The sequence below is a fragment of the Sorex fumeus genome, unplaced genomic scaffold (assembly GCF_029834395.1).
Source record: "Sorex fumeus unplaced genomic scaffold, SorFum_2.1 ptg000020l, whole genome shotgun sequence".
In the NCBI taxonomy this organism is placed as follows: Eukaryota; Metazoa; Chordata; class Mammalia; order Eulipotyphla; family Soricidae; genus Sorex; species Sorex fumeus.
The window spans coordinates 14,743,890-14,999,925 of record NW_026606077.1 but is presented as its reverse complement, the minus strand read 5'-3'; the positions used below and the strand labels follow the sequence as shown (position 1 = coordinate 14,999,925).

Genomic DNA, 256,036 nt, shown 5'->3' with positions numbered 1-256,036 from the left:
GGTGTCATTCAGTTATGGAAACACGATACCTAGCAGGGCTGGTGTGAAAAAGTATGTGCTAGAAATACATACCTGATGTGGTAGCTCTCAGCTCCTCAGATGTGAATTAGCTTAGTAAAGAAAAACCCGCTACTTCTATGAGAAAAAAAAAAGATTTTGGTCGAAACTTATTCTGAATTCCTGGGACTTCAGCAAAATTATTTCAGAGGGTAGCTTTACAAGCACCACTGAGTGCAGAAAAGAACCATGATAATCTTGATCCTGATTTTGGCATTTACAACTCCAGTACCCCACAAAGCCCACTCCCTAGACTCAGTGGTTTCATCTGTGTTATTGTGTGCCTCAAGTCTTCTATCCTCAATTTTGGCTCCTTCTAGAAGGTACTCCTCCCTCAAGAGAACCTCTGATGGCAAATCTACCTCCATTCTATTCATTTGAGGGGCCTTATATGTTCATATCATAGTCCTGATACTTCGTTTTACTTAGCACCATTTATACCCTCTTCACCTGAGTTCCCTATAGAAGACAGAGTATCATTATCCTTTCTTTATGTCCAGACCTAGCACAGTGTCTGAAAATGGGTAGTGGAAGTCTTTTTTGCTGAAGTTCATGCTAGGGTGTAAGGTTGGCCATTTATGTGAATTATTTGTACCTGGGTGTGGCTGCTGAAGTAGTCCTGAGTTATCTCTGACCATCCTTGAAGAACCAGACCATCCCCTTTCCTACTAGGTACTGAACATGCATCCTCAACTAGTGATATAATGCAATGCCAGATATGGAATGAGCACATGCTCTGGAATAAGAAGGCTAGTCCAGAAGCTTCAAGCGAGTCTTTGAGACTTCATCCTCTGATCTGCAAATCTGGATTAGAAATGTCCCCTTTCCAGGATTCCTGGGAAAAGCAAAGTGTAATTACAGAGAAAGAAAATATTCCCATTAAAATTTTCCACTGCTAATTTAAAAGTAAAGCTACTTATATTGATGTATTAAAATGCCTCTGTTATTTTAATAAATATTAACATTAACACTCATATGATTCCTCTTCCCCCCCCCCAAATCCTTTGGCAACAAGGTATGATAGAAACCACGCTGATAAAAGGTAGGTAACGGTGTGTGAAACATGTAAGATCTAGATTATTTTGGAATTCCTGGGGAATGGCATAAAGAAGAGAGGCTTGAATAAAGAAAAATTTTATGATATTGCCTGCTTCCTGGGTGGCAAAGTTTGAACCCCAAACACAGTACCTCCTCATCTCCTACTAAGCACTTCTGTGGTACCTCTGCCACCCATCTTTGTGGAAAAGTAAGCCTTGTCTCCTTTTCTCTGTTGGAGGTGGTAGTCTGTGAATTTTTATGAACTGGTAGAATAAAGATGCCTACTTGTATGGGATATCAGGGATCTGTTCTTTAAACCAACAAAAAGGTAATTCTCAACTGCTTTGCCAGGCATTATACAAGGTGATGCTCACAACAGTCACCATTGTTCCTATTTTATAGTTGAAGTCATCAGTCTCAGGGTTTACATAGCCAAGATGCAGAAACTTAACCATTGATATTTCTCACTACTAGAACAGATTATAAAATATCAAATTATGAAATAACGGAAATTAAAAATTTATTAGTGTAAATTGGTCCTTCAAAAATAAAATGGTACTTCAGTAAATGTTGAAAGTTCTTGCATTTAGAAATTACTCTGGATTGGAGGTCTCATTCCTAGTTTGTTGTTTTTGGCTTCCAGGCCATACAAGGTGCGCAGAGGCTTCCCTTCCCCCCCCCCCCACACACACACACTTTTTGTGGGGCGGGGGAGGCCTGCACCCAGTGGATCTCAGGGCTTACTCCTGGCTATGTTCTCAGGGATAACTCTTGGTGGCCTCAGGGGATCTTGTGGGCTGCTGGGAATCAAACCCAGGTGGGCAGCATGCAAGGCAAGTGCCCAACCTGCTGTGCTATCTCTCCAGCCCCTCATTCCTTTTCTTAATTAGTATGCAGAATAGTTGGAAATCACAGTTTAAAATACTGAAAAATAATCCCAGTGCGTGAGCATGAAAGATGCAGTCTGTTTATTAGGGTGTTTGTTTTCTTGAGGACTTCATATGATCAGAGAGATTATGGAAAGTGTACGGACTAAAGCCAAGATATTTCTATCTTTAGATACCTTTCTGACTCCCCAATGTGATTTTGAGCAATTCATCCACCTCTGCTTCCAGTGCCATCTTCTTCCCATAGGAACACACAGCATTTTGCAAACAGTATTAGGGTGATAGATGTAGGTTTGTATGTTGTTACTTTCTTTTTATATATATATAATTTATTTATTTATTTATTTATTGAATCACTGTGGGAAAAGTTACAGAGCTTTCAGGTTTAGGTCTCAGTCATGTAAATATCAAACACATTTCCCGTTACCAATACTTATTTTTTACCACGAACCCCAATAGAACCCCACCTCCCACCCCTCCCAATTCCTCTGAGGCAGATGAGTTCTAGTTAACCCTCTATCTACTTTGACTAGATTCATTGTTTCAATAAAAGATGCACCATTATTATTTAGAGTTTACCCCCCCAATCAGACATGCTGAAAAAGCGTTGTGAAATGATTTGCTTTCTACAGCTGGGTTCAAGAATTAAATGTCGCGCGGCTGCTATTGCGCAGTTTTGGATTTCTGCTATTTTACTTATTAACCCTGGAAGTATTTCTACTAAAAGTCAGATAATTAAGAGATTGGTTTCTGTGCTCTGGAGTCGTGGCCGTGCCAGAGAGCCACTCGTGGGGGGCAACTGGTGACCTTGGTAGGGCGTGAAGGACGGGCCGGAACACCCCCCTTCCCATGAGGTTTTTGTCGCCCCCGACCCCCGGCTCATATCTGCTGTCCACAAGGCTCCCATGCGGCCACCATCTTTCTTTCCAGAGAGGAGAGGGCAAATGGGGCAACACCCTTTCCCCTCCGGGCGGGCATGATGGCGCGGTTTAACGCATAGTCCGTTTGCTTTTCTGCTCCAAGCTGCTGGTTTTCTGCATTAAGTCCTTGTGCTTCTGGGGCTGTGGCCATGCTGGAGAGCCGCTCGTGGAGGGCAACTGGTGACCTCGGTAGGGCATGAAGGACGGGCTGGAACGCCCCCCTTCCCATGAGGTTTTTGTCGCCCCCGACCCCCGGCTCATACCTGCTGTCCACAAGGCTCCAATGCGGCCGCCATCTTTCTTTCCAGAGAGGAGAGTGGTTGTTACTTTCTTTTCACATAATTTGGTCTAATAGAACAATATGAAGTTGTGCAATAAACAAAACCCACTTTATAAATAATTGCACTGAGGTTCAAAGTATACTAAGGTTGTCACACTGCACCCAACTTGAGTCCATGTGGTTATTTGGGTGTGTGCCCTCTGGGTCATGACTGTAGTCTCCTGCACCCGGTGTGCCTCATAGAGACAGGTGTCAACCACCACATGACATCCACTTGTAACTACATGGAAGTGAATTTCTGCCACGCAGGTTTGCTGTGAGCTATGGTTCTCAAGCTGAGACTCTTGACAGGAAAACAGTCTGAACCACCACCAGATTCTTTGTTTTTTTTACAAAATAATTTCAGAAGAAATTAGCATACAATAATGCACACGGTGAGGCACGGCAGTGGCACACATGTGAGGCACGCAGCAACACATGTGAGACAGCAGCATACAGTGAAGCACGCAGCAGCACACAAAGTTTTCAATTAATAGTGAAAGTTTTTTTAAGGGAGTATACAAAGTTAAGGGAGAATGGGTGATCAAAGAGACAGGAGAGCCCCTAAAATAAGAGATTAAAACCCAGGGGTCAGGGATATAAAAGGCTGTAGTGCATGCAGGAGCCCTGGATTTTATCTCTGGCACTGCTTGGTCTCCAGAGCACTGCAGGAATGACTCCTAAGCAGCCACCTGTGCCAAGGAGAAGCCCTCAACCACTGCCAGGTGTAGCCCCAAATCAAACACAAGCCAACCACAATTAAAAGACACTATGCACCCTAAAAAAGGTGCAGTCAGGCCCAGTTGCCGGTCCAGTCGACAGCCGAACGGGTCAAGAAGGAAGGTGAGGATCAAAGAAACTACATACAAGTGGTTGAGAGGGCTGAGTTCTCATGGAACAGCAGCATTGATCTTTATTTCAGACAGCCTCTTATACATTTCTATAAGGAACTTGGCAGGTAAAATCATCCATTATAATTGCAAAAAACATTCCCAAGATCATACATTTCTTTGATCAGAACAAGCATAGGAAGCATAATATAATAAAAACAATGTTACTTAGATCAGTAACAGGAAATAAGAACAAGGTAGAAATAATAACAAAGTATACTGAAGAACACTCTGGCCCTTCCTGTGTACTTTTCATGATTTACCAAGGTGTTATTTCCTGCATATGCCACAAAATCACAATGCATCCATTTCTTAATAACTTCTCTTGCAAACTGAGAATGATGAAGTATTAATTTCTCTGTAGGCTTGAGTTAGCAACATGACTACTCCAAGTATTAGAGGTGGTGAGACAGAGAGTTATGCCAAGTACACTTGGCCCTCTGAGTGAGGCAGCTCCCAGATCTAGGTCCACTTAAGGACCCTGCATAAGCAGGCAGCTCCCCACACCCAGTATGGAGTGCTCTGAGTTGCTTTGGGTCGCTGATTACTTGTGGGTCTTTTACAGTCTGTTTCAGTTTGGGTTCAGGGTCCTTGCTAAGGAGCTGTCAAGGGTTTTTAACTCTTCTCTTTATCCTCATTCTGGTTCTTGCCTGTGAATTATCTCCAAATAACTTCAAAACTCTTCACTGAGCTCCTTTTCAGATTAAACACTGTCTTTCCAAACATTTCTCGGGGTCTGCTTTCCTGAATCTTACTGCCTAATGTTTACAGTAACTATGGTGAATTCTGAAATAAACTATCCAGTTTTCACCCCTCACATTAGTGATTTCTTGGTGCCAATTACAGTGGCAATACTATGGTTAGAATGTTATAGACCCTGCCATATCCAGATAGTTGCCCTCTAGCCCTTCAAGATTGTCTTACCTCTGTGCTTGGGTAGTGACAACTGAAACCTCCCTCTGCATAATTCAACCTTGAAGAACTAGGTACTTTTACACAGCCCCGCAAGCTACCGAGAGTATTCGATATGCCAAACACAGTAACAACAAAGTCTCCAATGGAGACGTTACTGGGCCCGCTCGAGCAAATCAACGATCAACAGGAGGGCCTTTACCTTTACCTTTTTATTTGTGAATAAAAGGCAAAGGGGGTTTTGTTAAGAATACAGGAGGGGTGGGGTGGAGAGATAGTATGCCATAATAGCTCTTGCTTTTCAAGAGGCTTCTCCAACACCCAAAGCACTGATGTGTTCCCCCAACAAACCAAAGGATCTTGGAGACATAATTCAGCACCTTCATTTCCAAATCCTGGGAAAGCTCTCCGGGTACCAGGGTCCTGACGGGGTGAGGCAGGTGAGAGAGCTGCATGTTTCCCTCAGGCCCATTCTCTCTGTGAGACCCTTAGGAGAGCTGGCTCTTTGCGCCGAACGTAATGTCTTAATCATCAGATTTTCGGATTTATAACAATACGCAAGGACCTTGGCAGGGTGCAGAGATTCAGGGATAAGCATCACGAGGCTGTAGGAAGACGGGAAAACGCAGCCTCCAAAGCCTCCCCACCAAGTGCACTTTACAGCCCACCCAGAGCTTGCAACTGGGTCGGCTTCCGGTTTTGAGCCAGCCCCGCCCCAGTCCGAGAGGCCCCGCCTCCAGAGCCCGCCCCGCCACGGCCCGTCCCAGAGGTCCGTGCTCCGGGTCGCCCAGAGGCCCCGCCCCGGAGCGCGGCGCACGGCCTGCGGCCCCACGCCCGCGCAAGCGCAGATCTGAGCCCGCCGGCGCTGGCGGCTCGCCCCGCCCCTTCCCGTCGGAGATGGCGGCGTTGGTTCGGGGCTGGGTGCTCGGGTCCCGGGTGAGCGTCACGCAGGGGTGTGGTGGCAGGCCGTGGTCATGTGCCTTCGTGTCCGTCTCACGCCCCGCTGTCCCCACAGGTGCTGTCCCGGAGCCTGCCCGGCGCCAGGCGCGCCCTGCACGTTTCTGCCGTCTGCGCCAAGGTGAGCCCGGGCTGTGCGGGAGGCGGAGGCCACCGGCCTTGGGGCGGGGCCGCGGGAACCGTGGTGGCGGCGGCGTGGGGGACCGGCAGGAGAGGCAGGGGCTGGGTGGGAGGGAGGGGTGAGGCAGGCGGACCGTGCCGAGCAGCAGAAGCGGCCTCTTCTGTTCCTAGAACCGGGCAGCCAGAGTCCGAGTGGGCAAGGGGGACAAGCCCGTGACGTACGAGGAGGCCCACGCCCCGCACCACATCGCCCACCGCAAGGGCTGGCTGTCGACGCACACAGGTGAGGGCACCACCGGGACTGCCGCACGCGTCGGAGGCTTGTACGCAGCACAGTCGCCAGGATGTCAGAAACTCAATTCAGAGTAGTACCGAAAACTGTCCAGTCCCTTACAGAGACGTTAAACTTGGAAGCTGTTGATTCAGCCGTGTTGGAGGCAGAGTGCATTACTAATCAGCCGAACGTTTATGATGCACCTTGTACATTGGTACACTCACGAAATACTGTAACCAAATTCCTACCTCTGTATTTCCGAGAGGAGTAACGGTTCGATATTTGCTAATCCATTATTTTTTGGTGACTTTGTTGCTGCTGGTGGATTTGACCCTCACCTGCAGAGTGGGATTTCCCAAGGGGCTTATGTGAATTGAGGAGGAGAGAGGTGGCAGACTGTTTTCTTCTCTACCACCCTGGCAAATGCTTGGGAGGTTCAAGTCTGATGAAAGTCTGCAGCGAGTCCCTGCATGGTTCAGAGGCTCAGGTCCTGCCAGCTTGGGGCAGTCTTTAACCTGCACCTGAAGTCCGCTTGTTCTGCACAGTTTCTCTGGGATCCATGGACTCAGGCTGTGGAGAGGAATTTCTTTTAGCAATTCCTAAGAGCTTATCCTAAGCCTTACCCAGGCTCTTCAGATCTGTCACCTTTCCCTCCCAGGAAAAAATTTCAGAAAAGAAATACTGAAGTAAAACAAGCTTACTGGGAAATAAAAGGAGAACGGAAAGAGGTAGATTTAGATTCAGGAGTAAACACTGGCTTATCAAGAACAGAGAGAATCATATACACATCCCAGGCAGATGGTCAAGTATGAAGGCATGCATCTCAAGGGAGGAGACAGGGGCAGCGTGTGTGTGCCAAAGTATGAAAGCACATCGCAGGAGAGGAGGTCATGCATATACCCCTGTCCAGTTTATAGACATTTTTCCCAAACTGCATTTCCCCCCCACACACACACACTCCCATGGCTGTGGGGCTCCCCCCTAAGTACGTTGCCAGGCTGGCTGCCAAAGTTTGGAGCAGTTGGTGGTGGTTTTTTTTATATTCTTTGCATGGCCTTTGTTCAGTGATGGAGTCTTTACTCCCAGGCGATCTGGCCACTGCTTCTCTCAGGAATCCATCCCTGCTTGGTCCTGGAATTTTGCATCTCGGTTGTTTTCAGATTTCTGAAATAAGTCTTTGGTGTCAAAGGTCTCCCTGCCTTCTGGCTGGTTTATGTTTCAGAGCCTGTTCTTCCCGCTGTACATTACCAGGGGTCTGCCTGCAACAACTTCAATGAAAATTGCACAGACCAATAGTATTTTCAGTGTGAGCCCTCTGGACTTGGTTGTTTGTCAAGAATTTAAAATAGTCTCAAAAAAAAAAAATGTCTCTTTCCTTGTCCTTCTCAGAATCTAACTCTGACAGGGGTTGTGGGGTGGGGGATAGAAAATCACATGGAGTTTGGGGACTCCAAGATTCACATTGAGATTTTACTGTTTGTGGCTGGCCCTGGCTGGTGAGAAAGCTCTCACACCTGTTATCAGAAATAATTGCAGCTTCATCTAGCTGGCTTAGAGGATGCCCAGAAATTAAGAGTGGGAAAGGGGTGGAAATGGAGAGTTCTGTGCCCTGGATCAGACTTCTTTCTTTCCTTTTTGTAAACATGAATGTACCTATGCCACAAGATTGGTTTGGGAAAGAAAGTGCTATTATTCTACTGGTAAAAGAAAAGATGAGATGGGGGGATGTGAAATTGACTGCTCAGTGCTCATGGATGTTATTGCTGGAGTTTTTGGCAACTCTCTGGTACCCTTTTGTCTTCAGGTAACCTAGATGGGGAGGAACATGCTGCAGAGCGGACTGTGGAAGATGTTTTCCTTCGAAAGTTCATGATGGGCACCTTCCCAGGCTGCCTGGCTGATCAGCTTATTCTAAAGCGTAGAGCCAACCAGCTGGAAATCTGTGCTCTGGTCCTTAGACAATTGCCTGCACACAAGTTCTACTTCCTTGTAGGCTACAGTGAAATGCTGCTGTCCCACTTTTACAAGTGTCCTGTTCGTCTGCACCTCCAGACTGTACCCTCCAAAGTTGTGTATAAATATATCTAGGGCACTTAAATGTGGGTAAGGAGTGAAATAAAAAATTAAGGAAGCTTGTCTGCTCATAGTACGGGCGCTTTTTTTTTCTTAAATTTTTATTAGTGAAACACCATAATGTACAGTTGTAGACTTAAAAATTTTTGTGCTTGGGTTTCAGTTATACAAAATCTGCTATTGAACTCAATAGATAGTATATGGGTCTTGCCTCACCATGTGTCTTGCCTACTCTTTGGCTAGAGTAGGGTTTCTTTGGGATTGGTTCTAAGGCTCCCAGAAAGACTCAGCTGTGTCATGTTTAGGTAATAGGTACAGGTCAATGACTGTCTTATGCCAGTGTATTTGGTACTTTACCTCCAGTCCTTTGGGTTTTTTTCTCAACATGGGAAAATCAGTTTTTGGTGATTATAATAGTCATTTTTGAAAAATACATGGGCATGTATTTAGCCATGAATCTCCTGTAGAGAGAACCGCGAACAATTCATTATATTTAATCTCCATATATACTCCCCACCCCCACCTCTGCAAAATACTTTAATGCACAACATTTATTAAACAAGATTTTAATGGAGCACCTATTCTGTACCAGATAGCTTTCTAAGTTTGACACCTATAATGAAGGAAAAGCATTTCAGAAGATGAAATCAGCAAAAGCCACATGGAGTGTGGAACAGGCATTGCTTGGAGCTTGACCGGGCCCCCCGCCTAGACCCTGACTCCAGTGTTTTTTATTCATAGTACCTTAGTCCTGACCGGATCTGTTTTATTTTGTGGTCATACCTGAGAATACTCAGCACTTACTCTTGGTCCTGTGTCTTGGCATCACTCTTAGTGGTGTTTAGGGGACAATGTGCTATAGCTGATATATGCGATTGAACTCAGATCAGTTTCCCAGCCACATGTAAAGCGAGTGCCTGACCCCTAATCTGTGTTACTGGCCCTTTTTAACTTTATTATTTTAATTTTATAAACTTGTTCACAATGATTTATTATATTCAATATCCCAACACCAATCCTACCACCATTACACCTTCTCACCACCATTATTATGAATTTTCCCACCATCCCCAAAGCTTGCCCCCAAAGCAGGATTTAAATAATTTATTTTGTATTCCTTGTTATAAATAATCCACTAAAAGTGATCCAAAAAAGTTTCTTTAGAGGAAAGTTGGGAAGATTGTTGTATCTCACATGGAACCATTGAGCTCTCGTACAAGATTGCTAACATGTTACAGGTTGAGCCTGTATCCTAATTTTTTTTTAATCAAATCGGTTGCCTACTACTTTACACCCCATCAGATGTGTGCTACTCTTTAAGTACATCAATGCTGTTGAGTATGAGATGTCACTCAAGGAATTCTGAAATTTTATATAGGGTGATTAGGTTCTGAAGGTTTTCGTCTGCTGGTTCTCTGTTGGGGCAGGTGGAAAGACTTACCTGTCCCTCTGAGGTGCCCTAGATAAGGCAGCCTGGTATGGAGTCCGGAGGCAACTCTGCAACTTGTTGCTCTCCCAATATTTGTGAGTCTCTGAATCATGGCTGTTAATGAGCTTATGTGGCACCAAAGGCAGTTTGTGAGCATGACTACCAGGCTCCTGGAAGAACAGGGAGATGGGAGGAGGTCACCAATTCCCAACTCCATGAGAGCCTGGAGATTTTGGTCAAAAATCTGCATACCCCATGTTAAGTGAAATGAGTCAAAGAGAGGGAGAGACATAGATTGCATTCATCTGGGGAACATAAAGTAACAAAATAGGAGACTAACACCCAAGAGTGGCCGAGATTAGTACCAGGAGTTTTCCTTCATGGCTTGGAGGCCAGCCACACATTCTAGTGGAAAAGGGAGCTCAGATAGAGAAAGGAGCACCAGATAAAGGGTGTTGGGAGGATCCTCCCAGGATGGGAGAAGCATGCTGAAAGTAGACTATAGACCAAACGTGATTGCCACTCAATGCCTTTTTTACAAACCACAGTACCCAAAAGGAGAGAGAGAACAAAAGGGAATACCCTGCCACAGAGGCAGGGTGGGATAGGGGGATGGGGTTGGGAGGAATACTGGGACCCGTGTTGGTGGAAAATGGGCACTGGTGGAGGGATGGGTGTATGATCATTGTATAATTGAAACCCAAGCACAAAAATTTGTAAATAAACAACTGTACCTCATGGTGTTTCACTAATAAAAATTAAAAAAACCTGCATACCCAAGTTTTTCAGCAGATGGATTCTCATACGTGAGGTTCGTCCTCAGCCTGTAGAGATCTGCCATGAGCATGGCGGCAGTTGAGTTCTAGATGATCTTAATGACAGGAAAGACATGATGATTACCACAATGAAAGTCAAGTACAAAATAGAATTTAATGAAATATATTTTCGATCCCAGAGTTGAAAGCTGATTTAAATAAGAATAGACATTATATTTAAATTATTTGTATTTCTTTATGTTAAAGGCGTAGGAGTCATCACAAATTGACTTACTGATTTATTTTCTAATAATTCCATTTGCTGGAAGATGGTTCCTCCACCCAGATCCCCCATCTTCCAGTATGTAGGCGTTACACCCACCAACTGCCCCCACCGCCGTGTAATTCCATCAACGACCAAGACCCAGAGACTATAAAACTCTGCTCCCGGAAGAGAACAGCGCAGTCTCCTGCCTCCGCGCCTGGCTGTCCTCACCCAGGCCCTTTGGAGGAGGGTGGGTTGAGTTTCCCTTCCCACTCCAAGGAAAGTCACAGCAGCTGAAGACCTCTGGTTACAGCCACAGCCATGCTTAAGACCACTCTCCACACGTTCGGACGAGCCACACACATGAAGGAACCAGCAGAGGAACCCAGGTGTGCAGGACCCAGGGCGTAGATCTCCAAGCCTGCTCGGACTCGGACTGGGTCCTCCTCCACCCAGATCCTCCATCTTCCAGTATATAGGCATTACACCCACCAACTGCCCCTGGCACCATGTAATCCCATCAATGGCCAAAACCCAGAGACTATAAAACCCTGCTCCCAGAAGTGTGCGGCCGCAAATGCAGCTGTGCGACGTCTTATTATCTAGTTCTTACTCTGGAGAACCTGGCAGGCTACCAGAAGTATCCTGCCCACACGGCAGAGTCTGGCAAATTCCCCGTGGTGTATTCATTATGCCAAAAACCAGTAACAATGATGAGTCTCATTCTCCTGACCCTGAAAGAGCCTCAAATGTCGCACTTTTTAAAATCTCAGGACTAGGACAAAGGAGGCGTTACTGGGGCCTGCTTGAGGCAATCGATGAACAACAGGATGACGGTAATACAGTGAATTTCATTTGCTATTTCGTTAAATTTTGTTGGAACAAGCAAAATGAAGTAAATATGTTATGTGCCTTCAGAGGGACAGGGTTGGGGGTAGGAGGGAACCTTTGGACATTGGTGAAGGGAAAGTTACACCAATGGTGGGATTGGTATTGGAACATTGTATGCCTGAAATAGCATTATTACTAGGAACTTTGCAAATAATTTTAAAAAATAGGAGGTTCTCGTATTACATTGTTTCAATAAAAATTTAACAGACACTAATTCTATTTGCCCCTAGTCCAATCTATTTTAGTGACCTGAATTTAATTTTTGAAACTTACTTTTATTGTAGTATAGGTAACAGGGCTGTAATCGTCTTCACATTCTTACAGCTTTGATACCGATTTAAAGAAATTCCTGGTTTAACAGCACCCAAAAGGAGAGAGAGAACAAAAAGGAATGCCCTGCCACAGAGGTGGGGAGATTGGGGTGGATGGAGGGGTGGGAGGGATATTGGGATCTTTGGTGGTGGAGAATGGGCAGTGGTGGAGGGATGGGTACTCGATCACTGTATAACTGAAACCCAAGTACAAAAAATTGTAAATCTACAACTGTACCTCATGGTGCTAATAAAAAAAAATCATGGTTTAAAACTTTTAAGCATGTTCTAAAAAGCACTGTCCTCCCATTGTTCATCAATTTGCTCAAGCGGGCACCAGTAACATCTTACAACAATTTGTGAGATTTGTTATTACTGTTTTTGGCATATCGAATACGTCACTGGGAGCTTGCCAGGGTTTGCCATGAGAATGAGATACTCTTGGTAGCATGCCAGGCTCTCTGAGAGGGGCGGAGGAATTGAACCCAGGATAGCCACGTGCAAGGCAAATGCCCTACCTGCTGTGCTATTGCTACACTCCAAAAAGACTATAAAGCAAAAAAAAAATATTTTGTAGCAAAGTAGTTTAAACAACCACTAGTATCTAAGGATTGAATTTTTACTTATTTGGTGCGACATCTATTCATGTTCAGGGCTTACTCCTGGCCCTACATTCCGGGATCAGTCCTGGCAGGTCTCAGGACCATCTGTGGTATTGGGAATTGAATACAGGTTGTTCATTTGTAGGGCCTTAACTTTTCCCATCTTTTTGGCTCAGTATAAAAATATTTTTTTGAAAACCCGCTTCCTCTGGGCTGGATAGTGTGTTCTTGTTTTTAGGGAGACAATTGAAGAGTTATTAGTTTGAAGAATTTGTCAGAGGCCTGAGTCCTAAAAGGCTCTGTCACAGAGCCTATTTTTCCAACTGTGCACAACTCTGATCGTTTTTTTTATTGTTACTTTTTGGGTCACACTCGGCGATGTTCAGGGATTACTCTTGGCTCTGCACTCAGGAATCACTCCTGGCAGTGCTCAGGGGACCATATGGGATGCCGAAGATCGAACCCGGGTCAGCCGTGTGCAAGGCAAACACCTTCTCCGCTGTACTATCACTCGGCCCAACTCTGATCTTTTTGATACACATTTCTTACCTGTATAATTAAGGTAATAAATACCCACTCTGTAATAGTGCCCTAATGATTAAAAGTTTCTTGTGCAGATTAACAGACGTCATTATTGCCAAAACTTTTTATTTTAATGTTTATTTTTTGTTAAATCACCATGAGATACAGTTCCGAAGCTTTCATGATCAGGTTTCAGTCATACAATGTTCCAACACCCATCCCTCCACCAGTATATATCCCTCCCACCACCAGTATCCCCCATATCCCTCCTGCCACGCACACCCCCAGCCTGTCTCTATCGCAGATACTCCCCTCCCTTTCTTCCCCCACCCCTTTTGGGCATTATGGTTTGCCAAAACTCTAATGGAATCATTTTAAAAGTTACAGATGGATTTTGAAATTAGGTTCCACTCTATTTTCTTGAAACTCATGAAAAGATGAGTGGTTTTGCCAATTAACAATGACAGACCACTTCAGGATTTTCTTTAAATACAGGCTTGAGGAAAGGTGACCCAGATACTCTAGGGTCAGAAAGTCCAACCAAGGATGAGCATCATAGCTGGGCATCAGGATATTCATTTCCTTCTGCAACTGGAGATTTTCAAAGATAGCTAAACATATCATAAAAATATCAAATATATGGTAGATAAATATTCTGGCTACAACCTTGTTGTAAACTGGGGGAGGAAAGACATTATTCCTATTTCATTTGCTCTACAAAGAAGTATAAAAAGGTTTTGGGGTTTTTTGTTTTGTTTTTCTAATCTGTACAGAACAGAAAATGTTATTTTTTTTAAAAAAACTTGTCAACTTTTTTAAAAGTCTTCATTTTCAGTCCCTTGAGGAAAAATAATTTCCAATTTGTGAAGATTATGTAAGGGGAAAATTCTAGACTTGGACAGAGGCATATATCTGAGATTTCCAACATACTTGTAACCCAAGGCCCTCCATACAATTAAATCTTATTTGAGGAAATAGAATATAAATAAAACATCTTTCCCCCCTTTTTTTTGTTTTTGTTGTTTTGGGGGCTACACCTGGTATTACCATAGGCCATGCTAGTGATTGAATCAGGGAGAACATGAAATGTCTTTTCAGAAAAAGGAAATATTTTAATCATGTAAATGTGGGAAAGTTAAATTTGGCTTTCAGAGATTCTGTAGCAGAAACTAATCCAAGCTCACATTCTAGACCTCTTGGAAAGAACCTGGGAGCTGGGAGCTCACCTAAATTTGGTGTGTGAAAATGAGCTGCGGATGTGGTTTAGAAATGATATGTGTGCCTTGCATGTTCAGTCCTTGGCAATGCAAATAAAGAAAACAACAACATAAAAACGAATTGGTGAAGTGAAGAAACCCTTGCAGTAGGTCTTTACCCACAACTTCTTTTTCCAGGGATACTCCTCCATCAGGAGTTCAGAATGGAGATTCTGCCCCTGGCGCCATGTAATCTCATTAACGGCCAAGATCCAGAGACTATAAAACAAAGCTCCCGGAAGAGTGTAATACGGAATCTCCTGCCCCCACGCTATGCTATCTTCACCAGGGCCCTCTCAGAGGCGGGTTGAGTTTCCCTCCCCGCCCCAAGCAGAGCCCCAGCAGCCGAAAACCTCCAGTACCCCAGCCACAACCATGGTCAAGGCCACTCTCCACATGTTTGGACAAGCCTCACGCATGAACTGACAGAGAAACACAGGTATGTGGGACCCGCTGAGATTTCCAAGTCTGCTTGGATCGGTACTGGGCCTCCTCCACCCAGATCCCCTGTTTTCCAGAAGCTAGGCAGTCACACCCACAAACTGCCCCCGGTGCCATGTAATCTCGTCAAAGGCCAAGATCCAGAGACTATAAAACAATGCTCCCAGAAGAGAGACAGTTTTTCCTGCGTCTCTCTTCGGTTCCTCCCCTTCTCCTCTTGGAGAGCCCGGAAAGATACCTAGAGTTGTAAGTCTACAACTGTACCTCATGGTGTTTCACTAATAAAAATTTTAAAAAAATAAAATGAAATGAAATGAAAAAAAAAGATACCTAGAGTATCCCGCCCACGTGGCAGAGTCTGCCAAGCTATCCGTGGCATATTTGATATACCAAAAATAGTAACAATAACAGGCCTCATTCCCCTGACCCTGAAAGAGCCCCCAATACAGCAGCGTAGGGAAGGACAAGTAAGAAGATACTGCTAAAATCTCAGGGCCAAACTAGGCTGCCAAAACAAAGAAGGACTAAATGACTGTTTATATTTTCAACGCATGTATGCTGGCATCAGAAGCATCCATCAAGGACCTGATGGTGCAAGTGCAGATCAATTTACAAGATGGTCAGACTTCTTTGTGAAGACCCTGAACAAATGGTTCGATGCTCTTCGTGTTCCCAGAGCGAGCAGACTCCATTGGGCTACACTAGCACTTGACAGGGACGAATAGAGACATTACTGGTGCCCACTCGAGCAAATGGATGAACAACAGGGTGGCAAGTGATACAAATGAAGTGATTTTTTTTTTTGCGTTTTTTTGGGTCACACCCAGTGATGCTCAGGGGTTTCTCCTGGCTCTGCCTCAGGAATTACTCCTGGCAGTGTTGGGGAACTATTATGGGATGCTAGGAATCGAACCAGGGTCAGCCGCCTGCAAGGCAAACGCCCTACCCACTGTACTGTCACTCCAGCCCCGATAGGTGCCAGTTCTAACAGCACACTATAAATGAAAATTTTAAAAAATTATAAGCTATCTGAGATCAGCACCAGGAGGATTACTCCATAGCTTAGAGGCCAGCTGGGTATTCTAGGGGAAAGGGCAGCTCAGATAGAGAAGGGAGCACCAAATAAAGGTTGTTCGGTGGATCCTCCCAGGAGGGGAGATGCATGTTGAAAGTAGACTATGGACTGAACATGTTTGACACTCAATGCGTCTTATGCAGAAAGGAGAGAGAGAACAAAAGGGAATGCCCTGCCACAGAGGCAGGGTGGGGTGGGGGGATGGGGGTGGGAGGGATATTATCCATGGTGGTGGAAAATGGGCACTGGTGGAGGGATGGGTATTTGATCATTGTATAATTGAAACCCAAGCACAAAAATTTGTAAATCTACAACTGTACCTCATGGTGTTTCACTAATAAAAATGAAAATTAAAAAATTTATAAGCTATCCAGGTATCCATTTGTCTTTAAGGCAAGATATGATCAGGGAAGTGTTTGAATGGACGCAGCAGCCTAGCCCCACTCCTCCCCTCCCATACTGCTGGAAGCTCCAGTAGCCACACAGACACACTCCACACAGACACCACCATGTAAGCAAAGGCCCAGGTCCAGAGCTTCATCACTAACCTCGGAAGCTGATCATCAACTTCTGTTAAAGGTCAAAATGGACAAAGCAAAAGAGAAAGAAGAGAAGGAATTGTCAGGACAAAAAAAATGAGACTGAAAAATTTTGAAGACTGAGATTTGAAAAAAAAAAAAGAAAAAAGACTCATTAAAAATGATCTGAGTAGGTATGGTGCTGCCAGCAGGTCAATCTGGACCTGTGAGGCAAGTGCATCAGCAGCCTGATGGTGCCTTCAAACTTCCAGATACCCCAAAATTGCTGTTGTCCCTTTGGCCAGATCCCAAAAATGTGGGGCAAAGTTTACCAAGAAAGGAAACGGCCAAAAGTTAGGTATGTAGGAGACACACCCACAAACCACCTTGGGCTCAGCTATATAATTGGAGGCATGGCCTCTCTGGTTCCTGATCTAACTGCTTAATGGCCATGATCCCAGAGACTCAGAAACAAATCTCAAAACCTAACTGCTTTTGGCAGAAATGCGTCCATCCCTGCAGTAGGTTACCGGCACTGGGCCACCCCAGGTGGGAATATATTTCGTGCCTTGGCCTGTTCCTCCTGGTGGCCTGGTGGCCACCATCCTCCAGAGGCCACTGGACAATCGGGTTTGGGCTCTCAGTGACAAGACATGCGGGGCCTCACGGGATGGGGGTGGAACTGGTCCTTTCCTCCCCACCCCAACAAGACCCCAAGTCATCGCCCACAAACAGCCTCTCTGGCTCCTTGATCAAGCTGATTAATGGCCATGATCCCAGAGACTTAGAAATCTAGAAACCCAGCAGCTGTTGGCAGAAATGCGTCTGGTCCCTGCAGTAGGTTACCGGCACTGGGCTAACCCAGGTGGGAATAGGTTTCGTGCCTTGGCCTGTTCCCCCTGGCAACCCGGTGGCCGCCATCCTCCAGAGGCCACTGGACAGTCTGGGCTCACAGTGACCAGACACAAGGGGCCTCACGGGATAGGGGTGGAGCCGGCCCTTTTCTCCCCACCCCAACAATACCCCAAGTCGCCGCCCACGAACAGCCTCTATGGCTCCTGATCAAGCTGATTAACGGCCATGATCCCAGAGACTCAGAAACAAATCTAGAAACCCAGAGGCTTTTGGCATAAATGCATCCAGACCCCACAGTAGGTTACTGTCGCCAGGCCACCCCACGGAGGAAAGGGTACTGTCCCTCTGCCGCTCCCCCTAGGCGGCTCGGTGGCTGCCATCCTCCAGAGGCCATTGGACAGTCAGGTTTAAGCCCTCAGTGACGAGACACATGGGGCCTCACAGGATGGGCGTGGAGCCGGCCCTTTCCTCCCCATCCCAACGAGACCCCAAGTCGTCGCCCATGAACGGCCTCTCTGGCTCCTGATCAAACTCCTTAACAGCCATTATCCCAAAGACTCAGTAACAAATCTCGGAACCCAACAGGTTTTGGCAGAAATCCCTACAGATTTAATTGTTAAAATTTCAGAATTTCAAAATTGCGCGGCCACTACTGCAGCCACGTGACATCATATGTTATTCTTAACCAGCAATAGAAAACAAATTGTCTACTGTTGCCTTTTCAGCAGATCTGAGTGTTGGGGTAAAATCCCAAATAATAATGGTGGGTCTGGTGTCAAAATATTGAATGTAATCAAAGTAGAGAGAGAGTAATGTGGAAATCACCTGCCCTATAGGTAGGGGGAGGGCAAGGGATGGGGGTATACTGGGGTTTTGGGGGGTGGAGAATGGGCACTGGTGAAGGTACGGGTGTTTCATTGTATGACCGAGAATTAAACCCGAAAGCTTCGTAACTGCTCTCACAGTGATTCAATAAATAAAATTACCAAAAAAAAGAATTAAAAAAAAGTAAGGTGGAGTTCATGCCCAATTCAATCAGCTAATCAGTGGCTAAATAAATAGCAGTACTCCTACATTTAAAAAAAATGATTTGAGTTGGAAAGAAATGGGGACCAGTGACCAAGATATAAAAGTCCACAGAATGGGAAAAATTATTTACCCAAACCCATCTGATAAGGAGTTAACATTAAAGATAACAAGGAACTGGTAGAACTTTACGAGAAAAAAAATCCAACCCCATCAAAAATGGGGAGAACAGAAACTTCCTCAAAGAAAATTCAGATGGCCAAAAAGCACATGAAAAAATGCTCTAATCATTAATCATCAGAGAAATGCAAGCCAAAACAATAACGAGATACTATCTCACACCACAGACACATAAAAAAAAAAAAAAACCCAAGAACAACCAGTACTGGTGCGTTCAGGGAGAAAGAGACAACTATTGTAGGAGGGACTGGTGACTGATCCAGCCTTTTTGGAAAACAATTTGGATATTGCTCAAAAAACTACAAATTGAGCTTCCATATGACCAGTGTGTATTGAATACACAATAAATAAGTGTGACTGCTCTTTTGCCATGTGTGTTCAGTGGCCATGAGCCGCTTTCCCACCACAGCCTGCAACCATTGCCAACAGACACATGAAGGAGGAAATAGGGTCGCCAAGCTGGTTGGTGATCAGTCACCATTTATTCCAAGCTGCATCCCGCTGTTTATCCCAATCTCCCTGCACAACTATTCCAGTCTCACTGCACACCCCATTCCAGCCTCACACTGCCCCTCATTTCTGTCTCCTGTCCCTCATCATGCCACTCTCACTGCGCTCAGTCTTGCAGCCTAGTCTAGAGCCCACCCTCCAACGATTGAGGGTAGCAGTAACACCTAGGTCAGATAGCACAATCAACATACACGTAAAGCCCTTCCCTTCCTTCCAGGGAAGCTCTACTAAAACAACTTGGCTTACAGAAAGGTCCAATCACATAAAGTTCAGCATTGTTGGCCTATCACTTTTGCTATTCGGCTTTGTCCTGGTCCAATCTCAATCAAGGCTAGATGCTGCAGTTACAATGGCTTGCTAAGTGTATTTGACAGTTTCTGTGTCTTGGGCACATGTGATTAGGAGGTCAAGTGAGGCTCAAGGCTGGACACCTGATGCTGACACCCTGTTCTTGCCAACTTTGCCCAGATACTCCCTTCTGCAGGGCTTCACTTTAGGACCGCTTTGCAAGGTCGGGTCTTATCTGCCCCAGTGCCCATCGGCATACTCCACTGACTATGTCAATAGTTGGAAATGATTGCTCTGGACAAGAACTGAGTGTTGAAAGTAGATAAAGGGATGTACATAATAACCTTTCAGTATCAGTATTGCAAACTATAATGCCCAAAAGGTGAGAGAGAAAGAAGAGAGAGAGAGAAAGAGAGAGAGAGGAGAGAGAGAGAGAGAGAGAGAGAGAGAGAGAGAGAGAGAAAGAAAATGCCTGTTATAGGGGTAGGTGGGAGTCTGGGGGTGGTGAGATGGCTGGAGAGAAACCGGACATTTTTGGTGGGAAATGTATAATGGTGAAGAGATGGGTGTTGGAACATTGTATAACTAAAACCCAATCATGAACAACTTTGTAACTGTAACTTTGTAACTGTATCTCACTGTGATTTTTAAAAAAAAATCTTGAGTTAGAAGGTGGAGAAAAACTTAAAGTTCATAATCAAACTTTTGAATACTAAAAAACCAAACTTAAAAAATTCAAACTTCAAAAAAAAATTCAAACTGATAACTTTTGTATCTAGGCCAGAAGTGTCATGAAATACCAGAACTAATTTTATGATTAAGTGAAAAGTGTGATTATGACCTAAACAGTCATTGAAACACAAAGAAATCTTGGCCACTGAGAGATGTTTTTAGAACATAAACCTTTTCATAGCCATCTCTATTATAAGCACTATAGAATGTATTGAGCTTGTTACGTGCCTCACAAAAGGGCTGGCATGTCACTCTAGTTTTCAGAGTTTGGTGTATGGACTAGTGAAATCCCTTCCATTCACAGAGGATTCTCTCCTGTGCATGGTTTGGTTCACATTTGTGTGCCAATAGAAATCCCCTCTGATAAGATAGATCGTATTTAGAACATGCTGTGTTCTAACAGTATTTTAATTTCTGTTATTTTTATATCCAGGGACATTAAAGAAACTAAATGCATTTTTGTGCTTCTCCTATCTGTATTGTTCAATAGCATTTAATATTCTATCATATTGTGATAAAATAGCTTGAGAACCCAATATACATGTATACATGCACACATGTACACACACACATCCAAATTCATGTAGATGTATTTCTAGGTCTCTAAGTTAAAATGATTTAGAAGCAGATATCTTAAAAAACAATAAGCATATCTGTGTACAAATATCAACTCCAAAATACCATTTGCTGAACTGTTGGGGTATGTAAATTGTAATAATGATTAAGAAAAATCATATGAAACTTCCTCAAAAATTAAAAAACTTCTATATACTCCTGCAATTCCACTTCTAGGTATTTATTGCATAGGAAACAATCACATAAATCTGTTCACATTAATGTTCTTTTTTTGTTTGATTGAATATACAGAATTGGAATTGTGTGTGTGCTTAAAACTAATAACTTAGAGACACGAAATATAAAATATATACAAAAATTTCTGCAGGATCTCCTTGTTAAAAGGGGAGAAATGGTGACCTATGTACCTTTCCCTATAATTATAGTATGAAATTGTTATCAAGGTTTTGAAAACAAAGCAAATTAAAAATCAATTATTATAGTTATAAATCTGGCAATTTGGGTTATTAAATGACAGTTCCTAGAAAAGAAATAAATTTATATTCCATAAAGAAAAAAATAGTTCTTCTTTAAAATAGGGTGTTAAATATATGGTAAGAGTTTTCAAGAGAAGTCATAAGCGAAGAAAAGAATGAGCCAAGCCAGTGTATTGATGATGCTTTGCTGATGCAAAAACTCCATTTTCTAGGGTTACATATACTATATATATACTAAATATCATATTTCTTAATAATTAAAAATATTTTCTGCCCTGTTCTATCTTCTCTTTCTGGGAATCTCAGGAGAATATTGTTTAAATTTATCCTATTCATAACTAGCATCTGCTTTCTTAACTCTAACATTCTGATATTATTTTTCTCCGTGAAGAAATAATTTCAAGAGATCTGCCTTTAGGTTCTTTTCTCTGCCTGATTTGAAATGCTGTTAGAAGCTATTACATTTTCCCTTTCATTCACTGCATACTTGAGTCTAGAATTTGGCTCTCATTTTTCTTTTCCTCTTCTTTTCACACTAGGTAGTGGTTAGAGCCCCCTGGGGCTACACTGGTAGTCTCTTGGAAGGATGGGGTGTCCATGAGAATTAAACTCAGGGCCTTATACACCAAGGCATACACTCTATCAATTGAGCACAGGCCAGGTCCCCTTTTTTTGTTATTAGAAATATGTCATCATTGAAGTGGAGGTGGTGTAGTTGCCGACCATCTATCTTCACTCCCATTCCTTCCCATTACAGTCATTGTATGATGTTCTGGAGGGTGGCACTGAAGAGTTTTGGTGAAATGGTATTATCCTGCCAAATCCTCTCTTTACGTCCATGATCACTTCCTTGTAGAATGGTGAGATCCTGGTGGTGAATCCGTAATACAGCTCAAGGAGGATCCTGATGTACTGAGTTTGAATGCTCTGTTCGGCGAGGACTTTGATGACCGCTTCCATCTCAACAGAATCAAAGGCCTTCTTTAAATTGATGAATGTTAGACAGAGTGACATCTTGAACCCTTGAGAAACCTCAAAGAGCTCAGTCACCGTGTGGATATGGTCGATCGTGCTGAATCCTTTGCAGAACCTGGCTTGCTCGCATGGTTGTCCTTCATCTAATGTTTTGCCAATCCTATTCAGGATGACTCGAGTGAACAACTTGCAGACAATGGACAACAGGCAGATCAGGCAATAGTTGCCGATGTCATGGATGTCTCCCATGTCTCCCTTCTTGTACAACAGAATGGTCCTGCTGGTTTTCCATTGGGACGGAACCTTGCATTCAGACAGGTAGCATGTCTGAAGCCAAGCCAGTGTATTGATGAGTACTAACAATAAACAGAGATAAAGTCACTCCTTCAGGGAAGTTCTAGGAGATTAATTCAAGGACAAAATCTCATGTGAGGATTCAGTACTCCAGATTATTAGGACATCTGCTCAAGGGCGGTGTATCGTTTTCTCCTTTCCTAAGCTAGTAATCCATTTAAACAATCATAGTAAATTTACTTATAATATTCCTAGCCATTTTGTATGAACACAGTAAGATATATATTAAGCTTAAAGGTTAGATCTTCATGGGGACATCTTTCTATATACTGCAGACCACAGTCCTCAGGTCAGGTTAGTCTTTCCTAATTCCAGCAGGGTCCTTATTCAGTTATTTATATTTAGGTCGTGACAGAATTTGTTCTGTGACCATTCTCTTAACTTACTATATTTATGGTGCATAGTTTGTGACCTTTCAATACAGTTTGCCCTGGGCTCATCCAGTTTCTTCATTGGAACCCAGCTTTTGGAGTGCTTTTAGAGTCGAACAAAGGGCAACTGAGGCTTAAGTCAAGTAAATATGGATGCCCAGGAGTAAATATTATTTTGGAGTCAGTTAACTCCCGTGTTACAAAGCATATTGTGAACTGTCCTCCTTTGTCTATACAAAATGGACATCGCTAAACCACGCAAATGACAAAAAGGAAAAAGAAAGCAATATAGAATTATCAGTGCTTGATGGAATTGAGTGTGCCTCAGGGGCATTATTGTGGGAGTAACTCAATAAGGGCTGGAGCAATAGCACAGCGGTAGGGCGTTTGCCTTGGCCGAACCAGGGCAGCCTGGCCAAGCCAGGTTCGATTCCTCTGCCCCTCTCGGGGAGCCCGGCAAGCTACCGAGAGTATCTCGCCTGCATAGCAAAGCCTGACAAGCTACCCGTGACGTATTCAATTTGCCAAACACAGTAACAACAAGTCTCAAAAAATGGAGATGTTACTGGGCCCGCTCAAGCAAATCGATGAACAATGGGAGGACAACTCAATAAATCTTAAGCTCCCTGCAGGAAGAGCAAGGACAACCCAATGTTATCCAACATATTACATATGATCTTTATTCATTTGTTGTTGGGGGTTTTGATTCTTTCCATATCCAGGCCTTTTTACTACAAATTTCTATAAACAAAAGTGTGCATATATCTTTTCAAATTAATTTTTTTTATTTTGAGTTATATGCCAAGAAGTGGAATGGCTGGGTCATATGAGAATTTTTTTTAAGAAAAAAATGATCTTTTCCATAAGAGCTGGGCTAGATGACATTCCCACCAACACTCAATAAAATATTCTTTTATCACCTATTATCACCTACCCTGTGCTTTCTCAGGGTACACATTGTTCTCACTGTTACAGAATGGTACCAGACTATTTTCTTTTTTTTTCAAGTTACACATAGCAATGCTCAGGACTTACTCCTGGCTCTGTGCTCAGGGATTACTTGGGACTTGGGAACCATATATGCTGCTAGGGATTCAACTGAGTTGGGCACATGCAAGACAAATACCTTACCCACTGTGTTACGTCTTGCACACCAATGCCAGATTGTTTTGATGTCTATTTCTCTGATAGTATGTGACCATCTACACTTTTAAATATGTCAACTGACCATCTGTATATTTTCTATAGAGAAGTGTCCATTTCTTCTCCCTCTTTTTTTTATATGGGATCATTGTTTTCTGTTCTTGAGTTTTGTGAGTGCTTATATAACTTGGATATTAGCCCTTTATATGATGCATTATGTGCTAACATTTTCTCCCATTCATGGATGTCTTTTTATTTTTAGCTCAAATTTTACTTGCCATACATAAATTATAATTGGATATAGTCTCAATGGCTTATTTTGGTACTATTGATAATGAAGTAAAATCATTGAAAGTTAATATCTTGGAGTGTTGTGCTCATTTGCTCAATATATTTTATGGATTCTGATATAATCTTTAAACCACTTTGAATTGACTTGTGAATGGTTTATAGTTTTATTTATTTGTTTTTGCTTCCAGTTTTCTCACCACCACTTTTTTTCAACTTTTCAAATTTGTACATTTATTTTTTTCTTTACTAAAATTTTTTAATTGAATTATCACAAGATACATAGTTACAAAGTTGTTCGTGGTTGGGTTTCATTCACTCAATGATCCAGCACCTATCCCTTCACCAGTGTACATTTCATACCATCAAATGTCCCCAGTTTCTCTCTTGCCACCACACCCACCGCCCACTGCCACCCTGCCTGCCTCTGTGGCAGGCACTCTTTTTCTGTCTGTCTCTCTGTCTCCTCTCTCTCTCTCCCTCTCTCTCAGCATTATGGTTTCCAATACAGATACTGAAAGAGTATCATGTATATCCCTTTACCAACTTTCAGCTCTCAGTTCTTGTCCAGAATAATTATTTCCAGCTATTATTCTCCTAGTGGTCCCTTCTCTATCCCTCTGCCCTCCCCCCACCCTTCTACTTTTTGCAGACTTCCATCCATGAACCAGTTTTCCTGGCCCTTCTTTCTACTGTCCTTGGGTATTTATCTCATATTACCATTTTTTTTCTTTTGGGGCCACACTTGGTGATGCACAGGGGTTACTCCTGGCTCTGCACTCAGAAGTTACACCTGATGGTGCTCAGGGGACCATATGGGATGCTGGGGATCGAACCCGGGTTGCCTGCATGCAAGGCAAACGCCCTACCCGCTGTGCTGTCTCTCCAGTCCCTCATATTACCATTTTTTATATCCCACAGATAAGTGCAATAATTCTATGTCTGTCTCTCTTCTTTTGAGTTATTTCTCTCATCATGACACACAGCGGTAGGGCATTCGCCTTACAAGCGGCCAACATGGCTGACCCAAGTTCGATTCCTCCGCCCCTCTCGGAGAGCCCGGCAAGCTACCGAGAGTATTCGATATGCCAAACACAGTAACAACAAAGTCTCCAATGGAGACGTTACTGGGCCCGCTCGAGCAAATCGACGATCAACGGGAGGGCCTTTACCTTACCTTATCCATCTCCATTCACTTATAAGTAAATTTTATGACTTTGTTTTTCATGATTCACCACCATTTCTTGAAGAGGATTTATATATTCCACTTCATGCATCCATGTACTTTGTCATAGATTAACTTTCTATAAATCTGAGTGTTTAATCTAAATTCTATTACATTTATCTGAGAGTCTCTATTCTAGGACCACACAATTTTGGCTAATATAGCTTTAGAGTATAATTTTAAGTCAAGAAATGAAATACTTTTTTTCCCTCAAAATTACTTTGACTATTTGTATTTATCATACAAATTGTATTTTGTTCTAAGTCTTTGAAGAGCATCAATGATATTTAGATGGAATTTGTATTGGATCTGAATTATTCTTTGTGTATGTTGGTCGAAGGAGACGGTGGTCCAATCCCGTTCGAAATTCTACTTCACAGAGCGGGGAGAAAGGGCTGCAAAGTTCAAAAAGAGAACTCCCAGAATGACCACCAACTGGGAACTCTTTGGTACTATTGCAGCAACAGGTGAAGATGCCATTGTTGACAACATTGACGAGGAATACGATCGACTGGTTCAGCACCTCCATGAATGTGCAAGGAACGCCAAGAGAGAGATAGCCACAAAAAATCGCCTATCTTTGAAAACTCTTGAGCTAATTCACCAGCGTGGTTTGGCGCATGCCTCAGGCAACCTCAATCTAACATCCAAGCTCACAAAGCAGTGCAGAGATGCGATCAAGGAAGACCTCAAAGAGAGAAGAGCAGAAGTACTGGTAGATGCGGCAGAAGCCGGGAAAAGTATTCGTAAGGCCCGCCTGTCCTTCGCCAACTACAAGACCAAGATGACTGCCCTCTGAGGTCCTGATGGATCCATCACATCCTCCAGAACAGCAACGGAGAAGATTATCCATGACATCTACTCAAATCTCTTCGATAGCCATGTCCACTTGCCGACATACCAAATTCCACAGGATGGATATGTCATTCCCAATGTTCTCCCTTCCGAAATCCGACACGCCATTTCATCGGGAAAGAAACAAACAGCACCCGGCCCAGACAAGGTCAGACCTGAACACCTGAAGAACCTGCCGTCAGTACTCATCAATACACTGGCTCGGCTCTTCACTCGCTACCTGTCTGAATGCAAGGTTCCGTCCCAATGGAAAACCAGCAGGACCGTACTACTGTTCAAGAAGGGAGACATCCATGACATTGGCAACTATCGCCCGATCTGCCTATTGTCTGTCATCTACAAGTTGTTCACTCGAGTCATCCTAAATAGGATTCGCAGAACACTAGATGAAGGACAACCATGCGAGCAAGCCGGGTTCCGCAAAGGATTCAGCACCATCGACCATATCCACACGATAACCAAGCTCATTGAGGTTTCTCGGAAGTTCAAGATGCCGCTCTGTTTAACGTTCATTGATTTAAAGAAGGTCTTTGATTCTGTTGAGACGGAAGCGGTCATTGAAGCCCAAGCAATCAGGGCATTCAAGCCCAATACATCAGGATCCTCCGTGAGCTGTATTGCGGATTCACTACCAGGATCTCACCGTTCTACAAAGAAGTGATCGTTGATGTCAAGAGAGGGGTGCGGCAGGGTGATACCATTTCACCAAAACTCTTCAGTGCCACCATCGAGAACATCATGCGACCACTGGAATGGGAAGGAATGGGAGTGAAGATAGATGGTCGGCAACTACACCACCTCCACTTTGCTGATGACATTGTTTTAATAACACCAAACATCAGCCAAGCGGCACAAATGCTGGCCAACTTTGACCGTGAGTGTGGAAAGGTAGGACTACAGCTGAATCTTACGAAGACAATGTTTATGAGAAACAGCCTCGTTCCTGATGCCCCATTCGCTCTCAACGGAACGACCATCTCCGAATGCAACAGCTATGTGTACCTAGGTCGAGAGGTCAACATGACAAATGACCTGGCACCTGAGCTGCGCAGGAGGAAGAGAGCGGCTTGGAACGCCTTCAAGAACGTCGAAGAAATAGCTAAGAGGACGAAGAACCTCCGGCTCCGGGCACATCTCTTTGATTCCACTGTTCTTCCTGCATTAACATATGCCTCAGAGACCTGGGCCCTACGCAAACAGGATGAGAACGCTATTCAGGTCTCCCAAAGAAGAATAGAAAGAGCTATGCTTGGAATGTCACGTTTCACTCAAATGAGAGAAAGAATCCGGAGTTTCGACATCCGTCGACGATCAAGAATCAGGGACGCTGTCTCGTTTGCCAAGGTGTCGAAAATCAGATGGGCTGGTCATGTAATGAGATTTAAAGATGACCGCTGGACTAGAGCTGTTACCGACTGGATTCCACGGGATGTCAAAAGACCGCGTGGCCGCCCACCTACCAGATGGTCAGACTTCTTCGTCAGGATCATGAACGATCAGTTTGAGGCCCTTCATGTTCCCAGAGCGAACAGATGCCATTGGGCTACACTAGCACGCGACAGGGACAAATGGAGACGTTACTGGCGCCCGCTCAAGCAAATCGACGACTAACGGGAAATTAAGTGATTAAGTGATTAAGTGATGTTGGTCATTTGACAGTGTTAATTCTAACAATCTATAAACATGTTATATTTTTCCATTTCCTTCCATTTCTTTTTAAAAAGTGACATGGTATTTTATATCCTATGCTAAGTTGATTTGCTAAGTTGATTCCTAGTTTGGGATTTGCATATTGCTTGCCTTTTGTGTAGCTGGTACAAGTTCAATCCCCTGAGGCCCCCCCGCCATGAGTGATCTTCAAGCACTAAGAACCACAGGATATTGTCCCCAAAATCAAAAATTATTTTTCTTTGCAGGTTTAGTAGAACTCAGCAGTAAGCCCATCTATACTTTTATTTTTGTTCTTGGGAATATTTTAAATAAGTCAATTTCCTTTTTCATGATACATCTATTCAAATTTTCTATTTCATTCAATCTTTGGAGGATGTTTGATTCTAAGAATTTGTAACTTTTCATCTCTGATCAATTTGGAATTTGTTAAGAATTGCATTTTTATTGCTTTGTATAGATTTTTTTGTTTCTATATCATTAATTTTTATTTTTTTTTTATTTCCTTCTTTGTACTTCGATTACACTTGAATAGATGTGGCTCACTACCGGCAGTTTCTATCTTTGTTGTCTATGCACCAACATCCAATTATGGTGAAGGAGAAATTGAGATGTTCCATATGGAGCTGGAGAAGTTCTATAAAGAAGACCACACCTTCTACAAGATCATTGTCGGTGATTTTAATGCCAAGATAGGACCAAGAAGATCAGCCGATGAACTCCACATCGGGACCAATGGCCTAGAATGGAACGAACGGGGTGAAAGACTGTCTGAGTTCATCATGTCAACCAAGACCATCCATGGTAACTCACAGTTCCAAAAGGCTGAATCTAAACGTTGGACATGGGAGTCTCCCGGTGGACGGTTCCACAATGAAATAGACCACATCATATTCAATCAGCGGTTTTGCCTAAACAAAGTTGCTGTTGTCCCAAAATTCCAAATGGGATCGGACCACCATCTCCTTCGTGAAAAATTCTACCTCACAGAATGGGGAGTAAAAAATGCAAAGTTTAAGAAGAGAACTCCCAGAACGACCACCAACTGGGAGCTCTTTGGCTCTGTTGCGGCAACATGGGAAGATGTCATCATTGACAACATTGACGAAGAATACAATCAAACGATTCAGCACCTCCATCGTTGTGCGAGGGATGCCAAGAGAGAGATAACCACAAAAAAAAACGCCTTTATTCAAACACTCTTGAACTTATTCGCCAACATGGCTTGGCACATGCCTCAGGCAACTGCAAGCGAACATCCCAGCTGGCAAAACAGTGCAGAGAAGCGATCAAGGATGACCTCAAAGACAGGAGAGTAGCAGTGCTGGTAGATGTGATGCGGCAGAAACCGGGAAAAGCATTCGTAATGCCCGCCTGTCCTTCACCAACTACAAGACCAAGATGACTATCCTCCGACATTCTGATGGATCTATCACATCTTCCAGAAGGGCAATGGAGATTATTCATGACTTCTACTCAGATCTCTTTAATAGCCACATCCACTTGCCCACATACCAAATTCTGCAGGATGGATATATTGTTCCCAATGTTCTCCCTTCCGAAATACAACACGCCATCTCGTCGGTAAAGAAACAAACAGCACCTGGCCCAGACAAAGTCAGACCTGACCACCTGAAGAACTTACCATCAGTACTCATCAATACACTGGCTCGGCTCTTCACATGCTACCTGTCTGAATGCAAGTTTCCATCCCAATGGAAAATCAGCAGGACTGTACTACTATACAAGAAGGGAGATATCCACGACATTGGCAACTATCGCCCTATCTGCCTATTGTCTGTCATCTACATACTGTTCACTTGAGTTATCCTGAATAGGATTGACAGAACACTAGATGAAGGACAACCATGCGAACAAGTCGGGTTCCGAAAAGGATTCAGCACCATCGACCATATCCACACAATAACCAAGCTCATTGAGGTTTCTCAGGAGTTCAAGATGCTGCTCTAATGTTTATTGATTTAAAGAAGGCCTTTGATTCTGTTGACATGGAAGCGATCATCGAAGCCCTAGCCAATCAGGGTGTACAAACTCAATACATCAGGATACTCTGTGAGCTCTATTATGGATTCACTACCAGGATCTCACCATTCTACAAAGAAGTAATCATCCATGTCAAGAGAGGAGTTCGGCAGGGTGATACCATTTCACCAAAACTCTTCAGTGCCACCCTCGAGAACATCATGCAATGACTGGAATGGGAAGGAATGGGAGTGAAGATAGATGGTCGGCAACTACACCACCTCCGCTTTGCTGATGACATTGTTCTAATAACACCAAACATCAGCCAAATGGCACAAATGCTAACCGACTTCGACTGTGAGTGTGGAAAGGTCGGATTACAACTGAATCTCACAAAGACAATGTTCATGAGAAACAGTCTTGTTCCTAATGTTCCATTCACTCTCAATGGAACCACCATCTCCAAATGCAACAGTTATATATACCTAGGTCGAGAAATCAACATAATGAATGACCTGGCACCTGAGTTACACAGGAGGAAGAGAGCAGCTTGGAATGCCTTCAAGAGCATTAAAGAAATAACTAAGAGGACAAAGAACCTCCAGCTCCAAGCACATCTCTTTGATTCCACTGTTCTTCCTGCATTAACATATGCCTCAGATACCTGGGCCCTACGAAAACAGGATGAGAACGCTATTCGGGTCTCTCAAAGAGGAATCAAAAGAGCTATGCTTGGAGTATCACGCTTCACTCAAATGAGAGATAGAATCCGGAGTTCCGATCTCCGTCAATGCTCAAGAATCAGGGACGCTGTCTCATTTGCCAAGGCATCAAAAATCAGATGGACTGGACACGTAATGAGGTTTAGAGATAACCACTGAACTAGAGCTATTACTGACTGGATTCCACGGGACATCAAAAGATCGCGTGGACGCCCACCTACAAGATGGTCAGACTTCTTCGTCAAGACCCTGAATGATCGGTTTGAGGCTCTGCATGTTCCTAGAATGAACAGATGCCATTGGGCTATGCTAGCACGCAACAGGGATGTATGGAGACGTTACTGGCACCCGCTCGAGTAAATCGATGAGTAACGGGGTATCAAGTGATCAAGTGATGTACTTTGGAATTTATTTGCTGTTCTTTCCTAGTTTCTCAAAATGTGTCATAGAGTTGATGGAGATTTCTGTTTCCTGATATAAACTTGTATTTCCATGAATTACTTCATAAGTTGTTACTGTGTGCAAGCCGGGCTGGAGCAATAGCACAGCGGTAGGGCGTTTGCCTTGCATGCAGTCAACATGGCCGACCCGAGTTCGATTCCTCCGCCCCTCTTGGAGAGCCCGGCAAGCTACCAAGAGTATCTCGCCCGCAGGGCAGAGCCTGGCAAGCTGCCCGTGACGTATTCGATATGCCAAACACAGTAACAACAAAGTCTCCAATGGAGACGTTACTGGGCCCGCTCGAGCAAATTGATGATCAACAGGAGGGCCTTTATTTATTATTACTTCATAAGTATTGTTTTTGTTGTTTTGTTGTATCCCACAATCTATGAATTTTGTCTCTCCATTCACAATTGCTTCTAGAAATCTTTTTCTTCTTTCATTTCTTCTTATACTCAATAGTAATTGAACAATATATTGTTTCATTTCTAAATGTGTAGCCAGACTGTGGTTACTGAACCCCAGGAATATAAGATAGTTTCCTGGCACCGAGGGCAACAAATTTTCAAAGATTCACACAAGCAGCATGACCGAGACAAATCACACACATGGGCTCATAATCAGATGACAAAGTTTATTAGGGGAGGACAGTGGTTATATAGGGGCAGAAAAGGATGCATTGTATGTGGATCATGAGACAGGAAGCCAAAGATGAATTCTATGTTTACATGAACTAGATGGGACAGAATGTCACTAGGTGTCACAGAATTTTCATGAGCCAATGCTGAGGTGGAACAATAAGATTTACAGCCACTACAGATGTTGGCTCTCTGTAATTGCAAACCCCAGCCACAGGCAGTCTCAAGGCCATTTAGCCATGCTAGGGAACGTTGGTTCCCCTGGCAAGAGCTCACCCTCCTCAAGGCCAGGGTTCAGGGATTTCCCTGCACAAGCCCTATGGTCTAGATGTTCAGGGAGCTGCACCAGGATGAACTTTTAACATAAATGTTTAAGTTTTCTCAGCTTTGTTTCCATCGCTAATTTCTACTTTCATAGCATCATGGTGTGAAAAGTTACTTGATATGATTTTTATTTTTATTATTAAAATTTTTCCCAGCATAGTCTGTCCTGGGGAATGTTTCATGAGCACTGGCTTGACTTTTGACTTTCTTTGGGTGAAGAGTAGATTACTATAATCTATTTTCTTCTAATTCATCATTTAGGGTCTTGTTTCTTATTGATGCTCTGTCTCATTGATCTACTCAATGATAAAAAATGATATGTTAACATATCCCACTACAAATATGTTATTGACATATTTGGATCTGTTAGAAATTGCTTTTGATTTTATTTTTAGCTTTTTTCTTATTAAAAAACTGTGATTTACAATTGATAGTTGAGTTTTAATCATATAATATTTCAATACCAATCCCACCACCAGTATCAACTTCCCTCCACTAGTATTCCCATATTTCTTCCCACACCAAACCCTATCCTATCCCCTCCTGTCAATTTGACAAGCACATTACAGAGTTTCAATGGTTGCAACGCTCAGATCTCATGTTTTCAGTGTTGTTGAGTCTGTGTTTTGGATATATGGCTCTCCCACTCACCCATATCACCAGTGTAAATTCAGCCCTGATGTCTGTTTGTAGGATAACATTAATTTGTTCCTTCTCTGTCCTTTCTCCCTTGCTGCAAGGAGTTTAGGTTTATTGGGTTACACCCATCACACAGCTTCCAAGGCACTTCCATTCCTCTGTTTATCTTTAACTTCTCCTCTGTGCTCTTCTTCCCCTGTTAATCACCTTTACTCCCAAATCAGATCTTGTGCCTCGTAAGGTAAGATCCTTCTAAGGACTCTGGACTATGTATTTGTGAATGAAATATTGCTTTTCTCTTTTCCTTATGTCCTTTGCATGGTTTACTTATTTTTTTTTATGTAGGAGTACTGCTGGGCTGGAGTAATAGCACAATGGGTAGGAAGTTTACCTTGCACGCAGCTGACCTTGGTTTGATTACTCCGCCCCTCTCAGAGAGCCCAGCAAGCTACCGAGAGTATCCCGCCCTCACGGCAAAGCCTGGCAAGCTACCCATGATGTACTTGATATGCCAAAAACAGTAAAAAGTCTCACAATGGAGACGTTGCTGGGCCCGCTTGAGCAAATTGATGAATAACGGGAGGACAGTGCTACAGTGCTACAGGAGTATTGCTATTTATTCATCCAGTGATTAAGCTGATTAAAGCAGGCATGAAATATGCATTACTTAAAAAAATTTTAATTTAAAAAATTTTTTCATAAAGTTGTTCTTAATAGTTTACATTCAATATTTCAATACCAATCCCACCACCATTGCACCTTCCCATCACCATTACTTTGAATCTTCCCACCACCACCCCTGCCTGCCCCTTTGGCAGATGCTAAATAAATTTTTTTTGCTTTCCATGAACAGTATGAGGTGTCATGTGACCACAAAAGTGGCCATGTGCTCCTGGAATTCAAAAAATTTTAAATGTTTGGGTTTCAAAGCCATCTCTGGTGCTCACTTCGGCAGCACATATACTAAAATTGGAATGATACAGAGAAAATTAGCATGGCCCCTGCGCAAGGATGACATGTTTACAATAGCCAGAATATGGAAAAAACCTGAGTGCCCGAGAACAGATGACTGGTTAAAGAAACTTTGGTACATCTACACAATGGAGTACTATGTAGCTGTTAGAAAAGATGAAGTCATAAAATTTACATGCAAGTGGTACTACATGGAAAGTATCATGTTAAGCGAAATGAGTCAGAAAGAGAGGGATAGACATAGAAAGATTGCATTCATCTGGGGAACATAAAGTAACAAAATAGGAGACTAATACCCAAGAGTGGCCAAGATTAGTACCAGGAGGTTTGCTCCATGACTTGAAGGCCAGCCACACATGCTAAGAGAAAAGGGAGCTCAGATAGAGAAGGGAGCACCAAATAAAGGGTGTTGGGAGGATCCTCCCAGGATGGGAGAAGCATGCTGAAAGTAGACTATAGACCAAACATGATTGCCACTCAATGCCTCTTTTTGCAAACTACAGCACCCTAAAAGGAGAGAGAGAACAAAAGGGAATGCCCTGCCACAGAGGCAGGGTGGGATGGGGGGGGTGAAGGGGAGGGATACTGGGACCCCTGGTGGTGGGATATGTGCACTGGTGGAGGGATGGGTATTTGATCATTGTATAATTGAAACCCAAGCACAAAAATTTGTAAGTCTACAACTGTACCTCATGGTGTTTCACTAATAAAAATTAAAAAATTAAAAAAATGAAAAACAAAGTCATCTCTGTGGCATGCTGCTTTCTTCTCTGATTTATTTGTGAGTCTGAATCATGGCCATTAATGGATTTAAATGGTGTCCAGAGACCATCCTTGGGCATGACTGCCAGGAAACTGGAAGGGTGGAGAGATGAGGGGAGGTCACTAATCCCCGACTCCATGAAGCCTGGAGTTTTCGGTCACTGGTCCCACATACCTGCATTTTTCAGTGGATTCATTCTCATGCCTGGGGGGCTTGGAGCAAGCTTATGAAGGTCTGCAGTGAGCGTAGTGGCAATTGGGTTCTAGAGGTTTGTGACTGCCGGGGTTTATTTGGGGCAAGTAAAAGGACATACCTCCCCCCCACTAGGTGTCCCAGTGAAATCAGCCTGACGTGGGGTGGGGAGACATCTCTGCGGTTTGCTGTTCTTCTCCAAGATTCATTTGTGAGTCTCTGAATCATGACCATTAATGCACTTAAATGGCCTGATTTTAATCTCTTTTGAGATGTATTTATGGGACTCTGAAGTAAGGCCGATAAATGAGCTTGTATAGCTGAGCTAGAGGTGAATTGTGGATGTGAGTCCCACATGCCTAAATTTTGGTCATTTAATTTCTCAGGAAACTTGGTTCCAAGTAGTTGGGGTCTGGCCAGAGGCACAGTAGCAATTTGGGAGTATCAGGAAGCCTGAGTTCACCATCAGGCTGCTTATGCACTGTCCCCAGTTGACCTCCTGGGCAGTACCGTACCCCAACATAGTTTACTGTAGAGCAATGTCCTTTTTGTATAGATAAAGGAGGACAGTTAATGCTATGCTTTTGTAAGAATTAGTTGACTGTGAATAATATTTACTCCTGGGCATCTGTCATATTTACTTGACTTAAGCCTCCATTGTCCTTAGTTTCTAGCATCCAAAAGCAGGGTCCTGATGAAGGGATTGGAAGGACCCAGGGCAAGCTCTGTGGTACCCTGGCATCAAAACAGAACAGGCCAAGCGCCATAATACCTAACTATAAGTTAAGGGCACAGTCATGGACAAATCCTGTCATGATCCTAAGAGAAACAACTGGATGAGGACCCTGCTAGAGTTAGGAAGGGCTATCTGACCTGAAGGCTATAGTCTGAGATCTATAGTGAGATGTCCCCAAGAGAGCCACTGCATATCTTTTACTATGTCTATACAAAATGACTAGAAAGGTTATTAAGAAGTAAGTAAATCTAAGATAATTGTTGATGGACTAAGGAAAGGAGATACTTCTTTTCCTTAGATGAAATTGAGTGGATCTCCTAGCAGGATGGGATCTTTGTCTTAGAAGAGCTTCCTGGAAGGAAGGGCTTTACATATGTTGATTGTGCTTTCTGACCTAGGTGTAGTTGCCACCACCAACCTTATTGGCTGCACTCTTAATTAAGGCGAAGAGACAGAGACAGTGTGAGACTAGCATGGGGGAAAGTAGGTGAACCTTACAAGCAATACATCAGGTTTCCATGGTTATCTGGAGGATTCCCCAGCAGTGAAGGCAAAGGTATTTCCAATCCCTGACTCCATCACTCATTGAGAATCTAGAGGCTCACAGACAAGCGGTCGAACTCAGAGGACGAGGAGCTATTCCACATATGGGATATGCAGTGCTGAGTTCTGTTCCTAATGGGCATCAGGTTTTGAGCCAGGACAAAAGTGAGAAACTGGAATCAAAAAGTTGGGTCTATTGGTTAATTTACACTAGAAAACTAAGTAGAACTTTGTGTAAAAGGACTCAGCTACCTGAAGAGCCCTCAGTCATGTCAGAGGTGGGGAAAGTGTTTTCTAGTTTCTAGTCTTGATCCCCAAGATCACCTGCCAGGAACTCAATCTAAACAACCGACTCTCAGTCTTTTTCTAAGAATCTAGGGTGATGTGCTGTTTCCAAGGAAGGTTATTCAAAGGCTCAGATTGGTACAGTTTTATTTTGGAGAAGTGAAATTCCTCTACTAGTTCTTGAGATGACACCTCTGGGAAAACGTCTTCAGGGCCAGTGGGTACGTGGTTATTCTCCCACTCACAGTTGCCTATTAACCCAGGAGGCACAGAGACGCCTCATTCATAGGTGCTCACCCACTCAGCCATTGCAGATGCTGAGTCTGTTGAGGGACGGAAGGCATTGTCACCAGGATACTTCTGCTTGTATGTATGTACAGTTTATTTCTGATATCAGGAAGAGCTTCCATTGCAGGCTGTAACTTGCCACATTGGCTTATTTTCTCACCCAGGTGCCAAGGCCTGCTAATATAGTCTCAGGCTCAGCTTATGTAGTTGGTCTCTTCCCTGGTATTGTAACTACTTCTCTAAATGCCCCAAATCTTATAGTTCAACAATTGCTTCAGCAACTACAGGCTCTTTTACAAAATCACTCTGAACCTGTTTTTATTACTCATGTCAGATATCATTCTGATCTTCCTGGACCTATGACTTGGGCATAGTTATAAAAAATACAAAAAAGGAGGTATGTTCCCACTCGACTCTATGTCCTTGACATTATTCTCTTTAAACTTTTAAAAATTTACCCCAAGGATAGCCCTGTGCATCAGATGAAAGGCATTTTCAGGATGGTGCACAGGTTCAGGAAACAATTCTCTTATTTGAGCTAAAATTGACAACAAATGGGTAGCAGGAAACTCTTCATTCAAGGAAAAGACTATGCTTTTGTTTCAACAGATGATAACCCCACTAAGAAATTTTGGGTCCCCTTATGCCTCATCAGGAGTCGAATTAATGCGCCTGGTTTGGTCCTCAGACCTTCAGAGACTCCACAATTCTCCAAATTCCAGGCCCAAGCCATCACCAAATCTATTTCATCTGGAAGTCACAAGGAATTCAGAGGAGCCAGCATCAAAGGATCTGTAGGGAAAGGCCTCTAGCTCCTTTAATATATCATGAAATCACATTAAGAACATTCCTTACACCCCTCTTTTATAGGTTGTTCATTGGATGCCAGGACCATTTGAACTAACAGTTCCAGAACCCTCAGTTCCCAGATGAGGTAGAAACACCTTTTCATTCCTCTATAGGATACCCATTTGTACCTGAACTCCCTCCTGTCATTTTCTCTGCCCCCCAGGCATGGAGTTGTACCAAACGCAATGCTATAAGCCTCTGATAACTTACAAAAAATGTTTTTCCTCAAGCAAAAGCTAGGTCATATATCTATAGCTGCCAGTAAAGTTGACCACACGTTGTGGAGAGCACCCATACACATTTTGTGCATTCAGTGGCCATGAGCCGCTTCCTCACCCTGACCTGCCTCCGCAGCTGCAGGATGCGTGAAGGAGGGAACAGAGCTGCCAAACTGGTTGATGGTCAATCGCTGTTTATTTCTATCTTGGTCCTGCCATTTATCCATTCTCCCCGCGCGCCTATTCCAGTCTCACTTTGCACCCCATTCCAGAGTAACATTGCCCCTCATTTCTGTCTCCTACTTTCCCCATGTTAGTCTCTCTCTGTTCCTAGTCTCACAGCCAAGGGAACAATCACCAAGGGTTGGGGACAGCAATTCCACATACACATAGGTAAGATAACACAATCAACAACTTTCCTTAGTTCATATCCATATAAATGGTCATCTTAAATTTACTTCTTAATATTTCTAGTCATTTTGTATGGGTATGGTCAGAGATATATTAAGCTTAAAGGGTGGCTCTCCTGGGAATCTCTCTCTCTCTCTCTCTCTCTCTCTCTATATATATATATATATATATATATATATATATATATATATATATATCCCACACTGCATTCCTCAGCCAGATTAGTCCTTTCTAACCCCATCAGGGTTCTTGTCCCTGCTCTTTGGGTCATGACAGTATTTGTCCACGACTGTGCTCTTAACTTAATAAGGTTTATGACTCTTAGCCTGTCCCTTTTCTATGCCAGGGTAGCTTACAGTTTGCCCTGGGTCCATCCAAGTTCCTTTGTCGGGACCCTTCTTTTAGGGTGTTAGGAACTAAGGGCAACTGAAGCTTAAGTCCGGTAAATATGACAGATGCCCAGGAGTAAATATTATTCAGAATCAATTAACTTCTAAGTTACAAAAGTGTAGCATTAACTGTCTTCTTGTGTTTATACAAAAAAGGACATTGCTGTAAAGTAAACTATGCAAAGGACATAAGGAAAAGAGAAAAGAAGAATTTCACTTACAAATACAAAATCCAGAATTCTTAGAAGAATATGACTTTACAAGTCAGATTAAGGGGGCTCACCATGCCACCCTCCTTCATGTCCACCAAGAGGGGAACTAAGTAAGGGGTACCCTCTTGGCTGCCAAGAGCAGACTCAAAATAGCAGTCCCTCCCACTTGGCCAGCAAGAGTGGGACCCAAGGGAGACAGCTCTTGACTACCAAAACGGCACTCACCACACAACCCCCACCTTGGTCACCAAGTCCCCAGGACCCAAGGGGACCCCTCTTGGCTGCCAACAGGGGCTCACTACGCCACCCCAACTTCTCTTGCCGCTATGAGGAAGATCCAGGGCTACTCCTGGCTGCCAACAGGGGGATCACCAATGCCACCTTCCTCCCACGGCCAAGAGGGGAAGCCAATGGGAACCTCTCTTTGTGCAAACAGAGGGTTCACCACGCCACCCCACCCCTCTTGGCCTCCAGTAGGGAGACACAAGAGGTACTCCTCCTGGATGACACAAGGGGATTGCCACACCACCACCCCCCATGGCCACCAGGAGAGATGCCCAGGAGGACCCCTCTAGACAAAAAGAGGGGCCTCTATCCACACTCCCCCTTGCGGTCGCCAAGAGAGGCACCTAGGGGGACCCATCTTGGGCAACAATAGGGGGCTCTCCTTGCAACCCCCATGAACACCAGGAAGGACACCTATGGAGGACCCACCCTGACTGACAAGGGGGGTCTCTCCCCATACCTGTTGCCATCAGGAGGGAGAACTTGGGTAGACCTCTCCTGACCGACTGACTTGGCACTTACCCCTTGTGGCCTCCAGGAAGGGTCCCTAGGCATCCCTCTCCTGTCTGAAAAGATGGGGCTCTCACCACACATGCCCACATCATCACCAAGAGGGCCACCTGGGAGGACCCCTCCTGACTAACAAGATGGGGGTCTCCCCACACCCCTGTCCTAGCCAGGAGAGGCTTCAAGGGGGTCCCCCAATGACTGACAACAGGGAGTTCTCCCTGAACTTACACCCTCATGGCACTCAGGTGGGACCCGTCCTAGCCAACAAGAGGGGGCTCACCTGCACCCGTCCCCCTTGTGGCTGAAAGGAGGGGCAACAAGAAGGGACCGCTCCTGTCTGTCAAGAGGAGACACACACCACAGCATCTCCCACCTCGTAAACTCCAGGAGCAGCATCCAGGGGGGACCCCTCCTGGTTGGCAAGATGAGGCTCTCCCCACACCCCATTCATGGCTGGCTGGAAGGGCACCCAGTCAGGACCCCTCTTGGACAACAAAAGGGGTCTTGCTGCAGTCACCTCATCACGGCAAGGAGGGGTATTCAAGGGGGACCTCTCCTGGCCAAAAGAGGAAATTCTCTTCCTACACCACTTGTGGCTGCCATTAAGAGCGCCCAGGGCAGAACCTTCCTGGTTGGTCTCTTCCCGCACCACCCTCACTTGTGGCTACCAGGAGGGGCACCCAGGGGGACCAGTGAGGGCTATCACCACAACACCGCGTTGCTGCCAGGAGGGGAATGCAGGGGGGACCCCTTCTGACCAACAAGAGGGGGCTCTTCCCGCACTTCCATCTCCTGATCTCCAGGAGGGGCACCCAGGGTTGACCCAGTAGGCTGACAAGAGAAAGATCTCCCCACAACCAACCATGTCGTAGCCCCCTGGAGATGCACCCAGTGGGGACCCCTCCAGACACACAAGAGTGTGGTCTCCTGGCACCACCCCTTGTCTCATTCAGGAGGATCGCTCAGGGGGAACGCCCCTGGACAATGAGAGGGGAATCTTCCTGCACCCCTGTCCCTCATCGCTGCTAGAGGGTCACCCAGTGGGAACCCTCCTGGCACACAAGAGTGGGCTCCCCGGAAACACTCCACAGGTGACTGCCATGAGGTAATGCAGCACAGACCCCTTCTAGCTGACAAGATTGATCTCTCCCTGCAACGTCCCCCTCCCCCCCCCCACCCCCACCACTATGGGCTGCATGGAAAGGTGCCGGGAGAAACCCCTCCTGGCCAAACAGAGGGGCTCTCCTAGCAACACCCCTTCTCTTGGCCGCCAGGAAGGTCACCCAGAGGCACCCTGCTTAGCCAACAAGAAGTGGCTCTCCCCGCAACAGCCTAATCTCGTGGGCGCCAGGAGTGGTGTCCAGGAGGGAATCTGCTAGGTGGAGGAGAGGGGGCACTCCCCGCAACTCCCCCCAGGTGGCCATCAGGAGGAGCGCCCAGGGTGGACACCTTCTGACCCACAAAATGTGGCTCTCCCCTCAGGCCCCTCCCTCGTGGCCCCAAGTAGGGGCGCCCAGGGAAGACCCGTTTTGTCCCACAAGAAGGCGCTGCCCCCACAACTAACCCCCTCATAGCCGCCAAGAGGGGAACCCAAGGGGGGCCCTTCCTAGTCAACAAGAGGGGGCTCTCCAGCACTCCTCACCCTCATAGCTGCCAGAAGGGGCACCCAAGGGAACCCGTCTAGCCAAAAAGAGAGGGCTTTCCCTGCACTCCCCCTTGTGGCCGCCAAGAGGAAGGGGGGGCTGGCCAAAGTCTTGGCACCCCACCCTCGTGGCCCCAGGAGGAGATCCCAGGGAGAACCCATCCTGGCCAATAGGAGGGGGAGCTCCCTGCAGCTCCCCCTCCGTGGTTGCCAGGAGTTGCATCCAGGGGAGATTCCTCCTGGACCACAAGATGGGGCTATCCCCGCAACCAACTGACTTGTGGCCACCAGGTAGGCGCCCAGGGGGGACCCCTCTTAACTCACAAGAGGTGGCTCTCCCCTCAACACCCCCTCCCCGGTCATGGCCACCAGGTAGGCCCCCAGGATGGACCTCTCCTGGACCACAAGATGAGGCTATCCCTGCAAACCCCCGTTGTGGGTACCAGGAGGGGCGGCCAGAGGGGAACCCTCCTGGCCCACAAGAGGGAGCTCTCCCGACCATCCCTCATCATGACCGCCAGGTAATTTGCTCAGAGGGGACTCCTCCTGATTGACAAGAGAGCGCCCTCCCAGCAACCCCCTCTCTGGCCACCAGAGGGGAAACCCAGGGGGACCTCTCCTGGCTGACTAGAGGGGCTTCTCCCAGCAACAGAGAGTCGCCTAGAAAGGACCTACCCTGGCGAAAAGAGCGGGCTCCCCCTGCAACCTCCCCATCGTGGCCGCCAGGAAAGGCTCCCAAGTGGGAACCCTCCAGCCTGAGAAGATGGTGCTCTCCCTACACCGCTTCTCCCCTCTCCCGAGTGGCCGCCACCAGGAGCGCCCAGGAGGGAACCCTCCTGGCCCACAAGAGGAGGCACTCCCCAGAATACCGCCCCCTAGTGGCCAACAGGAGGGGCGATGGGGGGACCTCACCTAGCCAACAAGAAGGATCTCTCCCAGCAACCCTCCCCCTTTGAGGCTGCCAGGAAGGTTGCCCAGAGGGGATCCTGCCTTGCTGACAAAGAGGGTGCTTTCTCGGCAACACCTCTCCTCGTGGCTGCTAGAAGGGACCAGGGGGGACTCCGTCTGACCAACAAACAGGGGTTGTCCCCATAACACCCTTCATGGCCGCCAGGAGGAGGCCCATGGAGGACCCCGCCTGGCCAACAAGAGGAGGCTCTCTCTGCAACATTCACTTCTTCTGGCTGCCAGGACCAGGACTCATGGGGGTACCCCTCCTGGGCGACAAGCGGCTCTCCTTAAAACACCTTGCCCTCGTGGCCAACAGGAAGGGGGCCCATGGAGGAACTCGCCAGGACTACAAAAGGGGGCTCTCCCACAACACCTCCCATTGTGGCCACCAGGAGATGGCCCAGGAGGGACTCACTGGGCTGACAAGATGGTGATCTCCCCACAACATCACCCCCTTCTGGCAGCCAGGATGGGCTCCTGGTGGGGGGAGCCCCTCAGACAAGTGGGGGGTCTCCCTTCAATACCCCACCCTCATGATTGCTAGGAAGGGGCCCAGGTGGGACCCCCACCTTGCCAAAAAGAGGGTGATCTCCCTGCCATATCCCCCACTGTTGGCCACAAGGAGGGGTGCCCTGGGGGCAACCCTCCTGGCTGAAAAGACTGGGCTCTCCCAGTAACACCCCCCTTACTGGCCAGCAATAGAGGGGTCCAGGAGGAACCATGCCTGAATGAAAAGAGAGGCCTTACCCGAATCACTCCCCCTTTGTGGCTGCATGAGGGGCGCTGAACGGGGACCCCTCCTGGCCCACAAGAGGAGGCTTTACCTGCAATGCTCCCCCTCGTGACCACCAGGAGATTCCCCCAGGGGTGACCCTTCCTGGTCGACAAGAAGGGGGTCTCCCAGCAATCCCTGCCTCATTAGTGCTAGGAGGGACGGCCAGGGGGGACTCATCCTGACCAACAATAGGTGGCTCTTGTCACCCCTTCTCTTGTGGACACTGAGGGGCGCCTAGGAGGGACCCCTCCAGGCTGACTGCAGGGGATCTACCCACAACAACCCCCTCTCATGACCCCCTCCTTGTGGCAGCCATGAGGGTCAACAATGAGGGACTATGCCTAAGGGTGCTCTCCCCAAAAGACTCATTCATGGTCTCCAGGAAGGGTGCCCTGGGGGGGGACCTCTCCTAGCTGACAGATGGGGCCTCTCCCCACAACCCTTACTTCATGACCCCCAGGAAGGGTTCCCAGGGAATATCCCTCTAGTCAAAAAGACAGGTTCTCCCCACAACCCCCCCCACTCGTGGCTTCCAGGAGGGCACCCAGGGGAGACTCCACCTGCCTGACAAGAGGGGGCTGTCCCCACAAAAACCTGGCCAGGCTTTAGCCAGGAGTCTGGGCATCCAGACCAGGCAGTGGTCAGGGGGTGGCCAGGCCACCAGGCTGCAAGGTGAGGTGGTGGCCAGGAAGTGGCCAGATAGCCGGGCCACCAGAGCAGGCAGTGGCCAGGCAGTGGCCAGTTGGCCAGACCACCAGGCCTGGCAGTGGCCAGGCAGCCGGGCCATCAGGACAGGCGGTGGCCAGGTGGTGACCAGGCGGCTGGGACGCCAGGCCACGTGGTGGTGCGGCAGTGCCAAGCTGTGGACTGATGGTGGCTTGGCAACCGGGCAGCAAGGCCCGGCGGTAGCCAGGTGGCCATGCCGCCATCATGGCATTGGCCAGGTGGTGGCCAGGTGGCTGGATTGCCAGGCCATGTGGTGGTCTGGTGATGGCAAGGCAGGTGAGCCGCCAGGCCAGGTGATAGCCAAGCATCGCCAGGTGCCCAGACCTCCAGACGAGGCAGTAGCAAGGCAGTGCGAGGTTGTGTACAGGCGGCAGGACCGCCAGGCCAGGCCATGGCCAGTCAGTGTCTAGGCGGCGGGGCCACCATGCCTAGCAGTGGCCAGGCAGTGGCCAGGCGGTGGCAAGGCAGCTGTACCAGGCCAGGCTTTGGCCAGGAGTCCGGGCCACCAGAGCAGGCAGTGGCCAGATTTTGGGCATGTGGCCAGACCACCAGGCAAGGCTATGGCCAGGCAGCCCAGACACCAGGCCAGGCGGTGACAAGGTGGCCCGGCCGCCAGGCAAGGTGATGTCCAGGCGGTTGAAAGGCAGGCTGGTTGCCAAGCTAAGTGCTTGCCAGGGGGCAGGGCTGCCAGGCCAGGTGTTGGTCTGGCGGTGCCAGGCTGCCAAGCCACCAGGTCAGGCAATGGCCAAGCAGCTGGGCCACCAAGCCAGGCATTGGCCAGGTGGTGACCAGGCAGTTGGACCACCAGGCCAGGCGGTGCTTCAGTGGTGCCAGACGGTGGACAGGCAGTTGGGCCTCCAGGCCAGGCCATGGTCAGGTGGTGTCTTGGCAGCTGGGCAGTAAGTCTGGCCAGTGGCCAAGCGGCTGTGCCGCCATCATGGTGGTGACCAGGTGGTGTCCAGGCATGGCCAGGCACCCGGGCCACCAGCCTAGGCAGTAGCCAGGTGGTGCGAGGCGGTGGCCAGGCAGCCAGGCCTCCAGGCGAGGTGGTGGCCAGGCCAAGGCCAGGCGGCCTGACCTCTAAGCAAGGAAGTGGTCAGGCAGTGGCAAGGTGACTAGTCCAGGTGATGGCCAGGTATGGGAATGCCGCTGGTCTGCCAGGCCATATGGTGGCCAAGCATTGCCAGGTGTCTGGTCCGCCAGGCCAGACGGTGGCTAGGCGTGGCCAGGAAGCCGGCCCATCTGATTCAAAGGTGACCAGGCTGTGGCCAAGCGGCCGGGTGGCCAGGCCAGGTGGTGGCCTGGTGGTATCAAGCCGACCAGGCCACTAGGCCAGACAGTAGCCAGGCATGGCCAAGCGGCCAGGCCACTAGGTCTAGCAGTTGCCAGGTGGTGGCCATGCGGCCGGGCCGCCAGTCCAGGCAGTGACCAGGCTGTAGCCAGGCAGCCAGGGTTGGCGGCGTCGAGGCAGTGAACAAACGGCCACTCCGCCAGGCCAGGCATTGGCCAGGCGGTCAGGCCACCAGACCAGTTCATGGCCAGGTGGCCGGGCTGCCAGGAGAGGCGGTGTTCAGGCGGTATTCAGGCGATGGCCAGTCAGTGGCCAGACTCTCAAGCAGCAAGCAGGCGGTAGCCAGGAGGTGGCCAGTAGATATTCAGGCGGTGGCCAGGCTGCCAGGCCCCCAGGCCACTCCAGGTGGTGGCCCCCCCACTCAAGGTGGTAGCCAGTCGGTAGCCAGGCGGCCTGGCCACCAGGCGAGGCGGTCGCCAGGCAGTGGCCAAGCGATCAGGCAACCAGGCAGGTGGTGGCCAGGCGATGGCCAGGCGGGGGCGTAGTAGTGGCCGGGGAGCTGGGACGCCAGTCCATGCAGTGGCCAGGCAGTGCCAGGTGGTGGACAGGCAGCTGAGCCGCCGTCACAATGTGGCCAGGTGGTGGCTTGGTGACTGGTTTACCTTGCCAGGAGGTGGCCAGGCAGCCAGACCAGCAGGCAAGGCAGTGGCCAGGGGTAGGCCAGGTGACCGGTTTCCCAGGCCAGGTGGTGGCCAAGCAGTGGTCAGACAGCTGGGCCGCCAGGCCAGTTGGTGGCCAGGCAGTGGCCAGGTGGCAGGCCGCCAGACCAGGCGTTGACCAGTCGTGGCCAGGCTTCTGGGCTAACAGGAAAGGTGGTGGCCAGGCGGTGGCCAGGCGTGGCCAGGCAGTCAGGCCACCAGGCCCGGTGGTGGCCAGGTGATGGCTAGGAAGCTGGGCTACCAGGCCAGGTGGTGGCCAGGTGGCCGGGCTGCTAAGCCAAACATTGGCCAGGCAGTGGCTATGCAGCCGGGCCGCAGGGCCAGGCGGTGGCCAGGCTGCCACAGTAGGTGGTGGCCTGTCAGTGATCAGACGGCCACTCCACCAACCAGGCGTTGGCCAGGCAGCCGGGCCGCCAAGACAGGTGGTGGGCAGGCGGTGGCCAGGAGTCCAGGCTTCCAAAACAGGGAGTGAGCAGGTGACAGTCGGGCTGCCAGTCCAGGCAGTGGCCAGGGTCTGGGCTGCCAGACCATGTGCTGGCCAGGCAATGACGAGGCCACTGGGCTGCCAGGTCAGGTGGTGGCCAATGGTGGACAGGATGCTTATCCGCCAGGCCAGGCAGTGGTCAGGCGGTGGACAGGTGGCTGGGCTGCCAGGCCAGGCCGTGGCCAGGCTGTGGCTTGTGGCATGACTACCAGGGCAGCAACCAGGCCGCCAGGCCAGGCAGTGGCCAGGTAGTGGTAATGTCGCCAGCCACCCTCACACAGACAGTTCTACCCTGTAGCCCCTCACAGACAGTTCTGCCCCATGATCCCTCACACACACACAGTCCTGGCTAGTGTCCCCTGATAACAGACAGCCCTCCCAGGAACCACCACTTGGCTTCATCCATGGCTGCACACCAGCCATACCACCCTACTTCTGTTAATTTATTTATTGCTTTTTGAGTCACACCCGGCAATGTTCAGGGAGGACTCCTGGCTCTGCACCCCAGGAATTGCTCCTGGAGGTGTTCTGGGGACCACATGGGATGCCAAGGATTGAACCCGAGTTGGCTACATGCAAAGCAAACGTCCTACCCATTATATTGTCACTCTGGCCCCACCACCCTCTTTCTGGTGGACACCCTGAGCCCCTGTGAAGCAGCAGACCACCTCCTCCCACCCATGTCACACTCACGTGTGAAAGGACCCTGTGCTCAGCACCAGCTGTGGCTCATTCTCCTCCAGGTTCTGAAAGTGAACACTAAACCAGGCTGTGAGTCCATGCAGAGTGCCAGCTTTCTGGATATCAAAGCACAGCTCACCTTTCAACGTCTGTGTGCAGGCAGAGAAAGCAGAAGCAGTCATGGATTCCATGTGCAGGTGACCTGAGGCCAATGAGTCTGCAACAAGGAAAAGTCCCTCTTTTATGTGGCAGCAACGCCATCTGCCAGCAATAATGACACCAACCTATAGATGCTGGTTTCACCGACCACCTGAAGAAATGAAAAATTCTCCGAGGGAAAGTAAATACATTACAACTTGAACCATTAAATGCAAATGTTGCAGAAAATCAAAAAACGGTTTCAAACACCTTGTGTCTCATTTGCATGATTTTTCCTGTTCTGAAGTACTGCAGAAAACTTTCTCTACACAATTCTCACATATATATATATATATATATATATATATATATATATAAAGTTCCAGGACTGGCCATCCGTCAGGTGTGATCTCAACTCCTCCCTGGAGCACAGCTCTAATTGGGGGCCCCTGAACCCACTAGCCAACTGGTGGCAACTGACAGCAAACAGGTATTTTAAGAACGTTATGCCAACACGGATTCGATTCCTCCACCCCTCTCGGAGAGCCCGGCAAGCTACTGAGAGTATCTCGCCCATATGCAAAGCCTGGCAAGCTACCTGTGACGTATTCAATATGCCAAACACAGTAACAAGTCTCACAACAGAGACGTTACTGGGCCCGCTGGAGCAAATCGATGAACAATGGGAGGACAGTGCTACAGTGCTACAGTGTCATCAATGGAGCTAAAGTATCTTAGGGCATAATTTATTCAAAATGCACAATTAAAAACAACTGTTTGATAAAAAAAAAACTGTTTGAATCTGAAGATAGTGCAAACATACAAGATGAATCAAAAATAACCAAAGATGTTTTAGGGGCTAACTATAAATAATATAATGAGAAGCTTTAAGAAAAAGACAACCTCGGCAAGGGGTTCGAGCAACAGTACAGTGGACAGGACATTTGCCTTTTATGTGACCGACCCAGGTTCAAACCCTGTCATTCCATATGGTCCACAGAGCACTGCCAGGAGTAATCCCTGAATACAGACCAAAAAGTAAGCCCCTTGCTCTGCTGGGTGTGGCCCCAAAACAAAAATAAAATATAAAAAAACATTGTTTCTGGGAATGTGACTCACTACCTTGCATGTCTGTGAGGTGATGGGTTTGATGCCAGACATCACAAAAATAACCACTGAAAGAGAAAAGTAGGAAGGACAGGAAGTACAAGAGAGACTGGACTGTAAATCAGCAGTGAAAAGGCCACAGACCCATGAATGTGACTGAGCCACTGGTGTGCAAGGAAGCCATCCTCTTGGTTTATCTCCAGATCAGCGATCTGCACAGTCCTCACGTCCAACTGAAGCACGTGGATGGGTCAGAGAGATAGTCTTCAGGCCTCAAAATGTGCTTATATTTGAACTTCGAAAAGAACTCCTTGATTGCTAAACTTGTGGCACTTACTGCAAATATCCACATCTTGTGAGGCCCAAGGTCATTCCAGGGTAATACCATCTGGGCCTCCAGGGCAGAAGTATAAGTATATGACATTTAAAAGCAATAGTAACCACATCTGCCGTTATTAGTTTGGGTATGCTGCCTTTAGTTTTAGAATCTGCTTATGGACTTCTGGAGGCCCCAGAATCACCCTGTTCAGGGTCACTCAACAGCAGCACTAACAAACACAGCAGAACAGAAAGCATCCCTGCCACATGACCCCTTCACACAGGATCTAGAACCTCATCCCACAAGCTGAACTAACCCCGCATTATCCAGCAAGGTTTCTCATTGTCCACAAGAAATGCTCCAAATACTAAAAGCTAGAGTAACTCAGATATAACAAATTAAATATATTTTTAAATTTCTAACATATTTACTGATTTTCAATCTTCTTCTGATAATGATGATATCCAGAGAATTTCAAATAGCCAAAAAGGCAAGAATTTAGTTTCTCCATACACCTCAGTATTTTTATAACCATTATTCCCTCCCCCCAAAGACATACTGTGTGTGTGGCCCCACTGACTCAGAGGGAGGGTGAGTGGTTTTAGAATCTGCTTCTAAAACCCCAGGACCACATGCAGATAGGTTTCCCACTGGGAACTTCAGGTTGAGCACATCCAGAGAGGAATGGATAGAAAAACCACTTTATGCTCAGAGTCAGCCCCATGCAAAGCAAGAACCTTGCCCACTGTCCTAGGTCTCTTACTGAGAAAGATTGGGAGTGGAAATGGGGTATATCATGCGGAGCTCTAAGGCTACTCCGGCTCTGCACTCAGGAATCACTCCGGGTGGGCTCAGGGGACCATATTTAGTGACAGGAATGAAATCTGAGTTGCTCATGTGCAAGGCAGATGCCCTCCCCACTGTGCTAGTTCTCTGGCCCCAGAACACATTTTTGTGCAGGAAAAATATGATCCATTCTGTATAAAGGGCTTGTGTCTGTCCTTCCAATACATAACACTATAGCATCATCAGACATTCCTGAAAGCAACTGGGTGCAACAGTTCGCCGACGGCAATTGCATCCAGCACACGACAGGCATTTCTTCCAGGGCTGTGGGTATGGGGAGCAGGACATGCCGTGTGGCACATCCCAGCCACAGGCTCTGAAGGTGATACCTGGATGTCCATGGAAAGGCCCCACACTTCAGCTCTGTGGCATAGAATCCACTTTAAGTCCATGCTGGTCTCATGGGCAAAACAGCACTGATTTCATATTATGTTCCAATTATGACTGACACTGCAGTCTGATACATATTGGTAACCTTTAATCTTTTTTGTGATCTGAGTGTTCACATGACTGGCTACTTTTATCCAAGTGCACTTCTCTCTCTCTCTCTCTCACTCTCTCTCTCTCTCTCTCTCTTTCTCTCTCTCTCTCTGCTTTTGGGCCACTCCTGGCAGTGTTCAAAGGACCATATGGGGTGTCAGGGATCAAACCCAGATGTGGCACATGCATGGCAAATGCTCTACCCACTACACTATCGCTCCATGCCCATGTTCATCTTTTTCTAATAGAATTGAAGATCTAACAAGATACTGCATGTTTAAGTTGTGACTGTGGCAATTTCATGTCACAGATACCAACGCAACAAGGTTCTCATGAGCAGTGGAGGCCCCACAGTCTGTGGGCTTCCATCCTGCCAGGACTGGAAAGCAGGTCCCCCTGACTGATCCCAAAGGTATGCACATATTCATACAGAAAATTTACAAGCAGTGCAGACCCAATTTCAGTGCAGTGTGAAAGGAGCAAGCAACTCTCTCCCAGTAACCTGGCCCAGAGGCCCTGCACTCAACACTACACTCACTTGAGGGTACTGAGATCAAACTCACAGGCATTGTTCCAGAAGAGAACCTTGTTGTGGTAGTCCTGGTCTGCACTGCAGGACCAAGGTGCAGTTCAGCTGTGGTTGGCCAGATTATCCCGTACTTCAGCCACGCGTCCTGGGATAGAGGATGAACTCAATCATAAACTTGAACTGTACCAAGAGAAAGACAAAAGACAGATGAACAGTGCCTGAGGCTGTGTCTGTGCAGAAACACCACCAGCAACAGTGCCAGGATGTGCCTGCACAGACCAGCCACAAGCAGCAAATATTGCTCAGTGAGCTGCGTTGAGTGTCACACTCCATACCTGTGTGTCTGTGTCCCCACCTTTCCATATGAAAATTAAAAACTGGGTGCAGAAGGTCAGAAAAGCCCTCCAGTTCATTCCACAAACCTCTCAGGAAACAACCACATGATAGAGCCCAAGTTCTGCAGGTTTCATCACTGAAGAAACAGTCTGGCCTGGCACAAGACATCGTAGCAGGGAGTTATGGACATCCGTGTGTAACCTGAGCAGGGGTGTCCACAGAAAGGACCAAGGTGGCAGATGAAGGGTCTTCAAGAATGAGCTGAAGGAGGGTTCTGTATTTATAAATGATGCAGGAATATTCATTTACAGGTTTTGGGTCACACCCGGCAATGCTCAGGGTTTACTCCTGGCTCTATGCTCTGGGATCATTTCTGGGAGGCTTGGGGAACCATATGGGATGCCAGGAATCAAACCCAGGTGGATCGCATACAAGGTAGGTACCCTACCTGCTGAATTATTGCTCCAGCCCAACATAGGCAGGCTATACTCCAGAAAAGTGTATGTGGTGCCTGCTGGACATGCAGTTCCCCAACTGCCCAGCCACGGGGCCTGGTAGTTTTGATGCCTCAGTCACTGAATGACATCAGCAATACACATGAACGTGTGTGTGCAATTCTCACACAAAGTCATGCAGACCCATGTCCATAAATGTGTATGAGGACATGTGTGCAGACTTGGACTCAGGGAAAAAACTTGTGTGTGTAAGAATGTGTGCACAGGGGCTGGAATGATAGCACAGCAGGTATGGTGTTTGCCTTGCATGTGGTCAACCCGGGTTCGATTCCCAGCATCCCATATGGTCCCCTGAGCACCGCCAGGTTCTGAGTGCAGAACCAGGAGTAACCCCTGAGCATCGCCGGGTGTGACCAAAAAAAAAAAAAAGAATGTGTACACAGATGTAAGCAGACCACTCATACATCAGCGTGACCTGACTGGCCCCCTTTTGGGGGTGTCCAACACGCCTTTTGGTGAACATGGTGTTGCCCAGCCACCCCACCCGCACCCATCTCTGCTGCTGGGTGAGAGCGGTAAGGTCCGTGTGTCTGACTGCCCAGAAGGACCAGACTTGGCAAGGGGTGGGGGGCAATGCAGAAGGAGCAGAGCGTCCCTGTTTTACAACCGCTTGGCAAGTTCACGAGGGCCAAAATCTTGGTCCTCAAAAAAGCGTGACCAGAAATTTACATGCAAGTGGTTCTACATGGAAAGTATCATGTTAAGCGAAATGACTCAGAAAGAAAGGGATAGACATAGAAAGATTGCATTCATCTGGGGAACATAAAGTAACAAAATAAGAGACTAACACCCAAGAATGGCCAAGATTAGTACCAGGAATTTTACTCCATGGCTTGGAGGCCAACGACACATGCTAAGAGAAAAGGGAGCTCAGATAGAAAAGGGAACACCAAATAAAGGGTGTTGGGAGGATCCTCCCAGGATGGGAGAAGCATGCTGAAAGTATACTATAGACCAAACATGATTGTCACTCGTTGCCTCTTTTGCAAACCACAACACCCAGTAAGAGAGAGAGAACAAAAGGGAATGCCCGCCACAGAGGCAGGGTGGGATGGAGGGGATGGGGGGTGGGAGGGATGCTGAGATCCGTGGTGGTGGGAAATGGGCACTGGTGGAGGGATGGGTATTTGATCATTGTATAATTGAAACCCAAGCACAAAAATTTGTGTACATGATGATGTACAACTGTACCTCATGATGTCTCACTAATAAAAAAATTTTTAAAAAAAAGCATGACCAGAGCTGGACAGGCAGAACGGGGGTCGAGGCACTTACCCACAGGGGGTCCTGGCTCCATCCCCAGAACTGTCCAGGGTGCCTCGAGTGCCCGCAGGGTGGCCTGGCCTGTCATCAGGCCGCCTCACACGTGGTTAGAGACTGTGGCCAAGGCTGGGGCCTGCACTGCCCAGGATGACAACACAGAGGGCAATGTGTCGTTTTGGATGCCATATAGGGCAGCGGGGCTCAGAGTCTGCCTCTGAAACCCAAGTCCTCACCTGAAGTTCTGGACCCCACACCAGGATAAAATGATTTGGGGGTGTCCGCTGAGAGGACCAGAGACCTAACAAAGTGGGGTGGCACAGACTTTGTCATTCAAACATCAGTGCTTTACACGCTTGCTCTGCTTTACACACCACACTGATTCTGCAAGGCACCAATGGCTCCCGTGACAAGTGCCCTGATGAACGGGAAGACATAGGCAGAACCCTTGACTTGGCATCTGCCCTCGGTGACCACTGTTCTGTGCTACGTGTCTCTCTACACAAACTGGCAGAGATGTGCTAGCTTCAGGCCCAGGCCAGGCCCCACTCACATTTTAGATCACTCTGTCTGTACATTGTCTCCTCTGGGTGTAGAATTACTTGTGAATCATTAGGAATGTGGCATTTGAATTCTACCTTCTACTTTGATGCCTTCCCCCTTTTTAAAACTTTCTGGGGGCTGGAGCGATTGCACAGCAGGTAGGGCATTTGCCTTGCATGCGGCCGACCCGGGTTCGATTCCCAGCATCCCATATGGTTCCCCAAGCACCACCAGGGGTAATTCCTGAGTGCAGAGCCAGGAGTAACCCCTGTGCATTGCCGGGTGTGACCCAAAAAGAAAAAAAAAAAATCTGCAATGAGTATCATTGTTGATGAAACGAGCTGATGTTTCTCACCATTGCCATGAGCCCCCTGAGCCCTAAGTGGACACTGCTCTTACTCAGGGCTCGTTCTACACAGACTCCTATGGACACATAACTGTCCTGTCAGGGACAGATGCCCCACACTGCAGTATGCAGTAACAGGTCCCTGATGGACATAGACACAAGCTTTACAAGCTCCAAAATAACATGGAGCAAAACAGTAAAAGATCTTTCCTAGTAAAGTCTTTTTTATTTTTTTAACTTAATACTTCTGTTTTTCTATTCATACTCAAAATGAGTTTCAGGGGCCAGAGAGATAGTATGCTTACTATCTCTTACTATCTTACTATTTCTTACAAGATAGGGTGCTTATGTTGCCACATGGCTAACCCAGATTCTATCTCTGGCACCACAGACAGTCCCCCAAACCCCATCAGGCATGGTTCCTGAGCACAGAGTTAGGAGTAAGGCTGGAGCACTGCTGGGTGTCAATTAACCCCTTCCATAAAAATGAGCTTTGAAAGGTAAAGTTATTTAAAATTAAAAGACAGCAAAGGAAGAGGAAAATGGCAATAAAAATCCTGAAGAAAAATGGCAACCAATTTCTTCCTATGAATAAATTCTCTAAATGTCAATGCACAGAACTCTGCTATCTAAGGGCACATATAGTCATTCTGCATCCAGAGGTAACGTCTAATTTCTAAATAAATTCTGTTCAAAACCTATCTTGCTTGAGGGCCAGAGTAATCATACTGTGCAGAGGGCACTTGCATTGCATGCAGCTAACCCAGCTTTGATCCCCAGCACTCCGCAGGGTCCCCCAGCAGCACCAGGGGTGATTCTTGATTGGAGAGCCAGGAGTAAGCCCTGGGAATCACCTTGCAAGTCCCCCAAACAAAAAATAAAAACTATCTTATTTGCAAAAAAAAACCCAAGCTTCTGCTTCTCACAGGAGAAGCACCCGAATTCTCACGATGAACAGTGGCTCCGAGGGAAACGTTGAAAAACAGGAAAAATGAAAACCAAATGAGACAAACATTCTTGTTTCAGATCAATTGTTGAGACCCAATTTCTTTGTCCATCAGGTTCACTAAAGTAGAAATCATGACAGGAGCTTTCTCGGCCACAATGCCATGATGGAGCAGGGGAGTGAGAGGAAGAGAGAGAGAGAGAGAGAGAGAGAGAGAGAGAGAGAGAGAGAGAGAGAGACAGACAGACAGACAGACAGACAGGGAGAGAGAGAGGGACACAGCAGGGAAAAGCTTCTGCATTTGGGATTTTTTTCCACGAGGGCTCACTCCAGAATCTGCACTCAGGGATCACTCCTGGTGGGTTAGTGGTTCCCTGTGGGTTTCCCAGGATTTAACCCAGATTTGCCTGGTGTAAGCAAACATCCTATCTGCTGTATTAGCTCAGGCCTGAATGCTCCCACATTTGGAAACTGAGCACGGTATGGTTAAACAGCTGCTGAGTCAAGGTGAAAACCAGTGAAGAAGCAAGAAGATGCTTCGAAACAAATGAGCAGGAAGACAAACCGTGAGGACCAACGCAGCCACCACAGAAGCAGTACTATGGGGAATGTGTAGCTATCCGGGCTTATATGGAACCATGAACACACTGGACTTAGTAACTAAGCTTGTGACTTGAGAACTAGAAGAGAACAAGTGAATCCCAGTGTAGGATAACATTGGTTTGTCCTTTCTCCCTTGCCACAGGAAGCTTAGGTATATTGGGTTACACCATCACAGTGCTCCCGAGTCATTCCCATTCCTCTATTTATCTGTAGACTCTTCTCTGTGCTCTCCTCCCCAGCCAGTTAATCACCTTTTTTCCTAATCAGATTCTGTAAGATCAAATCCTTTTAGGACATTGAACTTGTATTATAAGTTAAATTTTGCTTTTCTCCGTCTTTTGCATAGTTTACGTTAAAGCAATGTCCTTTCTGTAGGAACACAGGAAGACAGTTAATATTATGCTTTGTAAAGTGGGAGTTGATTGACTCCAAATAATATTTACTCCTGGGCATCTGCTTTCTTGACTCAGTTGCCCTTAGTTCCTAGCATCTTAAAAGCAGGATCCCGATGAGGGACTGAATGGACCCAGGGCAAGCTGTGAGCTACCCTGGCATCAAAATGGGCCAGGCCACAGAGGGTAGGGCATTTGCCTTGCACGTGGCCAACTTGGGTTCAATTCCCAGCATCCCATATGGTCCCCTGAGCACCGCCAGGAGTAACCCCTTGTATTGCCAGGGGTTACATCGCCAGGGGTAACCCCCTGCCTTACTCCACCAGGAGTAACCCCTTGCATCGCCAGGTGTGACCCCCCCGCCAAAAAAAAGCAAAATGGGCCAGGCCAAAGTGCCACGATATTCAACTATAAGTTGAGGGCATGATCATGGACAAATACAGTCATGATCCAAAAGTAACGATGAGACTAGCACCCTGCTGGGGTCAGGAAGACTAACCTGCCCTGAGGACGTCGGTGCGATATATATATATGTATATATATATATATATATCTCCTCAGGAAGAACCAAACCTTAAGTTTATGTCTCTTACTGTGCTCATACAGAATGGCATTGATAGAAATATTAGAAGTAAATTTACTACAACTATTTAAATGGATTACTAGGTGAGGAAAGAAGAAAGCAACACACCCTGAATGGAATTCCACTCTTGAGCAGATCTCCTAGTAATCTGGTGTAATCTCTTTAGATGAGATTTTATCCTTGAGTTAATCTCCTGGAGGAGTGGTCTTACCCCTCTTTGTTGATTTGTTAATGTTCAACCCACCTTTTTGTCACCACCCTACGTGATTGCTATATAAACTAAGACTGTAAGAGCGGAGGGACAGAGTCAGATCCAGAGGCCGGAAGGAGAATTAGGGGAGAGCAAGGAGAATGAAAGGGGGCGAGAGAGAGAGAGAGAGAGAGAGAGAGAGAGAGAGAGAGAGAGGCAGAAGGGGAGTGGAGATTGAAATAAACTACAATTGATACCGACCAGCCTGGCCCTCATTCCTTCCTTTGCCTACCTACCCCAGCATCTTCTGGGCCCCACTTCGTCTGCTACGCCTGCAACCCTCAGCTGGTGGCAGCTGTGCCCCACTCTCTGCTGAGCCCTCTGCCAGCTGCCCCCTGCACCCACACTTCTGCCAGGCACCAACATTAGCGGTCCCCCACACCTCTCCATCCCGGCCCTTCGCCTGCTGCCCCCAACGGCAGCCCTCCAGCCCTCTGTCTCCCATCCCCTCTCCCATATTGCTCACACATGCACCCACCGTCTCCTGCACCCGTTTACCTACTGATGCTGCACATCCTTCCCTGTTCCCACACCCCTCTTCTGCTGAACCACTTCTACCCTTTTTGTTGTTGTTGTTGTTGTTGTTTGGGTCACATCCAGCGATGCACAGGGGCTACTCCTGGCTCATGCACTCAGAAATTACTCCTGGTGGTGTTCGGGAGACCACATGGGATGCTGGAAATTGAACCCGGGTCAACCGTGTGCAAAGCAAACGCCCTACTCGCTGTGCTATCGCTCCAGCCCACCTCTGCACCCTTTTACCTGCTGCTCCCCTCACCCCTGTTCTGCACCCCACTGTCCGCAGCACCCATGTTCCTGCATGGTGCTATAGGTACATACCTACACACATCCCTAGTTTAATGTACTGATATAGGCAGGCAATCATATAGGGAAGGCCCCCTCCCAAGGCAATGGCAGTAAATAGCCCTGACCTCATGGAGAACTCACTGGTGCCAGTCAGTACCTGAGGAGGCTGGACCCCTACAGAGATGACAGCAGCAGAAAATAGAGACCAATTAAGAACCTGAAAGAGATTCACCAGAAACTCCAAAGCTGCTCCTCTGACACCTGACCAACCCCCACCTCACCAGAAAAACTCCAGACTGAGGCATACTTAAGAATATGCATATTAAAAATGTATAGTCGAAGTGACATCTGCACTTGTTTGTTCATTGCAGCCCTCTTTACAATAGCCAGAAACTGGAAGAAACCTGAATGCCCAAGAACAGATGACTGGTTAAAGAAACTTTGGTACATCTACACAATGGAGTACTATGTAGCTCTTAGAAAAGATGAAGTCATGAAATTTACATACAAGTGGTACAATATGGAAAGTATCATGCTAAGCGAAATGAGTCAGAAAGAGAGGGATAGACATAGAAAGATTGCATTCATCTGGGGGATATAAAGTAACAAAGTATGAGATTAATACCCAAGAATAGCTGAGATCAGCACCAGGAGGATTACTCCATAACTTAGAGGCCAGCCGGGTATCCTAGAGGAAAGGGCTATTCAGATAGAGAAGGGAGCACCAAATAAAGGATGTTTGGAGGATCCTCCCAGGAGGGGAGATGCATGTCGAAAGTAGACTATGGACTGAACATGTTTGCCACTCAATGCCTCTTTTGCAGACCACAACACCCAAAAGGAGAGAGAGAACACAGGGGATTGCCCTGCCACAGAGACGGGGGGATGGGGGGATGGGGGTGGGAGGGATATTATCCATGGTGGTGGAAAATGGGCACTGGTGGAGGGATGGGTATCTGATCATTGTATAATTGAAACCAAAGCACAAAAAATTGTAAATCTACAACTTTAAAAAAAATAAAATAAAATGTGGTATAGAAAAAAAAAAAGAATATGCATATTAAAACCAGTCTGAAAGGCCATTTCAAGGCTTCTTGGCCTTTGGGGAAGCCCGTACTCTCCCTTGAGTACGTTACACTCTCTCTCTCTCTCTCTCTCTCTCTCTCTCTCTCTCTCTCTCTCTCTCTCTCCTCCCTTTCAAAACTCCAAATAAAATATGTTTCACTTCACTGCTTGTCTACTTCTGAAATTCTTTTCTGTGAAGCGAGACAGAACCCCAAAACCCTGGGTAAGGCCTGGGACTGGCCTCTCCTTTCCTGCAAAGAGCAAATCCTCGCTCCAGCCTGAGTCCATGGCTCCCTGAGAAATCGGGTGGTGGGAATTGACTCCCCTGCCTGGCAGACCAAGCGGACTTCAGGTGTGGCCTAATGGCCACCTGGTGGGGCTGGCAGGAGGGAGGGGGAGGCGTGGGGATGCTTCACGCCCGTGCCAAGCAGGGGCTCATCTCAGACTTTATCAGTCCTAGTCTTTCCAGCGGGACCCTGGGGACAGAGGTGGATGGGGAGAAAGTGACTGTCTTTCTCCCCCCTGCTTCACACAAGTCACCTAGAGGGGCCCACCGACATCACTGCCACTTCAGCTGGTTTCTGCACCCTGACCTGCTTGGCCCTGTACCCCAGAGTGGCTGCTTCCTGAATCCCTGACTGTCTCCATCTTGCAGGAACTAGCAAATGAAAGGGTGCAGTGGGACCAGTGGATAGATGGGGTCGGTGCAGGACGGAGGGGTGGGTGCTGCAGTTTGGGGGCAGGGATGAAGGGGTGAGAAGTGTGCGGGAGTTACAAATGGGGGTCATGAAGCCAGAAAGGGCCCTGCGGAGAACGGAGCACTGGGGTTCCAGGGAGCAGCAAAGAGGGGCACAGCAGGTAAAACAGGGGCAGGAGACAAAGAGTTGAAGAAGACGGGGTGCAGGGTGCAAAGGAGGGGTGCTCTGGGCGCAGCAGGAGAAGGAGTGCAGGGTGCAGTCAGTCTGTGGATGCAGGGGCGACAGGATACAGAAACCGGTGGGTGCAGGAACAACGTATGAGGGGTGCGGGCTCTGAAAGGGTGAGGGGGGAGCGCAGATGTGGACAGGACAGGCCACCAGAGGAGGGGTGAAGGCAGGGGCAGCAAGAATGGCTGATTAGCCCTTCTGGAAAACAGTATGGACGATTTTCAAAAAATTAGAAATCGAGCTCCTATTTGACCCAGCAATACCACTCCTGGGAATATATCCCAGAGAGGCAAAAAAGTATAGTCGAAGTGACATCTGCACTTGTTTTATTCATTGCAGCACTGTTTACAAAAGCCAGAATCTGGAAAAAACCTGAGTGTCCAGAACAGATGACTGGTTAAAGAAACTTTGGTACATCTACACAATGGAGTACTATGCAGCTGTTAGGAAAAATGAAGTCATGAAATTTACATACAAGTGGTACTACATGGAAAGTACCACTTTAAGCGAAATGAGTCAGAAAGAGAGGGATAGACATAGAAAGATTGCATTCATCTGGGGAACATAAAGTAACAAAATCGGAGACTAACACCCAAGAGTGGCTGAGATTAGTGCCAGGAATTTTGCTCCATGGCTTGGAGGCCAGCCACACATGCTAGGGGAAAAGGCAGCTCAGATAGAGAAGGGAGCACCAAATAAAGGATATTGTGAGGATCCTCCCAGAATGGGAGAAGCATGCTGAAACTAGACTATAGACCAAACATGATTGCCACTCAATGCCTCTTTTGCAAACCACAGCACCCAGAAGGAGAGAGAGAACAAAAGCGAATGCCCTGCCACAAAGGCAGGGTGGGATGAGGGGGATTGGGGGAAGGAGGGATACTGGAATCCGAGGTGGCGGAAAATAAGCACTGGTGGAGGGATGGGTACTTGATCATTGTAAAACTGAAACCCAAGCACAAAAATTTGTAAGTCTACAACTGTACCTCATGGTGTTTCACTAATAAAAATTTCAAAAAAAAAAGAATGGCTGATTAATGATGGGGCTCAGGGGACGATGTGGTGGGGACAGATGCAGGCCCATGAACTGCAGTTAGGGGAGCAGCAGATGAAGGGCTGAGAGGGTGAGGTGTGCGGGGGTCCCAAATGTTGGGACATGGCAGAAGAAGGGGTGCCTGGAGCAGCTAGTGGAGGCTCAGCAGAGTGGGGCGTGACTGCCCCCCAGCTGTGGGTGCCGCCAATGGACAGTCCAGGGCCCAGGAGACAATGAAGGGGGTGCAGGATGCAGATGATATGGGTGAGGGGAGCAGAGATACCTGGGTGCAGGCAAGAAGGGGTGTAAGCGTTCAAGTGAAGGGTGCAGGAAACAGCATCTACGAGGAGGAAAGGGTTAAGGGACAGCAACAGGGGCACGGGTGGAGCAGGTGGACGGGTCCATCAGAAGAGGGGTGCCGCAGAGAAGGGGGACGGGCAGCAGAAGACCACGGGCGGAGAAGTCAAGGGCTCTGGAAACATGTGGAGGGGGCAGGAAGGGGCACAGGCGACAACAGGTGAAAGAGACAGAGCAGGCAGGGCTCAGCAGATGGGGTGGGGAGGGACGTGGGGGTGCGTGTGGGTCTCCAGGAGCGCTGACCGGTGCGCAGGGAGCAGGGACAGTAGAGGCACAAAGGCCACGATGGGTCTTGTGGCAAGAACAGCCCAGGCAGAGCCCACAAGGACGGGACTGGCCAGCCCCAGCATCTGGGCAGCAGGTGACGGGGTCACACCCCTCGCCTGGGGTTTCATCCACTTACCTGCTGGCGCTCACAGCTTCCCCTGCTGTACCTGGGCTGCGGCACAGTCTGCTTTCTGCCCCCGCCACCCTGCCCCTGCCACCCCTGATCCTGCCCCCTGCACCCCACCACCACCCCTGTCCCCCGCCATCCCTGCTGCCTGCCACCCCTGTTGCCCATCATCCCTGCCCCCCGCCATTCTTGTCCGTTATTCCTACACCCCTTCCTCTCCTGCTTCCAGCACCTTCCTCTGCTGTGCTCCAGCAACAACTACGCCACCTCACCCCTTCACCTGCTGCCCCTGCAAACAGCAGCAGCCCCACACCTGCTCCCACATCACCTCCGACTTCATCATCTCCCGCTCCCACATCACTCTTGCTCCCCTCTCTCCTGCACCCTCAGCATCTCCTGCACCCGCAGCATCTCCTGCTCCCCTCTCTCCTTCACCCTCATCATCTCCTGCTCCCACATCACCTCCTGAACCCTCATCACCTCCTGCTCCATCATCTCCTGAACCCTCATCACCTCCTGCTCCATGATCTCCTGAACCCTCATCACCTCCTGGTCCCACATCACCTCCTGCTCCCACATCATCTCCTGCTCCCATACCACCTCCTGTTTTCTTGCCTCATCACCTCCTTCTCCATCATCTCCAGCACCCTCATCACCACCTGTTCCCACATCACCTCCTAATCCCCTCTCTCCTGCACCCCACTGTTCCCTTGCCGCACCCGTGACCTGATGCCCCCAACTTCCCTGTTGCACTTGTCCATCCACGGCTCCTCCATGCTATTCAGGACCTCCCCGCATCCTTCTATCTGCTGATCTCTTCACCCACTCCCCTTCTCAGCCCTGCAATGCCTGCACCCCTTCATGCTGCTTCCTACAGCCTTTATCTGATGCTTAAGTACCCCATCATCTCTGCACTGATCTATTCCAACACATACTTAACTACCTCTCCCCTCATCAGCTTGTCCCCACACCCCTTGTATGTTTATTACTGCACCTCTTCTGCTCTGCTCACACCTTCACACCTAATCTGCTTGCACTGGCACCTTATCTGTATCTAAAACCCTTATCTACTTTTAGTCACACCCTTATCTGCTTCTACCTGAGCCTCACAACTTGTACCTGCAGCTTTTATCTACTTGATCCTGTACCCCTCATCTGTTAATACTTTACTCCTTATCTGCTTGAGAGGGGTGCGGCAGGGTGATACCATTTCACCGAAACTCTTCAGTGCCACCCTCGAGAACATCATGCGACGACTGGAATGGGAAGGAATGGGAGTGAAGATAGATGGTCGGCAATTACACCACCTCCGCTTTGCTGATGACATTGTTTTAATAACACCAAACATCAGCCAAGCGGCACAAATGCTGGCCGACTTTGACCGTGAGTGTGGAAAGGTAGGACTACAGCTGAATCTTACGAAGACAATGTTTATGAGAAACAGCCTCATTCCTGACGCCCCATTCGCTCTCAATGGAACGACCATCTCCGAATGCAACAGCTATGTCTACCTAGGTCGAGAGGTCAACATGACAAATGACCTGGCACCCGAGCTGCGCAGGAGGAAGAGAGCGGCTTGGAACGCCTTCAAGAACGTCGAAGAAATAGCTAAGAGGACGAAGAACCTCCGGCTCCGGGCACATCTCTTTGATTCCACTGTTCTTCCTGCATTAACATATGCCTCAGAGACCTGGGCCCTACGCAAACAAGATGAGAACGCTATTCAGGTCTCCCAAAGAAGAATAGAAAGAGCTATGCTTGGAATGTCACATTTCACTCAAATGAGAGAAAGAATCCAGAGTTCCAACATCCATCGACGATCAAGAATCAGGGACGCTGTCTCGTTTGCCAAGGTGTCGAAAATCAGATGGGCTGGTCACGTAATGAGATTTAAAGACGACCGCTGGACTAGAACTGTTACCGACTGGATTCCACGGGATGTCAAAAGACTGCGTGGCCGCCCACCTACCAGATGGTCAGACTTCTTCGTCAAGATCATGAACGATCGGTTTGAGGCCCTTCATGTTCCCAGAGCGAACAGATGCCATTGGGCTACACTAGCACGCGACAGGGACAAATGGAGACGTTACTGGCGCCCGCTCGAGCAAATCGACGACTAACGGGAAATTAAGTGATTTAAGTGATCTGCTTGTACATACATCCGACCCTTTGATGCTTCTACCTGCACCCCTTATCTGCTGCAACCCACACCTACCTGCCACTCCCAGAACCCCCTCACTGTCTACTCCTGCACCCCATTGACCCTCACACCTCTTTATCTCCTGAGGCCAACGTCACTTCATCTGCTGTGTCCCTTCATGCCCCGCCCCAGTTCAGCTGAAGACACTCCTCACCTCACTCCTTCCATGTGCCCTCACCCCTCCCAGGGGAAAATACACCTATTTTAAAAGCTTCTAAACAAGCCCCATCAAAAATTGCCATTTGAAAGCCAACTGAGAAAATGCAGGGCAGGGGACGCCTGAGAAATCGGGGCTCAGGTCTGGACAGCTTGTGCAGGCTTCGACAGTGGAGGGAAGCCTGGGGCGTCAGGAAATGGCCATGAGCAGGCACTCAGCTGCACAGCACGTGTTCGGCATGTGTGGGGCCTCAATTCGGCTTGTGTAGGGCCTCATGTTGAACCCCTCGCACTGCAAGGCTGGTGGGGGCTGGAGCAAGCACAACAGGCTGAGTGCAAACACTCTGTGTAGAATTTTCTGGTCCAATCCCCAGCCCCGCAGGGTCTCAACACAGTCGAGAGTCACCCACGATGCACAGAGCTGGGCAGAGCCTGAGAACCTCCGGGGTGGCCCAGACACAGGGGAAGGTGTGGAGACAGTGAAGTTGACTCTCCATGGCTGGTCTCTGGGGGGCCTGAAGGGGCTGCCAGTGAGCAAGGTAGGCAGAAGGTGTGAAGCAATGATTGGATCAGAAGTGCTGGTCTGTGACCCTCGGAGAGAGCAGGGGAAGGCAGAGCCCGCAAAGTGTTGAGAGAGCAGCCCCAAGCAGCAGGAAAGAGCAGAGCAAATGGAGAACAAAACCAAACCAACACTCCGTACTGAAATCCAACATGACAGCAGCCGCACCTACCATTACCGCAGTAGTTCTTCCCCATAGAATCCTGAGGCCGCGACCCCTTCCCTGGGTCACTGGGGCCCAGCTGGCCCTGGTCGGTGGGTAGGAAGCTGGGCTCATAGATGGAGCGCACCTGCTCTGCCTTCAGGGCAATGGCCTGCTCCAGGAGACCCAGGTTCCCACTCGTCATCATGTCGTACACGTCTGACTCATCAGTCATAGCTGATTTCTGGGAACGCATGTCCTCACCCTTGCCATCCTCAGACTGCACCTCCATGATGACAGAGTACTCAGGCTTGGGGCTGGGCAGTGCAGCATGCCAAGGCTCAGTGCCCTCCTGGGTAGAGGCATGGAGGGCATCTTCCTAGCAGATCACATCAGAGTCAGCCTCCTCCTCATCATCCTCCTCATCATCATCTTCCTCCTCCTCTTCTTCCTCCTTCTCCTCCTCCGCCTCCTTCACCTCCTGGCCCAGGGTGACCTTCTGCTTGCTGGCCACCCCCTTCAGGGACTAGGGACACAGGTTCTGCAAGCACTCACTGGTGATCTCAATGACCTCCGGCATCCTTGGGCTGGATAAAGACCTTCTCATCCTTGTCACTGCTGGCCCCTTCCTCAGTCTCCTCCTGAACCAGTTGCACAATGCCAGAGCCTTGCTTGGACGCCTGGCCCGAGTCCTCCACAACCAGGTGCTCCTCAGGGATTTGGCTCAGGTTCAGGAGAAAAGTGGCAATGATTTCCTGGTAGCTGCTGTAGCTGCCCTTAGAGGTACCTGTACGGCTGCTGATGGGGGTGGATCCAAAGTGACACCTTACAGGGCTCCTTCCTGAATAGAACGAGAAATGCCACGTGGGAGAAGCTGGGCATGGAGAGGGCACCTGCCCTCCTCGATGCACATTAAGGGCATGAGCCCTGGAGATGGGGTTCCCTGAAACCTGATTCTAGGATTTTGTATGCAAGAGTTGGGCTTGCATGGATAGTCCGCCTTGAATGTTCATGTACCCAGGTCAGGTGACCCTGCATCGGGTGGGGGCAGTGTTCAGAGAGTGCAGCCAATATTTTCAAGAATGTTTCACAACAGAAAAGCAGAGAACAAATCTGTATTTTTTTCTTTTTGGGTCACACACAGCAATGCTCAGGGATTACTCCTGGCTCTGCACTCAGGAATCACTCCTGGCAGTACCTAAAGGAACATATGGGATGCCAGGGATCAAAACCAGGTTGGCTGCTTGCAAGGGACATGCCCTACCAGCTGTATTATCGCTCCAGCCCCACAAATCTGTATTTTTAAAGGACTCAAATTTGAGTCTTTGAGTTGCCATGACTAAGATGCATGGGCACTCACCACCCTGGGGTCTGGGGATCCTCCCCAGGGTACCCACTTCTTTGTAAAAGTAGGCAGACGAGTCCTTGCCCCCTGTAGTTTGTGGGGCTGTGCCTGGGCTTGGGTAGAGCATGGTCAGGAGACAGTTGTGAGCACCTTCCCTGGATGCCAGAATAGAACAAAAATCTGTCTCGTATTCTTTCAGTTCGTTAAGATACTGGGTGGGACTGGAGAGCAGGACCCTAAGGTTTCAGCACAGCCCAAAGGCCCATAGCTTCCAGGGCCTATGGGATCAGCCTGGTATTCACTAGGCAAGACTTTTGGGGTGGGGGAAGCTGCAGAGAGAGCTCCAAGTCATTCCCAGCTTTCACCTGCACCCTCAGCCTGTTTCCAAGCAGCTCACCCCAGGGTCAGGTGGGCTGGGCTCTGTCTTAGACCTGGTGCCCACACAGCCCTCCCTACCATGCGATCTTTTGACGTCCCATGGAATCCAGTCAGTAATGGCTCTAGTCCAGCAGTCATCTCCAAATCTCATCCATCTCTCTCATGCCCACAGACACAACCACAACTGCTCCCCCTGCATTCACACACACACACATGCCACGGGCCCCACTGCCTAGCAAGACCCTCTCCAGCAAAATCCAGCTCATGGAGACAAAACCGCACTTGTTCTCAGGAAGGGAATCCCGAGGCCCTGTCACTCACTTAGAGGGGTCCCTCCCACTCAGGGGCTGTGACTGTCAGGGCCACACTAAGTGCCTTTATTCAGGGAGCATGAGCAACAAAGCCCCTTCAGCTTGCTCAGAGCGATGATTGTCCTCCTGTACCGACATCTCAGCCTCGTGCTCCTCCAGAGTTCCTTCCGATTCATCCGAGACAGAGGCATCCTTCACTTTGGCATCCTGACTGTCCCTCCCTCTCCAGGCCACAGTCCTCATCCAGCGCCAGCTTCAGGGGCAGCAACTTCGCTTGCACACCAGGTGCTCAGCCTCCACACCTTCCATCTTCCTCTTCTTGGCCAGATGGCAGCTCGGCAGACTGGGCAATGGGAGATCAGGCCCACACTCCCTCAGCACCTCTCTGCCTCCTGCCCACCCTAACCCTCTGCAGTAGCTCTCTTTGCATCTCAACTAGAGCCCAAACTCACGACTGGGAGGACAGTGTGTTAAACTTTTACTGTAAGGCCGGGGAGATGACTCAAAGGGCTGAGAGTAGGATCTGCAAGCAGGAGGCCTGGGTTCAATCTGGGGCTCGGGGGGAACTGAGGCTGGTGGTACAAAGGTGCTAATGCTTAAGGTAGCAACAAAGCCAGAGTCCAGTTGCATCTTAGAGCTGGAGGTATAGTGAAGATCACAGTAATTTCAGGGCCAGGGTTAAGATTAGGGTTGGGGATCACTTGATCACTTGATCACTTGACATCCCGTTAATCGTCGATTTGCTCGAGCAGGCACCAGTAACGTCTCCATTTGTCCTTGTCTCATGCTAGTGTAGCCCAATGGAGTCTGCTCGTTCTAAGAACATGAAGAGCCTCAAACTGATCGTTCAGGGTCTTGACGAAGAAGTCTGAACATCTCATAGGTGGGCGGCCATGTGATCTTTTGATGTTCCCGTGGAATCCAGTCGGTAATGGCTCTAGTCCAGCGGTCGTCTTTAAATCTCATTACATATCCAGCCCATCTGATTTTCGATGCCTTGGCAAACAAGACAGAGTCCCTGATTCTTGACCGTCGAAAGAGGTCGGAACTCCGGATTCTTTCTCTCACTTGAGTGAAGTGTGATACTCCAAGCATAGCTCTTTCGATTCCTCTTTGGGAGACCCAAATAGCGTTCTCATCCTGTTTTTGTAGGGCCCAGGGTTGGGAAAGTTCAAGTAAAAGGGCTGGGGTAGGACTCGATTGAATTTAAGTTAAGGTCACTCTCTTCATTTGCTGGCATGGTGCTAAAAAAAATCCCACAGGGCCTATGGAGGAGGCTGCTCAGGGGTGGAAAGAGGCAGGAGCCTGGCCCAGGACTCAGGGGGCCCGTTGCAGTTACCTGGGCATCACCCCTGGGGAGACCTCTATTGAGCACAAGAAAAACGATATTCAAGGGTGGCCCCAACTGAGAAACAAATTCAACAAGACACATCACTGGTAAAGGAGACAGATTGCAGCCCAAACGGGGCTTCTCCCAATTGTTATTGAAGCACCATGGCTATGACACTACTCCTGATGGCTCTTGTGCATACATCGACCCTCCATTGTCCCTCCACAATGTCCCAGGGACATCCCAACACCCCCCTCCCAGCTGCTGCCATGTAAGCTTGGTTCTGTAGATCTGTTGCTTTTGGCCTTTGTCATTCCCTGACTTATATTCCTGCATTAAATTCAGCATAGGAGAGAGATCATTCTGCATCTGCCCCTTTCCTTCTGGCTGACTTCACTCAGCATGATAAGCTCTAGTTCCATTCCATTTAGCAGTAAACTGGATGCTTTTGTCTTTTCTTATAGCTGAGTAGTATTCCTTTTTTGAATATGACCATAATTTTTTTTACCCTGTCATCTGTTCCGGATGGGCAGTTTCCAGACTTGACTGTGGCTGCAGTGAACATAGAGCATATATATCTTCTCTGAATATAGTTTCCCTTGGGGGATTTTTGCTTCTACTAGAAATCCAAAAGGGAACTGAAGGTCTGAAAGAGCCATTATTCAACAGGAACCAGACTCAGCCCTTGCATGGAATTGCAAGCTTTCCAGCAGCCCATTAGACAGCACAGGGGTAAGTCAATTTCAAGCACCACATATGGTCCCCTGAGCTGCCTGGGGAGAGAGTGCTTTTTTTTAACTTTTTTAAATTGAATCACCCTGAAGTTGATCATTACAGAGTCGTTCATGGTTGGGTATCAGTTATGTAATGCTCCAACACCCATCCCTTCACCAGTGTATGTTTCTCATCACCAATGTCCCAAGTTTCTTTTTTTTTCTTTTTGGGTCATACCTGGCGATGCTCAGGGGTTACTCCTGGCTCTACACTCAGGAATTACTCGTGGCGATGCTCGGGGGACCATATGGGATGCTGGGGATCGAATCCAGGTTGGCCACATGCAAGAGAATAGCCCTCCACGCTGTGCTATCACTCCAGACCCCAATGTCCTCAGTTTCCCTCCCGCCACCCCCCCTGCCCTCCCACTGCCACTGCCTGCCTCTATGGCATCTCTCTCTCTTTCTCTCTCTCTCTCTCCGTCTCTCTCTCTCTCTTCCATCTCCTTTTGTGTATTATGGTCTTCAATACAGGTGCTAAGAATTGATTGTGGTTTTTTTTAGGGCGTTCAGTATTTTTATTGAAAGGGTGTATCTGGAATACCCTTTTTTAACTGGGTGGCAACTTTTTGGTGTGGACATGACTGCTGAGGCTTCCAGAAGTTCAGGGTGGTTAGGGATGGTATCCAATCCCAACCACAAAAAAACCCTGGAGATTTCTTTTTTTATTTTATTTTTATTAGTGAAACACCATGAGGTAGAGTTGTAGACTTATAAATTTTTGTGCTTGGGTTTCAATTATAGAATGATCAAATACCCATCCCTCCACCAGTGCCCATTTTCCACCATCTTTTTTTTTAATGTAGAAGTACTACTATTTATTCAGCCATTGATTAAACTGATTGACTTGGGCATGAACTCCACATTATTTTTTTTATTGAATCACCATAAGATACAGTTACAAAGCTTTCATGTTCGAGATTCAGCCTTACAATCATCGAACACCCATCCCTCCACTAGTGCACACTTTGCACTACCAGTGTCCCCAGTATATCCTCCATCCCATTCCTCACCCTGCCTCCATGGCAGACAATTTCCCCAATACTATCTCTCTACTTTGGGACATTATGTTTTGCTCAAATTTTTCCACCACCATTCAAACCTGCCTGCCAGAGGCATATGCTAGATAATTTATTGTACCTTGCTCATTTGAATATCATGAGTGCCGTGGCTGCATGCTGCTGGAATCCTAGATTTTAGATGGTTGCATTCCGGAGACATTCCTGTAGGGCACTAATCCATTTTGGGATTCAACTGGGCGTCTCTGGACGAGGGTTGTTGATGCGCTAAGATGGTGCCCAGAGGCACATTGTGGGTGTGACAGCCAGGCCAATGAGCAGGCAGGGAGCTGGGGAGGGACAGCTGCCATGCGGCATGGAGATTTATCCTGGAACCCGCATACCTGGGCCTTGTTTGTGGAAGCTCTTGGCCACTGGGATTCTATCGGGAGTAGGTGGGGAAACTGCACCTGTTCCATCTGGGGTGCCCCGGTGAAATTTAGCCTAGAGATTTCAGTAACAAAACCTGCATACCCAAATTTTCAGCAGATTATGTCTTGTTGAGATCTGTCCCAAGAGAATAAAATCTGGCCACGGGCATGGTAGCGATTTTGGATTGAGGAGCAAGCAGCTGCCAAGGGCTCTACTAGAGTGGGAACCAGGCTGACCCGCCTTCCCCCCTCCAATTTACACTAGTCTATTCAGCCTTGTGAGTCTGAGATTTACTGCAGCCTTTGATGTCTTTCGAGATCCGTTTCTGGGTCTCTAAAGCAAAGCCAGTACAAGAGCTTACATGATGGTGCTAGAGTTGCCTCATGGGGGTAACTGCCAGTGCTTCCAGGAGTATAGGAAAGTGGGGGGAGGTAGCCCATTGCTTCTGAGAAAGCCTGGAGATTTCAGTCACAAAACCTGTACACCTGAATTTTCAGGAGATTAATATCTCAGTGAGGTCTGTCCTGAGATAGTGGAGTCTGGCTGAGGGCATGAGGTGATTTGGATTGTGGGAGCAAGTGGCTACCAAGGGCTCTGCTTAGGGGGCACAGGCAAACTCACCTCCCTCCAATCTACCACGGTCTGTTCAGCTTTGCATGGGTCCAAGATTAACTGCAGCTTTTGATCTCTTTTGAGAGTTATTTACAGATCTCTGGTACAAGGCCAATGAATGAACTTGTATGGCTGAGACAGAGGTAGTTGTGGGCATGGCTCCCACATACCTAACTTTTGACAGTTAAATTTCTCAGAAAACTTGGCACTAAGCTGAGGGAGTTAGGCCAAAGCCAAAGCAGCAATTTTGAGGTGTCAGGAAGGCTGCTGATGCCCTCGCCAACCCCCGTGTCCAGGTTGACTTGCCAGTGGCACTGTACCCTCTGGGCCCCACAGTGGCAGTAACAGTCGTGGTCCAGCAGGGACCAGGACAGGAGCCAGGGCTGCTACCATTTGCAGCAGAACCTGCCCGGGGCACACGTCCCACCCTCCATCTCCAGACAGTTGGTGCTCAGGGAGGTTTTCCTCCATAATATGTTGTGCGGGTGTCACTGATGGCATGGGCAGGTCTGAGAAAAAATGGTGGCAGGGACGCCCTGCTGGCAGGGAGCTGCCTGAGCCGACCTCCCATGGTGGGAACCCGGACACCCCCTCAACTCGCAGTAGAGCCAAATTGGACCTGAAGAGGGACTGGAGGGTAGCACAGCAGGTAGGGCGTTTGCCTTGCACATGACTGACCCGGGTTCGATTCCCAGCATCCCATATATGGTCCCCCGAGCACCGCCAGGAATAATTTCTGAGTGCATGAGCCAGGAGTAACCCCTGTGCAACGCCGGGTGTGACCCAAAAAGCAAAAACAGAAAAAAATGGACCTGAAGAGCCCCACTTGTTCACACTAAACTTCTGTCACCACACGCCCAGGGCTGGAGTAGCTCCATCAGCTTCAGAGCTGGCGCCGGCACCATCTGCATGAGGCCCACTCTGGCCCAGCTCCACCACAGGTGCCAGTGTGGTTCCCCTTAAGCCACTCTTTTTGAGAGAAAATATTTAAGGGCACCTCGAGTCATTCACGCAGAAAATTTATGACCCCATCCGCCCCACTGTGCTCTGAGCTGCTGCTGCACCACCATCTCTTCTCTCTGCCCTGGGAGTAATTCTTGGGCAAGTGTGGGCCTGAATCTCCTCTCAAAACACTCTCCTCCTGTTGTTCATCAATTTGCTCAAGCGGGCACCAGTAACGTCTCCATTGTGAGACTTGTTGTTACTGTTCTTGGCATATCGAGTATGCCATGGAGAGCTGCCAGGCTCTGCCGTGCAGGAGGGAAACTCTCGGTAGCTTGCCGGGCTCTCCGAGAGAGACAGAGGAATTGAACCCAGGTCGACTATGAGCAAGGCAAATGCCCTACCTGCTGTGCTATCGCTCGAGCCAGGAAAGTGAGGGGAGGGGCTGGAGGGGCTGGTTCGATCCCCGGCATCCCATATGGTCCCTGAAGCACTGCCAGGAGTAATTCCTGAGTGCATGCACAGCCAGGAGGAATCCCTGAGCATCACTGGGTGTGACGCAAAAAGAAAAAAAAATAGTGAGGGGAGATGAGCTGACTTTATGGCTGCTCAGGGAAGCCAGCCCCCTCCTCTCACTCCTCCTTATAAGCCACCTCTACTCTCACCAGGTGGCTGTGGAAGCTTGAGGGCCGATGAGGTGCAGAACAGCCACCTCAGGGGCCGGGGAGAGAACTCAAGGGCACAGGCCCTCCACCTGATCAACAACACCATAGGCGCTGAGCATCACTGGCCCCTATTCAAACAGAATAAAACAGGGCCAGAGAGAAAGAAGTGTGTGTGTGTGGGGGGGGGGGGGGGAATGAAGGTTATGGCGCTGGCCTGGTATGTGGCTGACCTGGACGTGACCCAATATGGTCCCCTTGAGCACTACCAGGAGTGATCCCTGAGCACAGAGCCAGGAGAAAGCCCCCAAGTGGAGTCAGGCATGGTCAGCCTCCCACCCCAAATCAAACCGAACCAAGACAAAACCAAACAGGGACTGGAGACAGCCAAGGAGTCTGAGCACGTTCCAAAAATAAAATTAAAACAGGGGATTGGAGTTATATACATAACTCCAGTTATGTATATAATATATACATAATACAGCAGGTGGGGCACTTGCCTTGCATGTAGCCAAAACCTGGATTTGATTCCTGGCTTCCCGTATGATCCCCCAAGCCCACCAGGAGTGATCCCTGAGCACAGAATCAGGAGTCAGCCCTAAGCACAGCTCGGTATGGCCCAAAAAAGCACAAATTAATTAAATGAAAACAGAGGCTGTAGAGACCATCCAGGGGTTAAAGTACTTGCTTGCTTGCTTGCCCTCAACTCCTGAGTAGGGTCAGGAGTAACCTCTGAGGTGTAACCCAACCCCCTCCCAGAAAAAAAAACAGGTAAATTTTATGTACTATTGTTTTTGGGTCATACTCAGCAGTGTTCAGGGCTTACTCCTGGCTCTGTGCTCAGGGATCGCTCTTGACAGGGCTCAGGGGACCATATGGGGTGCCGGGGAACCAACCTGAGGAAGCTACATGCAGTGCCTTGACCACTGCAGTATCTCTCTGGTAGAAAATGAATTTCAACCATATTTAATCTAATGTTATTTATCCAAGTAATTTTAACATGTAATCATGAAAATCATGAATATTTTTTCTTCCTTTTGCATTATTTTACAATTTTTTTTCTCAGCGTCTTTGACACCCTTGGATTTTTATATTTAGTTTGGGGAGTTGGGGTCACACCTGGCAGGGCTCAGGGGGCTACTCCCGACTCTGTGCTCAAGGCCATGATCAGGCAAGGTTGGCTGCTTGCACAAGAGCCACCTCTGTGCTCTCTGACTTGGGATTCCTCACACTGCATGAATTGATTTGTATTTGCCAAGTCCAGTTTTCAGCACATACGTGGCTGGCGGTGAACTGTCAGACTCTGGAGAGCTCTTGAGGTCCTCAGGCCCCAGCAAATGTGAATAAATGAAGAAAAGGACCAAGCAATCAGCACTCAGCACTCAGCACTCCAGCACACAGTGAGTGCCATGTGTCCAACGGCCACCAGGGGGCAGGCGAGGCAGGAGCCTTTGATGTCCGTTTTCTGTTCCTTGTTTGCTATCTGGATTCAGACAGCAGAGCTCTGGCAGTAGGTGTGGACATTTAAATACGCCGCCTGGTGGCGTCTCTGTCCTAGGAACACCCGCTACGGCCACCTCTGGACCTGCCTAGGAAGACTGGTGGGTACATCCCAGCACCCGCAGCAGCTTCTCCGGGCCAGACCTAGCGCCTGGCTGCAAGAAAACAAAGACTGGCTGGATGAAGGAGAGTTTCCTGGAGTTTTTCTTCCACATCTGTGGGGCAGCACTTGCCTCAAAACCAACCTTAGAAAATATTTGTGGAATTTTCAAAGCAATTTCACATACAGCATGCTTGTGTTTGTTTTGGGGTAAAACTGCTCAGGGCCTACTTGTGGGCGGAGTTTTCCTGGTGGGCCTCGGGGGTCACTCCGTGCCAGGGGTCTGATCCAGGCCTCCAGGGGCAAAGCAAGTCCCTGGGCAGTGCACTGTCTCTCCAGCACTGAGACACAAGGTCCTGTCAGGGCTCAGGGGACCATGTGAGATAAGTTGGGATCCAACCCGGCAGGAGCCCTTCCCACTGTACACTGTCACTCTGGCCTGTAACGTTTGGTCTGAACAATTTCACTTTGCCTCCAGGAAAGCAGGAGGTGGAGCAGGGGGGTTGGAACTAGACTTTAGTCTGTGACTAGTGTTTACCAAATGTGCGTTCATAATGAAACTTCCCAAAGCTGAGCTGGAATGACAAAATTCAGCAGTTCCTGGATTTGGCGACCTGGATTTGATCCTCAGCACCCTTTATGGTCCCCTGAGTTCAACAGGAGTGATCCCTGAATGAAGAGCCAGGAGTAAGCCCTGAGCATCACTGGATGAAACTAAAAATAATAATAATCACTGTCACTGTTCTCCCATTGTTCATCGATTTGCGGGCCCAATAATAATAATAATAATCTGAAGGAAAATGATCAAATAAAATTTGAGGGAATGTGCAGATACAAAGGAAACAGTTTAAGCTCCCAGCACTCACAATGACCAGCCCTGCAGATTTCCTTGGAACTACATCCTTAGGCAGCACTGGAGGACTCAGGGAAGGAACGGTTTTGCTGCTGCCGGGAAGAGCTGGGCGGGAGGGCAGAACTTCTGTTTCAATATGCTGCGGGGCAGTAGAGACAGGCCAAGGTAAGGACCTCGTCTAGCAGGCAGCTGCTGCAGATGCAGGTTCGAGTCCCAGCACCACATCTGGTCTCCAAACCAACAATACACAAAACCCAGCAACAACACACTGTAAGGAGCTCAGCACAATAATCACAACTCAAAGTAGAATGAATGTTGTTAGAAACTGGGAAAGCAGAAATGGGAGTGGGAAGCCCAAGTGTAGAGGCTTAGGGAAATGTGTGGAATGATTTTTGTTTTAAATTTGCTTTAGTGGGGTCAAAGAGGTAGTACAGCAGGTAGGGGCTCGTACTGCATGCGGCCGAACCAGGTTTGATCCTCTGCATCCCATATGGTTCCCCAAGCACCACCAGAAGGAATTCCTGAGTGCAGAGCCATAAGTAACTCCTGAGCATCGCCAGGTGTGACTCCAAAACAAGTCAAAACAAGTCTAGCTTAGTAGGGGCCTAGTGATAGTACAGTGAGTAGGGTGCTTGCCTTACACTTGAGTCTTATCCCCAGCACCCCACTATGGTTACTCAAGCCCCTCAGGAGTGATCCATGAACACAGAGCTGGGAGTTAGCACTAAGTACCACAGGGTATAGCTCAAAACCCAAAAACTAAGAAAAAAATCTCCTTGTTAGGGGCTGGAGTGATAGTCCAGCAGGTAGGACGCTTGCCTTGCATGCAGCTGACGTGGGTTTGATCCCTGGTTCCCCATATGGCCTTCTGAGCTCTGCCAAGAGTGATTCCTGAGCACAGAGCCAGAAGAAAGCCCTGAGCATCACTTGGCATGGCTTCAAAACCAAATAAATGAATAAATAAATTTCCCTTAATATTGTAATTGGGAAGAGACGGGCAGTCGGCCAGAATTTTGCAGAGCCTGGCAAGCTCCCCGTGGAGTATTCAATATGCCAAAAACTGTAACAACAAGTCTCACAATGGAGACGTTACTGGTGCCCACTTGAACAAATCGATGAACAACAGGAGGACAGTACTACAGTGCTATTGTGGTTGGATTATAGTGTATCATACTTCAAAACTATTTCTGTCTTCTGAAATTAAACACGTGTCACAGCAGCAGCTTACCCAGAGGACAAGGCAGTGCCTCAGTCATAGCTGACTCTGGCGTGATGGGACCTTCCTGTGCCCACTGCAGAAGCATCACCAGGCATGTTTATGAGTCTGGTCCCTGACTTCCCCTGTGCAGACACCTGGTTGACTCAGTGTTAAAGACAGCTTGGCCAAACATCTTAACAAAGTGAATGGGGGGCTCCCCCTGCAGCAGAAACCTGGAGGTGGGCAGGGGGAGGTGACCAGACAGCAAGGCCCTGGTCCTCAGGAGCTGCTAGGGGTGGCAGGCGGGAGGAACAGAGGGCCTGGACAGTGACTCCACCAGTACCTGCTCAACTGGAATCTTTCCCAGCTTGAATCCACTTGCCGAAGGTTGAGCTAAAATGATCATTATAGAAATTGCCTGGGGGGGACTGGAGCGATAGCACAGCAGGTAGGGCATTTGCCTTGCACATGGCCGACCCCGGTTCCATTCCCAGCATTCCATATGGTCCCCTGAGCACCGCCAGCAGTGATTCCTGAGTGCAGAGCCAGGAGTGACCCCTGTGCATTGCCAAGTATGACCCAAATAGCAAAAAAAAAAAAAAAAATTGCCTGGGAAAGGGAAGAGAGTCACATGAGGTGACACTTGTCAGGATATGAGATGCTTGGGTGACTGGCAGACTAAACTAAGCCACGGGAAGAAGAGACAGGAAGAGGGGACAGGAACAAGAAAGCACAGGGACGGAGCAGAGCACATGGACAGAAGGGACTGGAGGGATAGGAGGAAGATTTCAGCAAGCTTCTCCACCATTGTTCTCCTTAGCACATGGTTCATTTAGATGCAGTTTCCTCACTGTTTCTTCGCCCACATCTGCTGCCGACTCCGCCACATGCTGACTTCATAAGCACATTTTCTTATTTCTGTTCAGTCAGCAGCCTCTGAACCCTGGGAGTGAGCCACAGTTCTCCGTGGCAGCCACACCAAAGCCTAGGGGGCGCCTTTGTGCCAGTCCAGTGCTGGCCACGCCCACAAGGCTGCTCTCTGAACACACTACAAGGGTGCCCATGCTCCTGGGTGCCCATGCTAGACACTGATACTCTTGAGTACTGATATTCCGGGATTATTGGTGCTCCTGGCTACTGATATTTCTGCATACTGATACTCCTGGGTGCTGGTGCTCTTGGATGTTCATTCTCCTAAGTGCTGATTCTCCTGGGAGCCCCTGCTTCTGGGTGTTGATACTCATGGATGCCCATGCTCCTGATTGCTGATACTCTTGGGTGCTAATGCTCCTGGGTGCCCATGTAGGTCAGGATTGTGAAGTCAGGGCTTCACCAAAATACTAAATTGTGAAAGCAACGCTCACAGAATATCATCAGAATATCTTTTTAAAAGTGAAATATAAGCTAAAAGTGAGAAGACATGAGCAACAAAGGCTACATATAGAACCTATATGGGGAATGGAGAGAGAGAACAACAAGAATTACCTTGCACAGGGTGGATAGGAATTTGATCCCTGGCACCATACATGGTCCCTTGAGCCCCACCAGGAGTGATCCCTGAGCACAGAGCCAGGAGTAAGCCCCGAGCATTACCACGTGTGGCCAACTCCTCTCCCCCTAACCTATACAGAGCTCAGCCCCACAGAAACAACCCAAGCTGCAGCTCAGCATGTCATCCATGAAGAAGAATTTCTGCAGTGGTGCAGCAGGGACAGATGCAAGGTGTCTCAATCATCGGCAAGTGGAGACCAAGGCACTAGGAGACAGTCGAGGGCAGAGTAGAGACCCTCTACACTGGAAGGCCAAAACTGGTGCCTCCAAGGGGACTCAGGGATTTGCCCACGGAGACCCAAGACAAGGCCTCAGGCATCTACCCCCAGAAATGAGCTCCAGAGAATCCCCTATCTGTCTGTGGCGACAGCCTGTGCGCTGTGCTGTCAAGAGTGTGGTTATGTATCAGCAGGCTCCCAGGCTGTGAGTTGATGGTACTTCTCTAATGGTGCCCCATTTTCATGCTTTGGTGGCTCAAAAAAAACCACTCAGAGCTCCAGGGTCAAGATGATGGTTTGGAGGAGTAGAGGGGCACACTCAGCAGTGTTCAGGGGCTTCTTCCAGCTCAGTGCTGGGGGCTACTGGCTGCAGTGTTCAGGGAACTTTGTGAAGATAGGGAGCGAATCCAGCCTCATGCATGCAAGCACATGCTCAGTACTTTGAGCCTTTCTTCAGCACTTCACGGCCCGATCAACCCGGGCTTGTGAGTTTTGTCATCCATAGTGAATTCTTTCACTCTGTCACGGCTGACTCCGTGGTGAGATAGTGGCCTAGTGATCCAGCTTTCTTGCTTCTGGAACATACTTCACAGGATAACTGGCCTGCACACTTGGGCCACTGTGTGCTGGGAGACACATGATGAAGACTGTGTACCGTTAAAATTTAATTCTGGTTCCTAGAGAGAGTCTACAGAGGGGAAGGTGCTTGCCTTACATAAGGCAGACCCAGGTTCAATTTCTGACCGCTCATATGGTTCCCCCGAGCCCTGCCAGAAGTCAGGAATCAGCCATGAATACAGTTGGGTCTGGCCCCAACACAAGACAAAACAAAAAATTCTGTTAGACAAGACACAGTATCTGGTCTCAGGATCCTGAAGTCACAGTAGAATAAGCCTGTGAAGATGACTGAGCTCAGCTCCAGGCACGGAGCAATGGGGAATACCGAGGCAGGGGGCTGGTCTGTATGCTTTGAAGGAAGCAACAGGAAACTGGCAGACACTTGGCAAGGGAGAATCCCAGGGGGTCGCCAGTGGAACAGGGCAGTGGAAATGAATGCGACACAGTGGGACAAAGAGAGAGGATGTTCATTTTAGAGGATCTTTTAAGTATCTCAACACATTGAAGATTGTCTTTCTTTCGACCTCATTTGAGCTTTGTAGCAAAGAAAACACAAAGCATTCCTACATATCCACCAAATGATCTCCAACTGTTCGCATGTTCCTATGTTTGCTCTATCACCCTGGGGTGTGTAAGCGCCTTTTTCCTAATCATCTGAGGATAAATTTCAACCACGATCCTTTTTTTATTTCTAATCATTTGTGTGTGTTTCCCAACATGAGAAATTTCTCTTGTATAAGCATATGTGCAATGATCAAAGTCAGGAAATTGCCCCAAATCCAGTATTATTCTCTGATCTACAAACTATATTTGAATTCCACAAATGATATTCCAGTGACAAAGAAATGCTGACATCAGGCATTGCCAATTTCACATCTTTTTTGTTTTTGTTCTTGTTTTAGGGTCACACCCGACTGTGATTGTCCTGGTTCTGCACTCACGGATTGCTCCTGGCAGACTCAGGGAACTATATGGGATGCCAGGAATCAAACCAGGATCAACAGCATGCAAGGCAAGTGTGCTTCCCATTATACTATCACTCCAGCCACCAGCTTTACCTCTTAACTCTCTGTTGATCTGTGGGTCTTGGTTTCAGGATTCTGTTGGTTCTGGGAGATTTTGTATCCTGGGATCTCTAGGTCCTCTCCCAGGATGGCCTCCCCTGAACTTGGGGGCAGGAAGAGGAAAAATTGTGCCAGCTGCTCCCAGTCCTGGTGACAATACCCATGATGCACTGGTGAAGGCAGTGGCCCGAGTCTCCACTGTAGAATTACTTTTTTCCTCTTGACAATTACTTACAAGGAGATTCTTTGAGGCTGGAGCGATAATACAGCAGGTAGGGCATTTGCTTTGTACGCGGCCAACCTGGGTTCGATCCCTGGCGTCCCATGTGGTCACCAAGAACTGACAGGAGTGATTCCTGAGTGCAGAGCCAGGAGTAACCCCTGAGCATCGCTGAATGTGATCCAAAAAGCAAAAAAAAACAAGAGAGAGAGAGAGAGAGAGAGAGAGAGAGATTCTTTGCAATTAGGTAAGTATTCTCTTTACTCAGCAAAATTTTACTTACTGATTTTAATATCCACTGATAATTCTTGTCTGTATAATTCATGACTCTGATAATTGCTAAATTAGCAGTTTTCAAATTTCATCATTTTTAAAAAAGAGATAAAAATAACTGAGTCTCTGGCCCACATCCAAAAGAACAAAAGCAACCGATGCTGGGATGTGGCAAGAAAGGGACGCTCCTTCACTGTTGGTGGGAATGTCGACTCATTCAGCCCTTTTGGAAAACAATATGGACGATTCTCAAAAAATTAGAAACTGAGCTCCCATTTGACCCAGTAATACCGCTCCTGGGAATATATCCCAGAGAGGCAAAAATGTATAGTCAAAGTGACATCTGCACTTGTTTGTTCATTGCAGCACTCTTAACAATAGCCAGAATCTGGAAAAAACCTGAGTGCCCAAGAACAGATGACTGGTTAAAGAAACTATGGTACATCTACACAATGGAGTACTATGTAGCTGTTAGAAAAGATGAAGTCATAAAATTTACATACAAGTGGTACTACATGGAAAGTATCATGCTAAGCGAAATGAGTCAGAAAGAGATGGATAGACATAAAAAGATTGCATTCATCAGGGGGACATTAAGTAACAAAATAGGAGATTAATACCCAAGAACAGCGGAGATCAGTACCAGGAGGATTACTCCATGGCTTCGAGGCCAGCTGGGCATTCTAGGGGAAAGGGCAGCTCAGATAGAGAAGAGAGCACCAAAAAAAGGGTGTTTGGAGGATCCTCCCAGGAGGGGAGATGCATGTTGAAAGTAGACTATGAACTGAACATGATTGCCACTCAATGCTTCTTTTGCAGACCACAACACTCAAAAGGAGAGAGAGAACAAAAGGGAATGCCCTGCCACAGAGGCAGGGTGGGATGGGGGGGATGGGTGTGGGAGGGATACTGGGATCCATGGTGGTGTAAAATGGGCACTGGTGGAGGGATGGGTATTTGATCATTGTATAATCAAAACCCAAGCACAAAAAATTGTAAATCTACAACTGTACCTCATGGTGTTTCACTAATAAAATTTTTTTTTAAATTCTGAAAAAAAAAATAACTGAGTCTCACAGTGCGAGTCATCCACTACTGAGCCATATCAGCAGTTTCTCAACATTACTCTCCCTTTGGGAGGGGGGGGCATTTGGACCACACGTGGCAGTGCTCAAGTCAGTGCTCATGTCTCTGGACTCAGAGGTCACTGATAGTTCTCTGGGATTCTTTGTGGTGTCAGGGATCAGCCTGGATTAGCTGTGGACAAAGCAAGCATCCTCCCCGTTCTAGTATTTTCTCTTTATTACTGGGTCATCTACTGAAACAGGGCTAGAGCGATAGCACAGTGGTAGGGCGTTTGCCTTACACGCAGCCAACATGGCCGACCCGAGTTCGATTCCTCTGTCCCTCTCGGAGAGCCCTGCAAGCTATTCGATATGCCAAACACAGTAACAACAAAGTCTCCAATGGAGATGTTACTGGGCCCGCTCAAGCAAATCGATGAACAACGGGAGGACAGTGACTACTGAAACAAAGTGTCTTTCTTTCATTTATTTCTTTCATTTATTTAGATCTGCAAGGTATACATGTGTTCTTACATTCTTCTGGGACTGATAATCCATGACGCCCCTAGCACTATTGTGATTTGTTGTGCTGGGTGTGATGGAGGGCAGAGTCTAGTTTATAGAAGGTTCACACAGGCACTTTTCCCACGCAGTCCTTCGCCAAACAAGCCTGGCTGAGGTCTGAGAATCTCAGCTCAGGTGTACTCTCTCTCCTTAGCCAACTCAGGCTATAGGTGCCAGATGTGCCCATCAGAACTGGCATCCCTGATTCTCAGAAACATGTGGGCATAACAACCCCATCCTTGTGTATGCTGGTGTGTTTATTTCATTTTTATGAAGTGAAATGGTTTTATTTAAATAAATTTGCTTAGAAGGGGCTGGAGCAATACACAGCAGGTAGGGTGCTAGCCTTGCATGCAGCATACCCGAGTTTGACCCCCGGCATCCCATACGATCCTCTGAGCACCACCATCAGGAATTATTCCTGAGTGCAGATTCAGGAATAACCCTGAGCACTGCCAGGTATGCCCAAAATTAGGGCGTTTGCCTTGCACGCAGCCAACATGGCCGACCCGAGTTCGATTCCTCCGCCCCTCTCGGAGAGCCCGGCAAGCTACCGAGAGTATTCGATATGCCAGACACAGTAACAACAAAGTCTCCAATGGAGACGTTGCTGGGCCCGCTCGAGCAAATCGATGATCAACGGGAGGGCCTTTACTTTACTTTTACATTCAGAAAAGTAGTCTATTACACTGTGCTCTTAACTAGTACTTCTGATCAAACTTGTAGGTTTCTTTGTTTCAAGTACCATTAATGATATCTATTGTTTCCTTGATAATTTCTTTGAAAATTATTCATAATTTGCCATAGGTATATATCATACATGCAAGCAAACAATGGTTCTTTAGTTTTCTGGGAATGTGAATTTTAAAAGAATCACCTGTGCTGCCTTCACTTGGACACAGCAGTAAATTCTCAAAATAAATAAAGAACTCTGTCACCCCTACCAGAGCAGCAGTATGATGTGTGTTTCATCTGAAACTGTTCACACATCCCTCTGCTCTATAGGTGTCAGATGTCATCTAAATGTTATTTCCAATGTTTGATTATTAGATTTCATCATGAGCCATAGTTTTCTTATATTAAAAATCTGATTTTAATGGGATTCTTGTCACAGCCAAAATTTTTTTTAAAAAATTTAAAGAAATTTACTTAAAAATGTGAGGAGAGAGAAAAATAGAGGTTTTTAAGAGAGAACATGATGGGCTGAAGAGATAATACAGCAGGGAGGACGGTTGCTTTGCATGCAGCTGACCCAGGTTTAACCCCTGGCACCCCGAATGGTTCCCTGAACCTGTCAGGAGTGATCCCTGAGTGCAAAGCCAAGGAGTAAGCCATGAGCACTACCAGGTGTGGCCCAAAACTAATGGGGGGGGGGGTACTTGGGCTTTTGCAACGGGGGGGAGCTATTTTTTATAGGGTCTGGGAATCTGGGCCCATATCCAGCAGTTCTTAGGGCTTACTCCTGGCTCTGTCCTCAAGGATCACTCCTAGTGGGTTCTGGGCACCATATGGGGTGCCAGAGGCTGAACCCAGGTAAACACCTTACCTTACCTGCTGTACTGTTGCTTCTCGCTATCAGTCTATTTCTTTTACTCATTTTTATTTTCTCACAGTTCCAGAACTCAGACCCAGGACCTCGCTTATACGAGATAGGTTCCCTCCTGACAAGTCACACCCTGACTGTGTATGTCTGTTTCTGTATGTATCTGTGGGTATCTATGTCAGTGTATTATTCCCGTGTATGTTTCTGTGTCTGTGTATTTCTCTATGTGTCATAGGTGTTTCTGTGTTTCCTGTCTGTGTGTTTTCTATATCCATTTGCCATATGCTGTTTTGTTGTTTGTAGTGCCAGGCATTGAAACAAGTCTCATGCATGCGCTCAGCACACCGAGCCATACCCCCACAATGAGCTGTATATCATTTCTTTCTATATTTGGTGGGGGGCATTGTATGCATGAGTATCTGTAATGAGCTCATGCTCTTACCTGTAGTGCAAAACCTACCCCACAGGGGCAGCTTGTAAGTCAGAAGAGTCTTCTGGAGGGGCTGAGGGAATGCCTGCTCCATGGAAAGGGCACTGTGGTCAAAGGAGCAGGCAAGCCTGGGAGCAGAGTCCTGGCTCGGGGCTTGGTGAGCACCACAAGGGCTGCTGGCTGGAGGCACCTCACACCCCGAAGCTGCCCTGTCCCTCACTGTCATGATCCAAATCTAACAATGAGTCCAGCACTTACATGAGTGGATCAAGCACAGGCATCCCTCAATTGGGCCCCTTGGATGAGCTGACTCATGATCAGCTGGCACGGGGCTGCCAGTCTTTTCATGCAGTTCTTGGGGCTTCAATTCTCCTATCCAACAAGATTTCCCCCCAAAGAACAGTAGGCCCAACAACATATAGCCACTTTCTTGTAGGATAACATTAGTTTGTCCTTTCTCCCTTGCCACAGGGAGCTTAGGTTTATGGGGTTATACCCACCACAGTGCTCCCGAGTCACTCCCATTCCTCTGTGTTTATCTGTAAACTCTTCTCTGTGCTCCAACCAATTAATCACTTTCCCCCTAATCAGATTCTGTTAACCTGAAAGATCAGATCCTTCTAAGGACACTGAACTTGTAAGTTTTGTCTTTTGCAAAGTTTACCTTCGGCAGAGCCTGGCAAGCTCCCCGTGACGTATTTGATATGCCAAACAGAGTAACAACAAAGTCTCCAATGGAGACGTTACTGGGCCCGCTCGAGCAAATCGATAGTTTACCTTAAAGCAATGTCCTTTCTGTATGGACACAGGAAGATAGTTAATATTATGCTTTGTAATGTGGGAGTTGATTGACTCAAATAATACTTACTCCTGAGTATCTGCTTTCTTGAATCAGTTGCCCTTAGTTCCTAGCACCCCAAAAGCTGGGTCCCGACGAGGGACTGAATGGACCCAGGGCAAGCTGTGAGCTACCCTGAAATTGAAATGAGCCAGGCCAAAGCGCCACAATACTTAACTATAAATTGAGGGTATGATCATGGACAAATGCTGTCATGATCCAAAAGTAACAATGAGATTAGGATCCTGCTGGGATTAGGAACACTAACCTGGCCTGAGGACTGTGATCTGGAATATATAGTGAGATGTCCTCAGGAAGAACCAAACCTTAAGTTTATATCTCTTACTGTGCTCATACAGAATGACATTGCTGTAAATATCAGAAGTAGATTTACTACAACTATTTAATTGCATTACTAGCTGAGAAAAGAAGAAAGCGACACACCCTGAATGGAATCCCACCCTTGAGCAGATCTCCTAGTAATCTGGAGAAATCTCCTTAGATGAGATTTTGTCCTTGAGTTAATCTCCTGAAGGAGTGGTCATACCTCTCTTTGTTGATTTGTTAACCCAGGTGTGCGAGACCTGGGACTGAGATCTCCAAGCTTGCTTGGATCGGGACTGGGCCTCCTCCATCCAGATCCCCCAACTTCCAGTAGCTAGGCATTACACCCACAAACTGCCTCTGGCACCATGTAATCTCATCAATGGCCAAGAACCAGAAACTATAAAACCAAGCTCTCAGAAGCTCTCGCAAATGCGGCCACGCGACCTCTTATTGTCTAGTTCTCGCTCTCAGAGAACCCAGCAGGCAACCAAGAATATACTGCCCGCACGGCAGAGTCTGGCAAGCTCCCTGTGACATATTCAATATGCCAAAACCCAGTAACAATGATGGGTCTCTTTCCCCTGACCCTGAAAGAGCCACCAATGTGGCACTTGCTAAAATCTAAGGGTTATGGAGCTGGAACAATCGCACAGCAGGTAGGGCATTTGCCTTGCATGCGCCCAACCCGGGTTCAATTCCCAGCATCCCATATGGTCCCCTGAGCACCGTCAGGTGTAATTCCTGAGTGCAGAGCCAGGAATAACCCCTGTGCATTGCTGGGTGTGACCCAAAAAGCAAAAAAAATAAAATAAAATCTCAGGGCTAGGACAAATAGAGACATTACTGGTGCCTGCTTGAGGAAATCAATGAACAGAGGGATGACAGTGATACAGTGATACAGTGACACAACCTACCTTTGTATCACCACCCTATGTGATTGCTCTATAAACTAAGACTGTTTTAAGATCGGAGGGGGGCAGAGTCAGATCCAGAGCCAGAGCAGAATGAGGGAGAATGAAGGGGGCTCGAGAGAAAGAAACAGGAGGGGAATCAGAGGAGAATGGAGAGGAGACTGGAATAAACTGCAATTGATACCAACCAGCCTGACCCTCGTTCCTTCCTTTGCCTACCCATCGCTGTTGGCCTCCCTAGGGTAGGGGAGGCAGAGACCACCGAACGCAAGTGACAAGAACGATAGAACATCATTGCCCTTTGGAAAATACATACTTTCTTTTTTTCAATTTTTTTAATTTTATTTTCATAAAGTTGTTCACAATAATTAATTACATTCAATACTTCAACACCAATCCCACCACCATTATACATTCTCACCACCATTATTTTGAATTTTACCACCACCACCAAGCCTGCCCCACAGGCAGATACGAAATAATTTAATTTGTATTGCTTGTTATGAACAGCACTGTAGCACTTTCTTCCCATTGTTCATCGATTTGCTCGAGCGGGCCCAGTAACGTCTCCGTTGTGAGATTTGTTGTTACTGTGTTTGGCATATTGAATACGTCACGGGTAGCTTGCAGGCTTTGCTGTGCGGGCGAGATACTCTTGGTAGCTTGCTGGGCTCTCCAAGAGGGGCGGAGGAATTGAACCCGGCTCAGCTGGGCCAGCTGTGCGCAAGGCAAATGCTCTACTGTTGTGCTATTGCTCCAACACCTGCTTGTTATAGATAACAACTGCTTGTTAAGAATAATTGACTAAAAATGATCCAAAGAGTTTACATTAGAGGAAAGTGTGTGAAAATTGTTGTATATCATTGTGGAACCATTAAGCCCCTGTATAAGAGATTATTAACATGTTATTAGAGTTTGGGCCTTGTGTGCTAATATATAAATGTGTATAAATATTTTGTTATCAAATTGGTTGTCTTCTACTTTACACTCCATCAAATGTGGTATGCTACTCTTGGTATATCAGTGGCATAAAGTCTGCAGCCATGAGCTCCTGAAATTCTAAAATTTTAAATAGGAGCTAGAGTTAAATTTTTTAACTGGATGGTGATTTGGGGGTCCAGAGGCATCTCTGCGACATACTGCTCTCTTCTGAGATTCATCTGTGAGTCTCTGGATCGTGGCCATTAATGTGCTTAAAACCAGAGGGGTTCGTGGACTTGACCACCAGGAAACAGGAAGGGCGGGAGAGGGGAAGAAGCCCATTTCCAACTCCCTGAAGCCTGGAGATTTGGGTCACAGGTCCCATATACTTGGATTTTTCAACAGGTTCATTCTCATGCGTAAGGGGCTCAGGACGAGCCTGTGAAGGTTGGCCCCACACACAGCCACTTTCTGCTGCTACAGAGGACACTTAGTAGGCCATTTGCTATACTCTGAGTCAGCCTGAGCCATGAGAATGTCAGAGCTGTGACCTGGAGACCATGGCAACAGTGCTGGCTGGCAAGAGCCCGCTCTCAGGGAGAAGGCTGAGGCTGAGACACTTACTGGGCAGCAGGTTTGGGCTATGGGATCGTACCTAGGGGTACTCGCAGGCTTTTCTCGGCTTGATGTTCAGAGGTCACTCCCAGCGCATTCTAGGGAACCTAGTGCTGGGATCAGCTCAGGCCTCCTTCAGGCAAAGCACAAGCTCAGCCTTCGGAGGCTCTTTCCCCCACCTCCCTGCCCCTGCCCCTGCCCTGCCCTGCCCCTGCCCTCCCCCAACCCCTGCCCTGCCCCTGCCCTGCCCTGCCTCTGACACTGCCCCTGCCCCTGTCCCTGATGCTGAAATTCTTGAAGGGCCTGGGTCTGCATCCTATTCTCTCAGCTCTTCCAGGAAGAAGCAAAACACACGTCGAAAGAAAGATGATGAAGCAAATGGGGCAAAATACAAACATTTGGGAGATGCGGAAGAAGCACGGTGAGCACTCTACCTAGAACTGTTCCAGGAGTTTCCATCTGAAGTGTAGCAGCGGAGTGGGGTCAGTAGGGGCAGGCACGCCCTGTAATGCCACACTCTTCCTCCTCTTTCAGGCCTAGGAGAGAAGGGGCTGACCCCTGGGTCCACCATATCCAGAACCCTGGAATCTATTCAGCCCTGGCAAGGCCTGTGGCTATCTGCTGCCTCCTGCCCAGCTCAAAGCAATTGGACAGAGCACGGTGCTTCACTGCTAGAGGCTTCTAGAAGTTCCTGCTGGCCTGGGGCTTGAACCGATGGGGCAGGGGCAGAAGAGGCACTGGAACAATAACGACTGTGATAGAAGCTCAGGGTCTCTTCTCTCCTCTCTGCTGCTGCCTTCATCGAGGGGCAGGACCCCTTCCCCAAGCAACCCTCGCTGAGCCCACCCAGCCGAATTGCAGGAACAGCTGCAGCTCCAGAGCAGCTGTCAGCTGTGGACTGTTCCTCGCCTTTGGTCCCTAGCAAGGGATAGCTGGTGCCCCTGCACCCCTAAAGTGACTGTGTCAGAGGCAGGGCTCAGAACGGCAGGTCTGAGCTGCAGTCTCTGCCCACCCCCACCCTGGTGTGCATATGTGATGCCTGGAGCATTTACAGGATGATGGAACATGGTCCTCACAGGTCCGGCTGTCCTTCACCCTGTGTCCTCCCAGCCCTGCGTCTTCAGCTCTCTGGTCCTGTACTTCACCCCTCTGTCTGCGGGAGGCTCTCCAGCTCACAGCTGAGTCACAGCCCCTCCTCTGGACAGCTGTTGGCACAGAGCCAGCACCTCACACTTCACACCCATGCCTCAGCCAAGTCCCAGCTGCACCGGATCTGCCAACAGGCCATAACAGCAGGTGCTCCAGCACCGTGAACTTTGGCTATGGCAGAAATGCAGAAAACCGCTCCTCCTGCCGTGCGCCATCTGCACTGACTGCCTGGCCCAGAACCACGAACATTTGCTGTTTCTGTGGCTCTCAACTAAGCGCCACGGTGCCTTCCATGGAAAATTGGTTTCCCCCAAGAGCCCAGGCTCCATCACACACAGCACCTCATAAGGGGTCTGGCAAAAGTCCCCTGGAGTCTGCCCAGCTTCAGTCCCTGTCTCAAAGGCCTGCCAGGCTGAGCCTGAGCCTGCTGGCGCCATCAGCGGTGCCTGGGTGAGGCCTCGTGTCAGCACTGCCCAATTCCTACTCGGTCCTGTGTCTCCTCCTGATCACTTTCCTCCCAGAGTTAGCATCCGTGGAAGAAGAAACTTCCCACCCAGGTAGTCAGAAAAACGCAGAATAAAAGACTCCCCAGGCCTGCTAAGTGGGCCTATCCCTGGAGGCCTCTGTGGGCCAGTCTTTCTTTTTTTGGGGGGGGGAGGGAACCAGCAGTGCTCAGGGTTTACTCCAGACTCTGTGCTCAGGAGTGTGCACCTAGTGGGCTCAGGAGACCCTGTGTGCTGCAGTAATCACACCCAAGTCAGCCGCATCAAAGCAAATGACTCACCCGCTATACTGTCGCTTCAGCCCAAATCTGGTCAATTCTTTTTTTTCTAGCCCACAACTTGCCTGGGACCCTCAGGGTCTGAGTTCAGGTTCCTCCTCCTCCTTCTCCTCTCTAAAGCTACCCACAGCCCTGTTGTTGAGGTTTAAACTACTTCTTCTCCCCACCAAAAACTGCTCCCTCTCCCCTTCAGCCAGTCCTGATGACACTGAAGATTTGGATCTACAATATCATGACCCCAGAGCCCCATCCAGCCTCGCCAAACTCTACTGTGCCCTCATAGCCTCTATGTCCAGAGCAGAGGTGGACAAGACCTATGTACAGCCTCCCTGGACTCAAGAAGTCAAACTCCTAGACTCTGGTCCAGTCAGCCCCCACTGCTATTGTCTGACACCCTCTCCTCACAGACCCTGGCTCCAACCAAACTGACACTTTGGCATCTGCGAACACATGCTCTCTCTCCCTAAAATAACCGACATCTGTCTCCACCTGTTGAGATCTGTCCTTGAAAGGGTTATTCAGGAAACAGAGCTGGAACAATTGGTCATTAGAAGGAAATTTTTCAGATTCTCCACTTCATACTCTCCACCAAAATAACTTCCCAATACGTCAGAGTTCAACACAAAATAGGACACAATCAGATCGATTAATAAAACCAAAGGCTGTAGGACATACGTATCAGGGGTGGGAGAGACACCACAGAGGGTAAGATACTTGCCTTGCAAACAGCCGGCCCGAGCTCAGTTCCTGCTACCTGGATTCCCTGAGTCCTACCAGCCGTGATGCCAGAGGCACAGGGCCAGGAGTAAGCTTTGAGCACTACCTTGTGTGGTCCTAACTCCCTAAAAATGAAATATGTGATTGTCACATCCTTGCCTGGGTAGAAGAGTCTGCACTAAAAAGCAAGACTTACATTTCCCAAGAGGCAAAGCAACAAATAAACTTCATTCAGTGGAACCTGACTCATTCCAAGAAAGTTGCCAAAGAAATGAAGAGGATCCTCCTCATAAATTGAACATCAGGGTTCCCTACATTGGAAAGTGGTTTGGTCAGCAAGAAATCTGAGGAACTGCCTGGCCATCTTCCACAAAGGCCAAGAGAGCCTTGAGGTTCATTTGTCCTTTCCTAATCATTTAAAAATATCCAAATCCGGGGCTGGAGCGATAGCACAGCGGGTAGGACGTTTGCTTTGCAAATGAACCCGGGTTCGAATCCCAGAATCCCATATGGTCCCCTGAGCACCGCCAAGAGTAATTCCTGAGTGCAGAGCCAGGAGTAACCCCTGAGCATCGCCGGGTGTGACCCAAAAAGAAAAAAAATCCAAATACATGTGCTCACTTCGGAAGCACAAATACTGAAAATATCTAAATCCTTCTCAAGATTAATAAGCCAAATGACATTGCTCAAATGACACTCAAATTTGACGCCTTTCCTTGGACCCTTCTAGATTTGGCTAATAGCTGTTATTGTAACTCTGTGTGGCCATTTTTCTCATGCAGGTAGATGGTCATTAATATTTAGGGGGTACTTCCTCTGTGTTACATGCTTTATATTGTTTAATTATTTTTTTTAATCCTGATACCACATCTGGTGGTGCTCCTGGACTGCTCGAAGCTCAGTGCTTATGGAACACTCTTAGAAGTGCTGGAATCAAACCTGGACTCCCACATGCAAACATGAGCTCCAGCCCTGTGAGCCATCTCCCTGCATGTTTTTGCCTGTTTGTTTTTGACAGACCTGGAAGTGCTCAGGGCTTACTCTTGGCTCTGTGCCCAGGGATCACTCACAGTGGGCTCAGGGAACCACATGCGGTGCTGGGGACCCAATCTGAGCCAGCCGTTTGCAAGCCAAGCACTGTAGCTGCTATGTTATGACTCTGGCCCTCTCTCATTAGTTTTCTGGAGCCAGGATCTGAATCAGGGAAGCCCTCATGCAAGGCAAGACTCTGCCACTGAGCTATATCCCCTGCCTATAAAGTCACATTTGGGTGTCCATTTGTTTCTTGACTTCTTTTTAATAGGCAAATATTCTCAATATCCTCCCTTCTCAAATTCCTCTCTTGAAAGAAAACTTGGGGAGCTGGATAGATAGTACTGTTGAAGCAGCAGCGACCCTGTTTCAGACCTTTGGCATCACACAGGACTCTCCAAGAATTGCCTTGGTTTGCCCCCGAGCACCGAGCCAGGAACAGTCCCAAGTAATGCCAGGTATGGCCCCAAAAAACAAAGCAGAAGTATTGGGGCCTAATTTCACTTATTACTTATTTGAAGTGTGCATACAGTTCCTTCTCTTTTTTTTTTCTTTTTGGGTCACACCCGGCGATGCTCAGGGGTTACTCCTGGCTCATGCACTCAGGAATTGCTCCTGGCGGTGCTCGGGGGGACCATATGGGATGCTGGGAATCGAACCTGTGTCAGCCACGTTGGCTGCGTGCAAGGCAAACGCCCTACCCGCTGTGCTATTGCTCCAGCCCCAGTTTCTTCTCTTTTTAAAAAAATGTTGAAACTGGAGAGAGAGTACAGCAGGTAGGGGTGCTTGCCTTGCACACGACTGGCCCCATTTCAATTCCTGGCACCCCAGATGGTCCCCTAAGCCCTGCCAGGATGATCTCTGAGCATAGAGCCAGGTAAAAGCCCTGAGCATCACTGGGTGTGGCCCAAAAACCAAAAAAAAAAAAAACTAGAAAAAATTGTGGGGCCCACACCCAGCAGTGTTGGGAGGGTTGAGGGCAAACAGCACTAGGATGGAACCCAGGGCCTCACACATGCAAAATATGGGTTCTACCACCACAGCATATCCCTGGACTAAAGTGTCTCTTTAGTGAATTTGGCCACACCTGTGAAACCACCACCACCGTCAAGAATTTGACTGTCTCTGTCAGGGCTGAAAGTTTCCACATCCTCCTTTCCAACCTATTACATCCACTTTCCCAAGGCCTAAGCAACTACTGATCTACTTGCTGACACATACATAATTTTTAAATGTATTTATATGCGTGAGAACACACATACAGTATGGGATATACTGGGTAAATCCCAGGAAGTGGAGCAGATAGAGTTAGAGTAGGTTCCTTCCCAGCCACAGCATCCAAGGTCAACTGTGCTCCAAATAATCATATATAGTAAAATATTCTGAGAGAAATCACATAACTTTGATTTCAAGCTCTTCATGTGCTATTAGATCTTACACAGATCATGTATGTACTGGGAAAATGGCATATAAAGGATTGGGACTATCTATAGCATCGGACATTCACATGGGGGTCATGGAACACATCTCTAGCGGCTAAAGGGAAACTTTTTTTTTTAATTTTTATTAGTGAAACACCATGAGGTACGGTTGTAGACAAATTTTTGTGCTTGGGTTTCAGTTATACAATGATCAAGTACCAATCCCTCCACCAATGCCCATTCTCCACCACAACGATCCCAGTATTCCTCCCTATCCCCCCCCCCATCCCACCCTGCCTCTGTGGCAGGGCACTCCCTTTTGTTCTCTCTCTCCTTTGGGGGGCTGTGGTCTGCAAAAGAGGCATTGAGTGGCAATCATGTCTGGTCTATAGTCTAATTTTCGCATGCATCTACCATCCTGGAAGGATCCCCCAACACCCTTTACTTAGTTCTCCCTTCTCTTCTGAGCTGCCTTTTTAAAAGGAAACTATTTCTATAACTCACAGTTCCAAAAGGCTGAATCTAAACGTTGGACATGGGAGTCTCCCGGTGGACGGTTCCACAATGAAATAGACCACATCATATTCAATCGGCAGTTTTGCCTAACCGATGTTGCTGTTGTCCCAAAATTCCAAACGGGATCAGACCACCATCTCCTTCGTGCAAAATTCTACCTCACAGAACGAGGAGAAAAGAATGCAAAGTTTAAGAAGAGGACTCCCAGAACGACCACCAACTGGGAGCTCTTTGGCTCTGTTGCGGCAACATGGGAAGATGCCGTCATTGACAACATTGTTGAGGAATACGATCGAATGATTCAGCACCTCCATGATTGTGCGAGGAATGCCAAGAGAGAGATAACCACAAAAAATCGCCTTTCTTCGAACACTCTTGAACTTATTCGCCAACGTGGCTTGGCACATGCCTCAGGCAACCACAAGCAAATGTCCGAGCTAGCAAAACAATGCAGAGAAGCCATCAGGGATGACCTCAAAAACAGGAGAGCAGCAGTGCTGGTAGATGCGGCAGAAGCTGGGAAAAGCATTCGTAATGCCCGCCTGTCCTTCACCAACTACAAGACCAAGATGACTGCCCTCCGACATCATGATGGATCTATCACATCTTCCAGAAGGGCAATGGAGAAGATTATTCATGACTTCTACTCAGATCTCTTTAATAGCCACGTCCACTTGTCCACATACCACATTCCACATGATGGATATGTCGTTCCCAATGTTCTCCCTTCCGAAATCCAACATGCCATCTCGTTAGTAAAGAAACAAAGAGCACCTAGCCCAGACAAGATCAGACCTGAACACCTGAAGAATTTACCATCAGTACTCATCAATACACTGGCTTGGCTCTTCACACGCTACCTCTCTGAACGCAAGTTTCCATCCCAATGGAAAACCAGCAGGACTGTACTACTATACAAGAAGGGAGACATCCACGACATTGGCAACTATCGCCCAATCTGCCTATTGTCTGTCATCTACAAACTGTTCACTAGAGTCATCCTGAATAGGATTAGCAGAACACTAAATGAAGGACAACCATGTGAAAAAGCCGCATTCCGAAAAGGATTCCGTACCATCGACCATATCCACACGATTACTAAGCTCATTGAGGTTTCTCAGGAGTTCAAGATGCCGCTCTGTCTAACATTCATTGATTTAAAGAAGGCCTTTGATTCTGTTGAGACGGAAGCAGTCATAGAAGCCCTAGTCAATCAGGGCGTACAAACTCAATACATCAGGATCCTTCGTGAGTTCTATTACGGATTCACTACCAGGATCTCACCATTCTACAAAGAAGTAATCATCCATGTCAAGAGAGGAGTTCGGCAGGGTGATACCATTTCACCAAAACTCTTCAGTGCCACCCTCGAGAACATCATGCGACGATTGGAATGGGAAAGCATGGGAGTGAAAATAGATGGTCGGCAACTACACCACCTCCGCTTTGCTGATGACATTGTCTTAATAACACCAAACATCAGCCAAGCGGCACAAATGCTGACTGACTTCGACCATGAATGTGGAAAGGTCGGACTACAGCTGAATCTTACGAAGACAATGTTTATGAGAAACATATTTGTTCCTGACGCTCCATTCGCTCTCAACAGAACCACCATCTCCGAATGCAACAGTTATATATACCTAGGTCGAGAAATCAACATGATGAATGACCTGGCACCTGAGTTGCGCAGGAGGAAGAGAGCGGCTTGGAATGCCTTCAAGAGCGTTGAAGAAATAACTAAGAGGACAAAGAACCTCCAGCAACGAGCACATCTCTTCGATTCCACTGTTCTTCCTGCATTAACATATGCCTCAGAGACCTGGGCCCTACGAAAACAGGATGAGAACGCTATTCGGGTCTCTCAAAGAGGAATCGAAAGAGCTATCTATGCTTGGAATATCACGATTCACTCAAATGAGAGAAAGAATCCGGAGTTCTGATCTTCGTCAAAGCTCAAAAATCAGGGACACTGTCTCATTTGCCAAGGCATCAAAAATCAGATGGGCTGGACATGTAATGAGGTTTACAGACAACCGCTGGACTAGAGCCATTACTGACTGCATTCCACGGGACATCAAAAGATCGCATGGACGCCCACCTACAAGATGGCCAGACTTCTTCGTCAAGACCCTGAATGATCGGTTTGAGGCTCTGCATGTTCCTAGAATGAACAGATGCCATTGGGCTACGCTAGCACGCAACCAGGATGGAGACGTTACTGGCACCCGCTCGAGTAAATCGATGAATAACGGGGATTAAGTGATTAAGTTATTTCTATAAAAGAAATTGGACCAGAGCTATAGGACAGTGGTGAGAGTGCTTGCCATGCACGCTGCAGACTGGGGTTCAGTTCCTGGCATACTATATGGTCTCCTGAGCACTGCCAGGATTAATTCCTGAGTGCAGAGCCTGGTGTAAGCCCTGAGCACACAGGGTGTGTCCCACCCCCCAAAAGAAAATTTAAAAAAAGAAAAAGATAAACCTGCCAGAACAGAGATGAGGTTTAAGCAGCAGAGCAGGAGGCTTGCATGCCTGAGGGCCTGGATTTGATCCCCAAGTTGTGGTAATGAGCACCAGTGAACGTGCCCCTCCCCACATCACCACCACAAGATTCTTTTCCAGGGCCTTTATACTATTTCATACTTCCACTCGCAGTGCACGATAATGTTTCTCTTTACCAACAGTTGATGACAATCTAAATCTACCCATTGTAGTGGGTGTTTTATACCTTATTGAAATTTTAATTTACAATTTCTCTAATGACACTGAACATGTTGATCTTGGTGCATCATTTGTTAAAACTTTATCATTCCCCCTATTTTTATCATTTTCCTTATCATTTATTGACTTTTTTTGGTTTTGGTTTTGAGGCCACACCTGGCAGTACTGAGGGCTTAACCCTGGGTCTGAACTCAGGGTCCATATGGGGTGGCAGGGATGGAACCTAGATGTGCGCAAGGCAAACATCCTATCACTGAACTCAGGCCCTCTTTTCACTGAGTTTTAAGATTTAAATCTTTTTTAGTGAAGCAAGGTCGTTTTATTGAAACTTATTTAGAAAGATATGAGAGGAGAAAGTATGTGTTCAAGGGAGAACCCAGGCTTCTCCAACATGGAACTAGGCAAGCAAAGAAACAGAATGGAGTGAGATACATGTTCAAGGGAGAACTCGGGCTTGAAGAGCAAGTCTATTTTAATCATATTGATGCTAAGAGCAGAGATACATCTTGTCCTTAGGTATATCATGAATTAATAGTTGCTTTGTTTGGTTTGGTCCTTTCATACTCAGTGAAAGGACCACTGCGACTCCATTTTGGTAAGCCAGACTTCACTTTGTGCTTCAGGGTCATGAGTTAACAGCCTAGTGATAAAAACACGCCAGGCCCCCAAGAGCATGGACATAAAGACCCAGACACCCGACCACAGATAGCTGGGTTGCTTCGAGTCCGTGTAAGACGTGTTGACGGCTCTGTTTTGCTTTTGTACCTCCGCTTGCCTGCACAGGGCTTACAAACCTCTCCCTCTCCCTGAGCGAACGGGTTCCAAGTGTCTTGGGCTTGCAAATCCTTGTAGGAGTGCGGTTTGGTGTGTGACCGAAACATTGAAAAATCTGTCCTGTCTCACAGAGGAATGTCTGCTTAGGAACAAAGAGCTTTAGGAGGTGGAGGGGTAAAATGTTCTAAAATTGATTGCAATGATTATTACATAGCTATTAATATCAAAGATCTGAATTATGTAGTCATTTTTGTGTTTATTGCCTGTATGCCTGAGAATATGAGCTTCATGGAAATAGATTCATTGCTCCTCCCATAAAACCTAGAAAAATGTCTGACTATGGTAGATGGTTAACAAACGTATGTAGAATATACTTTAGTTTTTCTAGCAAGATAATATTACATGACTACAAAGCAATGATTATAAGTGTACAATAGGTGATTAGCATATATAAGTATGACAGAAACAGTATTCGATATTTTTCTTGAACAGCAGAAATATTTTGCATTGAATGACTAAATATATTCTTCATGGAAAATATTTTAAAGCAATACCTTTAATAGCAATGATTTTACTTCATTATTAATGTTTTATTGAAGCATCCTCATAAAAAATTGTTTTATCTAAAAAAAAAAAAAAATCTGTCCTGTCTCGGTGGGCTCAGGCTTGTGGCCACCTAACCGAGGTCCCACTGAGATCTCTTGCACCTAACACTCCGGGGTGCTCAGAGGCTGCAGCCGTGTACTGGCGGGGATGGGCGTTGCACATTGCCCGAGGGAGCAAAACTGTTCTCCCGTCTTCTGAACCAGCCCCCACTTCCTTAATTAACTGCTGTATGTGAAGGGTGGGAAAGGCCCGTATTGACTTTTGGCGTAACCGGTCAAGATTCCACATTCAAACCCAGACAGTGGCGCGCCTGCAGAGCCTCCGCTGCATTTTTCTGGACGTTTTCGGACACAACCGCAGCGCAGTGGGGGGGGGGAGGGGCAGCCTCAGCCTGGAGCTCCCCGGCAGGCCCCCAGGACCTGCAACCGAAAACACCCCGTGGCCACGCGCCCTCTCACCGCCTGCCGCAAGCCTCTTTCCCTCCGCGCGCCCCTCCTCCGCCCAACCCCACCCCCGAGCCCGCGAGCGCCGCCGCCGCCGCCGCGCCCCCACCCGCCGGCTCGCGCGCGGCGCTGACGTCATCGGCCCGCGCCGGCGCCGTGACGCGAGGCGCGGGGCGGCGACACAGGACGCGCGCGCCGGAAGGCGCGGCCGGGGCGGAAGCGGAGGGGCGGCGCGAGGGCGATGGGGGGCGGCGGCGGCCGGCGATGAGCGGCGGGAGCGCGTGAGCAGCCGGCGGGCGAGGCTGGGGGGCCCCGGAGAGCGAGCCGCGGGCCGGAGGGCGGGGGCGCGAGCGCGGCGGGCGGCGGGCGGCGGCGGCGGCGGGCGGCCGGAGAAGATGGCGGACGGCGACAGCGGCAGCGAGCGCGGCGGCGGCAGCGGCGGCGGTGGCGGCGGCGGCGGCGGCTTCGCGCCCGCGGGCCGGGCGGGCGGCGGCGAGCAGGAGACGCAGGAGCTGGCGTCCAAGCGGCTGGACATCCAGAACAAGCGCTTCTACCTGGACGTGAAGCAGAACGCCAAGGGCCGCTTCCTGAAGATCGCCGAGGTGGGCGCGGGCGGCTCCAAGAGCCGCCTCACGCTGTCCATGGCCGTGGCGGCCGAGTTCCGCGACGCGCTGGGCGACTTCATCGAGCACTACGCGCAGCTGGGCCCGAGCAGCCCCGAGCAGCTGGCGGCGGGCGCCGACGAGAGCGGCGGGCCGCGGCGCGCGCTCAAGAGCGAGTTCCTGGTGCGCGAGAACCGCAAGTACTACCTGGACCTGAAGGAGAACCAGCGCGGCCGCTTCCTGCGCATCCGCCAGACGGTGCACCGCGGCGGCGCCGGCGGCTTCGGCGGGCCCGGGCCCGGCCTGCAGAGCGGCCAGACCATCGCGCTGCCCGCGCAGGGCCTCATCGAGTTCCGCGACGCGCTGGCCAAGCTCATCGACGACTACGGCGGCGACGACGACGAGCTGGCGGCGGGCGCGGGCGGCGGCGCGGGCCTGTACGGGGAGCTCCCCGAGGGCACCTCCATCACGGTGGACTCCAAGCGCTTCTTCTTCGACGTGGGCTGCAACAAGTACGGCGTGTTCCTGCGCGTGAGCGAGGTGAAGCCGTCCTACCGCAACTCCATCACCGTCCCCTTCAAGGCCTGGGGCAAGTTCGGCGGCGCCTTCTGCCGCTACGCCGACGAGATGAAGGAGATCCAGGAGCGGCAGCGGGACAAGCTGTACGAGCGGCGCGGCGGGGACGAGTCCGAGGGCGAGGAGGTGGACGAGGACTGAGGAGCGCCGCGGCCGTCCCCGCGGGCCGCCCGCCGACCCCCCCTCGCCGCCCCTCCGCGGGGGACGGCGGGGGACGGGGAGAAGGCGGAAATTAAACCGTAGTCCCATCACTCTAAGAGAACAATCGCCAGCGATTAGAGAAACGCAGTGGAGCATCAAGGAACTGACGGCGACCTGCTCGGAGAGGCGACAGCGTCTGTGATTGAGTTCCCAGCCGCGGTTTGCGAACCCGCCGCCGAGAGAACTGGGGGCGGTGGGGGGCTGGGGATTGGGGGCAGAAACCCAGAGTTGCCCGAGGAACACCTGTGGGTGACCCAGACCCGCGGATGGCAGCTCTCCAGACCTCGCTGTTGCCGTGTCTAGTATTTCACCTCCATTGAAATCAGCATTTTGGATCCCGGTCTTGATGAAATTCTTGAACGAGGTGCCCTTGCGCTTGCCCAGTAACGAGAGTACTGTTTCGTGAAAGGAATGCGACTCGGAGTTTCCGTGGACAACGGAAAATCAGAACGCGAGAAGCCATTGGGGAATGCAGAAACACCCAAGCCGTTTGGCTTTAAAACGGTTTTGCATGGAACCTGGACCAAGGCCCCGTCTTTTCTTTGCAGAACTGTGCTTTTGTCTGGGATGCAGATGGATTCCTATATCAATCCTTGAACTAGAGCTAGTTCCTAAGATTTTATTTTAAAAGCTGGCAGTTTTTTTTTTTTTCCGAAGATAAAAGGAGCAGTTTGAAGTTGGGGGTTGCTGAGGTAGCACAAGAGAAAAATCAGGCCTAAAGCACAAGGAAAACTGTTGGAGTGGATTGGTAGCTGCTCACCAAGTTCTTCCCCTGATCTCCATATATGGAGGTCATTACCAAGAAATGGCTTAGAGATGAGTGAGAACTAGATCCCCTTGACTCCACCTTTCGAGCCAGTGAAGTATGGCTAATTCGGCTGTTTCAGCCACTGGTTGGCTGTATTTTAAACCTTAAAACTTGAAGATAACTACAAAAGGAACAGTGTGGCCACAAGCTTGAGCTTTAATGGATTATATGTCCTCATGGAAAAGTTGGGAATAACCAAAACTGAAGTCTTCATCTACCTTCAGTTTATTCTGTGGATTTTTTTTTTCAAATACTAAAGATCCTCAGGTCTAGAATTCCAGCATCATATATTCTTTTAAAACAAATTTTTAAGAACTTGATCCATTGTTTTAGTACCTCACAAAGTTGGCAAATGATGGGTGTTTCAAGCAGCTGTATCCTTTGAAAGCTGATATCCACCTGAATGGAGTTGAAGTGAACTATATTCTGGAAACATTTTTTATACCATCTTGAGATTTCAACAAACTGATTTTCCCAGTTTAGCCAGCTGTCTTTCAAGAATAAAAGTTGGGGTTTTCAAGGATCACCTCTTATATATTTTCAGTGGATTTTCAGTAGAAGTCATTTTTACTAATCAAGTTAATCCCACCGATCAAAAGGTATTCCTAGAAGTGATAGCCCTAGGTAACTTTGAATTGAACCAGAGCAAATGTTCTTTACAAAGTTTTCGGGTATTCTTGTGCGACACCTTCTCAACCAGGAGGCAAGTAACCCCACCTCCACAATTTTAGTATTTTTTTTAATTGCATGCCTGCCCTTTATTTGAGCTGCCTTTTAATTTATTGCATACCATTTTTATTATTTTGGTATTATTCAATCTATACAATCTTTTTGTATTTATTGGGAAATAAGTAATATACAAAAAGTTCATTTTGTGCATTGTGGCTGAGAGGGAGGGAAATAATTGTGTATATATAATTAGGCTTTTAAAAAATTAGGGTATGATTCAATTTTGTTGATCTTAGATATTAAAAATAAATGGAAGAGCCACGAATATTGGTGCCCTTTTCAGACTATTTCTCTACTTTCATCTTCCACAGTAGACTTTTGAACAGATTTTTTTTCAAATCTTTTTTTAAAATTTTTCTCCGTTGCAAAGAATGTTTCCTAAATTGTATGGGAGCAATAGTATTTTTTGATGTTTTAATGACATCCGTATTCTTGTACTGTATTTTGTACTACAAGGCAGCTGTTTTCAATAATGTCCTGCTGTATTTACTTATGTGTTTTGAGTGTTTATTTCTTTGCTGCGGAGAACAAATCCTTAGTTGTAGTAAAAGCTGAGAAGTTAGCATTAAGTTTTGGGGAACTGTTTAAGTTTCAGACTCTGAGGCAGCAATGAAAATTAGGTTACAGCTACTAGTTGATTGCTGTAACTTTTTCATTTTCAAACCATGTACAATTCCTGTATAGACCAACTTTTTTTTTTTTTTTTTTTTTTGCTTCAGTGGTGGTTCTGTTGCTCAGCTGCAGTGAGCCAGTTCAATTTTGCAAAGGTGCAGTACCTCTCCTTTTTAAGGGGTGGATTTAACTCTTTCCTTCCTTTCTGTTTGGCTGAATTGCAGTAACTAGCCTTGCCTTTCTAGTCTGTAGAAATGACAGGGTCGTCACAATCCTTTGCCAGTGGCTACTAAGCTATAATTAGCTGAATAGGAAAAATGTGGAAGTGTCTGAGGCATATAGAGTATATGCCAAGAACACTACCATATATGGCATCAGCTTTGGTTACCAGAGAAATTATCTTAGTCATTAGACCATGTAACAGTAATATATCATATGTAAATCTTTAGATGTCAATTTGAGAATTCTCCCAAAACAGGAGCAAAGAATGCATAAGCTATGTGTTGGAAAAAGTAATTTATATTAAAATTTTGACCTGCCTATGTAGGATTAAGTGGTAAATGTCATAGTGGTGGGTTTTTAAGTCTTAACCAATCTTAGAGGTTTGTCTCCTGCCAGGGGTGGTTCATGGCCTCTTCTCACTGCAGGAAGAGTACAGAGGATGTGGATTAATTGTAGCATTGTGCTGATCCTCATTTCGGTCATTTAGGGACAATAGAAATCTGCAGAGCTCAGGACTCTCTGCTTTCAGTGTATGTTTCATTAAGACAATATTAACAGCCTTCCCAAGACTGCCAGTAAGAACTGCTAATTAAACGATCTTTCTTAAATCCAGTCAGAAAATGGCATTGTACAGGCTCTGGAAAACAAACGGTTTGTTTTGTTTTTCAACCACTATCATGAACAGTGATTTAGAGCTTGTCTTTTTACTTTGGCAAACATCCCAGCTAATCACGTGTTCTAAATAGTTATATTCCTGAGAAGTAGAGACTGAAATGCCATTTTATATAATTGGTAGAATGTTCGGTTCTCAAACACACAGAAGTCTAATTTTAGGAATACATCAAGAGGAGAAAAAAATTCACGAGATGCTAACATTCCTTCTGGTTTCTATTGTCCCTACCTATCATGCAGTGAGGAGACCGACAGTTCTTAGGAAAGAACATTTTCGGTGCATATGCTGCACATAACAAAATGCAAAAATCTATATGGCACCAAAAATCAGAGTGAAAACCAAACCAAAAACCCAGACACCCTATGTTACTATAGAAGGCATGTAGGTGGTATACATGACTAGCTGTGATGCATACATGGCTAATTGTCAAGTCACTTTCCATAATTATTGCAAAATGATCCAGAGACTTTTGGTCCAGGCAGCCATTAGCATGCTTCCTTTACCACCTCTTGATCACTTTGCAGTAAATTGCAGGTCTTTTAGGAGAATCAAGCTTCATTTTTATCAAAACAAAACAAATTTTCCTGTCTTATCTGAAAATGCAGGGTTGTGGGCAAAAGAGGCTGGTTATAATAATGCCCTCATATTGAGTGGTCTGTAAAAGGCTGCACACTTCAGGCTCTATAGTTACTGAGGATGCTTTGTTAAATGTGACCTTGACTGACTTTACAGGGGGCTAGACTATGATCTACACAAGGTATTAAAAGGTGACTATTTTGCATCTACCTTGCTCTTCAGGTAGATGAAATTAAGGACAAGCTTGAGTGTGTAAGCCATGCACATAAGTATTCTTCACTGTAAATTTTGTTTTGTTTTTTAACCCAACTATGGTACTTTGTTCAATCAATGCACAACTGATCTCTCAGTAGATATTCATCTGAAAATAGTGTGGCCTTGATCAGTGAGAAGGGAAAGGAGAGAAGTGACTTTCGCTTATGTAGAAATGACTCGTTTGCTGAGTCTTCGTTCTGCAGCACTCTTCATATCTATGCGTTTGGCATCAGTCTCCTTTTTGATTGGGGGAAGTTAATGTTTGTGACCCTGGAGTTACTAGTTCACTTGAGTTGTCTTCTATTTTTAGGAAGTATCAGGATTGCTCTGATAAGTAACAAAGTTGACTGCTTTGATGTCCAATCTCAGGTTTTAGAGAATATATATAGTGGTGTGAAATCCCACTAACTCTTAAAACAATTTTAATTTAGTACATCCTAAAATTGACATGCATAAGGCCTGTTCAGAGAGCAGAGCCTCCAGCCTTTTGCTCCTTTTCCACTTTGTACTTGAGAAAGTGTCGACTGATTTTGCGTTGTATATTTCCATTTTAACCCTAAGATTCTCAAAGATAAAGCACTTTTTGATCATGAAATACATGGAATCATTGTGTGATGTGGATCATGGTTTCTCAGGCTCCCCTAGATAATCTTATGAGTATTGTTCTAACTCTGTAAGAGTAATAGAAATATTTGCTAATGTTAGAAAGTTTGTATTGTTGGTCCAGAATGCATTTTGCTAGCTTCCAATGGATGGGAGAGTAAACAATGCTGCATTCACAATTTAATAGGTTACTTTCCCTTGAGCCTTAAGGTAACTTTTTTTCCCTTTTTTGTCAGCAACAGCACTGAAGTTACACTAAATGAGATTACTAGTTTTTCAGGGTTGGCTTTAGAGTACTGTAAATCAATTAGCTGTCTTCCTTACGAGTTACTCTCATTGAAGGAACTGGATAATGGGTATGTGGGTGGGACTAGGGTTTGAGGGGAGATAGTTTGTAGAAAAGAAAAAAGAAAAAAAAAAGACACATTTTCTTAAGAGAAATAGAGGTAAGAAATTAAAACGTACATCTTAATGCCCTTTTTGGTATTCCAGATAAGAGGTGGAAGTGGCAAATTATAACTTCACTTAACCCTTTTTTTAACTTAGAAAAGCAAAGTCATCCATTTTCAACGTTAGCCTCCAGAAGTTACGGAGTTTTGAATGGTGAATTCTCTGCATAGCTTAACTTCGGTATTTAAAAGTCATTGTTCTTAGCCCTCAAGACTTAATCTAGTTTCATTGCAGATGTAACATCCTTATTTAACAACTGTCCAGTTGTCACTATGGGAAATAAAATTTGGAAAACGCAAAAATAAAAATTGTCAGGGACTGGAGAGATAGTACAGTGGGTAGAGTGCTTGCCTCACACGTGACCAACCCAGGTGCATTTCCTGGCATCCTATATGGTCCCTTAAGCACCACCAGGTATGATCTCTGAATGCAGAGCCAGGAGTAAGCTCTGAGCACTGCTGGGTGTGGCTCAAAAATCAAAAAATAATAGAATTGCCATAAAGGCTTACTAAACCCTACTAATTTGCTATTGGTAGGTGTACCCCAGTCCAAATAGGACCTTTTATTAGTATCTGTTTCCTGTTGAAATAGGGAATGTAACATCTGTGTAACCAATTTATTCACAATCTTTAGCTTCCATTTGAAAATCTTAACACATACCTCATAAATTAGTCATTTCAATCAGGATAGGTGAAGCCAAGTTAAAACAGCAGCAGATGCCTTATTGGACATTTTACTGCACACAAGGACTTAGAGACTTCACTTTTCCCCTACCAGTTTGATGCAAGAATATGACTATCCTTAATACGAGATTTTGAGTCTAGGAGCAGATTTCATTACCTTTATGTTATATCTAAAATATCCCTTGACATGGACAAGAGAGGGCTTGATTATCTTGGATGAATTGTGGACCCAGATCATCATTGGAGAGAAAGCAATGGACTTACCCACCAAAATTGCAGGAGATAAGAGTTTGTCTTCCCCCGCCCCCCTTCAGTAACTTCAGTGGCTAACTAAACATTGATTTAGGGCCTGGGAAATTGATCAAGGGCCCTAAATGACATACTCTACATGCAGAAACCCAGGATTTGGTTCCTGTCACTGCATGGTCCCCTTAGCATCATCAGATTGGCCCAAAAATAAAAAAAGGGGCCTGATATATAGTACAGGGATTTAGGTGCTTGCCTTCCATGCAGTCAGCCTTGGTTTGATTTCCCAGGACCACATGGTTCCCCCAGGTGCCACCTTGAGCATAGCCAGATAGAGCTTTACAAAACAATAGAAATTAATTTGGATCAGAGCTATAACCACAGGGAGGAGCCTAGGACTTTTGAAAGCTGGAATTCTATCACTAAGTACATTTGTGTTATATAGGAACTTGGGGGTTTTATTTTGAACAGTTTAGCCCTTTCTCCCAGCCCGCTGGTTACCTCTGTACAAAAGCTCTCGGAATTTCTAGAAGAGAGTAGATTGGACAAAAAGTATAGAAACTGATCAGCACAGGGCCTACTTACAAAGAGTATAGTTTTGCACATGATGGTAGCAAGCAAGTATATTAAGTCTTTTTAAATATTTGAATGACAAAATTATCAGTGTGTGTCACTGTCCTCCCATTGTTCATCGATTTGCTTGAGCGGGCCCAGTAACGTCTCCATTGGAGACTTTGTTGTTACTGTGTTTGGCATATCGAATACATCACGGGTGGCTTGCCAGACTTTGCCGTGCGGGCGAGATACTCTCGGTAGCTTGCTGGGCTCTCCGAGAGGAGCGGAGGAATCGAACTCGGGTCGGCCATGTTGGCTGCATGCAAGGCAAACTCCCTGCCGCTGTGCTATCGCTCTTTTTCCCATAGTTCTGAAACACTTAAGAGTGTTTGTTTGTTTGGTTGGTTGGGTTTTTTTTTTTACTTTTGTGCCTTCCTTCATGCAGATGATTTTCCAAGATAATTTTTAAAAGTCTCTTCATTTTCTGAGTTTTTTCCATATAGCGCTTCCATTATGTAAGGAACCTTCACTGCCAATCGAATCTACCAGGGACTTCTTAGATGAGATTCTTTACTCCAAAGTTAGGACTAATGTCTTGCCAGTAGGGAATCTAACGAAGTAATTTGAATGAGTTCAAACCAAAACTTGATAGCAGGAGACGGCTTCCTGATCTAGATGTCCAACTAGAATTTAGGTTGGAAGTTACTTTAAAAGGAATTTTTGGAGATGTCTTCAGTCTGTGTAAATACCCACATGCTTGTGCATTGTAAACTTAAGTGTGTATTCGATGTATGAATTTGTAGAACTGATTCTGCTTCAAGAGAAGCTGCACCTTTAATTTTATAAGGTTCCCTCCACCTGTAACCCTATAAATATTTGTAAATAGAACACTAAAATTTGTAGTAATAGGATCAATTTCAGAATATCTGCTGAGAGACCAAAAAGTTCATTTTTTTAAGTACCTTGGTTAAAGAGTAAAGATTATGCCTCTTATTTTTTAAAAGAAGAATGCACTTTAACAAACAGAGCTGCATGGGCAATTCAAACAAATCCGTGAAGTCCAGTACCCATTCACAAACCACACTTCCTGGAAACCGTTCAAAAGCAGATGGGCTCTTAATCTCACTGCCTGGAGGTTGAAGCTCAGATTCTGGTCGATTTCAAGATGAGCAGGGTTGCTTCAAAAGAGCAATGTGAATACAGCCAGAAGCTTCAGACAGGTCTGTAAAGTGGCGGGTCCCGTATGTACCACTAACTAGCAAAACTGACAGAAAAACACATATGAAAAAAAAATGTTTAAGAATCCTTAATGCTGGTGTGCACTCCGTACAATAGCAGACTTTTGCAAATGGAGTTTTACAGTCTATATTTAAAAAATTGTATGTTTGTAACAAATAAAGTATGCGGAAAAGTGAATGACAATCTTGTGCCATTGTGTCTCATTGAAGGAATCAAAGGGTAACATGGTAGAGAAATACTGCCTGCCATCTGCTTAAATTCACAAATGTATGAGAATGGATGTTTCCACTTGGAGTAACTTGAAAGCCATTTCATATTTCATATAAAGTATAGCCATCTACTGGAACTGCAGGCTTCCCTTATCGAGTTGTCTTGTAACTTACTGCCCTCCTAAGTAAAGTTACCATTTTTTGTTTGTTGGGACGTGGAGGGAGGCAGTGTTCAGGGGTACTCCTTGTTCTGTGCTCAGGAATCATTCCGGGGGGACTCAGGACCATATGGGATGCCGGGAATTGAACCCTAGTTGATCATATGCAAGGCAAGCACCAGCTGTACATCAAAACTATGTTTTGTTTTTTCTTTTTGGGTCACACCCGGCGATGATGCACAGGGCTTACTCCTGGCTGTGCACTTAGGAATTACCCCTGGCAGTCCTCAGGGGACCATATGGGATGCTGGGAATTGAACCCGGGTCAGCAGCATGCAAGGCAAATGCTCTACCTGCTGTGCTATTATTGCTCCAGCCCCCAAAACCATATTAACACTGTTGTAAACCTGTTATTTAAACTACAATTTTTTTTAAATGATCCATTTGGGACCAGAGTGATAGTATCGTGGGTAGTGTACTTGCCTTGTACACGACTGACCCAGATTTGACCCACACACACCTCATTTGTTTCCTGAACACTCCCATGAATGTTAACAGGCACAGAGCCAGAAGTAAGCCCAGAGCACCAGCAGGTGTGGCCCAAAAAACAAGCAATTATCCATAGATCCCTGCTGTGGTTCCCAAACTTTCAGGTCCCAGGAACCCCTTTTAACACTTGAAGTTCACTGAACTCTCCAAGGAGTTTTGTATGTTGGGTTTAAATAATAGAAATGGATGTGGTAGGGTGCTCAGGAGCCAGGGCCAGCAACTAAGGACATCACCCCTGCAGGCTTGTGCTCTGTGCTGTGCTTGATCTATGTTCCCAGAATTAAAACTTGGTTTTGTTTTTAGGCCACCCCAGTGATGCCTAGGAGTTAGTCCTGGCAAACCCAGGGGACCATTTGGGATGCCAGGGATTGAACCTAGGTTGGACTTACGCAAGGCAAATGCCTTACCTGCTGTACTTATTGCTCTGGCCCCTAGAAACCAGTTTTAAGGCACAGACATTCCATCTGCTCTCAGCAATGACATTACATCATTCAGTTTGGGAAGCTGACTGGAGGAAACTCAGAAGTGAACGATCTATGAGGATGTTTTAGAAGGATTACCTAAGAAGTGACCCCTTGAGGGGCTAACCATCTAATAGTTCAGTGGTATTATTTTTTTCAGATTACTGTGAGATACACGATTACAAAGTTGCTCATGATTTTCAGTCATACAATGTTCCAACACCCATCTCTTTGAGATGACCTTTTTTTGTCCCCCAAAATTTTTGAGTGACTTCATGTGTGTTGGCACATAAAATAGGTACACAAACCATTTATTGGTAATCATAATTTTGTTTGGGCCACACCTGGCAGCGCTCAGGGCTTATTCCCGTCTCTGCACTCAGAAATTACTCCTAATCTTGCATTAGGGATTGAACCTGGGTTGGCCATGTGCAAGGCAAGCGCCTTACCTGCTGTACTAGTTCCCTGGCCCCTAAATTAATTTTTTTAATTGAATCACACCCTAAATTAATTTTTAAACCTTTTCTAAAAGCTAGGTGAGAGGCTGGAGCAATAGCACAGCAGGTAGGGCGTTCACCTTGCATGTAGCCGACCCAGCTTCAATCCCCAGCGTCTCATAGGGTACCAAGAGTCCACCAGAAATGATCCCTGAGCACTGCTGGGTATGGCCCAAAAAAACAATAAATAAAAGCTACGTGACGCTATATGTGTTTGCAACTGGCACTTTAAGAAACCAGAGCTAAGAGAACCCACCTGCAAGTTAGGGCCTCAAGTACCATCCCCAGCACTAGTACATTTGCTGAGCACAATCCTGAGGGCTATGTGTGTTCCTGCAGCTTTTCGGTCAGTGATTTTCCACCATGCAGCAGTCTGGGTATGTGCCAGCACCACGGCTAAAAAGGGGCTGGAGGGGCTGGAGCAATAGCACAGCAGGTAGGGTGTTTGCCTTGCACGCGGCCGACCTGGGTTCAATTCCCAGCATCCCATATGGTCCCCTGAGCACCGCCAGGGGTGATTCCTGAGTGCAGAGCCAGGAGTAACCCTTGTGCATCACTGGGTGTTACCCAAAAAGCAAAAAAAAAAAAAAAAAGGGAGGGGACCTAGAAACACAGCCAGCACCATGAATGGCTGCGGGAGCACAAACCAGGCATGTGTGTCACCCAATGTCGATAGCGAAGGGAAAGAAAGTTGAGAGGGGACTCCCACTTTGATCCAACAATCCCACTTCTAGGAATCTCCCCAAAATATAACAACATGGTAGCCCTCTGGGACCTTTGGTCACTTTGCTCCCTGGAGTGAATTACCTGCAAGGAATTCTTAAAGTCAGAACATCATGCTCGGACTCATTTTTGACCACGTGTTTGTCGAAGTTGAACTATTCTAAATGTACTGTAATCCTGATTTTTCTGTAGGGAGGAGGATCCTCCCATGAGGCTCTTGGGGCCCAGGTTCCACCCATGCCTGAGGCTCAGTACTGGGGCCCAGGGACTCGGTGCTGCTCCAGTCCTGCCCTACCGGTGATTACCTAGGCCACTGTGTGAAGTGATATCCCAGGACTACATCCAGTGGCACCCAGGAGGCCATCTGTGCCAAACACTAACCGGGTCCAGCATGCACCTTAACCACTGCACTCTCCCCCCAACCCCAAGCTGAGAATTTTTTGCTTGAAAAAAATAAAAGCTTCTGGAAGCCAATCTCATGCACTGGAGGGGAAAGTAGCTGGGATGGGAAAAGGAGCACTAAGTAAATGGTGGTTGGAAGGATCACTCGGGATAGTAGATGCGTGCTGAAAGTAGATTATCAACCCAACATGATGGCCACTTGATATCTGTATTGCAAACCATAACACCCAAAAGGACAGAGAGTACAAGGGAATGTGTCTGCCACAGAGGCAGGGGGTGGGATGGGGTGGGGTTGGGGGAGGGATACTGGGAACATTGGTGGTGGAGAATGGGCACTGGTGGAGGGATGGGTACTTAAACATTGACTGGAACGCAATCATGAAAGTTTGTAAATCTGTAACTGCATCTCACAATAATTTGTTAAAAAAAAGTTAAAAAATTTTTAAAAACTATAATTGTTGTCAAATTTGGGGGAAAAATAAAGGCCTCTTTCTTTCCTTTTTTTGAGTGTGGGGAGGGTACAGCCAGTGGTACTCAGGGCTTACTACACCAGGCTCTGTGCTCAGAGATCACTCCTGGTGGGGCTTAAGGAAACCATATGTGGTGCCAGGGATCAAACCTGGGTCAGCCCTACTCACTGAACTATTGCTCCACCCCCCCAAAATCCACTTTTTTGTTTCGTTTTTTGGGTTTTGGAGAGGGGGTTGTTCTGTTTTTGGTTTGGGGCCACACCTGGCTGTGCTCATAGCTTACTCCTCGCTCTGTGCTCTGGGATTCCTCCTGATGGGGCTCAGGGCTCAGTATGGGGTGCCAAGGGTTGAACCTGGGTTAGCAATGTGCAAGGCAAGCACTCATCCCACTGTACTATGCTCCATCCCCACTTTTTTTTTTCTTTTTGGGTCACACCCAGCAATGCTCAGGGGTTACTCCTGGCTCTGCACTCAGGAACCACTCCCAGCGATGCTCGGAGGACCATATGGGATTATGGGAATCGAACCCAGGTCGGCCGCGTGCAAGGTAAACACCCTACCCGCTGTGCTGGAGTAAGTCCAGCACCCTCCCCCCGCCACTTTTTATTTTTGAAAAACAAGTTTCTAACCAACTTTCAAATTATTGGGTTGGTTTCTACACTTTCTCAAAACATGCATACGCTAAAGTTAATTCACATCAAAGAAATTTTAAAGTATTTATCTAAACTCTACATTTTACCTTGTATCAGTGCTAATTTTGTTTTGTTTTGTTTTGGGGCCAACCTAATAGTGCTCAGGGTTTACTCATGGCTCTGTGCTCAGGGATCACTGCTGGCAGAGTTTGAGGGGCCCTATGTGGTGCTGAGGATCACACCCAGCTCAACTGCATGCAAGGCAAGTACTTATCCACTTGTACTATCGCTCTGGCCCTCTTTTCAATAATTTTTTATTGGATCTCTATCTTTAATAGATGAGCAGTTATAGCTTTCAAGTCACTTTTGTTGGTGTTACTTATTCAAGCTTAGCCAATAATGCCTATTAAGCTTGTTAAGTAAAAGAACATTTGCAGAGGAAGGGAGCTCGCCTGATGATGCTCGCAGGTTGGATTATAGTTCCAAGTATTTCAGAGTTAACATAGGGTTGTTCTTTCTCCTCCCACAGGGGGCTTAGGTTGAACTGCACCCACTCTTGTGCTCCTGGGGCCAACCCTATCCCACCAGAGCACTCCCAATTTTCCATGTTTATCTTTAAGCTCTCCTTTGTGCTCTTCTTCCCCTATCAGTCACAAATATCTCCAAATCAGACATAATAACTTATAAAGTCAAGCCTTCTGATGGCTCTGGGTTTTTTACAGGTAAGTGAAATATTGCTTTTCTCTTTCCTTTATGTCCTTTGCATATTTTTATTTTAGAGCAATGTCCCTTTTTTATAGACACAGGAAGTCAATGCTATGCTTTTGTAAGTTGGGAATTAATTTTGAATAAACTTTTACTCCTGGACATATACTTGACTTAAGCCTCAGTTTCTCCTATATTGACCTGAATTTGTTATACCCCAAAAGGTGGGTCCCACCGAGGGATTTGGATGAAGCCGGGGCAAACCATAAGCTACTCTGGCTTCTACATGGACCTGCCTAAGGATCATAGCAGTATAGTAAGTTAAGATCATGGTCATGGAACAAGCTTGACATATCCCCAAAAAAGTAACTGAATAAGGACCCTGTTGAGGTTAAGAAAACCTAACCTGGGGGCCTGAGTGATAGTACAGCAGGTAGAGAGTTTGCCTTGCACATGACCAACCCAGAGTCATCCCTAGCATTCCATATAGTCCCCCAAGCACCTCCAGGAGTAATTCCTGAGTGCATAGACAGGAATAACCTCTGAGCATCATTGGGTGTAACCCAAAAAGCAAAAAAAAAAAAAAATCCTAACTTGGCCTGAGGGCTGTAGTTTGGGAAATATAGCCTAATGTCCCCAGGAAGAGTCACCCTTCACCATGAAACCAGAGAGACCATTTAAGCTTAGTCTAGGGTATAGATCTATGGCAGAATCTCCTGCTCCCGCACCAGACTGTCTTCACCGGGGCCCCTCGGAAGGGGGCGGGTTGAGTTTTCCTCCCTGCCCCAAGCAGAACCCTGGCAGCCGAAAACCTCCAGAACCCAGCTACAGCCATGCTCAAGGCCACTCTCCATATGCTCAGACAAGCCTCACGCATGAACGAACTGGCAGAGTATCCCAGGTATGCAGGATTGGGGCTGAGATCTGCAAGCCTGCTCGGATTGGGACTGGGTCTCCTCCACCCAGATCCCCCATTTTCCAGTAGCTTAGCAGTCACACCCACAAACTGCCCCCCGGGGTCATGTAATCCCATCAATGGCCAAGATCCAGAGACTATAAAACAAAGCTCCTGAAAGACCTCTTATAGTCTAGCCCAGCCCACTGATGTACCTAAAGCAGCACACATGTGTTTGGTTTTAACATACTTGTTTGTATTCTCTTATATACATTCTCCGTCCCTCTAGGAAAGCCCAGCAAGCTACCAAGAGTATCCCACCCGAACAGTAGAGCCTGGCAAGCTCCTTGTGGCATATTTGATATGCCAAAATCAATAACAATAACCGGTCTCATTCCCCTGACCCTGAAAGAGTCTCCAATACAGTCTTACGCATGAAGGAACTGGCAGAGTATGGGAAGGCAAGTAAGGAGAGGCTGCTAAAATCTCAGAGCTGGGACGAATAGATATGTTATTGGTGACAGCTCGAGCAAATCGATGAACAATGGGATGACAATGATAGTGATACAGTGATACTAGGGTATAGATAAAAGTCTGTATCTCTTACTGTGTTTATAGAAAATGACTAGAAGTGTTATTAAGAAGTAAATTTAATATTATTGCTTAAATGGATTATGAGTGAAGGAAAGGAGAAAGCAATATGCCCCTCGATGGAATGCCACCCAGGGCGGATCTCCTTGAAGAAAGCTGCAGTGCTGGAGCCCCTCAGTAGAATTCCATCCTTGGGTGGACCCCCTAGAAGAATGTCCCCTGAAGGAGGGGGGTTACATCTGTTCATTGTTAATGTTCAACCACACCTATGTTTAATTGCTGCCCCCCAACCCTTAACAATTTATAATAATCCTGATTGATTTGAATAAGCTACCACTGGCTACCAGCATGTAAACCTTTCTTTCATCCATTGACTTGGGGGATGGTCATCGGCCCCAAACACAACAGGGAACCTCTGTCACCACAGGATGGTAATTCAGACACACAGGTTACTCCTAGCTCTGTGTTCAAGGATCACTCCTGTCGGGAACCGTAGGGAGTGCTGGTGATTGAACCCAGTTCAGCTGCATGCAAGGCAAGTGCCCTACCCACTGTACTATTGTTCTGGCCATACAATTAAAAAATAATAATAATTTTGTTTTGTTTTTGGGCCACACCCTGCAATGCTCAGGGGTTACTGCACTCTTCACTCTGCACTGGTAACTGGCTCTGCACTCAGAGATCGTGCCTGACATGCTCAGGGGTGCATACGGGATGCCAACAATCAAACCCAGGTCAGCTGTATGCAAGGCAAGCACCCTGCCTAATGTTCTATCTCTCCAGCTTCAGTATAAGAAAAATATATATATATATTACATAATCACCTTTGCTTCCTTTTTGTTGGTGTCTTTGCAAAGACAGCACATGGTTAATGGACATGGCTGGGTGCCCACACACATGTTCACTGAAGGTCGCACACTGTTAGTCACGGTATGCACACATGCTTGGTAACAGTGCACTAAAGATGACACTTGGTTGTAGCCCCAGAACTGCAAATGGCAATACTGGTATTATACTCTGTGTGTGTGTGTGGGGGGGGGGGGGGATGCAGGGATCGGTGCATTGCCTCAAAACTGTAAGGCAGGAGACCTACCAACAACCTATTCCCCTGTCCTGCCAGGCAAATCTGAAGAACCTCATTATTATGAGAAACAACAATAGAGGAGTCAGAGCAATCACACAGCAGGGAGAGTGCTTGCCTTGCGCATGGCTGAGTTTAATGCCCAGTACACCATATGGTCCCCCAAGCCCACCAGAAATGATCCCTGAGCCAGGTGTAGCCCAAAATCCAAAAGGAAAAAGAAAAATATTACTGTCACCAAAGGAGTCCTTCACATATGTCAACAACTTAGAAAAGTCACCATAGGATGCAATTTGGAAGAAAACTGCAGACTTTTTGATTTTGGTTTTCTTTGTGGGGAAGGGGCTTGGGTCACACTCAGCAGTACTCAGGGGTTACTTTTGGCTCTGTACTCAGGAATTACCCATGGCTGTGCTCAGAGAGCCATATGAGATGCTGGGAATCAAACCTGGGTTGGCAAACACCATACCTTCTGTACTATCACTCTGGCCCCCTCTGCAAATAGCTTCATGAAAAACAAAAATAATATGCTATATGAGTGTTCTATTTCTTCGGGAAAAAATATGTCCTCATGCTATTAAGACAGAAACACGAGTGGTAGTGCGGCCGGGAGGTAGCTCAAAGGGCTGAAGTGTGCCTCTCGAGCTCTAGGTCCCAAAGCTCCCTCTAAGGACCATACTGTGGGTGGAATCCTGGGGACCACTGCACTGTGACCCAAAGGACTGAACTCTCAGCTCTACCACCGGCAAAGTATCCTGGGGAACTACCATCAGGTTCCCAAACATTTCTGGAAAGGCACCTCAAAAAAAAAACAGAAAAGTTTAAGAAATTAAAATGTTGCTGAATACAAAAATATTACTCAGATATTTTTTAATTCTTATTTATATAGCGGTAGGGCATTTGCCTTGCAAGCGGCCAACATGGCCGACCCGAGTTCGATTCCTTCACCCCTCTCAGAGAGCCCGGCAAGCTACCGAGAGTATCTTGCCTGCACGGCAAAGCCTGGTAAGCTCCCCGTGACGTATTCGATATGCCAAACACAGTAATAACAAGTCTCAAGATGGAGATATTACTGGGCCCGCTCGAGCAAATCAATGAACAACGGGAGGACCGTGATATTTTTTTAATTTGGAGGCCACACCCTGAGTGCATAGGGCTTATTCCTCGTTCTACACTCAGGAATTATTCCTGGCAAGGCTCAGAGAACCATATGGGGTGCTGGGGATCAAACCTGGATCAGTCATGTGTAAGGCAAATACCCCCACTTCAGTCTTCTTAAGTTCTTGTTTATATGCCTATGTCCTCAAGCAAATAATTTTTTAAAAAACAAGAATCTGGAGCACAAGACAATGGTTAGGGTGCTTGCTTTAACCCTGGAACCCCATATGGTCCCCAAGTCCCACAGAATGAGCCCTGAGCACAGAGCTAGGAGTAAGCCCTGACACAGCCAGGAGTGGGACCAAAAACAATTTTTTTTTAATTTAAGACATTTTTTTGACATGACTTTGACTTTTATATGACAACTTTGTAGTTTATTGTACAATCACACTATCCATAGTAAATAGTTTTTTTAAGTAATTTTTTAAATTTTTATTGAAGGGTTGGGGCCAGGCCAGTGGTGATCAGGGGCTATTCCTATCTCTGAGCTTCTGAATGACCCCTAGCAGTTCTCAGGGAACCATCTGCTGTGCTGGGGATTCAAACCAAGTTGGTGAGATGCATGCAAGGCAAGCATCTTTAACTCTGTACCCAGTTCTTAAAATTTCTTAATTATTTACTTGTTTTTCTCCCTACCCTCCTACATTTTTTCACTGGGGTGTACATCCCAATGCAGTATATATATAGTGTATGTATAAAGGATATACAGTGTATATAAAGGATATATATTTATATATATCCTTCATATAGGATTGCACTGGATCCTGTATAATCCCAACTCAATTCAATATATCAAAGTAAAAGAAACAAACCAAAATTAATCTTTCCGGCCTTCAGTGTCATTATGAGACAGACAGATGGGCAGACACAGACATACATTTAATGGCCCTAGCCAGACTGTAGATCTTGTCAAACAAGACTACTAGAGGAATAATGTCCCAGTAAAATAAAACCACAGACAGAAAAGGGCCAGGAGCGATAAACAACAGGGAGGGCACTTGTCTTGCAGGCTGTCAACCTGGGTTCAATCTCCACCATCCCATATGGTCCACTGAGCACCAATAGTGACTCTTGAGTACAGATCCAGGAGTGAGCCCTGAGCATCACCGGGTGTGGCCAAAAGAACAAAACCAACCAAACATAGAGAACCAAACTCTAAGCCCCAGAAATCTCAAAGCTGAGGATGAAGTTAGGCAGCAAAGGAGATGTTTTGCCTGCATCAAGTAGCATGGACAGGAACAATGAGTGTATTTGCTCTTTAAAGCCCCAGTCTTGGGGCTAGAATGATAGGACAGGGGTTAAGTCTCTTGATTTACAATGTGGACTAGCCCAGGTTTGATCCACGTCACCACACATGGTCCCTTGAGCACTACTGGAGTAACCCCCTTGGCACAAAGCCAAGAGTAAGCCCTGAGCATAGCCAGGTGTGGTTCAACACTATAATTAATTAATTAAACCCCCACAGAGCTGGAGAGATAGCACGATAATAGAGTGGGTAAGACATTTGCCTTACAAGCAACCAACAGGGGTTCAATCCCCAGAATCCCATATGGTCTCCTGAGCCCCACCAGAAGTGGTCCCTAAGTGCAGAGCCAGGAGTAAGTCCTTAGAACAACCAGGCGTGGCCCCCCCAAAGAAGAAAAAAGGTTTCAAGCCCATATCTTTCTTGACTGTAGGATAACATTGATTTGTCCTTTCTCCCTTGCCACAGGAGCTTAGGTTTATCAGGTTACACCCATCACAGTGCTCCCGAGTCACTCCCATTCCTTTGTTTATCTGTAACCTAGAAGAAGGGCGTGTCCTTACTCCCAAAAAAAAAAAAGTTGTTAGTGTCTAAAGGGCAAAGAAAGAACTCTAGGCTCCCAGGCTTCTCAGTTAACTGACATTAAAGAGTCAGGACGCCTAGAGAAGGCCGCCCTGGAGAAGCAGCTCAGGTCTCTGAGGAGACGGCTGGCTCGTGCTGGTAAAGACAGTGAAAGCAACGAAGCTGATCGCATGAGGTGGGCAATCTGCTAATGCTACCAACAGAACTGCTGTTCCCCAACAGAGACGCATTGCTGGGTGATGCTCAGAGAAGCAAAGAGGAGGCAAAGACTTCGGTTTCCCTTTAGCGCCCCCTTCTGGCAAAGGTTAGCAAGGAAGCAAAAACAAAAATGGAAGCAAGGTAGCAAGGAAGACAAAGCAGAAATGTTCACAGTCAAGTTTAGCGTAGGTAGTGCGACTTGCATCCATATTACCATCATTGGAACCAGGCAGGTTTTAGCTGCTGGGATCTGGCCTAAACACTCCAGGGATATGAAAAACATATAAAAGGTAGAAAGTTAGTGCAGGTTAAGGCACTGGCAGCAGAGTCCATATCAACTTTCCTGCACCTCGCAGGGGCTCCAGGCCACCACCAGGACTGACCGGGCAGTGAGCAGGAGTAGCCCTTGAGCAGCACCTTTAGGCCAGATGTGGCCCAAAACAAACTGCCCCCAGACATATATTTAAAAAGAAGAATTGGGGATTGAGAGGTAGTATACTTTCAGAGGTCTTGCCTTGCACACAGCCAGCCCAGGTTTGACCCGTGGCTGCCCATATGGTTTCCCCAGCACCACCAGGAGTGATCCCTGAGTACATAGCTAGGATTCAGCCCTGAGCACTGCTGGGTGTTGCCCAAACACCACCCCAAAATGAAAGAAAAATTAAAAAGGGAATTTGGGCCCGAGAGATAGCTCAACATTTGAACATATACTTTGCATTTGGGAGACCTGGGTTTGACCCCAGACACCACATGGGTTCCCCATGCACCAGCAGGAGAGACACCTAGGCACAGAATTGGGAGGAGCTCCAAGAAATATCTGAATGTGCACTCTGGAAAAAATAATTTGACTGCCCTTTACAAGAGTTGCCAACAAAAATTGGCCCTTGGTGACAGAGAGATAGCACAATGGGTACAGTGTTTGTTTGCTTAAAACTGACCCAGGTTCAATCTTTGGCACCTCATATGGTTCCCAAGCCCCTCCAGAAGTGATTTCTGAGTGTTGAACCAGGAGAAAGCCCTGAGCAACGGTATGTCCCCCAAAACTGCTTCTTGAAGGCTTTATCTTTTGGAGAGAACTTCAGCATTAAAAAGAAATTTAGGGGACTAGAGAGATAGTACAGTGGGTAGGGCTCTTGCCTTGCACACAGCTGACCTGGTTTTAATCCCCAGCACCCCATATGGTCCCTACAAAACCACTAGGAATTATTCCTGAGCACCACTGGGTATGGCCCCCAGACAAAAACAAAACAAAAAATAAAATAAAAGTGACTTCAGTGCTATTGTAAATGATGATCACTCAATAAAATTAATGAATAATAAAGTCAATAAAATTTAAATTCCTCCTCAACCCTTCCTCTCAGAATCCATTTAGTGGACAACTTGGCTATTAAACTTCCTTTAACAAAGCTACCTGCTTGGATCCTGGGGTTGCAGAATTTTTTTCAAATTTTAAAAAACTGAACATTTTAAAAATTTATTTCTTGATTGAATCACAGAAAGATACACAGTTACAAAGTTGTTCATGATTGGGTTTCAGTCATATAATGAAACTGAACCTTTTAGAATCTATGTACTAACTATGTCCTCTCTAAAATATAAAACTTTCAGTGCCAGAGAGATAGTACAGCGGGGAGGGCACTTGCCTTGCACGTGACTGAACCAGGCTCACTCCCCAGCACCCCATATGGTCCCCTGACCATTACCAGAAGTGATCCATGAGCGCAGCCAGTGTAACCCTAAAACAAAAACAACAAATACTCCACAGCTCTTATGCCCTCCCTAAACTAAAGCTAGTATTACTTTGGAAAATTATTAGCAATATTTATACTTTAAGACAAAAATATTTTTGCTATGTATAAGTAGCTAAATTAATTTTATTATAGTTTAGGTAACAGGTTTCACAGGTTATGGTGTTGAGGTACAGTTATTGCACCTCACTATCACCCAACACCCCCTTTGGCTCTCCTGTCCTTATGTTACTTCTCGTTCACTCTTACTGCTAAACTAAACTGACATCTTAATACCAAGCATGTAAAAGTAAAGTAAAGGCCCTCCCGTTGTTCATCGATTTGCTCAAGCAGCCCAGTAACGTCTCCATTATGAGACTTGTTACTGTGTTTGGCATATCGAGTACGTCACGGGTAGCTTGCCAGGCTCTGCCGTGCGGGCGAGATACTCTCGGTAGCTTGCCGGGCTCTCCGAGAGGGGCAGAGGAATCGAACTCAGGTCGGCCATGTTGGCTGCATGCAAGGCAAACGCCCTACCGCTGTGCTATCGCTCCAGCCCACCAAGCATGTAGTGTGCTGTAGTGTGCTGAAATAAAGAAAAGAAATATTTGAACAACTATGTAATCTTCAAATACAGAAAAACAATGCCTTGAGAAAGTTGTTGCTATTAACGAAAGGTATTCACTTGCATCTTACAATACTTATTTAATTATGAAAACCAAAAATCTCTGTGATAAATCTTGTATTATCTGCTGATATTTTAATACCAGAAATGAGAGGTCGGAGCTGGAGCGATAGTACTGCAGGTAGGGTGTTTGCCTTGCACGCGGCCGACCAGGGATCCCGTATGGTCCCCCAAGCACTTCCAGGAGTGATTCCTGAGTGTAGAGTCAGGAATAACCCCTGAGCATCACTGGGCGTGACCTAAAAAAAAAAGAAAAAAAAAGAGATGGGAGGGTTGATGATAGCACAGTGGATAGGGTGTTTGCCTTGCATATGGCCAAGCCACTTCATATGGTTCCCCAGACCTCCCAGGAGTGATTCCTGAGCACAGGGCCAGAAGTAAGCCCTGAACAGAGTTGGGTGTAGCCTTTCCAAGAATATTTCTTTAATATTAGAAATAGTTTATGGGGAAAACAGGAAATGAAATGTATATAACTCCTTTATCAAATGATTGTTTTTGTGATTTGGATCACACCCAGTGGTGCCCACGGCTTGCTTCTGACTCTCCACTCAGGGCTCACTCCTAACAGGGTTTGGGGGACGATACGGGGTGCCTGGATCGGCCGCATTTAAGGCCACCCCCATGTCCTCTATACTGAGGTCTCCAGTAGGGATTATTATTTTGTCTCCCTTTGAAAGGCACATGAGAAGGAAAGCTATGTATCTTAAGGTCGTATCTGACTTTCTCATAGATGAAAATTTACAGTGAAAAAAACTGGGGTGGAGTCTGTGCAGGCAATGATGAAACAATGATGGGCAAGAATGTTGGTTTTGCAGCAAGTTAAACCTGGTGGTCATGAACATCTATCACTTTGCGAACAGCATGATCCTTCAGGGAGTACTCATAGCCCCAAAGTATCACCAACGTTGTATGTCCTTATAATATCAAAATCATCATGCTAATAAAAGCCATGTCCTTATTCTTTTGTTGTTGAGCATCAGCGGTGCTTAAGAGTTGCTCCTGGCTCTGCACTCAGGAATCACTCCTGGCTGGTTCAGGGGACCATATGTGGTGCTGGGGACCAAATCTAGGTCAGCTTTATGCAAGACCAGCACCCTACCTGCTATACTATCACTCTGGTTTCTACAGTGGTGTTCTAAGCTTTGCAAATACATGGGCAAAAGTTTTTTGGGGTTTTTTTTAATTCTTTTTATTTTTTTGAAATTTTTACACATTTTATTTTCATAATGTAGTTCACAATAGTTCATTACGGATAATATTCAAACACCCACCCAGTCAGCAAGCATCTTCCCACCATAATAAGAGGGAAGTGTGTAAAGGTTGTTGACTTCATTCTGGTGCCCTTTAAACCTGTATATGAGAATACAAGCAAGTATTCTTAAAACCAAACACATGTGTGCTGCTTTAGGTACATCAGTGAGCTAGAGTATAAGAGGACACACAGCCACATCGAGGTCTCATGCTCCAGGAAAAACTGTGTTGCTCTCTCCCGGGAACTTTGTTTTAGTCTCTGGGCCTTGGCCATTGATAAGATTACGTGGCACAGGGGTGGGGGGGCAGTTTGTGGGTGTTACTGCCAAGTTACTGGAAAACTGGGGATCTGGGTGGAGGAGGTCCAGTCCCAATCCGAGCAGGCTTGGAGAGCTCAGCCACGAGTCCTGCATACCTGGGTTCCTCTGCTGGTTCCTTCATGCGTGAGGCTTGACATGGACAAAAGTTTATTACTACATGCAAAGGTAAGATGACTCATTAGAGAGCAGTTTAATCAGATGGTTGAAATGGAAATATTACATTGTTACATTTTGGAATAAACAGAAATCTAAGTATTTTATGAGGATATGATATTATGATGAAAGTTTATATGTATCTGATTTTATAATTGATTCATAGCATGTAATCTAAAGTGATGATTTTGCTTATGGGTGGGAGGCTGGAGTGATAATACAGTGGGTAGGGCGTTTGCCTTGCATGTGGCCAACCCGGGTTCGATTCGCAGCATCCCATATAGTCCCCTGAGCACTGCCAAGAGTAATTCCTGAGTGCAGAGCCAAGAGTAACCCCTGTGCATCGCCAGGTGTGACTCCCCCCAAAAAAAGCAAAAATAAAAAAGATGCCCACCCTGGAACCTGAATGATATTAGTGGAGAGGGTGTATGCCTTGTATATGACCAACCCAGGTTTGATCCTTAGCTTCCCATATGGTCCCTTGAGCACTGCCAGGAGTGATCCCTGAGTGCAGAACCAGTAGTAACCTGAGCACTGTCAGGTGTGGCACCCCCAAAAAGATACCCACCCTATCTGCACTTAGAACGAATTTCCCTATTCCAAGCAAAGAAAATGTTGATTTTAGAAAACTCCCTGTGGCCATATTGATAAGGTGCCATGATGTGTATGCGCGAACATTCCTTGAGCATGAAGCAAAGGAGTGATGAGTTTGCAGCAATGCCCTATAAAAGCAGGTTCTTGGACCACTAAGATTCCAGGTGCTCACCTAGCCGATACCACTTGCTCTCCCACCACTGACTCCTTGGCATGCTCAGTTCAGCAAACACCCATTACAACAACGGCTTTAAAAGGTTTCATTTGGGAACTAGAGCGATAGCACAGTGGGCAGGGCATTTGCCTTGGCCAACCCAGGTTCAATTCCCAGCATTCCATTTGATCTCCCAAGCACCACCAGGAGTAATTCCTGAGTGCATGAGACAGGAGTAACCCCTGTGCATCATCAGGTGTGACCCAAAAAAAAGCAAAAAATAATAATAATAAATTAATTAATTGAAGGTTTCATTTGTTGGATTAAAAAAAAACACCTCATTGATTTCCGGGCGAGAGAGTAGTTAAGATGCTTGCACTGCATGCACCTAGCTGGACTCATTCGATCCCTGGCAACCCTGAGCATCACCAAGAGTGATCCCTGAGCACAGAGCCAGGAGTAGGCCCTAAGCACTGCTGGGTGTGGCCACAAAACAAAGTGAACAAAAAGCCTTCAATGGTTTTTTTTTTTGTAGGAGTACTGCTATTTATTCAGCCACTGATTAGCTGATTGAATTGTGCATGAACTCCACCTTACTTTTTTTTCTTTTTCCATTTTTTTATAATTTTATTTATTGAATCACCGTGAGAGCAGTTACAAAGCTTTTGGGTCTAAGTCTCAATCATACAATGAAACATCCGTACCTTCACCAGTGCCCATTCTCCACCACCAAAAATCCCAGTATACCCCCATCCCACACCCTCCCCCTGCCTGTGGGCAGATGATTTCCCCATTACTCTCTCTCTACTTTGATCACATTCACTATTTCGACACCAGACCCACCATTATTTAAGATTTTACCCCAACACTCAGATCTGCTGAAAAGGCAACAATAGACAATTTGTGTTCTATTGCTGGTTATGAATAACATATGATGTCGTGTGGCTGCAGTAAGGCCATGTGGTTTTGAAGTTCTGAAATTTTAACACTTAAATCTGGAGGGATTTCTGCCAAAAGCCACTGGGTTTAGAGATCTGCTCCTGAGTCTCTGGGATCATGGCCGTTGAGCAGCTTGATGAGGAGCCAAAGAGGCCATTCGTGGGCGATGACTTGGGGTCTCATTGGGGTGGGGAAGACAGGCCCGGCTCTACCTCCCCCCCATCCCGTGAGACCCAACAAGTTTCGTCACTGCGGGCCCAAGCCTGACTGTCCAATGGCCTCTGGAGGATGACAGCCACCACGTCGCCAAGAGGGAGCAGGCGGAGGGACAGAACCCTTTCCTCCCTGGGGTGGCCCGGTGACAGTAACCTACTGCGGGGTCCGGACACATTTCTGACAAAAGCCACTGTGTTTCAAGATCTGTTTCTGAGTCTCTGGGATCAAGGCCGTTGATCAACTTGATGAGGAGCCAGAGAGGCCGTTTGTGGGCGATGACTTGGGGGTCTCGTTAGGGTGGGGAGGACAGGCCCGGTTCCACCTCCCCCCCCATCCCATGAGACCCAACAAGTTTCATCACTGCGGGCCCAAGCCTGACTGTCCAATGACCTCTGGAGGATGACAGCCACCAAGTCGCCAAGAGGGAGCAGGCGGAGGGACAGCACCCATTCCCCCCTGGGGTGGCCCGGTGACAGTAACCTACTGCGGGGTCCGGACACATTTCTGACAAAAGCTGCTGGGCTTCAAGATTTGTTTCTGAGTCTCTGGGATCAAGGCCGTTGAGCAGCTTGATGAGGAGCCAGAGAGGCCGTTTGTGGGCGATGACTTGGGGTCTCGTTAGGGTGGGGAGGACAGGCCCGGCTCCACCTCCCCCCCCATCCCGTGAGACCCAACAAGTTTCGTCACTGCGGGCCCAAGCCTGACTGTCCAATGGCCTCTGGAGGATGACAGCCACCAAGTCGCCAAGAGGGAGCAGGCAGAGGGACAACACCCTTTCCTCCCTGGGGTGGCCAGGCGACAGTAATGTACTGTGGAGTCCAGATGCATTTCTGCCAAACGCCACTGGGTTTTGAGATTTGTTTCTGAGTCTCTGGGATCATGGCCGTTAAGCAGCTTGATCAGGAGCCAGAGAGGCTGTTCGTGGGCGATGACTTGGGGTCTCGTTGGGGTGGGGAGGACAAGCCCGGCTCCACCCTCATCCCGTGAGGCCCTGTGTGTCTCGTCACTGGGGGCCCAAATGTGACTATCCAGTGGCCTCAGACAGATGGCGGCCACTGGGCCGCCAGGGGGAGTAGGCCAAGGCACGAAACCTATTCCCACCTGGATTGGCCCAGCACCGGTAGCCTACTGCAGAGACCAGACGCATTTCTACCTAAAGCCACTGGGTTCTGAGATTCGTTTCTGAGTCTCTGGGATCATGTCCATTAAGCAGTTCAATCAGGAACCAAAGAAGCCTTGCCTCCTATTATATAGCTGAGCCGGAGGTGGTTTGTGGGTGTGTTTCCCACATACCTAACTTTTGGCCGTTTACTTTCTTGGTAAACTTTGCCCCAAGTTTTTGGGGTCTGGCCAAAGGCACAGCAGCAATTTTGGGGTATCTGGAAGTCTGAAGGCGCCATGAGGCTGCTGATGCACTCGCCTCACAGGTACAGATTGACCTGCTGGCGGCACCATACCCCCGCCTTCAATGGTTTTAACATATCACATCGAGGCAGAAATGGTAAAATTTTACCTCAAAAAAGTTAGCATATGGAAAAATGTGGTGGAAAGATGGTTCTTTAGAAATACTCAAAGCTACAGATTAGGGGTCAGAGTATTAGTATAGAGGGTTTGTCTCATACATGGCCTACCTGGGTTCCATCCCTGGCACAGAACCAATTCAATTGATTATCACTTATTTTCCAGAATCAAAACTTTAAGACAATCATTTCTGAAACAATCTTCAGGCACATCAGATTATCAATAATTTCAATAAATATTTTTTAGGGCTTTTTGTGGGGGGGGTTGGTCACACTCTGCGGTGCTCAGGGCTCACTCTTGGCAAAGCTTAGGAGAATAGATGCAGTGGAGTGCCTGAGGGACCATTTGTGGTGCCAGGGTCCCTACTTAAATGTCATTTTATTTGTTCTATTTTTGGTTCTTGGGCCACACTGGCAGCACTTGGGACTGCCTTCAGGCTCTGCTCTCAGGGAACACTCCTGGTGGTGCTTGAGGGACCCATATGCAATGCTGGGGGTCGAATCTAGACCACTTGCAAGCACCTTATTCACTGAAGTGTCATTGTGGCTCTAGGGGAAATAATTTTAGTTTCAAATTTCACTTGAGGCACCAATATTGTTAATGATTGCAATACTGCTAATGATAGGGTTCCATGAATACAATATTCCATGACCAAACTCTCTTTTGATGAAGAAGAATCGTTTGTTTTCCAACCCCTAACTCCATTTGATCAGTTATCTGCATCAATGACATGAAACGTCTTTCTCTTTAAAAGAGAGGGAGACTGCCGGAGCCATAGTACAGCCAGTAATACCCAGTATCCCATATATTCCCCTGCCTGCCAGGAGTGACTCCTGAGCCCAGAACCAGAAGTAAACCCAGAGTACTGCCAGGTGTGGCCCCCAAAGGGAGAGAAGGGGAGAGTAAGTAGAGAGAGGTGTGTTGCAGGGGACAGAGAGAGGGAAGAAAAGGCATTTCCTGTTAAGGAGGCTTCTTAACCTTTATTGGATAGTATTACTTGCTAGCGACCTTCCCACACATCACTGAAATAATGCACACTGCAAACAGCCATTATTTTCAGTTCTTTGGGGGCCACACCCAGCGGCACTCGGGGTTTACCCCTGGCTCTGCTCTGGTAAGCCCTGGGCATCTCACAATATGGCCCCCAAACCAACAAAAAAGACAGGACATGCATCCACAGACTTTGCAGTCATCTGGGAGAGAAACAACAAAGGCGAACTTGAAGCCCTGGCCGTGGAGTGGACAAATAAGACGCCCAGTACGCCCCTTGTCCAGTCCATCCTGACGACGGGTCACGCACTGCTGTTTTCTCAGAGCCTGTCACCTGCACTCCTGGCCTCTCTCCCAGCGTCCTGCCAAGGTCCTGCGCGAACCAGCACCCACACTGGCGTGGGATCCAGCAGGAGAGCTGCTTCTACCCCACGCTGGTCCGCAGCACCCAGGACAGTGCCCAGGGGAGGGGATGAGGGGCTGGTGCCGTGCGGGACCAGCTCGACCTCATTCTAACGCCTGAAGGCTGAGACGCTGCCACTGAAGGGGCAGGAATGGGCACTGGTCAGTGCTCGCTGCCCTCGCCTGGTAGGACCCCACGTCCCTCCTTCCTGAGCTGACCCTGCACTCTTGCCTTTCCACTCTCTGGACCTCACTCCCGGCCTCTCCTCCAATTCGTCCCCTTGAAGCACTAGTGTCCTGGACGTTTTCTCCCAGCGCTATCCCGTGTCACGCTGGGGAGCGGGACCAAGGACAGTGCAGCCCGGGGAGATTCCAGGGCAGCGGCTTCAAGGCAGAAAGACGCAAAGGTCTGGCGCGCACCGCGCAGACCACGAACCAGGGCGGCGCCCGCCGAGGAGCCGGACCGGCCCGTCGAGGAGCTGGACCGGCCGGCCAGTCGGTGGTCACCGGCACCCCACGGCACCCCGCAGCAGCCCCGCCTGCTCCCGCCCCTGCGCCTGCAGCCCCCCTGCCTCCACCCGCAGCCTCCCGCCCCTGCACCCCACAACCCTCACCCCTGCACCCCGCAGCCTCCCGCCCCTGCACCCCACAACCCCCACCCCTGCACCCCACAACCCCCACCCCTGCACTCCACAGCCCTCCCGTCCCTGCACCCCAGAGCCCCTACCTCGCCCCCGCATCTTCCCGCCTCCACCCCGCAGCCCCGCCTCTGCACCCCGCAGCGTCGGGTTGTTTTCTGTCCCCAAAGACTGCCCGAGCGCTGACCGACAGAGCCCAGGAGAAAGGCCACAGCGCCCACCGCAGTTCGGCTCGCACCGAGCGCCCAGAAGCTGTGACGCCGCCCGGAGAAGCAACCTTCCCCCAGGCTTTTCTTGCCAAGGTCTCAGTGCCCCTAGAGCCCACCCTGAGAACGCGCGGGAAAACCCCGCAGCCTCCCACCCCTCCCATTGACGAATTCCTCCGCCGCTCCCCGCCCCTGAGCTGGCGGGCGACGTTCTCATTGGCTGACTTCCGCTGGTGCCTCGCTTCATTGGCTGAGTCTTCCCTGCGCCCCCCGCTGGGCGGGGCCCGGCGAAGGAAAGCGGCGTGTGGCCACGCCCCCACGCCCCCCCCCGAGGGTCTGTGTGTTTGGGGTTGGAGGCCCCGCCCCCAAGTGCCGTGTGCACAAACGAACAGCCGTTAGGGGAAGGTGTCGGGGGCCGGACGCGGCCTAGAAGGAGGCGCGCGATTGGGTGGCCGCCAGGGTTCAAATCAGCAAGACGCCCGCGCATTGGCCAGGCTGGTGCAAGGCGGGCGTCGGGTATTGTCCGGCTCGGCCTCGGCGGTCGGTGCTGCAGGAGCGGCGGCGGCGCTGGGCGGGAGCGGCCACGACCATGGTACGGGCGGGCGGGAGGGGCGGGCGGCGGGCCGGGCCCGCCCGAGAGCCGGCGCCGTTCCCGGGGACCCGGGAGCGGCGGCGCGCCGTGTCCCGGGGCGTGTCCGGCTGGCGGGGCGGCAGCTGTCAGCGCGGAGACGGAGTCCCTGCCCCGGAGACGCCCGGCGGGCGCGGGGTTGGCGGGCCGCGCGTTCCCGCTCCCGAGCCGGCCGGCCGGTGGTCGCGGCGGACGGACGCGCACCCGTTCGAAGGGGCTTTTCCGTCCTTCGTTAAAGATCCGCGACCTGCAGGGTCGATTATGGCAGGGTTTAGACACACGGTACAGTTCGGATTTTTCTTTTCGTGTTTTATTCTAGGAGACAGAGTTTTTGGAAAGCCGCCTTTGATCTGATTAGAGTCCATTGCTAATTGAGTTGGTCTCAAGTAAGGCGGGGCACTTCCAGTAATTTTTTTTTCTGTATAGCAATAGTTAAACATTATTTAAGAATGATGCATCCGGCCGTAGAGATAGTGCAGCGGGCAGGACATTTGCCTCGCTCACAGCCGATTCGATCCCCCAACACTGCCAGGTAATTCCCGAGGGCAGAGCCAGGAGTGACCCCTGGGCATCGCCGGGTGTGTGCCTACCGCCCCCCCCCCAAATTATGCATTCCGGTAGAAATGATAAATTATCAGTTCTCTCAGTTAAGGTTGTCAGTCTTCCTAAATGAATTGCTTTTATTCCTGTTTCGGATAATTGCCAGAACCCCTTTTTTTCTTTTTATTGCTTTTGGAATCTAAACATTAGGTCACGTAAAATTGGAAGACTTTATAGTTGGTTTTCAACTTTGAAAAATGTTTAAGAACAACATCATCAAGAGAATACGACATTTTCAAAGTTGCCCTCACTTTAAAAATAGAGACCCTGGGACCAAAGTAATCGTACTTTGGTCAGGCACTTGGCTTGCATGTTCACCTAGGTTCAATCCCAGTCACTAAGAGTGACTCCTGAGTCAGAATCACAGTCCCAGGGTTTAACTGTGGGTTATGGGCCAAAAAACATACACATACACACCACAATATTGTAAACTGGTTATTTTTTATTTACTGGGGGGAAGGGGTGCTGGTAGAACCCAGGACATGCACTCTGCCACTGAGCTAAAGTCTGCTCCCTCCCTACTTTTCATACAGAATAAATGTTTAAATTTAAATATCAAACTCTATAAACAGTCCCAAAGAGAAGATTGGTTTCTCTCAAAAACCAGATCCTTGATATTATCTCCCAGAGCCAAATGACTTTAAACTACTCTGTAACCTTCTAAAACTTTTGGTATACAAATCTATATAATATACCCTGTTTTTGCAGTAAGAGCTACCTGCATGCCCCTGAAATGTTTTATTAAGGTTGTTTTTCTGCAGATGTTTAAACATTACTTTCTGAAGTATCTATATATTGAACTGTATTATTTGCATGCAGTATCCTATTAGTGAACATTTAAATTATCTAAGAGTTACTTATTGTCTGTTATTGGAAAGTAATATTTGTAAAATCTCCTTTAGTATGGACCAGGGCTATAGCTCAGTGGTAAAGCTCTTGTATTGCAGGAGTGCCAGGCCACAAGCATCCATGGTATGGTCCCTGAGCACAGACCCGTGAGTAGCCCCTAAACACCATGGGGTGTAGGCCCCCCCAATAAGCATAAGAGGCTGTAGACATAGGGGGAAGGGGAAGAGGTACTTAGTGTGGATTTCAAATTCTTTTTTTGACATGTAACAAAATGTTTATTACTTTTAGCCACTAATGCATTAAGAATGTGATTCTCTATGCCAGTCTCTATAGTCATTAAATATCTCTTATTTCATACCTCTTGGGCCTCTGATAACCACCACTGTATCATAAGTCTCTGCATTTAAGTGGAATCACCTATCTGTATTATGTGACTGGTTGATTTTGCTTAGTATAGTGTTTTCAGGTTTCATTCATGTGTGAAATGTATCCATTTTTTTGTTTTTGTTTTTTTCAGTTTTTGGTTCACACCCAGCAATGCTTAGGCATTGCTTCTGGCTCTGCATTCAGGAATCACTCCTAGTAGAGCCCAGACGACTTTATGTGGTGTTGGGGAGAGAACCTAGGTCAGCCACACGTGCAAGGCAAATGTCCTACCCACTGTACAATCTCCCCAGCCCGTTTCTATCTTTTATTTTAAATAATACTATGAACATGAGTTAGACAGATACCTAGATACCTTTTTTTTTTAAGTCCTTGCTTTCAGCTCTTTAGGAAATTTCTTGGAGTGGAATTGCTAATTCATATAGTAATTTTTGTGTTCCAACACTCTGAGGTGTTTTGTTGTCACTGTTGTTGTTGGTAAGCCCTCCCCCGCCCATGGCAAAGCTAAAATCTGAATATTTCTGTTTGTTTTTGAGCCATACCTGGCAATGCTGTAAGCTCAGGGGTCCTGTCCCAGAGGCGCTCAGGGGTCCAGCCATGACCTCCCACAGGCACAGCATGTACCTTTGAACTTCTACTCTGGCCCCTGAAATCTGATGTATCTTGGAAATGATATACAGTATAGACTATTTATTGGTTTGGGGGCCACATCCAGCAGTACTTACTCAGGGCTTTCTCCCGGCTCTTGTGTTTAGGGATCCCCTTGACATGTGGGATGCTGGAGGTTGAACCTGGCTTGGCTGGGTGCAAGGCATGCACCCTACCTGCTATGCTCTCATTACAACCTAGTGTTAACATTTTTAAAATTAGTTTAGGGGGCCAGAGCAATAGTACAGTAAGTAGGGTATTTGCCTTGCTCGTGGCCAACCTTGGTTCAATCCCTGACATCCCATATGGTCCCCCAAGCACTGCCAGGAGTTATTCCTGAGTGCAGAGCCAGGAGGAACCCCTGAGCATTGCTGGGTATGACCCCCCCCCATTCAATAAATGAATAAATAAATAAAAGGTAGTTTCACTTCACGGAGGCCAGAGCGATAGCACAGCAGGTGGGTGTTTGCGTTGCACACGGCCAACCCAGGTTTGATCTCCTGCATCCCTTATAGTCCCCTGAGCACCACCAGGAGTGACTCCCGATTGCTGAGGAGTAAGCCCTGAGCACCATGTGCGTAGCCCTCACCTCCCCCCCCCAAAAAAAAAAATCCCAAAAACTTAGTTTCAGGGACCAGGAGATAATATAGCAGTTAAGGCCTCTGACTGGCATTTGCCTGGCCCAAGTCGATTCCCAGCACCATGTGATCCCCCCAGTTCCACTGAGTGCAGCCCTGGCAGCCCTGCTTACCAGCGGGGCCCCCAGATTACCCGAGCAGCACTTGAGAAGATCTACGTTTTTTTTTGGGGGGGGAGGTCACACCTGGCGATGCACAGGGGTTACTCCTGGCTCTGCACTCAGGAGTTACTGCTGGCAGTGCTCAGGGGACCATATGGGATGCTGGGAATCGAACCCGGGTCAGCTGCGTGCAAGGCAAACGCCCTACCTGCTGTGCTATCTCTCCAGCCCCCAAGAAGACCCACATTTTTTCCTCTGTGAAATATCTCAAGCATAAAGTTATGTTGACCTGATGAAAGAGAATTTAGTTAAGATTTGAAAAATCTGCTTGTATTCTTAGAAATCTCATTTATAAGTATATATAGTATGACCTCATGGGCTGGGGGGGAGGTTGGTTTAGGGCCACCCCAGCATTACACAGAGATCACTCCTGGCAATGCTTGGGGGGCCACATACAAGGCCAGCACTTTAGCCCCTGTATTGTTTGGGGGCCACACCTGGAGATGCTCAAGGGTTACTCCTGGCTTTGCGTTGAGGAATCACCCCTGGCAGTGCTGGGGGACCATATGGGATGCTGGGGATCGAACCAAGGTTGACCACATGCTAGGCAAACAAACTTGCTATCCTGACACCCCAGCCCTGACACCTTGATCCCTCACCTACCTGTTTGGTCTTAAGACAGCATTTTCAGCTGTTCATCAGCGTTCTCTCTCGCCTAGGCTGGAGGCAAAGCTGGAAAGGACAGTGGGAAGGCCAAGGCGAAGGCAGTGTCTCGCTCCCAGAGGGCCGGGCTGCAGGTAACTTCTCCATGCCACTGGGCTTACGCGGGGTCGTGTGTTTGTGGGACTTGTGATCCTCAGCTCCGTGGTTAGCTGCAGGACAGACTTCGACTTCTGACCTTTCATGATGGGATTGATTAGCCAAAGTATGTGTCATTAGACAACCACCATTTTTGTTTTCTAAGTGAGAATAAACTATGGTCTTAAATGAACTTAGTGATTTAGCTCTCTCAAAATTGTGATTATCTTGAGTTGGAGAGATAGTGCACTGAGCTGAGTGCCTGCATCATATGCAGGGGACAGGACTTGACCCGGCCTTTCCGGCCCCAGTGTGGCTCAGGGCAGTCCCAAGCACAGAGCCAGTGGTGTTCCCTGAGTGCTGCCAGGTCTGGACTAAAGACAAAATAAAACAAAAGAATCTTCATTATCTCCATATTTTATTGTCGTATTCTTGGTTCTCTTACAAATTATATCATATTCAACTGAATATCCTCTTTTTTTAAGGGGTTTGTAAAGGTAAAGGCCCTCCCGTTGATCGTCGATTTGCTCGAGCGGGCCCAGTAACGTCTCCATTGGAGACTTTGTTGTTACTGTGTCTGGCATATCCAATACTCTCGGTAGCTTGCCGGGCTCTCCGAGAGGGGCGGAGGGATCGAACTCAGGTCGGCCATGTTGGCCGCTTGTAAGGCGAACGCCCTACCGCTGTGCTAATTACAGGAATTTTGGGGTCTGTTTTGTTTTGTTTTGTTTTGTTGCCACGCCCAGTGGTGTGTGGGGTCCTAGCTCTGCTCCGAGGTCTTTCCCTGTGAGGCTGAGGGGCCATTTGTAGTGTGGGGGATCCAGGTAGGGTCAGCCACACGCAAGGCAAACACTGTGTACTGTCTCCAGCCTGAGTCAGAGTTGTGAACTATCTCCTAGTCTTTGAGGTAGGTCCCCAATAGCGTCTCATACGCTGAGTGGAAATTCAACATGCCCCATATTTTTAACTTCATGTATTTGAGTTGTTGCAACTTTTAATGCACAGGCTCAAAATTTTGTGAATGCATCAGACCCTGCATCTGAGAACCTTTTAAAATAGGAAGGTTTTGGATTTTCTTTCAGTGGCATTAATGAACACCCTTTATTGAAAGTAACAGTCATCAATACTGGGCTGGAGCGATAGTACAGCGGGTAGGGTGGTTGCCTTGCATGCAGCCAACATGGCCGACCCAGGTTCGATTCCCAGCATCCCTTATGGTCCTCCGAGCACTGCCAGGAGTAATTCCTGAGTGCATGAGCCAGGAGTAACCCCTGAGCATCGCCGGGTGTGACCCAAAAAGAAAAAAAAAAAAGAATCATCAATACTTTGATAAAAATTAATGGCATTGGTTACAGTATATAAAGGTGCCACAGAACTAAACATGAAAATGAAACAGGCGGCAAAGATCTTACCTTTCATATCGCTATCAGCACACACTTTAAAAAAACTTAATTTGGGAGGCTTGACAGCTGATGCATACCTTGCATGTGGTTGAGCCTGGTTCAATCCCCAGCACCCCAAATAGTCTCCTGCGTACTGGGTGTGGCCCAGAAATTTTTTTTTTTTTTTTTGCTTTTTGGGTCATACCCGGCAATGCACAGGGGTTACTCCTGACTCTGCACTCAGGAATTACTCCTGGTGGCGCTCAGGGGACCATATGGGATGCTGGGAATCGAACCTGGATCAGCCGCATGCAAGGCAAACACCCTACCCGCTATGCTATTGCTCCAGCCCCCAGAAAAGAAATTTTGGATTTTATCCTTTGGCATTAAGCAAGCCTTTCTTGAGTGGAAGGATGCCCTGATCCAGGGAAGTAGACAGGTGCTGAATTGCGCTTGATGGGCATATTCTCTGTTTAAGCACCACACAACTAACCCCTTAATGTAGGGAAGGGAAGACAACGTGGGGCCTCGCAGTGGGTGTGGAATAAGGTGATGATGCTTTGGGGTGGGATAAAGGGATAGGGACTCTGGAGGTGTAGAGACAAGGAGGGAAGGTTCAGGGAAAGGGGGGTGCTCAGAGGTTGCTTGCTTGCTTTTTTGTTGTCGTCGTTGTTCTTGGGTCATCCACACAGCAATACTCAGGGTTTACTTCCTGGGCACTCCAGAACTACTCCTTGTGTTGCTTGGGGACCATCTGAGATGTCAGGGATCAAACCTGGGTTGGCTGCATGCAAGGATAGAGCCCACCCTGTTGTACTATTGCTCTGGTCCTGAGTCAGAGGTTCCTATTAAGACTTAGAGGAATGGAGGGCTAAAATATGAGTTTTGTTAAAGTGGAATGATTTTGAAATTCCACCAAAATATCTAGGTTAAAATGTCCCAGAGGTTGTCAATTTGAGTCTAGTTTTTAAGTAATTTTAAATAAGATCACTTACCAAAAAGTTGATAGTTTGTTCTCTAGATAAGTTTCCCAAGTAATGTTTGAGAAAGGAACACGAGATCTATTGGTGGATCCCTCAGAGACACAATTATTTTGAGAGTCATGGTGCGGGGGAGGTTTGGGCTTCATCCGGTGATGCTCAGGGATCACTCCTGGCTCCTCACTCAGGAATTACTCCTGGCAGTGCTAGAGGGACCATATGGGATCCCAGGGATCAAACCTGGATCAGCTATGTGCAAGGCAAAAGCCCTACCCACTGTACTATGTTTCCAGCCCCAGAGACAACTTTTAGCCGAAGACTGAAGTATCGTGAGGTTAGTGTTAGAAATCTGTGAGAATCTCTGCAACCTAGAGTGATTTTGTTTTTTTTTTTGTTTTTGGACCATGCATGGCGGCTCTCAGGGACTACTCCTGGCTCTGCATTCAAGGATCACTCCTGGTGGATTCAGTGTACCATATGGGGTTCCAGAATCAAACCCAGGTCAGCCCCGTGCAAGACAAGAGCTACCAGCTATACTATTATTCTGGCTCGCATTTTCAAGGCCCTTTTATGTATCAGACAATAGGCTCAGTCTCTGAGAATAAATAAGGTACAGATTCTGCTTTAGCAAGCTCAGGAGTTTTTAGGGAAAAAGGAAAAGGAAGAGGCTGGAGCAGTAGTACAACAGGTAGGGGCTTGCCGGAATTCATCCCTGGCACTCCATCTGGTTACCCAAGCATTGCCAGGCATGAACCTTGAGCACAGAATCAGGAGTAAGCTTTGAGCACTACCAGGTGTGGCCAAAAGACCAAAATGAATAATAATTTAAAAATATAAAAGGAAGAAAATACACCTTTTTTCCTTATGGTTGTAATCTAGAAGTGCATATTTTGTGATTTAAAATGTTGTCATCAGGGGCTGGAGTGATAGCACAGCTGGTAGGGCGTTTGCCTTACATGTGGCCCAACCCGGGTTCGATTCCCAGCGTCCCATATGGTCCCCTGAGCATGGCCAGGAGTAATTCCTGAGTGCATGAACCAGGAGTAACCCCTGTGTGTCACTGGGTGTGACCCAAAAAGCAAAAAAGAAAATGTTGTCATATTGCAGACCATAGTGCCCAGAAGGAGAGAGAGAGGGAGTGAGGTGAGAGAGAGAGTGGGGTGGTGGAGGGAACGAAGGAGGGAGGAGGGAAGGAAAGTGCCTGCCTACTACCATAGAGGCAGGCTGGGGGTGGGGGCAGAGGGGGAGGGAAACTGGGGTCATTGGTGGTAGGAAATGAACACTACTGGCGGGATGGGTGTTGGGCCATTGTGTGACTGAAGCCTGGACATGAACAGTCTTGTAATTGTATATCTCATGGTGATTCAACTTAAAAAATATAAAGTTTTTAAAGAGGGAGAGAAAGTGTTGCCCTCAGCCTTCAAAAATGGCTTTTTGTTGTTTTGTTTTGTTTTTAATTTTTGTTTGGGGTTTTTTTTTTGGGGGGGGGGGTCACATCCTGCCTGTGATGCTCAGGGCTTACTCCTGTCTGCATTCAGGAATCACTCCTGGCAGTACTTGAGGACCATATGGGATGCCGGGGATTGGCGATTGGCACTCTCACCCCAGGCCCCAAAATACCAAGAATGGTATTTAATCAAGCCAAACTTGTATCAGGAAAAAAATAGTAAGAAGAAAGTAAGGGTCTTAGAATTTGCTTTTAATTTGTCTTTAGAAAGGAGGGCGCGGAGCGTGGCTGGAGAGACAGTACAGCAGGTAGGGTACCTTGTATGTGGCTGATCGGGTTTGATCTGTGGTTTCTCGTGCTGCACGAGGAGTGATTCCTGAGCACAGAACCTGGAGTTACCCCTGAGCACCATTGGGTGTGACCCAGAAAACAGAAAGGAGGTGCCTGTTGGAATGTTTTGTAAATGTGGAGGGTTTTGTTTGTTGGTTTTGTTATTTTTTCTTTGGTATTGGGGACCGTGCTCAGGGGCTACTCCTGGCTCTGTGCACAGGGTTCACTCCTGCTGATGCTTGGCAGACCATATTCCATGCTGGGATCAATCTGGGGTTGGCCACACGTAAGACAAATGCCTTAAATGTACTATCTCTCCGGTCCTCACTGTAGAATTTAAGGGCGATGTGCGAAAGGAATGGAGATGGTTAAAGGAAGTTGTTGAGAGGCTGCACAGTCAGGTGGGGTGTGGAGGGCTAGAGGAAAACAGGTGTTGGGGCCAGGCAGAGGGGTACGGAGGCTGCGGGAGTGGGGAGGCCAGACTGCTCTTTCAGAGAGTGTTTCTCACAACTAATAGTCGGGCCCCGCTGTACTATTTCTCCAGGAACAGGGTGCTCAGGAACAGTGGAGAGAAGACTGTGGGGCCCGAGGCTTTGTGTCTGGGTGTGAGTGGATTCCCAAACACCAGTGGGATTGTCGGGCCCCGCGCCTGCACTTCACAACTCCTCTTTCGTTTCAGACCAGTGCTTCATGATGTTTTGCAGAGGTTAAATTATAAACCCTGTGGCATTTAATTTTTTATGTTCTCGGTGAAGGTGATAATTAGGATATAGTTCACAAACTAAAGACTGTTGGGGGCTGGAGAGATAGCACAGTGGGTAGGGCTTTTGCCTTGCACGTGGCCGACCAGAGTTTGATTCCCAGCATCCCATATGGTACCCTGAGCACTGCCAGGAGTAATTCCTGAGTGCATGAGCCAGGAGTAACCCCTGTGCATCGCCAGGTGTGACCCAAAAAGGAAAAAAAAGACTATTAGATGGCAGGGGGCTCTGCTTCACTTGGGCTCTGCCGCCTTTGCTCATGCTCGCGCGCATCCTGTCAACGCACCCCATTGGCGTGCTCTCTCTTTCAGTTTCCTGTGGGCCGCATCCACAGACACCTGAAGACACGCACCACAAGTCACGGAAGAGTCGGTGCCACAGCCGCGGTGTACAGCGCAGCCATCCTGGAGTACCTCACTGCCGAGGTTGGTCAAGGGCTCGGACCCCCCTAAACCAGGAGTGGAGGCCTGTGAAAGTGGGTGTGGGACCAGAAAGGCTCGTCAGCTTCTCGCATGGCCATGCCACACGTTTCTGACCCACCTGCTCCTGCAGTGTCAAAAAGAGAAGCTATTTATTGGAGGGAAGGGGAGAGGGCGAGAGGCTCTCCCAAACAGTGCTCAGGGCTCCGGGCCCCTCCAGGTGATCTGAACTGATGTTTCCGTGCCGGGACCTGGCAATGGAGTCTGCATGTGCTCCAGCTCTTTGGGCATCCCTGGCCCTCGGCTTACTTGCTTTTCTGTTTGGAGTTACTTTGCTGAAGAGAAGTTGGAGGCATACTACAGTGCTCAGGGATCACTCTAAGTGGTGTTCAGAACCCACACACAGTGTCTGGGTTGACAGCGCCTCGCAGTGAATCGACCCTTGTCCTGCCCCTCCGGCTGCCTTGGTGTGCTCGTTCTTAGACTTCAGCAAGGGTTTGCGTTCCTGGCCAGTGGGCTTGCTTTGGGGACCGTGCACGTTCGCACTTGGGAGCTGCCCCTGACTTGGTACTTGGTCCTGTGGTGCTGGAGATGTGCTCTGTCTGCTAAGGTGTCACCCCAACTTTGGCGCCTCCAACCCATGTGGGTTTGTTTTTTTTTTTTTTTTTTTTTTTTTTACTTTTTGGGTCATACCTGTCGATGTGTGGTGGTTCCTCCTGGCTCTGCACTCAGGAATTAATTATTCCTGGTGGTGCTCAGGGACCATGTACCAGGCCGGAGAATTGAACCTAGGTCGGCCAGGACAAGTGCCCTACCCGCTGTACTATTTCTCCTGCCACCCTCTATCCATTTTTTACTTTTTTTTTTAATTTGGGGGTGCCACACCCAGTGGGGCTCCAGGCTTACTCCTGGCTCAGTGAGCAGGGTCACTGCTGGTGGGCTGAGGACCATGGAAGGTGCCGGGGATGAACCTAGGCCAGCACCCTCCCCACTGTGCCATCGTCTGGCTCCTCTATCCTTTGGTCTTGTTTTATTTTGGTTGTTTTTGTTTTTCGAGCCACAGCCAAAGTGCTCAGAGCTTACTCCGGTCTCTGCTTAGGGATCACTCGTGTGGGCTCGGGGCATCCTGCTGTCCCCAACCTAGCCCTTTGTTCACATCACCACACCCAGCAGCGCTTGGGAACTATGGGCTGCTCCGTGCCTTGCAGTTCTGGGCCCTGCAGCAGTGCTGTGAACTCATTCTCACCAACCTCCTGGGTTGCCTTCAAGCTCTCTGCATGCCTTGTTGTTGTTTGGTTTTGGATGGCACTCGGAGCTGCTCCTGGCACGATACCACAGCAGTGCTATGGACCCTGTGGTGCCTAGGGCAGCTCCAGGCTTCCCATGCGCTGGGAATATGCTCTAGCCTCCATTCCTGTTTCCGTCCTGGTAGTGGCAGAAGGTGGGAGCCGCGGCTTCTGATGCCCCAGCCAGCCAGTGATCCTGCGCTTAAGAGGCCTGGCAGTGGACTGTCAGATGATGCACACACAGTGCTGCTTGTTAGGCAGACTCTGAAGTACGTGTGTAGTTGGTGAAATTACAACATGACCTCTTAGGTATTGAAATGGGGGGGGGGGGGGTTGGACCAGCGTGATAGCACAGCGGTTAGGGCGTTTGCCTTGCACGCAGCCAACCTGGGTTCGATCCCCAGCATCCTATATGGTCCCCTGAGCACCATCAGCAGTAATTCCTGACTGCACAGCCAGGAGTAACGCCTGAGCATCTCTGGGTGTGACCCAAGACATAAAGCAAAAAAAAAAAGAAAGAAAGAAAATGGGGGTGATGGTATATTTAAAAGACACATGGGGCTGGAATGATAGCACAGCAGATAGGGTGTTTGCCTTGCATGCAGCTGACCTGAGTTCGATTCCCAGCATCTTATATGGTCCCCTGAGCACTGCCAGGAGTCATTCCTGAGTGCAGAGCCAGGAGTAACCCCTGTGCATCGCCGAGTATGGCCCAAGAGGCAAAAAGGGGAAAAAATCACATGTAATTTGTTGATAAGAAATTTGAGGGGCTGGAGCGATAGCACAGCGGGTAGGGCGTTTGCCTTGCACACAGCTGACCCGGGTTTAATTCCCAGCATCCCATATGGTCCCCCCGAGTACTGCCAGGAGTAATTCCTGAGTGCATGAGCCAGGAATACCTGTGCAACGCCAGGTGTGACCCAAAAAGCAAAAAATAATTTTTTTTTTTTAAAAAGAAATTTGATAAAAGACCTAATTGGTTCTTCTGATTCTTTGTGACTATGTAAAAAATTCTGTATTTTGCTCAGTTTGACATCTCAGAAAAATTAATTGGCAATGAATTTTTGGTGGCCGTGTTTTTGTATTTGGAACCACATCTAGTAGCACTGGGGCTGGGGGCACATGCCGTGCTGGGAATCGAACTTAGGGCCTTCCTTCCACGTGCCAGGCCTGTACTCTACTGCTGAGCTGTTTTCCTCCCCACCTGGGCAAGAGTTCTGAATTCTTGAGAGCGATGGAGCAGTACTTCCTCTATCCCTGCTCTTCCTTCTTAAGGAAAACAAATAGGAAGCCGTCAACTCCCGGGTCCCACAAGGTGGGGCAGCAGGCAGGCCCTGGCCTCGCGTGCCCTGACCTGATTTCAAGCCTAGGCACCACATACCCGTCAGGACTAAGACCTGAGGTGTGGCCCCAAGTTGGTAGCTTAGGTGACAAGGTAAGTAGTCTAGCAGAAACAAAAGGAAAGTGCTAGGACAGATATAGTTGGGAACTGGACTGAAAGATCCTGGTTTGATCTTAAGTGTCAGCATTGCTGTCATTTCTCTGGTCTGCCCAGTCACTTGTGTCCATCAGAGAGCCAGTAACTGAGTGCGAAGGTTTTCGCTGCATTTCCCAAGATGGGGGTCTGTATGGCAGTATGGAACTGAGAAGGTACTGAGATTTTGCCCACACCTGGCAGTGCTCAGGTATCTCCTGGCTCTGCACTTAGAAATCACTGATTACAGCTGGCAGAGCTCTGGGGACCATATGGGATTCTGGGGATTGACCCGCAGTCAACCACACGCAAGGTGAGCGCCCTCCAAGTTATGCTGCCCTCCGACCTTGAGAGCCCTGTCTCACCCCCCTTCCGCCCTTATCAGCCTGACACCTGCACTTCCTTGTGGCACTCAGACTCGTCAGCAGGGCTCACATTCTCTTCACATGAAGGCATGGACTTGGGGTTCAGAATGTTTCGCCTATCTAAACCCATTTTGTTTACAAAATAAAATTATAAATTTATATTGTTTTATGTAAATTTTTAATTACATAATAAATAGCAAAAGTAAATTAACTCAATTGCAGTTTCCAAGATCAAACAGTATTAAAAATAGATCCAACATCAGAAGCAGATACTATTTCCAGGGGTCGAATTCGGTTATTTCAGTCATCAGTACTAGATACAGAACACTGAAATCAGGGCCCGGGAGAGCTCAGAGGGCAGGAGTGCATGCTTGACTAGCGGGACAGTCCACCCTGGCACCACACGGTCCCCTCAGCATTGCCTGTAGCAGCCCCCCCAAGCCCCCTCCCCACTGCCCCACTGGTGAGCTCCAAGAAAGAAGGGAGGAGACTAAACTCTAAGGCTAGGGGACTCGCTTTCAGCCTTGGCTTCTCCTGGGGAACATTCGGGAAGACTATAGCTGTTTGTGCTGAACCTCACTCAGCCTGCCCCAGGAGAACAGAGTAGGGCTCTGGTGGTTTAGGAAGTCACCAAACTTCGGGGTAATTTTTCTGGGGTGGGGCTTGGGGTAACACCTAGCAGGGTTCACAGCTACTCCCTCGCAGTGCTGAGGGCTGAACTGGGGGTGGCTGCATTGCAGACAGGAAAGCACCTTGATTCCTGGCTGGCTGGGCTCCTGTGGGGTTATTGTTTTTAATGCTGGTTTGCTATTTCTCTAGCTGAAAATTGATGTCTTAGCTTACTGCCTGCAGGATGACAGGGTCCAGTTAAAAACTGGATATTCAAAATAGAATCAGGACTGGAGAAGATAGGACTGAAGGGAGGGCACTCGCCATACGTGTGGCTGACCCGGTTCCATCCCCAACACCTGAGTCCCCCGAGCAAATGAGTGATCTTGGAGCAGAGAGCCAGGAGTAACCCCGGAGAACAACCATGTGTGGCCAAACCCATCTCCCAAATGGAAAACAGACTAAAATTATCTGAAGTTGTTTTTTTTTTTCTTTTTGGGTCACACCCAGCGATGCACCGGGGTTACTCCTGGTTCATGCACTCAGGAATTACTCCTGGCCGTGCTTGGGGGACCATATGGGATGCTGGGAATCGAACCCAGGTCGGCCATGTGCAAGGCAAACGCCCTACCTGCTGTGCTATCACTCCAGCCCCCTGAAGTATATTTTTAACTTTTCTGTACGTATGAAATCAATTCCAGGAACTAGAACAATAGTACAGTGGGTAGGGACCTTGCCTTGCATGTCTGTACGGTCCCAAGCCCCACCAGAACTGGGCCCTGAGTAAGCCCTGAGCATTGCTGGGTGTGGCACAGAAACAAACAAAAAAATGTTTTAATTTGAAGCACTGGTTTACAGTAGTCCAGAAAACAAAAATAAAATAAGTTACATAATTTTTAGATGTTTTATTTTGGAGATCTTGATTACGGATAGTATTCTTTATTTTTTCTTTTTGGCTTTTGGGGTCACACCCAGCAGTGCACAGGGGTTACTCCCGGCTCTGCACTCAGGAATCACCCCTGGCGGTGCTCAGGGTACCATATGGGATGCTGGGAATTGAACCCGGGTCGGCCACATGCAAGGCAAATGCCCTACTTGCTGTACTATCACTCCAGCCCCAGTATTGTTCTTTCTACAGAAGTTTTTTGCTCAAGATTTAATTCTCCCACAGAGAGTGATTATAAAAGGGTCAAATGAAGTAACAACAGGCCTCTGAAAAACAAAACAAAAAGGTATTAGTGGCATTTATGTGTATACATGCTGATGTATACAGTGTCTTTATGCTCAGGTGCTACAGTGATCACTGTAGCTATAACTGCAAGTCCTCGCTGAGCCCTTTAGTGCTCTGTTCCACATGTGACACGCCGTCTGCCAATGCCTTGTAGGTGCTCGAGCTGGCAGGAAACGCTTCCAAGGACCTCAAAGTAAAGCGGATCACTCCGCGCCACTTGCAGCTCGCCATCCGTGGTGATGAGGAGCTGGATTCTCTCATCAAGGCTACCATAGCTGGTGGTGGTATGTATCATTTCTTCGTCCTACAGATCTGTGGCTCATACAGTATAAATCTCCAGCTAGAAAACAAAGTCTGTGAGTGATACGTCTGTTCAAGCTCTGGGGTTTTAGCCACGAGCAGTCTTTTTTTCCTCTCTCTTTAATTTTTATTGAATCATCGTGAGATAGATCATAACATGCTAATCATGATTGGGTTTCAGTCACACAGCCATCCATCCTTCCACCAGTGTACATTTCCCACCACCAATATCACCAGTTTCCCTTCCACCCTCCCCCAATGCCCCCCACCCCCAAGTCTTCCTCTATGGCAGGCACTTTTCTTTTCTCTCTGTCCTTTTGTGCATTATGGTTTGCAGTACAGGTACTAAGAAGTTACCGTGTTTGTTCATGGCATTTATTATTTTTATCAAGAAGGTAAGGCTGGAATAGCTTTTTTAACTGGGTGGTAGCTTTGGGGTGTGAATGTGACTTCCAGGGCTTCTAGAAGTACAGGGAGGTGAGTGGAGGTAGCCCTTCCTGACCCCAAGAACACCTGGAGATTTCAAATACAAACCCATATACCTGAATTTTCAGCAGATTATATCTCAGTGAGGTCTGTCCCGAGACAGTGGAGTCGGCTAGGAGTATGGTGACAATTTTGGATTGTGGAAGCAAATGGCTGTGGGGCTCTGCTTGGGTGGGCACCAGGCTAACCCGCCCCCCCCCCCACTCTGATTTATCCTGGTCTGTTCAGCCTTGCACGGGTCTGAGATGAACTGTGTCTTTTGCTTTCTTTCAAGATTTATTTATGGGTCTCTGAAGCAAGGCCATAGTCTTCGTTATTTTTTTTTTATATATATATACCTTTCAGTACCCCATCCTTCTCCAGAGTGTGACCTATACAGTAATATTTTTTTTGCTTTTTGGGTCACATCTGGCGATGCATAGGGGTTACTCCTGGCTCTGCACTCAGGAGTTACTCCTGGCGGTGCTCAGGGGACCATATGGGATGCTGGGAATCGAACCTAGGTCGGCCACGTGCAAGGCAAATACCCTACCCGCTGTGCTATCTCTCCAGCCCCTACAGTAATATTTTTATTTTAGCAAGTTCTTTGTCTAAATTATATAGGTGCTATGAAAATTTCTCAAAGGGCTAGAACACTTGCTTTGTATGTGGGAGGCTTGATTTGATTCCAAGGCACTCTGTTGGTCCCCTGAGCACCACCAGGAATAAGTCCTGAGCACTGAGAGTGCTACCAGGAGTAGCTGAACAATAAAAAAATAACTAAATTTTATATGTGCTTTTTGAAAATTGACCTTGAAGTGCCAGAGAGATAGTAGAGCAGGGAGAGCGCTTGCCTTGCACATGGCCAACCCGAGTTTAATCCCCATCATACCATTGGTCCCCTGAACACCATCCGGTGTGGCCCAAAAGCAAAACGGAAAAAAAATTGACCCTGAGGAATTGACCCTGTGTAATAGGAAGTATGGGCTGAGATAAATAGCCAGGTCGGCAGCTGTGAAGGTTACCTAAATCAGTGGTGCTGTCTTGATTTGCCCTTAATTTCCCAGAGACAGAACACCCCCAGAGTACACCACACCCCCCCAGAGTAGCAGCCTCCCTCTATAAACTTGTACTTCTCAGTCTGTCGAGAACCACCCTGGGAGTGCCCCCTGGGAGCACTGGTCACTCTGCTTAGATGCACAAGAGCTCACTGTTTCCTCGAGTTTTCAAGGATTTCTGGTCCCTGTTTAGGGCACCTGGTGTAGGAACTGTAACAGGCCAGACTGGAGAAACGAGAGCGAATTCATACTGTAAAATGTCCCCTTTTCAGGTTCCACTGACTTAGCGACTCAGTCACACTGTGTCACTGTGCTTTTTCCACCCTAGGTGTGATCCCTCACATCCACAAGTCTCTGATCGGGAAGAAGGGGCAGCAGAAGACCGCCTAGGCAGTTTCCGTGACTCTCCGTCCTGGCATCGTGCTGTTGCTGGAACGGAAGATGACGGGGCCGTGGGGGGGTTGAGAGCATTTCAGTGGGAAGCATAGATGGTTACTGTAGACAGGACAGAGAAATCTTAGACTCTAAGCAGGATGAAAGTATCTTCATGTGGCAGTAGTGACGTGCTGATTGGCAAGGTTTCTCTCGTGTATTTTATACAAAAATGGAATTGATAAACCATTTTTTACAAAAATTAATGGTCTCAAAACTGTTCTGTTTGTGATGTGTTGGAAATACTCTGCTCAGACTTTTATAAAAAATTTAAAAATTAAAGATTATTTAGAGTAGTCTTAAATTAGGAATATAGCTTCACCGTGATTGATACTGTACCACAGAGCCGTAGATTTTATCTGTAGTGACCATTGTGGTAAGTACCACAACAGGGGAAACTTTCCCGTCCAACCTGGGTACCCTAGCCATTAAGAGATGCGGCCCAGTTTTAAAGATGTGAAGAGTTGAAAGTGATAAGATTGTGGAGTGATCTGAATTATTTACTGAGTAATTACTATATGTCATGACCTGTGCTAAGTGCTTTACTGATTAGACATTTTATTGGGGGGCCTAATGAGATGGTACAGTGGGGAGGGCGGTTGCCTTGCACGCAGCTGACCCAGGTTAAATCCTCGGCACCCCGTATGGTCCCCTGAGCCCTGCTGGGAGTGATCCCTGAGTGCAGAGCCAGAAGTAAACCCTGAGCACCACTGGGTGTGTGACCCATAAAAACAACATTTTGGCTCTGCGGTTTGAGTCCAGGGCCTGACACATGGCAGACAGACAATGTCTGTGCTCTGCTCCCAGCCAGCGCAGCCTGCCCACTTAGTTCTAAGGTGTTGCTACTCTGTTTCCTGCAGGGTGTGTGTACACAGAAGTTAAAGGATTTGCCAGCATGCTTTTGTCTAGTAGAGAAAGTATCAGTGCTAGGTAAAGACTGAGATGTGACTGACTCCAAAGCTCACAGTTTCCTGGAATTGAAGTTTAATGTATCGGTTTTCTACTTTTGGCTCAGAATTACAATTTTCAGTGCTTTTATTGATAACAATGGCATTTAGTGATTTGTATAGTATTTTTAGAGTGATTTGTCAGTTTCTAAATAATTTAATAGATCTGATTAATGTACTAGTTCGTGATCCATCAGAAAATTCTATTTTCTGCCTGGAAGTTTTCATTAAAAAAATGAAAAAATTTAATGTTTTATAATGCAATACTCAATAAGACTCATTTTTCAAAGCTTATTTTGTTATGGAAAATTTCAAAAATATAGAAAAATAAAGAGAATAGTGTGATGAACCCTGTGTGCTTGCCCTGCAGTCTCCCACCACCCTGGGGGCAGCTTTGCTGTGTTTGTTGATCTGAATCCTCTTTCAGTATGATGTATTCAGGGTTATTTTGGTTTGTTTTGGGGGCCCTGTGCTTTCCTGGCAGGCTCTGGGAACAAATGTGGTGCCAGGGATCTAATCAAGTTCTGGTGTGCGCAAGGCAAGGTCCCTCCCATCTGGCCCCACAGAGCGTATTCTGGTGTCCGCACTCTGCCAGGTGGACATCAGAGTAAGTGTGTTTCTACCAAGGATACTGTTGTCCATAACTACAAAATTCCCAAGATCACTAGCATTTTATATATAGTTTTCAAATTACTTGTCTTGTAATTTTTACAAGGGTTGTTTTTGTGGGGTTTTTTTGTTTGTTTCCTTTTTAAGTTTCTGGGCTACACCAGGTGATTCTCAGGGGTAACTCCTAGCTCTGTGCTCCAGGAATCACTACTGGTGGGGTTTGGGGTAGCAAATGGGGGGAGCAGAGATGGGATCCAGGTTGGTCATGTGTGAGGCAAACGCCCTACGTGTTGTACTGTCGCTCTGGCCCCAGTTTGTTCTGTATAGACTTGAGTTTGGACCCAGACATGAAATAAGGCACTTGCACCGCATCTGGCCAAGTCGGGTTGGATCCCCAGCAATGTTTTGTTTTGTCTTTGGACCACTCCCAGCTGTACTCGGGGCTTATTTCTGTCTCTTCAGTTCTTTTGGCAGGGAAGTACTGGTGTAGCCTTCCACACAGTGCTCAGCCTGCTGGGAGGGCTGTGACGGGCCAGGGACTGAGCCGAGGCATGTAGAGCGGGCACTCGAAGCCACGTGCTTTCCCTGGCCCTTTTTGTTTTGTTTTGGAGCTGCACCCAGTAATGCTCAGTGCTCGTTCCTTGCACTTTGAGCAGGGATCACTCCTAGGGCTCAAAGGACCCATGGGGTGGCAGGAATCATCTCGGGCCAGCTGCATATGAGGCCAGCGCCCTCCCCACTGCATTTGCTCCAGACCCCAATCTCCTCACTAGTTAGTTCTAGTTGTTTTGTTTTGTTTTTCATCTACTGTAGCACTGTTCTCTTGTTCATTGATTTGCTCTAGCGGGCACCAGTAACATCTCCATTGTGAGACTTGTTACTGTTTTTAGCATATCAGATACTCCACGGGGAGCTTGCCAGGCTCTGCCGTGCAGGCTGAATACTCTCTGTAGCTTGCCCAGCTCTCCGAGATTTTTTTTTTCTTTGTAATTTTTGGAAGAAACTATATTTGGCCTTTGCGGATTTTGCTGAATTGACACTCCCATTAGTGTCTGGTGTCACTGGCGTCTGGGGCTGGAGATATCACAGCACAGCGGGTAGGGCATTTGCCTTGCACACGGCCAACCTGGGTTTGACTCCCAGCATCCCATATGGTCCCCCAAGCACTGCCAGGAGTAATTCCTGAGTGCATGAGCCAGGAGCAACCCCTGTGCATCACCAGATGTGACCCAAAAAGAAAAAAATAAGTCACTGGCGTCTGTGGAGACAGTGCTTTGCAGCCTCTGGCAGTGGGGAACTGCTGACATACCTGCTTCCTTAGTAGGGTGTATTCAGCTACTGTATTTCTGCAATTGTGTTCTTTGTTTTGTTGAAGGAGCATCTTCCTGTAGTGCTGGGTGGAGGGAGGGCTTGAGGTACCAGGAATCGACCCCAGGGCCTTGTAAAGGCAGGTGCTCTACCGCTTGTTTTCTAATGAAGGAAAGCTGAGCAGCTGGGCAGGTGTTTGCAGATGGGCATCTTCATTTGTATGCAGCCACTTTCTCCCAGTGACTTAACTGTTTGGGGTTTTGAACCACACTCCATATTGCTCAGGACTTAATCCTGCTTCTGTGCTCCTGGCATGGCTCAGGGACCATATGTGGTACCAGGAACCAAACCCAGGTTGATTGCATGCAAGGAAAGCACCTTATGCACTGGGCTATAATCTCTGGCCACAATTTTATTTATTTATTTATTTATTTATTTTGCTTTTGGGGTCACACCCGGCGATGCTCAGGGGTTACTCCTGGCTCATGCACTCAGGAATTACTCCTGGCGGTGCTCAGGGGGACCATATGGGATGCAGGGACTCGAACCTGTATCGGCCATGTTGGCTGCGTGCAAGGCAAATGCCCTACCTGCTGTGCTATCGCTCCAGCCCCTGGCCACAATTTTAAATTTTGTTTTGTTTTGTCTTTGGACCACTCCCAACTGTACTCGGGGCTTATTTCTAGTTCTTTGTCCATGGATCATGCTTCGTGGTGCTCAGGTAACCATATGCATTGCTGGGGATCCAACCCGACTTGGCCATGTGCGGTGCAAGTGCCTTAGCCTCTGAGCCATCTCTCTGGCCCTACCCAAACTCAGTGCTGGTGGAGGGTAGTGTTGGGCCACCCCAGGTGATGCACAGGGATTACTTCTGGCCCTGTGCTCAGAGATCACTCCTAGGGCCACTCAGGAGACCACTGAGTGGATGAATGCCTCACCTCCTGTGCTTTGCACTGCAGTCACTGACATACTTTCAACTTTTCTAGTTATCATTGACCCAGAGGACTAGGTTCACTTAGAATACATCCTTGTAAGTATATGGTCCCAAGTTCAAATCCCCAGTGTTAGCATAGACACTCAGCAGGATCCACTGGCCACTTTGCTATCTGAGCAAGCGAAGTGGTTTCCCTGCTGCATGTGAGCAGGTTGAGTATAATCGCTCTGAAGGGCTTCAGCCCCTGATGAATGTCACAGTTAAAAAGATTTGCAGGAACTGGAACAAAATAGTACAGTAGGTAGGACGCTTGCCTTGCACAAGCCAACCTGGGTTTGATTCTCGGCATCCCATAGGGTCCCAAGAGCACTGCCAGGAGTGATTCCTGAATGCAGAGCCAGGAATAACCCCTGAGCATCATCTGGTATGACCCAAAAACAAAAACAGCAAAAAATATTTGCAATAGGTGCTGGAGATAGGCTTAAGACGTTTGCTTTGCGTTTGTCGACTCCCACTCGATCCGCAGCACTGCATGGTCCCTTGAGTACCCCCAGAGTTACTCCTGAGCACAGAACAAGAAACTTTGGGTCACCCAGGGGAGTGTCTGACTCCTGAGGTGATCTGGGTATTGCCAGGCAGTAAAAGCCACCCAGAGGAGACCAGGAAGGAAAAGGCCAAAATTCATCACAGGGACAGGAGTGGGAGTCTATAGAGACAGTCCAAACAGGAACAGAAAGAATGTGGAGAAGAAAACCGTCTGAATCCCGGGCTGGAACAACAGCACAGCAGGACTGGATCCGGCACCCTATACGGTCCCCCAGGCTCCTTCAGGAGGGACCCCCTGAGCACAGAGCCAGGAGTAAGTCCTGAGCACTGCCAGGTATGTCCCCCTCCCCAGAAAACAAGAAAGAAAAGAAACAGAGGTGTTCCTTCCTGGCAGGTGAGCTCCAAGGCTCTGGGACCATGTGAGCGTCCAGGGGGCAGCCTGTGCTAAGAGTCAGACTCCATGCCAGTACTACACAGACCCCTCGCCCTGCCAAGCATGGTCCCCAAAGCCAGAAAATGCCCAGGCAATACTGATACAAATATATCACGAACATTGTTTTTCCTTATATAAGTCTAAAAGACTTGTAATAAAGTCTAAAAACAGACCTTCCTGAGCACAGATCCCTGAATGCTGCCAGGCGTGACCCAACACACTCCAAAACAAAACAGAAAAAACAAGGTAGTCCCTCTTCAAAATGGCCTCAGACATTTTAAGAAGTAAATGAACCAAGGGGTCAGAGTGATGGTATAGTAGGTGGGGTACTTGCTTTGCATAGGACTCTCCAGATTCAATACCTGACACTACGTATACCTGAGCACAAAGCCAGGGGTAAGCCCTCAGCACTGCTGAATGTGGCCCCAAAACAGCAAAACAAAATCAAAATGAAGGGCTGGAGTGATTGTGCAGTGAGGAAGGTGTTTGCCTTGCACACATCCAACCCAGGTTTGATCCTCGGCATCCCATATGGTCCCCAGAGCACCACCAGGAGTAATTCTTGGTGCAGAGCCAGGAGGAACCACTGAGCATTGCCGGTGTGACCCAAAAAAGGAAAAAAAAAATTTTAAAAGGACTCCCTCCCTTCCTTCCTCCCTTCCTTCCTCCCTTCCTTCCTTCCTTCCTTCCTTCCTGTCACACCCAGCCAATTTCAAGGTCTACTTCTGGCTCTGCACTAAGGGGTCACTGGGAACCTATGTTTGCTAGGGATTGAATCCATGTCTGACAGACAAGCCGCTGCCACTGTGCTGTCTTCAGCCCAGGAAGTTCGAGTTTCATCCCAGCTCCACAGGGTCCTGGGAATAGTTGGGGCTCCAAACCCACCCTCCCACCCCCAAAATACAAAAAAGGAAAAAATTCACAAAGATCAGTTGAACAAAATGTAACATAAAGGCAGAATAAAAATGTTCTTATCCCTTGCTGATAACATTTTTTTTTGAGTCATACAGCGGGTAGGGCCTTTGCCTTGCACGTGGACCACCCAGGTTTGATTCCTGCGCCCCTCTCAGAGAGCCAGGCAAGCTACTGAGAATATCTTGCCCACATAGCAAAGCCTGGCAAGCTACCCGTGACATATTCGATATGCCAAAAAGAGTAACAATAGGTCTCACAGTTTGTTGCAAGAAATTACTGATGCCCCCTTGAGCAAATCGATGAACAACAGGACAGTGCTACAGGGCTACCAGTAGTGCTCAGGGGTCATTCCTGGCAGTACTTGAGGAACCATGTAGTGCTGGGGCTCAAACCTGGGCTTCTCGTGTCCAAAGCGTGTGTTCCAGCCCACTGAGCTGTCCATCCAACCTGCTAACCTGATTTTATTGATCGGCCAGTATTTAACTGCTGTAGGACTTCTGGAGAACATCTTCACACGTCTGTGTGCTACTGCCTCCACATCAACACCAAAGACAGCACATGGCCAGTGGTCAGTGCCAGAGGCAGGGAGGGGCCAAAGCAGTTGTGGGCCACTTGACAGAACAGAGAGGCCATGCCAGGAAACTGAGATGATGGGCAAGCATGGTCCCAAATCTAAGGTCTGTCCCACTGTCTGGGATTGTCCCATGTCTAAGGTCTTTCTCACTGCCTGGGTCTGTCCCGCTGCCTGGTTCTGTCCCACTGTATAAGGTCAGTCTCACTGTCTGGGTCTGTCCCACTGTCTGGGTCTGTCCCACTATCTAAGGTCTCTCCCACTGTCTGGGTCTGTCCCACTGTCTAAGGTCAGTCCCACTGTCTTAAGTTCTGTCTTACTGTCTGGGTCTGTCCCACTGTCTTGGTCTATCCCACTGTCTACATCTTCTTGGAAAATTGATGCTACAGAGCAATGTTAATAGCAGGGAGGCCACTTACCTTGCATGTAGTCCCCCCTCACCCCCCCGCCCCGGGTTTGATCCTCAGCATTCCATATGATCATCTAAGTACCACCCGGGGTGATCCCTGAATGCACAGCCAGGAGTAAGCCCTTAGCTTTTGGTTCACATATTAGGTGTGACCCAAAAAACAAAAAGTAAGAAAAGAAAAGAAAATCATCATTGATAGGTTTATATATTAATCCCAGGGGTTGTTTTGGATTCACTGTCATAGTGCCTTTTCCTTGGCATGAGGAGCCTTTGTCCTTGCTCAATAAACTCTCTTCGGGGCTGGAGCAATAGCATAGCGGGTAGGGCGTTTGCCTTGCACGCAGCCAACCCAGGTTCGATTCCCAGCATCCCATATGGTCCCCTGAACCAGGGGTGATTCCTGAGTGCAGAGCCAGGAGTAAGCCCTGTGCATCGCCGGGTGTGACCCAAAAAGCAAAATAAATAAATAAAGTAAATAAACTCTCTTCTCTCCAAGGAGCAGGGGCCCACTCCCCCCACTCCCGCTGAGGAGCTGTGCCTGATTGTGACAGGCCAGCAGGACCCTCTGCAGCTCTCCCGGCCACTTCCCCTGGTCCTCTGGAAACCACCTAATGTCCTGTAGATTAAGAGTGATTTTCTTGTGTTTTGGTTTGTTTTTTACATTGTTTGTATTCATAAGACGTGAGGCCATTGCCCTGTACTTCCTGTCTTCTGACACAGGTCCTACCCAGGTTGGGGTGAAAGGCATGATTCTGCCTTTTGAGCAGCTGTGTAGTATGCACACTTTTGTCACCTGTGGGTGTGTATGTGTCTTTATCCATGGACATTCCCATAGCAGACAGAGAAGATGTAGGCAACTTCCCAGGGCAAGTCAGGGCCCAGAGAGGTAGAGGGTACGGGAAGAGAGGACTTAGTCACACAACTCTGTTCTTGTAGGATGGTGCTGGTGGACAGGACCATGCTAACCAACTGGTAAGGCAGGAAACCGCCCCTCTGCTCTCCAGACATTCTCACAGATGTTCACATATGTGAAAACGCATAGTTTGGTTTTTTTTTGATTTTTGGGTCACACCTGGCCTTGCATAGGGGTTACTCCTGGCTCATGCACTCAGGAATTACTCCTGTCAGTGCTCGGGGGAACCATATGGGATGCTGGGAATCAAACCCGTGTCGGCCACGTACAAGGCAAACGCCCTACCTGCTGTGCTGTCACTCCAGCCCCAAACACATACATTTTTTCCCCTTCATTTTGGGCTACACTCGGCGGTGCTCAGGGCTTATGACTGGCTCTGCGCTCAGGAATCACTCCTGTTGGAGCTTCAGGAACTATATGGGGTTCCGGGAATCAAAGCTGGGTCAAGTGCATGCATGGGAAACACCCTCCACACTGTACCATTGGTCCAGTGCCCAGAGCTGGTTCTTCTAAAGGCCTTCTCCTTGGATAGATGGCTCTATCCTTCACAGGATTGTCTGTTTCTGTCCATAAGGAAACGTTTAGCTCTTCTTAATTTATTTTTTAGTTAGTTATTTTGGTTTTGGGGTTATACTTGGCAATGCTCCAGGTGGTCCTACACTTGGGATCACACACCTATGGTACTCAGGAAACCATACGGGATATCGGGGATCAAACCCAGGTTGGCTGCGTGCAGAGCAAACACCCTACCCACTGTACTATCTCCAGCTGGTTTAGTTCTTTTTCAACTATAAGGCAGGGGAGTAAGTAGGAGCAAGCCAGGAGCAAGCCCAGGGCTGGTAAGAGAGGACTGTAACACGGTGGAGGACAGCACACACTGGCAGGGGGTGGGAACGAAACCCCATCATTGACAGTATTGGAAATCAGTGCTTCAAATTTTAAAATAATTTTGAAGGGCTTTTTTGGGGGGACCACACCTGGCAGTGCTCAGGGCTTACTCCCAGCTCTATATTCAGGAATCACTCCTGGTAATGCTCAGGGAACCATAAGGGGTAATGTAATGTGAGGCGTGCGCATTATCAAAGACATTCGTACTTTGGCTGGAGAGAGTTCAGTGGGGAGGGCGTTTGCTCTGCACTCCTGGTTCAACCCCTGGCACTCCATATGATCCCCCAAGCCAGTCAGGAATGATCCCTGAGCGCTGCCAGGTGTGGCCCCCCAAAACAACAAACCCAAAGATATTCTGATTTATATAAATATCCCTTAGTGGGACAGGGAAGAGGGGGGCTTGTCTTGCACAGGGTCGACGCAGGGTCAGTCCTTGACATCCCATGTGCCGTTCCAGTGCTCCAGAAGTGACTCCTAAGTGCAGGGCCAGGAGTCAGTCTGTGTACATCACTGGGTGCCCCCAAACAAACAAACAAACTAAAGAAATGAATAGGCCTTAGTGAAGCTGAATTTTCTTCATTTTACTTCGCTGCTTGCTGTGCTTTGGCCTGTGGGGCTCCCGCTGGGTGGAGATGTTTGGGAGATAGCATACTGCCTACCTGCTGCCTGGCGGGATTGGCATCGGGCATAGTGCCCTGCCAGGGTTGCTCTCAGCACATGTGGGAGCCTCAGGGCCAGGACTCAGCCTCACCCTTGCAAAGCTTGTTTCTGCCAACACACTGACCCTCAGGAAACCACTATTTTTTCTGCTTTTTGGGTCACACCCGGCGATGCACAGGGGTTACTCTTGGCTCTGCGCTCAGGAATCACTCCTGGTGGTGCTCTGGGGATCATAGGGGATTCTGGGGATCAAACCTGGGTGGGCCACTTGCAAGGCAAACACCCTCCCCGCTGCACTATCGCTCTGATCCCCATTTTGGTTGTTTTTCTATTTAGGGACCACACCTAGACTTAGCCCTGGCTTTGACTTACTCCTGCTCTGTGCTCAGGAATCACTCCTGGTGGGGTTCAGGGACCACATGGGATGCCAGGGATCAAACCCAGATCGGATGCATGTAAGGCAAGTGCCCTCCCCGCTATACCATCACTCAGCCCCTCTGGGCCTCTCTAGCTAGACTATGCTACTAAATGTGCCAGTACTATATTTGCAAGGAGACAGCATGTAACAGGTGTTCCTTTGATTTGCTTTTGGAGTCCCCCCTGGCAGTACTCAGGGGCTATTCCCAGCTCTGTGCTGGGGGAACTGTGTAGTGCCAAGGCCCTCAAATCTGTCTTGCACATTCCAAGTACCCTCTGGGCCTGTAGAGCTTGGCCCCGCTCAGTATCTGCTCTGCACTTCTGTGGAAGTCTTGCAGGTCATGAACCTTATGTTTAATTTCTTTCCATACTGTGTGGCACATTACTAATTTCTTGGAGAAAATAGACTAGCTGTGAGGGGTTGGAGCAATTGCACAGCGGGTAGGGCATTTGCCTTGCATGCGGCCGACCCGGGTTCGATTCCCAGCATCCTATATGGTCCCCTGAGCACTGCCAGGGGTAATTCCTTAGTGCAGAGCCAGGAATGACCCCTGTGCATCACTGGATGTGACCCAAAAAGAAAAAAAAAGACTAACTGTATATGGTCTATGAGGCTTAGTCTGTCCAGGAAAATTTTGCTCATCAAAAGATGCCTGTCTCGGGGCTGGAGCAATAGCACAGCGGGTAGGGCGTTTGCCTTGCACACGGCCAACCCGGGTTCAATTCCCAGCATCCCATATGGTCCTCTGAGCACCGCCAGGGGTAATTCCTGAGTGCAGAGCCAGGAGTAACCCCTGTGCATTGCTAGGTGTGACCCAAAAAGAAGAAAAAAAAAAAGATGCCTGTCTCAGGGCTGGAGCAATAGCACAGCAGGTAGGGCGTTTGCCTTGCACGCGGCCGACACAGGTTCTATTCCCAGCATCCCATATGGTTCCCTGAGCACTGCCAGGAGTAATTCCTGAGTGCATGAGCCAGGAATAGCCCTTGTGTATCACGGGGTGTGACCCAAAAACAAAACAAAACAAAAAAAATGCCTGTCTCAGGGCCAGAGCGATTATACAGTGGAGAGGGGCCTTGCCTTGCATGTGGCCGACCTGGGTTCCATCCCCAACATCCCATCTGGTTCCCCAAGCACCGCCAAGAGCAATTCCTCAGTGCAGAGCCAGGAATAAGCCCTGAGCATAGCCAGGTGTGACCCAAAAAAACAAAACAAAAAAGATATCTCTGTCTGTTCTCTGTCCTTTTTGTAGAATTGAAAATCACTGGACTTGGACTTCTCAAACTGCCACTAGGAGAGTTAGGCTTGAGGAGATGCTGAATATTTTGGGGGGTAGGGGACGCTGAGTATTTAATTAGATTTTTTTTTTTTTGCTTTTTGGGTCACACCCAGTGATGCTCAGGGGTTATTCCTGGCTCTGCACTCAGAAATTATCCCTGGCGGTGCTTGGGGGTGCCATATGGGATGCCGGGGATCGAACCCAGGTCGACTGCATGCAAGGCAAACACCCTACCACTGTGCTATCGCTCCGGCCCCTTTAATTAGATTTTAACAGCATATTTATTAATATCACCACCAGTCTCATTAGAAAAATCTATGAGTACTGGAAGCTATAAAGCTTACAGTGGCAGGGGGCTGGAGCGATAGTACAGCGGGCAGGACGTTTGCCTTGCACGCAGTCGACCTGGGTTCGATTCCCAGCATCCCATATGATCCCCTGAGCACCGCCAGGAGTAATTTCTGAGTGCAGAGCCTAAAGTAACCCCTGTACATCGCCAGGTGTGACCCAAAAAGCAAAAAAGCAAAAAAAAAAAAAAGCCTTATAGTGACAGATACCTGCTTTCCTAAAGTTTCAATTTTTGATGGAAAGTTCAAATTTTATCACTGGCAATGGATGCTTTGTTTTGTTTTGTTTCCCCCTTTTTTCTTTTTTCCCCTATTTTATTTAAACAAAGCAGTTGAAACCTCGGGGCTATTTCGGGAGGTAGGCAGGCCAAGGTCCAGCCTACCGCAGCCTCAGTGGCCAGTCACTTCCCCAACACCACTGCCACCTCAGACTGAGCATCTCAGAGATGCTCACTGAAAACTCTGGGCCTTCTTGGGGTTGGGGTTCCTAGGCGCCTCCCCCCACCTCCCCACACCCTTCCCCCACCATCCCACCACTGCTCAGTTAAATTTCTGTAGTTTCTGGAGCAACTTCTCCAAACCTCACAATACAGATTGAATGGGAATGTAGTGTAGAAGTCAGCTGAGTTCAACTAAAACATTAGCACAGAGGGCCTAATTGGCACCAACAGCTTAGTAAACCCTTAGACAAGGACTTCATGTCCCCATCCCCATGGTGAAGTACAGTTTTCACAAATTTTCTCTTACTGAAGTATTTTTTGACCATTCCACATTAGCCATTTAGTGGCAATCCGTCACGGTCACGGTCCTCCCGTTGTTCATCGATTTGCTCGAGCGGGCCCAGTAACATCTCCATCATGAGACTTGTTACTGTGTTTTTGGCATATCGAGTACGCCACAGGTAGCTTGCCAGGCTCTGCCGTGCGGGCGAGATACTCTCGGTAGCTTGCCGGGCTCTCCGAGAGGGGCAGAGGAATCGAACTCGGGTCGGCCATGTTGGCTGCATGCAAGGCAAACGCTCTATCGCTGTGCTATCGCTCCAGCCCTTTAGTGGCAATAAACAATATAAAATATTGTGGGCTTGCTATGAGGACAGGCCTTGAGGGGTGGTTAGGAAAAAGGAAATAGTGGTGGAGGGAAGGTGACAGTGGTGGTGGGATTGGGGGTGGCTTAATGAATGCCCGTAACAAAGCATCGTGATGCTCAACGTTTTTAAGTGCTTCATGGGGCTGGGTGAGACATTGACTTACTTGCAACTGACTTGCTGACTCGATCCCTGGTTTCAGTCCCTTGGCACCACATAATGGACCCACAGCCCTGCCAGGCCTGATCCCTGAGCGCAGTCAGGAGTCAGCCCTGAGCACCACCAGGCGTGGCCCCAAAACCAAAACCGAAAGTGCTTCAGTTTTCTAGCTCAGTACCTTGGGGCGAGCACTGCAGACAATGGTTTTTCCTGAGCAACCTTGAGCACAAGCAGCTAGCTCACTCACCCAGCAGTGTCTAAGGAAGGCATCACAGGACCTCCCAGAGCTGTCTGGCTGGTTAAGAATCTCATAAAAGTACAGGGCGGGCTCCTGCATCTGAGCATCTGGTGATGCTCTGGGACCTGAGCAAAGCATGACCCTTCAGTCAGAGCCTAAAATCCTGATCTTTAATTCTTGTGCAAATATAGCTGGTTTTGTTTTTCCCTAGTCTTGGGTCATGCTAAGGGGTACGGAGGGTGCCAGGACTAAACCCGTTGAGGTCTAGGCTAGAGTGATGGTACATTGGAAAGGACTGTTTACCTTGCACACAGCCCGGATGTAGTATTCCTGAGCACTGCTGTGACCACAAACAAAACCCACTCTAAGTAGGTAGTGCAGCACATGGCACTGCATGACCACCACTGGACAAGAAAAAGGGCTGGTCACGGTAATGTGGTAATTTCTCCATGTCTGTCCACCTGACAGAGCTCCTCTTCCCCTCATACCCAATAGCGTCTCAGGTGGGTGGAACAAAACCAAAGTATTTAAAACTGAGCAAACCAATCTTGGTGGTCGCCTCTTGGCACCAAATTTAAAGGGAACAGGGTCGGGGTTGGAGCGATCGCACAGCTCTGGTAGGGTGTTTGCCTTGCACGCAGCTGACCCCGGGTTCGATTCCCAGCATCCCATATGGTCCCCCCGAGCACCGCCAGGAGTAATTCCTGAGTGCGGAGTCAGGGATAACCCCTGAGCATCGCAGGCTGTGACCCAGAAGGCAAAAAAAAGGGAACAGGGTCAAATCGCCTCTCTAGCTCCACCATCCATGTAGCACCCAGCCAGCCAGTAGGACACTTGCCTTGCACACCCCGCAACCCATAGCCCCCAAACACATACAATTATTTCCTGAGTGCAGAGACAGGTGTGACCCAAAAGGCAGGAAAAAAAGTGGGGGCGAACCACCCAACACCCCATAGCAAACCCCAGTGCCCCAAAAGCAAAGACAAGTCTTACTTATTTTTTATTTCATAATCATAAAACAACTCTGCAATCCAGCTAGACTTGGAGGGAATGGGTGTAGGAAACAGTGGAACCGAGAGAACCGCAGGGATAGCAGGGGACCAGAGGGCATTCTGAGCATGTGAGGGACAGGGTGCTCTCCTGAGCTGCAGAAGAAAGGAATGGTCTGGTGGTTGAGAATGAGCCTTTAGACTTGTCCACAGTCGGAAATTGTGATCTTCTTGCTGGTCTTGCCGTTCCTGGATCCAAAGCGCTCCATAGCCTCCACAATATTCATGCCCTCCTTCACCTTGCCGAACACCACATGCTTGCCGTCCAACCTGAGAAAGAACCACTTGAGCGATCAGAGGGGCACGAACCAGGCAGTGGGCAGGGCTGGGGATGTGCCTCAATGCTGAAGCCATGGTCCCCCGCGAAGGCCAAGATTTGACTTTAAAACCCGGAGGGGGAGTTAAGCCCCACAGGCAGTAACAGCACACTCATTCCCCGGCCTGGCCCGGCAGATACCAGCTGCACCCCCAAAATGCCTTCTGAATGGCCCACCAGCCAGGAGTGACCCCAGGGCACCACTCCCGCTGGAAAGGGCCAATAAAACCAGGGCTCCTAGGTTCCAGCACCTCCACCTAGGGCTCATCCCAGACAGACCCCTATGCCTTACCACTCAGTCTTGGCAGTGCAGATGAAGAACTGGGAACCATTGGTGTTGGGTCCAGCATTGGCCATGGACAGGATGCCAGGCCCCGTGTGCTTCAGGATGAAATTCTCATCGTCAAACTTCTCTCCGTAGATGGACTTGCCACCGGTGCCGTTGTGGCGAGTGAAGTCCCCTCCCTGGAAAGGCAAGGTGCCGTCCTGTCATTCTCAGCAAGGGGACTGGCCGGAAAACAGCCCCAGTCTGAATGACCGGTCACCCCAGGTCCAGAAACAAGGCTAGGGAGAGCAGAAGGTTCCCGCTGGGCCAACGGCGGGGTCTGGCCCACACCTTCCAGCCCGAGCACCAACTGCTGAATCCTTGCTCGAAAGGTCACCGGGAGGGGGTCGAACGCCACGGCCAGCCTCCTGCGGGCGCCTGCGAGGCCGGCTCGGGAAGCCACACCCTGAGCTGACCACGGCCCGGCCGGACCCGCGGCCCCCGGCGGGGGGGGGGGGGGGGCGCCGTGCCCGCCTTCCACGTGGCCCGGCGCGTACCTGGCACATGAAGCCGGGGATGATGCGGTGGAAGCAGGAGCCCTTGTAGCCAAAGCCCTTCTCGCCGGTGCTCAGCGCGCGGAAGTTCTCTGCGGAGAGGAGGGCCGCGTCACGCGCGCGCGGGGGGCGGGGGGCGGGGGTGGGCGCTTACCGGGCGCGGCGACACTGACCTGCCGTCTTCGGGACCTTGTCGGCGAACAGCTGCGGGGGAGACAAGCGGCGCTGCCGTTAGCCGCGGCCGGCCTTTGTCTGGGCGCGAGCACGTGCGCCCGCCGGCCCCGCCTTTGTCCGCCCCCGCCAAGATGGCCCCGCGCCGGGAAATGGCGCCGCCGCCACGGCCCGCGGCCCCCGCCCGCCCCGCGCCCCCGCGCCGGGAAATGGCGCCGCCGCCCCCGGCCGGCCCCGCGGCCCGCCCGGCCCCCACCGCGGCCGGCCCCGCGCCCCACGATTGCGCCAGTCGCCCCCGCCCGACCCCACGGCCCCGTGCCCCCGGCCGCCCGACCGGCCCGCCGCCCACCTCGAAGGACACGCGGCCCAGCGGCTCGCCATCGGCCGCGATGTCGAAGAACACGGTGGGGTTGACCATGGCGGAGCGCGGGAGCAGCGGCGGCGGCGTCTGCAAGGCGGCACGAGCCCCGCGCCCGCCCCTTATAAAGCCGGGCCGAGCCCCGCCCCGGACGGTCGCGCGCCTCGCCAGCGACCAATCGGAGCCGCGGGCGCGTCGGAGTGACGGTGCGACCGGCCTATGGGCGAAGACGGCGCCAAAAGGGCGGGACGAGCGCCGCGCGTGCGCACTGACGACGCGGCAGGTTCCCGCCCGCGGGTTCCGTCGCGCTGCAGCGTGGGCGCGGGGGGCGCGGGGGCCGCGGGAGGCCGCGCGGGGCGCGGGGACTTGCGGCCCGCCGGGGGTCGGGGTGCAGCCCGTGGGAGGGTCCGGGCGGTGGGGGCGGACTGCGCGTGCCCTCGCGCCCCTGCAGGGCGTCTCCCCATTGCGCAGAGGAGGCAACTGAGGCGGACGCAGGCCTCAAGGTCGTGCGGCCGCCAAGGTCGCGCGTGTCCCCACCACGCGACTGCAGTCCCCACGCGGCCGAGGGAGCCCAGGGCGCTGGACACCAGTTCTCTCGAACTGCGGCTGAGACGCAGCGTCCCCCGCCTCCCCCCCCAGCGGTTACGAAACGCTGCCCAAATGGCCTACTTTCCGAAAATACCCCGCACCCATCTGGCCTCCCGCAGCAGCCGCGGGCCCGCACCGCCGCGCCTGCCCCTGCCCGGGCCTCTCTGCCCGCCCCGCGCCCCCGCTGCCCTTCGCACGCACACGCACTTCGGCGCTGTGGGCCACGCCCGGGGCTGCTGCACCCAGGGATCCCTCCTGGCGGGGACGGGGTACCATGGGATACTGCCATGCTAGCGCCCTACCGGCTCTACTATCCCATTGGCCCCGTTTTGCCCTTTCTCAGTGAAAGACAAAAGCCACAATTTAAAAGTGAAGACCTTGAGGCCACATGACTTAATTGCTAGGGAGAAAGCAGGACTGTGGCTGTGGGTTTGAATCTGGTGTGTGTTTAGTTACAGTATTCACAACATTACATAATTTCTGTTTAAATTCTAAGGTTGGGGTTTTTTACTGGAGGGGTGGGGGAGTGTAGGGACCACACCTGATGATGCTTAAGGTTTACTCCTGGCTCTGCACTCAGTAATCATTCCTGGCAGTGCTGGGGATGGGGGCATATGATGTCAAGGGTTCGAACCCAGGTGTGTGTGCGCTCACTGTCCCCACTCTACCCACTGTACTATTGCTCAGGCCTCGTAAGTTTTAGTTTCCTAACTGCAAAGCCATTGTAGGGTTATAAGAAAAAAAAACAGGACTCACTGGATAAAGCCCAGAGTCTGACTTATCACTGGCTACAGGGTCCTACGAATGCTGAAAATCGAGACCCTAGTTTCTTGTTTTCTCCACAACTCGACTGTTCCTGTTTTACAGATATTGAGAGGTAGATTTTGAGTTGATAAATAGTTTGAGCTGAGTAATCGCTGATTTGTGTAAGCAAAGCCGGGAAATTGAGCTTTTGAAACTTTCTGCATCGCCCACCCCTTGCAGGTCACAATTTGCCTTCAAGTGATAATGAAAAAGTGACCACTTGAAGCCCACAGGCATAAGTGTCCTCATCCTCTCTCCATCCCCTCAAGCTTAGAGCAGTTCAACTGTGCTCAGAAACAATGGTGATAAAACCATCCTTATGAGTTCTCTCGAATAGTCTTTGGAGCGCCTGGAGGTGGAGGCAGCTGAGGTTGGGGTGGGGAGCCCCTAGGGTGCTGGAAATAGACACCCTGCCCCCTCCACATCCTGCGCTGCCTTGCTCCAGAGATCTCTAACTCAGCTTCCTCCCAGTGAAATTTGTAGGTGCCAGAGATGCTCAGCAGGTTTAAATGAGTGCTCAGGAAGGGATTGCTGTTGTGAAATGTCGCTAGAGCGGCCCAGAATGTGCCTGAAATCCTGAATGACCTAGACAACAGGATTACCTAGATGACTGGACGCCAGCAGGCCGCAACACCCTGACTCCTGTTTTACGAACTCTCTTGATTTAGACTCAGTGCAAATGCTTACCCATCCCCTTTATTAAAAAGGCACAAAAGGAGGGGCTGGAGCAATAGCACAGCAGGTAGGGCGTTTGCCTTGCACGTGGCCGTCCTGGGTTCGATTCCCAGCATCCCATATGGTCCCCTGAGCGCCACCAGGGGTGGTTCCTGAGTGCAGAGCCAGGAGTAACCCCTGTGCATCGCTGGGTGTGACCCAAAAAGAAAAAAGGCACGAAAGGAGGAAAGTTTTCTGCTTTTCTCTGGAATCCTGCTCATGGAGCCCCCTCCCATCATTCCACAGCCTCTCTGCTTTCTCTTCCCTTCCTTTCTCTTCTCTTCATGGAAATCTTTTTTTGAATTCGGCCTTTGAACTCCATTCCTTTCAGTTTTGATGCCTGAGCGCCTGTGTCCCTAAAACAGGAGAACCCATTCACAGCTCAACTGGGTGTGGTCCCATCAATCAAATAAACGGTACAGGCCTTCAGGTTACCATCAACAAGACCCGGAGACACAGGCATGCAGTGTATTTGCTCAGGAAAGAAACGGTACCAGAGCCACTCCTCTGCGCTTCCGTGTGTTATCTGAACTTCCTGAGGCAAACCTCAGCAGGCTGAGTCAAGTAGATCCAGCTGCATGCAACAGCTGGGAGTGCTGTTAGCAGCCCGGGGAAGACTCATTTTGTGCAGATAGCGTACGAAAATCGAAGCTTACGCCAGAAATGAGTAAGAGGGTATAGAGTGGGAGACACGGGGCCCTGCAGGCCCTCTCGGGAGAAGGTCTCCCGCATGCTCTGGCCTCCCTCTCATGGCGTCTCCCCATCTTGCTTCTGCTCCTGGAACTGCTGGGTAGAAACTGTCCCTGTCAGTGACTTCCTGCTGCTCGGCTCCAAGGGTGTTTCCAGGCTGCATCTTCCTGTCCATCTGTGCATTAGCCACCTCCTGCCTCTGCCTCTGTCCTCACTGCCCTCAGCCTCTCACTCTGTCCTACCACAGAACACATCCACACAGCTCTCCTGGATTGGGTCACATGGTTGATCTGGTTTCATTCAGACACACGCACCTGGGAGCCTTCATTCATTCCCCCCTCTCAGATTCTCAGCTGACTTCCGATGGGGGAGGCTTTTACTTGATTGTTTTGGGGAAAGGGTGAAGCCACCCCAGTGGTGCGCAGCGCTCAGGCAGTGCTGGGGAATAAACCGAGGCTTCCACATGTGGCCAGCCTTGGGCCACCTCCCCTAGAGCAAACTGGGCCAACCTCCATCTGCAGTCGCGGCGGCCTCCATGCTGGGTCCTTAGGAAGACGCTTCGGACGGGCTCTGAAGAGCAAGCACAGCAGGTAAGGCATTTGCCTTGCATACAGCTGATCCAGATTCAGTTCCTGGTATCCCATATGATCCCTGAGTCCCACCAAGAGTGATCTTCGCACACTGAGTCCAGGAGTAAACCCTGAGCATTGCCGGGTGTGGACTGAAAGCCAAAACATCAGACACACAAAAACCCTCCAGGGAGCTGCACGACACCCTCCAAGCTTCCCCAGCTCTCCCCGGGCCCCAGGGCAGCGCATCTTTCACAGTCGCCCTTCTCGCTGACTGTTCGGCCCAGCTTCTCCCAGTTAACCCAGGAGAAGACCTTGGCCTCAGCACGCCCAAGAAGCCCCCTGCTCCAAAGTTTTCTTTTTTCTTTTTTTAATTAATTAATTCTTTAATTACACATGTAGATAGAGCTAATCTCTTAGAATTCCAGAAAATTATAAATCAATGATAATTAATAAAGTAAATTTTTTCCAAAACCTATAAGTAGACATATTTATATATAGGCATATCACTTAATCACTTAATCACTTAATCCCCATTATTCATCGATTTATTCGAGCGGGTGCCAGTAACGTCTCCATTCATCCCGGTTGCGTGCTAGCGTAGCCCAATGGTATCTGTTCGTTTTAGGAACATGTAGAGCCTCAAACCGATCATTTAGGGTCTTGACGAAGAAGTCTGACCATCTTATAGGTGGGCGTCCACGTGATCTTTTGATGTCTCGTGGAATCCAATCAGTAATGGCTCTAGTCCAGCGGTTGTCTGTAAACCTCATTACGTGTCCAGCCCATCTGATTTTTGATGTCTTGGCAAATGAGACAGCGTCCCTGATTCTTGAGCGTTGACGAACATCAGAACTCCGGATTCTATCTCTCATTTGAGTGAATCGTGATATTCCAAGCATAGTTCTTTCGATTCCTCTTTGAGAGACCCGAATAGTGTTCTCATCCTGTTTTCGTAGGGTCCAGGTCTCTGAGGCATATGTTAATGCAGGAAGAATAGTGGAATCAAAGAGATGTGCTCGTAGCTGGAGGTTCTTTGTCCTTTTAGTTATTTCTTCAATGCTCTTGAAGGCATTCCAAGCCGCTCTCTTCCTCCTGCGCAACTCAGGTGCCAGGTCATTCATCATGTTGATTTCTCGACCTAAGTATATATAACTGTTGCATTCGGAGATGGTGGTTCCGTTGAGAGCGAATGGAGCGTCAGGAACAAGGCTGTTTCTCATAAACATTGTCTTCGTAAGATTCAGCTGTAGTCCGACCTTTCCACACTCACAGTCAAAGTCCGCAAGCATTTGTGCCGCTTGGCTGATGTTTGGTGTTATTAGAACGATGTCATCAGCAAAGCGGAGGTGGTGTAGTTGTCGACCATCTATCTTCACTCCCATGTTTTCCCATTCTAGTCGTCGCATGATGTTCTCGAGGGTGGCACTGAAGAGCTTTGGTGAAATGGTATCACCCTGCCGAACCCCTCTCTTGATATGGATGATTACTTCTTTGTAGAATGGTGAGATCTTGGTAGTGAATCCGCAATAGAGCTCACGAAGGATCCTGATGTATTGAGTTTGTACGCCCTGATTGGCTAGGGCTTCCATGACCGCTTCCGTCTCAACAGAATCAAAGGCCTTCTTTAAATCAATGAACGTTAGACAGAGCGGCATCTTGAACTCCCGAGCTTGGTTATTGTGTGGATATGGTCAATGGTATTGAATCCTTTTCAAAATTCAGCTTGTTCACATGGTTGTCCTTCATCTAGTGTTCTGCTAATCCTATTCAGGATGACTCGAGTGAATAGTTTGTAGATGACAGACAATAGGCAGATTGGGCGATAGTTGCCAATTTTTATACATTATAAAAATTAATCTTATGAGTAATTATTTGCTAATATATTTTAAGATTTACTACTTCCACTACCCAGCCGTCGCCACACTCCAGGACGCTTTCCGGACCCGCGCGGCAGCTCCGGCCGAGACCCACGCACAACTGAAGACCCACAGAACAAGATAAGTGGAACTCTCTGAGACCTTGGACTCCAGGCTCGGCGGACCCAGGGACAGAGCTTCTCTGCTTGCTCCCACCACCACAGGTGACAAAGGGATTCTAATCAGGAGCCCCACCCTACCCTGCCCTGTCTGCTTCCATCAACCACCCAGGGATCGAATTGTGCACAGGAGACCCACCCTACCCAGATAAATACCCCACTGGCAGATTTCCACTCTCAACACTACTTCCACTACCCAGCCGTCGCCACACTCCAGGACGCTTTCCGGACCCGCGCGGCCGCAAGCGGCCGCGTGACACATCATAAGACACTAAATACCCATCTTCTGGAATTGTCGTACCATATTTGATAGGGTTCAAATATGGTAACACCTACAAGGGTGATTAGAGGTCACCCCAAAAGCCTCTATACCTCTCGGAAAGACTGGCAAGCTACCGAGAGTATTCCGCCCGCACGGAAGAGCCTGGCAAGCTATCCGCTGTGTATTCGATATGCCAAAACCAGTAACTACAACTGGTCTCATTCACCTGACCCTGAAGGCTTCACCGACATGGCAGCACTGAGAAGGATGAGAAAGGAGAGGCCAACAAAATCTCAAGGCCGACCTAGGCTGCCACAACGAAGGAAGACAAAAATGATCGTCTGTACTTTCAATGCACGTACGCTAGCATCAGATGCATCCATCGAGGACCTGATGGTACAAGCGCGAATGATCAAGTACGACATCATTGGTCTGACCGAGACAAGAAGGCACAAATCTCACCATGCCGTTTTCGACACCGGAGAAGAATTGTTCCTCGGAATATGCGATAAAAGAGGTGTTGGAGGCGTCGGTGTCCTTGTCAACACAAACTTGGCCAAGAGCATTGATTCATTCGAATGCCTAACAACCCGAATCGGACGTTTACATTTGAATAGATGTGGCTCACTGCCTGCAGTTTCTATCTTCGTTGTCTACGCACCAACATCTCATTATGATGAAAGAGAAATCGAGAAGTTCTACATGGAGCTAGAGAAGTTCTATAAAGAAGACCACACCTTCTACAAGATCATTGTGGGTGATTTTAATGCCAAGATAGGACCGAGAAGATCAGCTGAAGAACTTCACATCGGGACCCATGGCCTAGAATGGAACGAACAGGGTGAGAGACTGTCTGAGTTCATCATGTCGACCAAGACCATTCATGGTAACTCACAGTTCCAGAAGGCAGAATCTAAACGATGGACATGGGAGTCTCCCGGTGGACGATTCCACAACGAAATAGACCACATCATATTCAATCGACGGTTTTGCCTGACTGATGTCGCTGTTGTCCCAAAATTTCGAACGGGATCGGACCACCGTCTCCTTCGTGCAAAATTCTACTTCACAGAGCGGGGAGAAAGGGCTGCAAAGTTCAAAAAGAGAACTCCCAGAATGACCACCAACTGGGAACTCTTTGGTACTATTGCGGCAACATGGGAAGATGCCATTGTTGACAACATTGACGAGGAATACGATCGACTGGTTCAGCACCTCCATGAATGTGCGAGGAACGCCAAGAGAGAGATAGCCACAAAAAGTCGCCTATCTTCGAAAACTCTTGAGCTAATTCGCCAGCGTGGTTTGGCGCATGCCTCAGGCAACCGCAAGCTAACGTCCGAGCTTGCAAAGCAGTGCAGAGATGCGATCAAGGAAGACCTCAAAGAGAGAAGAGCAGAAGTACTGGTAGATGCAGCAGAAGCCGGGAAAAGTATTCGTAAGGCCCGCCTGTCCTTCGCCAACTATAAGAGCAAGATGACTGCCCTCCGACGTCCTGATGGATCCATCACATCCTCCAGAACGGCAATGGAGAAGATTATCCATGACTTCTACTCAAATCTCTTCGATAGCCATGTCCACTTGCCAACATACCAAATTCCACAGGATGGGTATGTTGTTCCCAACGTTCTCCCCTCCGAAATCTGACACGCCATTTCGTCGGTAAAGAAACAAACAGCACCCGGCCCAGACAAGGTCAGACCTGAACACCTGAAGAACCTGCCGTCAGTACTCATCAATACACTGGCTCGGCTCTTCACTCGCTACCTGTCTGAATGCAAGGTTCCGTCCCAATGGAAAACCAGCAGGACCGTACTACTGTTCAAGAAGGGAGACATCTATGACATTGGCAACTATCGCCCGATCTGCCTATTGTCTGTCATCTACAAGCTGTTCACTCAAGTCATCCTGAATAGGATTGGCAGAACACTAGATGAAGGACAACCATGCGAGCAAGCAGGGTTCCGCAAAGGATTCAGCACCATCGACCATATCCACACGGTAACCAAGCTCATTGAGGTTTCTCGGGAGTTCAAGATGCCGCTCTGCTTAACGTTCATTGATTTAAAGAAGGCCTTTGATTCTGTTGAGACGGAAGCGGTCATTGAAGCCCTAGCCAATCAGGGCATTCAAGCCCAATACATCAGGATCCTCCGTGAACTGTATTGCGGATTCACTACCAGGATCTCACCATTCTACAAAGAAGTGATCGTTGATGTCAAGAGAGGGGTGCGGCAGGGTGATACCATTTCACCGAAACTCTTCAGTGCCACCCTCGAGAACATCATGCGACGACTGGAATGGGAAGGAATGGGAGTGAAGATAAATGGTCGGCAACTACACCACCTCCGCTTTGCTGATGACATTGTTTTAATAACACCAAACATCAGCCAAGCGGCACAAATGCTGGCCGACTTTGACCGTGAGTGTGGAAAGGTAGGACTACAGCTGAATCTTACGAAGACAATGTTTATGAGAAACAGCCTTGTTCCTGACGCCCCATTCGCTCTCAATGGAACGACCATCTCCGAATGCAATAGCTATGTGTACCTAGGTCGAGAGGTCAACATGACAAATGACCTTGCACCCGAGCTGCGCAGGAGGAAGAGAGCGGCTTGGAACGCCTTCAAGAACGTCGAAGAAATAGCTAAGAGGACGAAGAACCTCCGGCTCTGGGCACATCTCTTTGATTCCACTGTTCTTCCTGCATTAACATATGCCTCAGAGACCTGGTCCCTACGCAAACAAGATGAGAACGCCATTCAGGTCTCCCAAAGAAGAATAGAAAGAGCTATGCTTGGAATATCACGTTTCACTCAAATGAGAGAACGAATCCGGAGTTCTGACATCCGTCGACAATCAAGGATCAGGGACGCTGTCTCATATGCCAAGGTGTCGAAAATCAGATGGGCTGGTCACGTAATGAGATTTAAAGATGACCGTTGGACTAGAGCTGTTACTGATTGAATTCCACGGGATGTCAAGAGACCGCGTGGCCGCCCACCTACCAGATGGTCAGACTTCTTTGTCAAGATCATGAACGATCGGTTTGAGGCCCTCCATGTTCCCGGAGCGAAGAGATGCCATTGGGCTACACTAGCACGCGACAGGGACAAATGGAGACGTTACTGGCGCCCGCTCGAGCAAATCGACGACTAACGGGAAGTTAAGTGATTAAGTGATATTTTAAGATTTACATGAAATATATAAGTCCTATAAGTGTAAAATTTATTAAGAGGAGAGTTAGGAAAATATAAGGGGAGAAAATGAATAAGTCTCTAGAAATAAAAAAGTATGTTTTATCCTAAGAAAACAAGTAGTAGGCAGGGTCACACCCACCAACTGGCCCCCTGGAGCTGTGTAATCCCATCAACAGCCAAGACTCCGAGACTATAAAACCCAGCTCCAGGAAGCATCTTATTATGACATCTTATTATCTCTTTCTTACTTTGGACAAACTGGCAGGCTACCGAATGTAACCTGCCCACACGGCAGAGTCTGGCAAACTCCCCATGGCGTACCCAATATGCCAAATACCAGTAACAACGATGGGTCTCATTCTCCTAATCCTGAAAGAGCCTTGAATCTCAGGGCTAGGACAAAGGAGACGTTACTGGGGCCTGCTCGAGGCAATCGACGAACAACAACAGGATGGTCGTGGTCGTGGTCGTGGTCGTGATTAATTAATTCATTTTTTAAAATAATCTAGAAGTACTGCTATTTGTTCAGCCATTGATTAAGCTGTTTGAATTGGGCATGAACTCCACATTATTTTTTTATTTTATTGTATCACCGTGAGATAGTTACAAAGCTTTCATGTTTGAGATTCAGCCATACAATTATGAAACAACCATCCCTTCACCAACGTACATTTTCTACCACCAAAGTCCTGAGTATCACACCCCTCACATATATACACATCGCAGTCCTCACCCTGCCTCTATGGCAGACAATTTCCCCAATACTCTCTAATTTGGGGCACTAATTTTGCTCAAATTTTCCCACCACCATTCAAGCCTACCTCAGGGGCAGACACTAAATAATATATTTTCCATAGCTCATTTTGAATATCATGAGAGCTCAGATGGAGGCGATTATAAATGTAAATTTCTATATTGTAAATGGTTGGGTTCCAGGGACATCTCTGTATGGCACTAATCCATTTTCAGATTCATTTGGAAGCCTCTCGGCCAGGGCTGTTGGTGTGCTTAGATGGCATCTGGAGGCAAATTGTGGGCATGACAGCCAGTCTTCTGGGCAGGTGGTGACCCGGGGAGGGACAGTCCAGGTCCTCTGCCACCATGCGTCCTGGAGATTTAGTCCTGAACCCGCATACCTGGGCCTTGCTTTGAAAGCTCTTGCTCACCAGGATTCCATCTGGAGTAGATGGGGAGACTGCACCTGCTCCATATGGGGTGCCCTGATGATATTGACTTGGTATGGGACCCGGAGAGATCTCCGGCGCTGTGATGTCATCTGGAACTTGCTGCTGTGTCTCTGGGCCAGGGCTGTTGGTGTGCTAAGATGGTACCCAGAGGCTAATTGTGGAGATGACAGCCAGTCTTCTGGGCGGACGGGGACCCGGGGAGGGACAGCCCGGGTCCTCTGCCACCATGCAGCCTGGAGATGTAGTCCTGGAGCCCACATACCTGGGCCTTGCTTTGAAAGCTCTTAGTGACCGGGATTCCATCTGGAGTGGGCAAGGAGACTGCACCTGCTCCATCTGGGGTGTCCCAGTGATAGTGGCTCAGTATGGGGCCCGGAGAGATCTCCAGCACTGTGGTGTCTTCGAGGACCTGCTACTGTGTCTCTGGGCCTGGGCTGTTGGTGTGCTAAGATCCACATTACAAAATTTTCAGCAGACTATATCTTGGTGAAGTCCATCCTGAGATGGTGGAGTCACGCTTGGGGTATGGTGGCAATTTTGGACTGTGGAAGCAAGTGGCTGCTGGAGACTCTGCTTGGGTGGGCACAGGCCAACCCGCGCCCTCCAGTTTATTCTGAACTGTTCAGCCATGTATGGGTCTGAGCTTAACTGTGGCTTTTGATCTCTTTCGAGATTTATTTAGGGCTCTCTGAGGTAAGGCTCCGGCAGCCGAAGACCTCCAAGACCAGCCGCCACCATGCTGAGACCGCTCTCCGCACACATGAAGGTACTGGCAGAGGGACAAAGCCACGCGGGTTCCGGAGCCGAGACCTCCAAGCCTACTCGAATTGGAGTCGAGCATCTTCCACCCAGATCCTCCAAATTCCAGTAGGCGGGGGTCACACCCACCACCTGGCCCCCTGGCGCCGTGTAATCCCATCAGCGGCCAAGACTCAGAGACTATACTATCGAGATCCCAGAACCGCGCGGCCGCATTTGCGGCCGCGCGACATCTTATCAGAACTTTTTTTATGACATCTTATTGTCTCATTCCTACTTTGGACAAACTTGCAGGCTATCGAATGTAGCCTTCCCACAGGGCAGAGTCTGGCAAACTCCCCGTGGCCTACCAAATATGCCAAATACCAGTAACAATGATGGGTCTCATTCTCCTAAAGAGCCTTGAATATAATCTCAGGGCTAGGATGAAAGAGACGTTACTGGGGCCTGCTCAAGGCAATCGACGAATAACAGGATGATGAAATGAAAATGAAATGAAATGAAATGAGGTAAGGCAATAATAGAGCTTAAAGGGTGGCGCTGGAGTTGGTTATGGGGGTGACTGCCAGTTCTTCCATGTGTATTGGGAAGTGGGGGAGGTAGCCCATCCCAACTCTGAGTGGGCTTGTATAGCTGAGCCGGAGGAGGTTTGTGGGTATGACTCCCCCATACCTAACTCTTGGCCATTTAATTTCTGGGTAAACTTGTTCCCAAGTTGTTGGGAAAAGGCCAAAGGCACAGTGGCAATTTGGGGGTATCAGGAAGCCTAAAGGTAACATCAGGCTGCTGATGCACTCGCCCCGCAGGTACAGGTTGACCTGTTGGCGGCACCATACCCCCATCCAAAGTTTTCCAGTGACCAGCTTTTCAGACTCAAGGGCTGACCTTGCTCCTTCCACACTCAGTGTCTTGTTCTCCTCTCCCCTTTGCAGCAGCTCCGAGCCCTCTCCTGGCCAGCCCAGTGCCCTCGGGACTCTGCTCTGGGAAGCTGTCACAGTCACCAAGTCTGATCCGTGTCAAATATTCTGCTGCATCGAAAAGTGCACGGGGGGAGTCTGGAGCAATACTACAACAGGTAGGGCACTTGCCTTGCATGTGGACAACTCAAATTTCAAAACTGGCACCCCTTATGGTCCCCTGAGACACTCCAGGAGGGATCCCTGAGTAGAGAGCCAGGAGTAAGCCCTGAGCACTGCTGGGTGTGGCCCCAAAATAAAACAAAGAGAGAGCGGGGGAGGGGGGGAGAAAGAAAGCAAAGGAAAGAAAGAAGGACGGTAGGAAGGAAAAAAGAAAGACGAGGGGGAGAGAGGGAAAGAGGGAAGAAGGGGCTGGAGCAAGAGCACAGTGGGTAAGTTGTTTGCCTTGTATGCAGCCGAGTCAGGTTTGATCTCTGTCACCCCATATGGTCCCCCAAGAACCACCAGGAATGACCCCTGAGCTAGAGCCAGGAATAAGTTCTGTGCACTGCTGGATGTGGCCCCAAAGCAAACGTGGAAAAGAAGAAAGGAAGAAAGAAAATGCAGAGTGATTGCCTACATTGGGTAACAGATGGCCATCAGGAGGTCAGCTCTGGATGATGCCCCAGTGGGCCACTAATTGCGGAACACCTGGCTGCCAGGCTTCAGCAGGGCCCACAGCCTCTGGATGGTCATCAGTACAGGAATTCAGGCCAGGGGAGACCTGGGCAGCTGGGTTGCAGCCTTTGCCTGTGGGAGCCCCAGGTTCCATCTCTGCCACCACATGGTCCTTTGAGCATTGCTAGGAACAAATCCAAAGCAAAAAAAAAAAAAAAGCAACGGGGCGGGGGTATGTAGCTGACGAGAAGAGACTGTGGATAATGTCATTGTTTTACACACAGCTAACCTCAGTCCACTCACTGACCCCCATAGGGCCCCCCCCCCACTGCAGTCCCACTGGGAGTGATCCCTGAGCACCACCAGCTATGCTGCTCGTGTCCCCAAGAGAAAGAAGGTGGCTTCTCCAGCCGCAGTCAGCGGCAGGACAGGAGCCGATCTCTCCCTCCTCACCCTCCCCTCTGCGCCTACCCAGGTCCTGCTGGCAGTGCCCTCCCCATTGCTTCTGCATTCCCTAGTTTAGCATCTCCCTGCAGTGGGTCTTCCTGCCCACAGTTCAGAGCTCTGCTTCTCTCGCTCCCCCACCGCACACAGCCGTGCTCCCCACGCTGCCCCCTGGGACTAAAAAACCCAGTGGACACCTTTGATGGTTGCTGGTGCTGCGACAGCCTATCTCACTCCTGCAGGAGTCCCTGCAGCCCCAAACTAGACCCTTCCATTGGCTGTGGCTCAGAATGGCAGTCCAGAGGTACTTCCAGCAGGACGGGCAAGGTGGGCAGGGGCCAGGGACATATATAGGGGCAAGACCTTGCACACAACTGACCTGAATTCAATGCCTATCGCCACATCCATATGGTCTCCTGAATCTTGCCAGGAGTGATCCCTGAGCACAGAGCCACAAGTTGGGGGGGGGGGGGGGCGGGGAGGAAGGGAGGACCAGAGCCATAGGACAAAGAACAAGGCACTTGCCTAGAATACAGCTATCCTGGGTTCGGTCCCAGCATTATATGTGGTCCCCCAAGGTCACCAGAAGCCTGAGCTCAGAAGGAATAAATCCTCAGCACCCCCAGGAAACAAAAATAAAATAAAAAGAAAACTTGTGCATAATAACCAAAATCTCAGCAGGCACCCACAGCATCCTGAGTAACTGCACGAACCTGGAAGCATGTGTGTGCGGCTTAGGGCACATCTGCACGTGTGAGGAATGGCTGCACACATTCAGGATGCCCTGGGACCTGGGGGGAGGAGGAGAACCAGCTTGAGGGGGACAGGATGAGGATGTGGCTCTGTGACCCACTGACAGTGGCCAAAGGCTGACATGAGCAGCTACTCTGATTACTCACTGCACCTGAGTCTGAAAATAGTGATTTCTGTGTGTTTGTTTTGAGGCCACACCCTGGCTCTGCAATCAGGAATTACTTCTGGTGGTGATCCAGAGATCGTATGGTGTGCCGGGGATTGAACCTGAATCTGCCATGTGCAAGATAAACGCCCTCCCCGCTATGCTATCACTCGGTTCCTAGACAGTGATATATTTTTCTTTCATTAATTTTAGGTATGCATTTTTTTCTTTTTGGGTCACATCCGGCATTGCACAGGGGTTACTCCTGACTCATGCACTCAGGAATTACTCCTTGCAGTGCTCGGGGGACCATATAGGATGCTGGGAATTGAACCCAGGTTGGCCGCGTGCAAGGCAAGTGCCCTACCCGCTGTGCTATTGCTCCAGCCCCTAGGTATGCATAGTTTTATTGAGGTCAAGTTTACATACCATTAAATCCACTTGCTTTTGGTTTGGGGGGTGTTTGTTTGCTTAGGAGTGACCCCAGCCAACCCTAACAGTGGTCAGGGCATGCTCCTGGCTCTGAGCTCAGGGATCACGCCTAGTGGGGCTTGGAGGACTATATGAGGTGCCTGGCGATGCACAGGGGTTATTTCTGGCTCTTGCACTCAGAAATTACTCCTGGCAGTGCTTGGGGAACCATATGAGATGTTGGGAATTGGCTTACTTGGGTAAGCCACATGCAAGGCAAACACCCTACCCACTGTGCTGTCACTCCAGTCCCTGGGCACTTTTTAAAAAAAAATTTAAATTTTATTTTCATAAAGTTGTTCACAATAATTGTGTACAGTCAACATTTCAACACCAGTCCCACCACTATTGCACCTTCCCACCACCATTATTTTGAATTTTCCCACCATCACCCAAGCTTGCCCCACAGGCAGATGCTAGATAATTTATTTTTTATTGCTTGCTATGAATATTATGAGATGTTGTGCAGCAGCAAAAGTGCACTCCTGGAATTCTAAAATTTTTTTAAATATTTGGAGTCTTTAGGCGTCTCTGCAGTGTGCTGCTCTCCTCTGAGATTCATTTTTGAGTCTCTGAATCATGACCATTAATGCGCTAAAATGGCTTGATTTTGATCTCTTTCGAGATTTATTTATGGGTCTCTGAAACAAGGCCAATAAATGAGCTTGTGTGGCTGAGGTGGTTTGTGGGTGTGGCTACCACATACCTAATTTTTGGCCATTTAATTTCTCGGGAAACTTGGTCCCAAGTTGTTGGGGTCTGGCCAGAGGTACAGCTGCACTTTTGGGGGTATCAGGAAGTCTGAAGGCTGGTGCTGTACAGGTTGGTCTGCTGGGTGGCACTGTACCCCCGTTGGGTGCTTTTCATAATCAGAGCACTACAGTTTTGATTTGCATTGTCTTTGTTTTTGTTTTTTTGGGGTCACACCTAGTGGTGCTCAGGACTTTCTCCTGACTCTGGGTTCAAGAATAACTCCTGGGGGCTGGGGATTGAACCTGACCCTTGGTTTGCATGTCTTATTGATTAGCGATGTGAACATCTTGTACTTTAAACTATTTGTCAATTTCCTTGAAAGACATTTCTGTTCACCTCCTTTTGCTCATTTTTAGTTTTTATGGGTCATACTTGGCAATGCTCAGGGGTTATTCCTGGCTCTGCACTCAGGAGTCACTCCTGGCAGTGCTCAGCATAGGAAATGCTGGGGCTCAAACCCGGGCTGGCTGCATGCAGAGCAGGTGCCTTACCCACTGTGCTAACTCTTCGGCTCCTCTTTTCTCATTTTCAAATTGCTTTTTTGTTGAATTCAAGAACTATTTGTACATATTCTAAATATTCATAATTTATCAGGCATGTGATCTGCAAATACTCCCATTCTCTGGGGTAGTTTTAAATTTTGTGTATGCACTTTTTGGTTGTTGTTTGATTTGTGGGTCACACCTGGCAGTGCTCAGGACTTACGCTTGGCTCTGTGCTTAAAGATAACTCCTGGTGGGATCAGGGGGGTTTATACAGTGCCAGGGAAGAGCCCTACCCATGTCCTGTCTCTGTGGCCCCCTGAGGACAGTCCTCTTCAGAGCCACTGCCTGTGTCCACTTCAGTTATCACATTCACTCCATAAACCACCTTGGTACCAACCCCGCATGGCCTTTAGTGACAAACCATCATCCTCTAGACTGGAGACAGACTGGGAGTATTACCCTTTACCTCAGGCTGACTTGGGGAGCACCAAGAAGGCCTTGATTCACCAGATGGTCAGGGGACAGAGAGACATTAAACAGCCCAAAATGTCACCTGGGCCTGCTGGAGTCCAAGGGAGGTACAAGAGGCTTGAGAAACTCACTAAACCCACCCTTTCACCTCCCCTGACTCTAACCCTACTTTTAATCTATCCTAACCCTGATCCTAATGCTACCCTCGACCCAACTAACCCTAACACTTAGTGCAGCCAAACCCTCGCCCCCTCCCTAACCCCTAACCCTAACATTAACCCCAATGCTACCCAACTAACCCTAACATTAACCCTACCTTAACCCTACCCTAATCCTAACTAGAATCCTGGTCCCACCCTAGACCTACCCCTGCCCATATCCTGACCCTTGAGTGGAGCTCAGGGAGTCTGTGAGGGAGGCCTGCCCAGCTGAGTTGCAGCACGTGAAGGAGCAGCAGATGGGGAGACCCGCTAGCTGTTGGGTGCACCCAGAGAGCCTGGGCCACACAGGCACGGCCAGGCAGTTCTGAGAAGCTCTAGAGTTCCTAGGGGCTGCGTTTCTGCCCTGCAGGGGCCCTGCTACTCCTGACGGGGATCCCAGGGTCCCCATTCCAGCCCCACAGAGGAGCTGGTGCCTCCCCCCCATAGCTGGTACTACTGGGCACTGCCTCCCTGGGCCTGAAGCATGCCCAGCAGTGCTCAGAGGCCATTCCTGGGGGTGGTGCGGGCAGCCTGTGTGCCCTGCTGGTGCCCACGCTCACTGAGCTTCCCCCACTGCTCCAGCCATCAACCCTGCAGGGAGGAGGGCATGAGGGGCCCACAGCTGAGCCGCTTACCAGGAGAGGTGTTTTCCCCCAGCGCAGCCCCCGGGACCACTGGGAGCACTGACTGCAGAGCTGTCCAGCCTCAGCTCGTGCAGGGCCACCGGGGTCTGCTGGGCAAGCACACGGAGCCCCACAGCCTCTGGGTTCTGGCACCGAACTTCAGACAGGGGCTAGCTCAGGGCCTGGGATGGCAAAGGAAGAATAAAATAATTTTTTAAAGTTTTGGGGCTGTACTAAACAGTGCTCAGGAGTTGCTCTCAGCAGGGTTTGAGGGATCGTGAGGTGCCAGGAATAGAACCTGAGTCTTCTGCCTGCAGGCTCGGCCCTTTTCCTGGCCCAGAAGATTTCTTCTCTTTGTTGTTTGGGCCACACTTGGCAACACTCAGGGATCACTCCTGGCAGTGCTTGGGGGACCGTATGGGATGCTAGGATCGAACTGGGGTTAACAGCGCGCATGGCAAGTGCCTTATCAGCTGCACTATTGCTCTGGTCCCTGTAATTTTACATTTTTGTTTTTGGGGGGGCCATGCCTAATGAGGCTCAGGGTTACTCCTGGCTCTGTGCTCAGGGATCACTCCTGGTGGGGCTCGGGGGACCCAGGCCAGGCCATCTGTGCAAGGCAAGCACACTACCTGCTGGACTCCAGACCTCCCCTTTCAAAAAAATTTTTGGGGTCATCCTGTAAATAGGGGGGACCTATGGTACTGGGGATCCAACTGGGATGTTATGTTATAAAACCATGGGTCATCTCCTCAGCCTCCAGATCTCTTACAGCTCTTTTTTTGGGAGGATGCTTTGGGCCACACCTGGTGATGATGCTCAGGGATCAGTCCTGGCAGGGCTTGGGGAACCATCTGTGGTGCCAGGAGTTGAACCTGCGAGCGCCTTACCCCCATATTCTCGCCACTCTGGTACGTTTCCCAAAGTTGCTTTCGCACGCAGCCTGTGTCAATACATGGTCTCAAATCACAGCTACATTTGCTTCCTTGACTCTGGTCATTAGAGTGTTCCTGAATTTCCACAGATCTGCCAACCAACCTTCTGGTTTCATTAGGGCCCTCTGTTGTGGTGGGGAAGGTGTTCTGTGGAAACTGCCACATGACCCTGGCCACTATTCCATGCGTACTGTGTGTCTTCCAGGCTGGGGGTTGCTGAAAGGGCTCAAACCACCCAAATTCAATTTGCATGCTGCAAGTGGGCCAAAAACAAAACTGAACAAACATTCTGGGGCCAGCGGATGGCTCAGAGGGCTGGGGGCCAGAGTATATGGGGCCCAGGCTTGACCTCCACAATTGGAGGCTGCCCCAATCACTGCTGAGTTACCCCGCACCTCCCTCGCTGTTTGCTCTGAGGGTCAGGAGGTCACAGACACACTGACAGTTTGACAGTTTCTAAGCCGGCCCTGGGTCTCCGCAGAACAGCTGCGAACTGATTCTTCTGCTTCATGTCTTTTGTGGGGTGGGGGCCACACTCGGTTCCTTAAGGAACTGTATGTGATGCTGGGAATCGAACCCGGTCACCTGTGTGCCCCCTGTCCTGTCTCCAACCCCTCTGCTTTATCACTTGAACAAGCACGCCTGACCGCAGGGTGGACCCCTGGCACTACCTACTGCCAAGTGTTCTCTAGGCCTCAATCTGTCTCTGCAGGTCATGATGCCCAGGACAGGTGGCCAATCCTCTGTATGCACATGGCCCCAGGCTCCAGCCCACATTGCGTCAGGTGTCTGGGCTCTGCCCTTTGTCACTGTCTTTTGATGCCAGGGGTCTGAGAGTAGCTGGCAGCCGTTGGCTCGTCCGCACTGCAGCCAAACTTGGAAGGTGCTGGAGACACAAGGATCCTCACTCAGCCAGCTCCTGGCCAGCGCGCAGGCCCCAGCCTGCCTCCCCACCCCAAGAAAGGCCGCACCCTCGCACTCCACCCAGGATGGCTGTAGATGCGGGAGGCAACCCGCCAGGCCTGTCCATACTCCTGGCCCCCATCCTGCTGCAAGTGCGCAGCTCAGCTCAGAAAAGCTGCAGCCGGTTTCCTGGAGGGCGAGGGTGTGCACCATGGCAGCCCCAGGGCCAAAGCTACCAGCTGCCGGCACCACCCAAGGTACGGCCCAATACACACCCCCAACCCACTGACCACGGGGCTCAGACAACCCGACCCCCAGGCAGGGACACTGCCAGCCTGCAAGGCACCCCCGTGACGGTGACACAGAGGTAAATGTGTCACCAGACCCGTGACACGTCACCAAATAGCTCTCTGGTGGAAGCCAAGTTGGAAAATTCCAGGGACAAAGAAAATGCAGCCCTGGGTGGGACTAGCCGAGCCGAGGCTGGATGAACTCGGAGCCCCGCCCAGCTGGCTCAGGGCGGAGGACGAAGGAGAAGGCAGGGCCACCGGGAGGGAGACCTTTAATAGACGGCACAGACGGACGCTGGGCGCTGAGCCAGTGGTGCAAGGCTCCTCCCCAGGGCACGGGCTGGTGGAAGGAGGGGCGGGTGTGTGTGGTCTGGGGCTTTAAAAACACAACAGGGCTAAGTGCTCACTTTCCCGGGAGCAGGGGGCAGGGAGCTGGACACGTGGGCCAGCCTTGGGGGGCAGCAGTGTCTCCTTACACGTCCATTGTGCTTCAGTGTCCACCCCCGGCCTCCACCTGGGGCGGGGGCGGGAGGAGGAACCCCCACTGCGGGCCCGCGCCAGACACAGCACCCGCCCTGCTGCAGACCTGTGGGTCCCGAAAGAGCCGGAACACAAGGGTGGACACGACATGACATGGCCAGTGGGAGCAAGCAAGAGTGGCCAGACGGGGTCGCTGTGGGCGCGGGGCGGGGCGGGCGCTGCGGCTCAGCTGCTCTCGAACAGGGCGAGCAGCTCGTCGCTGCTGCTGCTGGGCAGGTCGGCCGGGCCCAGGTAGGGCAGAAGCTCGTCAGGGTTGCTCAGCTCTGGCAGCAGCTGCAGGCGGGCACAGGGTCGGGGCCAGGCTGGGCGTCGCAGGGCTGCAGCTCCCAGCCCCCTCCGCCCCTTGGCTGGCCCAGCGGTCCCGGGAGGGGGGTCAGGGCCTCAGCAGAGCCGGGGGAACCCGGGAAATGCCCGCTGCCTCGTGGGAGTGTCCTGTGGGACACTCAAGGGGCAGTGGCCTCCGTCTCAGAGGCCAGGGAGGCTCACAGGCCACCTGCATCAGGTCGGCCCAGACCCTTGGTCGCGGTCTCCAGAACCACATGCCACGGGCCACCTGAGAGTCTGGTGCTGGGCACGGGGACATGCCCCCCACCCCCACTCGTTGCCCAAGGGCAGCCATCGCCTAACCCCTGCTGCTCACTACATCTCAGGGCCAGCGTGGCTCCTCAGAAGCCCGTGGACACTGACTGACCAGCCCCCAAACGTCTTGGCACCCGGGGTCTGCACTCACGTCCAGGGCTGGTTCCGGGGCCTCCCCGCCACCAGGCATGGGGGGCCCCATTACACCCGTGGCAGGGTTAAAGGTCAGCTCGCCAGCTGGACCGGAGCTCACTTGGCGCAGGGGTTGCCGGGAGGTCGGGGAAGGGTCTGGGTGGTGCAGCTGGGGTCCCGGGGGGGCGCCGAGGCTGGGGGTGTGGAGTCCTGGCGGCCCAGGGTTGTGGGCTGTGTCCAGATGCCCTGCTGGTACCATCTGAGGGGGGAAGGAGAGCCTGGTACAGCCGCCCCACCACACCCTGGGGCCGGCCCCTGGGCTGGGCACTCACCTGGCCGGGGACGCAGGGGGTGGGCTTGTCTGGTGCCAGGAGGCTGCTGGGAATGTCAGACTGGTAGGAGATGGGGGGTGGTCCGGGGACGAAGTCAGGAAGCGTCGGGGTGCCAGGTGTGGTGGGCAGGAAGGAGTCGGGGAAGGGGCCGGGGCCCAGGAAGCCGGAACCTGAAGCAGGACAGGTAGGTCCAGGCAAGGGTCCTGCAGCTGCACACGCATGGGGTCCCAGGGCACCCTCAGCCCGCTCTCCGCCACACTGCACAGGGTCGTGGCTCAGTGCTCGCTTGCTCACCCTGGCTTGAGTAGTCGCCGGGGGCCGGGGCAGGGGGTGGCTGCAGGGGGGCAAAAGGGGCGGCCCCGGGGCCCAGGGCAGCGATCATGTCCATCACGCTGGGCAGCAGCACGTGGGCCGGGCTCACGGTGCGGCAGCGCTTCAGCACTGGCCCGTCCGCCTCCTCCTTGACGTGCAGCTCGGGCTTCACGGGCACCGGCCTCCAGCTGCATGTGGGGTCGATGGTGACCTCCTCATAGTCAGAGCTGCGTGGACAGAGCAGGCTCAGCACCCGGCAGCACCACGTAGACGCTCAGAGCCCACCAGAGAGATGGGAAAGCGGGCAAGGGGCTTCTTGTGCACCCGCCGACCCGCTTTGATTCCCCACAGGGTCTGCCAAGCACCCTCCAGGAAGGATTCCTGGGCACAGAAATAGGACTCATCCCTGAGTACCATCAGGTGTGGCCCAAACACCAAAATCAAACAAACGCTCACAGCCAGCCAGCACATTCCCACGTCCTCGTGTACACGGTGTCCTAAGACACACTGGCAGGATGGACAGGGCGCTCAGGCTCTTCTGTGGTGCCCCAGCAAGGACACGGCTGGTTGGGCCGGGGTCTGTGGCGGGAAGGGGACACTCACTTCTGAATGTAGATCAGGATGCCCAGCATGTACTGGTCCACCTCTAGGCCCTCCAGCAGCGCTGTCTTGCTGCAGAGGACAAAGGGACGGGCTTGGGGCCTTGCTCTTCCTGGACTGAGTGTGTGCCAGCCCGCGTGAGCCCACATGGTGCCCTGGGCCAGGTTCTGCCCGGAACCCCAGTACCTGGCAGAGCATTTCTTGGAACTGTGTGTGACAGGTGCTGAGGACGCCTTTCAACAGGCGAGAACCCATTCCTCACACACACACAGGGTCCCCACCCCTGACACACACACATGGGCTCCTCCTGTGCCTGACACACTCACGGGTACCCTGTACAGGACATGACACACACACGCCCCTCCCCCCGTCCCTGACACACACATATATGCCCCCCTATCCCTGATACATATACCCCCACTGCCCCTGTTCCTGATACACACACACGCAGGCCCCCTCCCTGATACACTCATACACACACTCTCCCCCTGTTCCTCACACACACACACACACACACACACACACACACACACAGACTCCCCCCATCCTTGATGCAGACACACAGACACACACACGCCCCCCTGTTCCTGACACACACATACTCACACACAGCCCCCCATCTCTGACACATACACAGGTCCCCCCATCCCTCACACAAACACATACACACCCCTCCCCATCCCTACACACCCCCACAGACTTCCCGTCCCTGATACACACACACACGCACACACGCGCGCACACACACACACACACACGCACACACACGGGCCCCTGTCCCTCTCTCTCTCTCTCTCTCTCACACACACACACACACACACACACACACACACGGGACCCCCGTCCCTGACACTCACTTGCACACGGGGCATCTCCAGGTCCCCCGCTCACAGTTGAGCTGCAGGTAGGACTCCAGGTCAAAGCACTGTGTAGAGAATGGAAATGAGGGCTGCGGACTCTGGCAGCTCCTGGTGCAGGGGCACAGGGTGGGGTACAGGGCGCGGAGGGGAGACAGTGTGAGGGCCCGGGGGTGGAGCACAGGAAAGCCCCAGCACTGGGCTCTCAGGCAACTGGCGGGGGGGCCACGCCACCCCAGACAGGCTCCGCGGGGCTAAAGCCGGGCCAGAGAGCTGGGCTGAGCGTGTCCACACAGGGAGGCGCAGGAAGCAGCTGGGACCCCCAGTCTCGCCTCTTAGAACCGAGACCCCTGAAACCGGAAGAACCCTCGTGCTTGGAGGAACGAGCTCTCAGAGCAACAGGGACCGGCAGAGCCGCCAGCAGGCGCTCAGAGTAGAGTGCTTGGGTTGGCACTCCGGGCCCGCAGGGCTGCGCTGCGCACCCACCTGTATGTGGCGGCAGTCGTGGCCTCGTGCAGGAAGCTGGATCCTGCGGAAGGTGATGGGACACTTGAGGGACACTTTGATGGCTGTCTGCTCCACACCGTCCTCTCCGTTGGGGCCAGGGGTGCCGGGGATGGTGCCGCTGCTGAAGTTCCGCTTAACTGGTGACGTCAGGGGACAGCTGTGAGCCCAGGGCTGCTGAGCAGGGCCACCACTGAAGGCCGCCCAGTCCCGCGGCCCTGGGAGCTGGCACCACTGTGTGCAGGTACTCACTCTTGGTGATGCAGTGTTCGGCGGGCAACAGGCGCTTCTTGAGGAGGCCCTGGAGCACGGAGCGCACGGCCGGCCGGTGCACCAGCTGCAGCACGAAGAGGTGGGACTGCGGAGGGAGCATGAGTCAGGGCTCAGGCCAGGCCAGGCAGCCCCAGCATCCCGCGCCTGACAGAGGAATGCCTGCAGGCCCATGGACAGGGCTGGGGCTGCTGCTACCCAGGAATGACCTCGGCGCCCGCCGGCCCCCTCCAGATGAGTCTCTTCCCAGCGACCCGGTCCCGCTGAGAGGGCGAGGCCAGACGGCGCTGCACCACCTCCATCAGCACTGAACCCCCTTGCCCTGCCTGGCCCACGGCACTCACGCAGCAGCACGCCGTGACGGTGATCTGGATGGTGTTGCGGCCCGGCTGGCACACGTGCTTCAAGTGCAGGGGCTTGTGGGAGGTCTTGTTGTCGCCGCGCTCGATGGTCAGGGGGGTGGCGTTGACGCTGACCTGCACCGACGCCGGCCAGTTGGTGTTCATCTGCCGGTCCTCGTGGTGGTAGCACTTGAACTGCAGCTCCAGGTCGGGCCTGCGAGTGGAGAGGGCGGTGGGCGGGGCGGGGCAGGGCGGGGCGGGGTGGGGGGCAGCTCGGCTCACCTTAGCATCAGCGTCTTATAGACCGAGTCCCGCAGCTGGAAGGCGTGGTTGCTGACCGCCAGGTTGTGCTGCAGGCGGAAGGGCTCGAGCACCACGCCGTCACGCACCGGGAAGGTGAGCCGCAGCTCGTCGCACGGGCCACTGCCTGGAGCAGGTCCGCAGGTGAGGCGGGGGCTCTGCACCGTCCCAGGACCCGCACCGCATCCAGGCCTTGGCCAGGGGTCCAGGGCGCCAGCTCCAGCGGGTGCATGTGTCCTGACTCGGGGTCGGGGCGGGCGCATGTGTCCTGACTCTGGGGTACCCGAACCCTCCAAGGGCAGCAGGACCCTGGCTCTGCCCCTCTGGTCTCCTGTTCAGTGGCCGGTGCCCCAGTCACCAGCAGGAACCCACCTCCAGCCCAATCAGCCACAAGGTGCTTCCGCAGCTCTCGGGGTCTGGAAAGCCAAGGAGGTGACAGGCCACCTGCTGTAGCCAAGCAGGTGCTAGGGGGTCAAGGCCAGCTTGGTGGCCCCCGGAGGCCTCTGTCTCTGGGCCACACCCTGTGTCCTGCGGGGTCCCTCCCGCGGAGCCAGGGGACCTGGTGCTGCTGGTTTGTCTCTTTCAGCACAGGAGCTGCTGCCATCTCACAGATCAGGACTTCCCAGCCGGGAATGGACTTGGGGGTCATCAGTCTCCTGAACTTGGGGGGCGGTGCTCCAAGGTCCCGGCGTGGGGCGGGAATGTGCGTTTCCCATGGAGGGTCATGCTAGACCTTGGTCCACAGACTGGGCAGTCTGCAAGTGGTGGCACTCACCAGGTGACGGGTGTAGGGTGCTCACGCTGGGCTTGAGGTCAGGCAGGAATGCAGACTTGACTTCCTGATGGGTGGACATGAAGGGGATGCTGCCGCGGGGGCCTATGGCAGGGGGTTGCTGGGGTAGCCAGGGATGGAACGGGGGTGGGGGGCTGTGGGGTTGAGCACAGGCAAGGCACAAGAGTCGGGGTGGGAGTCTGCTCAGGCCCACCCCCAAGGGAAGGTGGGCAGAAAGATGCGGGGTGGTCCCAGAGCACCGGGCAGGGGTCCCCGGCCTCCTGCCTGGCCATTCTCCCTGCACCTCCCGCCAGCCACCGTACCCCGCTCAGGCTGGGCTGGCCGTAGGCGACGCTGGCCCCGCTGAAGCTGCCACCCTGCCCGCTGAGCTCCTCTGTGGGCTGCAGAGACAGAAGCAGGGGTGCGGGCCGGGCTGGACACGGGCACTGGGCAGTCCCAGCCCCTCCCCCAGCACTGGCCTCCGTCTTCTGCCCTTTGCTCTCTACGTTTGCCAGCGCAGAGAGGAGCACACTGGCTTCCCAGTCAGGGATCCTCATCCTGGGAGCCAGGGTCAGCGCCGGTCCGGGTGTGCCCGGCAGCCTGCCAGGGCTGGGCTTCCGCGGGGCAAGCGGCAGGAATGGGACAGTGTCCACAAAGGACAGACAAGTGACGCGGGTGCTGGGGGGGGGGGGGAGGGGTACAGAACCGAGAGCTCCCTGAGGCCTCCCTCACCTTGTAGTGCAGCCCAGGGGCCCCTGACGTGGGCAGGGACTGCCTGTGAGCCGGGTAGGAGGACGGGGCTGGGTGCTGTCCAGGCCCAGGCACGTACTGGCCCCCCGGCAGGTACTGCTGCGCTGGGTACACCTGCAGACAGGAGCAACAAGATGCGGGCGGCCCAGCACAAGAGTCGGGGTCTTGTGGTTCCTCCAGGGCAGGGCGCTCACTCACCTCGCTCGAGTAGGTCCTTTTGAGTCCCTGCCGGGGCAGCTGCTGGGTCTGGGGGGGGGCCCGGGTAGCTGTGCTGGGGCAGGCGCTGTCCTGTATACAGGGGCGCCATGCCAGCCGCGCGGGCGGGGCTCATGCCTGCAGGGCCCATCAGCCCCCCGACGCCGCTTGGGTTGAGGCCGCCGGGCCCGCGGGCTCCTCCATGCTGCAGGAACTGACTGAACGGCTGCCCGGCCCCCATCTAGGGAGGGGAGAGGGGCCCAGTGCCCGGATGTAGGCCCCGCCCCAGCCCACCCTTCACCAGCCCTTCCCCCGCACGTTGCAGACCCCTTCGGTCCAGACTCGCGCCCCGCCTCACCGCTCCATACTGGCCCAGCTCCTGGCTCTGCTTCTCTTGTAGGGCGGCCACGGTGGCTGTGGCCGTGGCCGTGGCCGTAGCAGCGGCGGCGGCAGCCACAGCGGCGGCAGCGGCCGCTTGCGTGAAGTCCGTGGAAGGCCGTGCGGCATGCGAGGGGACGCCCAGGCCCGCAGGTCCCCCCGGGCCCCCGGAATACCTGTGGGAGAGCCATGGCTCAGCCCAGTCAGGGAAGTCCCGTCCCCTCCGCACACCCAGGCCCACTCACACAGCTGCAGGTGCAAGGTGGGGGGGGGGGGCGGGTGCGGTCCAGCTTACCCGGTGCTGAAGCCAGTGGTCCCCGGGTAGCCCCCGCGGCTGTACACCCCTTGCTGCACATAGCCCTTGGCGGCGCCCCCCTCACCAAATGTCGGCTGTCCGAGGCCCTGTGGGGAGCTGAGGGCAGAGCCACTGCCCGCCATGCCAGGCATCACGGAGCTGCCGGGGGGGCTCCCTGCAGGGCCCATGGTGCTCCCCAAGACCTAGGAGGGAGACAGAGGCACTGACAGGGACCGGCCATCACATGGTTTCCAGCAGATCCTCTTCATGCCACAGAGTCCCCATGGCAGAAAGGCTGGGGAGCAGAGGCAGGGAGGCAGGAAGGCCAGGGAGCAGAGGCCAGGAGGCAGGAGGCTGGGGAACAGAGGCCAGGAGGTAGGAAGGCCGAGGAGTAGAGGCTGGGAGGCAGGGAGGCCGGGGAGCAGAGGCCGGGAGGCAGGGAGGCCAGGAAACGGAGGCCGAGAAGCGGAGGCCGGGAGGCAGGGAGTCCGGGGAGCAGAGGCCAGGAAGCAGGGAGTCCGGGAGACAGAGGCCAGAAGGCCAGGGAGCAGAGAGGCCGGGGAGCAGAGGCACGAGGCAGGGAGGCCAGGGAGCAGAGGCCAGGAGGCAGGAAGGCCAGGGAGCAGAGAGGCCAGGGAGCAGAGGCCAGGAGGCAGGGAGGCCGGGAAACAGAGGCCAGGAGGCAGGGAGTCCAGGAAACGGAGGCCGAGAAGCAGAGGCCGGGAGGCAGGGAGTCCGGGGAGTAGAGGCTGGGAGGCAGGGAGGCCAGGGAGCAGAGGCCAGGAGGCAGGGAGGCCGGGAGACAGAGGCCAGGAGGCAGGAAGGCCAAGGAGCAGAGAGGCCGGGGAGCAGAGGCACGAGGCAGGGAGGCCAGGAGGCAGGAAGGCCAGGGAGCAGAGAGGCCGGGGAGCAGAGGCCAGGAAACAGAGGCCAGGAGGCAGGGAGGCCAGGAAGCAAAGAGGCCGGGAGGCAGGGAGGCTGGGGAGCAGAGGCCAGGAGGCAGGGAGGCCGGGGAGCAGAGGCTGGGAGGCAGGGAGGCTGGGGAGCAGAAGCCGGGAGGCAGGGAGGCTGGGGAGCAGAGACCAGGAGGCAGGGAGGCATGGCTTGACATGGGGTTCCAGTCTGCATCAACTTCTCACCTGGTTCGGTGCTGCGTTGCCCACTCCCCACACGGTCGTGACCACAGACAGGGACCCTGCAGGCTGAGTGACGCTCTGCTGCCACGGCACCGCCTCGTAGGCGAATGGACCATCACTGCAAAGGGAGCAGGCGGGCCCATTCAGCCGGATTGGGGTCCATGCATTCCCGTCCCATGGGGGTGCTCCTGGCTCACCTGTGTGGTGTGGGGGGCAGGGCAGGTTTCATGGGGTTCATGGGGTTCATTGGCTTGAGAGCAGCCTAAAGGCCAGGTCCACGGGGTGCAGGTCGCGGCTGCCCTGGCACTTCGGCGGGGCTCGGCTGTTCTGCAGGAACAGGAGGGTAGACTTCAGCAGCGAGGGGCGGGGGGGGGCCTTGTGCGGGGGTCCCCAGAAACCACGTGGCACCCCCTCCCCGGCACACAGCTGTGCTCCACCCCTGCAGCTCACAGGCCATGGAGGCCACATGGGCGAGGCACCCTGTGAGGGGGAAGGCCTCAGAACTCCCCTCTGGGCTCCTCTCACATCCACAGGGGACACTGAGGCAGAGGCGAGGCCCTCCCAGACCCACCTCTCAGTGCTGAGCTTCCAGAACAAGCCTTTCTGTGGTGCATGAGCCCTGATCCCCAGTGCCCTCGGAGCCCCCACTCTGACCTCCCTGCGTGCTGACCACGACCCTTTCACAGTGCCGCCGTGGGCCGGGACCCGATCTCAGATCCGCTCTGCACTGGGGTGAGCTGATGGCCCATCCACACTGGGCCCAGTGCCCACCCCAGGCGACTCCACCTCTGGAGTGTGCCTCACTGGCCCGTTCCCCGCTAGGGAGGACTCAGAGAGGAAAGGGCAGCTGAACGCCTACTCACCCCTGCACCCCCACATCAGATCCCACAAGAAAGCAGGGAGCAGCCAGCAAAGTAGTTCCAGGAGGTCCTAAGGCTTGAGCGGGAAGCGAAATAGGACCGCTGTGCGGGGAGCAGAGGGAGGAGTGGGCACCAGCAGAAACCCCCACTCTCTCTCAGGCAGGGTCCAGAGCAACCCTAGGGCACACGCCTGCAGCCGGGCTCCACGGACTATGTCCAGAGGTCCCATGCGGGACTCAAGAGGCCAGGGCAGCTTACAGACCCTGACCTGACTTCTTTCGTTGTTTGTTTTGTTTTTTTGTTTCTGAGCTACACCTGGCGATGCTCAGGGGCTACTCCTGGCTCAGGGGCTACTCAGGAATCACTCCTGGTGGTGCTCGGAGGACTCTATGGGACGCCGGGACGGAGAGCGGGTTGGCTGCGTGCTAGTCCTCTGGCCCTGACCTGATTCTGACAAAGATGCAAATGTCACATACCACTGACAGGACAGCCCTGCCCACAGAGGCAGTGAGCACCCCAGGCACGAAACCAAAAGGACTGAAATGCCACACAAACGCACCGCACACGGAGAGAAGCGGCACGGGCACAGGTCTACATGCCAACATGAAACAAGGGAATCTCTTGTTTGTTTTCATGTCTTCCGGGGCACATCTAGCAATGTCAGGGTCACTCCTGGCTCTGCACCCAGGGATCACTCCTGGCAGGCTCAGGAGACCATGTGGGAGGCTGGGATGGAACCTGGGTCGGTCGCATGTAAGGCAAATGCCCTCCCCACTGTGCAAACGCTCCGGCCCCTGCTTGTAGAGGGGGCTGGCAGGGGGACAATGGCAGGAACTGACCGAGGGCCATGAAGGTTGAGCACTCTACCACGAGTCACATCCCAGCCCTGGAAACGGTGAGCCTTTAAGGAAACCCACAGGCAGACTGGGTGGGAACAGATGCAGCACAAGGGTCCTCGGATCAGTTCACTCCCCAGCACTACACAGTGTGACCCTGAGCACTGTACCGGGAAAAGCCCAGTCCAGCTCCGAGCAATGTCAGGCAGAGCCCCACAACTGAAAAAAAAAAAAAAGAAAGAAGAAAATCCTTGGCATCTAGAAAAACGCGGACTTAGCATCAAGCAGGTGCTCCGTGAAAAGAAGGGTGGAAGGCCTGTGGTCTGAGCAAGCAGGGCAGGAGGAAGTCAGTCAGGCCATGCCTGCTGCCCCGCACCTGTCAGTACAGGGCTCATGAAATCCAGGTGCTGCAGCAATGAACATGAGGCCCACGGGGGCAGCGGACAGCAGAGAACTGATGCTCAGGTTAAAGATGAAGCCCTGCTCAGGCACGGGAGCAGCGTGACAGCGAGCCTGCCCAAGGCTCCTCCGACACGAAGCAAACTGCCCCAATGTTGCCACAGCACACCTGGACAGCAGGTCGGGCAGGGCAAGCCTCCAGCCCAGCCCCGATCACAGCCCCAGGTCTGGGAGCCACAGAACAGACAAACCAGCTGTGCTCCCTGCAGAGGGCCTGCTCCGAGGCAGGAGGACCACTGCAACAGGCACTGGACACCAGGGAGCGGACAGTCAGCCCCCCAAAGCCAACACGCTGCATGACCACCTCAATGAGATGCCCAGGAAATGACAAAATCACAGACTTGGGGCAAAGCCGCGGGGCTCTCGTGGGGAGGAAGCAGGTGCGGGCATGGGGCTGACATGCTCCGAGGGACCCTGTGGGCGTGGGCATGAGGGGCAGGGTGCTGAGGCTGTCTCTGGGGGATGACATCTGGCCCTTCTCCGTGTCCTTCCGCAGTTTTACAGGTGCTGCCCCAGGCAGGCCGGGGAAGGCCCCTCGGCCGCTTCTGACAGTTGCATGTCGATGATCAGAGACGGGAAACGGGGGAGGGGGGGAGCTCAGAGACGGAAGCGCAGGAAGGGCACCTGCCTTGCCCAGAATGAACCCGGGCTCCATCCCGGCTCCCCATAGGGCTCCCCCCCGCCCCCAGCACCACCAGGAGTGGTTCCTGAGCACCGCCCACAATAAAAAAGAAGAATAAAACTGTCTCCCGGAATGCCTGCGACCGGCCGATCCGACCCCAGATGTGGGGCTGGAGACACAAAGGGCGGGAGAGCGGAAGACCTCGGCCTCGGTGCAGGGCAGCCGGGGCGGGGGGCAGGTGGAGGCTGCCGGTGGGCACCCACCGTGCTGGGGGAATTCCAGTGCTCTGCTGTCAGACCACAAGCATTTCCAGCTCCCCAGTGGGCGGCGGCTTCCTGCCGGGTCCTGCGCACAGGGCGGGCGGGCGGCCGTGCTGTGCTGTGCCAGCCGAGCCCCGGGCGGGCGGGCAGGCGGGCAGGCGGCGTTGCCACCGGGCAGTGTCGGGTTACACCTCCTCCAGGGGCAGCTCCCCGGCACCTTCCAGCGGCCAATGCGAGTGACCCCCGCCCGGGATGCTCCGCGTCGCGCTGTCGGACGGACGGACGGGGCAGGAGAGCCCAGAGTCCCGGGAGGGCGCGGGGCAGGCGGGGCCGAGTCCAGCTCACTCACCTGTGAGGGCACGACGGGGACAGGCACTGTGAGTGCTGGGGCTCACCCGGAAGGCACGGACCCACACACTGACAAGGCCAGGCGCCACGCGGGGCCTCAGTTTTCCGGCGTGGGAAATGGGTACGCGGCGGCCACCGGGGGATGGGAGACAGGTGGACACCTGGCCTTGTCAGTCATTCACCGGCGCTGGCCTAGCCCGGGCGCCAGGGGCCCTCCCCTCCTGGCCCTGGCCGCAGGCCCCCCGCGCGGGGTGTCGGCCCCTCGCCCGTCCGGCCCCGGGAGGGCGGTCAGGGCGCCCCAAGCGCGGCCCCGGCCCCGCGGCCCTCCCGGGAGCAGCGGCCAGCGCGGGCAGAGGCGGGGACGCGGGAGACCCACGAAGGCCGGCGACGGGCGCCCGGCCCGCAGGCGGGCGGCCAGGTCGGGGCCCGCCGGTCCGACCGCCGCCCCGCGCCCCGCGGACTCACCTGGGCCCGGCCGGCCCGCGCTCAGCCCGCCGCCCGCGCCATCGCGCCGCCCGCGCCCCGGCACAATGGAGCCGCCGCGCTCCATGCATATGCATGACGTTCATGCATATGCATGACGCCGGCCACGCCCGCTCAGGCCGGAGCAGCCGAGCCCAGAGTCATCGGCGGGCGGCCGCGCGCACAGCCCCGCCGCCCGCGCCCTCGCGCACGTTCCCGACGGCGCGGACCCCTCCAGCTCGCGCTGCGGGCGGGCGGGGCAGGGGCGGGGTGAGGACGGGCAGGGCAGGGGTGGGCGGGGTAGGGGCGGAGCGGGACGGGGCGGGGTAGGAGCGGGGAGGAGCTGGGTTGCCGGGAGGGCAGGGCAGGGCTTTCGGGGGCGGGGCCTTCGGGGCGGGGCTCTCGGGGAGGGGCGGGACTTCCGAGAAGGGGTGGTGCTGCCGGCGGGGCGGGGCTACCGGTGGGGGGGCGGGGCTATCGGCGGTACGTGACTTGTGGACTAGGGCCACGGGAGGGGGCGTGCCCAGGGCGGGCCCGAGAGGCCGAGCGTCCCGGTTGGGGGCGTGGTAAATGATCGGGGCGGGGCCGGGGCGGGGCCGGTTCCGCGGAGGTGCGCTGTCCCAGCACCGCGGCTGGGAGCCTCGTCGTGCGGGTGGCGCGGACTCCTTAACTACAGGACTCACTCCCCCAGGTGAAACTAGCAGCTCTGGACTGTGTCGTTGCCACAATTATCTACGGCTTTTCCTATGCTCCCTCTTGGAAAACCACATCCTCCCAATCATCTGCAATTGATCAATTTTGGTGATGAAATGCACATATGCTTTCGCCACTTTCATGGTCCCTGCGCCCAGTTAAGCGCCATCAAGCACATGCGCGCACAATCCAGCTCCAGAACTTGTTTCTCTCTCCCATTAAACACTAACCCTAGGGCGGGGAGGGTGCTCAGCCTGCATGAATCCTTAATTCCACCCTGGCTCCACTTCCCTCCCACCAGTACTGGGGACAGTGGGGTGCTGAATCCCTGATGGAGCCTCCTATTTTTAAAAACTACAGGTGCCAGAGTGACAGTACAGCAGGGAGGACGTTTGTCTTCAACACAGTGGAACCAGCTTCCAGTGATCCCTGAGCGCACAAACCAGAAGTAAGCCTTGAGCACTGCCAGATGTGGCCCCAAAACCAAAATAAATAAATAAATAAAAATTGAAAAGGACAGGCCTGAGAGGTCAAAGTGATAGTATAGCTGGTAGAGTGCTTCCCTTGCACACCGCAGACCCAGGTTCCATCCCGGGCATTCCATATGGCTCCTGAAGCCACACAGTGAATGATTCCAGAGAGCAGAGCCAGGAAGAAGCCCTGAGCAGCACCGGGTGTGGCTCCAAAACCAAAATATAATAGCACTGTCCTCCCGTTGTTCATTGATGTGCTCGAGCAGGCCCAGTAACATCTCCGTTGTGAGACTTGTTACTGGTTTGGGCATATCAGATACGCCACAGGGAGCTTGCCAGGCTTTGCTGCGTGGGCGAGATACTCTCGGTAGCTTGTCGGGCTAATAATAATAATAGACTGAGGATACAGCTTCAGGCTCCAAGTTAGATCCCCACAATCACAGCTTCAGCCCAGCATTGCCCTAGCAAAGGCACCTCAGAGACAGTTGTGTTTGGCCCCTCTTTTGCTTTTGGGCCATACCAGGTGGTGATCAGGGAAGATTCCTGGCTTTGTACTCAGGAATCAGTCCCGGTGGGCTCAGAAACCATATAGGGTACAGGGGATCAAACTGGGGGTGACTGTGTGCAAGGTAAGCACCCTCCCTGCTGTGCTATCTCTCTGGCCCCATATGTTTGGCCCCTCTTTAAAAAAACAAACTTTTTAAAAAAGCAACATTAAATTCCCATGCCTCTGCCAAACCAGCTTTTACTTCTCTCTCTATGAGTTTGACTTCTCCATATAAATGGAATCAGGTCCTTCATTATGTTGCAATTAACTATGTTGTAGCCAGTCTCAGAAGTTCCTTCCTTTTGAAGGCTGAATAATATTCATTGTGTGGCTAGACCATATGCTATTTCTTTGTTCTTGGATCCATAGTAAACCCCAGTTACTTTTTTTGCTATTGAAATGTCTTCCTTCAAATGACCTGAATCTTGTCTTCTGCTTCCTTTGCAAAATGTTAGTTCACTGAACAAGTATGTCGGACCTGCTCTATGCCAGGCACTGGCTAGGCTCTGAACCCTGACCTGTCCCAGGCGATCATTCTGAGGAGGACTGTCTATTCCTGGGAGAGAGGATGAAAATAAGACTGGAGTAATAGGACAGCGGGGAAGGCATTTACTTTGCATGCCATCGACAAGGGGTTCAATCCCTGGCACCACATCTGGTCCACTAAGCCCCACCAGAAGTGATTCCTGAGCCTGATCAGAGCCAGGAGAAAACCCTGAGCACTGCCTGATATGGCCCCAAAGCCAAAATTAAGAAGGATAATAATAAAAGAAAGCAAGAGCAGGGTTGCAGAGCACTATCTAGTAGGAGGTGTGTAAGGGACAGCTGCTTCTGCCTCTGTTTCAGCCTCAGTTTCCCTCTGTAGCCTGGAGGCCGAAAGTCCAGCGCTAAGGTGCAGGGAAGGTTTTGGGGGCCCTTGATGTCCCACACCCGTGTCTGATATCTGCATTCTCTCTTGTCCACTCTAGGTCCTCTGAGCAGCCAGAAGGATTTGTCCTGAATTGCAGGCCCAATGACCAACACATGTCCCTATTTAAAAGCCTCTGGTTTCTCTCCACTGCCTTTTGTTTTTAGAGGGCCATACCAGGTGGTGCTCAGATATGACTCCTGGCTCTGCCCTCAGGGGTCACCCCGGGCGGGGCTCAGGTCCTAGGGATCATGCTTGACTTGGCTGCATGCAAGGCAAACACTCTCTGGCTTTTGAAAATATCTATTATGTTCTCCTATAGCCACATTTTTTCTTTTTTCTCCTTGTGTGCCACGTCCATACAAGTGTCCATACCACAAACATAGATCATGCAAAGTTTATCCCTCCCTCTCTCCTCCCCCTCCCTCCTTCCCTCCCTCCCTCCCTCCCTCCCTCCTTCCTTCCTTCCTTCCTTCCTTCCTTCCTTCCTTCCTTCTTTCCTGCCTTCCTTCCTGCCTTCCTGCCTTCCTGCCTTTCTCCTTTTTATCTTTATTGGTGCAGGGGCCATACCTGGCGATGCTGGGGGCTAGGATCACTCCCTTGTTTGTGGGTTACCAGCAGGGCTACTTCTAGCGGTGCTTGGGGGCAGGCAGTGCCAGGGATCCAACCCAGAGCCTCATAGATAGTGCGATGTACCCCTTGAGCCATACCCCCAGCTCTGTACTTGTTTCAATATGCAACACACACACACACACACACACACACACACACACACACACACACACACAAGGCCAGAGACATACTTCAATAGTAGAGTGTGTGTCTTGCATGTATGAAGTCCTGGGTTTGGTCCTTGGCACCAAAAACTAAATATAAACACATATACATATATCACACAAGTCATAGTCACACACACACACACACACACATACACACACTGTTGAACTGGTCTAACCACACTCGCTTTTGCCCCTGAGTGGCTTCTGACAATCTCCCAAGGACACAATTCTCCCAGTTTATCAATGTGGTCATCACACAGGGGCACTGAGCCCAGACCACAGCTGCCGCCCACCTCTGCTCCCTGTTCAGACTCTAGGCAGCCCCACTGGCATCCTTTACTGCCTGGTGTCCAGGCAGACAAGGGCTTTGCCTTGGCCAATGGCTCTTGCGCCTCTACTGACGGAGACTGTGTCAGAAGGCCTGGAATTTTTCCAAACACCCAGGTTTTCTCTGGAGATGAAGTGCGTCTGCGTCCCTTGGGTGGTTCCCTCATGAATAATTCGGATGACTAACTGAGCTGGAACTTCCACATGCAATTCTCTGTGTAATTTCTCTGAGGATTGAAACAAAGCCCAGATGAACAAGCCTGGGTGTTGGCTGGTCCCCTGCTGGGCCTTGCTGGTTGGGCCCACAGTTAAGTGGGTGTCTGGTATCTTCATTGGAAAGACTCCTCTCCACTCCCAATCCTCCCCACAGAGACCGTTTACTCCATAAATGTTTCTGAAGAAGGATGTGTTCAGTGTGTGACTTTTATCCTGTTTCAGTCAAGCAGGCGTTGAATCATGTCAAAACATGATTTTGGGGACTGGAGAGATAGTACAGTTTCTCTGCATGAGGCTGACCCAGTTTCAACGCCCAGGTCCCCATCGGATCCCTTGAGTCCTGCCAGGAGTGATCCCTGAGTGCAGAATCAGGAGTAAGCCCTGGGCACTGCCAGGTATGGCCCATAAACCAAAACCAACAAACAAGGTGATCTTGGGTGCTGTATCAAATCTCAAGTGGCATCATTCCTAAGGGAATTGAATTCGAATTTAAGAAAGACCCTCAATTTAAGAAATAAACCAGAAGTGAGGGCTTCTGGTTTATTTCTTTCAGGGGTTGGGCCAAACCTTCCTGTGTGCGGGGGTCCCTACTGGGGGTGCGGTGTGCACGTAGCCCTGGGGTTCAAGCCTGTGCCTTCCACGTCCAAAGCATGTGCTACTCCCCACCCCTGCGAGGGGTGTTGGCGGCGTCTGGCTTACTCACTGTTATATTTCTAGCACTGAAAAACAGTACCTGGAAAACGGAATCTCAGTGAAAATTTATTCGGGGCTAGAGAGATAGTGGCCTTGCACGTGGCCAACCCAGGATCAATCTCAGCACCTCGCATGGTCCCTCAAGCCCCACCAGAAGTGATCCCTGAATGCAGAGCCAAGAGCATTACTGATGTGGTCCAAAAAACAAAGACACCCTTCCTCACCCTGGTCCTTCCTCTGTACTTGCTGTCCTTCCACCCTGCCACTGCTGGTGTGGGGCAGTGTGACCTCACTGTCCAGGCAGAGCTTGGCTAGGCCCCTGGCCCCTTGCTTGGTGGCAGCCATGCTCTGTTATTGGGACTGCCCCTTCCATGCCTGTTTCTCTTCTGATACAAATCTCAACCAGGGGCCAGAGCCATAGGGCAGTGGGGAGGGCATTTGCCTTGCACGTGATCTGGCACTCTGCGGTCCTCTGAGCACCCCCAAGAGTGATCCCTGAGCACAGAGCCAGGAGTAATCCTGGAGCATTGCTGGGTGTGACCCCAAAATAAGCAAATCCCCCCCAATCTCAATATGTCCAGATAGACTCTCCCCTTATGACTGCTGAGTCCCTCAGTGACTGCTGCTCTCCGGGACCCCCTGCTCCCCAAATTTGAGTCCCACACACAAAGGGTCCCAGCCCTGCCAATCTTCTCTGCTTTTTCTCTTCTGGTGTTGGTGGGGGGCTGTGTAGTGCCAGGGCTCAGATCTGGGGCTCTGCATGCAGATCATATGCTCTTATTTTTTTTTCATTTAAAAAGATGTCTTATTGATTAAGGTTTTTTTTCTTTTTTCTTTCTTTTTCTTTGGGGGGGGGGAGTCACACGGTGAAGCACAGGGGTTACTCCTGGTTCTGCACTCAGGAATTACCCCTGGCGGTGCTCAGGGGACCAGATGGGATGCTGGGAATCGAACCCGGGTCGGCCACGTGCAAGGCAAATGCCCTACCTGCTGTGCTATTGCTCCAGCCTCTTAAGGTGTTATTTATTTATTTATTATTATTATTAGTGAAACTCCATGAGGTACAGTTGTAGACTTACAAACTTTCATGCTTGGGGTTTCACTTACACAATGATCGAGTACCCATTCCTCCACCAGTGTCCATTCTCCGCCACCAGTGATCCTAGTAGCCCTCTCACCCCCACACCCCATCCCTCCACCCCTGCCTCTGTGGCAGGGCATTCCCTTTTGCTCACTCTTTCCTTCAGGTTCTTGTAGTTTGCAATAGAGGTATTGGCTGGCCATCGTGTTCAGTCTATAGTCTACTTTCAGCACGCATCTCACATCCCGAGCGAATCCTCCAAACATCCTTTACTTGGTGTTCCCTTCTCTATTTGAGCTGCCTTTCCCCCCAGCATGTGCTGCCGACTTCCAAGCCCTGGAGCAGATCTCCTGGTACTTATCTCAACTATTCTTGGGTGTTCAATTCCCATTCTGTTACTTTATATTCCCCAGATGAGTGCAGTCTTTCTATGTCTGTCTCTCTCTTTCTGGCTCATTTCACTTAGCATGATACTTTCCATGTAGAACCACTTGTATGTAAATTTCATGACTTCAGATTTTCTAACAGCTGCACAGTATTCCATTGTGTAGATGTACCAAAGTTTCTTTAACCAGTCATCTCTTCTCAGGCATTTGGGTATTTTCCAAATTTTGGCTATTGTGAACAGTGCAGCAATGAACATAGAAGTGCAGATGTCATTTCGACTGTACTTTTTTGCCTCTCTGGGATATATTCCCAGGAATGGTATTGCTGGGTCAAATGGGAAGGACTCTCCTTCACTGCTCTTTTTTTTTTTTATATTGAATTATCATTAAATAGACCATTACAAAGCTGTTCATGATTGGGTTTCAGTCACACAAAAATCCAACACTCACCCTTTCACCAGTGTACATTTCCCACCACCAATGTCCCCCGTTTCCCTCCCACCATCCCCCAATACCGTCCACCCCACCCTCTGCCTCTACATCTCTGGCAGGCTCTTTTCTTCTTTTCTCTCTCTTCTTTTGTGCATTATGGTTTTCAATGCAGGTGCCAAGAGGTCATGGTGTTTGTTCAGGGCATTCAATATGTTTTTTTTGGGGGGGTCACACCTGGCAATGTGTGACCAATGTGTAACCAGGGATTACTCCTGAGTCTGCACTCAGGAATTATTCCTGGCGGTGCTCAGGGGACTGACTATATGGGATGCCGGGGATCAAACCCAGGTCAGCCGCACACAAGGCAGATACCTACCCGCTATACTATTGCTCTGGCCCCCTTCAGTATTTTTATCGCAAAGGTAAGGCTGTAGTAGCTTTTTTTTTTTTTTTTTTTTTTTTTTTTGCTTTTTGGGTCACACCCGGCGATGCTCAGGGGTTGCTCCTGGCTCATGCACTCAGGAATTACTCCTGGCGGTGCTCGGGGGACCATGTGGGATGCTGGGAATCGAACCTGGGTCGGCCATGTTGGCTGCGTGCAAGGCAAACGCCCTACCCGCTGTGCTATCGCTCCAGCCCCTGTAGTAGCTTTTTAAACTAGATGGCAGCTTTGGGGTGTGAATGTTACTGCTGAAGCTTCCAGTACAGGAAGGTAGGGGGAGGTAGTCCATTTCAACTTCGAGAAAACCTGGATATTTCAGTCACAAAACCCACATACCCAAGTTTTCAGCAGATTATATCTTGGTGAGGTCTGTCCTGAGATGGTGAAGTCTGGTCTAGGGCATGGCAGTGATTTTGTTTGTGGGAGCAAGCTGCCGCCAGGAGCTCTGCTTGAGTGGGCACCAGGTTGACCTCCCTTTCACTTCGATTTACCTGATTTGTTCCTTGTGTGCGTCTGAGATTAACTATGGATTTTGATCTCTTTAGAGATTTTTGGGTCTCTGAAGAAGGCTGATACATGAGCTTGTATGGCTGAGCCAGAGGTAGTTTGTGGTTGAGGTGGTTTGTGGGTGTGGCTCCCACATACCTAACTTTTGACCATTTAACTTCTTGGGAAACTTGGTCCTGAGCTGTTGGGGTCTATCCAGATGCACAGCAGCAAGTTTGGATTATCAGGAAGCCTGAAGGCGCCCTCAGGCTGCTGATACGCTCGCCTGTGTGTCAAGGTTGACCTGCCGGCAGCACTGCCCCCTCCATGTGCTCTTCTGAGTTCTCTCCCCCAGCCCCTTTCCCTGGCGTAGGGGGTAGGGTTGCTCACCCTGGATCTGTGCTCAGGGATCACTCTTGGTGAGGCTCAGTGGTGCTGGTCATGTGCAGAATAGGCACAATCACAGACATGACATGCTGGTCATGTGCAAGGCCAGTGCCTCTGAACCCTCATACAATCTCTCTAGCCCTCTCTTTTGCCCTGAATAACATCTTCACTGAGAGATGATTTATATACCATAAAATTCACTCATGAAAACGAGATGGTCATCAGAGATGTCCAACTGCTATCACAAGAGACTCGCGAGTGTTTTCACTGTCTCCATGGAAACCTGCCTGCAATGAACCCTCCCATCTCTCCCCTTAGCCTCTGACAACAATCATTTTTTTTTTTATAGTTTTCCTACAGCAGGGATGTTCAGGCTCTGCACTCAGGTGCTTGGGGGACCATATGGGGCACCGGGATCTAGCTGGGTTGGCCCTGCTGTCCTTTCACTCTGGCCCAACAACCCACTTTCTGTCTGTGATTATGCCTATTCTGGACACATTCAAGTAAAACCATTCTGGAGCATGCTTTGCACGTAAGGGCTCTTGGCTGATTCCTTTAGTCCGCCAAGCACTGCTGAACAAGACCCACAAGCAAACAGAAATCTAGTGAGGGTCTTACAGTCTGTGCCTGTCTCCCCTCGACCTCGCCAAGCAAGCGTGAGCCTGCCATTCCTTTAGATGGCCACGTAATAGTGATGATCTATCCCTTGCACATACTGTATTCTGTAGGACATCCTAACAGCCCAGAGCCCCAGGGATGGGAAATGCTCTTGTGAACGTATGAGTGCATGTTCTATGTGGATGCATGTCTTCATTTCTCAGGCTCCTCTAAAGGGAGTCTCTGAAGTCCCTGAAGGAACTGCTGATCTTCCCAAGCAGAGACACTATTTTTTGGAGGGTGGTGTTTTTGGGTCACACCATCAATGCTCAGGTGTTACTCTGGACTCTGCACTCAGGAATCACTCCTGATGGACTCGGGGGACCATATGGGATGCTGGCGATCAAACCGGATCTGCTGCGTGCAAAGCAAGCGCCCTCATTGCTGTGCTGTCTCTTGACCCAGCAGCTACGCTGTTTTCACGTCCCACCAACAATGGGCTTCTTGATTCATTTCATCCACATCCTATGTCTTTTTTAATGAGTCGCCCTAGTACTGATTGAAGTGGTTTCCCACTGTGGTTTCCACTGCGTTTCCCAGATGGCTAATGATGTGGAATACCTTTTTATCTGCCTATTAGTCATTTGTGAATTAGAACTGGGTTGCTTTATGACTGAGTTGCAGGAATTTTTTAAAATATAGATTCTAGATGTAAGTTTGTATTTTCCACTGTTTTGTGGTTCTCTCTCTCCTGCCCCCAGCAGTGCTCAGGGATCACTCCTGGCATGACTCAAGGGACCAGATGTGGTGTCCCCAATTTGGTACTTTTTTGTTAACACTATTCCCTAAGCTTTTAATTATTTTTATTTAGTTTTTGGGCCACTCCCAGTGATTCTCAGGGGTTATTCCTGGTTCTGCACTCAGAAATTACTCCCGGGTGCTGCTCAAGGGACCATATGGGATGCTGGGGGTCGAACTCAGGTCAGCCACATGCACGGCAAGCGCCCTACCCACTGGTTCTACTCTTTGGCCCCTAATTATCCTTTTTTCTAATGGTGAAAATAATGTATTTAGGAGTTGCCAGGTAGACTTTATTTTTGTTGTTTGGGGCCACACTCAGCTGTGTTCAGGGTTTACTCCCTGCTCTGTGCTCAGGGATCACTCTTGGTGGTGCTCAGGGGACTACATGAGATGCCAAGGTTCATACTCAGGTCAGTGTGTCCAGGGCAAGTGCCCTACTCACCGTAGTATCTCTCTGGCCCTGGATGAACTGTTTAGGTGATCCCAGCTTTATTGGCAGCATCCGCAGCCCCATGCTGAAGAGTCAGCTGAGCCCAGGGTGTCTGGAGCCCCATCAGGTCTGAGTAGAGGGCTGGCCTTGGCCACCTCAGTGTCAGAGCTTCTTCCCAGCCAGTCTGACCTGGAGCCTGTTGGCCTCCTCAGCATCCCCAGTGAACACTAGTATGCTGCTCTCCCAGTCAGTGCTCAAGCCTGTACCTCCTGGGTCTCTGAGCCTGTCTGGGCTCACTCAGCCACGTTCCTGGGTTGAGCAGGTGGGGGAGGTGTGAATTTTGCACGCAGATGACCTGAATTCAACCCCTGGCACCCCATAGGGTTCCCTGAGCCCCACTAGGAGGGATCCCTGGGTGTAGAGCCAGGAGTAAGCCCTGAGCACTGCCAGGTGTGGCCCCCAAACAAACAAAAAATAGACTTCTTCCTGGAAAGGAAGATGAATCATTCCCTCACCCAAAGAAAACCAGGGAGAACCCACTATGGAAGCCAGAGAGGAAAGGCCTGTGGGCTGGAGTAGGAACTTTGCATCCAAGCCCAACATGGACACCCAGCACCAGGGAGCGACCCAGAGCCAGAAGCTGCAGGTGTGTCCCCCAAGCGAAAGGCAGGGTTGGAGAGCCGGCTTAGAAGCCCCACCACCACCCGCTGCTCTGAGAACCTGGGGGGGACCCCCAAAGACAGCAGGAGGGGAGCAGAGTCTTACACGGGCTCACTGTAGTGTTGGTGCTGTCATGTGGGGTTACACTAGCAGTGTATGGGGACACTTGGACCGCACCAGCCTGGGACCTCACACAGGCAAGGCACCCCCCAAACCTGGCAGCAGCTCTCTTCCTGCGAGTGTTCAGGAGACAGCACATAGGGCAAAGCTGGCACAGCTGGCTACAGAGGATGGCAGATGGTGCCACAGATGGCAAAGATGATAGATAACACATATGGTACAGAAGGTAGAGATGGCAGAGGTGAGAGCGATGGCACGATGGTAGAGATGGCACAGGTGGTGGCAGAAATGGCATAGGCGGCACGATGGTACAGACGGCACATATGGTACACAAACAGACCTTAGTCACATCCTTCTCTCCTTGCCTTCTTGCAGAAAGGGTGGCGAGAAAAGTCCCAATAATCATGCAAGGGTTATATTTTTTCTCTTTGAATTTTTTCCAACACACCCGGCGGTGCTCAGGAGTGACTCCTGGCTCTGTACTCAGTGATCACTCCTGGTGGTGCTCATGGGACACTGTACGGTGCTGGGGATTGAACCTGGGTCGACCGTGTGCAAGGGAACGTATTACTTGCTATAGGCCCAGCCTTTCTAACCTACTTTATTTATTTAGCGGCACACCCAGAGATGCACAGGGGTTACTCCTGGCTCATGCACTCAGGAATTACCCTGGCGGTGCTCGGGGGACCATATGGGATGCTGGGAATCGAACTCGGGTTGGCCACGTGCAAGGCAAATGCCCTACCTGCTGTGCTATCTCTCCACCCCCTAACCTATATTTTTTCTACTTTGATTACATTTATTATTTCGACAAAAGATGCACCATTATTGTTTAGAATTTCCCCCCAACAATAAGAATTGCTGAAAAGGCATTGTGAAATAATTTGTTTTCTATGGCTGGTTATGAGACCCATATGATTTTGGATTTCTGATATTTTACTAGGTAAGTCTACAGGGGTTTCTGCAAAGAGCCAGATGATTATGAGATTGGTTTCTGTGCGTCTGGTGTTATGGTCGTGCCGGAGAGCCGCTTGTGGGGGGCAACTCATGACCTTGGTAGGGCGTGAAGGACGAGCTGGTACTGTCCCTCTTCCCATGAGACTGCAGTTGTCCTGTCACGGCCGGCTCATACCTCATACCTGGCTTTCCAATAAGCTCTGAGGTGGCAACCACCTTGCTGCCGGGGGTAGGGGGGAAGGCGGAAGAGCAACACTAACCTACTTTATTTTTAATGTTCAAGTTTTTATTATGACACTGTCATTTACCAAGTCATTCCTAATAGCTGTGTTGAACATTCAATGTTCGACAACCTGACCCCCGGTGTGCCTTCCCTTCACCAACGTTCTCAATATCTCTCCGCCCCGCACCACCCAGCCTAGCCCCTTAAAGCAAGCACAAATTTACTTCATGTGACAACATAAAGGCAGACGAAATTATCCAACAGATAAATGAAGGACTATCATATTTGTTGTATCTCTCAATGGCCCCACTGATGCCGTCTGTGGATCTGCGGTACTGTTTGGTGCTGGTTGAACCTGTGTTAGTTTCTGCTCCCTAAGCTGCTGGGCTTCTGTGCAACTTTCCCATCAGATCTGCTGGGGTCCTGCTGGGCTGACATGAGGAAGTTTGCTCCAGGTTCTGTGGAGCTCGAGTGATTTGGTAGCTTGGTGGCTTGGGCTTGATGGGGTTCAGTTGTGGTTGGGCCATTTCTAGGTTGGTGGATGTCGGGTGTGGCCGCAGGCTGCCCTGGCAGAAGGGGAATTGCGTAGGAGAGATGGTACAGCGAGGAGGGCCTTGCACCCAGCTGACTCGGGTCCAATCCCCGGCACTCCATGTGGTCCCCCGAACCCACTAGCAGTGATGCCTGAGCACGGAGCCAGGAGTAAGCCCTGAGCATGACGGCCATGCCCCTCACTCCCCCACTCCCACCCCCACTCCCACCCCCACTAAATTGGAACCTTTGCTCATTGCTTGTGTGTACAATTGCTGGGTTTGATCCCAGCATTGTGAATTAAAAAAAAAAACAAAACAAAGCGAGGGGTGGGTAGGCAGGAACCTGCCTGACCCCGTTCTGAGAAGCCCCTTTATCATTTTTTTTAATTTGCTTTTTGGGTCACACCCGGCGATGCTCAGGCGTTATTCCTGGCTCGGCACTCAGAAATCACTCCTGGCGGTGCCTGGGGGACCATATGGGGTGCCAGGATCGAACCCAGGTCGGCCGCGTGCAAGGCAAATGTCCTACCTGTTGTGCTGTTGTTCCGGCCCCTGAGAAGCCCCTTAAAGGCGAGCACTGGCCACTGAAATGTGCACAGATGAAGGCCTGGATACAGGCCTGGTTGACTCTGGCCCCAAGCACACTGGTCCTTGCGTCCACTGTGCTCTTTCCTGTGCCATGGGCTGAACACCAGGCTCTGTGTGTGGGCAGGAGCCCTCAGCTCCTTGCTCCCCACCGTGCTCCCTGTCTGTGCTTGGGGCTGACAGGCCTTCACCTGTGCCCTGGGGCCGCTCCCTGGCAGCCCACTGCTCCCCTCCACCTGCTTCACTCACGTCTACACGGGTAGCTCAGAACCTTTGCTGGAACTCTGGTGCTGACCCCTGGACTGATGACCCACCCGGTCATTAGGACTCGGAGTCATAACAGATGACTGTGGAGAGAAGGGCTGGCCCCATTTGACCTGGGGCCCCTCCAGGCCTGGGTGCAGGTGACAGCTGAGAGGAGAGGCCAGGCCCAGGCCCAAGAGCAGAAGGCAGGGCTGGGGAGGCCCAGAGCGGGCAGCAGGAGCCATCCAGGGCCTCCAAACCCACGCTAATGCAGGTTGGGTGAGGAGGGACCAAGGGGCCGCAGAGGCCACACAGTCCTTGGGGGACTCGGGTCCTGCCCCTCGTGCTGGGGTCCAGAACCCAGCAAGGCAGCAGCGACTGAGAAGGCCAGTGAGATGCAGCCCCCCGCCCTTTCTCCCAGCTCCTGAGAGGGGACAGCTGAGCCCAGGGCCTGTGGCTGCTACACCCACCCTGGGAAGCCCATCGGCTCCTCTGGGAGTGAGTCCCCGCCCCTGCTCAGAGACAGCCAGGAACGTGGCCTTCTGCCTCTGCCCACCTGCCCTTCTCCGCTCTGACCTGGGGAGCTTTTCTGGGGAGGGGAGGAGGGCCCAGCCCCCTTCCCTAAGGGGAGAAGGCGCAGCAGAAAGCACGCAGAGAACAGGTGCGGATAACTTAAGTTTATGGGTCAAGCCAAGTGCGATGCAAAGTTTTGTTCTTTTTTTTTTAACCAAAATAAATAATTCAGATCTGTCCTGTGACCAGTGTGGGAGCAGTCTCTGGCCTTGAGCTGCGCCGGGCACCTGCCCAGATGGGGCACAGCAGGAAACGTGCCCGGTCATGCGGGAGGAGCAGACGCTGAGGACCAGCGGGGGCCCGTAGCAGGTGGAGCGTGCGGGGGGCAGGGGAGGGGCCCATGTGGCTGAGAGCTCTGGGGGTGGGGGGGGGAGTGGCCACCGCAGAGTGGACCTACCCTCTCCATGCCAGGCCCAGGCTCTCTCCAGGAGCCCAGCCCGTGTTCTCGGGCAGTGTGGTCCTGAGCTGTCCAGCCCACAGACCCATGGATGGCCCCTGAGGAGTCCAGGGGCCGGGGGGGTGGCAGGGCTTCCTGGTCACATGCAGGCCCTGAGGACGCCCAGCCTGTGTTCCAGGCAGTGAGCCAGAGCGGACATCCCCTGGACACGGCCTGCCTCCAGCCCCCCCACCGCTGGGCGACAGACGCCACAGAGCCGGGGAGTGTCTGGGCTGGGGGCAGCTGAGCACAGGGGCGGGAGCAGCCTGACCTGAGCGTGCGGGAGGAAGCGGCGGGGGGTGCGCGGAGGCACAACTCTTTAGTGGGGAAGCGGGGGGCGGGAGGGGCACGGCGTGGCGGGGGCGAGGCAGCTACGAGAAGCTCTTGAAGGCGTCCAGGTCGTAGGCCGTGTCCAGGAGGCGCTGCAGCTCCGTGAGGTGGGTCTTCTTGTTGCCGGTGGCGGGGGCCGCTGCGGGGTCCCGGCCTGCGTACCTGCGGGCGGGAGGCGGCGTTTGAGTCCTGGTGGCGAGCCCCGGGGCCCGGTGCTGGGTAGGGGCCGCGGCCGGGGCCTCACCACACAGGCTTGGCGCGGTTGATGGTGGTCCGCAGTCTCGGCTTCACGTAGTCGTAGTAGCCCTGGTTCTTGTGTTCCTCCTGGCACCACACCAGATCGGCGTTGGGGTACTTCTGCACTTCCCGCAGGAGCAGGTCGAATGGGAACGGGGAGAGCTGCGGAGAGCCCAGGGCCGCGTCGGCAGGGGTTCAGGACCCCCAGCCCCGGAGCCCAAACCCAAACCCAACAAGCCTAGACCCAGCTGGAGATGCAGGGCTACGGGTCTGCCTTGCACAATGCCAACCCCAGTTTGAGACCCATGGGGACAGTCTCCTGGGCACTGTAGTGACCCCCAAGCCAGGAACAGTCCATCCCCTACAGTCTCCCCAACACACTGCTAGTGCACCGGCCAGCGGGCAGCTGGGGGGCTGGGGATGGGGGGGCCGAGCCTCACCTGCTCGAGGCGTGTGATGGCCACCTGCTCTTCCATGCCACGCGCTTTGCGCTCACGCGTGAGGTCATAGTACACTTTGCCGGTGCAGAAGAGAAGCCTATTGACGTTTTCTGGGTTCTGGGCTGCAGGACCATCTTCTGGGATCACCCGCTGGAAGTGGGTTCCTAGAGGGGCCAGGGATTAACTTAGAACTGACCCAGCGGCCAGGAGCCCTAGGAGGTCCCTCCTGTGGGCAACAGAACTGACTTCACTCTGAGCAGGGCTGGGAAAGCACGTGAGTGCCACGCGGGCAGGGCAGAAGGTGCTACAGACAGCGCAGTGCCCCTGGGCACTCCCAGGAGGCTGGCCAGGCCTCCCTGCTGGAACACTATGCACATACAGGCCTGAGGCACAGCCCACAGGGACCCGCCCAGCAGACCCATGCTCAGAATAGATGCACCAGTGCACTCGGAGCAGAAGGAAACAGAAGCCTGTCTATCGATCCCTGCTGTGCACTCTCCAGCCCAAGGCCTCAGCTTGGTACCCAGCACCACCAGGAGTGGCCTCTGAGCACTGCACAGGGAGCAGCCCCAGAACACCCCTCCCTCCAAAAACAAAAAACCCAACAATGATCTGGGGTCATCATTCAATGCCTTTGAGGCATTCAGCTGAAGGACCTGAAGAACACATGCCACCCAGAGGGCTGCAGCCCTAGCCGGGCAGTGGACACACACACTCGGAACAGGGAAATCAGTCAGCATCCCATTGGAGGGTACTGCCTGGGGAATATGATGCTGCTGTTCCAAAGACGCAGCAGGGGCCGGCCTTGCACGAGTGGCCCAGGCTTGTCTGCATCACTGCACGGTCTCCTGAGCACTGCTGGGGTGGCCTCCCCAAAACACAAGTCACTTAATCACTTAACTTCCCGTTAGTTGTCGATTTGCTCGAGTGGGCGCCAGTAACGTCTCCATTTGTCCCTGTCGCGTGCTAGTGTAGCCCAATGGCATCTGTTCGCTCCGGGAACATGAAGGGCCTCAAACCGATCATTCATGATCTTGACGAAGAAGTCTGACCATCTGGTAGGTGGGCGGCCACGCGGTCTCTTGACATTCGTGGAATCCAGTCGGTAACAGCTCTAGTCCAGCGGTCGTCTTTAAATCTCATTACGTGACCAGCCCATCTGATTTTCGACACCTTGGCAAATGAGACAGCGTCCCTGATCCTTGATCGTCGACGGATGTCAGAACTCCGGATTCTTTCTCTCATTTGAGTGAAACGTGATATTCCAAGCATAGCTTTCTATTCTTCTTTGGGAGACCTGAATAGCGTTCTCATCTTGTTTGCGTAGGGCCCTGGTCTCTGAGGCATATGTTAATGCAGGAAGAACAGTGGAATCAAAGAGATGTGCCTGGAGCCGGAGGTTCTTCGTCCTCTTAGCTATTTCTTCGACGTTCTTGAAGGCGTTCCAAGCCGCTTTCTTCCTCCTGCACAGCTCGGGTGCCAGGTCATTTGTCATGTTGACCTCTCGACCTAGGTACACATAGCTGTTGCATTCGGAGATGGTCGTTCCATTGAGAGCTAATGGGGCGTCAGGAACAAGGCTGTTTCTCATAAACATTGTCTTCGTAAGATTCAGCTGTAGTCCTACCTTTCCACACTCACGGTCAAAGTCGGCCAGCATTTGTGCCGCTTGGCTGATGTTTGGTGTTATTAAAACAATGTCATCAGCAAAGCGGAGGTGGTGTAGTTGCCGACCATTTATCTTCACTCCCATTCCTTCCCATTCCAGTCGTCGCATGATGTTCTCGAGGGTGGCACTGAAGAGTTTTGGTGAAATGGTATCACCCTGCCGCACCCCTCTCTTGACATCAACGATCACTTCTTTGTAGAATGGTGAGATCCTGGTAGTGAATCCGCAATACAGCTCACAGAGGATCCTGATGTATTGGGCTTGAATGCCCTGATTGGCTAGGGCTTCAATGACCGCTTCCGTCTCAACAGAATCAAAGGCCTTCTTTAAATCAATGAACGTTAAACAGAGCGGCATCTTGAACTCCCGAGAAACCTCAATGAGCTTGGTTATCGTGTGGATATGGTCGATGGTGCTGAATCCTTTGCGGAACCCGGCTTGCTCGCATGGTTGTCCTTCATCTAGTGTTCTGCCAATCCTATTTAGGATGACTCGAGTGAACAACTTGTAGATGACAGACAATAGGCAGATCAGGCGATAGTTGCCAACGTCATGGATGTCTCCCTTCTTGAACAGTAGTACGGTCCTGCTGGTTTTCCATTGGGACGGAACCTTGCATTCAGACAGGTAGCGAGTGAAGAGCCGAGCCAGTGTATTGATGAGTACTGACGGCAGGTTCTTCAGGTGTTCAGGTCTGACCTTGTCTGGGCCGGGTGCGGTTTGTTTCTTTACCGACGAAATGGCGTGTCGGATTTCGGAAGGGAGAACGTTGGGAACGACATTATCCATCCTGTGGAATTTGGTATGTCGGCAAGTGGACATGGCTATCGAAGAGATTTGAGTAGAAGTCATGGATAATCTTCTCCATTGCCGTTCTGGAGGATGTGATGGATCCATCAGGATGTCGGAGGGCAGTCATCTTGGTCTTGTAGTTGGCGAAGGACAGGCGGGCGTTACGAATACTTTTCCCGGCTTCTGCCGCATCTACCAGTACTTCTGCTCTTCTCTCTTTGAGGTCTTCCTTGATCGCATCTCTGCACTGCTTTGCGAGCTCGGACGTTAGCTTGCGGTTGCCTGAGGCATGCGCCAAACCACGCTGGTGAATTAGCTCAAGAGTTTTTGAAGATAGGCGATTTTTTGTGGCTATCTCTCTCTTGGTGTTCCTCGCACATTCATGGAGGTGCTGAACCAGTCGATCGTATTCCTCGTCAATGTTGTCAACAATGGCATCTTCCCATGTTGCCGCAAAACACAAGAGACAGGGGCATTTGGGATGAAAAGGACGGAGCCTCAGGTGATGACACTGACTGTCCCGGGCACATGGGATGCCAGTCACCAAAACAGACCAGCAAACAAGACTAGCTTCTGGACACGGGACCCACCAGTGACTGCTGAAGGAGTTGGTGGGGGGAGGTGCGGCAGGAGGTTCTTGGACGGGGGACAGCATAGGGAGCACCCTGGTGGGGCCAGGGAGCCTGTTCAAACCCAAAGACGTGAACCCAGCCCCACGGAACTCTATCCTAAAGTCAATGACAAATCAGATGCTTGCATATTGCTGGTGGGAAGGTGACATGGGCTAAATGTTGTGGAAATAGTCTAGTGCCTCTGGAAAAAAAAAATCCATTAATATCTCTAAGACCTGCACTTCTTACAAAGTGATATGCCCGGAAGAGCAGTTATCTATGATCTGTTCCTAGCCGGATCATGGCTAGAGCTGAGATGTGGGTGTATACCACATAACGACTGACAGACTAGATCAGCAGAACGGAGTCTACCCAGAGAACCAAGGCCTGGTCAGCTCTTAAAAAGAGGGAAGTCAGCCAGTCACAGAAAGCACCACACCCTGAATGAGCTTCCCGGCAGGCCCCTATTGCCGGGCTCAGCGGAACAGTGGGGCTTGTGGGCCCACAGGGCAGGGCAGAACTGGAGTTTCGGAAGATGCAAGGCAAATGCCCGCCTTGCTGTGCTACTGCTCCAGTCTTGGGAAGATGGGAAAGTGCCCTGGGCTGGGACGGGGTGCTGGCCACACAGCGTGAATGCCACACGCACCCACCACTACAGTCGGAGATGCAGACCCAGGCTTCACCTGACTGGTGAAGACCCGCACTTCTTCTTCAAGGTGATATGCCCAGAGGAGCAGTTATCTATGCCTTGTTCCTAGCTGGATCATGGCTAGAGCGGAGATGTGGGGTCATGGCTAGAGAAGACTGGCAGGAGGACACTGGCCACCCTCGGGGTGATGGTCTCACACCCTCACTCACCTCAGACACCACCGGCCAGGCCCGGGCAGTGCAACACGCGTTTCTCCCTAACACCCACCTGGCAGCATCTCATCGAAGCTGGTCCTGGCCTCGGGGTGACGCAGCAGAGACTTGGGGGTGAAGATGATCAACTGCAACGTAACCATAGGCTCAGTGGGCAGTGCTGGGCTCTGAGGGTGCAGGCACAGGCCCACCTTCCCGCGCTTCTCTGCAGAAGGCCTCCCCCTGGGCACTCACCGTGCCACTGCCTGGCCCCTCAGCCCTGCCCACACCCAGGGCTGTCCCTTCTGCGTACCCCAAGGCTCTCCCACCCCTACTCCTTAGCCCAGGGATCTGCCAGGGCTCGCCCGCCATCCACACCCCTGACCCCGCTGACCGGCTTCCGGAAGGGCAGGAGGATCTGGCGCCGCAGCACGTGGAAGAAGTTGCCGGGGCTGGAGCAGTTGACAACCACCCAGTTGCAGTCATACAGCTGGTTGATGTCGAAGTTGGCTTCCGTGAGGTCCTGCGGGAGGGGACGGCCAGTGGCCAGGGTCTGAGTGGGTGGAGGGGGACCGTGACTGCACAGAGTGGGAGTGGGAGGCACAATCCCTTCACCTGCCCGGGCCTGCTCTGGGGCACACGGCAGCATCGGATCCCGGGGGCTGCCCGCCAGCCCTGAGTCGGGGGAGGGGCACGGAGCAGGCAGCCCGAGGCAACCCCTCACTGCGGGGGCATCTCAGGGGTCCCAGCACCCCAGAAGGGCGGGGCGCAGGGACACAGGGCCGAGGCTCCACTCACTGGCAGCACATCTGGGTCATCATTGCACATCTGGAGGAAGCGCTCGGGCCTGGCGGAGGAATGTTCTGGGCCCTGGAAGAGACATGCGGGTGAGACACCGGCGCCCATCCCCCGTCACCTCACCCTGTCTATGCGTGCGCAGGCCGGGGGGCTCACCATGCCCTCCATGCCGTGGGGCAACAGCAGCACGATGCCGTTCTGCCGCACCCACTTGGCCTGGCCCGGGCAGATGAACTGGTCGATGATACACTGGGCCGTGTTGTGGAAGTCCCCGAACTGGGCCTCCCAGAGCACCAGGGCGTTGGGGCTGGCCATGGCGAAGCCCAGCTCGAAGCCTATAAAGAGGGAGGGGGTGTCAGGGGTGGGGCAGGGCTGGGGCGGGCGGGCTCGACCCTGCTCGGGGCCCCTCACTCACCTAGGACCCCGTACTCCGACAGGGAGCTGTTGCACACGGTGTAGGGTGCCTGGCCGGGCCACAGGTGGTTCATGGGGATGCAGGTCCTCTTGTCCACGTTCTGGTCATGCAGCACGTGGTGCCGGTGGCTGAGGAGGAGGCGCAGTGTGGGCAGGAGCTGCCAGCCCAGCGCCAGGCACAGGCCCGCCCCGCCCGCAGGAGCAGGGAGGGTCAGCCTCTGGAAAGACTGCGACCAGCATAGTTGGCCCCACCCCCGGCTGCCCAGGGGTGTCACCTGAAAGTGCCACGCTCCACGTCCTGACCGCTGAGGCGGATGTGGATGCCCTCCTTCAGGAGGGAGCCGAAGGCCATGTACTCCGCCAGGGCCCAGTCCACAGTCCTGTTCTTCACCATCTCTCCGCGCGTCTTCAGGATGCGGCTCAAGCCTGAGGGCACACGGTGATCACCGGGGGGCAGGGCCAGGCCCAGCGTCCCTCTCCCCGGGGTGGACACTGGCAGAGCCGTTCCGGCCTCAACCCTGGGGATCCCGACTGCTGGAGCTGGGCCAGGGCCCAGGTGACTGGCTCGGCCCTGCAATGCCCAGGCAGTGTCATGTGGTACCTCCGTGGATGGTGAAGTCCTCCACGGGCACAGAGCTGGCCACTTTCCCGATGTGGGTCAGGATCTCCTCGTCCAGGCCCGTGGACGGGCAGGACATGCTCCGGGGCTGCCCATCCAGGGTGAAAAAGCCTGGGGAGGGGACGGGATGAGTGCGGGCCTGCTGCCCAAGGAGAGGGGGTGAGGGGAGTTGGCGTGGCCGGCACTGCCCCCACCTGCCCCGCTGGCTCACCGGGCCAGGGCGAGTCCAGCCAGTGCTTGATGTGCAGGATCTTCTCGTCCTTGGACCTGCTGAAGGCCTCCTCGCAGATCTTGTCGTACTTGGAGATCTCCTCCTGCGGGCACACTAGGCTGTCGGGGTCCACGCAGGCCACACACACAGCCCCACGGCACACACATGACCATGCACACGCCAGCCCCAGGGCGGCGCCCATCTTGCCCTCACACGCCTGAGTCAGAGAGGCTTGTGGTGCCTTCTTGTGCGGAGGTGCTGGCCAGGCTCCGCCCCATCTTTCTCTTTTATTCTTTTTTGGGGGGGGGTGAGGGACCAACACCCAGTGGTGCTCAGACTTACTCCTGGTGGGCTTGAGGGATTATATGTGGTGCCGGGGATGAAACCCAGGTCAGCTGGGTGCCAAGCAAGAGACCTCCCTGCTGTGCCATGGCTCCAGCCCACCCATCCCACTCCCCTCCGAGACGCACCTCGTACTCGGGCTGGTTGACGACGCCCTGGGACACCAGCAGCTCCGCGTACTTCTGCAGCACCGGCTTCTGCTTGCGGATCTGCTTGTACATGAGTGGCTGCGTGAACATGGGCTCATCCATCTCGTTGTGGCCGTTCCGCCGGTAACAGACCTGGGCAGAGGGACACAGCTCACACACAGAAGAGGCCTCGGTGCTCTGCAGGACGCGACCCCTCGGCGTCCACTCACTCTGTGACGCTGTGACCTGGGACCATCCTGGGCTCCCACCCACTTACCAGGTCCACCACCACGTCCTTGTGGAAGGTGTTTCTCCACTCGGCAGCCACCTTGCACACATACATGACGGCTTCGGGGTCATCTGAGTTCACGTGGAAGATGGGGGCGTTCACGACTCGGGCCACATCGGTGGGGTAGGGTGAGGAGCGGGCCATGCGCGGGTCCGTGGTGAAGCCGATCTGCCAAGGACACAGCCTGAGTGAGGTCCTGAGGGCCGAGGGCTGTGGGTGACCCCGGCCTATTGTTTCTCTGTTTGTTCTGGGGCCACACCTGGCAGTGTTCAGGGGCCACTCCTGGCAGGACTCGAAGGGACCATATGGGGATATGTGATCCCTGGCACCACGGGATACAGAATGAAAACTATTTTCCTTTCCACAGAGCTGGGGAGGAGTGATTCCGATGCATAGAGTCAGGAGTGATCACTGCTGGGAATCAGAGGTAAAGCCCTGCACGCGGTCAGCACATCAAGAGCACAGAGCACTGGGAGTGGGCCCAACCTACCCACAAAAAACCATACCACTATGGGGGCTGGAGAGATAGCACAGCGGGTAGGGCATTTGCCTTGCACGTGGCCGACCGGGTTCGATTCCCAGCATCCCATATGGTCCCCTGAGCACTGCCAGGAGTAACTCCTGAGTGCAGAGCCAGGAGTAACCCCTGTGTATTGCCAGGTGTGACCCAAAAAGAAAAAAAAACCCATACCACTCTGAACTACGATACCTCAAACAGTTTAGAAAGACAAAAGTTCCCTTGCTCCCTCCTGCCTCCATCTAAGTCACACTTTCCTTTCCAAAGACAGGGAGCAGCCCTGTTAGCTGCTGAGGTTCAACAGACAGTCGCCAATCCACAGAACAGAGAGATCTGTGCTCGCCAGAGTCCTGGGGGTGGGGGTGGGGGTGGGGACACAGTGCTGCCTCAGGAGGACACTGGGCCTCCACTCACTGCAATGGGACCGTCTCACCAAGACTTAGGGAATGAGAGAAGCTAATATTCCCATCCGAGACAAACACACGGTCGAGAGTCCGAATCCCTAGTCTCCTGCCATGCGAAGGGCATCGGGCAGTCTGCTCTTGGCAATGCTTGGTGCCAACAAGAGTTGGGAGAGAAGAGCCCCAGAACATCGCTGGGGATGTGTGGCATGACACGTGTGCAGGCTGGCAGTGGCTGGAGACAGGGCGGCGGAGGGGATGGGGCGAGGGGCCAGCCTGGGCAGCTTCTGGGCTGCTGGAGAAGGAGACCAGGGACCAAAGACCAGGACCCAACTGTGGCCCTAAGGCCTCTCAGCGATGGCCTGTGTGCAGAATGACCATATCCATGCCTGCTGGGCATCTGCCCACTGCTCCCCAGTCAATCTCTTGTTTGGGCAGTGAAAAAAGGGGAAAAAAACCAATAATAATAACAACAACAACAGGGTGGGAGCGATAACACAGCGGGGAGGGCGTTTGCCTTGCACGCAGCCAACATGGCTGACACAGGTTCAATTCCCAGCATCCCATATGTCCCCCGAGCACCGCCAGGAGCAATTCCTGAGTGCATGAGCCAGGAGTAACCCCTGAGCATCGCCGGGTGTGACCCAAAAAGCAAAATAAATAAGTAAATAAATAAATGAAAAAGAAAAAGGACATTAAGTGAAAAAAATCGCCTAGAGAACTGGAGGAAATATTTGCCAATCATTGTCTGGTAAAGTGATGTCTGTCCAAAATAAAGAATTTTCACAGCTCAATTAAGAAGGGCATTTCATGGGGAACCTCAGTGAGGGGCCGGGATGCACATTCCTCCAGACGTGACCTGGACCTGGCTAGTGAGCAGAGGAAGGTGCTCAATGTCATTCGTCAGCAAAACTGCCCCAGTACCATTTCACACCCACTTGAGTGGCTAGAAGGAATTCACTTCAGAATAAAATTAAAAGGGCAGAAGAGTGAGGGCAGGGTAGGGCGGGGTTCAGGGCAGCACTCGGGCATGGCCCCTCCTCACTGAAACAGTCCCCAGCCCAACAGACATCACTTGAGTCTTACTTTGGTGATAACACAGACTGACATACACAGAAATAAAAAAGATGTTTAGGGTCTTTAAGTTTAGGGGAAGGTAAGTGAGTCAGTCACAAAAATGCCCTGTCACTGGCTAGAGTGAATGAAATACTTTTAAAGAGACAATAACTCAAGCCAGCAAGGGCACAAGTCAAGTAGAGATGTTTCCTGCGGGTGATCTGGACGGCCTGGGGAAGCCCCGCCGTCTCTGTGAGAGGGAGCGCGTGCACCCTGCGACCCCACAGCTTCGCTCACAGTTTCCGGCATCAGGCTGTGCCGGCCTCCAGCTCAGGGGGAGCCCCAGCAAGCATCGCAGTAAGAAGGGGACAAGTGGGCCTCTGGTCATGCAGCCGAGGCTGGGGTGAGCACTGCAGCCAGGAACGCCGTCGAGGGGCGCACCACAGATCAGCACCTCAGGCCCCACCAGAGCAACTGCAGCCACGGAAGGGAAGGGGCAACACGGGGAAAACCTACAGTAACAAAATAGGAGACTACCACCCAAGAGTGGCCAAGGTTAGCACCAGGAGGTTTGCTCCATGGCTTGGAGGCCAGCCACACGTTCTAGGGGGAAAAGGGAGCTCAGGTAGAGAAGGGAGCACCAAGTAAAGGGTGTTGGGAGGATCCTCCCAGGATGGGAGATATGTGCTGAAAGTAGACTATAGACCGAACATGACTGCCACTCAATGCCTCTTTTGCAAACCTCAACGCCCAAAAGGAGAAAGAGAACAGAAGGGAATGCCCTGCCACAGAGGCGGGGTGGGAAGGAGAGAATGGGGGCATGGAGGGATACTGGGATCATTGGTGATGGAGAATAGGCACTGGTCGATCACTGTATAACTGAAACTCAAGCACAAAAATTTGTGAGTATACAACTGTACCTCATGGTGTCTCACTAATAAAAACGAAAAACAAAACAAAAAAAACCTACAGGTCAGGGAGGAGAAGGCGCTTCACACGAATGGAAGCCATCCGGGAGAACCAAAATCAGTTTAGTGACATCCGTTGGGTCTCTCTCCTGGGGTCCCCAGCCTCCCTCCCCACTCCCTTGGCCCGCCTCGACCCTGCTGGCGGCTCCTCCCGCCTTCTCACCTCCCCACCACATGGGCAGGGCTGACAGCCCCACAGATCAGGGCAAGCTCAGAGATGAAGGACTGGCCCGGGGCAGGGCTGAGAGGGATAGGAAGGGGGAGGGGGAGGGACGGATTTATAAGAATGCTCCTCAGGAGCCACAAATTCACCTGCATGCGACGACTCTGGTCTGATCCGTGGCAACCGGCAGGTATGTCAGCCAGCGCCCCTCCCCCCTGCCCAACCCAAGCAGACTCTGTATCACAGTATCAATTACAAGAGCAAAAAATGAGACTCCTGAAATTCTTATTAGTCTACAGCAAATATTTTCATTCAAGTTAGTGTTTTGAGTACATACAAGAAGATACTACGGTAAAAAAAGAAGTGGATACAGGACAGTGTACACAGAACCCAGCTTGCCACCACATAAAGACAGACGTCTGTGGGCCTGGAAGGAAATTAATAATTCCACAATCTTTAATCCTGTCATGGAAACGTTTAGTGAGAGCTTAGAGGCCTGGTGTTCAAAGTCCACTGCCTATAGTTCAGATCTTAGAGTTACCGAGTCTGCTTTGGATAAAGCAAGGGACGGGGAGGGTACCTGGGATGGGGGAGGGGGTGTCAGTGCGGGGGACAGCTGCTGGGATCATTGTGGCTTGAGGGGAATTACCTGGTTGTTGACGACCACGTGGACGGTGCCGTGTGTTGTGTAGGACGGCAGGTCGCTCAGATGGAAGGTCTCGTACACGATGCCTTGGCCAGCAAATGCGGCGTCGCCATGGAGAAGGATGGACATGACCTGCAGAGAGCAGAGCCAAATTAAACACTGCCTGGCCCACCCGCACAAGGCCCAAGCAAGGGCCGGTTACAGTCTGCTTCCCGCCAGGGAAATGTCAGCCCGAACAAGATCCAAGTGAGGAAGTGGCAGGGAGCCAGGACCGAAGCCCGCAGGCCCTCTGCACAGTCCTGCCCAGACATACCGGCCGGGGCCCACCCCCAAGAGTGGCACTCAGACCTCCAAGTGGGAGACCAGTACGGGCTCTGCCTGGCCCTGAGCCCAGACTCCCCAGACTGTGCAGCATCCTCTGGGCCCTGCAGCCTGGTGTAGCCCTGGGCTCTCCCGTCTCCGTGTCCTGGGTCTGACCGTCTGTGGAGAACCCTCACACCCCATTCCTCAGGAAAGCCCAGGTCACCAGGCTCCTCTCCGCAACCCCTTGGCAGTGCTCACTCCAGGGCCTGCACTGCCTGCACGTTTCAGGGGTGTCCAGTATGTGTCAAAGCAGAGGCCAGCCTCGTGCTATTCTGTCCCTGCCCTGGCAGTGGCCACTTCTCTACGGAGGAGGCCCGTCCCTCAGTCAAGTCTCAGCAGCATCTGGGTGTGGGCAAGGCACCCAGCAGGTGGAACTGCATCTGGGTGTGGGCAGGCACACAGCAGGTGTAACTGCATCTGCCGAACAAGCGCCACACGCATCCCCGTCCCAGCTGCTTTGCAGAGCCTCCCACTCCAGGATTATAAATACCTCCTGCACCAGGAGATGCTGTGTTCCCGCCCTGACGCTCGCTGTGGCCCTGCTTTCCCCATGCCTGCTTGCCCTGGTGGGTGGCCTGCCGGTGGACACAGGGACCTTCACCCCTCCTGTTTTGCTCTTTTCCCTTTCTTTTTTTTGGAGGAGGGGACCCTCCCGCCGTCTCAGGGTCCACTCCTGGCTCGGGCACCAACATGCCGTGCTGGGGATTTGAGCTGGGGTCGGCAGTATGTAAGAAGCCAATGGCCGAGTGCTGTTGCCGTCCCTTCAGCCTGAATCATCCACCTTTCTACACACTGGATGCTGGGCCAGGGGCATGGAGGTCCAGGGCAGGGTCAGGGAGCAGTCACAGAGCCGATCGGTGCACCCTCCGAGCCCTGCACCTCAACCCCAACAGACATGAGTAGCCCGCTTTCCTTGGCAGCCAGTGCAACCGACTTCCAGCACCCTGGGGGGCTCCAAGCAAGCATTGCCTGAGTGCCTGTGCTTCCCTGCCCTGCCCCCGCAGGTCTGGGGGCTGCGTGCGGGAACGGAAGTGCGGGAAGCCCCCGCCCCAGACCTCTGCTCCCCTGCCCAGGCACCTGGGAGCACAGCCCGTGACGTGCTTTGTGGGTGGAACTGGCCCCTCCCTGCTGACCCGGAGCTTTCTGGGGGCACTGGCCAGCACTCAGGCCAAGGGAGGTAACTGCAATGAGACACACACCCTGAGCCAGCGGCCTGTGCGGCACCGTGCAAGGACCACGTGCTGCCTCAACACCATCCCTGCCTGCCCATCCCCTCTGCCAGTGTGCCCTCTGCTTCAACTGTCTAGGCTGACAACATTCACGGGGATTTCAAGTCACAGACAGAGCGAAAGCACAGGGGCCTGCGCTTGCCCCCACGCATCCAGGGGAGGACACTGGGCTCCACCTCTGGCAGCTGGACTCTTCAGTTTCCAGATGCCAGCGCTTCCCCAAGCCAATCCTGTTCTCCTCGTGACTGCGGCCCACACCCTCTCCCCCCCCCCCCCCCCGAGAACATTCTCTTCCCCCCCGACTCTGTGGCTGAGTGTGAGTCAATGTCTCAGCTGCGCTGGTGCCCCCCCCACACACCCGCCTCCATTCTGCAGGTGCTGCCACGCCCACCCCTCCAGCTCCCGAGTGGGAGGCCCGGTCCTCAGCGTCCTCTGTCTCCGGACAGCAAGGGGGCCAGGCCGTGTCCGAGCCCCAGCGCTCACGTGTGGACAGACACTGCTGGACTCCGAGGGCACTCTGAGGGGAGAATCAACGACCCAGAGAGTCTCTCCTGAGAGGAAACTGGGACAAGGGTCTCTGGCAGCAGGCACCCACCCTCTCCAGCCTGCCCAGGAGTCGACTCCTGTGCGGTGAAAATCCTTGGTCCAGCACTGGCCGCCTCGAGGCTGACACAAGAACAGCCTCCCTGACTGGCGGGCGTGTGAGCACTGCGGGGGCACCACCGAGGGCCCCCCCCCCCCCCGCCTCACCTTCTTGCCCTCAGTGTCGCCGCAGTAGAACTGCTCGGCTTTGGTCTTGCCCATCACCACGGGGTCGGCAGCCTCCAGGTGGGACGGGTTCGCCACCAGGGACAGCGTGATGTTCCTGTCGGTCACGCGGTTGATGCGCCGGTGGTACATGCCCAGGTGGTACTTGACGTCCCCAGAGCCCTGAGGGCAGATGGCCGGTCTGAGCCTCGGCTGGAGAGGCTGCCCCGTCTCGGTCTCTCTCTCTCTCTCTCCCTCCCTCCCTCTCTCGGGCACGGCACACGCCTACCTCATCAGCAGCCTCCAGCTTCGAATCAAACTGACAGAAAATCTGCTCCAGCTCCTTTCTGATCACGTTCGCGAGCACGTTCAGCCTCCCCCTGCGGAAGGAGGAAAAGAGGAAGGTCGAGGGTGGGTGGCGGCCCCAGACCCACCCCCCAACCCAGTGCAGAGCGCCACCGGGAGCAGCACCTGTGCGGCATCCCCATGATCACGTAGTCCACGCCATTCTCGCTCGACTTGTCGATGATGGTCTTCAGGGCCGGGATCAGCACCTCGCAGCCCTCCAGGCCGAAGCGCTTCTCCGAGGACCACTTACGCTGCAGGAACTCCTCAAACCTGCACACAGGACATGGGCGATGCCCGACCTCGGCCACGGCCCCCCTCCAAGCCTCTCTGCCTCCGCGCCCCCGGGGCAGGCCTGTCCACCGTGGAGGGGGGGGCCTCACCGGGTGGACCGCACAAGCCTGGCCAGCAGCGTCCGCTTCTCCTCGTTGGTGAACTGCATGATCCCGGGGGTCTCGAACTTCTGCCGGATCCACTGGCACTGCTCCAGGTCGTTGATGAACATGAACTCCACCCCGATGTGCTGGCAGTAGGCCATCTGCAGCACAGGCCCGCGTCAGCCGGGCACCCACCTGGCATGCACGACGGCCACTGGGACCAGGCCCAGCCACCCTGTCCCCAGCCCCTTGCAGCAGGCCTGGGACAGTTCATGTGGGGCCACAGTGTGAGGCTACTGCAGGTGAGGGGTCAACAGGAGCAGATGTGGGGTCACGGCAGTGAGGGGGCGCAAGTGCTGGATCTCTGCCAGGAGCACTGTGAGTGCTATACAGCCTGACGCCCAGCTCTGCCTGCACCGTGGCCGCTTCCAGGTGCTCTGGAGGCGGGCACTGACGCCCACCGGGCTCTCCCATGCTCCATGGGAGTTTACAGGGTTTTGCTGTGTTTTTTATACTGTGGGTACAACCAGAGGTATTTGAGCACGAGGCTCTGGGCTCGAATTCAGGGCTCCTGCCTGCAAAGTGCTCTCCCGGCTCCTACAGTGCTCAGGTTGGCCCAGGTTGGATCACTCCCAGGAATGCTGTCGCCTTAAGGGTCTGGGCCATGAGGGCTGCACCCCAGCCCAGGTCTCCTCAGTCTTGTGTTTTTGGGGGCCACACCCAGCGATGGGCTGGAGCGATACACAGTGGGTAGGGCGTTTGCCTTGCAAGCAGCCCACATGGCCGACCCGAGTTTGGTTCCTCCGCCCCTCTCAGGGAGCCCGGCAAGCTACAGAGAGTATCTCGCCCACACGGCAAAGCCTGGCAAGCTCCCCGTGGAGTATTCGATATGCCAAAAACAGTAACAAGTCTCACAATGGAGACGTTACAGGTGCCCACTTGAGCAAATTGATGAACAATGGGAGGACAGTGAACAGTGACAGTGACACCCTGCAATGCTCAGGGCTCACTCCTGGCGGGACTTGGGGTCCACATGGAGTGCTGGGGTCAAACCCAGGTCAGTCACATGCAAGACCAGCACTCTCCCGCTCTACTCTCACTCCGGCCCCTTGACATTACTTCAGTAACTTTCTTTGAAAATGATTTGGGGGTTTGTTGCATGTGAGCAGGGAAAACGTCGTGCCCGGGGCGTGGGCAGTGCAGACGCCCTCCCCAGGGGTCCGAGTGGAGGCCGCCGTTCCTCACAGAAGGTGGCAATGCTAGCTGGAGAGGGAGCACAGACACAGGCAGAAACTGAGCACTGTGTCCAGGAGTGCTGATGGGAGAGCACAAGAATGGAAGGACGTGGGCAGGAGAGGGCAGTGGTGAGCGCAGAGGCCCGGTTCTGGGATGGACAGAGCTGCCGCATAGGGCAGAGCCGGTGTTTGTGGGAGCCATGGCACACAGCAGGTGTGGGCTCTGTCGAGCAGAGGAGAGAGCTGAGGCCTTGTGCATCTCCAGTAAACGCCTGCTGGGGCTGGCCGCCAACATCCTCCTCTCCATTTTGTGGTTGATGGTGAGAACAGACATTTTCTGGGACCGGGGCAATAGTACAGTGAGTGGGGTGGCGGCCGTACATGTGGCCGGCCCAGGTTCAATCCCCGGCATCCCATATGGTCTCCAGAGTGATTCCTGAGCACAGAGCCAGGATAACCCCCGAACATCATCAGGTGTAGCCCAAGAACCAACCAACCAAATAAAGAGAATAAACATTGTCTAGCTACAAAACCTTGAACTAAGATCCACAGGCCCAAGGAAAACCCCAATCAGCAGGGCCTTGAACCCAGGCCCGGCATTCTCCTGAATGACAGCTGCACCTCACCTCCAGCCGCCGGATGATCTCTCGCAGGGGGAGGGCCGACTCCTGCCCGCCGATGAACGTGGTGGTCGGCAGATGGAAGACCTTGTCCAGGTCTGACTCGTCCAGGCCGTAGAACCCTGCAGGGCAAGGAGAGACGGGCATAGCCACACGGGGGTCGTGGTTTTTGGGAAGGAGAAAGAACTCCCCAGAGGTGAGAAAAGAGAAGAGAAATATCACAAAATCTCCTGATACATAAGAGAAATCGATTTTCACAGCCAGAACTTTAGGAAGAAATGGAGGCTGAGACCAGTCCTGCGTCTCACAGGTGAGAATCCCATAATGCAGGCATCAGCCCAGAGCAGCGAAGGCCCAAGATTCAGAGGAAGCCACCCCAGGCTCCCAAAACAAATCAATCTGGGTCCCCAAAGGCCCTGGGCAAATCAATCAGAAAGCAAGTGACAAACTGCTAAGCAAATTTTCAGTGGAAAGAGAGAGTTAGGAGAGACCTTTGGTGTATTAGATTAGGCGGTGACAGGAAGTGAGGGCCAGTCCCCAAGAAGTTGACTTGCGGGCAGCGGCTAGGCAGCCGCACACAGTCAAGTGGGCTCTTCTCTGGGCATTGGTGGTCACTACCTGACAGATAGACAGACAGAGAGGTGGCGCCGGCACGTTCTCCTCATCAGAACGTGCTTCTCAGGCTCTTTCTGGCAGCATCTGCTGCTGCATCTGGGCTCAGCACAGCTGGGGGGCTGGAGCAGCTCAGAACCAGGAGACGGCCTGCTTGAGGCCCACAGCCCAAGGGGCCAGGTGAACAGTGGCCGGGAAAAGGGAGTCCAGTCTCCCGGCGATAGTGCCTGGCCTAAATGAAGTGTCCGGAGGAGCCGCTGTGAGGGCCACGTGCTGCCGGCTTCCAAGCCCCTGGCTGACCAGGTGGGCTGGGAGGTGGGGCAGACACAAAAGCCCATTCCCTGCCCTTCAAGTCTATTTCATGCAAAGGAAAGTGCCAGGCTTTCCCCGTTGGGGGTTGCCTGCAGCTGGAGGGAGTGCCAGGCCCAGCTGGGCAACCTCAGAGCAGTCCTCCAGCACGGGCCAGGAGCAGCCTCCGAGCACAGGGTGTGGCGCCAGAGCAAACTCAAACCAAAGACAAGCCAGACTCCGCTGCAGTTTCCCAACAAGCCACAGCCTCCCAGCAATGGGCCCGTGAGGGACGCTTGGCCCCAGCCGCCCAGGTGGGGATGCCGGAGGAAGGTTAGAGTCTGGGGTAGATGAGAGCAACCGGGCGAGGGACTTGGGGCCCAGCCCATCCAGACTTGTACTTGGTTGGGAGCACCTTCATCGGAGTCCACCAGAGACAGTGAGACAAGCGCTCCCAGAGGGGCCTGGGCCACACCCGCCGCAGCAAATGCGTGTCACTTGGTGTGTGCCTTCACTTCATCACTGGGAATCGGCCACGCCAAGCTGCCAGCCTGCTCCTGAGCCTGAGATGCCAGGCATGGGCGGGTGGAGTGGACGTACTCTTCACTGCCCCCCGCACCCCGGCATCGTCCAGGAAACAAAGCATACACATCAAGAAGGGGCGCACCCGGCTCAGGAGCCGCAGGCCCCGAGAAGGCCCTTTCCAACAGGCACAGACTCGGGGGGGCCCTCCCCCCGACAAAGTTGCTTTCCAAGGAGCTAGGAGCAGGCCCCACCAGGATCCAGTTCACCGACAGGAACTGCCCTCCTCACTCCTGCTCAGGCTTGCTGAGCTTCACCGACAACCCAAGGGCCATCTCTGAAACATTCCTTGATTGTCCCCCTTTCTAGGAGGTGACACACCAGCCCATTCAGTGACCCTAATGTCACAGAGGCTCCTGTGACTTGGAGGATCCTCCCGCCCTGGAAGCAACATTTTCTAAGACTAGAAGGACAGTCCAGCAGGCACCCCATAGGGTCCCCCAAGCCGTGCTAGGAGTAATTCCTGAGCATAGAGTCCGGAGTAAGCCCTGAGCACATCTAAACCACCCCTAACCCTGCTGCAAATAAAAAAAAAAAAAGGAAAAAAATCCCCTAAACCAAAAATCTCCCTTTGACTTTCGACTATCCTGATGTAAAGGACTAAAAGTAAGGAGCCATCGGATGCCCACCCGAACACAGCGGGGGCAGTGGCTGCCAGGCCCTGGGGGAGGGGAGCCAGCCCAGAGCTCTCATCAGCAGAGGAAACACATCAAGGGAGAAAGTCATGAGCCCAGGGCGCAGCTGGGCGCAGCTGGCACAGACGGTATGCCCACACTGGCCCGGGGCCCATGCCCAGCACCACAGCCCCCCAGGAATCACAGGGTGTGGCGCAGGACCCCCAGAACCGCCAGCATATCCCTAGCACTGCACCTTGGACCTTGGCCCTGAACTATGTCCTGGCTTCCCATGTGTGGAGGTGGGGGAGTTCCTGGATCTCCTGAGAACAGCGTGTGGGGGTCCCCAAACACGAATCCAAAGACCGGCAGGAAGGCAAAAAAGGAGAAAGAGACAAATCCACAGTTACAGGGGGAGATCTCAACACCCTCTCCTTCATAGTCGACAGAAGATGCCAACAGAAAGTCAGCTGGGAAACAGAAGGGGTCAGTCTGGAACACCTTGGCCCCAGTGTCAGGGTACACGCTTTCCGAATGCCACAAAACAAAACAAACAAACGAAACCCAGGTTTAGCAGAGATCAGAGTGCACTCTCCAACCACAGGCTCTCAAGGAAGAAATCAGTAATAGAAAAATATGGGGAACAAACCTGGGTGTGGCCCCAGGCCAACACAAATACAACACATGGGGCCCCGGGCCACTGAGCAGACAGGTGGCGACCCTCTCCCTGTCGACGAGAAGGGAGGCAGAGAGGAGCCAACACGCTCGCCAGGGAGGGGAGTTCCTACCGCAAGGCCCTAGGAAACGGTGTGGGGAACAATCGCAAAGAAGGAAATAAAACACATGGACAATCGGCGAGACTGACAAGAACAAAACTGGAGAAAAAACAGTGAAAGCAGGGGCTGCGTCCTGAAAAGGCTCAGTGCCCCTGAAATGCTCTAGCAAGACTCACTAGAAAGAGAAGACACCAAACTGTCGCATGAGGATGCCAGGTGTGGAGGGAGCCCCAGGAATACTGTCCCAGGCACTGCTGGGGAGGCTCTGGTGGTCCAGCACAGGCCAAGTGTCCTGGGAGCAGCCTCCAGAACCCTGAGAACCACCCAGTACCCAACGCTGATTCCCATCAGCCGCCCAGCAGGAAGGAGCCAGCACGATGACTGTGATGATTAAGGACACAGAGAGCAGAGCCCTTCGAGGGCTCTTCCAGCCCACAGGGTTCTGCCGGAACCTTCTACCAAATGCTGAGCAAGGGAACACTAGCTCTGTACCGACTCCCAGAGATAATTTCCCACTTTCATCATGGAGCCCAGACTGACCTGGACACTCAGTCTGGGGCCAGGAGCTAGCATAGGACGGGAGGCACTTGCTGTGCACGTGGCTACAGAGGCCCCACAACCCTCCTGCCACACAAGGTCCTCTGAGCACAGCCAGGAGAAACCCCCAAGCACTGCCAGATGTGGCCCCAAACAAACCAAAATTTAAAAAAAGACAAAAGAAGGGCTGGAGTGATAGTACACCGGGTAAGGCTTATGCCTTGCAAGAAACAAACATGTCATTCCGTGTGGCCCTCTGAGCATAGAGCCAGGAATAAACCCTGGGCACTGCAGTTTGTGGGCCTTGCATGAGAGAGAGAGAGAGAGAGAGAGAGAGAGAGAGAGAGAGAGAGAGAGAGAGAGAGAGGGAGAGAGAGGGAATATCAGGGACAGATGTCAAGGTGCACATCTCTGTGGTGGGCCTGGCGCTGCCCCATTACCACATGGCTCCCCAAGCAGCCCCGGAGGCCCAGCACCCTAAGGACCTCACATAACTTAGCGCAGCTAGTCAGGAATCATGGCGAATGGCCCCGGGTCCCTGCTTGAAAAAAAAATTACAGTCTAACCTCTTCCATTAAGACACAAAAATAAGCATACAGAAGCAGCAGTGTATAAAAAAACTATATATGACCAATTACGGCTCATTTCCCTCTGCAAGTCTTGCAAATGTCTGAAAATCAATCAGAACCGCATTATTGGGCAGAAGAGAATTAGGGGCCAGAGCAATAGCACAGTGGGGAGGGCGTTTGCCTTGCGCAAGGCTGACCTGGGCTCATTCCTCAGCATCCCATATGGTCCCCTGAGCACCGCCAGGAGTGATTCCTGAGCACAAAGCCAGGAGTAAACCCTGAGCAACATTGGGTGTGACCCAAAAAGCCAAAAAAAAAAAAAGGCGAATTACTGACCATATAGCAAGCAATGCAGAAAACGTGGGGAAAAAATACTACTACAATAAAAAGCATAAAAAATAGGATTAGATGGAAATCTTCAACTTGATAAAGAGCACTGACCTATATAGATATAGATATATATATGTATCTATATATATTTATATCCAGCTAGGGCAGGAGAGTTTGTACAGGGGTGAGGGACCCTGCCTTGTAGATGGCACATTATGGTTCCATCCCCAACACCCTATATGACCCCCTGAGCACAGAGCCCGGAGTAAGCCTTGAGCACCACCAGGTGTGGCCCAACACCCACTCCGTCCCTATGTAAAAACAGACCAGGCTGTAATTCAGAGGTAAAGTGCTAAGAGTCAGGGTTCACCTAGCAACAAAGCCAAACCGAAAGTCCAGACCATCCAAGACAAGAGCTACTGAAAGAATCTCAGACCTGATACCAAGAGCACATTCCATACAGGAAAAAGTTGGACTTTATGAAAATGTACAACTTTTGTTGCTCAAAAGACCCTGTTAAAAAATAAAAATTAAAAAAAAACCCTTAAGATTCTTCAATGAGCACCTGGTTAAGATAATCAGGAATAAGAAGGAAAAATTCATCATGATAAAACCACCCAATGAAACTCTGTCTCAAAGGAGTCTCGAGGTGCTGACTGAAAAATGCCAGTCCCAAAGGCAATTCCAGCTGTGATCCCAAATTCCACAGTGATTCCATTTGTACGACAGAGGACAGATGAAGGCTTGTGCTTGCCAGGGCTGAGGTGTGGATGGGTGGCAGGGATGTAAGGGCCGCAGGACAGACGGCTGTGGGGCTGTGGGGTGGAGTGGTCCACACAGCATGGGTGCTAGGTAACACCAGGGTTATGGTGCAAACGAGCTGAAAGGTATGTGGACTCGCTTATCCCCCACGGCTGCACAGGAAGACATAATTTTCTCATAACATCTAAATTAAAAAAAGACAAATAAAAACACCAGCGTCTTCAAGATATGCATAAGATAGAGGATAAAGAATGAGGCAGCCCTGGCAGTGCCAGTGGGGTGGGTGACAGCAGGTGGTAGCCCCGCGCCCTCGCTCTGGGTTCTGTGGAGTGCCCTGCTCAGACCTGGACAGCATTTAGCGACACCCGCCAACCACGGGGAGCCTGGGGTCCAAATGCCCAGAATGCACAACTGGAAAGAATCCAGAGTCCAGCGAAGGCACCACACAGGTGTGGAGGCAACCAAGGCAACATGCAGCTGGTGTGGCCCCGGAACTCAGCAGGACGCAGCCCTGGGGTTGGCACACGTGAGGGTGGCGATGCCCATCAGACACAGAATGGACGAAGACAAGGACATGGCAAGGAAGGAGCTCTACTGGGGCGAATAACTAAGTGACGGGAGAGAACAGAATTTCCAACAATGGACAAGCTTCAGCACTTGACAGATGAAGATGCTGTGTCAACTTTCCCCAAACGGCATGCTAGGGAAAGTTGCACGCCCTATTCGAATGGAGATCCTGGCGGGGAGGGGAGGCCCGGCTTCTCCTACCTCCTACTGTGAGCATTCGAAGTCGCTCCTTGAAAACTGCAAGATCTGAGAGGCAGAGAGGGGTAGCAGGATGAGCGCAGAAGGAAAAAGACAGGTGCGTTAGTTACACACACACACACACACACACACACACACCAGAACATCAGACGCACACTGCAACAACGCTCCATCACACAGACACACAGCGAAGGAGAGGAGGGAGGGAGGAAGGGAGGGACGGGAAGACACACCCTGGGAACACGGATACTCCTGAAAGCTGGACAGACTGGAGGCCGAGGTGTTAGCAATGGCACCTGTCCTGGGAGGCCAAGCCTGCCCGCTCTGCAGGGACTGGCTGGACACCAGGGGAAGGAAATGAGCTGCCAGGCAGACACTGCCTCAGCCCGCAAGAGCAGCGGGTTCGAAAGACAGGGAGGCTCTGGGCCCCCAAGGAGCAAGTGGAACGCAGCCAGGAGAGCCCAGCCCTGGGCACGCAGGGCCCTGCTGGGGACCACAGGACAGCGCGGAGGGAAAACAGATGGTCTCCCTGAAGGATCAAGACAGGAGCTCGGCAAGAGGGAGGGTGATCCCTCAGCCTGGAAGGGAACGCAAAGGCACCGTCTCTTGGTACCAGACAGGATGTCCTTAACTACTGAGACTAGCTCACTCTGGGTACCACTGAGTGAATGGAGGCCGTCACTCTTTATTTTCTGGTTTGGGGCCACACCCAGCAGTGCTCAGGGGCTATTCCTAGCTTTGCTGAGGAGTGACCCCTGGCGCTGGGATTCTGAACCAGAGGGGATGCAAGGCAAATGCCTTGACCCCTGCAATATGTCTCCAGGGCACGGGCGCCTTCATTTTCCCTCTGTGCATTTTGTTTCTAAAATAAAGTGCGAACGAAAGACAAAGCAAAGTGACCAGAGGGTGGGAGATACATCTTGGCTGTGAATCGCACATACAGGGCCTTACTGGACGGCTTTCACTGTTTTTGAAAATCACTCAGGGCCGTAAAGATAGAACAGTGGGTAGGGTACTTGCTTTGCAGGCCGCTGAGCCGAGTCTGATCCCCGGCACCCTGTAAGGTCCCCCTAGCTGGCCAGGAGAGAGCCCTGAGCATCACTGGGGGTGGCCCAACCTCCAAGAAATAAAGTAATGATAACTTCCTGCTAGGAAGACTGTAAGAGATGGCGGGATCTGGCGGCTCTTGAGGTGAGCAGAGTCCACGGTGGTCCAGCAATGGCACACAGGCCACAACAGTGGACTGAGAACCAGCTGGGGGTGGGTGCAGAGACAGTGGCAGGGTGCATGCCTCACACACGCTGACTCCTGGTTCTATCCCAGGCACCAAGAGGGTCCCCTGAGGACCTCTCAAGTGATCAGTGAGCAGAGCCAGGAGGAAGCCCTGGGCACAGCTGGGTGGGTGCATCCCCCCAACCCCGGGGGGAGACAGGACAGTAGGGAGGGCGCTTGCCTTGTATGCAGCCAATCTGGGTGAATTCCCCTCACCCCAGAGGGTCCCCCGAGTCCTGCCAGGAGTGATCCCTGAGTGCAGAGTCAGGAGTCAGCCTTGAGTAGTCGGGAGTGGCCTCCAGGCAAAACACCCCATCCGACCAAGTCTTCCTCACCCAGGGAGCAAAACCTGATCGGGTAGACCTGCTGCCCCAGGCGGTCAGAGGAAGCATGAACCCCATCACTGAAGTCGACTACGGACATTGCATTTGGGGGCTTGTGAGTCTGCATCAAGCTCACAGCCTAGAGCAGCCACCTGACTCCATCCCAGCGGCTGGAGGGGCTCTCGTCCTTTCTCGAGGGACGGGTCTTGTGTTTCAAGCTTTTTTTTTTTTTTTTGCTTTTTGGGTCACACCCGGCGATGCACAGGGGTTACTCCTGGCGGTGCTCAGGGGACCATATGGGATGCTGGGAATTGAACCCAGGTCGGCCGCGTGCAAGGCAAACACCCTACCCGCAGTGCTATCTCTCCAGCCCCTCAAGCTCTTTAATGACGTTCTGCTTCCCTCACGTGAGCAAGCCTCAATCCTGGTCACTGCGAGACCCGTTCAGACACCACAAACAGTGACACTTCACAGCTGGGCTCTGATGCTCAAGTGATACTTCCAAGAGCAGAGCCCACAGGAGACGAACTGATGATACTTTCTCTAAGTCCCCAATGCAGCCAGGGGGGCACTCTGCAAGGCGAGACCAGCGTGTGCCCTGCCCGCTGCTGTCTAGAAGCCGAACGGGTGGTACCGGGCAGGGCTGCATCTGCTCCGATTGTCCCTGGGACCCCTAAGAAAGCAGGTCCAAGGGCCCATGGCTGTGCTGAGGCCTCCCGGAGCAGCGCCCAGGACCCACGGCCACGAACAGGCGAGCTCCATGCCACTGACGTGCTGCGCCACTGGGGCCGGTGTGGGCCCTTGGCCTGCCTTCTCTGGGTGGGGTTTCGAGCTGGCGGCTTCCTCTCTTCTCAGGCCGGGCCCAGCCTTCCCTCCGCGCTCCTCCATTCTGTGTAATTCCCACTAGAGCCAACCACCCTTAGCGGCAGGAGCGCAGGCGTCCTCCACGGTGGATGGAGCCGCTGGTCCGTCCTCAGGGACACTGGGGGAAGGTGCGGGCAGCAGAGGTGGCCCCTCAAACCTGCGCCTGCTCCGATGACTTCTTGCCTACCCCTTCCACTGCCCATCCCGGGCTCCAGCGCCGAGTTCCCGAGGAGCCTGGCCACGCCGCAGCTCAGACTCGTCACTGCTGACTTCCTCTGCCAGGCCTCTGCCAGCTCCTTACAGAGTTCAATCTGGAAACAGCGTCACAGCGAGGAGGTGGAGGTGGCCGGGGGGTGGGGGGGTGGGGGTCCTGGTCTGGGCAGAGTTGGGACAGGCCTGCCCAGGACTGTGTCCTCAGAGACCCGCATTCGCCAGGAGAGGCCGGAGAACAACGCTGGCTGCTGGCTGCTGCCGTTATGACTGTGGCACCCGTCCTCCTGCCCGTCGGGACGAGGGACTGCTCCCCACTGCTGTCCCTTGGCAGCTGGGGACACAGAGTCTCTCCTGCCCACAGCCTGGAGGCTATGGCCACCTCCGCCTTTCCCACCAGCCCTTCCCGTCATTCGGCAGCTGCAAGGACAGCCCTCAGGACTGTGCTGGGGTGAGCGAGGGAAGGAGAAAGCTTGGGGAGACCCCGTGTCTGGCACTGTGGGGCTGGGTAGAGCCCACGTGACAAGGACTGAGTAGTCAGGCCCCGTGGAGTGCAGGAGCTCCGCCCACACTGACCAGCGCATCTCAGGTGAGATGAGCCTGGGGGAGCTGAGAGCTACTGCAACGGTCTGCTGACCACAGGCTACACCACCAGGGACACGCAGGGGACATGGCTGAGGACAGGCTCAGGGTCCTTTCCTTGTGTGAGCCACGCAAGCCACGCATGCCCACAAGAGCTTCAGAGGCTGTATCCAGACCGGTTCTGCGCAGGGGCCCTTCCTGGAGGGGATCCCGGGCTTAAAAGCCCCCAGAGGTGGTGCACGAGCCACTGCGAGCAGGTGGCCGAGAAGAGGCTGCAGAGGGAAGGCCACTCAGGCCCCCTGGCTAGGCTAACCAGCTGAGTCAACGGCAACAGAGTGTTTCCTTCCTCTCCTCCCTCACGGGGCTACGGTGCGGGATCAGGGCAGGGCCGAGACAGCAACCAAGAGCAACTGGGCCTGACGCTGTCCAGAGGCCAACTGCAGCCTTACCTGAGGGGGCGTGGCCTCCTGCAGGCGGACGCCTGCTCCCCCCCACCCCCGCCCAGCAGCAGAGGGGCCTTCGGTGTGATTAGCATGCGTGTCCGTGAGAGCCTTGCCTGCTGCCACTTCCCGTGCAGGTTAGCGGCTTGGTGGCGTGAATGAAGCAGGTTAGCCGGAGAAGCGGCCGCAGGTGAGTGCCCAGCCAGGCCCTGTGCGTCCCGCCGAGGGTGCCCGCAGGGACGCCTCCAGAAGTTTCTTCAGTGTGATCACCAGCATTTCAGAATCGAGACATCCCAAACTGCACCACTGGCTTGGGCCTTGGCCCAGGCCCCAGCCATCTGCCCCTGCCTCGGAGCAGGCCACAGGCAACGGCCGTTCTGGGCAGGGCAGCGTGCGGCAGGGGGTCTGGAGACCAGAGCCCAGGAGCTAGTCTCTGAGGCAGCGTCCACACCCCCAGTCTGCCGGGGGTATCTGCCCCCCAGCCTTTCCTGCCACAAACCTTTCCTGTTCAAAATTTTACTTTCCGATTTTGAGACGTTTAAACAATCAGCTGTATTGAAATGAAAATAACTGGCCCCGGGGCCAGAGTGATATAGCACGGTGGGTGAAGCGCTTGCCTCACACGCGGCTGACCCAGGTCTCGAGCCCGGGCACCGCCAGGAGTCACCCTGAGTGCAGCCAGGTGCGGCCCCCAAACCAGAAATAAAAATAGGAAGGGCTGCGTTACTGACAAATTTTGAGTGATCAGAATGAAGGAAACTTAAGAGTCTGTCCCTTGCACCTGTGGCCGCCCGGGCCACCACCAGCCTGACACGGGCGCGAGCAGCGCAGTGCTGACTGCCAGACCCTCACCAAGTTTGTCTGTGGAGGAGATAATGTCAGCGGGCACGGAGGAGTCCAGATCGGCATCCAAAATTCCCAGGGGGTCCAGCTGTGCTACATGGTGCCCTCGTATCTACGAGCGGGCCAACGGTGGGGAGGGCAGGACACACACAAAAGGACAGGAGAAAAAAAAGAGGGAAGGGGTAAAAAAAAAAAGTAAAATTACATTAAAGTATCAGTTACGGATTAATTCTCACCCACGTTTGAAGAAACAGTTACTGGAGCATCATCAAAATTTACACAACTAATTCCGAGAGGATCAAGTTTTGCAATGTGGTGACCCCTGACCTGGAAGCAATAACACAAGCAAGTTGTTAAGCAGGGCTGTGGGGAAGTGAGTCACCCTTGGTCCCTGAGAGTCCCTCTGAACCCAGAACAAAAAATAAGCTGTTACAAAACACAGGGGTGGGGGGAATTGGAGGGAGGGGAGGGGAGGGGCTGGAGTGATAGCACAGCGGGTAGGGCATTTGCTTTGCACGTGGCCGACCCGGGTTCGATTCCTAGCATCCCATATGGTCCCCTGAGCACTGCCAGGAGTAATTCCCGAGTGCAGAGCAAGGAGTAACCCCTTGCATCACCAGGTGTGACCCCAAAAGCAAACAAAGCAAAACAAAACAAAAAAAACCACCGTGGGCCGGAGCAACAGGGAGGGCACACTTGCCCGGTTGACCCAGGTTCCATCCCCAGCATCTCATATGGTCCCGAAATACCGCCAGGAATGATCCCAGAGCACAGTTGGGGTCATCCCTGAGCACTGCTGGGCAAGTCCCCCACCCCAAAAAATCCCCCCAAAACACCTTAGAACAGCTTATCTAAAAAGCATGACCGAACACAATGTGCTCTTAGTAAAAAGAGGCTGTGTGTTTTGGTGGTGGGTAGGTCGAGAAGAGCCCACTTCTTGGCAGGCGGGGGCATCCCCTCCGCACGAAACAGAGAAACGTGCCGAGGAAGGTGGAAAGGCTGGGCCCGGGCAGTCCACAGGACTCAGCCAAGCACAAACAGGAGCGGAGACGCCCCTTCCCACCAAGCATCCTCAGGCCTCATCTCACTGCTGCTGCAGACACAGCTCTGAGGGAAAGCCTGTGCCAGCCAGTGGGGTGCCTGGCTTCTCCTCAGAGGGAAGGGCAGGTCTCCAGGCTCACTCCGCTGGTCTCTCCTGACTGACAGGCTCATTTCCCCTCAGTCTTTGGGTGTTGGCGGCTGACGAGGGGCCGCTTCCTGGTCACCAGCGGTCACCCTGACCACACATCTTTCTTTCTGACTTAGGAAAGCGGTGAAGGGACTTATTTCCAGGACATGTGCAGCGGTGGCCAGGGATGAGCCCATCTTGGAAGTTTCTGGAAGTGCCAGTTGGGTCCCCGAGTAGGCGGGTGCACCTGTGTTTGGGGCTTTGGGGCAGCATCACTCGGGTGGCAGCGGGGCCTTACCTGATAAGCCCTGATGAGGGACTGCACGGCCAGGTGGTCCTCCACCAGCTTGTCCACGCTGGGCTGTGCCCCCACCAGGGGCTGCGCTCTGGCCATGGTGGACAGGGAGGCCGGGCTCAAGGGGAGCGGGCTCTGGTAGGCGGTGCCCGGGGGCGCTCCAGCATTGGTGTTCCGGAAGAAAATATCCCATGACTGCAGACAGAAAGGGACATAGGTCACTGCGGTTTCTTTCCCATACAGTCCCCGGCATCCTGCCCTCCCCCTGGCCACACAGTGTCCGGCACGGTGCCAGCCAGCTCTGGGTCAGGCTGGGCTCCCTGAGGCCACATTTCTGGGTTGTGGTGCCAGCCTGCCCGCCAGGGTCTCCCTTTCAGGCTGCCTGGGGCTGCATCCTCTTGGCTATTTGGGGGAAACTGCCCCCTGCCCCTCCAGGATGCTCACGGCTGGCAGAGGGGACTCGGCAGAGCTGCTGGAACTAGGATGGCATGATAATCTGGACTCACAACCACACTCCAACAGGGAGAGACGGACGCAAAGGCCCGGCATGTGTCTTTATCTTAACTCAGCCTTTTAAAATCATACTTTTGGGGAGGTGGAGGGATACTACAGACCCCTGCATGCAGCTAAGCTGGCACCCACACGGTGCCCGAGCTCCTTCAGGAGTGGTCCCTGAGCACAGAGTCAGGAGTCAGCCCTGAGCCGACCACCAGCAGCAAAAGCAAGTTAAAACACCAAAATACCGTTACAAAAGCAAACACTGCTTCTGGGCTGGGCCCCCTGCTAGTGGCGGCACAGGCCCAGGCAGGAGGCCCTGGGCAGCTGGCACCGCAGGGCACACTGGGCTCGTCAGTCAGTGCAGTGAACTTTTCACTATTTTGCGTGTATCGCTAGTGGGCTCTATGTGTGTGGGTGAACCCCTGCTCCAAGGAGCACACTCCGCCCACTGAACTTCCCAGACCAGATGACTCCCGGGACGTGTGTCATTTCTTATCTGTTCATACTCCTTTACTGAAGGCTGAGGTGAAGGGGCGGGAGCAAAGGTCACACGTGCAGCTAAGGAGTAGCTGAGGAATATCGGCACCGGCACTGGCACTGGGAAGCTGCTTTACCCGAGTCACGTCCACAGCCTCAGGGTGTAGTTTTGAAAAGCAAAATTAAGAGGGGCTGGAGCGATGGTGCAGCAACTAGGGCATGTGCTCTGCAGCCCACCCAGTCCATCCCCTGGGCCCCCCAGGAGTGACGCCTGAGCACTGTGGTCTAAAAACAAAAATAAAATGGGGGGAGGGGAGGAAGAGAGAGAATAGGGGGAGAGGGAAAAAGAGGAAGAGGGAGGGAGAAAGGGGGGAGGGAGAGAGAGCAAGGGAGAGGGGAAGAGAGAGGGAGAGAGTTCTATCACGGTCCTCCCGTTGCTCGTCGATTTGCTTGAGAGGGCCCAGTAACGTCTCCATCGTGAGACTTGTCGTTACTGTGTTTGGCATATCGAATACGTCACAGGGAGCTTGCCAGGCTTTGCCGTGCGGGCGAGATATTCTCGGTAGTTTGCTGGGCTCTCCGAGAGGGGTGGAGGAATCGAACCCAGCTCGGCTGGGCTGGCTGTGTGCAAGGCAAATGCCCTACCGCCCTACCACCTCCGATAGCAGCGTGGAGTTCTAGCAAGACAATAGAAACTGCAGTGAAACGCCTGACAGCCATTAAAGACTGGGAAACTGAGGAAACGAGATTACCACTGTCACCTCTGCCATTCGCATTTTCCAGAGCCCCCACAATGGTGTTGATGGCACCACTACAGTGTGAGGAGGTCCCAAGCACAGGACTTGCCCCCGGTGCGGGGCTCCTCCACAGCTGTGCCCACACCAGCCTCCCGGCACACAGTCTTGGGGGGAGGGGGTTGAGGAAGCTGCAGGGCCCCATCTATGCCCCCCAAAACGACACCCAGACCTGGAACCAGAAGGCTCGGCTGCTTGATGGTGACCAGCAAGGTTCACCCACCTCTACCTTCGAAGAACAGCCACCCTGGCAGCCGCTGAGCCAAAGCGCTGAGCACCTGGACACCAGCCCGGTGGGCACACCAGGAGCACGCATGCAAGGCTGGGCGCAGGCAGCCCTGGAACAGGCTGCATCAAACTAGAATGAAAGGATCTCCTGGGCCTGGGCCGCCAGGGTCAGGGGAGGCTCAGCACTGCGCCGGCCGTGCCGGGGGAGAATTCCAGGGAAGCTTCAGTGGGCTGAGCACAAACTCAGCAATGTGGGCCCGGCTGCAGGCAGACAGAACATGGGTCACCGGCAACACAAGACAGCCGGAAGCACCTGCAGACTGAGCCACAAACAGCCTCAGCGCAGGGAGGCAGCCTGGGCACCTGCATGTGTGCCGGGAGGGGCCCCCTCCCTCCCGCAGAGGAGGGATCTGTGTCCTGCCCGCACACACCCCGGCACCACTCACAACCTCCAGAGGCCTCGGATGGCAGAAGCAACTGGCTCCCCCACACTGCCCTGCCCGCACCCCACAAGGGGCAGGGGCTGAACACAGTCCCAAGGGCCTGGGAGGGTGGTCCAATGGGGGCTTTGTGTACGGGAGGCCTACATCTGAATCTGGGCATTGCACAGGTCCCCAAGACTGCCGGGGCAAACCCAAACCATGGTCCTGCGAGCGAAGGTGTGCTGGGGCCCGGGTCCACCCCACCCCCCGGATACCAGATCTGGCTCTGGCCAGGCAGCTTCCTCCTCCTCACTGGATCGGGAGCCACAGGCGACTCTGAACAGTGCTGAGGACAACAGGCCTGCCCAGCACCCAGACATGGCATCTCTGCGTGGAGCCATGTCCCTGGCCTTCCTGATCATCTCTATCTGCGGGATCTGCGAGGGCTGAGCACACGAGGGAACCTACGGGGAGCCGGGATGCATGGGAAGGCCTTATCTTGCCTCAAGTTCGGCCCGTCACTGCCCTTCCAGAGTTGCCCCTTCTGGTAACCACAGCCCTTATCGGGACCCATCTCAGGGCTCAGGCGTGACCAGTCTCCCCCTGCTGCCAGTTCTGGGTCTCTCCCCAGCGTGCAGCCTGGGTTCATGGGGTTGCAGCATCCCACAGGGTCCCCCCAGCCCTAGCAGGAGTGATCCGCGTGCAGAGCAGAAGTCTGGGCAGCACCAACTGTGGCCCCACCCAGGCTCCTGCAGCACCAGGCTCCATGAATGCAGAATCAACCCAGTCTGGGGACACCTCAGGCCAAGGCTGAAGGCCGACGGTGGGCAAGTTAATCTGTAGGACAGTCCCTTCCCAACCACAGGGTAGCCCGGCCCCTCTGCCCGAGCGCGTGGTGGCCCGCTCATGGTCCGGCAGAGTGCCACGAGCCCACCCCATCCGTGCCTGAGTCACCTTGTTTCTTGTAGGTGAAAAGCCATGTCTGCTTAGGACACCACCGGGCTGGGGCAGGGTCCACAGCTGTTGGTGCTCAGGGGTCACTCCTGACCGAGACCTGGGCCCATATGCAAAGTGCTTCTGACAGGCAAGAGTCCTCAGATTCCAGCCCGGGACAGACACACAACTGCCAGTGCCACCAGCTGCCGGCCCTGCAGGGGACTCTAAGGAAACTGTCTCCTGGCCGGACCTGCATCGGCCAATGGCCAAACACCAGCACTTGGCCTGGCCCCACAGACGTAAGGTGACGCAGGTCTTGAAGGTCCTGCAGAGGACGTGACTTTTCCCAGCGGGGTCTGACGTGGCAGGACCACCATGGGCGTGCTCTTTGGGGGCACCAAAGTGTGGGAACCACCCACTAACGATGACCCCAGGTCGGGAGAGCCCTTAGGAAAAGGGTTGAGGCTTTCTGAGAATGTCACAGGGTTGTTTCCACTGAACCCCTCCTAAGGTACCCTAAGCCCCACTGGGTGTGCTCCCACACCTGCCCCCCATGGCCCCCCAAATCCAAACCAAAATTAGGCTTTTTCCCTCTGGAGAAGTCCATATTGTATCTTTCTCTCCCCTCACATTGCTCTAAGTCAATTTTTTAAAATAAAACTATTATTTCCCAAAAAAAAAAAAAATGAAAATAAAACAATATGAACATTCTAGGTCTGGGATTTGGCTCAGGGGTAGAGCACCCACCTTTACAGTCTTGGGCTTGGGTTTAATTCCTAGTACTACCAAAGGAAAAAAAAATCCTTATACGTGTGATTTTAAATAACTAAACACATTTAACTGGTATTATGAAGCTCTTTTCAGAAACCAAATTCTCATTTGTTCTCCCAAACTTCCAAGCAGCCAGGAAAAAAAAAAAAACATTTTTGAGGAGTGGGCTGGGGTGCTCGGTAATGACTCCCGCGGAACACAGGGCCAACCCAGTGATGTGTGCGGTGCCGGCTCTCCCACCCAGGTTGGCCACCCGCAGGCAAGCCAGCGCCGTAGCCCCATCCTCTCACCAGTCCCAAGAAAAATCAAGTCTAATAAATTATCCTCTCCAGTTAGAAACACTTTCAGGGCGCAGACAGCCCTTGTCCTGTACGACGTTGGGGAAGCCCCGTCAGTGCCCTGTGCTTGAAGACCCAGGCCCGGGGGGCCCCTCTCTGTGGGCGCCATGCTCACCGTACCTGGGCAGAGCCTTGGCAGGTGTGGGGCAGGCCCGGCACCGGATGATGTCAGTTCTGCGCTAACGCTGACGCTGGGCAGCAGAGTCTGGCATGTCCAAAGGTCCCCTGCAGGAGAGCTGGTGCTGACCTTAGCGGGTGGACGCCAGCCAGGCCTCTCGCTCCATACATGGGCATGGTACTGCCAGTGCACTTTGCCCTGATTATTGTCATATGACTGCGAGTCTCAAGGGCCTCGCTCCTGGTTGAGATTCCCGCAGGGCTCCTGCCGGGCCCGCCAAACCTCCCAAGGGCCTGCCACCGCAGTGGGCACTGGGACCAAGGCAAGTGGGGCCACTGGTCTGACAGGGCCCAAGACATGACCCCAGGGTCACTGATGTTCACTCGAGGTGAGACTGCCCAGATGGCCTCCCTGTCCTCATGTCCTCCAGCTGCAGCTTCCGTGAGTGCCCCCAAGTGCCTGCTGCCTCCCACCGGGAGACACACCTGGCACTGCTGAGGGTCACTCAGGGATGGAGCCAGGGTCACCGTGTGCAAGGCCAGCACTGCGTGCTGCACTTTTTCTGCCTTGGCTGCAGACAGGCCCCACCAAGTGCCCTGACCTTGCCAGCGGTCAGCACTTCCTTCTGCCTGACGCAGCACCCTGGCAGGAAACACGGGGTAGAGGGGGAGGTGGGGCAGGGTCGAGCCCCAGGTCCACAGGTCATCATATGCCGATAGAATAATGACCCTGGGCTGAGCAGAGACTGTGCAGTGCCAACCGGGCCACATTCTGAACTCCTGGGAACCAGGGAAATCTGTTCTGGTACAGGGCGTGGGCGACCGGCTGTGGCCAGCTCTGTCAGGAAGGTGAGTCGGAGCAGCTGCCCAAGCGGGGCCGGCCACTGACCACCCTGCAGGGGGCGCTGCCGGCTCAGCACACAGGCCAGCACACGGGAGGTCGCACCCAAGGTAAGCACGTGCCCAGCAGTGCACAGACCCTCTGGGGGTGCCTGTCCTGGCTGCCCAGTGGCAGCAAGACTCGGAGAGAGAATGCCAGGGGACGGCCCCCTCCACAGGAACTGGCAGTGCCCCTCACTGACCAGTGCCCAAGAGGCAGGCAGCGATGTGAGGCTCTCGGCAGAGCCAGCGTCCAGCCCACAACCCTATCTCCGGGGTGGTGCCCGTAAGATGTTCCACACCCCCCAGATTAGCAAAGAGCTGCCTCAGCTCTGTCCCGGACCTGCTGACGAAGATGGCTTCTGCCCGAGGCGAAAGGTAGTGGCCACTGCCCAGTCCTAGGAGGCCATGCTGAGCTGTCAGCCTCCCCACCCCTGCAGCCCTGCCGGTCACAGCTCCTCTGCTCCCCAAGGTCTGGACTTGTTCTGGCAGAGGCCAGGGCCTGCCGGCTGGCCATGTACTGCTTCCAGGCCTAGTGTGCAGCATGTGTGTGACCTCAGTCCCCCGGAGGACAGCATGGCCTGGAGGACAGCAGCACCGCACACCAGGGGCCAGAGCGACAGCAGTGGGTGAGGTGTTTGCCCTGCATGCAGCCCACCCAGGTTTGATCCCCAGCAACCCTGACCACCCCCAGGAGTGATCCCTGAGCACAGAGACAGGAGTAAGTACCAAGCACCGCCAGCTGTGGGCCAAATGCAAACTCAACATCAACACCCCCCCCCCCCCCCGACATAAGGGGCTGTTCCCAGGCTAAGACTCTACAGCACGGAGCCCTGCTGGAGACCTTGCAGGTTACACAGCTCGAGGACACTGACGCAGACAGTTGTGTCCCCTCTTGCAGGCAGTGACTGGAAGGAAGGACGCTTCCCTGCAGCTGAAGAACTGGCCTCAAGAGCGGCCCCTGACTAGAACTCAGTAGCGACAAGAGGCCTCTGGCATCCCCAGACCCCCCCCCCCCCCCAATCCTGGCCCTACTCTGTGGACTCTGCCCAGCTTCACTAGGCCACAGTTCAGAGATTCTGAGTCTGCAAGCCAGGTCTGAGAGACCTGACTCTCCCCCCGCCGACAATGCCCCCCCCCCCGCCCCCCACTGCGGTGGCCTTGCCTTCCAAGGTCATTTCCGCTCGGGATGTTGTACAAAAATCGTGTGAAAAATCAAGCTCCTGAAGACCCAGCAATGCTCAGCACCAGCGTGCTGGCCCTGTGGCATTTCCCCTAGAATCCCATTGGCACCCCACACCGCCTGCTGGCACGGCATTCCTCAGGACAGACTTCCCTCTGTCCGCTCACGGCCTCTCCCGGGTGCGCAGGCCTAGCCCTGGCCTCCCCACACAGCTCACAGCATAGCTGCTGGTCTTCGAAGGCTTGCCATCTTCCTGTGCTGGAGCGGGGTTACCTCTGGCCTCCAACCAAGGGCCTGTTTCCTAGACCATGGCAGCCACTAGTCAAGGTCCTCCACAAAACTGTAAAGGCTAGAGTGGACAGCTGCTTCCTGTGCCTAGCCTTCAGGTACCTTCATCTTCTTTATCAATGCAAACTCAAGGAGCAGAACTTGACACTGGCCACAGGACACTAGATCAGCTTCAGCTGATGTAACACGAAAAGTCATCAAGGTTGAGAATCTTCACTTTAAAATTGTACTTAGGGGCTGGAGCGATAGCACAGAGGGTAGGGCGTTTGTCTTGCACGCAGTCAACCCAGGTTTGATTCCCAGCATCCCATATGGTCCCTTGAGTGCAGAGCCAGGAGTGACCCAAAAAAGAAAAAAAAATTGTACCTAACTGGCTGTGATCACCAAGTGTACCATGCAGCTTAAAATGTGTCTTTCTGGACCCTTGAGTACCACCAAGAATGACCCCTGAACAGAGCCAAGAATAGGCCCTGAACATGACTGGGAGTGGCCCTAAAACAAAAGTCTAGGGTGGGGGTGAGGGGGTCCAAGAGACAGTACAGAGGTGGAGGCGCCTGCTCTGACCCTGGTAAGGCTGACCTGGGCTCAGCTCCTGGCATCGCAAACGGTTCCCTAGGGCCTGGGGACCTCCAGGAGTGATCCCTGAGTGCCACTGAGTGTAGCCCCCAACGAAAATGTCCCCCCTCCCAAACCAGGACAAAACTGGGGTGAGCACATTATCAAAGCATTGCCCAGCTGGAGAGGAAAGATGCTTCCCAGCCCTGGCGGGACCACATGTGTCTGCTCCACTGCTGAGTCAGACGAGGCCATGTCGGGGGCACACAGCAGGCCGGCCAGGCTCTGTGGACAGAGGTCAGCAGGCCTGAGCAGCGGAGGAAGTTCTGGGCATCAGGACTCAGAAGACTCCAGCATGACAGGACAGAGGGCCCCTTGGAGGAGGGAGAGCAAAGGCCACTTGCACAATGCCAAGTCTGGGTCCCTGGGGTCCCCCCTGGCAGCTAGGCAGTGTCACCCAAGCACAGCAAGAAGGGCACCGGCCTTGCACAGGCCGACCCGGGTTTAAACTTTCACACCCCACAGGGGACCCAAGCCCATCAGGAGTGATCCCTGAGCACTGCAGAGTGTGGCCCCAAAAACAAAAATTTAAAGAGGGGGGGAAAAAAAACCAGCCCCAAAACCCTCCAGTTGCACCTGTCCCCAAACACGTCAACAGCAAGAAGACTGAGAGACAGATGACCTTAAAGTCCTGCAGATGCTGTTCGACAGAGATAACAGATCTCCTCATAGAATCCTTGACACATCACGAAGCATCATGCCCGAGGCCCTGAATCCAGGCCCTGGCACCACCAACAGGTGCCGCCACATCCAGGATTGGGCAAACCCGGGTGGGAAGAACACAGGCGGGGAAGGCAGGGATGCTTTGTCTGGACTGTGCTGGGCAGCGATACATCCCCCGCAGACCCGGGAAGCAGAATCAACAACCCTCGGTTCCCTTTCTGAGGCAAGAATGGGATGTCAGAAAGATCCATTGACATCTTCAGATCTAATGTTCTTAATTCTACGACAATTCATTTTATTTATTTGGGGGGAGGGGGGAACACCACTCGGTGGTGCTCAGAGCTTACTCTTGGCTCTGTACTCAAGGATCACTCCTAGAGGTCTGGGGGACCCTATGGGGTGTTGAGAATGAAAGTCGGATCAGCCACGTCAAGGCAAATACTTTCTCCACTTCACTATCTCTCTAGTCCCTAAATTGTTTTAGAGAAAACAAACGAAACATTTCAATAATGCCAACTGTTTCTACGGACTGGAGAGGCAGCAGGGGGCCAGGGCGCCAGCTTGCAGAGTGCCGTGGTCCAATTCCTAGTACTGTACGCCCCCCACCCCCGCCCCCCAGCACCACCAGCAACAATCCCCAGGCACCCCACCAGGGAGCAGCCCCTGGACACCCCTGGGCTGACCCCCAAGGGAACAAACAATCTGGATCAAGACAACCACCTGGGCAAGTCTTACTGAAAGGAAAAGTTTGGGTTTCTTTGGGGGTGGGGTGGGAGGATGGGGTGAAGCTGGGGCCACATCCAGCGATGCTCAGGGGTCACTCCTGGCTGGACACCCAGGAATCACTCTTGGTGGTGCTTGAGGGACCATATGGGATGCCAGGGATGGAACCCGGGCTGGCCGGGTACAGGCAAATACCCTCCCTGCTGTACTCTGGCTCAGCCCCATGAGTGGGAAAGTTCTTTTTCCAGGTTCTTCACCCACTGCTCCCACAGATGACAGGGCACTCACCCAGCCTTGCAGAGGGCGGAGGGTGCAGGGCCAGGGGGAGGCCCCAGCAGGGTGGGACTGTCTGGCAGTAGTGTGACAGTTTGGTGCCTGGGCCCATGGGACGGGCTCCAGGGCCACCCCAGGTATACTGTGGGGCAAAAGGCACAAACGGATAGACAGATGGACACGCAGTCTGGGGCCGCAGAACGAGGCCTCCCCTGGCAGCAGGGGCTCTGCCGCTGGCCTCCCTACTCTCAGGCACTTCCCCGCCTCTCTCCACAGGGTCTCATCTGTCAGACTGGAAACCGCAGCTCCAGCCCCTCTGCCACGCACTGGGTGCTGGGTCCCTGGTTCCTGTAGCACTGTCCTCCCGTTGTTCATTGATTTGCTCGAGCAGGCACCAGTAACGTCTCACAACAAATCATGGGACTTGTTGTTACTGTTTTTGGCATATCGAATACATCATGGGTAGCTTGCCAGGCTTTGCCATGCGGGTAAGATACTCTCAGTAGCTTGCTGGGCTCTCAGAGAGGGGAGGAGGAATCAAACCTGGGTTGGAAAACCCCCTACCCGCTGTGCTATCGCTCCAGCCCTGGTTCCACATGGCAAAAAGTGCTTTTGAGGGGCCTAAATAATAATACTGCAGGCAGGGTTAGTAATACTTGCCTTGCACATGGCTGACCTGGGCATCTCATAGTGTCTCCCAAGCCTGCTCGGAATGATCCCTGAGCACAGAGCCAGGAGTAAGACCTGAGCACCGTCAGGTGTGGCCCAAGAACCAAACAACAGCAAAAGCGAAAGACAGGCAGACAGAAAAACCCTGGCAGAATGAGGTTCGGAGGCCTTTTGGGCCGAACAAGTGGACGTGCCTACTGGCCAGCATGCCCCATCCAGCCAGGCCCTGCCCCACACCGCCCTTCCATCGAAGTATCCGGGAGCCTCTGCCACATCCTCTACAGCCAACGGCAACTTGCAGGGGAGTGCTCTCCCAAGCCCCAAACAACTGTAGCAAGTCTAAGGGTAGGGTGGGGTGTGTGTGTGTGTGTGTGTGTGTGTGTGTGTTTTCTTGTGGGTGGCGAGCATCAGAACTGTGTGGAAGTGCAGGACAGTATCTGGCGGCACAGAGATTCAAAAGCCTGCGAAGTGTCAGAACAGGCTTGAGTCACAGTTGTTCCCCTGGTTCCCATCTCTCTCCCGGCACTGCAGAGGGCCCTGGGACTTTGACCCCACTGCCCACCGAGGATGGGCAGTACCCAGAAACCCATGGGCAAGAAGCTACAGCAGCAGATGATGACCTCAAGATCTCTGGAGATAAAGGAACTCCTACCATCCCAATAAGACACCTGGCAAGCAGGTGGGGACATCAGTCCAGCAGCAATGCTGACCACGGGGCACAGAGAAGCTTCTCATGCCCCACGGCCATCCCAACACAAACCCCAGGAATATCTGTGTAGTCTCCCCGAAAGACAAGAGGCTGCCCACTGACATCAAGGCCATCCTGTTATCACCCAGAGCCAGCCTGGACACCCCGATGGGCCCACAGCCAAGCCTGGAGCTCTACAGCCTTTATGAAGCTCGGACCAGAGCTGGACGCAACAGGGTCCCGTCAAGAGTCCTGGCCCCGTGGCCACAGTGTCTGCCCTGGTCCGCCCTCATGGTCTCCCCTTCACTGTTGCTTCTCTCCTGAGCCCCTGGGCAGTGATTCTGTTTCTGAAGCCGTGTGTTATTCTCACTCGTTTCTGTTTTTAGAACTCAGTCTCTCACTGAACCCTTGTGATGAACACACACGTGGGTTTTTAAAAAAAGAAAGTGTGGGGGCAGAGAGACAGCACAGCAGGGAAGGCCTCTCTGCCTTGCTGGCAGCCGACTCAGGTTTGATCCCCAGAACCCCGTTTGGTCCCCTGAGCACCACCAGGAGTGATCCCTGAGTACAGATCCAGAAGTAACCCCTCAGCACTGCCAAATGCAGCCTCCAAACAAAACAAAACGAAAAAGGAGGGTGTGTGTGTGTGTGTGTGTGTGTGTGTGTGTGTGTGTGTGTGTAGAAGTGAAGGGTGGAAACCCACAGCAGGAATGCAGCCTCCAAACAAAACAAAAAAGGAGAGGGGTGTGTGTGTGTGTAGAAGTGAAGGCTGGAAACCCACAGCAGGAAAGAACTGAGATTTGCTGGCAGAGAAGCAAAAGGATGAGCTTTCCCTACGTGCAGGTTGGGTTCACCATCCAACATCGGTGCCCTCGGAGTGGAGGCTGGCAGTGGGGTAGCTGTGTGGTGCAGGTAGAAGACTGAGGGAAAGACCTGCTCAGCGGCTCTGCCAGGGTCTTCAATGTTCCCAAAAAACACTCTCCAGTGGAAAAACCACTCTGCCAGCTCACAGGCTAGCGGGGGGGTCACTCCCAGGGTGTTTCTCAGTGAAAGCAGAGTCAAGGGCCCACCTGCTGCTCAGGGAGGAGCCTGATGGCCCTCCTCATCCAGGCCCAGGCTCAGAGTCGGCAGCCGTCAGAGCCACATGGGCCCCCGGAGACCGGAAGCATCTACCTTTTGGTGAGGAGACTTAGGAGTAAGGAGAGAGCTCACGGGGCTGGATGGAGCGCGCGCCTTGCAGGCAGGAGGGCTAGGGAATCCCCTGGACACTGCTATAAGCACCCCAACGCATAGCCGGGAAATGGCCACAAACTAAGAAACAAAAAGCAAGTAAGGAGGAGGCCAATCAACCATAACGAGACCCAGACTCCACCCAGCCAATCCTCCCAACCTGAGGACCCCACACCATCTTCTTCAAATCACCCGCAGCACCGTGAGCGGGTACTGCCTGCACTGGGCCTGCTGCCTGGGCTGAGAACCAGGCAGGGACTGTCAAGACCCCACATCCGTCCACCAGCAACACGGCCACCGTGAAGGAGTCGACCAGAAGGGAGCAGACGGGAGGGATCTTCTGAGAAGAAAGTGACCCTCATGGACGGACAGCAGGGAGCCCCGAAGAACTACTTTCACACGTAGGGGGTCCAGCTCAGGCTCGGTGATCTCGGGCTTCTGGCATTCCAATCTGGGGCGCTGGTTGGAAGGTGAAGGTCCTTGGGCAGTGGTAAGGCGGTCCTGGAGGGCTGCTCCTGCACTGCGTCCTTTCCTCGGCAATTCCCGCTGGAGCAGGGGTGAGACCCGGGCCCGTGAGAGCACATCCTCACATCCAGTCTTCCGGTTGGAGCAGGGATGAGACCCAGGCCCGTGAGAGCACGTCCTCACATAGGATGTCTTCATGTCTTTGCAGTGCAGGAAGCCAGGCCGTGAGTGTTGCATCAGATGGATGGGGGTGAGGGGAGTCCCTCCAGGCAGGTGGCTCCTACCGGGTTTGGCCGCTGGGCTGGGCTGGGGCTGGCGAGCTGCTGCCTGCCCGCTGGCCTGAGGGGGAACCTCAGGACACATGCACTTACCTGGGAGACAAGCCCACACCCGGGCCGGAGCCCTACTCGCAGCCCAGCCCGGCACGGCCCGGCCCACCTTACCTTGTGTACACTCTTGGGGTTTTCCAACCAGGCATAGTACATTTCCTCCACATAGTTGGAGCTAGTCCCACTGAGAAATGGCTCTGCAGCCACGGGGGCTGAGAAGCAGCGGGCCTGCCACAACGTCCTGGCCGCTGACGGTCTGTTCTGGGACAATGTCTTAACAGTCTGGGAGGCTGTCAAGGGCCTCAGCTTCGTAGCACAAGTCCTTAAGTGAAACATTCTGAGTTCCCGCCGCCGTCTCTCTCGGCTGTCAGTGCGAAAGGGGGAAAAGAGAAAAGAAAGTCAGGTTAGGAAGCAGCCTCTCAGCAAGACCCAGCTTGACACTCGAAGACCAAGAGGGGTGGAGGCTGACGGTGCTGACGCTTCGGCACCTTCCCTGGGGCTGCGTGGGCACAGCGCCGCCCAGGCACGTCAGCCCCACGCGGCAGACCCCGTCTGAGCGCGGCACTCCACATGCATGTATGAACACAAGCACACACTGACACAGCTCACCTGAGACGCCGTGCTCGCAGACAAGCAGAGGGCAGAGGGTTGGGAGCAGACCCTTTGCACCAGTGGCTGTGGCCCAAACTCTCTCCCCGAAAAAAAGGCAACAAGGAACTAAGGTCAGTTTGAACCAAGACTGAGAAAGGTATTTTATTAGGCAGAGGTCTGCGGGCGTGGAAGGCGGTAGGCTGGCAGCAGGAGAGGCTTGGAAGCCAAAGCAGGGGAATGGGCCAGTGCACTGAGATGAGAGGATGAGTCTTGTACCTGGTCCGTTTCAACAGCTACACCCTCTACGGAAATCAACATTTTGTCGGGGCTGGAGTGATAGCACAGTGGGTAAGGGATTTGCCTTGCATGCAATGAACCCAGGTTGGATTCCCAGCATCCCATATGGTTCCCCGAGCACTGCCAGGAGTAACTCCTGAGTGCAGAGCCAGGAGTAAGCCCTATGCATCATCGGGTGTGACCCAAAAAGAAAAAAAAATTGTCAAAGAAGCTGATGTTTAGCTCAGAAGAGTCGACGGTTCCCAGAGCCCTAAATGGCTACCCAGGACTTCTGCAATGCTGAAATGACACAGGGGCTCAGAGCATCTGCCCTGCACCACACGCCAACGGCCAGCTGCACCGTGGCCAGGTGTGTGCCAGCACCCTAAGAGGGCAGAGACCTGGGTGCCGGAACTGGGGTCCCAACACTGCAGCCAGGGAGTGTAGCCCTGTTCAAGCACCCCCGCGAGCACCATGATGGTGAGCACCAGGGCTGAGCATGTAAGCACCTCACACACAGCTGCGACCCCTCATGAGCCTAAAGCAGGAGGCTGGGAGGCAGGAGGGCATCAACCCGAAAATGCTTTATTTCTTTCTTTTTGGGTCACACCTGGTGATGCACAGGGGTTACTCCTGGCTCATGCACTCAGGAATGACTCCTGGCGGTGCTCAGGGGACCATATGGGATGTTGGGAATCGAACCCGGGTCAGTCGTGTGCAAGGCAAATGCCCTACCCTCTGTACTATCATTCCAGCCCCTATTTTTTTTTTTCTTTTCCGAAAATGCTTTAGAATGACAGTAAAAAGGGAACCGGGGACAGAGCACAGGCACCGCCTGGAGAAGGACAGTCACCCCACGTGGCCAAGCCAGGCAGTGCTGCCCGGGCTCCTGTCCTGGCAGGATCCTGCCTTCCCAAGGGCACCTTCAGGCCCCAGCACAGGGGTGCGGAGTGGTGAGGGGGAGCCTGGGTGCCAGGGGCAGGTCCAGGTGGCCGCGTGCTGGCCTGACCCCACTGCTGGCGAATGTTCCTCCCAGCCATGTTCTGGGAGTAAGTTGGGCTCACCCCGGCAGGGCCAGCCAGACCTGGGCAAATGTGGACTCAGACCGTGTGGTGAAGGTGCCCGAGAGAAGGCCGCGGCCTCTTGCAGCTCAGACAACCCGAATGCAGCCTGCTCTGTGGCCAGCCCGGCAGGCCAGCAGGAGACGAGAGCAGGGCAGGGTCACACGAACAGACTCTGCTCCTTGAAACTCAAAAGACGAATATCACAGCCAATCAGCCCTCACGGCTTTTTACCTCAAAGTGAAACAACTGGGGCCAGAGTGCCAGCATAGTGGAGAGGGTGCTTGCCTTGCACACAGCTGAACCGGGTTCGATTGCTGGCACCCTTATGGTCCCCCCTGAGCACAGAACCAGGAGTAACCCGAGCACTGCCAAATGTGCACCCCACCCCCGACCCCCACACGCAAGAAGTAAAACAAGTTGAGCTGGAGAGAGTATAGGGATTAAAGACACTTGCCCTGCAGTGGTCGGCCCAGGGTCAATCCTGGGCATCACATATTGTTCCTAAGTCCTGCCCGGAGTGAGCCCTGAGCCCAGCGGATATGGCCCTCCCCCAATCACGCTAGTATTATTCAGGGTCAAAGGCAAATGCTTATATTTCTTCCCAATTTCATTATTATCTAGGCAGCGCCAAGCACTCAGTGACCTGAGTCAAGTTTTTCTCCGTGAATGAAGTTGGACAGTGGCTACTGAAGTCCCCGCAAGGCCGCTTGGGGCCTCGGCTCCGCCCCAACCTGACACCGCTCACCTTCCCACCGGCAGAGGACCGCACTGGTCAGTGCCGGCCAGCACCAATGAAGTAATTTTTTCCACTCCCCAACGGAAGATGAGATAATCAGTCACAAGACAGTTTTCCATTCCCCGAGGGTATGTTACCTAAGCCGGAAATAATTCTCTTTTCTCTGATCTTGCCTTTTTCTAGCTACAAAAACCTCTCATTTCATGCAGCTTTTCAAGAGCACTGTGCTACTGCCTTCTTCATGAGTCAATGAAGCCCACTGGATGTCCGGGGCTAATGGATGGTGTCTCCCCCCCAGCCCAACACTGCTGGGCGTGGCCCAAAATCTTAACAAGAAAAAAGTTGCTGAAGATATAAAATGAACCAAGTTGGACTTTGCTGTTGAATAGGCACTGGCAGCACTCCACAAGCTACAGACCCGTGACTCCCTGGGAGCTCCTGAGAGGCCCCCGTTCTCCTGGAACAGTGCTCAGCGGTTTGCCTTGAAGAGGATGCTCTGGAAAAGTTGCTCCTGCCACACACGACTTGGAGTTCTGGTCTCCCCTCTGGTGGCCGGGCCAGACGCACTCTGTCCACAAGCTGATGGCCCCACAGAGTCAACGTGCGATGTCCAGTCCAGACAGCTCGTCTCTCCACTCACACTGCCCATTTTCAGGCCAGTACGGCAGGGCTCAGGGTGCACAAGGCCATGGTTTGACTCCCCAGAGTCTTGTCAGGGGCAACCCTTTGACCCAAGACAGAGCACTGAGTCCGTGCCCCCTGGGGGGCTCCCAGGTCCCGAGCACTCCCCACCACCACTGCACTCTGAGGGCGCTGCAGGGATGGGAACAGACTCTTCCAGAGAAGGGGCATCTACGGTTGATACGTGTGTGGCAAGATGATCGACAGGAAATATAAAGTGGCGCGGCCGAGAGGAAGCGGTGCCCTGACGCCGCACAGGGACGGGCCTGTGAGAAATGCTCGTGAACCGGACAGGGCAGTGAGCTGAGTCCCTTCAGCGTGGCCGTGAAGGGTCTGCGAGCACAGCAAGGAGAGAGGCAGGAGCAGTCCGAGAAGGAAAGCGCTCCCGACGGGATTCCCCTCTGGTCGGCGCTGCTGGCCCCGGCCCGCGTCTGTGTAGACGGCCACGCTCAGTTCAAGCACACTCTGTTATTCTGGGGGAAGGCCCAGCCTGTGGTACTCAGGGATGACGCTGATGGTGCTGGGGTCCTACCTGGGCCTGCGTGCAGGGTGAGCACTGTGACCCCGGCCTCTCTCTCATTTCATTTGGATGTTAAAGAGCTACCATACCATACACTATTCGTTCTCTTCTGGGCTCTCCAAGGCCTGGGGCCACTCCCAGCAACACTGCATCAACCACACCTGAGGTCCAATGCTTGGTCCCAGCTAAAGACGCTGCTGGGTTCCAGGTCACTCATGTGGTACTGGGGACAGCACGTGCCCTCGGCCCTCCATAACCCTAAATATCAAGTGTTTGGGGCAGGAGAGCTTAACCAACTGGGATACCTACTTGACGCGCTAGACGCTGCAGGAAGTGACCCCAAATATAGAGCCAGGAGCAGCACAACCAGGTGCCCCCCCCCATTGCTCATTTAATTACTATTTTGATAAAGAACATAAACAAGGTCTAGATAGTACAGTGGGTAGGGCGCTTGCTTTGCACGTGTACTACCCAGGCTCAATCCCTGACATCCCATATAGTTTACCAAGTCGCCAGGAGTGATTCCTGATCACTGCCAGGTGTGATACCCCCACACCCCACCCCCAAAGAAACGCAGTGGGGGAGGATTAGGGGGAGCTACCTAAGAAATATGGGGGCCAGAAAAGCAGTCCAGTGGGTAGAGCACTTGCCTTCCACCTGCTGCTGACCCGGTCTGATCCGACACACCACATCCTGTTTCCCTGAGCACTTATAAGAGTAAGCCCTGAGCACTGCTGGATGTGGTCCAAAGGAGGAGAGAGTGGCTGTCCCTTTAAAGCACATGGTCTCTCTACTAAGAACAGCCTTCCTGTCCCAAGTACCTGAGCTGCACTGGGCATGGTGGGGACACAGTGGGCAAGGGAGGAGCAGCCAATCGAGATCTCTCAGGTCTGATCCCGTTTCCTCTGGCTGCTCTTAACCCAACTCTGATCCCCTACAGCGGTAGGTTGTGTTGGGCTTTTTTTGGGGGGGCACACCCTCAGTGCTTAGGGGATTATATGTGGTATCAGAGACTGAACCCAGGCCAGCTGTGTGTAGGACAAGGGCTCCACCACTGTGTTATCATGGCGATTATTTTTTTTAAGTCAACAGTTACATATGACTCAGCAATTCTACACAGGAACTTAACCAAGGAAAACACATGTCCCATGTTCACACAGAAAACTTGGACCCCCAAGTTGACAGCATTTCCATACAAAGTCAAAAAATGGAAGCAACTCTAACCGTCCGTTCACTAGAGAAGAGATAGTCACACAGAGCAGATTATCAGGCAGAACAGAAATGGCAAACAGGAGAAATCGAAACCGAGTGACAGATGAAATACCAGTGTAGATTTCATCTCTAGGAACAGTCAGAAGTGACAAATGGGGCTGGGGCGATGGTACAGCAGGGAGGGCACTTGTCTTGCACATGGCCAACACGGGTTTGATCTCCGACACTCCACATGGCTCCCCATGAAGTGCCAGGGGTGATTCCTGAGCACCACTGGGTATGGCTCAAAAACTGGAAAAACAAAACAAAACAAAAACAACAAAAAGGGTAACCAGGGGGCTGAAGCAATAGCACAGCGGGTAGGGCATTCGCCTTGCGCACAGCTGACCTGGGTTCGATTCCCAGCATCCCATATGGCCCATTATTGAGTCACCACTAATTTTGGGGGCAATGTAGCGATAAAAAAATAAAAAAAGCACATACCATTAAAAAAAAAGAGTAAACCATCCTCAAGGTCGAGACTGGGCTGAGACAAGAGGACGACAGAAAAATGCTCCACAGCTGAGCCCGTGGTGGCTGAACAAACTTCTGACCCACCTTCAAGTATTCAAGTGCACGGCTGGAGAAGCCGGAGACCAGTACGGCTGACCTTCCTGCAGCTGCGGTCCCAGCACCACCAGATGTGGCCCCTGAGCACTGCAGGGGTGCCCTGCCCCCCATAAAAGGGGTGAACTGATTGATAATAGTCAATTTCTCTCAAAACTGCTTAAAACATGTGTAAGTGGAGAAACAGTACAGGGTCTAAGACATGGGTCTTGCATGCAGATGAACAGAATTCTAAACCCAGCACCCCGTAGGTTCCCACGCCCCACCAGGCGTGATCCCTGAGTGCACAGCAAGGAAAAAGCCCTGAGGACAGTCCCATGCAGCAGCCCCTATGCCCCCTAATGCCACTAACGCATTACAGTCAAGATGCAACTATTCACACATCTCCAAGAAAATAAATAAGCTCTGAAACAAGTAACACACACACACCAAGTGTTCTTTAGGGCCGGGAGACCTGCCTGAGGGGGCCTGTGTGCTCAGCTCCACTGGGAGATCCTTGCAGTAACACTGATGACCCTTGGGGGCATCTCCGTAGTGACACTGACTGACCCACTGGGGACATCTCTGCAGTGAGGAGGAACCTGGCCCAGCCTACTCTTGCCACGCAGGTGTCATCAGAGGCCCCTGAGGAAGTGACCAAGAGTGGACGCTGCTGAGGCAGGGCCAGCGCGTGGGTGCGCTACTGGAAGCATGACTCATCTTACAAATATCACTGGCTTCAGACTCCCCAGGGCACCTGGGCAGTCAAGGCTTGCTGCACAGCCGTGCCTGCAGTTCCTTAGCCCACAGAGGACCCCCACACAGCACAGTAGCGACTCTCCTCACCGGGGCACACCTGCAGAGACCCATCTCTGCCGACGGTGAGGACGCAGCCTAACGGCAGCGTATTCAGTCCTGACTCGATGGGCAGACAAACAGCGGCTTCTTCCAGGGCCCTGCGGGCACTACCTGGCCAGTCAGCAACCATGGTCACATGGGGGGTGGGGTGGAGGGGAAAGACTGCTGCCCGCCCCAGCATTTCTGTCACATAATACAAACATGAAAGCACTCTGTGTGCCCTGAACGTATCTTCTATGGCAAAAGATTCATACCTTAGGGGCCTGGGGCAATAGCACAGCGGGTAGGGTGTTTGCTTTGCATGTGGCCAACCCAGGTTCAATTCCCAGCATCCTGTAAGGTCTCCTGAGTACCGCCTGAGGTAATTCCTGAGTGCAGAGCCAGGAGTAATCCCTGAGCATCACCGGGTGTGACCCAAAAAGGAAAGCACTGTAGCATTGTCCTCCCGTTGTTCATCGATTTGCTTGAGCGGGCCCAGTAACGTCTCCATCTTGAGACTTGTTGTTACTGTGTTTGGCATACTGAATACATCACAGGTAGCTTGCCAGGCTTTGCCATGCGGGCGAGATACTCTCGGTAGCTTGCAGGGCTCTTCGAAAAGGGCAGAGGAATTGAACCCGGCTCAGTCGGGCTGGCTGCACGCAAGGCAAACACCCTACCCAAAAAGGAGAAAAAAAAATCATACCTTACCCAGAAAAAAAATCACGGACATACATTCTGGCACCATCCCTAAGTGGCAGTGCTCAGGGCCGGCTCAGCTCTGGGAGAAAATGCAGTCCTGGCCCCCACAGCTAAAGGCCAGGCAAGTCCGTGGTTTGCACAGATCAATCTTTCGGGACCCTAAGTAAGAACTGTGAGATGTGTTTGAGTTATTGGTTAGACCTTTCTCGAGAAAGATCATTTGTCAATATATTTTTTAAAGTTTTTTTTTTTTTTTGGCCACACCTAGCAATGGTCAGGGGTTACTCCTGGGTCCTGCACTCAGCAATTACCCCTGGAGGGGCTTGGGGGACCATATGGGATGATAGAGATCAAACCCACTGTACTATTGCTCTGGCCACAATATTAAAACAATTTAAGAGCACATACAGACCTTCTGAATCTGGAGGTGGGGGAGTCTCCCACGCAAGGCTCAGAGGGTCTGGGAGCTCCCCACAGGAGACTCTCCGCCAACAGGCCAGGGGCGTGCTGGGGTCTCAGACAGGGGCGGGGCAACGGGGGGGGGTGCAAGACCTTGTGGCCCCACCACTTCTGTTTAAAAGTGGCCAGAAGCAGGAAGTGGGGATTTGCTGATTTTTTTTTTTTTTTTGCAGAGCCCACCCAGGAACCAGGGCCTCACACCTGCGAGGCAAATGCTCTAGTGCTGGGCTCCATCCCAGCCCTAGCAACTGCACATTTAAAACAAAGACTCAGAAAGGATTAAGGAAGACAAGAGTGGGAAGGGGCTTCCGGGCCAGTAGAAAGACACAACACCAAGTCCTCTCAGCTCGGTGTCGAGAACCGACTCTCCAGGGTGCTCAGGGACAGACCCAGGGCGTCCTGCATGCAAAGCATGTGTGTTGGCCTGGGAAGCTGACCCTGACCCCACAGGTTTTCTGTTTTATTTGGGGATGAGGGAAGAGTTGGGGCCACACTTGGCTGTGCTCTGGGATCACTCCTGGCCGTGTTCTTAGGGATCTATCCTGGGTCAGCCACATGCAAGGCAAGTGCCCTAACCACCTATCTCCCCAGCCTCACCCACTGTACTTTCTTCTCCAGCCCCATCTTTTTGTTTATTCAATCCTAGACCAGGTTCTGGAAAATCTGGCCACTGAGAAAAGCAGAACCAAAAGCATGCAACAAAAAACCTAGATCCTGGACAGAGGACCAGGAAAGGGCAGCCTCGCAGAAGACTTGGAAAATAAGCAGCCGGCAGCAGCCAGCAACAGAGAACTGTGGCCCTGCCCTGCCCAGCCGGACTGGTGCAGTGTCGGGGATTCTGAACCTCCATCCTCTACAGCCAACAAGCAGCCCAGCCTGGGAACAGTGAGGCCACTAGGGGAGCTTGGCTCTCACAGCCACACCCAGCAGGAAGTGGCAGGGTGGGAAGCAGGAGCCCTGCCCAAGACTCCTGACAGTGCTGGGAGATGTGAATAAAGGAGCCCGAGAGGTCCAGGGAATAACCCCTGAGCACCGCCGGGTGTGGCCCAAAAACCAAAAGGAAAAACATGTTAATACAGTTCCAGCATCTTAGCAGGCTGGATGGAGTCCCCTGCCCCCTCTACCCCCAACACCCTGCTGGGCGTAGTCCCTGACCACACACACACACACACAACCAGTCTAACGCTGAAAATGCTCAGGATACAATCACTGCACCAAAAACCCAAAACGTTCTAACCACAACCAAAAAAGGAAAATCTGTATGCCAACCCCAAGATGACACAGATACTAAAGAAGAGGCTAACGGGGAAGAAAGAGAACTGGAGGGAAAAAAAGAAACAAAGAAATGACTAAAGGGAATCCCTTTAAAAAGAAAGAAAATGGTTGAATTAAAAAGAATACTGCAAGATCATGAAAAAAGAGAACTGGATTAACAATATGAGGCAGGAAGAATTTCCTTTTCAAGTCTTCAAAATCACAGTGAAGCAAAAATCTCGTGTAATACAGCTTTAAGGATACGTAAAGGGCTTTCACCTGTACAGACCACACCTGGTGATACACAGATGCTCCCCTCTACAAACCACACCTGGTGGCACACAGATGCGCCTCTGTACAAGCCACACCTGGTGGCACACAGCTGCTACTCCTGACGGTGCTCAGGGTCCATTAAGCCTCCCACGTGCAAATTCCAACTCCTGCATTGTGTCTTGGCCCACGCAGGGGAGCAGGGAGGAGCAAAGGATGTCAACTAAGCACTAGTTTCTCTACTTCATTCGGACTGAAAAATGATGGCACCAGTACACTGTGACTTTAAATGCACAGAATGTTAACACCTACGCAACCACTAGAAAAGTTTGAGCAATACATCCCAACACACTACACATGAAAGTAAAAAATGGACGACATAAGACAGCACAGAGGTGAAGATGATAGCCCAGCATGTGACCATCTGGGTATGATGTCCAGGAGACGGCACAGGAGGCCAGTCTGCAGGAGGCCCAGCACTGAACAGTCCCAGAGCACCCCACAGAGCAACCCCAAGCACTGAACGGGTGACTGTCTTTGATCACTGCCAGGTGTGGCTCAAAAAACCAACCCCACAAACACGAGGGGATGGGGAGGGAAAAAAAAGACAAAAGCAGAGAAACAAAGAATGAAAAGGCAGGTTCCGGCCCTAGAGTATCAGACACTGAACGTAAACAATCAAATGTGCGCACCAAACGCAAGACTGGCACGGAACCAGACAGGACTCAGCATAGTCTACAAGAAACTCACTTCAGAAGCAACACTACAGCAGCTTAGCCACTGACCTGGGTTCACGCCCCGGCACCCAGTATGGTTCCCTGCATCCCTCCAGGAGTGATTCCCTGAGCAGAGCCAGGAGTAAGCGCTAAGCTCTGCGGGGTGTGGCCCAAAACAAACCAGGAAAAATAAAGGAGGGAGCAGGCAGAGAGGTCCCCTGAGCACAGTGTCCGGAGTAAGTTGGCTGTGGCTACAAACAAGGTCTTCTCCCTGACAATTTTTACACATACTTCATGAATACAGACATAACTAAGCAATATAGAGATAGAATTACCACCACGACTTGAGGGATTTATTACAGGGACTCAAGGTTGACAATTCAAAACTGTGTCATTTGCCACAGTAACTGGCTGTATCACTGTCTTCCCGTTGTTCATCGATTTGCTCAAGCAGGCCCAGTAACTTCTCCATTGGCTAGAGAAGAAAAAAAAAAATCCCAGGACCATATCTACTAAATGCAGATATGGAATGGAACACAATTCTGATCCCATTCCTCTCAGACAACAGAGATGACGGGGACTAAGGCGCCCATCTGCATGCAGTCACCCCTGGTCTGCGCCCCTGACCTCAGGGGCCACTCGTAAGACCATAGCCAGGCCTAGGTCCCGAGTAGACACTGGGTGTGATCCCAACTCCCGTCCCAAGCTCTGAGCGGGAGAGAAGTGCTCCCGGATGGGAGTGCATGTGACAAGTAGCCGCAAAGGCTTGGAGGGGAGAGACCAGATGCTTACTCCTGCGGGAATATTGGGGGTTATTCCTGGCCCTGTACTTGGGGCTCACTCCAAGAGTAACCCCTGAACATTGCTGGGTGTGACCAAAAAAGCAAAAAAAAAAAAAAAAAAAACCACCAAAAATCAAAAACCAAATCAGGGAGCAAGAAGGGCAGGGTCGTGGCTAGCTGAGGCTAGGTTCCAACATTTAAAAGATAAAACAAAAGACAAATTAGTTGCTGTTACTTATGGAGGGGGATGCAGCCAGTTCCATCCCCACTACTGCAAAAAGAATAAAAATAAAATAAGTGAACCTGGGAGTGGATGCAAAGACACCCAGGATACTGCTATCACTAGCCACAGGGGAACTGCAGCCAGTGGCATTTCTACCAAAAGGGCAGAAAAGAAATGAAAAAACACATATTACCAACAAACAAACAACCCAACAACAAACAAGCCCCTAAACCACCCCTATTTGTAGATGAAATATAACCTATGTCGAAAATTTAAAGAGATCAACAAAATATTCACGTCATTACTCAGTGAATTCAGTATGGTCACAGGATTTAAGAGAAACTTACAATTATGTAATCAATCAAAACTCCACTGAAAGTTCTTTTGGTTGTTCTAAAATTCACATCGAAATAGCAAGTAAAAGCAACTTAACTATTTTGAGAGGCCAGAGAAATAGTCCAGGGCGCTAGGCTTCTGCAGAGCTGATCTCTTAAATCCCAGGCACTGCCCGGAGCAACTCCAGTGCTCACAGCTTGGAGTTATTTTCACTCTGCAGAAGACCATTAAGAAGAAAGGGGGTGGAGGCCTAAAGCAACAGAACAGGGGGGAGGGCAAATTTGGCTCCCTTTTGCAATTCCATGCAGCTGACCTGGGTTTGATCCTCAGCACCCTAAATGGCCACCACTGAGCCCTACCAGGAGTAATCCTAGAGTGCAGAACCAGGAGTAAGTCCTGAGCACTGCTGGGTGTGCCCCCCCAAAAAAAACCCCAAAGGGCTCAGTAATACTTCCCATTCAGAAGGAGGGGTATGTATCGCTGGGAACACCCCCATAGTAGAGCTGGGATAATCCCTGAGCACTGTTGGGTGTAGTCCAAATGCACACACAGACAAGTAAGAGAGAGATAATGTAGGGGTGAAGGCACTTACTGTGCACACAGCTGACCCCAGTTCAATCCTGGGTATTGCATACAAAAGTCAGATCTGAGCAGTGAGTGCCAGAGTAATGCCTCAGCACAAAGCCAAGTGTGGCCCAAAGGCCACCCCCAAAAGCTACACCAGATCCAAAGATCCAAGCACAAAAATTTGTAAGTCTAT

The 256,036-nt window shown here is 51.2% G+C and overlaps 6 protein-coding genes and 1 pseudogene across 10 annotated transcripts; 4 read left to right on the top strand and 3 right to left on the bottom strand.

Annotated features, from left to right (window-relative positions):
* The first annotated feature begins 5,883 nt into the window (after positions 1-5,883).
* On the top strand, positions 5,884-8,520 carry MRPS24 (mitochondrial ribosomal protein S24). Its single transcript, XM_056113352.1, has 4 exons — positions 5,884-5,959; positions 6,039-6,101; positions 6,272-6,383; positions 8,179-8,520. The coding sequence occupies exons 1-4, from the start codon at positions 5,921-5,923 to the stop codon at positions 8,460-8,462; spliced, it is 498 nt and encodes a 165-aa protein (XP_055969327.1). The 5' UTR covers positions 5,884-5,920; the 3' UTR covers positions 8,463-8,520.
* Positions 8,521-14,850: 6,330 nt separating this feature from the next.
* Positions 14,851-144,144, top strand: LOC130022732 (histone H2A.V). Of its 2 annotated transcripts, none has more exons than XM_056113543.1 (5): positions 14,851-14,856; positions 130,237-130,314; positions 135,527-135,640; positions 140,754-140,883; positions 142,751-144,144. In XM_056113543.1, the coding sequence occupies exons 1-5, from the start codon at positions 14,854-14,856 to the stop codon at positions 142,810-142,812; spliced, it is 387 nt and encodes a 128-aa protein (XP_055969518.1). In that variant the 5' UTR covers positions 14,851-14,853; the 3' UTR covers positions 142,813-144,144. The 2 variants fall into 2 exon arrangements, with proteins under 2 accessions (XP_055969518.1, XP_055969517.1); XM_056113542.1 differs by lacking the exon at positions 14,851-14,856 and adding an exon at positions 126,144-126,261.
* LOC130022759 (uncharacterized) lies at positions 33,721-33,819 on the top strand (annotated as a pseudogene).
* PURB (purine rich element binding protein B) lies at positions 96,497-97,656 on the top strand. Its single transcript, XM_056113541.1, has one exon. It carries the CDS (start codon positions 96,685-96,687, stop codon positions 97,606-97,608), a length of 924 nt encoding a protein of 307 aa, XP_055969516.1. The 5' UTR covers positions 96,497-96,684; the 3' UTR covers positions 97,609-97,656.
* A 12,348-nt stretch (positions 144,145-156,492) lies between the features above and the next one.
* LOC130022668 (peptidyl-prolyl cis-trans isomerase A) lies at positions 156,493-158,351 on the bottom strand. The gene is made up of 5 exons (XM_056113446.1): positions 158,214-158,351; positions 157,867-157,897; positions 157,697-157,785; positions 157,167-157,339; positions 156,493-156,828 (listed from the first exon to the last, which is right to left on the bottom strand). The coding sequence occupies exons 1-5, from the start codon at positions 158,280-158,282 to the stop codon at positions 156,696-156,698; spliced, it is 495 nt and encodes a 164-aa protein (XP_055969421.1). The 5' UTR covers positions 158,283-158,351; the 3' UTR covers positions 156,493-156,695.
* Positions 158,352-177,335: 18,984 nt separating this feature from the next.
* Positions 177,336-188,540, bottom strand: ZMIZ2 (zinc finger MIZ-type containing 2). The gene is given in 20 exon segments (XM_056113441.1): positions 177,336-177,893; positions 178,351-178,590; positions 178,664-178,833; positions 178,958-179,202; positions 179,579-179,647; positions 180,433-180,500; positions 180,919-181,076; positions 181,189-181,294; positions 181,551-181,761; positions 181,830-181,974; positions 182,623-182,686; positions 182,943-183,020; positions 183,352-183,483; positions 183,568-183,624; positions 183,626-183,805; positions 183,923-184,118; positions 184,238-184,440; positions 185,377-185,491; positions 185,571-185,700; positions 188,414-188,540. Coding segments are annotated over 19 exon segments (2,595 nt in total). The 5' UTR covers positions 185,621-185,700; positions 188,414-188,540; the 3' UTR covers positions 177,336-177,785.
* A 14,340-nt stretch (positions 188,541-202,880) lies between these two features.
* Positions 202,881-244,396, bottom strand: OGDH (oxoglutarate dehydrogenase). 4 transcript variants are annotated; one of them, XM_056113438.1, is made up of 23 exons: positions 244,147-244,396; positions 231,450-231,641; positions 230,220-230,310; positions 225,453-225,497; positions 219,621-219,736; positions 217,766-217,920; positions 217,509-217,655; positions 217,327-217,417; positions 217,041-217,220; positions 214,702-214,830; positions 210,936-211,115; positions 210,659-210,811; positions 210,189-210,291; positions 209,960-210,088; positions 209,634-209,784; positions 209,360-209,487; positions 209,101-209,279; positions 208,945-209,016; positions 208,541-208,669; positions 208,223-208,295; positions 204,235-204,398; positions 203,802-203,956; positions 202,881-203,719 (listed from the first exon to the last, which is right to left on the bottom strand). In XM_056113438.1, the coding sequence occupies exons 1-23, from the start codon at positions 244,366-244,368 to the stop codon at positions 203,599-203,601; spliced, it is 3,105 nt and encodes a 1,034-aa protein (XP_055969413.1). In that variant the 5' UTR covers positions 244,369-244,396; the 3' UTR covers positions 202,881-203,598. The 4 variants fall into 4 exon arrangements, with proteins under 4 accessions (XP_055969413.1, XP_055969412.1, XP_055969415.1 ...); XM_056113437.1 differs by lacking the exon at positions 230,220-230,310 and adding an exon at positions 229,993-230,095; XM_056113440.1 differs by lacking the exon at positions 225,453-225,497.
* Between the last annotated feature and the right edge of the window lie 11,640 nt (positions 244,397-256,036).

Excerpts from the sequence above, each read along its gene's own strand:
- MRPS24 (XM_056113352.1), top strand. The coding sequence starts at position 5,921 with ATGGCGGCGTTGGTTCGGGGCTGGGTGCTCGGGTCCCGG. Across the intron at positions 5,960-6,038 it reads GCTGGGTGCTCGGGTCCCGG|GTGCTGTCCCGGAGCCTGCC; the intron begins GTGAGCGTCACG and ends CTGTCCCCACAG. Across the intron at positions 6,102-6,271 it reads TTTCTGCCGTCTGCGCCAAG|AACCGGGCAGCCAGAGTCCG; the intron begins GTGAGCCCGGGC and ends TTCTGTTCCTAG.
- LOC130022732 (XM_056113543.1), top strand. Across the intron at positions 130,315-135,526 it reads CCCAGAGGGCCGGGCTGCAG|TTTCCTGTGGGCCGCATCCA; the intron begins GTAACTTCTCCA and ends TCTCTCTTTCAG. Across the intron at positions 140,884-142,750 it reads GGCTACCATAGCTGGTGGTG|GTGTGATCCCTCACATCCAC; the intron begins GTATGTATCATT and ends TTTCCACCCTAG.
- PURB (XM_056113541.1), top strand. The coding sequence starts at position 96,685 with ATGGCGGACGGCGACAGCGGCAGCGAGCGCGGCGGCGGCAGCGGCGGC.
- LOC130022668 (XM_056113446.1), bottom strand. The coding sequence starts at position 158,282 with ATGGTCAACCCCACCGTGTTCTTCGACATCGCGGCCGATGGCGAGCCG. Across the intron at positions 157,340-157,696 it reads TCCCCGGCTTCATGTGCCAG|GGAGGGGACTTCACTCGCCA; the intron begins GTACGCGCCGGG and ends TTGCCTTTCCAG. Across the intron at positions 156,829-157,166 it reads TGCACTGCCAAGACTGAGTG|GTTGGACGGCAAGCATGTGG; the intron begins GTAAGGCATAGG and ends GTTCTTTCTCAG.
- OGDH (XM_056113437.1), bottom strand. The coding sequence starts at position 244,368 with ATGTTTCACTTAAGGACTTGTGCTACGAAGCTGAGGCCCTTGACAGCC. Across the intron at positions 210,812-210,935 it reads AGGACGTGGTGGTGGACCTG|GTCTGTTACCGGCGGAACGG; the intron begins GTAAGTGGGTGG and ends CCCTCTGCCCAG. Across the intron at positions 210,089-210,188 it reads GCTGGACTCGCCCTGGCCCG|GCTTTTTCACCCTGGATGGG; the intron begins GTGAGCCAGCGG and ends TCCCCTCCCCAG.